This window comes from Pseudonaja textilis, chromosome 8, assembly GCF_049901715.1.
Source record: "Pseudonaja textilis isolate UNSWEBS1 chromosome 8, rPseTex1.2, whole genome shotgun sequence".
NCBI classification, from domain to species: Eukaryota; Metazoa; Chordata; class Lepidosauria; order Squamata; family Elapidae; genus Pseudonaja; species Pseudonaja textilis.
Window position 1 is genome coordinate 51,316,910 of NC_141997.1, and position 283,481 is coordinate 51,600,390.

Genomic DNA, 283,481 nt, shown 5'->3' on the forward strand with positions numbered 1-283,481 from the left:
CGAACTAATTATCTCCTGCAAACACCACTCCCCTTTCGCTCTTCTTTTATTCCCTATGGGAGGGGGCCATTCAACGTCCAACTGTGGCTTTACTCCCAAGGCAACCCTTGTTTCTTAACTGTTCCCTTCTTCTGGCAGCTCTGTGCATGCGCACACTGGGAACAGGCTCCAGCTGTTCTTCTTCCTCACTGATCTCCAACTTTGAAGGCAGCTGAGAACTGTCGGATGGCCCTGGCCCCATCTCTGCCTCTGACACAGAGCCTTCGTAAGACTCCAGGACTGGCCCATGTTTGTCCCCAACCTCCTCACTGTCCAAGTTTGTCCCCAGCTCCGCTGGCCGCTGGCAGGCCACAACATTAGCACACTTATAGTTATAGACAACGTTCATGTTTAATTCATACATAGCACGACTCTTTCTCCATCTAATTTCTACCTCTTATCTCTAACCACTCATAAAATCTATTCCACGTTAAGGAATAATGTAATCCCAAGTGGCATCAAAGCAGGCCGAAGCAAACCGTGCCTTATATGGAGGACACACTTGGCACCAAACTGAACCAAGCAACAAGAGAGGCTGTTGGAGGCAGGCAAAACTGAATGCCGCTTTTTATATTGTCGCCATTGTCAATAAACTGAGTTCATGTTTTATAAAAAATTTCCGGTCTGGCTTCAAGGAACAAACAGAGTTATTAGGATGCTGCGATGAGCCGAAGAGCTTAAAAAGCAGAAGAAGGATTGTTTTGTGTTTTAGGATTGCCAAGTTGTTAAAGTTCTCACAGAGGGCTTTCTGGAGCCAAAAGAGAAAGGATGCCAAAAGGAAAGTCTGAAAAAACAACTGAAAGCAATGTCAATATTTACTTTTAGGCGCTCCTATATGTTCTGAGTGTAAATCATTCTTAGACGTTTTTTCCGAAGAACAGCAGCTATCTGTTGCTTTGTTTCAATGAAAAAACCAGCTGGGAGGGAAATAGCTTCACAAGTCCTCTTCTCAATCGACCAGGATGATTAGGTGGGACGAGCCTAAAACATACACAGAACAGTTACAGGAACTGGGCCTGGCTAGTCTAGGGAAGAGAAGGACCAGGGAGACTGGAGTGCATCTTCCAATATTTGAGGGGCTGCCCCAGAGAGGAGGAAAGGATCAAGCTATTTTCCAAGGCACCTTTGAAGGCCAGACAAGGAATAATGGATGGAAACTGAACAAGGAGAGATTTAACCTGGAAATAAGGAGGAATTTTCTGACAGGGAGAACAATCAAGCCATGGAACAGAAGTTGCCTTCAAAAGTTGTGGGAGTTTCATCCTTGGAGGCTTTCAAGAAGAGACTGGAGTGCCATTTGTCCAAAATAGTATAGGGTCTTCTGCTAGGGCAGGGTTGGACTAGATGACCTACAAGGTCCCTTCTAACTCTGTTATTCTATTCTGTTCTATTCTGGATGTTAAGTTGCCTCTCTCAGCTTTGGCCATGTAACAGCCTGCAGTTCAGACCCCCAAGCGATGGGCCCCTTTGTCTGTGGGCCCTTGTAGACATGTGGTTTCCATCCATAGACATTTTGCATAACAGAAAAACAGAACAGAATAACAGACCCCAGAACAGAGGTGGGATTCAGCAAGTTCTGACCAGTTCTGGAGAACCGGTAGCGGGAATTTTGAGTAGTTCGGAGAACCGGCAAATCCCACCTCTGACTGGAGATCTTACAGTATTCTTCCCCTGCCATGCCTATTGAGCTACGCCCACAGAACCAGTAGTAAAAAAAAATATTGAATCCCACCACTGCTTGAAAGGGACCCTGTAGGTCTTCTAGTCCAACCTCCTGCTCAGGCAGGAAACCATACCCTGTTTCAGACGAATGGTTGTCCGATCTCTTCTTCAAAACCTCCAACGTTGGAGAATTCACAGCTTCTGGAGGCTACTTGTTCCACCGATGAGTTGTCTAACTATGGGAAGAGAGATGAGAGATAGATCCCTGCTACGATGTGCAGGAGCCAACTAAGATGGAGACTTTGACCTACAATGCAACGAAGCCAGCAGGTGAACTAAATGGCCTCATGTTAGCAGGTAGAGGACCAAAAATGCTAAATTTGACAAGGGACAGGCTGGAAGAGGGCAAATAAAGGACAGGATTGTCCATTTCTACCCTGTGACTGTCAGCATTTTAAATCTCCTTTTCCTTCTCTTCTTATTCTTCTCCTCCTCCTCACCTTCCTCCTCCTTCTCTTCCTATTCCTCATCTTCTTCCGCTTCCTCTCATCTTCTTCTTTCTCCTCTTCCTCCTTCTTCTTCCTCTCACACCTCCTCCTCCTTTTTCTCCTTCTTGTTTTTCTCCTCTTCCTTCCCTCCTCCTCCTCTTCTTTCTCCTCCCCTTCATCTCTTTCTCCTTCCTCACCTCCTCCTCTTTTGTTCTTCTTGTTCTTCTTCTCATCCTTTCTCCTCCTCCTCCTCCTCCTCCTCCTCCTCCTCCTCCTCCTCCTCCTCCTCCTCCTCCTCCTCCTCCTCCTCCTTTTCCAAGGCTTAAGATACATTTTTCCCTTTCTCCTAAGAGGGCTCACTCCCAAACAGCTGTTTACAATGAATTTGACATCTAGCCCCAAGCTGGTCTCCCACGGAAAGCATTCAATAAATATTTGCAGTTGGGAGACAGAAGACCAGAATTATAATTCCCAACCTTTCACCCACGGGGTGACCAACTTTGAAAGAGAGAGTGTTACAGGCACAACATGAAATTTTTACTCAGGAATTGATAGGCCAATGATCAATTATCAAGCGCACGATCACTGAACGGAAATATTTCAGGGTAACGTTGACTCGGTCAATGTTGCGAAGATCAAGGGAAGGTCCAAGGACTTTAGGGAGGAAACTGGAAGTGTAATTAGAAAAGAAGATTAAAGAATTCTGTCATTCCAGAATCCAGGAACCATTTAACCTACTGAAACTTTTTAATCTGCCAGAAAGCCAGTTCCAAGTGAAGAGTAGAAAAAACTTCTGAAGACAAACAGAATAACAGAGTTGGAAGGGACTTTGGAGGTCTTCTAGTCAAACCCCCTCTTGCTCAAGTAGAAATTCAACAGCGAATTCTCTGTCCCCCCCACCAAAAAAAAAAAAGCTGGTAGGGATACAGGAAGTCCTTGACTTATGACCACAATTGAGCCCCAAATTTCTGTTGCTAAGTGAGACATTTGGGAAGCGATGCCCCATTTTAAGACCTTTCTTTTTTTACGGTTGTTAAGAGAATCGCTGCAGTTGTTAAGTTAATAACACGGTGAATCTGACTTATCCGTTGACTTTGTCAGAAGGTGGCAAAAAAGTGGATCCTAAGTCCCTTTTTTTCCCAGTGGCCCTGTAAATTTCAACGGTCGCTAAATAAACTCGCGTAAGTGCAAAACTACCTGTAGTTCAATTTGGATTTTTGCATCGAACAGGAGGTTGAATTCGAGAGGCGGTTCTACTATTCTACTATGGGATTCTAGTCCTCCACCAGGAGCTTCTCTGAGCCATTTTCGTACTTAATGTTTTTTAACCCAACTGTAGCAGTCAGAAGACATAGAATAGAATAACACAGTTGGAAGGGGCCTTAGAGGTCTTCTAGTCCAACCCCGCTGCTTAGGCAGGAAACCCTACAGCACTTCAGACAAATGGTTGTCCAATCTCTTCTTTAGAACCTCCAATGTTCGATTACCCATAACTTGTTCCACTGAATAATTGTTCTCACTGTCAGTAAATTTCTCCTTAGTTCTAGGTTGGATCTCTCCTTGATCAGTTTCCGCCCGTTGCTTCTTCGCTTGCCTTCAGGAGCTTTGGAGAATAGCTTGACTCCCTCTTCTTTGGGGCAGCCCCTCAGATACTGGGAGACTGCTATCATGTCACCCTTAGTCCTTCTTTTCATCACACTAGACATACCCAGTTCCAGCAACCGTTCTTCGTATGTTTTAGCCTCCAGTCCCCTCATCCTCTTTGTCACTCTTCTCTGAACTTTTTTCTAGAGTCTCAACATCTTTTTTACATCGAGGTGACCCAAACTGGACGCAGTATTCCTAGAGTGGCCTGTTGGTGATTTCATTGACAGGTGCCATGGATTTCTTCCAGAATGTGTTTTTTTTTTTAACTTGAGAGTCTAACCTGGAATTCGTAGCGCCATTCCGATTCCGGGGCTTAACCAGGCCCAGGTGTCTAGTTCTGAGTCCAAACAAGGCCAGACACCTTCCTAATTATTACTTTTAAATTAGGATTAGCGTTTAAAAGGGGGAACCGGATTTTATACACTGACAGCCTTTTGAAGGTCATTTATAATCTTCCTTGAATAACCACCAAGAAGCCAACGAGGCAATTCTGCCCCGAAGAAATCTATGGCTTCCTTCCTTCCTTCTAGCACAGCCTCGTGAAAAACGGGCCTTCCAAGTCATTCCGTAGGGAAGCATTACCGAAATGAAATCAAGACGTTTCCTTCTGCATCATATGGAAAGAATTATAAGCCATAGATGTCGACTTAAAACATTGGCACTAGCGGCGCAAATACATCAACACTGAAATGAGACAATGCCAAAAGGGATAAAATGGTCTTGAGGCAGCCAAGAAAGGAGAGTTGGAAAGATATTTCTGATAGAAGCTGGCATTGTCTGGACAATTCTAGAAGGAAGAATGTCCAGTCTGGAGAAGAAGAGAGGGGTTCTAGCATCAACCAGTCATGGCGGAAGGCAATATAAAGGTTATTTTCATGATGGTCTCCAAATTATGTTTGGAAGAATTAGCCATGCAAGGAAACCAGGGCTCCAAAGAACATACTGGCTGGATACCATCCAAGCTGACCCCAGCCCGAAAAACTCACAAGAAGCCAGTTGTGATGACCTGGGGGTGTAGCACAAAGGCAACACGGTCAGATATTCAATAAGAGTCCCTTTATTATCTCCAACTTCGCCCCCAATGTCCAGGTTATTCTTCTGGCTGGAGAAAAACTCTCCCAGGAACAGCCTTTGGCTGCAGGAAATTCAGTCCAAAACAGGGTCAACACAAACTGTAACTTAAAGTCCAAACAAGCCAAACTGAGCTAACTAGTTTGGCAGGGCAGGAGCAAGAATTTCAGACTTGAAAACACGGCAAAACTCACACGGTTGGGAAGATGCCAAGAAGACAGATAAGCCACGACGATACAAGATAAATTCACGTTTGCTCCCAACAACTGCCGCACTCAGCCTGCATCTCTTTTAAACTCTCTTCCCAGGTGTGGCTAATGAAGGGAATCAGGGCCCTTTCCTCACCCGTAAGCCACGCAACCCACTTTGCTCCCTTCTCTGTTCCTCCCTGCGTGCCCTAGGATGAAGAGGGGGTGGGCCTGGGTCTTCCTCTGAACTCCCTCTCCCTTGTTCTCCCTCTCCCCTGCTCTGCCCAGATGGACTTTGCCCTTCCCCAGTTTCCTCCACAGCCAACAGAGCCACACTCCCACTCCCTGTCAGCTGTTCGTCTTCCTCCTCCTCGGATTCAGACTCCGACAGGGGCAGGACACCAGTGCAAGATCAGAAGATGTGGGCCATAGGATCACCAAGAATTGGACGTGACGGAATGGATAGTCTCATCAATCAATCATCATCACCATTGTGGTTATGTCCTCGCGATGATGAAGGGTTGGTTCTACAAGATGTTCATAACAGCGGTGGTGAAAATTGGCAAGACGGACAATGAAGTACCCCGAAGCATTGGAGCAACTGAGCTTTTGAGACACACATTGTGGAAGCTGCCGGAAGGCATTGATGTTTTATGTAGCATTTTGAAAGCCACTTTGGATAGAGGTTGGCTGCAGGGGATTTATTTTAGAAATCGCTCTTTCTCCACACACAAAATAAAAAGGCTCTGGGGTTTATAGTTCTGCTTTGTTGCCTAAACTTCATTGGATTACAAAAGGGAGGGAGGGAGGGACAGATAGAGGAAGAGGAGGGAGGGAGGGAGAGAGGAAGGAAACAGAAGGGAGGGAGAAAGGAAGGAGGGAAGAAAGGAAGGAAAAGGGAGGAAGGGAGAAAGAGCGGGAGGGAGGGAGGGAGAGAGAGGAAGGAAGGAGGGAAGGAAGAAGAAGGGAGGAAGGGAGGGAAGGAAGGCAGGAAAAGGGAGGAGGGAGGGAGGGAGAAGAAAGAGAGGGAAGGAGGGAGGGAGGAAAAGGGAGGGAGGAAGAGTGGGAGGGAGGAAACGGAAGGGAGGGAGGGAGAGGAAGGAAGGAAGAAAAAGGGAGGATGGGGGAGAAAGAGACGGAGGGAGGGAAGGAGGGAGGGAGGGAGAGAGAGGAAGAAAGGAGAAAAGGAAGAAAAAGGGAGGGAGGGAGGGAAGGAAAAGGGAAGGAGGGAGGGAGGGAAAGGGAGGGAGGGAGGAAGGAAGGAAGGAGAAAGAGTGGGAAGGAAGAAACGGAAGGGAGAGAGGCAGAGGAAGGAAAGAAGGAAAAGGGAGGGAGAGAGAAACAGTGGGAGGAAGGAAACGGAAGGGAGGGAGAGGAAGGAAGAAAAAGGGAGGGAGGGAAGAAAGGAAAAGGGAGGAGGGAGGAAGAAAGAGAGGAAGGGAGGGAAGAAGGAAGGAAGGAAGGAAGGAAGGAAGGAAGGAAGGAAGGAAGGAAGGAAGGAAGGAAGGAAGGAAGGAAGGAAGATGAGACGGAGGGAGGGAGCTAAGCATATCTCCAAATCGGGGATCCTACAGCTTTTTAGACAGATTACAAAATGCACGGATGTTAAATTTAGTCAATTCATGATCCACCCTTAGATTCCAGCAATGACTACAATTTCCATGCCCCTCTAAATTAGGTTTTAGGAGGTCGGTGTGTGTTCCTTGTAGGGATTTGATCAATCTGACTCTGTAAAAGTGTTCCAGTGTCACAGTGATCTGGGATAGTTGCCTTGAGATTGTGATAAAACCTCTTGTTGCACAACTAGATTGCAAGCGAATGATTCATCCTCAAACATATTTATACCCAAGAGGCAATTTGCTCTGAGCCTCCCCTCAAACCCACCCCTGGAGGCAGGGGTGGAATTCAAAAATTTTAACAACCGGTTCTGTGGGCGTGGCTTAGTTGGTGGGTGTGGCTTGGTGGTCATGTGACTGAGTGGACATGGCTTGGTGGTCATGTTATTGGCCGGGTGTGGCCAACTCAATATCACTCACATCGAGGCACGCATCTCCTCGCCTGGCCTCTCATGACTGTGGGGATGCTGCAACAGTCATAAGTGTGAAAGATGGTCATAAGTCACTTTTTTCAGTGCCATTGTAACTTTGAATGGTCACTCCACACAAGCAAAGTACCAGCAAAGGAGGAAAGAAAACTGAGAGGCATTTCATAGATTAAAGGTTTATATTTGCATGAACTGTATATATTTGTAAATAAGTACAAAATAGAAGTATATGAGATATATTGTCACACACTGTTAATGTCATAATATTTATATGTTTTGTTTGGTTTTAAAGATATAAAAGACTATTTAAGTTTATTAAAAAATAAAGGAATTTTAACAGCTAGATTAAATAGCAGAATCTCATCTGGTATAGACATAATAAGAGGACAACAGATTGGGAGGGACCTTGGAGGTCTTCTAGTCCAACCCCTGATCAAGCAGGAGACCCTATAGCGTTTCAGACAAACGGCTGTCCAGTCTCATCTTTAAAACTTCCAGCGTTGGAGCATTCACAGCTTTTGGAGGCAAGTTGTTCCACTGATTAATTCTTCTAACTGCCTGGAATTTTCTCCTTAGTTCTAGCTTGGTTTTCTCCTTGATTAGTTTCCATCCACGGTTTCTTCTTCTGTTCATGAAATCTTGGCTTGCATGCTTGCTAAGTCATGGCAACGCGGATGAAGGCAGAATGTGATCACAGTTGGGGAATGCTAGCCTCTTTTGTACTAATTTCCATTCGGAACAGACACGCAAAAATAGAATTTGGTTATCATCCCAAAGGCGTTTTTTTCAAAAGGCGACTGGACTTTCTTTTCCCTTGAAGACATTTCTCTTCTCATCTCAGAAGCTTCTTCGGTTCTGAAGAAGAACTGAAGGAGAACCAAAGAAGCTTCTTGGATGAGGAGGGAAACATCTTCAAGGAAAAAGAAAGTCCAGTCACCTTTTTAAAAAGCACCTTTGAGCTGATAACCAATTTTTCTAATTTTGCATGTCTGCTTAGAATGGAAATTAGTATGAAAGGCACTTTGGAATAACCATGATTTGCTAACCATGATAACCATGATTTGCATGACTTGAGAATCTCCATAGACAGTGAGAAATCACCTCAGGGATTGGAAAGACTGGGACAATTCCTCACCGAAGTCAACAAATTTTCTAAATTCATCGACTGAGCCAGAAAGTAGGCAGAGAGTTACAATACATCGCTGATCTTCTCAGATAACAGCCTGATGTAAAAGCGATCAATAAGCAGATATTTAATGGAGGAATGAATGAATCACTTGTCCAATAAAATAGATGTTGGTTTTCATCGATGGCTTGTAGCTTTGAAGCTTTCTCAGTGTGAAGGACAAATTGGGGCCACCTTAGATAAGGATGGGTCCCGAAAAGAAAATTACTTCAGCTTTTATTCTTTAAGCAGGGAGAACTCAAATAAATATTGGGGACATATGATTCGTTCCCTGAAAGTAGAGGAAATTTAGTGGCCTGCAAAGGGAAGGATGCGATGCCCAATTATACAGGCTGAAGTTCTGGGAAAATATGGATTCTACCAGTTTGCACCTATTTGCTAGAACCGGTTCTTAACATTCTAAGCAGTTCAGAGAACCGGTTGTTAGAAGAAATTACTGGGCTAATCCTGTAAGGAAGGCAGGAAGGAAACATTCTGGGGTTGCTTACAGAAACTGCCTCTCCAAATTGACCCAGACAATACACTGTATATTAAGTATTTATGTATTTATAAAAATGTATAAATAAAATGTATTTTAAAAAAAGTTATGCGAGCTTCATCACCTGGAGGCTTTCAAGAAGAGACTGGACTGCCAGCTGTCAGAAATGGTGTAGGGTCTCCTGCTTGGGCAGGGGTTGGACTAGATGACCTACAAGGTCCCTTCTAACTCTGTTGTTCTGTTAAAGATGTTCAGACTGGACATGGCATTTTTATCCGCTTACGAAGTCCTTCCCAAGGACTTAGGACAGGTAAATGTCTATTTATTTTTATTTTATTGATTAAACTTCCATGCCGCCTGTCTCATCAAGTGAGGTGACTCTGTTTTTGAAGACATTAAATCATTTTTTACTCATTATGTTTGTTTATTTAGTACAACTTCTTGTTAGTGCATTAGTGATGTTTTGAGCGTTTTCAGTTTAACAATGGGGAACCGGCAGAAAAGAACAATGTTGGGATGAGATCTCTTGATTCAAGCAGGACTTGAATTCAGTTCTCCTTCCCGATGGGGTGAAACTGAGACCCAAAGAGACCCCAGAAAGTTTCAAAGTTAGATGAATAAATGTTGGGATATCAATTTTCTGAACACGGGAGACCATGCGCAGAAGAGATGCCGGACAGCTTGTTCACTTCTGTGCTTTTTTTTTTCTAAATTAAGATGCAAATGTTGAGAAAACTCCGTGAAGAAAGTCAACCAAGGGATTTACAATCCACCTGGCTTCCCCCGTTTCTAATCCTTCTTTTTCCAAAACCGAACGTTTGTCTCTAAGGATGCCAGGAATCTGTTTATACGAGAAGCTCTCGCCACAATCTGCAGGCAATCCTTTTATAGGCTTTTAAAGATTTACAGCAGCTGTTTTTGCACTTTATTTTCAACTGGTACTTTTTTAGGATATTTGTCATGGTCTTTTTAAAAAGAAAATTCATATCCATATTCTCTGCGGTGAAAGCAGAGAGCCAGACTGTAACAATACGTTCCCCATGTTGGTAGCCAACCGCTGCAGAAAAAGTGAGCTCAGCATAGCTTGAACATGCTCAAAGAAGGTAAAGTGAAGGAAGGTAATGGTTCCAGGTGAGATTCAGGTGGAGGCACGGATGATATCACAAGAGGCAATGAATTTTCCCACTGGGCAGTGACCAGACGCACCTACAGCTTGCTGTTCTTACCTACAGATCTTTTGTGTGTTTGATAAAGGAGAATATTGGTGGCTCAGGGTTGAAATGAGGAATCCTTGAGCAAAACCCATTCCTTACTAGCAACTGAGGATGTTACCTAGTTGGGTCATGAAACGTCTGCAAGAAAACAAGCAAGGTCAGATAGCACCAAGGATCCCACAGTCCTTCTTTTTCTCTGCAAGTTCCACTCCCTTCTAGCACTGATGATGTTACCCAGTTGGGTAATGAAACGTCTGCAAGAAGACAAGCAAACTCAGAGACCACCAAGGACCCCAGTTTTCTTCCTCCTCCTCCTCCTCCTCCTCCTCCTCCTCCTCCTCCTCCTCCTCCTCCTTCTCCTCCTCCTCCTCCTCCCCCCCTGCAAACCCCATTCCCTTCTAGCACTGATGACATTACCTAGTTTGGTAATGAAACGTCTGCAAGAAGACAACCAAACTCAGGGAGCATCAAGGACCCCTCATTTGTTATCTTCATGAATAGCCTGGAATGAGTTTACAGAAGGGTGTAGTTGCAAATAATCGATGAATTAGGTATAGACACCAGGCTATTAGCACCTCACAGATATAAAAGCAAGAACTGGTACAGAGATACAATCTTCAGGATAGTGCGAGAAGCAGAAAGGACTAATTGTTTTTTTCCCTCCAAGCCGGGAAGCCTTCTCCACTTCCTCCGTTGTTGTTTTTTCTGCCATTCTTAGCATCAGTAGCCTGTCCCTTCACCCAAATATGCTGAGTTTTTATTCATAGGCCTCTGTAACAAAGACGATTGGCGTGGCTGGTTTTTTTCCCCTTCATTTCTCTTTGGCTTTTGCCAGGAAGAATCCTCCAGTCTCAATTGTTTATATACTCAACACACGAACATGACTCTCCTGGCTTCATACATTTATTAAAAAGTCAAAATGTCCTACAGTTCAGCTCGACCCCTGGTGACCACTTCCATGCTAGGTTTTTTCCTGGCAGGATTACAACATTGGAATTGCTTTTGCCCTTTTTTAGGCTATTTAGTCTTCAATGTCCCAAGATGTTTTTTTTGTTTTTAAATTAATTTATACTGTCCAAATCTAGCCTTTTAGTTTTGCACCCCTTCCAAGGGCAGGCCAAATCCAACCCTGCTTAGCTTGCAAAGTCAGCATCTATTCACCCGCTGAAGCCACTTGCTACTCAACCTTTACGCTTTCCCAACTCCCTGTTGGAAGAGGGAGTCTCCGTAAGCATAGTACCGGAAGAAAAACGTCATACCTCCCGAAGGTTTAATAATTTAAAAAATCTTCGAGCGCGTGGAAATGGATAAATTAACTGTGGAACTAAAAGGGAAGGCTGACATGGAATACAATGCAATATGGGAAACATGGTATATCTGGATTGAAAATAGAGATAAGAATAGAAAATGTAAATAATGTATATAATTGTTATGAGGGTATGGAAGTAGTGTGTGTTGAAAGATTGGAGAGGATGTATAGGTGTATATATATATATTGTCACAGTATTGTTCAATTAGTAATGGCATTATGTATAAATGGAAAAACCCAATAAAGTGTTGCGAGAAAAAAATGGAGGAGTCTCGTTTTAGCGCAACTGGCCTTGCAAGAGTTCAAGTGGTTCTCGGCTCATATGACCGCAAATGGTCCCAAAATTTCCGTTGTTAAGCAAGATAGCTCAAAACAGTTGAGTTTTGCCCCGTTTTATAACCTCCCTTGCCACGGTGGTTCCGTGAATCTCGACCGTTGTTAAGTTAGCAAAATGGTCGTTCAGTGAATCCGGCTTTGACTTTTGCTAGTCAGAAGGTTGCAAAAGGAGATCGGTTGACCTTGGGGCACGGCGACCGTCGTAAATATGAGTCAGTTGCCAAGCGTCCGAATTTTGATCACCTGACCATAAGGATGCAAAAAACGGTCACATCACTTTGTCACTGCTATGAACAATGGCTGTGGTTCGCCGGCAGCCGGTGCAGTCGGCAGCAGAATCAGACAGGAGGGAGGAACAGGGACCAGTCCGAGAGTCTGGAGAGAACTCGGACGAGGGTCCTGCATCCGATGCAGAGATGGGGCCAGGACCATCTGGGAGTGGGGTGCTGACTCTGGAGCCTCCAGAGTCTGGCAGCAGTAAGGCAGAGGAACAAGGGGGGCCTGTTCCCATGTGCACGCGTGTGCGCAGAGCTGCCAGAAGGCGAGAGCAGCTGAAACAAAAGGGACGACTTGGGAGTAAGGCTGGGAGGTGATTGCCCTTCTGCTAAAGTATAAAGGACAGGCAAAGGTAGAGAAACCTTTGCAGGAAGCAAAGTTGTTTGTGCTGTTCAGATTAATCCTTGAAGCTCTGTGTGGACTTTGTACTTCAGTTGGGTTGTTTTATAATTCATTTGGCACTTTAGTTGTTGGCAGCCATTCAAAGGAGAGAAAGGTGGGTGCTTATCTCGAGGGACTGTTTGGGACTCATTACCAGCTGGGAATGAACATAATTCCGAGCGTTGAAATAAAACAAGAGTTGTTTTAACTAAGCGTGTGCTTAATTATGGTCTTGAGAAGCCTTGGTCAGAACAACCATCACTAAATGATTGTCGGTCAAGGACTACCTGTATATGTTAGCTCACACATGCATCGCTAAAACTCTTTATCCTTCCATATTCCTCACTTCTTCTTGGTTTCATTCATAACTTCTTTGAGGACACCACACACGGCGGTTAAGATTGGAGAACGAAGTCTGGTGGGGTCACTATGGCTGGAATGGTTTAACCTGCAAGGAAGTGTCCCAATAGACTTTAGAAAGCCAAACCGAGGCTGGAACGCTGCTGGAGAAATTTATCTTTCAGGTCCCTGGCAGGGGCCATCTGGTTCAGGTCCTAGCTGGGAGAAAGACCCTGGAAATGTGGAGGCCGATTGGAAAGATGGTTTAAGGATGAAGCAGAACCACGTGGGCGAGTCTGGGGCAGCTCACCCACACAGAGTTAAGAGCGAGAGGTTTTTATACCTTCTCTTGCACTTTGCACTTGAGCTTCCTGTTCCTGGGCAAGAACATGTATTCTATTAGCTTAAGGCTCTTCAAATTTGGTAAGTTTAAGATTTGTGGACTTCAACTCCCAGAATTCCTGAGCTAACATGACTGGAGGAGGAATTCTGGGAGTTGGAAGTCCACAAGTCTTAAACCTGTCAAGTTTGAAGACCCCTGTATTAGCTGTTATCAGATTCCGATGGGGTCATGTAAGGGTCATAGCTGGCTCTATAGGCAGAGTACAAATTCTAGGTGTTTGTCTGAGCTAAGTTTGGTTGAAGTTTGGACTGCTGATGCAATTCCTATTGTGGCTGAGAGCTAATCCTACCTTTGTTCAGACCTTGTTGCAGGGAATTTTTGCCTATGAATAAAGCTACCCAGATACTTGGCTTCTTCTTTCAATAAGCTTTTTATCTCTTAAGTGCTGACATCTGCTGAGGGCTATTCAGAAAGTGGGGTCTGCTTTCTCCCTCTAAAAAAAACACATTTCTCATCCAGGGAAATATAATATTCTGCCTTTTTAAAATATTTCTCCAAATATTTCATTCCTCTAGGAGAATGGGTGGGTGCTAACTTTTTACAAAATCATGTTCGGTTCTAACTAGGCTGGGCGCCAAAAGTTGGGTGGAAGTTAAGTTGGGTGAAATTAGCAGAACAGACATCATTAGCATCTTGGCAGTTACGTTTCCATGAGCTCCGAGGTTTCTACTAGACGCAGCCTGGAAATGTTTACTCTCTTAAGAGGATTCTTTGTTCTTGCTGCCAATTCCCATGTTTGCAGAGCGTTCTTTACCTCCGTCTCTTAGGAGGAGAAGTGCTTTGGTTAGATTCTGAACATCCTTTTCCACCAGGGCCCACTTTTGAATAGCTATAGAGGTGAAAGTAGGCAGTTGGAACTCACAATGATAATGACAAGCTCACAGGTCAGAATGACCCAGGAAGCTGAAGAAGGAAAGATATGAAGGCAATTCTGTCTCATCTTCAGCAATTTAAATCATTTTTTTTTTAAAATGTTGATTTAGGGACTATCCTGCCTCATTTTCTTTGATTGCACTTAAGCTGCGGATGCTGCAGTAACTTACTGGGTAGTGATTTACTAAACCACCCCGGGTTTTGAATTCGCTTCTCACATGAAATCAGTGCTGACAGCAATGAATTTTCTATGGTTGCACTTTGTAACGAACAAAAATGCCAATGTGTAAACTGCACATAAGTGGTTTGGGTTACAACTGCTTCCTTATTTGCAGAATTGGTCAACAGCAAACGGTAATTGTCAAAATACTAGCAAGCACGAGATTGCCTGCCCTTTTCCCAGGTATTGCAAATAATTTTCACAATTCATGTTCTATTTTGTTTGCAACAATCTCACTTAAGCCTTTGTTCACTTCTAATTTCTTTACTTTTTAAAAATTTCTTATCGCAGGGAAGGAACAATATTTCTGTGGGTGGAGTTGAACTTTGTAGTGTTTCTAACTTTCTAAAACAAAATCACCCCAAAAAACCACCCCACCTTAGATTTGACTGTCATATATTTCTGTCACGTTGAAAGAAAAAGACACAACTCAAGAATTTTTATTCATGCTACAGAATTAGAAAACAAAAGTTTCATTTCCACGTGTTGTTATTCCTGCAATCTTTCACTGTAATTAAAGGCATCGGGAAACCTTTTCCTATAAATTACTGGTCAGCTACACATCAAAATTAGGTGTCTTGCTTGAATTAAGTGGTGATCCATCTAATAATACCACCTGTTCTTACAACAACCAGAGAGTTTGAAGATACGTCCTAAGATATTGGAAGGTGTAATGTTGCATTGATTCCTCTCAGCTATTAAAAAATATAGGAAGCGACTGATACGTTTTCTATAAATTTGTTGAACTTTTTTCTAAGTTCTCTAAACTCATTGTCCTATAGCACCTTGGAGAACATCTCAAGATGTTATCCTCCATCTCACCCTTACTACTACCGGGAGCCTGGAAGAAAAACCCCAGGAGAGTATTTGCATCTTTCCAGCAACATCCTCAGGTAGATGCAAACTGCTGCCAAGAGCAGAGAACGGTTTGAATTAATCTTGGCAAAAACAAGAAAGAGAGCGTTAACCGTTTCTCTACCCTGAAAGCCAATTCATGTTCAGGTCCAGGTTGTCAACTCTTTTGCCAGACAAATGTAAAAACAGCTACGCTTTCTCTCGTTGTATTTTGGAGGTTTTTTCAAAGTAAGTTTTAGTGCTGCTCTTCTGTGTAAAAAAAAAACCCAGCAGTTTCTGTATTCGTTTGAAAAGGTAACGAGAGTCAGTTTGGTCCAGGGATTAAGGCACCAGGAGACTGGGAGTTCAAGTCCGGCCGTAACTTTGGGCCAATCACAAGATGAGTTCTAGCCCCACCTTAGGTAGGAAAGCTGGATGGATGGTTTTGGACCAATCACCAGGAGACTGGGAGTTCTAGTCCCACCTTTGGCAGGAAAGCTGGCTGGGTGGCTTTGGACCAATCACCAGGAGACTGGGAGTTCTAGTCCCACCTTTGGCAGGAAAGCTGGCTGGGTGGCTTTGGACCAATCACCAGGAGACTGGGAGTTCTAGTCCCACCTTTGGCAGGAAAGCTGGCTGGGTGGCTTTGGACCAATCACCAGAGAGAGTTCTGCCCACCTACGAGGAAAGCTGGCTGGGTGGTTGACCAGTCCACCTGGAGTTCTAGTCCGCTTGCAGGAAAGCTGGCTGGATGGCTTTGGACCAATCACCAGGAGACTGGGAGTTCTGGTCCCACCTTTGGCAGGAAAGCTGGCTGGGTGGCTTTGGACCAATCACCAGGAGACTGATTTGGTCCCGCCTTGGGAAGCTGGCTGGGAGTTGGACCAATCACCAGGAGACTGGGAGTTCTAGTCCCACCTTTGGCAGGAAAGCTGGCTGGGTGGCTTTGGACCAATCACCAGGAGACTGGGAGTTCTAGTCCCACCTTTGGCAGGAAAGCTGGCTGGGTGGCTTTGGACCAATCACTCTTTTCAGCCTGGCCCACCTCATAGGGGCGTTACGAGGAAAATAGGAAGGTGAATTGGATGTGTTTACCACTTTGAACTTTTTTATAAAAATAAAAACAACTGATGTAATAGTTTGTGTTATTTATTTATATCCCACCTTTGTTATTTTTGTAATTCAAGGCAACGAATATAGCTTAATATTCCTTCTTCCTCCTATTTTCCACACAAGGACCCGGGGAGATGGGTTGGACCGTGGGACAGAGAAATTGTCCCAGTCACGCATCCAGCTTTCTTGTCTAAGGTGGGATTAGAATTCAGTGCCTCCTGGTTTTTCTAGGCTAGCCCTTTAACCACAAATAAATTGTTCATTGGTCCATTAATCCTTCACAACATCAGGTCATCCCAGGTAATTGAGACTGGTGTTATATCTTTTCTCAGCAAAATACCATATTTTATCAAGGCAGGACTAGAATCCAAAGTCTCCTGGTTTCTAGACCAGAATTTTAACCACAAATTGTTCTATGGTCCACTAATCCTTCACGTCCGTCATCATAAGCAATCCAGACTGGTGTTATATTTCTTCTCAGCAAAATACCATACGTTTTTTTCAAGGCGGGACTAGAATTCACCGTCCCCCGGTTTCTAAGCCCGCTTCTTAACCACAACCAACTTGTTCTACGGTCCATTAATCCTTCACAGCATCCAATCATAGAAGGCAATTTTGACCGGTGTTACATTTCTCCTCAGCAAAATACCGTTAAGTACATATTCTCATTTTTAGAATTCGATGTTTTACCCTAAAAATGTAACAAGATCTTATACGGTATTTGTTACTATCTTCCCTTTTTTCTTCTTCTTCTCGCAAAAATCTGTTAAGGAGCAAATGATGAAATAATTCTACAGAGCTTTTGATAGCACTGGAAGCTGATTATTATTATTATTTTAACACTCCATGTCTTTTTACCAGAAAACCAAAGCTAGCAGTATTTCTCACAAAACAATTGCAATCCCATGCTTGCCTCACGTCTCCTCAGTTTGAAGAATTGCAATCCAGCATTTATTTGTGTCCATTTCATCAAAATCAATCATAAATTGACCTCTGACTGGCAGAAGCCAATGGCATTACGAGTAGCAAAATAAATAATATCCCCCCCGTCACAATAGATCATAGCAAGGACATTATCCAGCTTCCTGATTCGATGGCACACTGCAATTGGAAAATTTATTTTTCCCAGGAAGCAGAAATCAAACAGCTGCTTCCAGGGTACAAGTACCAGTATTATATCTTCTAGATTTAGGTCAATAAATATATTGAATATGATTGACGTGCAGAATTAGCATTAATTTATCTTAATCCACTCTACCCTGTCCCGAGGAGAAATATCTGGTCTTCTGTAAATTTTCTACACAAGAAGAACTATCCATTGGCTAAAAAAAGGTGCAAATATAACATTTAATGTCACAGTTGGAAGACACAGAATAAACACATATTCCTGGCTGCAGTCACACCTGAACAAAACAAATTAGGAAACTGCATGTATCGAAAATACAATTGGAAAAGGAAAAAAAGTGCTTCTGGAATTGGGTTAAAAATGACCAAAATTGCTATAATTACCAAAGTCGTAGTTAAGATTTACACAGAAATACTTTGATTTCAGCTGGTTCTGTCCTCTATCCCTGCAAATTGCCTCTTTTTTTCTTTTTCAAAGTTGTGTGGTTTGGGAATAGCAACTAAACTGCTGAAGGAGGGTAAATTTAGCAAAAAGGAGGGGAAAAAAACAACTTATGTTCAAATGCCTCAAAGGAAGCTCCATGCAATCAAGAGTGCAGTAATTATTCTCAGCAACTGGTTTAGGGTACAGGAAGAGGGTGAGTTTTGTTATACTATATTTCTGAACAGGAGGAACAGTTGTAGAGTGGAACCAAAGTTCCAGAGAGACAACTGGGTTTTTCACAGGACTAAAAGCCAGATGAGGTAGCGATTAAGACACTGGCCAACAAATGCAGGATTTTGAGATCTACTCCTGGCTTTAGGCAGGAAGCTACCTGGGTGACCTTGGGCCAGTCTTTCTCTCTCCGCCCTAGGAAGGAGGCAATGGCAAACCACAGCAGAAACCTACTTTCCATTTTCTGAAAAAAAAAATGGTTTCCAGGAGTCAACATGAAGTCGAAGGCACACTCATACGAATTACTGGATAATCATCCCATGGAGACAACAACTCTCACAGTCTCACTGAAGACAAAAGTAGAATTAAGGAGAAATTTCTTAACAGTGAGAACAATTAATCGGTAAAAGAGCTCACCTCCATTACTGGAGGTTTTTAAGGAGAAATTGGGCAAGCATTTGTCTGAAATGGTATAGGGTCTCCTGTTTGAGCAAGGGGTTAGACTAGAAGACCTCCAAGGCCCCTTCCAACTCTGAGGTTCCATGCTCTAAGTCCCTTCTGACTATAGAATCCGGTAATTTCTGGTGATCCTAAACACATGTATGGTTTGTGAAGTCCTGCGCCAGTTCTCTGGTGTTACACGCTAACCATTTCCCCACTGCACAAAAAGCGCGCTAAGATGAATGGCTCAGATTTTCAGGAGGGAAAAAAACCAAAAACAAACGGTGATAAATTAAGCAAACAGAAGCCAGTTGCATTTCTGAGAAGCGATCCTGTAACGTCTGCTGAACCATTTGGAGCTGCAAATCAGAGAGGAGGAGGTTTGCACATCACACGGAGCCACACAAGTTTGTTTAGTGACAAGCAAAACAATGAGCATCTCTGTAGGCTGGACTTGACCAGTAAAGTTTTCTGAGTCATCCCTAATCTAGTTAGCTAAGCTTCGTGTCCCTCGGACTTCTGGGAAGAGTATGGAAGGAAGCCCTCGGTCAGCTGAACTTGTAAAAAGGCATCATGGTTTTGTTTTTTTATTCCGGTCAAAGTCAAATTCCCAGGTTTACATCACTAACCGTGGCTAACCAGGAACAGACCACAAGGCATGCTTGCTTGTAAACACGGTTAATGGCTCAGCCGTATTGTCTTCCTCTGTGTAACCAAGTCTTAATTTCTCTGGGATGCCCTATAAAGTATTACTGGTACCCCCATCTTGCAGGGGTTAGTGAAGGATAAATCAAACAAACATACGCAAAAAGCATTCAAATTAACGCTCAGCATTACCAATCCGTCAAATGAGACTCGAACGATGCGTTTAGGACGCTCCAAACTCTACTTCCCATTTGAGGCACAGACACTGTAATGTTAGCCAGGTTCAGTTTTAAAAAAGGCTGGTTATTATAACAATTATCGCCGCTTTGGTTTTGCATCGCCTCTTTCGAAGGACCGAGCTGCATTTTCTACCCCTTGTAAAAGCAGAACTCTGGCTTAAATCCCAAATTTGCATTTCTTTGGCAGAAGTCGTTTCGCGGTAGGAATACGATTTTAAATATCGTTGCTGATGAAACGCGCTCTATCCCCGTTTTTAAAATAGGTTCTGCAAAACCAAAAGCCCCGATTGAATCTGGCTTTTGACTGACCTCACGGAAGGCAAGGATCCTCCTCAGATCCCAGCTTCTATATCAACTTTTTTTTCATGGCCCCATAATCCCTTACAGGATGGAATCTGGGCAGCTGAACGTAGCTGAGTGTTTAGTGGCCGGATGCTCTTCCTGTCACCAACGCTGAGTTTTGTTCAGCAGTGGCCAGATGCTCTTCCTGTCACCAACGCTGAGTTTTGTTCAGCAGATATCTTCTCACAGTGCCCAGAGAAAAGAAATATCTGCCTCTAACCTAGGATCAAACTCACAGCTTCTATATCAACATGGTATGCTTTATTGGAAGTTGACAAGTGCAATCATTAAATATACTGGTATTTTTTACCATTTTCCTCCCAATTCATCGCCCAGAACATGCACAAGAACATATGCATCTTATTACACAGATCGTATACCTGCCTCCAAAATGTGAGGAATTTCTTCTTTTTTTTTAAATAACTTTTGCTTTGGTGAATTCATCCTTGCCCTTCCCCCACCCGCTTTAACCGGGAACTGCAGAGGACAGAGTTTTGACTTCAATATATCTTCATTTTCCAAGGCAACTGACAATAAGCAGCACCAGCCGATGCCCGAAGAGCTGTATAGGTGCAAAATCGAATCCACGTAGTGTCAAAAAATAAAATAAAATAAAAAACTTCTTTTAAAAAAAAAAACCATAACGGAAAAAAAAAAATCGCTATCCAAACTGGTTCAGTTCATACTTTTTAAATTCACTCTGTACAACTGAATGGAGTAGTTACAGTTCCTATTTTACAAAGTAATTATACACTAAATACACAAATATACATTAAGCAGACAAACCTTCATCAGACCATCCTATGTCACAGCATTTTTTTTTTTTAATATCTACCGGTTCCTCTCCTAGAAATATTTTAATTTTTTTTTTTAAATTTTCTCCCACACCTTCCTTGGCTATAGAAAATGAGTGCGCATCTGCTTTTTTTTTAAAAAAAAATAATAATTAAAGACTGCAGGCACCAAAAAGCTCCTTCCCTTCTCCTTTTTAAATTTCTTTTTTTTTTTAAAACTGTCCCTCAGTTTCCCCAAAGTTCTTTCTTCCCCTGCCTTATTTATCCCCCCTTGGTTCTTCCCAGGGCAGAGCCAGAGAAGAAGGGGCTTTCATTCCCCACCACCCAACCTTTTCACGTTGCCAGGCCCACTTGACGCTTTTTGCATCCGCCATTCGCGGCGTGACACGGAAGGAAGATCGTTAAGGGGGAAAATAATAAGGAAGCTTCAGGCACACCCAAAAAAAAACCACTCCTACTTTTGTGTGTGTGTGTGTGTGTGTGTTTTGCAGCCGCTGCAGAAGCCGCTCAAGTCACCCAGTGCATTTGTGCTAAATTCCCTGAATGGGGGGGCGGGCGGAGGGGGGGGGGCGAGATCCTCCCTCCCACTGCCAACATTTCCAAAAAAAGTAAACCTAAAAGAAAAATGTCCACCCTCTCCTGCTCTCCTTTCCTCCTCCCCCCTTCCTCCTTGGAACAGTTTTAATACTGGAAAGGAAACCCATGCTTTGCAAGGAGGGAGGGGGGGTTGTAGTTGGGAGGGAGGGGGAAGAGAGCGAGGAAGAGTCTCCGTGATTTGGGGAGGGGAGGGTGGAGGGAGGGGAGGAGGGAGGGACAGCATGCAGAGACTAGCTGGGATCCCTGCAGTCCAGCCTCGGCGGAATCCAAGGGTGCCGAAATCTCCTCGAGAGAAGTTGGGGACTTGGGGGCTGATCTAAGCCTGCGGTCCGGAGTTTTGCGGGGCGGCCTGAGAAGGTGGCAGGGCCGCCCCCTGCGCTTGCGAAGAAGACGCCGCCGGGGAGTTGCTCGTCTGGAGCTGCGCCTGGAACTGGGCCAGCTGCTCGGGGCTGGCCAAGGTTTTCAACAGGTTGTTCTCTTGCTCCAGCTGGTTGTTCTTCTCCACGAGCTCTTTGATCTGCTCTTTCAGGACCTCGACCTCCTCCCGCACGGCGTACATCAGGTGGCTCTTCACCAGATCCTGAAAGACAGGCGCGTAAGCCACCGCACAACGCCCCCCCACCCAGCCGCTCGGCAGAGGCTTCTGCGATGGCCTGTCAAGGGTGTGTGCGTGTGTGCGTGTGTATCTCCAAAGAGTCCCTCCGCTGAATGTCGCCCTCCTTGTGTGGGTTTTCACCCATTCCACACCTCTGTCTGTGCAAAGGAGGGGCTCACCTGTGCTTTCTGAGCTTGGGGGGGAAGGGGCTTCCTTGCAGACATTTCATGACCCAACTAGGGTACTTCATCAGGGCTAGAAGGGAGAGGGGTTTGTGGAAAGAGGAGGAGGAGGACTGCGGGGTCCTCAGTGCTCTCTGAGCTCGGCATTTTTCTTGCAGACGTTTCATGACCCAACTAGGGAACTTCATCAGGGCTAGAAGGGAGTGGGGTTTGTGGAAAGAGGAGGAGGAGGAGGAGGAGGAGGAGGAGGAAGACGACGACTGCGGGGTCCTCAGTGCTCCCTGAGCTCGGCATTTTTCTTGCAGACATTTCATGACCCAACTAGGGAACATCATCAGTGCACTGATGACAGGTTAGGTTAGGCACTGATGATGGTCATGAAACGTCTGCAAGGAAGCCCCCCCTCCCAGCTCAGAGAATACCAAGGACCCCCTTTTGTTTCGACCCCGAGCTGCAAATATTCCCCTTTATTGGGGGTCCTACACAAAAAGCCGCTTGAAGCAGCCCGCGAGAAATGGAAACACGCAGAAAAACAGACCAGCTTATAAAGGACCCAAATTTGTCCTCATCCCTTTAATTTAGCCTCAAAAGCTCAACTCTCCTTCTAAATAATCCTTCCCCTTGGACTCTTTTATTTTAAAACCTTTCCACTTGCAAATTCCTTAGTTTAAAACCTTTCCACTTGCAAAACTCAGGGCAACAACTGACTCGGTCAGAGAAAACTGACTGCAACCCTTGGGGGGGCGGGGAAGATGATGGGCGCTGAGAATGTTCCGAGCGTCCAACTGGACACCCCAAACCTCTTACCGATTCCCAACCTGTTGAATGGGGGGGTTTTGGGGCTTGCAAGACAAACACAGCCCTTCAAGGCCGTTGGGTCTGGTTAATTCTCGACTTCCCTTCTGCTGCAGGGTTTCTGCCAGGCTGTGCTGACATGGGCCCTCTGGGGTCCACAGCGCTCCCTGAGCCGGCTTGTTTTCCTGCAAAGGTTTCATTCCCCTAAAGTAGGTGATATCCTCACCTCCTTTTTGTCCCGAGTAGGAAACGGAAAAAGGGGATGCTGGATTGTGCAGAATTGGTGGGACGGAAGCAACGGGATCGCTCCTCTTGGGGTCCTGCACGCCTACCCAGTTTCTTGGGGAATTACCTGAATTCCCAGGAAAAGCGCTCCTGTTTTGGGGGCAAGGCAAAACCGTCCCGCCAGAACAATGGCTGGAAGGAGGACAATAACCTGGGCCGGAGCGTCTTTTGGGGGCCTGTTTTTCTACAGCAAAGCAATCCGGCTCAACCGGGAAGACGCAACCTTATTTTTATTTTTTGGGGGATCGGTCAAAAGATGCAACAAGCCCGATATTCTCCGTTGTTGCATCCCCGCTTTGATCCTCCGGGCCGAAAGCATCGAGAGGGCATTTTGATGGTGGCGGCTGCAGAGCCGGGTTGAGGGAGGGAGGGAGGGAGCCTTTCCCAGCCTTGGGGGAAAGCCTCTGGGCCCAGATCCCCTCGCCTGCCCCTCCTCTCCGGGATATCGAGGTGCCCCTGTCCTGCCCCCCGTTTTAGGTCTGCCTCCCGGGCTGCAGCTCATTCTGTCTGATGGAAGGAAGGAGGGGAGGGAGGGATGTGTGTGTGTGTGTGGGGGTAAGGTTGCTTGCTGCATTTCCCCCCGCCAACCCCTCTGACGTCAACCCCGGGCCAGGAAGACCGCCTCCCTAGCTGATCCTTCAGCCAATCCGCGGGGCCGCCCTATTTATAGCGCGGGGAGGGGGGGAGGGTTATACTTCAAGTTTGCCTAGCAACAGAGGTGAGAGGAGGAGGAGGAGGGAGGAGGAGGAGGTTCCCTGGAGATGGGGCTCCTTGCAGCATTCCAACAACAAAAGCACACAGTGGAAATTGGAGGGAGGGGACGAGAAACCAGAGAATCATAATAATAAATATAAATATAAAAAGGAAGGAAAAAAAATAACGGGGGGGGGGTACGGACTAGACGACCAATCCATCCATCCATCTGCAGATCAAAGGGGTGCCCCCTTCCTCCTTTTCTCCTCCTCTTCCTCCCCCCCACCCCGGAATTAAGGGCTTTCTCCTCCCCCCCCCACCTGCTTTGGGGCTGATGCAAAAGTGTGTGTGTGTGTGTGTCGGTCCGTGCGGGCCCCACGAAGAAACGGTCGCAAAAAGGGGAGCGAGCGAGCGCGCATCGGCGGCTCTGCAGCGCGACGGGAGGGAGAGGCGCCCCCCGACCCATCCTCCCCGGGGGTCGCCCCCTCCCCAGGTTACCTACCATGGCTTGCTCGATCTTGTTGTCGATGGCGACCACGCTGGCCCCGGAGGAGCTGCAAGACACAAACGGGGAGGAGGAGGAGGAGGAGGAGAAGCCCACGTTAGCAGCGGCCGAGCTTGGGCGAGGTCTGGAAGCCGCCACCCCACTTCCCGGGTCTCTCTCTCTCCTCCCTCCGGCTTTCCTCCGCTCTCGGCCGGAGCTGTCAGGCTCCGTCCAGCCTGCCCTGGAGGAAGGGGAGCGGGGACGGGGACAACGGCAAGGCGCCGGGCCAGGGCAGAGCCGAGGGCTTTTACCTACTGTCGAGGCTGAGCGCGGCGCTGTCGGTGCCCAGCAAGGAGGAAAGGAAGGAAATGGAGAAGTGCCGCAGCTGGTAGACGCCGAGATCCATCGCCCCCGGCCGGCTACACCAGGGGCCGGGATGCGGAGCCCCGCGGGGGAAGGAGGAGCGCGCCGATCTTGCGCCAAAGCGGCCGCTCGCTCGCTCGCTCGCCTGCCTGCCTGGTTCCCCCCACCCCCCCCGCCGCCGCCGCCGCCGTTCCGCGCCCGCCGCTTCCCCGGCTGCTGCCCGGCGCTTGGCGGGGGCTCTCGCTCGCTCGGCTCAATGCGGGCAAAAGGGAGGCGCGGCGCTCATTGGCTGGGCCGGACCTTGGACACGCCCGCCGGGGCCCCGCCCCCGCCGCGCCCCCCGGGCTGAAAGCGGCGCGGGGAGGGGGGGGGCGCAGAGAGAGAGAGAACCAGCGCTGCGCGGAAGGGATGCGAGAAGTCAGCGCAGGCTTCGCGCCTCTTCTTCCTCCCTCCCCGCCCCTCCCCTAAACAATAAAGACGTCAAACCTTCGAGGGAGGGAGGGAGGGAGGGAGAGCTCTCCCCCCTCCGGTCCCAGAACTTAGCCCCCTCCAACACACACACACACACACACACACGCTCCCACCCCTTTCCAACTCCCCTCCCGACGGGGAATTCTCCGGGCGGGCAAAAGAAAGCGAAAGGACGCGCAGGAGCTCGGCGGTGCGAACAAAATGGGGAGGGGGAGTTTCTTCTCCCGCCTCTCTCTCTCTCCCCCCTCCCCCCTCCCCTGCAGGCTGCATTGCACTAGCCGCTGGTTGCTTTAAGCCTCTCCAAGGGCGCCCTCTGTTGGCCTCTGGAGGAAAGGCCGAAGCGCTTTCCCCGGACAGCTACTGGGGGGGGGGGGGGGGTCTGCTGGAAAGGCTGGGGGGGGCTCTTTAGGGGAGAGAGAGAGATGCTTAGAGATGGGGCTACCTCTCCTCGACTTGCGACCACCATGGCGCCTAAAATTTCCTCCCCCTGGCTAAGCCAGAAGGTTTGGTCCCAGTTTGCAACCGTCCCTGCCACGGCCGCTAAGCGAGTTCCCCAAGCAGGATCCCATCAATGACATGCCAGTTGCCAAGCAACCAAATTCTGCTGGGGGGGGTAAGAAGAGATGATGCTGCAAAAATAATAAGTGTGCAAATGGTCATAAGTCCTTTTTTTTTTCCCCCAGGGCTGTTTTTCACACTTATGACCGCTGCAGCACACACACCCCCCATCGTCCTATGATCCAAATTCAAATGCAACTGACTCCTATTTACGACGGTTATGTGACCTTCCAACAAGCCAACGGGGAAGCCTGATTCACTTAATGACCGTGTGACTAACTTAACACCTGCCGTGATTCACTTAGCAACCGCGGCAAGGGAGGTCGTAAAATTGTGACAAAACTCACTTCCGCACCTGTCTCGCTTAGCAACGGAAATTCTGGGGTGAATTATGCAGTTGTGAGTCTCATTTCTCTGCCCTTGCTCCAAAAACATTTATTTTTTTTCCCCCACTCCCTTTCAAAATGACAATGTCCGTCTCATCTGGTCATCAGGTGTTTCCTCAGCTCAGGCCGGCTTTTCTTTTTAAAACAAATAAGCAAAAACCCTAAGAAAAAGTGCATTTCAAATATCGACGGTTGATAAATGCAGTGCTACACTTCGAAACTGTTTCCTTGGGTTCCTCTTGGTTGAATGCCAGGATCATTTCAAAACATTAACCTTTAAGAATTAAGGTTCCCCAGACAGCGGGGGGAAAAAATAAATAAATCTCTATTTTTGGACGGTGACGAATTTCAACATGGAATTGTAAAGACACGAAATTCTAAGCAGCAAAACACACAGCGCTTCTTGCCACAAGTGGCTTTTGGGCATGTTTTGTTTTTGTTTTTTAGCTGCGTAGCTATGACACAGTTCCGTGTTGGAAGAAAACACACAAGGAAACAACTCTGCTGTCACTTCCCCTTTTCCCTGCAGAAACTGACCCAACTACATATTTTTCCACTTCACAATAGAAACAGATTGTTTTGTGTTCCTTGCCACAGTGACTGCAAAAGGTCACCCAGTTCTTTCAACAGTTTTTTTCCCACGTTTCATGTCTTGAAGAATCCAGAAAGGGAAAAAGAGGAAGCAGCAATTTTTTTTCCCCCGCCCCAAGGCTGCTTTTTCAGTGTTCATTGCCACAAATGTTCAGCCATCTGAACGCACATTTCTTCTGCTTGTTATTTCAACTCCAGAGCTTTAAAAGCTGCCCTGCCTGAGGGGTGGTGGATGGGATGAGAATCTTATCCTTTCCAAGAGATTAAATTATGCCAGAGTTTGCAAAGAGATTAAATTATGGGGCGTGAATGTCAACCCACCACATATCTGGCTGATGCCCGTTTTAGAGGAAAGAGCGAAAAATTTAGTGGCCAAGGGCTAAGAACATGGGTTGTGTGTGTTTTTTAATGTATTTCAGGTATAATGTCGTCAGGTTCGACATCATAAGAGAACGGCAGTTCTACAGAGGAATGATGGAGTCTGTCATCTGCACTTCTATCACTGTCTGGTTTGGCTCTGCAACCCAACAAGACAGACACGGACTCCAGAGAGGAATTAGGACTGCAGAAATGGCTACCAACCTGCCTTCCATCGAGGACCTGTATCTTGCACGACTCAAAAAGAGGCCTGTGAAAATATCTACAGACCCCTCACATCCCAGACATAAACTGTTTCAACTCCTATCATCAAAATGACACTATGGAGCCCCGCACACCAGAACAACTAGACACAAGGACAGTTTTTCCCCAACGCCATCACTCTGCTAAACAAATACTTCCATCAACACTGTCCAACTATTTACAAAGTCTGCACTACTATTACTATTAATCTTCTCATCACTCCTTATCACCCATCCCCTCCCACGTGTGACTGCATGACTGTAACTTTGTCGCTTGTATCCTTATGGTTTATATTGACTGTTTCCTGTATGATTTGATTGCTTATTGTATCTTATGTCTATTATTAATTGTTGCACCTGATGATCCTTGACTCGATGAATGTATCTTTTCTTTTATGGACACTGAGAGCATTTCCACTGAAAACAAATTCCTTATGTGTTCAACCATACTTGGCCAATAAAGAATTCTATTCTATTCTATTCTATTCTATTCTATTCTATTCTATCTATCTATCTATCTATCTATCTATCTATCTACCTACCTATTAAATTTATTCGCTGCCTATCTTGTGTTAAAACATGGATTATTAGTTCAACTGTCCGTCAACACTTCTAGTCTCTGACTCAATTTTAGTTACAAACCTCTTCAAAATATCACATTTTTTAACACTTTCCAATCTAACCTAGTATTTCCTAGCAGTCTTTTAACCAGCTCTTACCAGGGTTAGCTTTTGAAGATTGGCAAGTTTAGCCAGGGGCTGCCACTTAGAGAAAGTTAATAAATGGTTTATATTTCATTTTTGCCCAACAGGGCCATCATTATCCGTTTATGGTGAGCTTATTTGACTGATTTCCACTCCTGCGTTACTAAAAGGAGTAACTGAAAACCATGGCTTCCAAAAGGATTCTTCTAAAGCTACAGGTAGCCCTCAATTTAACAATCACTCGTTTAGTGACTGCTCAAAGTTACAATGGCACCAAAAAAGTTATTTAAAACCAGTCCTCACACTTATGACCACAGCAGTACCCCCCAGTATTTGTTACAGCCAGAGTAGCGAGTTGTGGGACCTTCCAGAGTTTGGAGGAACCAAATCCCACCAAGGCCTTGTAAATGTCTGTGCTGTTTGGGACAGATTTATTTATTCCTTTCATTTTTATCCTGCCTTTATTACTTTTTAGCAATAACTCAAGGGCAGCAAATGTGCCTTCTTACTCCTATTACTACGCCTTCTTACTCCTATTTTCCCAACAACAACAACCCTTGTGAGGTGGGATGAGCTGTGAGAGGGACTGGCCCAAAGTCTCCCGGCTGGCTTTCATGGCTAAGGTGGGACTAGAATTCCCTTTCTCCTGGTTTCTAGCCAGGTGCTTTAATCACTAGACTAAACTTGCTGAGATGAAATAAAGTGACTGAAGCAAACTGATGGAGAAGGATAACCTCACTGCAACCCACCTCACTGTTGTCATGTGGAAAATAGGAGGAAGAAGGAGTATTGGGTATATTCACCGCTTCGAGTTACTTACAAAGGTAGAATAAAAATATAATAATAAATTCTCACCTTTGTTAAAGAGTAGAATTGCCTTTCTTATTTTTTCCTAAACTCATAATCCCGCCCCTAACAAACTTAAAGCATCTTCTAAAATCATCCTTCACTAACAGCAAGGGTGGCTTCTAGGTTTCTATCAAAGTTAGATGATGTATGAAGTTCAACAAATGCCCTGTGGGGAAAGGGATCGTAGCTGGCTGAGGAATTCTGGGAGTTGAAGTCCAAGTTGAAGTTGCCAAGTTTGGAGAATCCTGGACTAGAGACCAACAATTCACCAGCTTTGCTCTTGCAAAGGCATTGTTCGGACAAGCATCCAACTGCCCCTTCGAGTGTGTTTTCCACTCAAGAAAACCAAGGTTTAACAAAACAGATTAAAAAACAAAACAAAACTCCAGTGCTAAATAAATTTCATTTAGCATTAGGGTTTTGATACGCTTAAGTAATCTGAGGCAGAACTCTTTAAACCTAAGGGATTTTTGTTTTTTGACAAATATATGAACACAAGGAAGAAAGTTGCATGCATATTTTGTTGATTTAGAATGTCAAAAGTGAATCGGCTTGAATAACGAGACCGCTTTCTGTGACTACTGACTTGAAGGATAGTTCCTAAATGTAGTAAGAGGGAATGAATGGATGATGAAGGAAATGAAATAAATGTTTAGCAAATGGCCCAAATGCTGAGCAGACAATAAATCTCCCTTGATTTGTGGAATGCACTTATGGATAAATGAATACAGAATTTATATGTATAATGAAGCAACATTAGAGGCTGTGTTGCTGGAGAGAACGTGAATACTTATATGAAGTCCGTGCTATTTCATTGACAGAATGTAAACATTTAGGAATGAATGCTGTATGCACAGCATGATGCCATCAATGAGAGATATAGATTTGAAAATTAATATCCAAGACCAATTTCTCACTTCATACCTCAGAGTTCCTTTGGCTTCCCATTTTCCTGCATTTGGCATAATGTGTATATCTTTAAATGGATTACAAACTCATACATATATCAGTTCCTTCATTTCTTTAGTCTGTTCTGATGTTCTATGCTCCTCTGTCAAAGTTTTTCTATTCTTCCAGAGTGATTTTTGGGGAGCTGTCCCATATTTCCACTGTCTTGAAACCTCTGCAGCTCAACGTGGTTACATCAATGCTTCTCAAACAATTGTATTGCCCTACATTCCCACTCGGGCCTGTGCTTTCCTCCCTACAGGCATCCCACATATTATGCTCAACAACACAGCACAGGTTGCAAAAGCGGCTGTGTCAACAGCACTGATGATGTTACCTACTTGGGCGATGCAATGTCTGCAAGAAAACAAGTCGGCTCAGAGAGCACCAAGGACCCCACAGTCTTCCTCCTCCTCCTCTTTGCAAACCCCCACTCCCTGCTAGCACTGACGATGTTACCTTCTTGGGTAAAGAAACGTCTGCAAGAAAACAAGCAAGCTCAGAGAATACCCATCACAGCTCCATTTGTCAAATATCAAGCAAACCACAGTATATATTTTCTGCAAAACAAGGCTTAGTTGCATGCATGGGCTGAACAGAAGTGACACCTGACAGCTTCTACTACCATGGACAGTAACCTTTTTTAACAAAGAGGCTGCATACATATAAGAGTCTATTGCATTACAGATCTCAGTTTTTCAAATACAAGGCAGTGAAGCCTCCTAAATTAATCTACTCTCTCTGCTGCAGGAGTATATACGACAAGGATGAAGGCAATACCTAAGCCAACTTTCTCCAGAAAAACAAACTTCTACTGTTTTGGCTGGACTTCTGTACCGACCAGAGCAGGAGTAACAATTCAGCCAATTACACAGTACAGCACAAATCCACGATTAACTAACCGAGATCCACTCCCTTTTCCAGGACTTAAAGGAGGGAAGAAAGAGGAAAAATAGAGACATGGATTGAAGGAATCACCTACAGGTAGTCCTTGGCTTACTAAAACATTTGTTTAGTGACTGTTTGAAGTTACAACGGCAGTGAAAAAAGTGACTTATAGCTGTTTTTCACACAACTGTTGCAGCTGTATCAAAATTCAGAGGCTTGGCAACTGGCATGTACTTATGACTGTTGCTTTGTCCCTGGGTCAACAACCGTGTTGCTAACTTAACAACTGCAGGGATTCGCTTAACGACGGTGGCAAGGAAGGCCATGAAATGGGAAAAGACTTGCTTAACCTTGCTTGGCAATGGAAATCTTGGGCTGAATTGCAGTCATTAAGTTAAGGAATGCCTGTAAAGGCAAGTCCAGGAGATGCTCCCGGATCTAAAATGATAAAAAAGATTTCACAAAATGTCAAAAAAACCCAACAACAACCACCTTTCAATCTGACATAATTTGGCATTCCAGATACCCTCAAAACCACCAGGGCTACGTCAATTTCACAGGAGTTTGTTGCAGTAAAAGAGACTGAGATAGAAAATGCCTATAACTGTGCCGTGGGCAATTACTCCGACAATAAGGGAGAAATAATTGGATTTTAATTCTCACCGTGGCAATAAAAATTCCATTTGCAAATAATATATCAGAGAAAGCTTGGCTCTGGATTCTTGATTGGTCCAGATTCATTTTGAAAACAAAGGTAAGGTTTAAGAAGGCACCCTTTAGGTATACAAATCATTTTATTTTATTGTGTCTTATTTCGCTCACATCCAGAAAACCATCCTTCCAATGGGGCACTGAGAAAGCAACCCACAAAGTAGATATAACCTCTAAAAGCAAACTGCAAAAATGCAGTGTTCAACTACTCCATAATCACCTCTTAAGGTCCAGATCCCAAAACATGTTCACCTTTGTTTTGCAAAAAGCTTCTTTCCAGAGGCCTTCTACTCACCTTTAAATGCCATGTCTATTCTGACACAGGGCAAAGGCACAAGGATTAGCAGGGATGCTACTAATTTGCTTTTGCTTAGTATAATTCAGCACTTCCAGGGATCTTAGATGGAGGCGTAGATCCAGCAGCGTAACAGGGGTTGGTTATGCTCAACAGAAGGGGAAAAAAGCGATTGGTGACATCAGAGGGGCTGAAATCAATGTCGCTCTGTTATGTAAAGCATTCAAAAGAGATTATAATCTCTCTGGCCAGGAGTTCTGAGTATCTTTTCGAACTACTCATTTGTTTCTCTGAAGCTTAACCAGGTCCGTCTCCGCTTTTCTCATCTTCCCCTAAAATCTCGGCCAAGAGGATGTTGTAACCCCACCTGGGCAAAAGCTGCCGCCATAAATTGAGGACTACCTGTACGCAAAAGCTGGCTGGCACAGATTTGAGCAAGGTGCCCGTTAACCGTTTCGATTTTTCCTTCTTTATATTTTCAGAGAAAACTTTTCGGTGGGCGAATGTCTCCATGAAGACCCGGGATGGAAAGGCAGCTTTCCCTTGTTTTATCTCGCAACAATCCAGATGTTCAATCTGAAATCCAGACAGAGGTCTTCCAAGATTTGAGGGGGGGTGTCAGCTTATTTTCCAGAGCCCCAGAAGGCAGGAGAAGAAGCAGCCACGGATGGAAACTCACCAAGGAGAGAAGCGACTGAGAACCAAGGAGGAATTTCCTGCCAGTGAGGACGATTCACCCCTGGAACAACTTGTCTTCACAAGGTGTGAATGTCCCAAAACTGGAAGCTTTTAAGAAGAAACTGGACGGCCACCTGTCTGAAATAGGGTCTCCTGCTTGGTGGACTAGGACAGTGGTGGCCAACCAGGGGCTGGGGACCACTGGTGGTTCGTAAGAAAATTGTGGTGGTCCGTAGAGCAATTCATCCAGGCTGCGGGGGAACACAACACGAGGGAGTAAGGGGAGGGGAGGGGGAAAGGGCGGAGGGGAACTTGCCCCACGCGCCTGGCCTGGCCACCGGGCTGCTCCTTTCCACTTCTTCCTTCTTCTGCTTTTGCTTCAGGGAAAGCCACCAAAGTCTTTCTTTCTCTCCCCCAAACTCCACCAGAAATGAGTCTTTGGGACCCTGCAAGGCCTCCTGCTCCAAGAGGCTGTACTGGAAAAGGCTCGTTTGTGGCGGAGTTTGGGGGAGAGAAAGAAAGACTTCTGCTGCTGCTGCTGCTTTCCTTGCACGAAGCCAAAAGTCTCTCCTCTTACTCTCTCCCTCCCCGCCCGAGAATGGAGCTGGAGATGGTATCCTGCGATCCCAAATAAAGAACGATTGGTCAGTAGGGAAACGGGGTGGGGGATTTCCCTGCAGACTTTTTGAGGGATTTTCCCATGGTTTCTGGTCTGCAGGATTTGAAATTATGAGTTTGGTGGACCCTGAGGTCCAAAAGGTTGGCAACCCCTGGACTAGAAGACCTCAAAAGATCCCTTCCAACTTTATTGTTATGTTTTGTTATTCAAAATTTGGAAGAGGCAGAGAGGAAAACTGAAAGCAGAGGTGAATTTTCCTTCAAGTGAAATTTGATTCCTGGATGACTACACAGACACATGCAACGGCTGTTGGATTTTGGGGGGTTGGGATAAGAGGGGTCTGGTTTTCCTACTGCCTTCTTCTCAGATGTATTTCCAACTCCTTAGGATGAGTGAAAGATACCCAGATCTTCTGGTGCTCAATTATTCAAACAGTCACAGGTCCAACCATGCTTAGGTTTTTCAAAAACTAGCAAAAGTCTGCCAGGTGCAATAATGGAAAAGGAGGGAAATACTAATGTTTGCAATACAGGTAGTCCTTGACTTACAACAGTTCCCTTAGTGACTGTTCAAAGTTACAATGTCACTGAAAAAAAAAGATTTATGATGGTTTTTCACTTTTAATGATCACTGCAGCCCCACAACCACCTGGTCACGTGATCAAAATTCAGAGCCTTGACAACTGGCATGTACTTATGACAGTTGTGGTGTCCCAGGGCCTCTTCTGACCAGCGAAGTCAATGGGGAAACCAGATTCACTTAACAACCGTGTCACCCCCTTAACAACTGCAGCATGAACGGCCACAAAACGGGGACAAAACTCACTTAACAACTCTTCCTTGCTTAAGCTGAGCGCTACCTGCACTAAATCTGCGTGGCTTTACTGCGGATGTTCAAAAAAAAAAAAATGAAAAGATTCGTTCCTAACCTGAATTTTATGCCAGCTCAAGAAACAAAAAAAAGGTTTCTAATTAATTAAATGACAAGCTTAACCCAAAGGCCAGTCAGGAGCCTCTAGAAGATGGTTTTTCTGTAAGAGATCAGCCGCACACACACCGCCTTAAATCTCATTCAGTGGCTGAGCTCAGAAAATGCGGGTCGAGGGTTAAGCCGCTTTAAAAATAATTAAAAGGCCACATGCATATTTCCTCATGTGCTGGAAAGACAGCAGCAGCGCTCAATTAATGGACAGAAAAACCGCCACTTTTCATGGGGCTCGCAGGTTTTCTGCAAGCTAACACTCCATCGCCATGGATTACGGCCAATGGCGAAGAAAACCATCTTCAGATGTAGTTTTTGGAAGCTGCAAATCTTCCCCAGGGCAATTTCTCTTTCTTGTCTTTTTTTTTCTTTTTCCTTCCATTTCTTAAAAGAGACCTTGACGAGACCGGAGCAGACTATGGCAAGCAGCAGGCGGGTGATGCAAAGAGGGGAAATTCACAAAACAAAACAACCGTTTGGGTGTTGCATGCCTGGAGTTTGTCAACATGACCGTGGGAAAGGGAAGTTGCGAGGCAGCTGCGTTTGTCACCAGGCCTGTGGGAGCTTTATCACTGGAGACTTTCAAGAAGAGGCTGGATAGCCATCTGTCAGAAATGGTGTGGGGTCTCCCGCTTGGGAGGAAGGAGGTTGGACTAGATGACCTACAAGATCCCCTCCAACTCTGATTATCTGTTATCACGTCGCTGTCAAAATCCCACACCGCGGTTCTCTTCGCCTCGAGCAGTTCAAAATGAACTCCAACCTTCCTTTCTATCGCAGATCGGTGTTATCTGCTCGTTACTAGCTGTCAATCAAGTACCAGGAACCACCAACCCAGACCAGCCATCAAAAATACACAACTCTCTACACGAGGAAGCAATGAAAGAACATCCCCACCAACATTGACAGGGCAAAATGCTAGGATATAAACAGAGAGCAAACCCCGCTGCCCTTATGGCACTGATGGCGTTACCTAGTCTGGTCATGAAACGTCTCCAAGCAAACAACCAAGCTCAGAGAGCAACTAGGACTTCACAGTTGTTCTCCTCCTCCTCCTCCACTCCCTCTAGCACTGATGATGTTAGCTAGTTTGCATAATGAAACATCTGCAAGAAAACAACCAAGCACAGAAAACACCAAGGACCCCACAGTTCTCCTCCTCCTCCTCTCCACCAACCCCACTCCCTTCTAGCACTGATGATGTTCCCTAGTTGGGTCATGAAACGTCTGCCAGGAAACAACCCAGCTCAGGGAGAACCCAGGACCCCACTGTTCAACCCTGAGCTACAAACATTCTTGTAAACAAATAAATAAACCTAAAAAAATATTAGCAATAAAATAAATAGCCCCACTGATCACTATCCTGTCTCTTGCAAATGGAAAGCAAGCTGAAAATCACCTCATCATATCTGAAGTTCAAAGAAGGTTTTAAACCAAAGGTGTCAAACTCAAGTCCTGGGGTGCTTAAATCCGGCACGCATGGCTAGCGTGGAAATACCAAAGGACCAGCTTGTGGTACCTCCAGCCATGTCACATGTCAACACTAATACAGGTTAGTCCTTGACTTATGACTGCCTGTTTAGCAAGTGTTCCAAGTTACGACAGCACTGGAAAAAAGCGCACTGCGCTTAAAACTGTCACAACGTCCTTGCGGGCACACGGTTATAATCTGGTTGATTGGCAACTGTCAAAAAGAGTTTATTCCCGATGTCACAGCATCCGCATTTAGCAGAATCGTTGGGGAAACTGGCAGGGAAGGGTTGCCATCTCGTCTTACTTAATGACCACGATGGTCCACTTAACAATCCTGACAAACAGGGTCATAAAAACCAGGGCTTCGCTTAAGGACCACACCGCTTCATGATGAATGTTATGGTCCCTAGTGGTCGTATGTTAAAAGGCTACCTTTATATGGAGTTGTGAATGTTAATTTTCTATTTATTTCCCATAACTTTTGCCAATTGTCTAACTCAATATTATCACCAAAATTTGGAGTCCATTTTATCATTCCTTCTTTTTGACTTGCTCCTCCTCCATTTTATATTCTAGTAGAAAGCTGCATATTCGCTTGATTGTTTTCCCTCCGTTCCTATCAGTATCTTATCCAATGCCATCGATTCTCTCTGTATGTCCCATCCTTTCTTGTCTTTCTTGTATCTTGATTGGATTTGTAAGTATGTCCACGATTAGAGGTGTATCCTGAATGTCGACTAAAAAGAGACTCCTTTGGTCTTTTTAGCTGCCAGAAAACAAAGCATTCTTGAAATGCCTAGATATCAACTCAGCAGCCCAAAGTTGTCGAAGCGTAAGGTGGTTATTGGAGAGCATGATGGATGACTCTTGGAGACTGATGTGTCCCACTGGAGAAGTCACATTCAGAGGGTGGGGAAAAGACCAGGGTCAAGGGGGAAATGTATGATGTGATTTAGTACCGGCTGCACCCAGCCACGCGCCAACATGACAGTTTCTAATAAATTTACTTTTTCTGAGATGCGGCTGGAGACTTTTGCTTTGAATGAGGGTGGATTCCTTGGAGTCCTGACACTTGTTTTAGTTCGTGTCTGGATTTCAGATCCCCTTTTCCATCTAGTAGATCTTTATAAGTAACGACTTTCCCCAGATTCATGAAATTTGGAGGCACTAAAAGATGGCCAAGAAAGTCGCACTGTGTTCAATTGTTTTTAATGTTTATTCAATAAAATTTATTTAATTTTTTTTTTTTAAAAAGACTACCTTTAATCAGGTTAATCAAGACACTTCAGAGAATATCCTTTGAATAATTCTGGGACATTGCGGATATAGAGAAAGCCTTTTCTGATAACGCAGGATTGGATTTGCAGTCATTAGTCAAGCTTAGAGGAGACTTACTGTCATCTGAGTACGTAACTTCCATCCCTTGCACAGCATTAGTCCAATGTCAATTTAGAAGATGCTCAAGAGATGCTTGAAGAACACACAACAAGCTTACTCATCCTCCCTCCCTCCCAAGGTGAGGTTTTCTTTAAAGAGGCTTGGCTTCCGTAGATACGACACATTTTCTTAACACAACATGCAAATCCTTCTCCTGGGAGGTATATTTGATTTCTCAACCTGAACTGTTCTTCCATCCCACCCAAAGTGGCCCAACTCTCCTCAGCTCATTTCAACTCAACCAAGATTTCTGGTTGCAGCCTTCACTTGACACATCTCTTCATGCTTCTTCTCCAGGACAGAAATCACACCCTCCTCTACCCCTAGTAGTAGCAAAACCTCCTCCGGCTCCTGAACTGAGCCTGCTCTGTTCCACCATCTTTGAGTTGACCCTAATTAACCTGAGGGCAGCTGCGGGACCTCACTGCTTTCATCAAAGCAATAAAAAGCCTCAAGGCGTTGAAAACTTTGGGACACGCAGGCAATGTTGCAACCCAATCGTGATTGACGCAGGAATGCAGAGGGGCAGAATCGAGATCACACAACGCATTAAGACCGCTTTTTAACGCCTTGGTGAGGCCACACTTGGAATACTGCATCCAGTTTTGGTTCCCACAATATAAAAAAGTTATTGAGGCTCTAGAAAGAGCGTGGAGAAGAGCAACAAAGAGGATTAGGGGACTGGAGGTTAAAACATGTGAAGAACGGTTGCAGGAACTGGATTATGTCTGGTCTAGTGAAAAGAAGGACCAGGGTGACACGATAGCCGTCTCCCAATATCTAAGAGGCTGCCACAAAGAAGAAGGAGTCAAGCTGTTCTCCAAAGCACCAGAAGGCAAGACAAGAAACAATAGATGGAAACTGATCAAGGAAAGAAGCAACCTAGAATAAGGAAGAAATTTCCTGACAGTGAGAACAATTAACCAGTGGAACGGAAGTTGCCTCCAGAAGTTGTGGAGGCTCCAACATTGGAGGTTTTCGAGAAGAGATTGGACAACCATCTGTTTGAAATGGTATAGGATCACCTTTCTAAGCATGGGATTGGACTAGAAAACCTTCAAGGTACCTTCAAGTCTGTGATTCTACTCTACTCTACTCTGAGTACCCCAAAATCTCTTTTGGGATTCAGGTGTCTCCACTGGTCGGCCAATATTATTTTGTTTTGGAGACCCACATGAAGTAGGCTTTCCATTTTTAATGACTTCATTTCCCATGCACCAAATTACAACTTGCTCTTCTGTGAACGCACCAAAGATTCTTGCAGCATCTTAAAAGCCTCCCCACCGCCCATTTATTACCACACAAGCTTTAACAGTTCACCCATCGTTACTATGGAGATACACTGTTGGAAAACATCTGTAAAGGACAGTAATCCTGAAAGAGCAAAATACAAATTTATTCCTTCATTCATTCCGTTTGGAGGTCACCCAACTTTAACCGACTCTGGGCAGTTCACAACAATAAATAACATAAAAGCGGCAGAATGCAAAAACAAAAGGCCAAGACAAGGATAAAAATAGCCACGAATTGTGGGAACACCCATAATTTTGATTTTCCACACCAGAGCAGGAGACACTCTGGCTATTAAAAACAAAAATTAAGTAAGGTCAGGCTTGGACTCCACTTGAAATAAGAGACCACACAGGAATTCCCTGTCTACAAACGACACTAGGAAATCCAAAAAAAATTCTAAGAAGAATTGGAAGAGCAAACTAGCTGCCAAAAACACTTACTTAGTTGTTAATCAAATTTGTAAGACCACCCATCTGTGGCACAAATGTGCCAAAAAAAGGTCACACTAATGATTTCTTTTTCCTTTTTCCTGCAAAGCATGAAAACTGGAGCTAAAAAACTTTGGAGCAAAATATTATTGGACATACCGTACTGTATTCTTGCAAATAACGTCATTCCGGTCGGAGGGGGGGGAAATGCCATTTTTCTAAGAAAGAACTGTCGTGGTACAGATACAGATAATCAGAGTTGGAAGGGACCTTATAGGTTATCTAGTCCAACCCCCCGCCCAAGCGGGAGACCCTACACCATTTCTGACAAATGACAGTCCAATCTCTTCTTGAAGGTCTCAAGTGATGGCGCTTCCACAACTTCCGAGGGCAACTTCTGTTCCATGGGTTGATTGTTCTCCCTGTCAGAAAGTTTCTCCTTATTTCCAGGTTGAATTTCTCCTTGTTCAGTTTCCATCCATTATTCCTTGTCTGGCCTTCAGGTGCCTTGGAAAATAGCTTGACCCCTTCCTCCTCCTCTCTGGGGCAGCCCCTCAGATATTGGAAGACTGCTCTCCTGTCTCCCCTGGTCCTTCTCTTCCCTAGACTAGACATGGTATGGCAGAGTGGATTTCAGTGGCTAAACGGAATGTTTTTAAAAAACCAAATAAATAAATAAAATTCACTTGGAATAAATAAATAAAATTCACTTGGAATAAATAAATAAAATTCACTTGGAATAAATAAATAAAATTCACTTGGAATAAATAAATAAAATTCACTTGGAATAAAATAAAATTCACTTGGAATAAATAAAATTCACTTGGAATAAATAAAATTCACTTGGAATAAATAAAATTCACTTGGAATAAATAAATAAAATTCACTTGGTCATCCTGACACTGAAATTATGAATAGGTTGCCGCAGCAATGATGTTCTATGCACAAAAATGGAAAGATACTTTAATTCCCACATCGGACGAATGGATGCAAAAATGGATAGAGTTAGCAGAGATGGCTAAATTGACTGGTTTAATTAAAGGAAGACATTAAAAAATGAAAGAAAACTACTTTGTTTTCTTCGATACAACTTAGTTTGTTTCCACTTGGAAACTATGCCCGCACATTGTGCTTGAGGTGGGGAGGAAAATGAAACTTTGACTTTGGGTTTGCTGATTAGATGGGTTTGTTGTTATATAAATGGCTGGTGTATTTGGTTATGGAAAAGCAAAAAATTGAGGTTGTGTGTTATTACCCCATTCTACTACACTAGAGAGAGTCAAAAGTCAATGCCTTTCTTTTTTTACTTTCTTTCTCTTTCTTTCCTTCTTTCCTTTTTTTCTTTTTCCTTTCTTCCTTTTCTTTCCTTCCTTCCTCCCCTTTACCCTACATTTTTTCATCTTCCCTTTTTTTCCTCCGTTACTTTCCCTTTATTTTCATATTTCTTTGTACTTTATATTTTGATGAACTAATAAAAAAAAAATCTGAAAAGGTTATTGTAAAGCCACGGATGCAAAGGACTAGCCAACAACTTATAGCCTCTCTCTGAAGCAAGGTGAAGGTTTAGATTTCTGGGAACAGAAATGTGTGTTGTTGTGGACTCACATCATCTCCATTCTCTCTGCTCTCCCTATCACCAAAGCCAAAACTAGGAGTCATTCGGCAAACCCACTCTGACTAAAGATAGACTGTAAGAAAGAGAAATTTATGGCAACAACAAGTGTGTTCCGATAAGGCCAAGAGAATCTGGTTTTATCTTCCCGTTTTCACTTGGGCCAAACCCAGTTTTCCCAGACAAACTCAGATACTGGAATGAAAAGGGAGGGGATGGCAGTGTTTTTTTTTTTTAAGCAACACAACACAGCACGATAAGAGAGGCAACAACCTTCAAACACCTTGCCCTCTGTTGCTGCCCAAATTAGACCCATTCTGCACACCCACAAAACTAACAGATTAAGACGATGTTTGTCTTTCGTATTTATGTTTGTCTTAAGCTCTTGCAGAATGTAAATATATGCCTGGTAATAACAGGAACTGCGGAGTTTCTCAACTTTGGAAACTAAGATTTAAGGGCTTCAAATCCCACAATCCCCTTCATTTACAAGGCTGTTCTTGAAAATGTCTATTCAGATGAATAATAAAGGAAACGCAACTTTGATTTTGGGTTTTGCCGATTAGGTTGATTTGTTGTTATAGAAATGGCTGGTTTGCATATTAGTTTGGAAAAGTAAAAAAGTTTGAGGTTCAACATTAAACCCTTTTTCATAAACTGGGAACGTTCATTTGAAACTACAAAAAGAGCATTTTCAAGAGGCCACTGGACTTTCTGGTGGGGAAGCTACCTGTGAAGTCGGTTCATGAGAATAGATTCCCACCCTGAGCAACTCACGAATTACAACATGCTAGAAAGGGGAAGAAATTGTTGTTCCTATTCAACGTGTTTAGTTTCATTAAAAAACAGTGTTGCAAAATGAAATCTAATTGTAGAAATGCTTAAGCACCCTGAGTCATTTTACCCTTGGTCTAGAGTTTGCACAATGTACCCAAGGCACTATATTGGTTCAAATTTCTAAAAGTGGATGCATTTTGGATTTTAAAATTATCCAGAAAAGGGCAGTTGCATCAAGAGAAGGTGGTGAAAAATCAGCTTTTTTAAAAAAAAATCCAAGTGTGCCCAACCGTGGCAGCTATAAGACTTGTGGACTTCAACTCCCAGAATTCCCCAGCATTTTGAATGTGACCAGGGGGAAGCTGCAACCACCGTAAGTGTGAAAAATGGACATAAATCACTTTTTCAGTGTCCTTGTGTCTTCAAACAGTCACTAAACAAATCATTGTTAAGTCAAGGACTGCCTGTAGTGTACAAATGTTTTCTTTGAAATAAGGCAATCCGATTCACATAAGTTTCCAGAAAGAAAGAAAGAAATTAAATATTTGGCATTTAATGTTAATAAGAAGTAGGAGCAGGAATTAAGGGAAGATAAGCCACATTTGTTGAAATATATCGTTTCAAATATATGCATTCCATATATTAGGCAATGCAAAAAAAAAAAATTTTTAAGCTATCATTTGTCTGACAAAACATTTTGAAAGTAGGGAAGGACAGCAGCAGAATTAGAATGCACATTCTGGGTTAAGAGTCCTGCAAAATTAATCTCCCAGAACAAAAAAAAAATGGAAATGTTAGATCTCTATCAGCACTGCAGACTGTTGTATGGCTATGCTGCCTCCGTGTGGAAAAAATAAAACTAGCTACACCACTAACAATTCTCCTTCTACACCAGAGGTCTCCAAACTTGACAACTTGATTTAAAAAATCAAGATTATTCCCCAAAATTTACAGGTAATAGCAAGCAGCAAGGAATAAAATAAAATAAAACAGCAAGGAATAAAATGCCTGTAAATAACTTCCAAATGTTAATTACACAGTATTAAAAAACTTCATGCTTTGGTATTTCTGATAATTTTACTGTATTTCTACAGCTGTCTACAAAATATGCTTTTTAAGGTTCTGATGTTTTACAGGTTAATAAGAGTTGGAGGGGATCTTGTAGGTCATCTAGTCCAACCTGCTGGCCAAGTAGGAGACCCTAGACCAGGGGCCTTCAAACTTTAAGACTTGTGGGCTTCAACTCCCAGAATTCCTCCTCCAGTCATTCTGGGAGTTGAAGTCCACAAGTCTTAAAGTTGCCAAGTTGGAAGACCCTTGGGATAGATAGGTAGGTAGGTAGGTAGGTAGATAGATAGATAGATAGATAGATAGATAGATAGATAGATAGATAGATAGATAGATAGATAGATATGAAGACAGAGATATAGAGATAGAAGATAGATACTGTCGATGAGGGGCCTCCAAACTTAACATCTTTAAGACTTGTGGACTTCAACTCCCAGAATTTCTCTTCCAGTCATGTTAGCTCAGGAATTCTGGGAGTTGAATTCCACAAGTCTTAAATTTGCCAAGTTTGGGGACTCCTGTTCTACACAGAAACTTAAGTCCACAATTTGAACACATGCAGGGGATTCTTACCAGGTTAATACAGGAAGTCCTTGACTTACAACAGATTATTTAGTGGCCGACAGCACCGAAAAAAGTGACCTATGACCATTTTCCACACTTATGACCATATCCCTATGGTCACGTGATCAAAATCCGAACAAAATTGGCGACTTACTCAAATTTATGACAGCCGCCATGTCCCAGGGTCACTGGATCATGTTTTGCGACCTTCTGAGAAGCCAGGTTCACTTAACAATCGTGTTACTTATTTAACAACTGCAGTGATTCACTTAACAACCATGGCAAACAGGTCATTAAATGGGGCCAAACTCACTTAGCAAATGTCTCACTTAACAACAGAAATGTTGGGCTCATTTATGGTCATAAGTTGAGGATCACCTGTATCAGAGGGATGTTTTCCTCCAACGGTTAATATATTGCTAACAGAAGATGAAGAATTTTGGATACAGTATAAATTTAGAGGACTGGCAAATCTTATGGGAATGAAACAAAAAAAAATGACTTTGGCCACACCGTTTAAAGAAAATGTATATAAATTGTTTTATAGATGGCATATGCTGCCATCAAAATTGGCCAAAATGTAGCCAAATCTTACCCCTGCATGTTGGAAGTGTAATAAGGAAAATGGAACATATTATCATTTATGGAATTGCAAAGAAGCCCAAAAGTTTTGCCAGAAAATTCAGAAATGGTTAGAAGAGATGTGTAAGGTTAAAACAGAATACAGACCTCGACCTTTTTTTGTTAGGAATTAATGTGGGAAAATACGATAAAGATATTATATATCTAATAATTCATGTAATTACTGCTGCAAGATTAGCTTACGCACAACAGTGGAAATGTAAAGAAACTCCAAGTGAAATAGAAATAATCAGGAACATTTGGATGTGCGCAGAAATGGACAAATTGGCAAAAGAAAATTAAAAAATAAGGATGAATTGGATTATTATAAAGTATGGGATAAGTTTTATTGTTGGTTAGAAAAGAGGAAGGATCAAGATAATGAAATGATTATATGTATATATTATATACTATGTATACAGAATGCTAAATATGCACTACTTTTATATGTCACTTAGCAACGTAAGACAACTATGTGGGTTGGGAGGATTGCACCATGTTCATTGTTTTTAATGTTCTTTTCTTTTCTGTTTTGATGTTCGTCTAATATATATATTGCTAACAGAAGAGAAACCAGCAGAGAAATTTTGCAATATTATTTCAGAATGCAGTTTCGCATCATAAAAAGTTTTTAACATATACGGGGATATAAAGTGAAATAATAGAGCAACAGAAAAACTCTCTCATTCAGAATCTTAAGATTCCTGACCAAAATGCTTCACCAACTAGTTCCATACATGTATGCATGCACGCATATAGACAATTAATTTCCCTTTTCTGGATTATTGCCAAGGATATACCAGAAAAACTGAAAAAAATGCAAAGAATTCTTTCAATTTTACACGTTTCTTTTGCAAATTAGCTAAAAATATTGCAGGTTCTGATTTTTTGTAGGCACTGAAAGAGCCAAGGAAGGAACTGTTTTGGGAGGAGGGAAATGCGCCCTTAAAAACAAGCAAGATTTAAATCATCCTCTAGGTGGCACTACTTGACAAATTTATCTAGCGTAAGAGAGATGCGTGTAAGGTAGGGGAAAACGTATGGGACCGCAGAAGCATCGAAATTGTTCCTTTGACGAAGAAACAGCATTTATTGTGTCTTTAAAGGAGGTTTGGGCTAATGAGAGAGAGAGAGAGAAAAAGAAAGAAAGAGGAGAGAGAGCGCTGACAGATACCGGTAGATAGGTAGATAGATGGATAGATGGATAGATGGATGGATGGATGGATAGATAGATAGATAGATAGATAGATAGATAGATAGATAGACGGACAGATAGATAGACAGACAGACGTGGATGGATGGTAGAGGGATGGATGGATGGATAGAGATGGATTGATGGGTGGATGGATGGACAGATAGAAAAAGCAGGCAGATCCCTTCTCTTAGTTCACACTGAAGTCCTTAAGAGAACAACAGATTCCTTTAATAAATACCTGAGATAATATGGCTGATATAAATGGTAGGTCATCTAGTCCAACCCCCACCCCCCCACCAAGCAGAAGACCCTACACAATTTCTGACAGGTGGGAGTCCAGCCTCTTCTTGAAAGCCTCCAGGGATGAAGCTCCCACAACTTTTGAAGGCAACTTCTGTTCACGGGTTGATTGCTCTCACTGTCAGAAAAATTATCTTTATTTCCAAGTTGAATCTCCCCTTGGTTCAGTTTCCATCCATTACTGTCAATGTGGCATCTCAGCAAAACTGTTATTTAGAACAATGGACAGAGGCTCTTTTTTAATGGCAGGCATCAGTTCTTTGAAGTAGATTAAAGTTTATTTTTCAAGCAATGGGCATTGTATTTTATGTGTATCTATAACTGTTGCAACAGTGCCCTTTGTTTTCACAAACCAGCTCTAATTCTGACAAAGAGCTACATTATTTCTGCTCCGGAGAGAAAGACAACAAGATGCTTCTTGTGTTCTTAAAATGAAAAGAAGTGTTTTTTGTTTAAAATAGTGACACTCAGCTGCAGTCTCTCAATTTTCTGAACAAAGCTCCTCTGCCCACTGGCCATTGTTATCGGCTGGTCCTTTTATGCTAGCCTAATGTGGTTTCTCTCCCTTCCTGTTGTCAAAAGCTGCAACGATATGGCACCGAAGCTTGCCTGTGTGGGCCAAGAGGATCGTTAATATTTTTTTTTAAAGGTGAACTAAGCAGAATTTGCACCCCATCTGCAGAGATGCCACCAATTTCCACGAGTTCAACCGTAAATGAGGATATGTTTGGGTTGCTGCCTGCCAAAATGAGGGAGAAAAATATCTCAATAGCCACTTAAGACAGAAACCAACCAGTGTGGGCATCACAGTGACCTACAATTTAAAGCAATGTTTTTTTTTTAAAGCTGGCAAACGTTTTGAGGCAGAGGGTCAACAATTATATGCGTATTAATCGTGCGACTGCAAACATATATATCTCGAGCAAATAAATCCATTCTGAACTCCTCTTGTTTGCTTTTCTCAAGCTTTGGTTATCTTTGTTTCTACTTTAGATCAATTGTTATGTTTTATTAGTTCTACTCTGGTACACTAGGATAACTTGGCTTGTCAGAAGGTCTTCGAAGGATTTATACAACTCTGGGACACTGCAACCGTCATAAATATGAGTAACGTATTACCAAAATAAAATGGATGGGATTTAAAAACCAAAGAAATATAACTCAAATAATAGCAATGTGCAACAGTTATTACTTGAGTGGCTAACCATCAAGAAGTTGGGAAGGCCTTCTAAAACCATTGTCTTTCCAAATATTCTCCAATAAGTTCTCTAGCGAAAGTATAAAGAGTAGGGGTGACATGGAAGACTAACGATGAAATTAAGAGACAAAGCAGAGTTGATGTATTATAATAATCTGGGATGCCTGGTATGAATGGTTTAAGAATAAAAAGAAATCAAAATGACAGCTACGTATAGAATAAGAAACTACGTAAATAATTATATCGATATTCATATCTATATTTATTTATATATTGAACTGAAATTGTATAATGAAAGAAATGTGTATAAAGATAAGGAAATATAAAAGATGTCTTGACGTTGATATAATGATGTCTAAAGTTTTATTTTATTTTTTAAAATTTTGAAAACTAAGTAAAATTTACTAAACTTAAAATAAAATAAAATCATTGTCAAGCTGATGTATTTTTTCTTTGTACAAAATCCAACATTTTCTGAATCACTAAAAACTTCTTAATTATTTTATTATCGCTCCAGCTTTATCATCACTCTGCCCATCAAAAGGTTTTTCTCCGTATCCTAATTTCATTTTTCTCTCTTCCTTAATTTACATTCTTTCTGCTAATATTTAGAACAGCAAGCCCATCTAATATTAATTCTTGGCAAGGTCTTAATTATTAGCAAGGTAAACAAAAGGACATCAGAGGCATGAACTTTTTAAAGAGTTTAGAAAACGAAGAGGTAAAATTCCTTTAGAATCAAGTTTGGGTGCCTTTTCCGTGGCTTGGCTTGCATTCCAGATAACACACTGCACCGGCGCCAAAATATACAACAGCGTAAGCCATCATCTGTAAAATAAACCCAATTCAGACTGAGACTGGAGAGGAGTTGGGTGTTTAACACTGTTTCCTGAATTTTGGTCCTTGATTACAACTGCTGTTTGGAAAGTCTCTCTCTCTCTCAGGCCAAAGTTTGGCTGGAATAGTAACAGCCCTGATTTCAGCTAGCAATTTCAACTGAAAAGAATGTCCGTTGAAATAAATGACAATTTTCCTCCCAAGGAACAGGCCACATTAAGAAAGTGCATGTACTTTAAAAAAGCACGTGAATAAATTCACAGTCTATCTGGCATCACAGTGGAGACATTCTGTCAGAACATGTTATGTTGTGGTCTCTAAAGCTACTCTTAAGCTAATTAAAATACTTCTTTGAGGGGTTTTTGATTTTGGATGGACTAAAAAAGGTAGAGTAAAATCTATATGTATTTATTTGAGGAGCTGTCAATATTTGAGGGGCTGCCACAAAAAAGAGAGGGAGTCAACTTATTTTCCAAAGCCTCCACATGCCAGACAAGAAACAATGGATGGAGACTAATCTAGGAGAGAAGCAACCTAGAATTAAGGAGAAACTTTCTAACAGGGAGAACAATTAACCAGTGGAACAGCTTGCCTCCAGAAGTTGTGGTGCTCCATCACTGGAGGCCTTCAAGGAGAGATTGAACAAGCACTATATGACTATATGACTGTAACTTTGTCGCTTGTATCCTTATGATTTATGTTGACTGTTTCCTAGTATGATTCGATTGCTGATTGTACCCTATGACTATTATTATTAAGTGTTGCACCTGATGATTCTTGACTCTTCATGAATGTATCTTTTCTTTTATGTACCCTGAGAGCATTTGCACCAAGACAAATTCCTTGGGTGTCCAATCAGACTTGGCCAAGAAAGAATTCAATTCTATTCTATTCTATTCTATTCTATTCTATTCTATTCTATTCTATTCTATTCTACTCTACTCTACTCTACTCTACTCTACTCTACTCTACTCTACTCTACTCTACTCTACTCTACTCTACTCTACTCTACTCTACTCTACTCTACTCTACTCCACTCCACTCCACTCCACTCCACTCCACTCCACTCCACTCCACTCCACTCCACTCCACTCCACTCCACTCCACTCCACTCCACTCCGTAAATTCTCTATTCTATTTTATTCCATTCTATTCCTATTCCATTCCTATTCCATTCTATGCCCTTCCCACCGAAGGGGTACCTATTGATCTACTTGCCTTTGCATGCTTTCGAACTGCTAGGTTGGCAGGAGCTGAGTTAAGGATTGGGAGCTTACCCCATCATGCAGTACTCGGGTCTCGAACCTGGGCTCAGCATCTTTAAAACGCTAAGCCATCACACCCTCCACAGTCAGAGTATATATAACATGGTCAGAGAGCCCCTCGATATCTTACCAGCTCTTGTTCAAATCCAAACAGAAGCCTAACCAAGTTGTATGAAATCCTAGGCAGGTTCTAATTCTTATAAATAGCCAGATTGGAGGTCTTTCTAACTGCTTCAAAGAGCATTTTTCCCTGCATCGCCCTACCCAAATTTTCTCACAACTGCTTCTCGTGTCATTTGAGGCTAAGGGACTGGTAAGCAGAAGACACATTTCTTTGTTATGGAACTTGATTTCCCTGGAGAGGCTCATCAGGTGTTACCTGGCATTTTTAAAAAAAATAATGTCCAAGACTCTAGATTGTTTATAACCATCTGTTGACTTTGGGACTTTACGTACGGCTACATGGCTCCTGCCTTAGTGCAGTTTAGTTCACGAGCAGGCCTTAAAAAGACTGGGCTTAGGCTAACAAGCTGGATTAACAATCAGATAAATTAACAATAAAAAGGTGAGCTTAATTCGGGCTTCTAAATAAGCATTTTGAAGACGATGTGCCTCAGTCTACAATAATAGCTTGACTGGAGGTGCTCACTGTCATGCCCCTGTCTGAGTTTGAATCTGAGGAGGAAGAAGAACAGCTGACAGGCGGTGGGACTGTGGCTCTGTTGATTCGGGAGGAAATTGGGGAAGGGTAAAGTCCGTCTGGGCAGAGTAGAGAAAAGGGAGAACAAGGGAGAGGGAGTTCAGAGGAATACCAAGGCCCACCCCTCTTTATCCTAGGGCACGCAGGGAGGAATAGAGAAAGGAGCAACATGGGTTGCACGGCTTACAGGGGAGGAAAGGGCCCTGATCCCCTTCATTAGCCACAGCTGGGAAGAGTTTAAAAGAGATGCATGCTGAGTGCAGCAGCTACTGGGAGCAAATGTGAGTTTATATTGTGTTGACTTTAGTTATCAGTGTTCCTGGCATCCTCCCAACTGGGTTGAATTACTGTTGTTCTTTCACATCTGGAATTCCTTCTCGCGCCCTGCTGAACTAATTACCTCATTTTGCCTTGATTGGACTTATAGTTACAGTTTTTGTTGACCACGTTTTGGCCTTGATTCTCTGCAGCCAAAGGCTGTTCCTGGGAGAGTTTTTCTCCAGCCAGAAGGTAACCAGGGCATTGGGGGCAAAGTTGGAGCTAATAAAACGACTCCTACTGATAGTCTGACTGGGTTGCCTTTGTGCCACGCCCCTTTAGGTCATCACAATCACCATACATGGACAATCAGAAAACAGGAAGGGGAAGATCTTGTGATTATGTCTCAAGAGTCATCCTTGGATGAGAGGACAATTTGGGATATGGTACCCCACAAACCAAAACCACACCTTTTCCTTCTAGACTTCCACCGCTTAACTGAAAAGGAAACAGACCTATTCTGCCAAGATCAAGAAAGGCTTTGAAGGGAAGTAGCAGCAGCCTTCCTTCTCCACTTAGTTCTCAAGAATCCTGCCATTTGCGAATCAAAAGTTAGAAGACAAACATGGTTATACATTAAAAAAAAAAATCAACAAGACTTAGAGTAACCTGCCAAAAGACGCTGGGTTGACCAGGGACAGGGCTGCCAAGCATTAAGGGTAGCCTAGACATGATCAACTTATTGCCACAAAGAAGAGGGAGTCAAGCTATTCTCCAAAGCAGCTGAAGGCAGAACAGGGAGCAATGGATGGAAACTAATCAAGGAGAGAAGCAACCTAGAACTAAGGAGAAAATACCTGACTGTGACAACAAATAATCAGTGGAACAACTTGCCTCCAGAAGTTTTCTGTGTTCCAACACTGGAAGTTTTAAAGAAGAGATTGGATAACCTTTAGACTGAAATGGAATAGGGTATCCTTCTTGAGCAAAGAGTTGGTCTAGAAGACCTCCAAGGTCCCTTCCAACTCTGGTCACTGACAGAAAAATAAATGCACATTATTTGTGAACCGCTTGATTCAAAATGAAATACACTTGTGGTTAAATAAATATTGTGGTAACACGTGAATATTTTCTGCTTGCAACTTTCTGCCAACTTCAGCTGTACACTTTCATGCTGCCAAGCTCTGTGGAAAACTACTCCTGAAAACATAAAATCCAGGAAAATGAACAGAAGAATGAGATGGAAGGATTAACCTGGGCTCACATACGCTAACTATGGATGACAGCTGTCAATGGGAACAGATTCAAGAATTAACTTGGATAAAATTTACCTGCTGAAGTTGCAATACATGAAATTACATCACGGGAGCTACCACTTCCTCCTCTGCTTTTTCTAGAAGATGGAAATGCTAAGAATGTATCTGAAAAAGGAAACTTCTCCATGCAAATCGTGTATTCCGTTCCAGGATCTGCCCTCAATTCTTTCTCACAATTTTATTGGTAGCTCTAGCAAGAAGTACCAGATGTTTCAAGGACCAGATGTTGCAGTTATTTCTTTAAAAAACAACAACAGCTGAACTGCTCTGGACCACCACAATTAGGAATCAACCACAACGCACGCCAACCACGTTTAGACCCCTCATTTGCTTAGCTTTTAACAGCTGAACGATCACTTAACAAAACTTCTCAACTCTCACAGCCTTTGGGAGAAAAGAACAAGAAAATTGTCCAGGTTCATTGTTTAAAGATCGAGCCAGAATATTGAAAAAAAAATGAAACAAGTTATGTAACATTCGTAATCGACGTCAGATAGATAAACTTGTTTAAATGATTCTATATGTGTGTGTAACATGTATAGTATGTATTTTGCATGTAGCATTTGATGACTTTTAGGTACATGAATCTGGGAGGCTGCAACAGTCTTAAGTCCTTGTCAGTTGCCAAGGGCTGAATTCTGATCATGTGACTCTGTGGAGGCTGCAACAGTTGTCAAGAGTGAAAAGGAGCCATAAGCAGGGGTGGGATTCAAATTTTTTAACCACCAGTTCTGTGGGTGTTGATAGGTGGGTGCAGCCATGTGGCTTCTTATTTCTTTGCAGCACCCCCTCTCGCCCTTTTTTTGCCTCCTGGGCCCCAGGGAAGCCTTCTGGGGGGGCATTTTTGCTCCCAGGAAGGCAAAAAATGGAGCGTGGGGGAGCAGCGCCCCCTGCCCCTCCCCTTTTGCCTCCTGAGCCTCAGGGAAGCCTCCCGGGTGAGGCGGTAAGACAGCGAGGGGGATCCTGGAACAGCTGATTGTCGGGAGAGTGAAAAAAAGAAATACCTTAAGGAGTGACTGGGCGGGGAAGAAGGCAGTCAGCGATGTCGTGCATGCACGATAAGGACCGACTGGGTGAGGAGGAAAGGGGGCCGGGGCCCTCTAGGGGCCCGAACTGCACAGAATCATAACAACCGGTTCTATAAAACCAGTCCGAACCGGTCGAATTCCACTCTTGGCCAGAAGTCACTTTTGTAAGTTTTAGAAGTTAGCTCTGTTTCAGCACAGTTTTCCTCCAACAAAAAAAGCATAATTCAAGTACAATGAGGAACCGTCACACATGTGCAACTGGTCGCTTCATCTATCTGTTGCCAGATAAACAGGTGAAAAATGTAAAACATCTACAGATTTTATTTCGTTTTACCTTATAGTACAAGGGACAACAACAACAAAAAGTCCCAAAGGAGCTTTTTTCAAGAGGTACCTGGGCCTTCTGTTTGTTTGTTTTTTGAAGACGTTTCACATCTCATTCAAGAAGCTTCCAATCCATCCAAGATGGAGAGGAACGGAAGGATTGATACGCCTTGCAGACAGCCGGTCATTTGCTTTCTTTTTAGAGAATCATTGAGGCCACTTGAGAGTTCTACTTTTTCAGAGCTGAAGAAGCTTCTTGGATGAGGAGCAAAATGTCTTCAAAGAAAAACAAGGAAGTCCAGTCTTGGAAAAAAGCATCTTTGGGACAGCCATGACCTGGATGACTGAGAATCTCCATAGACATATAACAAAAAAAAGGCGCTTACAAGTTTATAATGGCTAAAAATCCCAAGCTAAAAATGCAAGCCAACAAAAGCAGACAAGATGGCTAGAAGGGCAATTTTGCTGTATCTTGCATCAGATTTTTGGCAAAGGTAACCAAAATGAGTTTAAAATGCCAACACTAACAAATCTCGCCGGCAAAACTCCTAACCCAGAACTTTTGACTGCCCAACCTTCATCATATCAAATGCCAGTGGTGTTATATTTATATACAACCCACAATCCCATAGTCAAAGCAAAGTTTTAAGCCGCTAAAGATCACGTTGATTGAAAGCAGCAAGGATTATGGTCCAAACTCTGGAAGTCTCAACTTACCGTAGTTATATGTGCCAAGAAAGCAGAATTCAACCTAATATTGTAATTACTTCTGTGGTTACTAACCTGGAAACTAGAGTGACTTATTGAATTGCTGGCACAATACTATATCCAAGGTCACTTTGTTTAGAAAAAGCCCAATCTTGACAATAATGCTGTCATTTCCTATCCTCTCTTGTCACCTGCCCTGGATAATTTCCAAAAGTTTCCTTCACTCTCTCCCGCTGGTGAGATAGTCAGCCAATTTCAGCCAATGATAAAAAAAATAAATAAATTATCCAAAGGCATCTCAGGAAGATGATCCTGGAAAGAAGAATTAACCAATGAAACCTCTACTCTCTTTCTCTCCCCACGAATTCACAACTTTTTGAATAGAAATGGGCTGAAATAAAGGAGAGCATCCCACCCAAATGCTAAAATAGACGCTCATACTGACACACATATTACAAATGTACTCGTGCAATTTATGTAGGAAGTGGAAAAAAATGAGAAATAGCAATTCTGAGATTCTTCCATTACTGATTTTGGAGCACTGAGCCCACACGGCCATTTCGTTTTTCTCAAGTATGACTGTTTCTAGCAAGAACATAGAAGCCAGCTGCCAGTAACCACAGGCAATCCTTGACTTACGACTACAACGGTCATTAAACGAACTGTTGCAAATCAAGGGCTTCCTGTACTTAGGATGATCAAAGTATTCTGCAATATTCTATCCTTCTTTCCAGGGGACAAAATAAAATATACCTTACTCAAATCCTTAAGAATTACAAGATTGACTTGCTAAAGTTGAAACTGGCTTGAGATCCAATCTGGTTTAAGATGGAAATGTATGTAATTCCTGTGGTTTGGTTTATGAGAATTTTGCAGGACATTTTGATACAATATGCGAAATAGAACCAGGACTTACTGGTCATAAATTAAGCACTTCCTGTATACTTAATCTCAGAGATTATTTCAAAAGTCTGGAGAAAGCACATTTGAACTGCTCTATGATCCTTTTTAGAAGGAATGGATGGGAGTTTAAATTTGCAGATAAATTATTCAATGGAATTAACACCTTAGAAGCAACTGTTTCTCGTGCTATTTAAATCATTTCACAGACACATCAGGGAAAAAAAAGTATGCTGCGTATAGATTCGATCCAAAATTGGCAAATCAGTTCTTTCTCTATTTTTTATGTCTCTAAAATAATGTCAAACCTCTATTCCCATTTACGTTAAATAACTGCAGAATATCCCTTCTGAAGCAAAGTGGGACAAGTGTATTTTAAGTAGCATTTAATTACATTCTCTGAAAAGAAAACTAATTATCTTCCATGGTTAATTTGCAAAATGCAAATGAAGTTACACAGTTCCACAAACCAGTCAAAAGGCATATTTAGTTTAGCTTCATCAACTGCACTGCAATTACTTGGTTGAAAGTCTACAGACATTTGCAAAGATGACAATTTATTAAAGCACTTTCAACATATTCTCAGAATTTATAAAAAGATTTTCATCCACAATAACACAGGAATCAATATTTCAAGAAATAAAAATGTTCTCCGTTATTGGCAGCAAGCATATGGATATAATTGGAATGACTTAAGAAACTAGCTTGCCCCATCATAAACGCTCCTTGGAAAGAGATTAAAAAACCATGTCATTTATTTTGTGTTCTTAAAATATTTTTTGGTTCTTCAGTTATGCCTGATATTCCTGCTGTTCTAGCATCCAATAATTCAAGTTCTCAAAGAGGTAGACGTTCTGAATCCTTTTTTAAAACTCTTTTTGAGATAAATAGAGAAGAGGAGGTCAGCCTATTCTCTAAGGCAGAACATGAAGAAATTCAGGGAAAGTAATCAAGGAGAGAGAAGCAATCAAGAATTAAGGAGGAATTTCTGGACAGTTAAAATAATTAATCAGCAGAACGGTTTGCCTCCAGAAGTTGTAGACGCTTCATCCCTGGAGGTTTTTAAGAAGAGACTGGACAGCTACTTGTCTGAAATGGTGTAGGATCTCTTGCTTGCAGTGAGCTGGACTAGAAGACCTCCAAGGCCCCTTCCAACTATTATTTTGTGTTCCATATTCTAGGAGATATCTCAAAACGAGAGATCTTTGTCACACAGTTCCACTGAAGGCCAAAACATAAGCAAAACCCTACGCAATTATTTTATCTGTGTTCTTCAAATTGAATTTTGCCCCTTCTTTCTATCTCTACTTCTTCAGACATCTTCTACTGTTATTATTCTACGGAGAACTCCAGTAGACCGATCCAGAATTACTTCTTTCTTTAACCATAATATATATTTTTTTAAAAAAGGAACTTCAAATATTCAAGGCCCTGTTAATTTTAGCCAGATGGTACACAACCATGTAAAAGAGAACAATTATCTTAATTAACACCTTAGCGGCCAAGGCACAAATAAGATTCTTGTGCTGAGCTGCAGACTGCATTTTAAAAATGGCACGGCGACACTTCATAAAACAATTTGTTTCAGACGTGTGGAGCGCTCCAGCAGCAGTAATAATTTGCAAGCAGCCAAAAGGCTTAATTGGAACATCAGAATCTTCTCAAACTATCTGCACCCGCTCCCGTACCACGAGCAAATTAAGTCATGGCTAGACAGATCTTGTGAAACAATTAAAAGCGGTGTCTCCATGGATATATTACTCCCTCCAAACCATTCGGCTTAAACGATTCTAGCGATCAGACTGCAAGATAAGGAATGCCCTTCTTCAATTGGAAGATTAATCTTTGTGGGCCACAACGAGGTCTTGAAAAAAAATACAGGGAAGCCTTTGACTGACAATGATCCGTTTAATGGCCATTCGAAGTTACAACTAGACACAAGGACAGTGTTTTCCTGAAAGCCATCACTCTGCTAAACAAGTAATTCCCTCAACACTGTTCAATTATTACAAAGTCTGCACTACTATTACTATTAATCTTCTAATCACTCATTACTCATTCCCTCTCACATGTGACTGTATGACTAAAACTTTGTCACCTGTATCCTTATGATTTATGTTGACTGTTTCCTAGTATGATTTGGTTACTTATTGTACTCTATGACTATTATTAAGTGTTGTACCTGATGATTCTTGACTCTTGACAGATGTATCCTTTCTTTTATGTACACTGAGAGCATTTGCACCAAGACAAATTTCTTGTGTGTCCAATCACACGTGGCCAATAAAAGAATTCAATCTATCTATCTATCTATCTATCTATCTATCTATCTATCTATCCATCCATCCTAACCTAACAGTGGCTAGGATTGTATTTGCCCAAAATTGGAAAAGTGATAAAATGCCGATAGAGGGAAAAATAATTAAAATAATATTTGAATGTGCAGAAATGAATAGACTGACACTAGAAATTAAAGAAAAAGACGAAACTGAATATTACATGGTATGGAATATGTTTTATCAATGGATAGAGAATAGAACAACCTAAAAAAAGATTTGATGTATTTATAGAGCAATTAGAGAAATTTAAGCAAAGTTATAATGTGTGATATTATTATGTATATGAGAATATATATATGGGAACATTGATGTATTGTTAGATTTGATAAGAATATTATTGATAATGTTTAAATAATCGAAATATGTAGCCAAGTCAATGCACGATTGAAATGGAATGGTTTGTTGTATGTAAAAAAATTAAAATGTTAATTAAAAAAAAGAAGTCACAACGGCCCTAAAAAATGTGACTTGTGACCAGTTTTTTTAACACTTATCACAATTTTGCAGCATCCCCAGGGCCACGTGATCAAAATTCACACTTTGGGCACCAGACTCACATTTATAATGTTTTGCAGTGTCCCTGAATCAGGTTATCTCCTTTTGAGACCTTCTGACAAGCTAAGTCCATGGGGAAACCGGATTCGCTTAACCAGTGGGTGACTACTTCCCAACGGCAGTGATTCACTTAACAACCATGGTGTCATGCCCCTGGTGGAGACTGACTCTGAGGGAGAGGAGGAACAGCCATCAGGGAGTGGAAGTGCGGCTCCGGAGGTCGTGGAGGAGGCTGGGGAAAGGCAGGGGCCGGCTGGACAGTCAGAGGAAGACCCAGGCCCATCCCCTCTCCATCCTAGGGCACACAGGGAGGAGAGGATAAGGGAGAGACGGGAATGTCATGGTCTACGGGGGAGGAAAGGGCCTTGATCCTCTTCATGGGCTGCAGCTGTGAGAACTGGTTAAAAGAATGGACATGCGTATGGGCCAGTGCTGGAAACAAAGCATGGAAATAATCTCTAGTCTCGTTCCTCTCGGAGTTTGGCATCCTTCCCAGTAGGTGTTTCCGATTTCTGTGGACGTCTTCAAGCCCTCATCTTGCCTGGTTCCCTTAATTGCTTCAGTGTGGCTTGTGTTGTTTTTACTCCTTATAATTTATAGGCATTTTTAGTTTAAACGGCATTTCTTCCTTTTCGTAACTGCTTGTGGGAGAGTTTTTTTTTTGTCTCCAGGATATTTGGAGCTTGGAAGCAAAGTGAAGGAATAAAAGGGGCTTCACCTGTTTTTGTGACTGTGCTTATTTTGTATCTCACCCTGGGTCATTACACATGGCAAGAAAGATTATAACATGAGGCAAAATTCACAATAAATAGCAATAACCTGTAGACTTTGCCGCTTCATAGTGCTTTTACAGCACCCTCAAAGCAGCTTACAGAGTCAGCCTCTTGCTCTCAACAATCTGGGTCCTCATTTTACTTCATCTTTTTTTAAAAAATTTATTATTCTTTTTCACATTTTACAAAGCTTAATCTTAAATGTGCGGTAATATTATTATAACACATACCAGTGTCATATTTCTATGTACATTTATATACATTCATACATATTTATCTATAGTTTTCTTATCTCCATTATCCTTATTTCTGTTATTCAACCATTTATACCAACTATCCCAAACTTCATAATACTCCGACTCTTCTTTATTCATTTTATTCATTTCAACACAATCTAGAATTTTTTGGATTACTAATTCCTCTGAGGGGGTGTCATTTTGCTTCCAACATTGTGCTTATGCTATCCTCATTGCCGTCATAATATGTAGTAAAATATATTTAATCTTTTTTCCTATATTACCTTTTAATTATTCCCAACAAGAACAGTTCCAGTTTAAATTCTATCTCATCTTCCACTATTTCTTGTATACAACTCCATAGTTTGGTCCAATATTTTTGGGCTTCCGGGCTTAACCACCACATATGATAGAAGGTATCTTGGTTTTATTTGCATTTCCAGCATTTCAGATTCACATTAGGGCCATTTTATCTCATTTTTAAGAATGGAAGGCTGAGTCAACTTTGAACCTTGATGTCTCACTTCGCCACGGAAATTTTGGGCTCCATTGTGGTCGTAAGTCGAGGACTACCTGCTGTTTTTGAGTTGCGACCACAATTGGAACTACAATTTTCATTGCAAAGCAAGGCATTCATTAAGTGACTTGTGCCTGAGCTAAATTTTTATTTTTGGGGCCACGGTTGTTGAGTGAATCACATGGTCGTTAAGCGAATCCAGCTTCCCCAAGTGACTTTGCTGGTCAGAATCCGGGCTGGGAAGACAGCAAGAGACAATCACACCACCCTGGAAGCTGTTCGCCAAGCACCCCAATTTTGATCAAATGACCACGGGGGAATATTGCGAAGTGTGAAGAATGGTTGTAAGCCACTATTTTTTTCAGTGCTGTCATAACTTGAATGCATGCTTGTAACTCGAGGACTGCCTATCCAGTTCCTATTTAAAGCTAATATCCTCTTCCTGGTCTACAAAATATTCCAGGAAGCAATCGTACTGTTCCAAAAACCGAGAGGTGTGATGGCAGCTTTAACAGCAATTCCAACAGATACATTCTCAGTCCTGAAAAAGCTTCCTCGTGGTCATTTGCCGTAATATTTTATGAGGCCAGAAAGTTTCTTTCCTTGCTTCTCACTTGCACCCTTATAAGTCACACCATTTCTCAGAGAATCCCAGGGCTTCAAGAGAACTCCAGGTGTTGTGGGTGATCCACCACAGGTGGTTTTTAAGAAGAGATGGGAGAAAAAAAACCTCTATATAGCACAAAGTAAGGAGAGTCCCTACAAAGATCACTTTGGCGAAAAAAATAAATCTGGTCACGTTGCCAACTTCAAAAACCGATACAAAAATCTATGCCACCAGATAAAAACCGAATGCACCAATTATCACATTAAACAAGAGGAAAACCTTCTATGCACAAATTCCACCCACGCTTTCTGCAATTTTGTAAACAACAAACTAAAAGACTCAAGGTCCATCCCACTCCTGAAAGGACCTAATGGCAAAGACTGCAACTACGATACCATCAAAGCCAACCTCTTTAACACATTCTTTGGCTCAGTATTTGTAAACAGCAGTAGATCATGCCCAGTATTTCCTAGTCGAACCACAGACAACTACAATGATCTAATACATATCGATTTTACAGAAGACAATGTTGAAAAGCACCACGCAATCTAAAACCACCTCTATGTATTGGACTGGACAGAGTATGTACCTACTTCTTGAAAAAGCTATCCACTGCCACAGCGAAACCTCTAAGCATAATCTTCAAAAAAATCTTTCAGGACCAGCTCCTTGCCAAAACTATGGTCACAAGCCACGGTCATCCCCATCTTCAAAAAGGGAGATCCCAGCCTGGTTGAAAATTACAGACCAAAATCTCCTTATGCTGCGTCACCTGTAAAGTCATGGAATCAATTATTGACCAATCCATCATTCTCCACTTAGAGACAAACAACCTACTCTCTCTAATAAACAATTTGGTTTCAGGAAAAAACTATCCTGTAATCTGCAATTCTTACACTGCAAAAACATATGGACTACATAACTCGATCAGGGCAAAACAATAGATGCAATCTACATAGACTTCTGTAAAGCCTTTGATTCAGTGGTACACGACAAACTACTACTAAAACTAAAATCTTATGGTATCTCTGGACACCTACATAACTGGATAGAAGCATTCCTGTCAAACAGACAATGGTCAAAATTGGGAGCGTCCTATCAAATTCTGCACCTGTCAACAGTGGTGTCCCCCAAGGCAGAGTTCTAAGACCAACTCTCTTCATACTCTGCATAAATGACCTCTGTGATCATATTAAGAGCAACTGCATTTTCTCCACTGATGATGTAAAGCTATTCAACACCACAGACAATACTGCTACCCTTCAAAAAGACCTCGACTATGTATCAGAATGGTCAATCAAATGGCAACTTCAAATCTCAACAAATAAATGCTCTGTCTTACATATTGGCCAAAAAAAATCAGAAAATAAAATACAAGCTAAATAGTCAAGACCATGTTGAGGATCCAAACTCTGTCAAGGACCTTGGAGTACTCATCTCTAATGATCTAAGTGCTAGAGACCACTGTAACTACATAGCGAAAAAGGCAATAAGAGTTGTCAGCCTAATCCTATGTAGCTTCTTCTCTGGTAATCACATTACTAACTAGAGCATAGAAAACATTTGCTAGACCTATACTTGAATACAGCTCATCAGTCTGGAACTCACATTAACACAATAGAAAAAGTCCATGAATATTTCACAAGAAGAGTTCTCCGCTCCTCTACTGATTGCAGAATACCTTTTGCCACCAGACTTGAAACTCTAGACCTAGAAAACCTAGAACTATGCTGTCTCTGGTCCAATAAAGATATAGTATATAAAATATATACATTGCAATGTCCTACCTACAAATGAATACTTCAGCTTCAATCATAACAATACAAGAGCACACAATAGATACAAACTCAAGGTTAACCGCGCCAAACTTGACTGTAGAAAATACGACTTCAGCAACAGAATGGTCAATGTCCCCCAAATAAGTGCATCTCGATACTTTCCTGAGAGACATTGATCAATTATTTCTTCTCATCCAAGTAGCTTCTTCAATTCTGGAGAAGAAGAGCTGAAGAAGCTTCTTGGATGAGAAGCGAAACGTCTTCAAAGAAAAACCAAGGAAGTCCAGTTGCCTCTTGAAAAAAGCACCTTTGGGACGACCACGACCTGGAGGACTGAGAATTTCCATAGACATCCTGCTCCAACAGATGCCCTGAACTCCAGAATAGAGGCATCTTTGGAAGAACATGTTGTTCATAGCGGTGATGAAACCTGTATCTTGACCACTTCACTTGGTCAAAACTCAAAGCAAAGACTACTACTGGACGTGATACTCAAGCAGTATCTTTAGAAGCAGCAGAAAAAAGAAATTTCTCAAGTTTTGAAACAGCTCATTTGGCTTACTACCTCCAACGTGGGTACTCTCTAGATACCAGAGTACCATCCACAAAAAAAAAATTTAGGAGGACCACAAATTCTTCTGTATATAATTCCACCAACTCCAAGCCCGTTTGTGTCCTGTTCAAAAGCTGCACGCAACTGTATGACTCAATTTCGTTCCCAAAAGAATCTGGGTCATCCTTTCCTCCAGATCTTCTCTTCCTTCATGACATGCCCTAAGTTAATACTGTAATCAACCAGGCCACAAATAAGAGAAAGCAATTCCCTAATCAAGGAACTGCCAGATCAGGAAAACAATCAAGCAATAAACAACAACCTAATCAAGGAAGTGCCAAGGAGAAAAACAACACTCCCACCACCAATACTGATAGGGAAAGCTACGGTACAAAAACAGAGAGTAAGTCCCACTCCCTCCTAGCACTGATGATGTTATCTAGTTGGGTAATGAAACGTCTGCAAGAAAACAACCAAGGACCACATCGTTCAGCACTGAGCTACAAATATTCTCTTCAACTGATAATTCAATTGATAAATCAAGACAATTCAGGATATACTACTAAAATCCCCCATGCAATACTTTACATTTCAGCTATAGAGTTAATACTTAGCCGAACGTCGCTTAGTCAATTAAATTTTAACCAAGACTCCAGATAAAAGTTAGTCTCAACTCAAGTTCCCAAATCATGTCTATATTTTCAGAAAGTGCCTGCTAGATCGAAAGGATTCTACCCAGTATGTATTCAGACAACCAAGCACACTTGGCCAATAAAAAGAATTCTAATTCTCATGGTTTTTTAGTCCCTTAACCACTACATCAAACCATCTAACTCTATGTCATGTAGAAATACTGAACGTTCTACTGTGTTAGCTATTAAAAAAGGAACAGAATTGTAATGTGGCTCTAGAATATGGAATAATAAAATAAACGTGGAAATAAAAAGAATTATGATGTAAAGTCACTTAAAACCTATGAAGGCCTTCAGTTGGACATCATGAAATGCTTAACGATGGTTTAGTGGGATATCTGAATAAATGATTAGTTCCAACCAATGACAGAATTGAAAATCTCAGCAATTGTTCCACCTCCATCGCTGAACTTTCAAAAGTTTGAGTGGCCAAAAATTAGACAACTATGCTATAAAACTTTATTTTATGGTCACAAAGCTCACACAATTAGATAACTTAATAGTTTTATTATTTGAAGTGCTAAGATAACTTTGCTCCTGTAATCCACGTTAATTATTAAATCTGATCACAAACAAGAAAAAATATATATCGTTCTTTGATCTTCAGGGACCTCAATGATTTCTTAACAAGAAAATGTAAAAAAGATTGAAGAAAAAGACGGATTAAAGGCTATTTAGATGGAGTCAGCCAATGTTCCTTTTAAAAATCATGTTAAATCCATGAAGCACGACAAGAAAATCCTACAGTGATTTTGAGCAAAGCCATACAGGTATATTTTCTAAGATTATGAAAGAATAACTAACCATAAACTCTTGGGAGTTAAAAGGCAAAATATGCATATATGAAACTGGAAAATCCAGTTTCCAACCGTCTCATCATTACTTCAAGGATGTATAAGTTAATTATTGCTAATAATAATTGTACTGCACAAAAATGGCCTGGCTATGTGTTAAATCAGCAAGATTCATTGTGCACAGCAGAAATGTTGTGGCCTCTTGGCCACCGGCCCCTCCAAGCAGCCCAAAATCAACCTGAGACCTCCAAGGGGAAGAGGGAATGGAGCTAGCAGAGAGACAGAGACAGAGAGACAGGGATGGAGAGACAGACAGAGAGAGACAGAGATGGAGACAGAGATGAATCCTGGGCCATCTATCAGCCCTCGGGTGGAGAGTCAACAGTCCCCAGCTCCGGAGGTGGCTGATGAGGAACAGTTGGGCCCAGTGCCTGACATTTAGATGCACAGAAGGCAGAGGAGAGGAGAGGAGAGCAGTGGAAATCTATGGGCCGGTCCTTGGGACTGCTAGCGGAGCCCCACCCTAGTTCTGGGAATAAAAGGCAGGGGGCAGAGAGGAATAGATGTGGCAGACAAACTGTTCATCTCCCCTGACTTGTTAGCCTGCAATGACAGAGAAACCTTTTGCCAGGGCTGCTGGCAGTCCGAATGAAGGAATCTTGTGAGTTAACTTCAGAGGGTTTGTCACGTCTGGGCAGCTGAGTCAGAACAACCAAGTGCATTGTTGCTTCCCTCATTCTAAATTCTTATATGGTCTCATCACATTTTGGTGAACCAATAAAAACGTGACTGCAGCCTATGTCGTCATCATCACGAATTCAGTACTAGGAATTATAACAAAAAGGGAAGAGGGGAAAAATCATTATCCAAGTAAGTACCTAGTATAAGTTTGAAAGAGAGTTTTGATCATTATAGGCAAGTCTCGAGTTACGGTTATAATGAAGCCTGCCCATAACGGATGTAACTCGTAATTGTTGTAGAGGAGATGACTCTTGTACTGACTCCATTTTAAGACCCTTTTTGAGAGGTTGGTAATTAGTCAGAGTTGTTAAGTGAACCAGTGGTTTGCCAGGGCGTGGTTTTGGTTGATAGTTGGGCGTAAGTGCAGAGTTTGGCAAAACCATCATAAAACAGGGTCATGTGACTGCAGGATGCGGGAAAGGTGGCCTGGTTGCAAAGTGACCGAATGATACGTCATGTGATGGGGGTGTCTCCTGACCATTGGAACTGTCATGCCCTTGTTGGAGTCCGATTCTGAGGGGGAGATTGAGCAGTTGACAGGGAGTGAGAGTGCGGCTCTGGTGGCTGTGGAGGAAACTGGGGAAGGGCACAGTCCGGCTGGACCTTCAGAGGAAGCCCCAGGGCCACCCCCTCTTCATCCTAGGGCACGCAGGGAGGGACAGAGAAGGGAGCAACATGGCTTACGGGAGAGGAAAGGGCCCTGATTCCCTTTCATTAGTTGCAGCTGGGAGAACAGGATATAAGAGGGGCATTTGCACACAGCACCTTCCTGGAAGCAAAGCATGCATTATCTGGGTTTTGGCATCCTCCCAACGGTGGGTGCTGTGTTATCCTTTGAAAGTCTGAAATTTATTATCCTGACCTGTTGTGTTAATTACTTCAGTGTGTGGTTTGTGTTGATTTTTAAAAATTTCTAGTTATCTTTACTTTGGGTTCAGACTGCATTTCTTCCCTTCGTAGACTGTTTTTGGAAGAGTTTGACCTCCAGCCGAGGATAACTGGACATTGGGGGGCCAAGTTGGAGGCATTAAAGGGAACTTATTCTACTTTTGTGACTATGTTACTTTGGGTCATCACAGAAACTTTGAATCCGGATCATAAATACCCTCCCTCCCCTTCGATAGGAACTGTGGAAATTTTGAAGGTTGCTAAGTGTTTGTAAATCGAGGATTACCCATATCTCAAAAAAAAAAAAAAAAAAGACAGAGTTGGGAAAGGTGCAGGAAAAAACAACAACAACAATGCAGGTAGTTCTTGACTTACAACAGTTCGTTTACTGGCTGTTCGAAGTTCCAACGGCACTGAACAATGTGACTTATGGCTGTTTTTTTCACACTTCACTGACCGTTGCGGCCATCCCCACGGTCATGTGATCAAAATTCAGAGGTTTGGCAACTGGCATGTACTTAGGACAGTTGCAATGTCCCAGGGTCACGTGTTCAAATTTTGCAACCTTCTGACAAGCCAAATCAACAGGGAAGCCGGATTTGCTTAACAACAGAGTTAATAACAACTGCAGTGATTCATTTAACAACGAAGGCAAGAAAATGGGGCAAAACTCACTTAACAAATTTGCCTTCCAACTCTTCCGTTATTCCTGAGAGAATTAATCCGTGGAACGACTTCCCTCCAGAAATTTTGAGTGCTCCCTCACTGGAAGCTTATAAGAGGAGACTGGACAGCCATTTGTCTGGAATGGTTTAAGGTCTCCGGCAGGGGCTTCAGCAGGGGGTCAGACTAGAAGGCCTCCAGGGTCCCTTCCAACTCTTGTTATTCTGCCCCCTTCAACACGAAACTAATCCAGAAAGCGTGAATATTCTTCTTTTTTTCCCCTCCTCACCGTACCTCCTTCTGCACCTGCTGGCTTAAACACTGCAGAATGTTTTACAAAAGGCTCCGTGGCCAGCCAGGCATTTCTGAATAATTCAGGCAGAGCTGAGATCCCTCATACTGTGTCTGCCCTTGGAGTAACATAAGGCGAACCCACCTCTGACGGGGAGCTGCCATCTGGCTGTTAAGGCAGAAAATGAGAGTTTGTTTCCAAAGCCAAACAAACATTTCTCAGAGACCTGCACTTCAGGACTTCGATACCCTTTTGTCTGTTTAAAGCCAAGGTCACATGCACTGCTGACACACATCTTCAGTCGCAGAGGTTTCTGTCCCACGAATTTGAGCCACAATTCAATTATTCATACTGCAAAGAGCTGGCTTGCTGGTATAACCCTTGGGGTATATAGTAAATTACATGCTGTCGACATTTGCAAAATTCTTAAATTTGGAGAGCCTGGTTGTCTCTCCAATTCATTGTTTTATTTCTTCTTGGGTTTTTTTTTCCCTAGCATGCACAATTTTATATCTGGTTTTTGTTTTTTGTGTTTTTTGAAAGCTGCCTGTGGTGATTCAGTTTTGAAAGCTAAAAGCTAAATTGAAAAGGTAAGTGAAAACAGAAATGACTCCTGCCTACATGCTTCTGAAGGATGAGTCAGGAGAGAAACAAGAGAGATGCTAAGAACACCTGACTATCAAGGGCATCATGAAGAATGGCCAATTAAGATCACAAAACTCTGGGAAAGTATAAATTGATAGGTCTGTGCCTCAGACTGGCTTGAACCCTGAACAACAAAAAAAGAGTCTATAATCTTTCCTGTTTTGCCACTTTGCCTAAAGGCAACTCCTTAAAAATATTGAAAAGTTATTGCAGGAAGTGAAATGAAGAGAAATAAAAAGTCCCATCAGTTGTTATACTCCATTGGATCAGGCCCAGTAACTGGTTTTTTACAAGTTCAAGGCCAAGAAGTAACCTGGGCTCAGTTAATACACTCTATGTGAAAAAAAATTTTTTTTCTCTTACTTCTTTAACCTAGGGCATCTGATAAATAGGTATAACTAGTTTTGTATCATTGAGAGAGAATTAACAAGTTAAAAAAATAATTATATCCCCCCAAAACAGGATGACTTTTGCCTAGTTTCAAAAACATGCTAAGAGGCATAGACCAACCCAGAATATAAAAGGATGTAATATAACATAATGATATATGATGATATATAAGAATAGAATATAAAATAGAATTCTTTATTGGCCAAGTGTGATTGGACACACAGGGAATTTGCCTTTGGTGCATATGCACTCAGTGTACATAAAAGAAAAGATACATTTGTCAAGAATCTAAAATATAATAGAAAATAAATAATATAAATATACATGTGTGTATATGTAGGTAGATAATAAACAGAGATAGATATGAGAGATTAGATAGTATGTATGTATGTATGTATGTATGTATGTATGTATGTATGTATGTATGTTATTCAGCTTTGTTTGGGTATTTTCCCACATCATAGTAGTTGTGTTTTTAAAGTTGTAGCAACGTTTCGGCAGAATCTCATCTGCCATCATCAGGCTTCTGTATTGTGTTCGTCTGTGTACCCGAACAAAGTGTACCCGAACAAAGCTGAATACCATACATGTAAGTACCCGCGAAAACTTAAGAAAACACAGAGAGAGAGAGAGAAAGAGAGAGAGATCTCTATCGATCCACACTTTTGTGAGCACAAATTTACCAAAGTCACAGGAACCTCATCAATTGTAGTTTATTCAACTATTTGTTTAAGCATGGCTATTAAATATGAAGTGATATGCCACAAAAAAGGATTCAGCTACTATCCATTTGCTCACCAAAATGAAAACATAATCTGGAGATGTATCTGAAAATTCAAATTTTATGTAACAAAGATGAGCAGTGTTTTGGTTTCTTCCAGTTGAAAAGGAACCAAAATCTTTCATGTCCATCCTCATTGTATCAAAAAGGGAAATTGTTACAAAATTTGTGTGAAAGCTATGTTACAGAAGTCTGTCAAAAATCTTACAGTTTGTATGAAACAGGATGACAAAGTTTGATATTTGATAGATATTTGCAAAGACTGGATACAATTTTTTGTATCACTGACCTAAAGTAACCAAAACTATTGTTTCCTCCTTTTTATTCAATTCAAATTAGCTACTTTTCAATCTAACTTGGGGAAGAATCTAATCAACGAATACAAACCACTACAAAAGGGTTGCATTTTTAATTAAGTCCAATTATTCTCCAAGCATATTTAGGTGAATATAATCATGCACCAACACTCCTAAAAATAATTCAGTTTCCTTTTTTCTCTCTCCAAAGTGGAATTGACAACTAAACTGGTTTCTCTGCAATATTGTAGAAATAGAAAATCACAAGTAATTTAAAATCAAGCCTCATGACCCTGCTCAGTTAAGGCAGAAGGAGAATTGCAGAGTTGGAAAAGACCTTAATAGAAGCTCATTTGACCCTTTGCGTTGTGAAGGAAAACCAAATGAACCATCCAGCTTTTTCCTAAAAGCTTCCAGAGATAGAGAATCTTAGAATGTCAGAAAAATTCAGTTTATGTCACCAGGGAGCTACGATAGATTATCTTGCACAAAATACACTCCAATTTACAGTTGCTTAAACAACCCAATAATCTTCTAAATTTCTTGCAAATCTTCTAAATTTCTTGCAAGAACCATACATTGTTTATTTGCTATGTCAAGCACAATATAGCAAAATTGTTTTATTCTATTGGAAAGTAGAAAAATAACCAGCAGATTGGCCAGCCAAACACCTCCTTGAAAAGCAATCCTCTCGATAATACCACTAACTCATTGTCAGAGAGAATCCATACTTCTCTCAAGTTGAGAACAGCTTTGAAAAGAGGTCAAAACGTTTGTCCAAATGGCACTCCAGCCTCTTCCAATGTAGAACTTGGAATCCTAGAGCTGGAAGGGACACCTCAGAGATCTTCTAGTCCAACCCCCCGCACACACACACTCAAGGCAGATCTTATACCCTCCTGATCAAATTGACTATCACTAAGTGTTGTATCTTATGATTCTTGATGAATGTATTTTTTATGTACACTGAGAGCTTATGCACCAAAGACACCATTCCTTGTGTCTCCAATCACACTTGGCTAATAAAGAATTCTATTCCTATGTCACCGAGGGGGGGGGAAAGGGGGTTGCCCAGTATATTTCTGAAAACCTCCAGTACTTTCAATTTCTCTTGAACATTTGCAACTGGAATTGTACCAAAGAGAGAATACACGTGGGGTTGAGAAGATAACAGATAATCAGAATCGGAAGGGACTTTATAGGTCATCTAGTCCAACCCCCTGCCTAAGTGGGAGACCCTACACCATTCCTGACAAATGGCAGTCCACTCTCTTCTTGAAAGTCTCAAGTAATGAAGCAACTTCCGAAAGCAACTTCTGTTCCATGGGTTGATTTTTCTCCCTGTCAGAAAATTCCTCATTTCTAGGACTTGAATCTCTCCTTGTTCAGTTTCCATCCATTATTCCTTGTCTGGCCTACAGGCGCTTTAGAAAATAGCTTGACCCCCTTCCTCCTCTCTGTGGCAGCCCCTCAAATATTGGAAGACTGCTATCATGTCTCCCCGGGTCCTTCTCTTCACTAGACTAGCCAAGCCCAGTTCCTGCAACCATTCTTCATATGTTTTAGCCTCCAGTCCTCTCATCATCCTGGTTGCTCTTCTCTGCACTTTTTCTCGAGTCTCAACATCGTTTTTATAATGTGGTGACCAAAACTGGATGCAGGACTCTAGGTGTGGCCTTACTAAGGCTTTACAGAGTAGCATTAGTACCTCCCTTGATCTTGATTGTATCCCTCTGTTAATACAATTTAGGATTGCATTGGCTTTTTTTGGCTGCAACCTAACTTCAACATTATAACCCAGGAGGGAGAGTGGGGGTTTCCTTTGGGGGTCAGCTCCTTGGATGGAAAGAGAAATTAGAAACAGAACTGTGAAATCGGGGCACAATATCCACCCCCCAATTAATCAAACTACCAAGCCATTTTAAAATCTGGGGTTCAGCTATTTTACAGGTGATGCAGCTTGTAGAACTGGGCAAATAAGCCTAGAGGTTCTGAAGATTTGTGCAGGTGGTCCTTGACTTATAACCATTCATTTAGTGACAACGCCACTGCAAACAAGGGAAGTCCTTGTCCTGGGGCACGAATAGTCTCCTTTATTTATTAACACTGAAAATAGTCACTTATGACTGGTCTTAACGGTTACAACTGTGACAGCATGCCCGCGGTCATGTGATCAAAATACTTGGCAACTGGCATGTACTTAGGATGGTTGTACCGTCCCGGGGTCACCTGACTGCCATTGGTATCCTTCTTAGCCGGCTTCCGAAAAGCAAAGTCAATGGGGGAAATTGGATTCGTTTAACAATGGGATCCACTTAACAACTGCAGTGACTCGCTCAGGTTGTAAAATGAGGTGCACTACCTGCCTCACTTAGGAACAGAAATTTGGGGCTGACTGGTGCTCGAAAGTCGAGATCTAGTGTATCTTTCTCTTTCTCCCTCGCCTTTCACTTCCCTTCTTTCCTCAGCTATTTGCAAAAACTTCCTCAGGCAGCCATTTTGCTTCCTCGAATTTCTTTTCCTTTGGGGTGGTTTTAGTTGCTACTTCTTGTACAATGTTGTGAACCTCCATCCATGGTTCTTCGGGCACTCTCTGTCTATCAGGTCTAATTTCTGAAATTTATTTGTCACCTCTACTGTATATTCATCAGGGATAGGATTTAGTTCGTACCTGAGTGGCCTAGGGCTTTCCCCCACTTGGTTCAGTTTAAGCCTAAATTTTGCCACGAGAAGCTCATGATCCGAGCCACAGTCTGTTCCTGGTCTTGTTTTAATTGGCTGTACGGAGCTTCTCCATCTCTGGCTGCAGAGCACGCCCTGGAGAAGAGCCTAACGCTGGGAAGGATGGAAGGCAAGGGAAGATGAGGGGGACAACCGAGGAGGAGGAGGAGGAGGCAGCCGGCGTGAGCTTCAATGGGCTCCAGAAGATGGTTGAGGACAGGAAGGCCTGGAAGAAGGTTGTCCATGGGGTTGCGATGGGTCGGACACGACTTCGCAACTAACAACAACCTGTACAGAGCAACCTGTCTGTCTCGTGAACAGAATCTAAGAGCTGTTTTACTACACACTTTACTTCCGGGGTTTCACCGAGCAAAGAAAACTGGGCTGGATGAAGTAAAAAAGAAAGAAAAAATAACGCAATAGCAATCCAGCTGTGCTGTCTCGTCTCTTTGCTCCTACACTGAATCAAAGCCTTGGATATCACCGATGCAAATTTGCCAACGTCTTTCTTTCACTAGGAAGCAGAACCCTGCCAGGAGGAGGAATCTGCGCAGCTGCCACAAAGTACAGATTTAAATCAACCCTACCCAAGCTGGTGGCTTTCCAGATGACTTGCAGTGACAAATCCTCAGCTTGAGACGCATGGACAATGCAGGAAACACACCCATCGCGTCCCTTCTCAAGCACGTTTTCTGCTTCAGATGGGAATAGCTGCGCATTCCTGTTTGACATCAGGTTAAGCACAGAGGTTTTAGTATAATAATAGCACCATTAAGATGCTGGAATCGGACTGGGGAGACCGGGGTTTGGGGGGGGTAAGTCCCACATTTCTGCCAGGGGTTTCTGTCTGGGCGCAACCTTAAATTGACACATACCAGCCCTTCCCTAGACTCTCACTGGATATTCGAAACAGGCATCCTCTCTTGGTGCAACTAATTACCATTAGGGCGGTTGTTTTAAGAACGAAAGGGAGATTTCCAGTTAAAAACTCCCCTGAGCTCAGGAGAAAAGAAGTGCAACAGTGATAGAAATAATAATAATAATAATAATAATAATAATAATAATAATAATAATAATAATAATAATAAAGAGGTTTCGGGTCTCCTAGGCCATTGGCTTCTGTGCAGAAGGAACAGAATAAGCAGCACTAAAAAAAATTAATCAACTTTCTAATGTTAAAGAACAACAGGATCCATCAATGACCCACCCATTTTGTATGTGTCTGCCACAAGAAAAATGCTGAATTATCAATAAGTAGGTTGTGTGTTTGTGGGGGTGTGTGGGTAGATAGAGGGGGAGAAGGAGGAAGAGAGAGAGAGATGATAGAGATGATGGGTGGATGGATGGAGATAGAAAGACTGGGTCAGCGAGAGACAGAGAGAGAGAGAGAGAGAGAGAGAGAGAAGAGAGAAAGATGAGGAAGAAGGGAGAGAGATGTGCGTGTGAGAGAGAGAGAGAGATGAGAAAGTAGGCGAGATAGAAAAGGATATAGTAGGTAGGCAGTAGATAGACGAGAAAGGAGAGGTGTGTGAGGGAGACAGTGATAGATGAGAGCAGGTAGGCTAGTTAAGAGAAAGAGATATGGGTAGGCAGGTAGATAGAGATGAGAGGGAGGAAGGGGGAAGAGAGAGAGAGAGAGAGAAAGAGAGAATATATGTAGCTGCCATAAGCTGAACAACTTCCAGCATCCTTCAGCAATGATCACGCGCTAGCTAACGGCACTGGAAACTGCATAAAATCAATTCAAAGGTCCCAAAGAACAAGCCCACCCATTAATTCTCCTCCACTTCTTGCTGACCCTCCTGGCCCCAAAAACCCCCTGCGTGTTTTACAGTTGTGGGGGGGGGGAGGAAATTCTGAATTAAAGATGGTTCGAGTCTCGGTGGTCCCTGAATTCATCCCCACTCCCACCTCGAACGACAAAAAGAAAAAGCTTCAATGTCTATAGAGGGAAGGCTTCTGTTACCTGGGTCCCAAATGTGGAAGTAATTTGGACCAACCTGCTACCCCAACAATGCGCTTCTTAAGTACTTTACGCACAAGGACAAGATTGTCTCACCGCTAAATTTAAGGGTTTGCAGCCCTTTCTCGCAGCTACTCCCCCCGGCCCCCCAACCAGGACACCATCCACCACCCCAAAGGGGCCACTGGGCAGAGATTCCTCCCTCTACTCGGATCCAACCTGGTCCTTGTAAGCTTCCAAGACGGTCATTAGAAAGCTGCCCTCTGCTCTGAGCCACTCACCCAAGTCCAGCTTACCTTGGAAAGGTTCTTACCTGTCTTCCTCGCCATCCAGAGCGGCCAGCGGAAGTCCCTTCAGCGGGAAGAGGGAAGAGACCATGCTCCCATCTGCCAAGGCCGAGGAGGTGCAGAGGCTGCTGCTTTCGGCGCCACCAGGAGGCTGGGTTAAGCCCACCAGGAAGGCCTCCGTCGGGCGCTTGGCGTCTTCAGTTCGGCTCATGATGGACTGAGCGAGGGACTGCGCGGAGAACTGGGAAGAGCTGGGGGCTGCTGGCAAATTCATGCCCGTGGGAAGCAAGGCAGGCTGAGAGGCGGCGTTCTGGACCAGGCTCCCGTTCTGTATACTCGAAGAAGGCGGCTGGGCGAGGGTCTTGGAAGGAGCCAGGCTGACGGGCGCAGGGGGCAGACTGGAAGCCGAGTGGCCGGGCACAGCGCTAACGGAAGGGATTGGGCTAACGGGAGGCAACGGGGCCATTCCTTGAACCAGAGGATCAGCGGCTTGCATGGGCATCAGGTTGCCCGGGGGCGGGATGCCCAAAGTCTGAGGAAGGCCCGATGGAACGCTTTGGGATCCTGGGTGAACGGCCCCCGTAGGGACCGGCGGAGCTCCTTGGGAGGGGGCAGGAACAGCAGCGCTGGGGCCCAGCACGGAAGGAGCCATCTGGTTGGGGACCGAGGGCCGCTGGGCCATGGGAGCGGCACTTCCGGGTTGCCCGACATTCATCAGGGCAGCGGGAGCACCCACGGCTGGGATGGCCGGCTGGGCCTGGGAAGGCACCCCCGGGAGGTGGGCCTGGACAGGAAGCGGCATGCTTGGAGGCTGAGCGACAGGCACGGCCGACCCGCTCCCGACGATCGCCGTGCCCGGCTGCAGAGAAGACGCTGGAAGCATCTGCGGTGGCTGGATGTACTCGGGCAATGAGGCTTGGGCGACGGGCTTCGCGTGCTGCCCTGGAGCCATCGGCCTAGGCATGGGTGGCAGGGCAGCGGGGTGCTGAGCCTGCCCCGGCCCGAAAGATAACGGCTGGGGCTGCGGAGCGACTGGACCTGCAGAGACCGGCGGTGGGGTGAACGGTTGGGAGGCCAGAGTTGGTTGATGGCCACCAACGATGGTCAACGGAGGAGGAACGGCTGAGGCGGGAGGGGGCGCCCCTTGCTTCTGAGGAGGGTAGCTGACCTCTTGAGGATGCGGTGGCTGGACTTGGGAGAGTTGGGACTGAGACATACTCTGGGGCAGCCCCTGTGTGGCCCCGGCACTGGTGAACTCCATCGGCAGAGGGCCGCCTTGGAACCCTTGCGGCTGTGTCCCAGGAGGCGCCCCCATCTCCCCACTGCCCACGCTCTCGGTGTAGTGGCTCAGGGTGCTGCTGACGGAGCTCCCGCTGGTGCTCTCCCTTTCGGAGGCCGCGTCGAGGAGAGCGTCCATGGTTTTCGCCATGGCGGCGTTTTCAGCCACCGCCCCGGGGTTCTCCTTGTCATAGAACTCGGTGCAAGTCCATCGGCCTTTCTTAAAGTGCTCCGAACTGGAATCTAACTTCACCACACGGAAGCGGGAGGTGCTGCCGGCGGGCTGCAGGTGACCTACCGCCGTGCCCCCCGCAGCTGAATGACCCACACTTCCGGAGGCATTCGAGGAGGCCCCGGTGCCGTTACCCATCCCGCCGGAGAGCGCCACGTGTCCAGAGTGGCTCCCTCCGGCCAGGGCCATGCCGTTGCCAGCAGCGGCAAGGTTCGTGAGGGTCTTGCCCACCTGACGGGCCCTGCCACTTGCGGCCACGGCTCCCCCGGCGGGAGAGGCAGCTCCAGCGTGGAAGTGAGCCACGGTGGCCCCCGCGAGAGCTGCCCTGGGGGATGCTCCCGGAGGGCCAGGTCTGGCGCTCTCCAAGCCTCCCGCGACGGGCAGCCGTCGGAAGGACGGGCTGGAGGGAGACCCCGCAGAGATGGGCGGGGGGACCCCGGCGTGGGAGGGCGGCTGAGGGTGGCCCCCGTGGGGGAAGTGGGGCCCGTGGGCGCTGCCGTTGGTCAGGCCTCGGGCCTGCTGGGTCGGGGGCCTCGGCTGGTTGGGCGAGACGGCCCCGGGGCTGTCGGCCTCGTGGAAGTTGTTGAGCGTCTCCTCGGAGGAGCTGCGCTCCGGCTCGCCCAAGTCGGTGGCCCGGGAGAGCGAGACGTCCAGGATCTCGGAGGAGGAGAAGTCCTCGGTGTGCGACTCGTCCAAGTCGTCGTAACTCTCCGTGTCTTCGGCGATGCTGTTGTTGGAGCTGAGGCTGGCCGAGATCTGCGCCGGGGTCACGCTGGTGATCTGGAAGCCGCTCTTCTTCTTCAACTGGGCGCCCGCCGGCCCGACGACGCCTCCTCCTCCTCCTCCTCCTCCCGCCTGCGAGAGCAGCGCCAGGCTCTGCGGCGGAGGAGCCCCCGGAGGGCAGGACGAGACGGAGACCGAGACCGAGGAGGAGGAGGCGGCGGCGGCGGCAGCAGGGGCAGCCGGCGTCGTCTGGACCAGCAGGCCGGGCGGGAAGTCCTCCAAGCCGGCGCCGCTGCCGCCCCTGCGAGGCAGCATCGCGGGCTGCGCCATCTTCTTCCTCTCCCGCGCCTCCGCCGCTGAGTCAGGCTGCTGCTGCTGCTGCTGCTGCTGCATTGGGGCCGGCGAGAGGAAGGCCCGACGCCGACGCCTCCCTCAGGCGCCGCCCCGACCGGGCTCGGAGGAGGAGGAGGAGGACGAGGACGAGGGGGGAGGGGGAGGCGGCCGCCGCCCCCGACCCTTCTTCCTCAGCGGCGGCGAGAGGAGGCGGCCGGCTTGCCCTGAGGAAGATGAAGATGAAGAAGAAGGGACGAGGACGAGGAGGAGGAGGAAGGAGGGCGCGCAGGAGCCAACCCGGGCGACGCGGACGCGAGGCAGCCCCCGCCGGCCGCGGCCCCATCCAGAGACGCCGCCGCCGCCGCCGCCTCCAAACTCCTCACGGGGCCACCGAGCGCCCGGAGCAGCCCCGCTTCTCCTCCTCCTCCTCCTCAGGCCGAACGCCGCCGCCGCCGCCGCCCCGTCGGAGCCGCCTTGGCGAGGCCGGAGCTCGGCTCGCTCTCTGAGGGGAGGGGGCGGGTGGGGGGAGAGAGAGAGAGAGAGAGAGAGCGCACGCGCGGCCGGGCTGAAGGAGACGCTCCGCCTCTTCTGGAGCTGCGCTGGGTGGCGGGGGGAGGGGGAAGAGAAGGAGGGGGAGGCGGGCGAGAGATGGCGCAGGCGGAGCGTCTCCCCCCGCCGCAGACATCAAAAGGGCCCGGCGGGACGAAAGCGGGGGAGGCGGGGGTGGGGGAACGGGCGGGGAGTGGCCGAAGGGCTTCGGCTACTCTGGCGGAAACGGACGAAGCGAAATCGGAGGGGGCGGTGTCCGCCGCAGATATCGGTGCCCCGTTGGGAACGGGTGGCCGAAGGGCTTCGGCTAAGCTGGCGGAAACGGACGAGGCTAGCCGGGGAGGTGTCGGTGGGGGGGCGCAGACACGTATAAAGAGACCGTCGGGAAAGGGTTTCGGCTACTGTGGAGGAAACGGCCGAAGCTAGCCGGAGGGAGGGTTGATTTCTGGGAGCAGCGTCCTCGCCGCAGACATAAAGAACCTGTCGAGACTGAGGAGAAGGAGGGAGGGAGGCCGAAGGGCTTCGGCTCCCCTGGCGGAAATGGCCGAGGCTGGCCTGGAGAGGAGGGGAGGGGTCTGGCCCGGGATAGCCGGCTGGCCCGCGCAGGTTGGGCCGGCAACTAGCCTCTTGCAGCAGGAGGCCTTGCAGGGTCCCGAAGACTCATTTCTGGCGGAGTTTGGGGGAAGAGAAAGACAGACTTTGGCGGCTTTCCTTGCATGCAGCCAGAAGCAGAGGAAGAAAGAAGCAGCCCAGTGGATTCATTGCTTTGGGGGGGACATTTCTCTGCAGAGCACCCAAATTTTCTCGCGGACCACCAGTGGTCCCCGGCCCCCTGGTTGGCGACCACTGGTCTAGAAGACCTCCACGGAAGACCTTCCAACCTTGTTGTTCTGGGTGGACCGTTGAGTCTTTCTCTGTGTTCAGTTTTCGGTTTCTTTTCCAACGTGAGTCGGTATCCAACCCTCGCCGATCAAACTCCTCTTTCTTGATCTGCCTTACCAAGTGGTTGAAAGCAGACCTGCCTCTCTTTTTGTACTCCCTAAGGGGCAGGGGAATGTAGAATTGTGACAACCAACATGGACTGTTTTAACACAGGACTCCAGAAGGCTCCTCACGGTGAACACCTGCAAGCCTGCAAACTAATCGGAATTCTTCAGAGCTCTGCATAATGGAGTGCCTTCTGTTCTTCTCTGCTGCAGACACAATTAAACACCCAGACGTGAAATATGATGTCCTTGTGATTCTGGAGACACAATCAACCCTGTCTTCCTTTATTGCCCTTAGCACGGAGATCACCAAAAAGTACCAGAGAATGAATGCCAATCCTCCAGCAATTCCCAGAAGAGTTGATAATTTATAACAAGGGGAGTTGCTACTTATTGCAGCAAAGATGTTCAGAAATTGTTGGAAGTAAGGTGGAAAACATAAGCATCTTTGTAGGGCTGAATTCTGGGCCCTTCCTTGAACCTTCCAAATTCTGTGTATAAGAAATTAATTCTCACCTAAAGTATTAAGCCTATTTTATCTTTTGATCTTTTCAAGTTGTGCCCTAGATTTACAATATAGAGAAGGCAACGTTTATTGGGACTTCTTGCTAGCTGTGAAGATAATGAAGAAGTCAGCAATATATATTTGCTTCAAAGCAACTGGATTGCACTTGAGGTTTGTTTCCATTTTCCTTCAAAAAGCACCCTGAGTATTAAGTTACAAGCTAAAGATTCACAATAATAATAAAAAAAATCAAAGTACAGCAATAACTCCCAAAAATTCAACCTTATCTGCTGAGTTTAGACTTATTTGCGGTAGGTCGTTTTGACTGCAAAACTCTCCACATTCGGGATATTCTGAAGATCTCTGTCCAAATACTTAGTGATCAGAGTTTATTTTTATTTTCTTATCCTTTGTTCTTTCATTTCAGTTATTGCATGCATTGCAACTTTAAAACCAGAGCATAACTGGGAGCAAGGAACATTGCCCGATTAACACACACTAAACTGAGCAGATAAACACTTAACTGCATGTTTTTGTTCCCTGATGAAAATTCTCCATCACAGAAATGAGGACAAAGCAACAATAAAAGATAAAATGAGCCCATTATTTTCAAGCTACAGTACAAAAAAGTAGTTTCCAAAGCCTTTCTCTTGTATATGTTTTTTGCTTTTAATAAATAAGTACTTTTCATAAGTAACGCTTGTTGCTGATGATAGATTTTTAGTATCGCGTGAAAGTGGTGATATTTTGGAAGCTGGTAATTCTAAAAAAGAAGACTAAGGCAATTGTTGGGAGCAATATCCTTAGAATAAAGACAAGAGCTTCCATCAGGGCTGCTGTTCTGATTTTTAACCACACCTTATATCCATCCCTGACATAAAAGGTAAATAAAACAAGATTTAATATGATTTTTATTCACACTTACAGTAAGTAAAAAAAATGAATCCCTGAAGGACAATATTGCAAGTTCCTAACATCACGAGGCCTAATGGAGTTCTGGTTTTTTCGTCCAAAGAGTTCGTTTAAGTGTGGGCAATTGCATTGCATCCGATCATTTGGATGCAATGGACCAAGGGTCTTCAAACTTGGCAAGTTTTAAGACTGGTGGACTTCAAACTCCCAGAATTCCTGAGCTAACATGACTGGAGAAGGAATTCTGGGAGTTGAAATCCACAAGTCTTAAAGCTGTCAAGTTTGAATGCCCCTGCACTGTAGAATCTGAGGTAGAGGTCTCCAACCTTGGCTACTTTAAGACTTGTGGACTTTTAATTCCCAGAATTCTCCAGCGAGCACAGATTACTCGCTTGTAATCCCTTCCTCTGCAATCTCTCCACTTTAGGAGATTAAGAGAGGGGGGGAAAAGCAGGCACAGCTGGCTGAGCAATTCTGGGAGTTGAAGTCCCACAAATCTCAAAAGGGGCCAAGGTTGGAGACCACCCCCTGGTCTGAGGCGTTTCAGCAAGCATCCAAAGATGGGTGGGTAACCGTTACCCAGGCATAGGTTAAAAGAAAAGAGAAAAAAGAAAAGACTTAGTTGTCTTCATGAGTGATCTCTGTGGATTCCCAAATATCTTCATCCCCAGCTGGAGAGGAGAAGACACCCTCTTCGCTTTGACCTACTTCGTGCGGTGGCATTTTGTTCGGGTTCAAGTCGAGAGGGCGGGTTAATTGGCAAGGTTGGCCTGCCGCCGACTTCTGCGTGCGCTCGGGGCTCGGCTCGCTGTCCGACGGAGCGTCCGAAGGGCTTCCCAAACGGAATCCCAGGCCGTCGTTCTGCAGGATGTAGCGGATGCACTGAAGGACCACGTTCCTTTCGTGCCGTATGTCCTTGGCTAGAAGCTGCGGGGGAAGGAAGAAGAAAGCACAAGGTGAACATTAAAGTCTCCAAGAAGCTCTGTTGAAACAAGAGCGTAAAAACCATCTTGTCCCAAAAGTACTTTTTTTTTTTCAGGAGGCAACTGGACTTTGTTTTTGCTTTGCTTCCTGGAAAAAAAAAAAGTACCTTTGGGACAATCATGACCTGGAGGACTTAGACTCTCTGCAGACTTTTAGCTATACAATTTGGGATGAACCCCCTTGGAATGGGGGGGGGAGTAGGGATGGATTCCCAGAGGAAAAAAATTACAGATTACAGGTACCCTTTGCACCACTTAGGTGACCCTGAGGACACAGAGAAACCTCCAAGTGGCCTCAATGACCCTCTAAAAGGATGCAAATGACCAATTATCGTCACGGGAGCCCCAAAAGGTTAGCCACTACTGATATAGAGCCACGCCTAGCCTTCTTCTAGTTTCAGTTTCCAAACAGTCCTCATTGGCTGACTTAGTTGCTATGCCGATTCAAAGGCTGCCCTTGTTACCGAGGCCCATTCCAGTTCATATATACTCTTGACAACGATGCCGGATAGATTTTTTTTTTCCCCGTGAATTTTAGCGGCTTGCTGTTCTTTGCCATTGATTGTTCCTGCTCTGCGTGTAATCAGCCTTGAGTTGAGGTCAGTGGATGGAAAGGCCCACGGTTTGTAAATCGAGGCACAGCCCGGAACCTTCTGAGGCCTTTCTAAACAGGCAGGGTTGGAGGCAACCTGGTCACCTGCCTTCCAGCCATAAAAATAGGTAGAGGAATGTCAACAGGAGATTTCGAGTTTATCAGGTTTCCACCAAGCAGAGTTTTGAACTCTACAGCTCAACTCACGTATCATGCTCAAAAGCAGCTTGCTTGAATAAACACAATGGGCTCAGCACCAAACCAAACAATCTGCATTAACAGGCTGGATGAACCCAACCTGTTTTTGCAGTGTATAGTTTGAGGAAAGGATTTGGGAGCGAAGACGCCGTAAAATCAACATTTCCGTAAAAGAGACCTTTTTATACGCCCTTTTTTACTTCGGATATATTGGAATAATGCTAAGGTAAATCCTGTGCTTTTCAGGAGGTCTATTCTAAGTCCTGAATTCCATCTGATCCATCAGAATAGAGCTGGAAGGGACCTTGGAGGTCTTTTAGTCCAGCCCCCTGGCTCAAGCAGGAGACCCTAGACCAGTGGTGGCTAGTTTTTTTGGGCTCCTGTGCCAAAAATTGTGCATGCGCTTGCAATGCGTGCCCCCCCCGCCCACTATGCATGCACGTACAATCCCCCACTCACCCACCCCTTACCTGCACTGCGCCTCATTAGCTGATTTGAGGCCGATTTGAAGCCTTTTTTGGCCTCCCAAAGGCTTGAGGAAGGCTTCTGCAGGCTGAAAATTAGGCCCGTTTCGTCACTTCCAGTATTTCCGGAAAAACAGGAAGTGACGAAATGGGCCTAGTTTTTGGCCTGCAGAAGCCTTTCTAAAGCCTCTGGGAGGCTGAAAAAGGCCTCAAACCAGCGGAAAATCAGCTGTGAGGCGCGCACATGCGCAATGAAGTAAGTTTGCCTAAAGCTCGCGTGCCAGCACAAATGGCTGTGTGTGCCACCTGTGGCACCCGTGCCATAGGTTCGCCATCACAGCCCTAGACCATTTCAGACAACTGACTGCACACAGTCTCTTCTTAAACACCTCCAGTGTTGGAGCACCCACAACTTCTGGAAGCAACTTCTGTTCCGCTGGTTAATTGTTCTCACTGTTAGAAAGTTTCTTCTTAATTCCAGGTGGTTTCTCTCCTGGATTCGTTTCCACCCATTGTTTCTTCTCTTGCCTTCTGGTATTTTGGAGAATAGTTTGACCCCACTCTTCCTTGGGGCAGCCCCTCAAATACTGGAATATTGTTATCATGTCACCCCTATTCCTTCTTTTCATTAAACTAGACCTACCCAATTCCTGCAACCATTCGTCGTATGTTTTAGCCTCCAGCCCCTTAGTTATTTTTGTGGCTCTTCTCTGCCCTCTTTCTAGAGTCTCAACATCTTTTTTTTACATCATGGTAATCATCTTACTTAGTCTTCTTTGCATTTTTTTCCCAAGGTCTCAACATCTTTTTCGTAATGCGGTGACCAAAGCTGGATGCGGTGATTTTTTAAAAGTTACTAAGAGGGATTGCCATTGCAGCAAGATGAGCAGCAAACAAATTTAATAATCGATAAATCATATTTCAGCCAATCTCCGGGCTAGCTGGATTCTTAAAAGTGCCTTGAAATGATGTAAATCATTACAATCAAACGACCCCAGCAATCGTCATAAATATGGGTTGGTTGTCAAGCATCTGAATTTTGACTGCGGGAAGCGGCAACAAATAGAAATTTCCTGACAGTTACAACGATTAACCAGCGAAGCAACTTGCCTCCAGAAGTTATAAATGCTCCAACACCGAAGGTTTTAAAGAAGAGGTTGGATAACCATTTGTCTGAAATGGTGCAGGTCTTCCTGCCTAAGGATGGGGTTGGACTAGAAGACCTCCAAGGTCCCTTCCAACTCTGATATTCTTTTCTATTCTATTCTAGCCTACCTTACCCTACCCTACCCTACTCTTATTCTATTCTATTTTGCATTCTATCCTATCCTATTCCATATTTTCTATTCTACTCAACTCTACTCTACTCTACTCTACTCTACTTCTATTCCATATATTTTCTATTCTATTCTGTATATTCTATTCTGTATGTTTTATTCTGTTCTATTCTGTTCTATTCTATTCTACTCTACTCTATTCTTTATTCCATTCTTTATTCCATTCCTTATTCTATTCTACATTCCAACTTCTATTCTATTCTATTCTATTCTATTCTATTCTATTCTATTCTATTCTGCATTCTATGCTATCCTATTCCATATTTTTTACTCTACTCTAATTCTATTCTATTCATATTCTATTCTGCATTCTATCCTACTCTACTCTACTCTACTCTACTCTACTCTACTCTACTCTACTCTACTCTATTCTACCATACTTTACTCTTACTCTATTCAACCATTGTAGGTGTGAAAAATTGTCACGTTTTCTTCAACGCTCTCGTAACTTCAAACGGTCACTAAAGGACCTCTTGTAAGTGCAGGACCACCTGTCAAATAATAATAATAATACTGAAACGAACCGGCCTCTTACCATTTCTAGCAAAGTAGGATGGTGGGCTGGCAACGCCCGCATTGTTTTCTTCTGCCTTTTCTGATTCCTCGTGTTCCTGGAATGTGCTTTGGATCTCCCTAACGTGGCCCCGTTCGGCGGGCAACCGGGAGTTTCTTGGCGGTTCTGGCACTCGCCGCTTTGAGAGCGATTTGAAGACCGAGGGGCGTTTCTGAGAACGGCAACATCGTTCCCAGTTACCGCGTTTTCTCTGGGAGCGGAGGACTCTAAAACAAAGGATTGAGCCATGAATGAAGGCATTAAGGACTCAAAAATAACACACGGCTATGAAAAGATATGAAATGATGGGTATTATAAGGGCAGGTTTCCCTTGCATCAAACAGGATCAAGTTATTGCTGTTACGGTTAACACGGGCGATCGCAAAACCGAAGCTCCTTTGACTCACGTTTTTAAGAAACAAGCAGGAGTCAAAAGCATCATCCATGCTCTCCACTTTATCAACTTTTAATACTGAACATGTGTTCTGTTACAGGTTTAAAATCACACACAGCTTGAAGGCAAACCTATCCGTCACGTAGAATTATTTCACGCTCTTTTCACACAGTACCGATTCACAAACCGATCGGAGCATAAAATCCAAGTTCTTTACTTCTGGGTTGTTTGCTTGGGTTTTTTTTTTTTTTTTGGAAATCACCGCAGGGTTGCACGGTTGGTCCTAAACTCATCTCTGTATCTGTCAAAAGACACTGAAGATGAGGTGGATCCAATTGTCATGACCAGCTCTCTGGAGAACTTTTCCCAGGTGGAAGGTTGAATGAGGTGGCTGGCTCCGTTTTCTTTTGGGGAATATTTTGGAACCAATTCATGCTTATATCTGAGGCAGATTAACAGTGTCGGATCTTCCAAGCTCCCCACTCAGACACAGATAACAGATAATCAGAGTTGGAAGGGACCTGGTAGGTCATCTAGAGGAGTTGGTAAGTGCCATAAATTGGTCTAATCTTCGTCTAAAACCAGCTAAACAAATTGCTGCCCATTTGGGGCACAGTGAATTCTCCAAGTCTGTCACTCATGCACAGTATGAAAAATGTTCCTTTTTGACTTCCCCAAAAAGCGCTAAGCAGGCTCTTGGTCCTTTTATGAAACGAAGGTGAATTTCTTGCATTCACCTTCAGCCAAATGCCTGGCAAACAGCCTTTCAAGGCTGTCATTAGGAGCACAGACCTTATCTAGCTTGGAGAGCTGCCAAGTAAATATTTCCAAACGCAGTGCTGACAAGGAAGGACTTGGCACAGAGTTACTGAGATGCACAGACAGATCTTCACATTGCTGCAACATACCAATTGTTTCCTGAAAAAGCCCCCTCCCCTTTTGCTCCTCTTTTCATCCCTATGGGAGGGGCCACTCATCATCCACCTGTGGCCTTACTCCTACGTCGACCCTTGGTTTGTAATTGTTCCCTTCTCCTGGCAGCTCTGTGCATGCGCACACTGGGAACAGGCTCCAGCTGTTCTTCTGCCCCACTGATCTCCGACTCCAAAGGCAGCTGATAACTGCCAGCCTGCCCTGGCCTCATCTCTGCCCCCGATGCAGAACCCTCGTTCAAGCCTTCCTCAGCCTCCAGGACTGGCCCAGGTTCCTCCCCAACCTCCTCAATGTCTGACTCTCCTGCCAGTTCCGCTAGCTGCTGGCGGGGCACAACAAAAAATTAGTTTGGCCTGGATATGTCATCTTAATAGTCACTATAATGGTGTATAGCCTACTTCATGGGTCCATAATGAGACATTAAGGTGAGAAGTCCGTCCCATCAAAAAAAAATTTTTTTTAAGGGAAACTAAAGTACCCTAGTTTTTATAGTTTAGATATTTTGTAATTTATACATTTGTTACAGATTGCTAACAGTTTCTTTTGGTTTCTTTTAGACTGCATAAGGTGGATATTTATTACTTGCATACAAAAAAAGAGAAACAATGTTAATACGAACAATCCCTAGGTAAGGCTGCAGAAAAAAAATAACTATTTGCTATTGACAGAAGGGAATATATGCAGCTCAAGGTTGAAGTGTGGGGACCTTGATGCTCTCTGAGGTGGGTGGTTTTCTTGCACTGATGATGTTACTTAGCTGGGTCATGAAACGTCTGCGAGAAAGCCACCAAGCTCAGAGAGCACCGAGGACCTTGCAAAGAAACACTTGGAAAATCTTAGGATAACCTACACACTTCAAAATGGGTGCAACATCAGATTATTTCAGAAAACCATAGGGAGGGAGGGAAGGAGAAAGGAAGGGAGGAAAAAAGGGAGAGAAAGAAAGAAGGGATGGCAGGAAGGAAGCAATAGCCGTTAGACTTATATCCTGCTTCACGGTGCTTTTACAGCCCCTCTCTAAGCAACTGACAGAGTCAGCCTGTTGCCCCCAACAATCTGGGTCCTCGTTTGACCCACTTCAGAAAGATGGAAAGGCTGAGTCAACCCTGAGCCTGGTGAGATTCGAACTCCTGGCAGTGGGCCAAGTCAGCCTGCAATACTAGGGAAGAAAGGAGGGAGGGAGGCAGGCAGGCAGGGAAGGAGGGAGGGGAGAAGGAAAGAAGGAAGGAGAGAGGGAGAGACAGAAGGAAGGAGAGGGGGAAGGAAGGAAGGAAGGAAGGGAGGGAGGAGGAAGGAAGGAAGATGAGAGGGAGGCACAGTTAGGAGAGACGGAGGGACGGAAAGGAGAGGGGGAGGGAGGGAGGGAAGGAAGGAGGATGAGAGAGAGGCACAGACAGGAGAGAGGGAGGGACAGAAAGAAGGAGAGGGTGAGGGAGGGGAGAAGGAAAGAAGGAAGGAGAGAGGGAGAGACAGAAGGAAGGAGACAGGGAGGGAGGGAAGGAAGGAAGGAGGGAGGGACAATAGCTCCAGCATTAGCACTTAAGACTTACATAGCTCTTCACACAGCTTTACAGCCCCCTCGAAGTGGATTACAGAGTCAGCCTCTTTGCCCCCAACAATACTGGGCGCAAACACCCACATCTTTTTATTTCACCCGCTTCCGTAAACGTCCCGGATGGAAGGAAGACAAGCTCAGTGGGCTTACCGTCTGGCTCACTCTCACTTTCGGTCAAGCTGCCGTAGTTGACCACCAGCGAGCTCAGGGCCGAGGTCAGCTGCTTCGGAACCACCCTAGTTTCCAAAACTTGATCTTTGGACGTCCCCACCTCTTTGTCGGATTCTGGGAAAGAGAACAGACATTTTTTTTTTTTTAATCGACGGCTTTATTCGACACGTGGATGGTAAGCGAGTGAAGGCCCTGCTTCGGCCAAAGGCACAAAAGGAAACGAAGAAGCTGGGCGCGAAAATAAAGCATGGGCAAATAGAACGGAGTGGCAGGAGGGTAGAGACTCTGGGATTTCTCTGGAAAGGGCTGAATGTGTTAGTTAGGTAGATGGAGGGATGGATAGATGAGAGATAGATGAGAGATGGTAGATAGGGAGGTAGGGAGGGAGGTAGAAAGAAAGAAAGAAAGAAAGAAAGAAAGAGAGAGAGAGAGAGAGAGAGAAAGAAAGAAAGAAAGAAAGAAAGAAAGAAAGAAAGAAAGAAAGAAAGAAAGAAAGAAAGAAAGAAAGAAAGAAAGAAAGAAAGAAAGAAAGAATTCTTTACTGGCCAAGGGTGATTGGACACACAAGGAATTTGTCTTGGTGCAAATGCTCTCAGTGTCCATAAAAGAAGAGACATTCATCAAGAGTCAAGAATCATCAGGCGCAACACTTAATAATGGTCACAGGGTACAAATAAGCAATCAAATCATACTAGGAAACAGTCCATATAAATTGTAAGGATACAAGCGACGAAGTTACAGTCATCCAGTCTCAAGTGAAAGGGGATGGGAGATAAGGAGTGATGAGAAGATTAATAGTAATAGTAACGCAGACTTTGTAAACAGTTGGACAGTGTTGGGGGAATTATGAGTGAAAGAAAACACGATTTCTCCTGTCATTGCTTAAATTAACCCAATTAACCCAAAGACATATCTTACCAGGATCGCTGCTGGCCAGAATGCTCAGGGGATCTTTATCAGTCATGGAGCCTTCTGCAGCTACACAAGGTTCTCTGCTGACCTTCTCCTCAGCTTCATGGCTGTCGGAACTGGTCCCGGTCGAAGGGTTGAGTGGGGCACCTTTCTTATTAGCAGCATTCCTAGATTTATTCCAGCGCCGATTTGTTCTCCGCTGTGCGTTTCCTTGCGGCCTAGAACCTTCGTTCGGAGGTTTCCACATTCCCTTCATCTTGCTGAAAGAGATGGGGGAGAAAAAGCCGTATTTTACTTACACGACGCTTCCACACTGCCACATTTTAGTGCCCGGGAATAGAATCCTTTTATTGTCCAAGTGTGGTTGGGCACATGAGGAACTTGTCTTGGTGCAAACGCTCTCAGTGTCCATAAAAGAAAAGAGACATTCGTCAAGAGTCAAACATTTGGAAGGGGGAATTTCATAGTGAGGTGAAAGATTAGACTCAACAACATTCCTTTCTCAGAGAGTCAAGGACATGTTGCCCTGCACCTGGAGGGTGGGGATGAAGATTTGGTTGGGCCATGGGATGGACTGATGGGTGCAGGGGAGGGATTGTTGCTTTTCAATTATGAGGGGGAAACCTGGAACTCTCAGATTCGGGTTTTCCCAGATGTGCCAACATGACAACTCTAATAAAAGGGAACTTTGAGGAAATGCTTGTCTCAGTTTATTGGGTTGACTGTCATGCCCTCGTCAGAGTCTCAAGGAGGAAGACGGACAGCTGACAGGGAGGGGGAATGTGGCTCCATTGGTTGTGGAGGGAACTCCACTGGTTGGAAGAGCAAAGTCAAGCTGGGCAGAGCAGGAGAGAGGTAGAACAAGGGAGAGGGAGTTCAGAGGAAGACCCAATCCCACCACCCCCTCTTCATCCTAGGGCACGCAGGAAGGAACAGAGAAGGGAGCAACGTGGGTTGCATGGCTTATGGGGGAGGAAAGGACCCTGATTCCCTTCATTAGCCACAGCTGGGAAGAGAGTTTAAGGAGAGGCAGTTTGGAAGGGTGTTTGTTAGGAACAAACCTTCAGTTTATCTCATGTTGGCTGCTGTTATCTTAGTTCCTGCTATCCTCCCAACTGGTCTGATTTACTGCCATATTACTTCACTTCTGGAACTCCTTATCTTGCCTTATCTTGCTTTGTTGGATTTATAGTTTAAAGTTTTCTGTTTACACCGTTTTGGACTGGAATATCTGTAGCCAAAGGCTGTTGCAGATTCCAGGGAGAGTTTTTCTCCAGACCGGAAGGTAACCGGGACATTGGGGACAAAGTTGGAGCTAATAAAGGGACCCCTACTTATTATCTGGCTGGGTTGTCTTTGTGCTACGCCCCTTTGGGTCATCACAGGAACGCTGACAGAACGTTTGTTCCAGGCCACTTCTTGGATTAATTGTGAGATGTGCAAATTGCCATCCTTCACAAACACCCAGATCCCTGGGGTGTTTTTTACAAGACGTTTTGAAACGTTCACTGTTCTAACCAAGAATCAAAGAATTCAAGAAATGCTCAGTCCAGGAGAACGACAGATTTTTCTGTCCCAGAATGAAGAGTGAGGCTCTATTCTCCTTTAGCCAATTTCTGGCAGGAGAGCAATGCCCACGAATCTTTAAAGAGTGGAACCAGTGATTCTGGAGTGGGGTTTAAAGGGATCTCCCTGCACCCATCTGGAGAACAGCTATACCCCCCAAGGAGCAGCCATTTTAAAATGATGCTTCCCACGTTACCCCAGAGTTGAAAAATAGGCCTCAAAAACTCAAAAAGATGACAAGCTGATTACGATTCGGGTTTACTAAGAAGTGCCAAGAGGTTACGTCTTACCCAAATTGTAAAGTGGTCAGCACTTCTCCTCGACTCTCTTTTTCCACCTTTAATGCTTTCTTCTTTTCAATATTTGCCAAAGTCGGGAAATTTCTACAGCAAGACACAAGAGGCTGAATTAGCAGGCCATTTAGGACAATGAAGCAGTCAGTAAGTTTGAGCATCGGCCTTCATTCATTCATTCATTCATTCATCACAACCCTAATCGAAATGGCTCTCCTCTTTGCCCGGAAATTAAAAAATACTGGATCAAAAATACAAAAATGGATAAATGAAATTACACACTACCAAATAGAATTAAAAGCCTGAATTGTTTCTTCTGGGGATTATTAAGGGAAAGTATCCATCAGAATTTGAATCCAAGGAGGAAGGCGAAAAGCTGACAGGGAGTGGGAGTGTGGCTCTATTGGTTGTGGAGGAAACTGGGGAAGGGCAAAGTCAGGCTGGGCAGACCAGGGGAGAGGTAGAACAAGGGAGGAGGAGTTCAGAGAAAGACCCAGGCCCACCCCCTCTTCATCCTAGGGCACGCAGGGAAGAACGGAGAAGGGAGCAACGTGGGTTTCTTGGCTTACAGGGGGAGGAAAGGGCCCTGATTCCCTTCATTAGATGCAACTGGGAAGACAATTGATAAGAAAGGCAGGCTGTGTGCGGCAGGCCGCTGGGAGCAAATGTGAATTTATCTTGTATTGTCGTGGCTTATCTGTCTTCCTGGCATCTTCCCAACTGTGAATTTTGCTGTGCCTTCCAGTCTGAAAGTCTTGCTCCTGCCCTGCCAAACTAATTAGCTCAGTTTGGCTTGTTTGGACTTTAAGTTACAGTTTGTGTTGACCCTGTTTTGGACTGAATTTTTCTGCAGCCAAAGGTTGTTCCTGGGAGAGTTTTTCTCCAGCCAGAAGAATAACCTGGACATTGGGGGCAAAGTTGGAGATAATAAAGGGACTCATTGCTTATCTGACTGTGTTGCCTTTGTGCCACAACCCTTTGAGTCATCACAGGAATTTTGAACTCAGTTATGGTCGTAAGTTGAGGTCTCTCTGCGATTGCTTGGGGGGGGGGGGGGGGGGAATAAATAAATCCTGCAAATTAAAATTTTACATCCTGCAAATCCTGCAAGGCAGAGAGATGGAACCAAGAGAAGTTTGGGCAAATAAACAACCACCACCCGTCCGCTCTCCTTTTCCGCCATTAATAAACTTAACATTTGTATCGTTTCCGGCAATGAACTACTCACTTTTTCCTCTCTTCTCTCCATCTTGCAATTTCATCTGGGGTATCCAATTTGATCCGCTTGACACCAGGAGAATGCATCTGAGGAGGGAGACACAGACAAAGATACCTCCAAGCATTTGGAAACATGCACCTCTTTTAAAATTATTTGCAAAAAAATAAAAATAAAATAAACATAAAATACTGGGTTGAAATCAGATCGGAGAACCTAACCCCAATACGCTCCCATTACTACTGTGTTTCTCTCGTCCCAGTGATAGAAGGCAGTTTAATCCCTTAGGAAGCCTGGCTGAAGCTAAATAGGTAAAAATTCTTCGGAGAGGAGAGTGTCGACGTGTTGTTCCTAACACATCAATGGATTTCTTTTGAAACTTGGCTCAAGGCTCATAAATTAATTAGAGCAGGGGTTGCCAACAGGTGGGCCACGGCCCACTGGTGGTCCGCGAGAAAATTTTGGTGGTCCGCAGAGAAATGTCCCCCCGAAGCAATTAATCCAGGCTGCACGGGAACACAAGGCTGTGCCACCGACATGGCCCGTGGGAACACAAGGGTTGTGTCGCTTGCATTGTGAACAACATGAGGGAGTGAGCGGAGGGGGGGAAGGGGGGAACTTGCCCACTCACCCCACATGCCTGGCCTGGCCACCGGGCTGCTTCTTTCTGCTTTTTTCCTTCTGCTTTTGACTGCACGCAAGGCCAGCAGCAAAAGTCTTTCTTTCTCTCCCCCAAACTCTGCCAGAAATGAGTCTTTGGGACACTGCAAGGCCTCCTGCTCCAAGAGGCTGTGCTGGCACAACAACTCTCACAAAGACTCATTTCTGGTGGAGTTTGGGGGAGAGAAAAAAAGACTTCTGCTGCTTCTGCTGCTTTCCTTGCACAAAGCCAAAAGTCTCTCCTCTCTCTCTCCCCCTGAGAACGGAGCTGGAGACGGTATCCTGCAATCCCAAATAAAGAACGATCGATCGGTAGGAAAACGGGGTGGGGAATTTTCCTGCAGACCTTTTTTGGGGGGGATTTTCCCAGGGTCTCTGGTCCGTGGGATTTAAAATAATGAGTTTGGTGGTCCCTACGGTCCAAAAGTTTGGCGACCCCCTGAATTAGAGCATGCGTCGGAACTCTGACAACTGATGTATTTAAAACTGGAAAAAAAATGAATCCAAAGCTGGGATTGTCAACAGATTCTTATTTATGACGGTTGCAGTGTGATTTCCCTTTTTTGACCTTCCGACAATAGGCAAGCCAGATTAACTTAACAACTGTGTGGCTAATTTAATGACTGCAGTAATTCACTTAACAACAGTGGCAAGAAAGGTCCTAAAATGGGGGCAAAACTCACTTAACAAATTTCTCCCTTAGCAAACAGAAATGTTGGGCTCAATTGTGGTCTTAAGTTGAGGACTTCCTGCATGCAATCAGCCTCAAGTCTTGACCAAACATTTTGCAATATCTCAAGCTCATTCCACAGCCTTCAAAACAGCTCCATAAAAGTGTTCTGCTGTTTATTCACTGCAACTGTTTAACGAACATTTGCAGATATGTCAAATTCCAAAAACCCAAGATGTATAAAATAGAGAAGAACCGAGAAGAAAATTCTTAGAAAAGAGTTATCGATCTGAACCAGGCAAATACCTACATTTCTCCAATGAATCTGAACCAGCTTCTCATGTGCTCTAAAGTTACAGCCATCTTCAGTACACTGAAAGGAGAGAGATTCAAATCAGTTTAGCAAACTAAAAAAATGGCAGTACCGCCTCTGTTGAAATTACACTTTGATTCTTCTTTCTCTCCCCTTCATTTCTTCTGCATTCTCACCGCTCCTCATTTTCCTCTTTTTTTCAAAATGGATTTATTCTCTAATTCCCGAGAAGTTGTGCTGCTTAGCCCCAGCTTAATGGAACAATCTGTAACAATCCTTATTTCAAAATCTTGACATCGAAGACAGCAATAAATATTAAAACGTCAAAGTACATAGGTGGGGGCTCACTTCAGTAATCTCTCTCACAATGTAGCTGCAATTCTACAGAAATCAGAACTAACTAACTGACTGAGGTTAGCTGGGACAGCAAATGTCATTTCTGGAACAGGGGCTTCTCTTCTGGCTGGGTGGAAAAATTATCGCCCAAGGTGGGGCGAACCACAGTTAAAATTCCTGGCTTGCAGTGCTTATGTGTGAAACAGGCTTGTGTTTCAAGCTTCCATGCCAGCTTTGAAAGGTTAGACTCCACGGTTATTCAATAATTTATGCAACTAATGCTGCCTGCAGCTCTAATCACACACACACCTGCTTGTGCTGAGCGATATGTTCCTCATATTTCTCCTTGTTTTTAAAGCCACGGTCGCATGTATCACAATAGTGGGTAAAAACAGGTTCCTTTCTCTTCTTGTTCTATCAAAAAAAAGAAAAGAGGCGTTAATGATGAATTGTTGGACTGGCACTACTTAGGGGCCCTTACAATGAATTTTTTAAACAGAATTACATGCCATCACTGGCACCACAGACCTGCCCAAAAGATAGCTTCTACTGGCACTGAAGAAATGTTACCAGCCATTAAATGTAATTTATGAAAGTGCCAGGTTTCGAAGTATTTCTAGCAGGACTTTTGCAGATTCTGGGAGAGCTTTGTTCCCTAGGCCATCTGTCTGGTAAACTCACAAGATTTGTTCTTCTCGCCATAAACATGTCTACATCCAAACTAGACTGTTGTTTCGGTGTCTAATATAATATAATATTAGTATAGTATAGACACACAATTTTGTATTTATTTTTATGCAAGTATTTGTATTCATTGTATTTTTATTTTATGCCATTTTTATGTAGTGTAAAATTGGAGGTGGTGACCCTTAAGCCTTGTATGCAACAAAATTTCATTTTTAATGTATGCCAATTATAGAACAGAATAACTTTATTGTATAGAATAGAATAACCTTATTGTCACTTTGAATGGACACTTATGTTCAAAGTGACAATAAAGTTATTCCATTCCACTCCAGTCCATTCTGATAAGAGTCTAGAATCTTTTATTTTTTACTTACTCATTTGTATCTACTTTTACTATTTTTGTCAATAATTCAAGACAGCGAATATGTCCAACGCACACTTTGCTCTTTCCTGTTTTCCCCCACAACTATCACCCTGTGAGGTGGACCGGGCTGAGAGACAAACTGGCCCAAAGTCACCCGGTTGGCTTTCGCAACTAGAATTCTCAGTCTCCCATTTTCTAGTCGGGCACCATAACCACTGGCTCTCATCTTTGCTTCTCTTTTTTTTTTGCTTTGCTCAGTACTACAATAAAAGTGCCCCTGATCTGAACCGTTTTAGCAAAACAAAGCAACTTCCAATTATGACCCGCGAAACTAGTTTGTTTTAAAGAATCCATTGTTAAAATTAAGTACGGTTTAGCATTTGGACAAAGTCCTAATCTGCAGTTCATCAAAGCATAAAGAAAAAGTTTCAATCTCATTGCAGCCATCCTTGAAGGAAAAGGTGGGTGCCGAGTGCATTGTGCTCCTTTGGTGACGAATCGGCGACTTTATCAAAACAACCAAACGCAAGAACAAATAGTTTAATCCTAGATGTATAAAAAAGAATGAGGTTCATTTATACTTCTAGGATTATTCACGCCCATCCCGGTAGCCAGGAGGAGAAATAAAGCAGGGGTTGGTTTCGTTTAAACAAACTTTTGGTGTTACAGGCGAACCAAGAATCGACACTGGAAAGGAATTTGCTGCTGGGTTGTTCACAGGAGTCAAGTTGTCTTTCTCTGTGAGATGTAATACTTTGTACTTCTCTGCTAACGTTTGTGGTTTAAAATTGCAAGCTATCTTGCATTGGCAGTATATAAATCAAGTAATCTAATTAACTGATGAATTAAATCCTACTTTACATCAATTATAAGCCAAATAAGCTGGAAGCTGCCCAGAGTTGTTTGAAATGAGATAGTGGGCAGATAAATTCGGTAAAATTATATATATAAAAACAAAATACCACTCATGCATCACGAAATCTCCAGAACCGTAAAGGCTGCAAACTTGAAATTTGGCACGTAGGTTCCTCTTGGCTTCTAGGGGCTCACGAAGAAAGGATTTTTTTTGACCATCAGAGCATTAGGATTTCCTATATTATTATTATGATGCTAAGGAGTTCTACTCCCCATCCCCACCTGGAAAGAAATCTCTTCCAAAGGCAAAACACAAGCAGAGAGGAGTTTCAGTTTCACTTTAACAAGCAGCTTTAGTACAGAACAGCTGAGCTAGGCCCAGGTTCCTTGCTGTCTCCTTCTTGCTCACCCAGCAAATACTGTTTCAGTTTCCATGTTTCAGTTTCCAAACAGCCCTCAACTCTCTCACACACTGACAGGACCCTAGCCAGATGAATACTGACGGATGCTGGGAGGCAGAAGCAGAATTTTTTCTCCCTTATTTTCCTCCCCCAAAACTAAGCCCGACCACATAGTTGCGTAGCGAAGCACACGGGTATCGAGCCAGTACATAAAGAAATGCCAACTCCAGTGAATCCCTACGTTCTGGTTGATTTCCTCTTGGCAGAGAAAACTATTTCACCCAGGCTCTGTACTTTCTGTGCCACTGGAATTAAATGAGAGCTTAGCAGGACATCATGGGCGGCTACTGAGTGATCATTACTATTGCATTGTTTTTATTCTTCCCCGGTAACAGGGAAAGGAACCCAACACTTACAAAGGTTCATCCTAGATGAACCAGCAAATTTAAGTTCTCTTTTTCATAGCCAAATAGCATTTACCACATACAGCATTGTTCCTGTGTCCACAATGCTAAGAACTACAAAACCGGGATGAATACATAAGGGTAGCAATAGTACCAAAGAGTTTAATAGAAATAGCACTTATTATAAGACTTATATAAGTCTTATATCCCGCTTCCCAGTGCTTTACAGCCCTCTCTAAGTGGTTTACAGAGTCTGCCTCTTGCCCCCCCAACAATCTGGGTCCTCCTTTAATCGACCTCTGAAGGATGGAAGGCTGAGTCAACCTGGAGCCAGTCAGGATCGAATCTCTAACCACTGCACCCACAGGGCTCTTTCTGTCTACAGCATGCTTATGAAAACGTCTTTGTGTTCCTTTTGTTGAAATCAGAAATACAAACAAAAGTGGCTCCATACAGTTTGCTCTCAACTTGCCATCAAATACCTTCTGTCTGTGCTTCCTGCCTTGACAGGCTCCAGCTTGTGGCAGTCCAGTGTGTTTCACCTGCCAGTCTTCACCAAAATGAGGATGCCTGCCTTCAATCAGAATTAAGCGTTACGAAATAAATAAATAAATAAATAAATAGAAATATAAAAATGCAATTCTATTCAGGAACGGAAAGCACGGTAAACTCTGAACATAAACTCATTTTTTTTTCCTAAAGGATGTATTAAAATTTGTTTGCTGCTCATCTCGCTGCTAGGCAACTTTGAGGAGCTTATGATATTGAAAGTAATAAAAACTAGATAGATAGATAGATAGATAGATAGATAGATAGATAGATAGATAGATAGATATAGAGATAAATAGAGATAGGCAATTGATGGATGGATGGATGGATGGATGGATGGATGGATGGATAGATAGATAGATAGATAGATAAATAGATAGATAGATAGATATAGAGATAGATATAGAGATAGATAGAAATAGGCAATTGATGGATGGATGGATGGATGGATGGATAGAGAGATAGAGATAGATAGAGATAGGCAATTGATGGATGGATGGATGGATGGATGGATGGATGGATAGATAGATAGATAGAGATAGATAGAGATAGGCAATTGATGGATTGATGGAGAGAGAGAGAGAGAGAGATAGGCAATGGATGGATGGATGAATGGATGGATGGATAGATAGACAGACAGACAGACAGACACATGAGACCAGTAGCAGATTCCCATCTGCCCTATACATTCTGCTCCCTGTCTTTTAGTTATAGCCTGTATTTTTACTCTAATTTTATCTGTGTGGGGGGTGCGAACGTATGCATGTGTGTTATACATACATATGGTACATACATACGTATCCTAAGAGAAGCCAGAATCCATACACAGACTCTATTATTAATAGTGTAAGAATAATTATCATAGTTCTTGATGGCCTGATTCCACCTCCCCTCTCTACATTCTGCTCCTTCCTTCCCTCCCCATCTTTTACTTAAATCCCATATTTTGGAGGGGATTTTTCCATGATTTGCAATGCTATTGGTTGTATATATGTATTGGTTATATATGTGTATATATAGTGTATATAGATATGTTATACTATATAGCGTATATAGATATGTAGATGTTTTATATTATATAGTGTTTAAAGATATGATTGGTGTTAGATATTATATAATGTATATAGAAATATTGGTGTTAGATACTATATAGCGTATATATATTGGTGTGCTACAGAGATAGAGATAGATATAGAGTGTATGTATATGTGTGTATATATATATATATATATATATAGCATGTATATGTATATATATATATAGTGCGCATGTAGATATATATATTGGTGTTTTACATATATATACATATACACACACCAATAGCATAACACATACAAACCACAGTATAATCCCAATAAAAATACAGGATTCAATTAAAAGATGAGGAGGGAAGGAACAGAAGGTAGAGATCAGCCCATCAAGAACTATTGTAACTATTATTACAGTATTAATAATAGAGTCTGCGTGAGTAGTGCGGTGGCCTAAAGGCGGAGCTCTCGTCTCACCATCAGGAGGCTATGAGTTTGATCCTTCGTAAAGACAGATATTTCTCTCTCGGGGCACAATGAGAATATATCTGCTGAACAAGACTCCACACTGGCGACAGGAAGGGCATCCGGCCAGTAAACTCTCAGCTCCATTCAGTTGCCCAGACTCCACCCTGCAAGGGATTATGGGACATTAAAAGAAACAGATAAGTGATCTTGCAAAAAAGCCCAGGAGGTTTGGGTTAAGATTTGGAAATGGTTAGAGGAAATGATGGGGACAAAAATAAACTATAAACCAGAGACCTTTTTATTGGGAATCATGTCAGCATAGTATAGTAAAGATGATATATATTTAATAATCCATGTTATTACAGCAGCAAGAATGGTGTTTACCCAGAAATGGAAGGCTAGAGAAATACCTAGCAAAGACGAGGCGATAGATAAGATTTTGATCTGCGCTGAAATGGATAGATTAACCTTGGAAATGAAAGATAAAGACGAATCTTGATTACTATATGATAGGGAATAAATTCTATTATTGGGGGGAGAAGAAAGGGAGTTCGCAAAATGAATGGTTCAACTGATATGTAACTGAAACGGTTTAAAATATAAAAAGACCTATTGTATATAAATGTATATATAAGATCTTACATGAAGGATAAGGACAAAAATGTATGTCAATGAAGTCCATCAGTTCAATGTTTTTAAATATTGTAATCAATAAGATTGGTAAAAACAGAAAGAAAGAAAGAGATAGAGATGGACAGACAAATATAACTGCTGAATAGAACTACGCATTGGTGACAGGAAGGGCATCCGGCCACTAAAACACTCAGCTCCAACCAGTTAATGACTATGGGTCGTTAAAAGAGGATGATTAATGATGATGCATACCCAGCTCCCCTTGCCCGTCCTCAGACTGGATTCCCCCTATCAGCAACAACAACCCTGTGAGGTAGACCGCTCAGGGCTGGGGTGGGGGGTAATGAGAAACGTCTGCTAGCCCGAGTTTGAAACCGACCTGAATGTGGCGGTGGAGCCTGGGGCGAGGCCCAGTGCCAGGGCCCGGGGGGCCCGGGGGGCCCCGGCGGCCAGTGCCCGGAGATGCCCCAGGCTGGGAACGGAGGCGGCGGCGGCGGATGATGATACCAAGCATCCATTTCTCTCTCTCTCTCTCTCTCTCTCTGCTAGGCCGCACGTGCGACTCCGTCTCCTCGGCGACGCATCACTTCCGGCGCACCGATCACGACGTTTTGGAAAGCGCCGGAAGGCGCCTTTCTTACGCGCCGGAAAGAGCGCTCGGGGAGCGTACCGCGCAGGCGCGCCGGAGTTCCAGGCGGCATCATGGCGTCCCGTGAGGTGATCGGGCCTTCGCTGCCTCCGCCTTTAGCCGCTTCGGTGGACTCCGAGCCCGGTGAGAAGGAGGAGGAGGTCCTCGCTCGCGGGAACGAGACGGGGGGAGTCTCCGGGGGGAGAAGGACCCCGCTCGGGGCTCTTTTCGGCTTTCTGGCTGAGCTAACCTGGAAGGGAGGGAGGGAGGGAGGAGGAGGGCTGGGGCTGGAGGGGCAAATAGAAAGAGACGCCCCCGTGGCTTTCCTTGGCGGATCCCGACCAAGTCTGGTTTATTAGATGCATTAGCAGGTTACTTTATTATAGGTTACTTTATTATAGAATTAGAATTCTTTATTGGCCGAGTGTGTTTGGGCACACAAGGAATTTGTCTTGGTGCAAATGCTCTCAGTGTACATAAAAGGAAAGAGACATTCGTCAAGAGTCAAGAATCGTCAGGTACAACAATAATAGTCATAGGGTGCAATAAGCAATCAAATCAGATAATAATAGAATAGAACAGAATAGAAGAGAACAGAACAGAACAGAACAGAACAGAATTCTTTTATTGGCCAAGTGTGATTGGGCACACAAGGAATTTGTCTTGGTGCAAATGCTCTCAGTGTACATAAAAGGAAAGAGACATTGTCAAGAATCATCAGGTACAACACACACCTATCATGGATAAAGTGGGACTAGAACTCCCAGTCTCCTAGTGATTGGCCCAAAGTCACCCCTCCTCCCCGACTTTCATGGGTAAGGCAGACTAGAACCCCCAGTGATTGGTCAAAAGGCACCCCCCCACACACACACACACACATACACACACTTGTCATGGATAAAGTGGGACTAGAAATCCCAGTCTCCTAGTCATTGTACTATAATCAATCAATTAGCCTAACATAAGAGACTATAAATCAATGCTCACACAGAAGAACCTGCCTATTTTTATTCTTATCTCCTTAAAAAAAAAAAACAGTTGGATGGTCCCCCCAAAAAACAATATTTCACCTGAATTATATAATGATAGAATAAAGTTTAGTTGCAGGACCAGCCTTGCCTCCTGGCTTCAAGGGAAACTCGGGAAACTCTGATGATGAGCAGAAACGGGTCTCTGCTCAGATGGCCGGAGAGACAGAGTCTGATTCCGAAGAGGATGAAGATTCAAGCCCAGTTCCCAGGTTAGTGCATTGGCTTCGAAGTATGGAACTGTTATTTTAAGGGGCAGTTGACGTCAGTATGTCAGTGACAGCTAAACTTTGCATTCTGACTATTGCTCCTGATGCCAGTATGCCTTTTGGAGGGCGGGGTGGGTGGGGGAGGAGCACACTAACTTATATAAACATCACTTACTTATGGCATCATCGCCCACAGACATAATAGAATAACAGAGTTGGAAGGGACCTTGGAGGCCTTCTAGTCAAGTCCCATGCTCGGGCAGGATTCCCTATAGCACTTCAGACAAATGGTTGTCCAATTTCTTCTTAAAAACTTCCAGTGTTGTAGCATTTACAACTTCTGGAGGCAAGTTGTTCCACTGATTAATTGTTCTCACTATTAGGAAGTTTTTCCTTAATTCCAGGTTGCTTCTCTCCTTGGTTAGTTTCTACCCATTGCTTCTTGTCCTGCCTTAAGGTGCTTTGGAGAATAGATTGACCCCCTCATCTTTGGGGCAGCCCTTCAAATATCGGAAGACTGCTATCTTGTCTCCCCTGGTCCTTTATTCATTAAACTAGACATACCAAATTCCAGCAATTCTTTATATGTTTTAGCCTCCAGGCTCCTAATCATTCTTGTTGCTCTTCTCTGCAGACATATGCAGCAACATTTTCATCAGCCTGCCTCTTTCTTAAGCAGAAACATGAAAATTAGGGCGCCTTTTTCTTCCAGGAAAGAAAGTTGAGCTTCCTCCACTTTCCCTTCAGTTCATCCCTCAGCTGTTCATTGACTGAAGGCAACTTCCTTGAAGATTCCCTGCATAAAAAAAGTTGTTGCGCTGTGTTTGAGATGAAAGCCAAACCGCTCTTCGTATTTCAAATATCCTTATATCTGCTTTCCTTATCTCTACAAAGGAAACAGAGGAGATCTCAGGAAGACGATGAGGATGGGTTTTTTGGGCCTGCCCTTCCTCCTGGATTTAAAAAGCAAGAGGAGTCACCGGAAAGGTAATTCACCCAAGGATGTTAGAACCACACCAACTGCTAACTGGAGGAGCAGGCAAGCTAAATTCCCTCTGTAAACATTAGTACTAAATTCCTCTGTAACTTATGACCACAAGGGAGCCCAAAGTTTATGCTCTTAAATGAGAAATTTGTTAGGTGCATTTTGTGCCCCATTGTACAATTTCTCTTGCCGCATTTGTTAAGCGAGTCACTGCAGTTGTTAAGGTTAGGAACACGGTCGTTAAGTGAAACTGGCTTCCCTATTGACTTTGCTTTGTCAGGATCACATGACCCCCGGACACTGCAAGCGTCATAAATATGAATCACAAGTCAAGCATCCGAATGTAAATCACGTGACCGTGGGGGATGCTGCAATGGTCAAAAGTATGAAAAATGGTCATAAGTCATTTTTTTTCCAGTGCCGTTGTCAACTTCGAATGGTCACTAAATGAACTGTTGTAAGTCGAGGACCAGCTGTATCGCAGAAGTATGCAGGGTGTCAACTCATAAACATTTTGTATACACGTTTTATAGTTGACAACAGAAAGTAGGGGGGTGTTTCAAAGAGCAGGCAGCAGTGTGGAATCGAAAGTACATTCCATTCATATTTTCTTCGAAGACTGATTAGATGACCGAAGCTTCTACCCTACAAAAATCTAATTGGAGAGCATGATTGATGACTCTTGGCTATGGACGTGTTTCGTTGGATGATACACCCAGAGGGGTGGGGGGAAAAGCAGGATCAAGGGTGACAGTGAATTACATATTTCAGAATTGGCTATGCCCAGGTTAATGCCGGATGTAGAATGTTACCTTCAAATAAATCCTCTTTAGTTTTGGGAGTGTGGCTCGAGGCTCATGATTTAATTGGAGTAACTGCCGGCATCCTGACACAGGGGCAGATGTGTGTAAGTGGGATGTGAACTCCCCTGCTTGCAAATAATAGCTTGAGAGCAACTTTTAAGAGCCCATTCTTGATTCGCTGCATAGGGGGAATGTTATTAAAATCTAATTCTATTCTTGAGACCTATTATAGGTCCTGCTTTGCCACCAGGCTTTAAGAAACCGTCAGAAGACGCTGAAGAAAAACGAGGCAACAAAAGCCAGGTATGAGAAATAATACCACAAAACATGAAGAATTCAACATTTTATTTGTGGGATGGGTGTCGAGCAACGTATTTTGACCCAAGTTCCTTTCCGTGATAAAGTTGCTAACTTTGAAAGAACTCTGGGTGATTAATCAATCAATGGATTTAGATGTTACTCCTTGTTTATCGGGTGATTTGTGTTCTCAGTTCACTGTTAACTTTCATGGACGTTAAAATATGTAGGAGATACCTGTGTTAAGGTAAGATATGTTAAGGATGTGTCTACAACCCACTCATATGATAGTAACAGGCTGAAAAATATTAGACATGTGAGGCAAGCTTTGAAAAAAAATTGCCTTTATTTGAAGAAAGGCAGTTATGATTTTACATGCCTATCTTCTCATAGTTCTTTCTCTGAACCCCAAACATCCTTTCTTTTCCTTTTGTGACCCATCACTCTCAGGGCCAAAGGAACCATGCTGTGGCCCTGTGGCACTCTTCTGGTAGGCCACTTCATAGGAAGAACTAGCTTCTAATACTTTATAGTTTCTTTTTGATTGTTTCCTTAACCGGAGTCTGTTGTTGGTTACCTTCCCACCCCATCAGCTCTCATGGAGACAAGGAACCTCAGCAGGTTCCCAATCCTACAACTTTCTGAAATTCAGTACTGTATCTGAAAGGATGGAGTTAAACTGAAGACAGAAAATTGTGAAACTCAATTACAGCAATATAATCACAAGCAGTTGTCATGCTAGACTAAAGCCGTTGTCACTGAAAAATACATGGGTGGCTCTTGAGTTTAGACTCTGGCAAGAATGAATGAATGAACAAAGAATGTTCTTTCTGCACCGACTCAGAAAGCTCAAACTGCCCAAGGAGCTGCTGATCCAGTTCTACAGAGGAATTATTGAGTCTATCATCTGCACCTCTATCACTGTCTGGTTTGGTTCTGCAACCCAACAGGACAGACACAGACTCCAGAGGGTAATTAGGACTCCAGAAAAAACAATGGCTACCAACCTGCCTTCCATGGAGGACCTGTATACTGCAGGAGTCAAAAAGAGGGCTGTGAAAATAGTTACAGACCCCTCACATCCCAGACATAAACTGTTTCAACTCTTACCCTCAAAATGACGCACACCAGAACAACTAGACACAAGGACAGGCTTTTCCCTGAACGCCATCGCTCTGCTAAACAAATAATTCCCTCAACACAGTCCAACTATTTACAAAGTCTGCACTATTACTATTAATCTTCTCATCACTCCTTATCACCCATCCCCTCCCACTTGTGATTGTAGGACTGTAACATTGTCACTCGTATCCTTACAATTTATATTGATTTGATTCCTTATTTGTACCCTATGATTATCGTTAAGTGTTGCACCTTATGATTCTTGATGGATGTATCTTTTCTTTTTATGTACACTGAGAGCATTTGCACCAAAGACAAATTCCTTGTGCGTCTAATCACACTTGGCCATTCATTCATTCATTCATTCATTCATTCATGCTGTTGTCTCTGAAAAATGTATACGTGGCTCTTGAGTTTAGACTCTGGCAAAAGCTGTGGAAGAGGAGGATTTCAAGCAAGGATACGAGAACAGTTTATTCCTTACAAATCAAGGCAAATCTACATGTCCCAGGATAATATTGCAGGATCCAATCTGGGTCGGTCACCAAATCTAGAGGCTTAGTTTTCCTAAGTTTTTGGACTCATTTTGGAGCCCATCCTCAGGAAACTGCTCTTTGACTAGATTGTGTGTTTGTACCTTATGTATATCTTACAACAAGAGTTGATATTTCCACTTGAAAAGACACTCTTATTTTTTAACAAACATAACCCAGAAAACTGCAGGTAGCAGTGCTGTATTCTTAGCCGCTAAGAAATGATAAGAACACCTTGTCTTGTGAGGATTGTGATGCACGTGAACCTTTAGAGGCCGAAGGGCTGCATAAACATTTGGTATTATTTAAAACCTCCCATTTGGCTGAACCAGCAGGATTTTTGTCTTTATTCTTTGTCTTTATGTTGCGCTAAAGGCGAGCGATAGTAGCAAAGAAGAGGAAGATATATTTGGTCCTATGCCAGCCAAGGGATCGGTGAAGTCCAACCCCGGTGCTGAGATTGAAGATCGGGCTCGAAGAATGAAGGAGAAACTTCTGGGAGACGCGGATGTGAGTTGTGTACATTATTTCTGTTGCTTTTTCTCAAAAACCCAACGGCGTTATGAAGGCATTCGCCAGTCAGTTGTTCACAGATGCGTCTCAATTTTGTTTCCTTTTAAAGGATGGGTCCAAACAAACAAAAAGAGAATCTTGGATGATCGATCTTCCCCCAGAACTCAAAAACTTTGGTTTTGGTCCACGGACATTCAAAAGAAGAGCGAATGATAATTCTGGAGACAGATCAATTTGGACGGATACGCCGGCCGATAGAGAAAAGAAAGCTAAGGTAAGCCTGTATTCCTGGGTGGTTTGTCAGTGAAAATCTTCTTCATTCATATTTGTGGGTTGGCAGATCCAGTACTTACCCAGCAAATAGGTAGTTTAAAAATAATAATAATTTAGAAAGTTTAAAATGCATGCCGCCAGCGTGGATTTTAACTTTTCAAACTTTTCTTTGGGCTTATAGTTTCTTACTCGATAGAAATGCTTTTATGACCTTCAGCTTTCCTGACTCTGAAATGGATCGAGACATCTTAATCTGTGATTTGTATTATTAAAGGCTAAAAAATAGAGCTAGAAATTAAACATTGGGAAAATGTTATTATGCATATTGTTATATGATAGAAGCTATTATAATATAATATATATTATATTATAATATATATTAATTCTATATGATGACTAAAAAAAAATTCCCCCACCGTACCATTGTATCTTTTACTTTTCCTCCCAAGATTTTAAGCTGACTTATAATTAAAACAAACTGTTCCTGTGCCATGCCCCTGTTGGAGTTTGATTCCGAGGGGGAGGTTGAACAGCTGACAGGGAGTGGGAGTGCGGCTCCAGTGGCTGTGGAGGAAACTGGGGAAGGGCACAGTCCGGCTGGGCCTTCAGAGGAAGACCCAGGCCCACCCTCTCTTCATCCTAGGGCACGCAGGGAGGAACAGATAAGGGAGCAACGTGGGTTAAAGGGGAGAAAAGGGCCCTGATTCCCTTCATTAGCTGCAGCTGGGAAAACAGGATATAAAGGGTGTTTGCACACAGCTCCTTGCTGGAAGCAAAGTGTGAATTATTTTGGTTTGTCAAGTCTTACCTGAGTTCTAGCGTCCTCCCAACTGAGTGTTTTTTGTTATCTTTTGAAGTCTGTAATTCCCTATCCTGCCCTGTCTCAATTGCTGCAGTGTGGTTTGTGTTGGATTTTATTTATAATTTAGATGTACTTTGGGTTCGGTCTGAGTTTCTTCCCTTTAAAAACTGTTCTTGGGAGAGTTTTTTCTCCAGCCGATGAAAACTGGACATTGGGGGCCAAGTTGGAGGAATTAAAGGGACTTTACCTACTTTTGTGACTTGGTTGCTTTTGTGCCACGCCCCTTTGGGTCCTCACATGCTGTACATACGACGGTCCGGTTCCCCCACCATGCCTGACACAGTAGAAGCCGTTGTATGTTAGCTTTTTACATACATCTAGCAGGCTATAGCATGCCTGGCATTACAGAACAGGCCAAATGGTTGAGCCCTGTTTTTCTCAGATGCTTCCAAATGGTTTTCCGCAGGAGAGGAATATGGCCAAACGGGTGCGCAGTCCACAACATGAATAAGCCCACCTGTGGAATAGTTTACAACACTGCCTCGTTTCTCTATCCACTTCAGATCTAGTGAATCTGTCATGCCCCTGGTGCAGACGGACTCTGAGGGAGAGGAGGAACAGCCGACAGGGAGTGGGAGTGCAGCTCCGGAGGTTGTGGAGGAGGCTGGGGAAGGGCAGAGGCTGGCTGGGCAGTCAGAGGAAGACCCAGGCTCATCCCCTCTCCATCCTAGGGCACACAAGGAGGAGGGGATAAGAGAGAGATGTGGTCTACTTGGGAGGACAGGGCCTTGATCCCCTTCATGGGCTGCAGCTGTGAGAACTGGTTAAAAGGACGGACCTGCGTATGGGCCAGTGCTGGAAACAAACCATGGAAATATCTCTAGTTTATGGTTCCTCTCTGAGTTTGGCATCCTTCCCAGTGTGCGTTATCTGTGGGTGTCCTCCAGCCCTTATCTTGCCTGGTTTGTGTTGCTTTTTCCCTTCTTTGTGTAACTGTGTGGGAGGTTTTTTTTGTCTTCCATCAAAGATATTTGGAGCTTGGAAGCAAAGTGAAGGAATAAAAGGGGCTTCAACGGGTTTTCTGTGACTGTGTTTGTTTTGTATCCCCACCCTGGCTCATTACAGAATCTATAAAAAGAAAGCTCGAAGGTCTCTTCCAGCTCTATTCTATACTAAAAAAAAAAAAAATCTAAAAATTCTATAATTTTAATTTTAAAAGCATGCTTCCCACCTTGCTTTTTGTGGGGGTTGATCCTGGACAGGTTAAAAAAGTCAAAATCTCTCAGCTGGAACCTTTGAGTCAACCCTACTTACGCTGAGAACGTCCCCCTGCTGGGTACATTCTCAGCATGAATAGATAAAAATGTCAGCATACCATAAATAAAAAATTTTCTTTTTCCTGTCATAAAACGACGTGAACCTCAGCTGGGCAGTCATGGTTTTTCTACCATGAGACTCAAAAGTGTCCTGTGGGTGCCTTAAGATATCATAAAGAAGACCTCGATTAACCAAGATTGTCTTCATGGTTTGTGCATTTCTTTGGGTACCTGCTAACTCATCTTTTTCCTTTTTTTTTTTTTTCCTTTCTGGTCTTCCAGGAACAGCAGGAAGCAAGAAAGCCCGCCTCTAAGGACGATGCAGAAGCCTTCCCCTCCGAGAGAGACAGGAGGCTGGCTGAGCAGATCTCCTCCTACAATGTAGGTATCCCATCATCTGTTTGCCCTCCTCCGGCGGCGATGCTGGTTTCTGTGGAGCTCCAATGCTGTCTCGTCAGAAACCTCTTGCTGGTTTCAGAAATACCAAGATCATATGTTCTTTTTTCAAGATCATATCTTTTTTCTGAGTTTCTATGGAAACATGACCATACACTGCATCCTAGCAAAGTTATTAGCTGAGACTGAAGTCACTAGTAGTACAAACAGTGCTTTTACTTTATGAGGAGAACCAATAGTATCCTGGATTATCCAACATCTTTCTTTTCTTTTCTTTCCTTTCTTCTGTCTCTGTCTAACGTCTATCTATCTCTGTCTGTCTGTCTGTCTATCGGTCGATCTATCTAGCATCTATCTGCCTGTTTATCTATCAACATCTATCATCAAACATCTGTCTATATCAGGGGTCTTCCAACTTGAGAGCTTTAAGACTTGTGGACTTCAACAAGTCCCAAAATTCCTCCTCCAGTCATGTTAGCTCAGGAATTCTGGGAGTTGAAATCCACAAGTCTTAAAGTTGCCAAGTTTGAAGACCCTTGGGCATATGGATGAAAGGGAGAGGGAGGAATAGATGATTGAATGGATGGATGGATGGATAGATGGATAGATAGATAGATAGATAGATAGATAGATAGATAGATAGATAGAGATGGGTGATATAGATTATATAAAAATCTAGATACAGAACTAGATAGATAAATAGAGAGACAGAGAATGTATGGCTGGCTGGCTGGCTGGCTGGCTAGCTGGATGATAGACAGACAGAGGATGGGTGACATAGATTATATAAATATCTACATCAGGAGTCCCCAAACTTGGAAGCTTTAAGACTTTGTGGACTTCCAACTCCCAGAATTCCTTCTCCCGTCATGTTAGCTTAGGAATTCTGGGAGTTGGAAGTCCACAAGTCTTAAAGCTTCCAAGTTTGAAGACCCTTGGTGTATATGGGCTTTCTTCCAATGTTCCAATGCTCGTAACCTTTATTATTCTAAATGTTCTGAATTCCAGGACTCTCAGAGATCTGAATCTCTTCTGGACATCCATCGGAAGAAGCTCAAGAGTCAAACTGACGGGGAAAAGAATAAACCTCAGGAGAGAAGGCCCTTCGATCGAGACCAGGATCTCCAAGTCCACCAGATTGATGAAGCCCGGAAGAAAGCCCTCATAAAACAGTCCAGAGACTTGAACACGAGGTTTTCCCATGGCAAATGCAACACGTTTTTATAAGGGATGCTGACCGAAATAGCCGGCGTGCTAAATTAAAAAAAAAAAAATCCTTTGTATATACGACACACACATGTGAAAAATAATGTTCCTTTAAATTGAAGTTCTGCTACATTCTGTTGCATGGATGACTGGATTTTGTTTGCATGAGTCTGGCAGTGGGGATAGAATAGAATAGAATAGAATAGAATAGAATAGAATAGAATAGAATAGAATAGAATAGAATACAATAGAATAGAATATGGGCCAAGTGGTGATTGGACACACAAGGAATTTGTCTTGGTGCAAATGCTCTCAGTGTACATAAAAGAAAAGAGACATTCGTCAAGAATCATCAGGTACAACACTTAATGATAGTCACAGGGTACAAATAAACAATCAAATCCTACTAGGAAACAGTCAATAAAAATATTAAGGATACAAGCAACGAAGTTACAGTCACACAGTCACAAGTGGAAGGGGATGGGTGATAAGGAGTGATGAGAAGATTTAATAGTAATACCATAGTAGTGCAGACTTTGTAAATAGTTGGACAGTATTGAAGGAATTATTTGCTCAGCAGAGTGATGGCATTCAGGAAAAAACTCCCCTTGTGTCTAGTTGTTCTGGTGTGCAGTTCTCTATAGCGTCGTTTTGAAGGAAGGAGCTGAAACAGTTTATGTCCGGGATGTGAGGGGTCTGTAAATATTTTCACAGCCCTCTTTGACTCATGCAGTAGAATTTGCCTCCTGAAGGGCTTGTTCTCCCCTTTACATGCACAAACATAGGAAAAAATAATTGCTGTTCCTCTTCTGGTGATATTCAATGTATAGTTTCTTTCCCCAGGAATGGCAAAAGGTGAATTGTGAAGAATCCACCCTTTCCTGTGGAGATTTCCTTTACATTAGTGTTGTGAAAACGAATAAGCCTACTTGAAACGTTTTAAGTTTTAAATAACGGATTTTTTTTTTAAAAAGAAAACATTTCAGCTCAGATTACCTTGGGATTTCAAATGTCAGAACCTTACCTGTACATTTGACAGGGTTATGAATAAAGCATAATCAACTCTCTTAAAATGCTCCCAAACTGTCTAAAAGCATATCCTATTGCAAATATCTTGAAAGCGGTTTCCAATAGAAACAGCACTAGTGTCCCTAATAAACAGTGCATTAAATGAAGTAAAGCATTAAACCCAAAACATTCATTAAAAAAGGGGAAGCAACTCGAATGGGCGGACATTCATCCTAGGTGAAAAGATTTGTGAGGAATGAAGTAGCAAAAGAGGCTCCAATTTGCTTTGATGACAGCAGCCCAAACAGCCATTGACTAAGAAAGGTTATTTGAGATGGCGAAAGATATTGTCGATTTTAACCCCTGGAACTTAAGTCCTATATTGCTTGTGATGGTTGTACTGTCCTGGCAAAAAAAAAAAAAAACAATCTGTACATATGGCTTCATTCTTGTCTCCAATAAAGATCTTCAGTCTTGTGTCTACAGTCTTTCTGCCCTTCAATCACATCTCAAATAAGACTGACGTATTTGAATTTGATCAGTTTCCATCCATTGTTCCTTGTTGGGCCTTCTGGTGCTTTGGAGAATAGCTTGACCCCCTTCCTCCACTCTCTGGCAGCCCCTCAAATATTGGAACATTGCTATCCTGTCTGCCCTGGTCCTTTTGTTCATTAAAGACAGATTAAAGTCATTAACAGAGTTGGAAGGGATCTTGTAGGTCATCTAGTCCAACCTCCCGCCCAAGTGGAAGACCCTATATCATTTCTGACAAATGGCTGTCCAATCTCTTCTTGAAAGCCTCCAGGGATGAAGCTCCCACAACTTCTGAAGGCAACTTCTGTTCCATGGTTGAAGGTTCTCACTGTCAGAAAGTTTCTCCTTATTTCTCGGTTGAATCTCCTTGTTCAGTTTCCATCTATTATTCCTTGCCTGGCCTTCAGGTGCCTTGGAAAATAGCTTGACACCCCCCCCCCTTCCTCTCTGGGGCAGCCCCTGAAGTATTGGAAGATGCTATCCTGTCTCCCCTGGTCCTTCTCTTCACTAAACTAGCCAGGCCCAGTTCCTGCAACCGTTGTATGTTTTAGCCTCCAGTCCCCTAATCATCCTGGTTGCTCTTCTTGGTACTTTTTCTAGAGTCTCAACATCTTTTTTATAATGTGGTGACCAAAACTGGATGCAGTACTCTAGGTGTGGTCTTACAGAGTGGTATTAGTACCTCCCTTGATCTTGATTGTATCCCTCTGTTAATGCAACTGTTCTGACCTAAACCCTTGTCCAATAAAACAAACTTGAACCAAAGGGAACAGAAACCTTTTAATGAGTCTTATGAATCCCGGGTTAAAAGGCTGCTGCAAACTAATTAACTTTGATAAGCATAAACTTTGATGAGACTGCCAAGAATCATTTCATAACACAAGAGTCTTCAAATGCCAAATTAAGATACTGGAATGTCCACGAGGCTGAGTTTCAAAACATCTTTGCTTCCTGCAAAAGACGTCCGATTCACAGCTGGCTTTTATCTTCTTGAAGGAGGGGCCATTACCTTGCAGCCTTACTCCCGAGTCGCCCATGCTGCTGCAGCTGCTCTTTCCTGCAAGCAATCCTTTGTGCACGCGCACTTGGCACAGGCTCCTCGGGAACCTCCTCATCGCTGCTGCCAGCCCCCACAATCTCTGAAGGCAGCAGCCCGCTCCCTGATGATCCTGGCCCCTCACCTAAGTCCTCGCTCTCCTCAGCCATCTGCAACCTGCTGCCGGCTAACCACAACAGCAATTTAGGATTAAATTGGCTTTTTTGGCTGCTGCTGCACACGGCCGGCTCCTATTTAGCTGGTTGTCCACTAAGACTCCGAGATCCCGCTCCCAGTTCCTGCGATCAAGTCTGGTTTCACCCAGTCAATTATATGTGTACTTTTGGTTTTTCTTGACTAGAAATGGATTAAATCAAAATGGAACAGAAAACAAGCGAAGGCCCCCGGAGGAGACATCGCTTTACCGTTGTTGAGTTCTTGTTTCCCGATTAATATCCCGAGCACGATTAAGAGTTCCAACTCTTTTGAAAGTATTGAAGCCTCGGCTGGAATTTCACTAAGCCCGGAGGGAACAAACAGTCAAGGCTGCCAAAACTTGATGTCAGGCTATAGGAGACAAGTCTACCGTCTCCCTGGCAACCAGCACCGGCGGAGGGGATTCTTGCTAGCAGAATAGCATCTGGAGAGCTATTAAATGCATCCGATTGCATGGGTCAGATGCTGCTCAAATCGCTGGCAAGTAATTAAAAATCACAGCGATGTCGGGCAAGGTGCTTTTTTTTGAAGAACAAAAAAATCAGCATGGAAGGAGAGAGAACAGTTGAGGCAAGTGGGGTTGTGCTAGTGGGCTGGGTCACACAAGCAATATTGTAATCTCCAAACGGTGAAATTAGAAATTATTAGATGCCTATACCTCTCAAAAAAAACCTGCTTCAATGATTTGAAAGCCAAATCATTTCCCCCTCCTGAGGTACTAATACCACTCTATGAAGCCTTAGTAAGGCCACACCTAGAGTACTGCATCCAGTTATGGTCACCACATTATAAAAAGACTCTAGAAAAAGTATAGAGAAGAGCAACCAAGATGATTAGGGGACTGGAGGCTAAAACATACGATGAAAGGTTGCAGGAACTGGGCTTGGCTAGTCCAGGGGAGACAGGAGAGCCATGTTCCAATATTTGAGGGGCTGCCCCAGAGAGGAGGAGGGGGTCAAGCTATGTTCCAAGGCACCCAAAGGCCAGACAAGGAATAATGGATGGAAACTGAACAAGGAGAGATTCAACCTGGAAATAAGGAGGAATTATCTGACAGTGAGAACAATCAACCCATGGAACAGAAGTTGCCCTCGGAAGTTGTGGGAGCTTCATCACTTGAGACTTTCAAGAAGAGATTGGACTGCCATCTGTCAGAAATGGTGTAGGGTCTCTTGCTTGGGAGAAGGGGGGTTGGACTAGATGATCTACAAGGTCCCTTCCAACTCTGATTATCTGTTACCTGTTATCCTTTGACAAAGCTAATTAGATTTCTACAACATGGTTAACCGAGGCAGTTAAAAAATCTTGTCTTTTGCAGAACAAGCAAAGCTAACTTTTAATCTTAGTCAGGTTTCTTTGGGGGGGCAGTGTGTGTGTGTGTCTTGGTGTAGTTTAAATCCTAAAGGTTGAGCCAGTTTACAATTTGTTTAATTGTCCACAGCCCCCAAGTGCAAGTAAGAAGAGAAAGTACTAGATGAACCCAGCAGTTTCTCCTTTGCTGAACAACACAAATCGATTAGCAGCTTTGGGGATCAACACAATTATTAAAAAAAAGCCATGCCTGACAGATGCCCTTCATTAAAAGGTGTTAATCTGAAAATGGGGCTGCCAAATCCTAATACCAAGCTGGATTCTTTGCTAGGAACTCAAGAGGATTATAGTTGCTTAAAACACTGCTGAATAAACCACTAGAAGGGAGTAGAAAATACTTTCTTCTTAGTCTTAAGGCCATTTTAATTGAGAAATTCCTTGAATTCTTAGGGACTTCTGCCGGAAACAATATTCTGGAAAGATTCCTTATATGGGGGTTTCGATGGATTGAGATTACATTTCCATTAGTGACCAAGATGGTCACTAATTTTCCTACTGCCTGATATTTAGTTCAATTCTTTGCCATGTTGCTTCCTGAAACGATGGAGGGCAACACCGATTTTACAAACAGATAGTCCCCGACTACGGAGATTCTTCATCATCTGGTCATGGTTGTCCCAAAGGTGCTTTTTCAAGAGGCAACTGGACTTCCTTGTTTTTTCCTTGAAGATGTTTCGTTTCTCATCCAAGAAGCTTCTTCAGCTCTGAACTGGGTGGTGGGGAATTAAAGGACCATCCAATCAGAGCTGGAGAAACTTATTGGATGAGAAGTGAAACGTCTTCCAAGAAAAAACAGAAAGTCCATTTGCCTCTTGAAAAAAGCCCCTTTGAGATAGTCCTTGACTTAACAACTACAACTCCTTTCCTTCCTTTCCTTCCCAGTTAAAAGGCTGTTTCAAACTAATTGTCTCTTGATAAGAACGAGCCTTGCCAAGGTGGTGCAAGGCTGCCAAGAACACTAGATAAAGTTACTAAGAAAGATTTCAAACACAAAAGAGTCCCCAAACACCAACCAAGATACTCCGAACGTCCACAAGGCTTGAGTGCAAAAACTTCTTTGCTTCCTGCAAAGAACTCCAGTTTCTCAGCTGGCTTTTATCTCTTGAGGGAGGGGCCATCACCTTGCAGCCTTACTCCTGAGTTGCCCGTGCTGCTGCAGCTGCTTTTTCCTTTGAGCAGCCCTGTGCGCATGCATACTGGGCACAGGCTCCTCGGGGACCTCTGCTTCATTGCTACCAGCCTCCACAATCTCTGAAGGCAGCACTCCAGTCCCTGATGGTCCTGGTCCCATCCCTGCATCACATGTGGGCCCCTCATCCGAGTCCTCACTCTCCGAGACCTCAGCCCTCCACACCTGCTGCCGGAGAACTTGGCTTCCCCATTGATTTTCTTTGTCAGACCCTCTTGGAAAGATCAACATTTATCTATTTGGTATACATCGTTGAGTAATAATTTTGTTTCTACAATACCTCATGGTTGTGAGCCTTGCCGGGTGTCAGAAAACTTGCTAGCTAGCTAACTTGCTAACTAACAATCCTAGTTAAGAATGGGTTGTTGGGCATGTTTTAGTACCAGCTCGTTTGTATCTTCCAAAGTGGCTTTGCTTTTTGCTACGTGTCCTTTCTTAAATGTCAGATTGTTCTGGTCCTTCCAGAAAAAAATGGGTTTTGCCCTGACATTTTGTTGTTTTACTGATGACAAAAAAATGTCCAAAGTAGGTTTGCTGACAAGATAAGGTCATCAGTCACTTGTGGAAGATCATATTCATCCAAAGGGCCTATTTTTTTTGTAAAAGATTTTTTATTTTTAACAACAAACAAAAAACAACAACAAATAATACCTTCTTTCAGTTATACAGTGTGTCGGTTGGTACATGTATTTTGTGCACAATACCTGTAGTCTTCCTCTTAAATTTACATTCATATTGCATTGATTAACTTTCCATATCATATCATATTATTATTAGACCATCATTAGACTTGAATTTCAATTCCATATTATCCTTTAGAGCAAATCTCAATTTTTACTAATTTTTATTCAGGTTATAATTCAAAAATAATCAGTTGTAACATATTATTGCTATTATATTATACTTCAATTTCCTGCATTTCTATCTAAGCATTGATAGAATAAATAACATACCTTATAATACTCTTTTTCTTCTTGCTCTCTAATTGCTAATGTTAATCTACTCATTTCTGCACATTCCATGATTTTCTTAAATCACTTCCTCCTCCATCAGAATTTTATCCTTTTTTTCCAATTTTGAGCAAATACAATTCTACCTGTTATGAATACATAACATGGGATATGAGATAACTATGTTTATACATATACCTATTATCTTGTAAGTGATTGACAAATCAAATAAAAATAAAATAAATGAACTGGACAGGGCAGAAGGAATTGCAGACTTGAAAGGCCAACAAAACACACACAGTTGGGAAGACGCCAGGAACCCAGATAAGCCTCAACAATAACAGATAACTGGAGATTGGACTGCCTTTTGTGAGAAATGGTGTAGGCTTTCCTGCTTGGGTTGGACTAGATGACCGAAAAGGTCCCTTCCAACTCTGTTAAATCTGTAAAAAGCAATTAAATTCTATTAAAGCAAAATACAACACGTTCACCCTAGATGTGGCTCACACCAACCTGCCTGCTGCAGCCCTTTAATACCCGCAGTCCAAAATTGCAACTTTATTGAAAAATGGTCAATAATACTAATCAATAATAATAATAATAATAATAATAATAATAATAATAATAATAATAATAATAATAATAACAACTGCGGAAAGCTCCATCCCCGCCCCTTCCAGCCACGCGCAGCCCTGGCTCCTCCCCGCTCCTCCTCGCCCCGCCCTTCCTTTTGGGGCCACGCCCCGTCGAACGCCTCCTCGGCGCACGTCGCCCGACTTAACGCGTACAGGCGCCGAAGCCTTTTTTTTTTCCCTTTTGTTTTGTTCTACTTTTTGACCCCGGCGAGGACCCGTCGCCGTTGGTCCGTCGCCGATTGCGGTCCGCGCGGTTGCCTCCTCGACCCTTTGCGGCCGGTGGAAAAAAAAAACAGTCCGGCGCCTCCGCCGCCATGAGCGAGAAAGGGGAACTGGATGTGACCGGTGCCAAGCAGAACACCGGGATGTGGCTGGTGAAGGTGAGCCACGGGGGCCGGGGGAGGCCTTCCCTGCCCGGGGAAAGGAGGTAGGGGACCCTTTCCCCTCCTGCCACCCGGGTTAAGGTCGTCGAGCGGGGGGCGGGGAGGGGGAAAACCACACTTAACCTGCGGAACTCCCCGCCACGAGGGGCAGTCAGGGTGAGTCGGCGGGTCTCCAGGAGGAAAGGCGGGCCGGTTCGCCCAGTGGCGCCTCCATGGTCAGGAGCAGTGCGCCTTACGGCAGTTGGGGGTGGTGTGGGGAAGTAGCCCAAGGCCGATCAACAAGCCTTGGGTGCGTGTTTAGCCCTTTCCTGGACCAATTTCGCCTGGGCTCCATAGAATGCAAGGGAGTCCTCGACATACGACCACTTTTTTGGAGGATCTCCCCACACACACATGTCCGTCGCTAAGCGAGACGGGGAGTGGAGTGAGGTTTTGGCCCGCCCTCTTCCTACCACATTTTTGCAACTTTGCTTGCCGGCCATCGGTAAGTGGTCCGTCATGCAGTAAGTGACATGGTCGTTACCCACCATGCAGTAAGTGACATGGTCATTAAGTGAATCTAACCTCCTCACCCCCTTTGAGTTTGGTCACTAAAATGTAACCCCTGGGGTGGGGAACGCTGCGGCCGTCATAAGTACGGGACAGTTGCCAAGAGCATCTTGAGTTTCGGTGACATTAACCCTGGGGGATATTGCCACAGTCGTAAGAGTGAATAATGGTCGTATAGTTATATATAGTTTTATATATATCTATAGTTATATATATTTGTTTTCTTAAGTTTTCGTGGGTATCTGTATGTATGGTATTCAGCTTTGTTCGGGTATTTTCCCACGTCGTTTTAATTGTGCTTTTAAAGTTGTAGCGACATTTCGGCAGAATCTCATCTGCCATCATCAGGCTTGTGTATTGGGTTCGTCTGTGTTATATATAGTTTTATATATATATAGTTATATATAGTTTTTGTTATACCTGTGATTCTTGCCGAATGTATTTTTTCTTCTTATGAAAAATGAGAGCATTTGCACCAAAACAAATTCCTTGTGTGTCCAATCACACTTGGCCAATAAATAATTCTATTCTATTCTATTCTATTCTATTCTGAATTCTATTCTATCTACTTGACTTCAGGAAAGGACTTGACGAAGATATGTGCAGCCATTTGTCCGGAATTGGATAAGGTTTTCTGCTTGAGCAGGGGGTTGGACTAGAAGACTCTCTGAGGTCCCTTTCAAATTCATTATCCTGTTATTGTTTCATTTTCCTGATTTCCAGGACATGCACATATTCATAAGTATTGCTCACTGAGCCTGTCGCATCTACTCAAGTGGCTTTTCTGTAAAGGAACTGATTTACATTCTTATTATGAATATACTTTGGGGTTTGGGTTTTTCTTTTCATTGTACAAATATATAACCAGTCTAAATTTCTAGCAATTTTCATCAAGCAGAACCGGAGAACAAACCGTACAGAAGAAATGGCATAAATGTTCTGGTCTGAGCTGAACATTAAAGCTGGAGAAAATGGTCTTTTGGTGGTTCACTAACTCCAATTAAGCTTAATTAGGTAGCATCTCTAATAACTGGAGGAGATTGAAATCTGAAATTGCATAGCTCTTTTTCAGATGAGGAAAAAGTCTTTTCTGAAATGAGACTTCTTCACCTGGGACAGCTACAGGTGAAGCATGTAGAATCTTCATTTCACTTTTATATCTAAATCAGAATGGTTGGATTTCATTTGATTTATAAATCATTGGCTACAGTTCTTCATTATTAGGTTTATGGTAATGTAATGTATGCACTAATATTCACAATTGTATGTACTAATCAGTATAATGAGCAAATATTTAAGTATTAAGTATTTATAACAAATTAATAATATTCTAGAAAACTGACTCCATATTTTAAATCCTTTATTTGTTTACACCACCCACCCACAAATCTTTTTTCAATGTTTCCTCTTGTATTTGTTACTGTATTTTTCTTTAGAGTAGTCCACAAAAGAGAAAAAACACAAGCAGACAGGCCTCAAACAGAAGTATCATTATTTGGTTTGCAGGAAAACAAAGGTGTAAATAAAATGGGGGGAAAAGCAACATTTTGGCCACTAAATATCACATTGAAATGTTTGAGGTTTCTGGAGCAAGAGATACAAATTGAGTAAGTGGTTGTTTGGGATTCAACACTGGGAAGGATGTGTAACTCATGTGGACAGAATTAAGATTTTTCCTTCTCCCAGGATTATTTTTTTACGACGATAAAAGATATGGACTTAGGATTTCTTCAGAATTTTTCCCCATATGCTTTAATCCTATTTTAAGACCGTTATAGTATGTGTGATTCCTGACTGCAAGGCTGAGGAATTGCACATTAATTTTCAGCAGTTGCAGTTTCAAACACCACTTTCCTTCAGAAACTTCCGGGTTGTTTTGGACCTAACAGGCCTCATTTTCTTGGCGGGTTTTCTTGGTGCTCTCTGAGCTTGATTGTTTTCTTGCAGACATTTCATTACCCAGCTATGGCAACAGGAAAGGCATCCGGCCAGTAAACACTTAGCTCCATCCAGTTGCCCTGTGACAGGGAGTGAGAGTGTGGCTCCGGTGGCTGTGGAGGAAACTGGGGAAGGGCACAGACCGGCTGGCCATTCAGAGGAAGACCCAGGACCATCCCCTCTTCATCCGAGGGCACACAGGGAGGAGCGGATAAGGGAGAAATGTGAATGGCATGGTCTATGGGGGAGGAAAGGGCCCTGATCCCCTTCATGAGCTATAGCTGTGAAGACTTTTTAAAAGGACAAACGGCTCATGGGCCAGTGCTGGAAGCAAAGCATGGAAATAATTCTAGTCTTACAGTTCTTATCTGAGTTCTGGCGTCCTTCCCAGTGTGTGTATTTCGATATCTGTGGACATCTTCAAGCCCTTATCCTGCCTTGTCTCATTAATTGCTTCAGTGTGGTTTGTGTTGTCTTTTCTATCTATAATTTATATGTATTTTGAGTTTGAATGGCATTTCTTCCTTTTCACAACTGTATGTGGGGGAGTTTTTTCTCCAGGTCAATGATAATTGGACCTCTGAAGCCAAGTTGAAGGAATTAAAGGGAATTCACCTGTTTTTGTGACTTTGTTGCTTTTGTATCTCACCCTGGGTCATCACACCCTGACTCCGCTCCACAAGGGATTATGGAGTCATTAAAAGAGGACGATTTATTGCCCAGCTAGATCTCATCACTGCTAGCACTGTCCTAGCACTGATGATGTTACCTAGTTGGGTAATGGAATGTCTTGCAAGCTCACAGAGCACTAAGAGCATCCCTCCTTTCAACCCTGAGCTACAAATGTTCTCCTTTATTAGCTGGACACGCCACTTGTTCTGCTTCCTAGACCAAGGTGGTTGACCTTAAGTCATCCGCTGTTGGCAATCATTTTGAAGACTGACTTGATCTTGCTGCATAAAGTCTTGAAGTTGATCCAGACGATTCAGCTAGCAAGGTTATTCTTTGGAGCTCTTGTTCTGTTACAACCACTAGAGTTGGCCTCCTCCAAACTCTTTTCAGGTCCTCTTAGTGGCCCTTGAGAATCGTGCCTTCTCTTTGTGACGGCCAGCTTTCCTCTGGCCTTCCAGATGACTCTTACTTACCCTCCTGGTGAGGCATTCGAGACCTGGACGTTCTCACGGATATTGAGATGAAAAGGTTAAACCCTCCCTTCGATGGTTGTGTTAGTGATTGAGGAAAATTTGGTTTTATTTTTCCAACCCCAGGCATGTAGAACAGAATAACAGAGTTGGAAGGGACCTTGGAGGTCTTCTAGCCTAACCCCCTCCTCAAGCAGAAGACCTTAAACCATTTCAGACCTTAGAGGTTATCCAGCCTCTTTTTGAAAACTTCCAATGTTGGAGCATCCACAACTTCTGGGTGGCAAATTTCTCCTTAGTTCTAGGTTGCTTCTCGTCCTGCCTTCAGGTGATTTGGAGTTAGAGGTTGACTCCCCCTCTTCTCTGTGACAGCCCCCTCAAATACTGGAAGACTGCTCGATTAATAATAATAATAATAGAATCGTTTATTGGCCAAGTGTGATTGGACACACAAGGAATTCGTCTTTGATGCAAATGCTGTCAGTATTAGTAATGCAGTCTGCATTAGTAATGCAGACTTTGTAAATAGTTAGACAGCCTGGAGGGAATTATGTGTTTTGCAGAGTGATGGCATTCAGGGGAAAACTCCCCTTGTGTCTAGTTGTTCTGGTGTGCAGGGCTCTGTGGCGTCGTTTTGAGGGAAGGAGTTGAAACAGTTTATGTCCGGGACGTGAGGGGTCTGTAAATATCTTCACAGCCCTGTTTTTGACTCATGCAGTATTCAGGTCCTCAGTGGAAGGATTGCTATTATATCACCTCTAGTCCTTCTTTTCATTAACAGAACAACAGAGTTGGAAGGGACCTTAGAGGTCCTCTAGACCAACCCCCTCCTCAAGCAGGAGACCCTACAGCATTTTAGACAAACGGGGACCCAACCTCTCCATTACTTTCCACCCATGGCTTCTCGTCCTGCCTTCAGATGCTTTGGGGAATGACTTGACTCCCTCTTCTTTGGGGCAGCCCCTCAAATATCCTGCCCCTGCTCTCATGTCACCCCCCTGGCCCCCTCTTTTCCTCAGACTAGCCACACACACCCTATTCCTGAAACCGGTTTTCGCGTGAGTATATTACGGCGTGGCTTGTGTATTGATTTTATTCAACCGTGTTAATTGTGGATTCGGTTTTAATCTTTGTATAGTATGGAGCTTAACTTATTTCCCAAAGGACCTCTCCAGCTCTGTTATTCTGTTCTAACCTGCCTTTCCAGCAAATTGCTCTGAAGATTCCTCAGATTTCTTTGTCTCCTTTTGTTTGCTTCCAGTTGCTGGTTTGTTTGATGGGTTGTTTTATTGGTTTTCCTTTGCATAATATCGTTCAGGGCTCCCTCAGAAGGAAGAGCTCCATGCAGATGAATCGTACGGTGACAGTTTTATAACGTTCTGCTTGGTACAATTCAGTTTGAAATTCTACAACAAAGGAGCTACTAAACCAGGGGTCGCCAACCTTTTGGACCTCAGGGACCACCAAAGTCATAATTTTAAATCCTGGGGACCACTAATATGAATTTTGACTGACGGTGGCTTGCTGACGTTGGGAGAGAGAGAGAGAGAGAGAGAGAGAGATCTGATCTAGCCTCTCTCTCTCCCCTCTCTCCTCCTCTCCTCCTCTCTCTCTCTCTCTCTCCACACACACACACACACACAAACAGAAAGAGACAGGTGGTTCTTGGGCATGGCCTAATTTGTGGGTGTGGCTTGGTGGTCATGTGACTGGCCGGGCATGGCTTGTAGGTAAATATTATAAATATTGAAGTAAATATTGAATTTTTCTATAAAACAAGAGCAACTTTTACCTAAAATCAGGCAAAGCAAGCAGGCAGATTCAGTTGCTCACAGAATCACAGATTCACTTAGAGATCTATCTTTCTGCCATCGGCTAGCTGAGTCTGTCACATAAAATTTGCTAGCAAGCAAACTCACAAAATTAACTCTCAACACACCATGTATGTAAATATTGATTTTTTTTATTAAAGTTGCTAAATTAAAGAGCAACTTTTAAACAAAATCAGGCGAAGCAGGCAGGCAGATTGAGTTGCTCACAGAATCACAGATTCACTTAGTGATCTGAGTATTTCTGCCATCGGCTACCTGGGACTGCAACTGAATAATAGAAGCTTCAGTCCTAAGGAAGGTTCGGCTCTGCTTAAAAGCTTAAAAGCAGAGCCGAAGATCTAAAGACTAGCTAGAAAGCAAGAAATGCAACTATTTCCTGCTTCCTAGCTAATCTAAATCTCCGGGCACAGCAGAACACCTGATGGTTGGAAAAAGGAAAAATAGCAATTAGCAGGCAAGTTTGCCAGGTAAGGAGTGAGCGGGCGGGGAGGTTTCCCGCGGGCCATGTGGGCGGTGCAGCCTTGTGTTCCCGCGCAGCCGGGATTAATTGTTTTGGGAGTGACATTTCTTTGCGGCCCACCAAAATTTCTTGCGGCTCACCAGTGGTCCCTGGCCACCAGTTGGTGACCACTGGACTAAACTATTGTACAGCTGGGTAGAAAAAACAAAGATTATTTGTTTCTCCTTGCTTTAACAACCAAGAATTTCCTCTCCTTATAGGAGAGGAATTTCTTCTCCTCATAGCAGAAGCTTTTTCTAGTCGGTGCTTTCATTCTTTGTCTCCTCCAAAATCTGGGGAGGAGGGGAAAATCTTCCTTTTGTTATTATTACTCTACAGGTAGTCCTTGTCTTACAACCACAATTGACCCCAAGATTTGCACTGCTAAGCAAGATAGTTGTTAAGTGAGCTTTGCCTCCTTTTACGACCTATCTTGCCCCCATTGTTAAGTGGATCATAGCAGTTAACAGTAATTACAGGAATCTAACTTCCCCTTTGACTTAGCTTGTCAGGGGGTTGCAAAAGAGAATCACATGACCCCAGGACAACCATCATACATGTGAGGTCAGTTGCCGCGCACCTGAATTTGGAACATGTGATCATGGGGAATGCAGCAATGGTGATAAGGTAGAATTCTTTATTGGCCGAGTGTGATTGGACACACAAGGACTTTGTCTTTGGTGCAAATGCTCTTGGTGTACATAAAAGAAAAGATACATTCATCAAGAGTCAAGAATCATCAGGTACCACACAATGACAGTCATAGGGTACAATAAGCAATCCAATCACGCTAGGGAACAGTCAATATAAAAAATCGTTAGGATACAAGCAACAAGGTTACAGTCCTACAGTCACAAGTGGGAGGGGATGGGCAATAAGGAGTGATGAGAAGATTAATAGTAATAGAAGTACAGACTTTGTAAATAGTTGAACAGTGTTGAGGGAATTATTTGTTTAGTAGAGTGATGGCTTTGGGGAAAAAACTGTCCTTGTGTCTGGTTGTTCTGGTGTGCAGTGCTCTATATGGTGGTTTTGAGGGAAGGAGTTGAAACAGTTTATGTCCGGGATGTGAGGGGTCCCTAGATATTTTCACGGCCCTCTTTTTGACTCAGGTTGCAGGATACACGTCCTCCTCCATGGAAGGCAGGTTAGTAGTAATTGTTTGTTCTGCAGTCCTAATTACCCTCTGAAGTCCGTGTCTGTCCTGTTGGGTTGCAGACCCAAACCAGACAGTCATAGAGGTGCAGGTGACAGACTCCATCCTTCCTCGGTAGAACTGGATCAGCAGCTCCTTGGGCAGTTTGAGCTTTCTGAGTTGGCGCAGAAAGAACATTCTTTGTTGGGCCTTTTTGATGACGTTTTTGATATTAGGTGTTCATTTAACTGTGAGAAACAGTCATAAGTCACTTTTTTCGGTGCACTGTAACTTCAAACATTCACTAAACGAACCTTTGTAAGTTGAATAGAGCAACATGCTGTTTTTTTGTTTTTGTTTGGGTGGGGGGAATCTTGAGTGATCCAGCCAGAGGATTGGATTGGTGGTGTTATGAATTCCATTTTTCTTCCATGACTTGTGATAGAAGCCTAAGCCTTTTGTTACAAACATTCCTAGTGCAAGAGAAGAGACAGTAATACTGCCTTGCAAGCAAGAGCAGAAATCAATGTTAACCTAATACAGGAGCCAAATATTCTGCTTGATTTGCTCCAATGAAGACAGTGTGCTTTATAAACTTGCTGGAGAAAAAAGGCCAGAGTGTTTAGCGATAAATAAGCCTATTATTATTTCATTGCTGCTGTCTGAACTCTTGCCTGCACTGGCAGGATACCACTAGAAATCTGATTTTTCTTAAAAAAAAAAAATATAGCACCTTGTAGCATTTTATTGACTTTCTCCAGGGCAGGAAGCTAAGCAGAGGAAAGAAACGTGTTGGAAATATTATCAGAATATTATGAATTGAGTTTTTATCATCTGTGGTGGACATGCGATAAAGCAAAAAAAAAAAAATTTGGAGCATGATTCACAATTTAATACAGAAAGTTTTTTGAGAAATGGAGATAAAAATGAAACCAGAACTTTTCCTTTTGGGCCTAATGGAAAGCTAGAGTAAAAACGTGGAACTTTGTTATTACTGTATGTATGTTGAAAGCAGCATGTTCATTGATTCCACCCACCTTGGGGGGCTGCTTTCTTCCCCGTGTGTTGCTATTTGTTGCAGATCTTTCTTGATTGTTTTTCCCCCCCTCTCCATTCCTTTTAGGTTCCAAAATACCTGTCTCAGCAATGGGATAAAGCTTTAGGAAGAGGCGAAGTAGGAAAACTAAGAATTGCCAAGTAAGAGCGCTTATATTTTACATATTGCAGAAAGTGGCTAGCCTCTAAGGGCCCAGCGGGGATTCTACGGCCTGACATTTCTCAGGAAACAACAGCTGAATGGAAAACTGCTGGTGACCTTCTACCTCTGCATCAGAGAGAGTATCTTAACTTACTACATCTTTGTAAGGTTTGCCAATTGCACAGTGGCAGATAGGACAGCGCTCCAGAGGGTGAACGTCATTGCCCAGAAGATCATGGGTTGCCCTCTCCCCTCTTTGGAAGAGTTTTATAGCTCCTGCTGCCTTAAGAAAGTTCAAAACATCCTCAAAGATCCATTTCATCCTGGGAACCCCCTTTTTTTGAACTATTACCATCTGGCAGATGGTGCAGAATAATAAAAACAATGACAAATAGGCTGAAAAACAGCTTCTATCCCATTACTCTCTCCCCTCTTTGGAAGAGCTTTAAGAAAGTTCCAAACATTCTCAAAGATCCATTTCATCCTGGGCGCCCTTTTTTGTTTTTGAACTATTACCAACTGGCAGACGGTACAGGGCAATAAAAACAAGGACAAATTGGCTGAAAAACAGCTTCTATCCCAGGGCAGGAACCCTATTGAATTCTACTGCATAGTGCAATATTCATGCAATATCAGGGGTTTTCCATTCATATTTTTTTTTTGAATATAGAATGCAAAGGATGTATATTTTTGTTTTATTTTATTTTTTATGTATAATGTACACTGAAGATGGCATTTCATTTCGTTGTACGAGGTGCAAGGACAATAAAGGAAACTAACTTTGGGGAGAGGAGCACCGGAATTTTAAGGCTTGAAATGATAGTTAACCAGCTGCAAAATATAAGGCATCTGTTTTGCTTCACCACTTAGCCAAGAATACCACAATAACATGAAGAGGGGGGTATCTCTTTGCAGCCGAAATAGCCGGCCCGCCCATAAAAATAGCATCAAACTGCATAGAAATTTAAACATCTTTTGGGAATGTGTTGCTTGTGTTGTCGTCACTAGAAAAAATTAGCCCTAAAAATAATATTTTTTGTTTCTTTTACAGAAATCAAGGAAGAACAGAAGTAAGTAATAGATTAATGACTATCCTTATGCATGCCTGTATTTTGAAATAGAGTTCTCTCAAATCAGTACTGAAGTTGTCTGAAATGGTCTAGGGCAGGGGTGTCCAACCGTGGCAACTTTAAGACTTGTGGACTTCAACTCCCAGAATTCCTCAGCCAGCTGGCTGAGGAATTCTGGGAGTTGAAGTCCACAAGCTGGCTGAGGAATTCTGGGAGTGGAAGTCCACCAGCCTTAAAGTTGCCAAGTTTGGGGACCCCTGGTCTAGGGTCTCCTGCTTGGGCAGGGGGTTGGACTGGAAGACCTTGGAGGTCCCTTCCAGCTCTTGTTATGCTGTTACTTATTTAAATCATTCCAGGCTTTCTTCTTAGAACTTGACTTGTTTTTGCTTCGCTTCTTAGCGGTCTCTCGTATAAATCCGATCCCATCCTAGATTTGTCGTGTTTTGAACCCAGAGCATCCCTAAAATGCGCAAAGTTAAAAAAAACAAAAAGATGAAAGGCAATTTGCTAAACGTTGGATGCAAAAAAACAACAACAAATGAACAGATGCTTCCTTTACGAAGGAAGTCGATATTTTAGAATAACAATTGAGTTATCCTGCGCTATCTTGTTGGACGTTGTAATTTGATTACTCACCGTATCCCAAGGAAGGGGGTGGGGTAGAAATAGATTTTGCAAAATAGTAAACAGCATAAAACGATGGTTTCTTCATTTCAGTCCTCTGTTTTTGTTTTTTTTCCTGGAGTGGGAAGTGGAAGGAAAGGAAGAGCTAAGCCAAAAAACAAAAACAAGGGAGTAATTTTCAAGCCAAGCTTTACTTCAGAAGGGGGCTTTAAAGGCTAATAGGGTGAGAGACCAAATGATCACGCAGAGACAGAGAAAAACTGAATTTCCATACATATTAACTCTGACACAGCAGGGCCTCTCTGAGCTGCCGTGAATGAAATGCACCAGAATGAATTACGGGGCAATCAAAATTCGGCACTTTTCCGAGGCAACAACGGGGTAATGATATATTAAATATATATCACATGCATTTTTTGAGGGGCTTTGGAGGTGGCTCTTTAGCCACTAATAATAAAGGGTTGTATTTTTGGAGGGGGAGGCGTTTGACATGAAATTCCAGTCATGTCAAGAAGGGGAAGTAGGATGATTAAAAGCCTGGAGCCTGAAACATACGACGGACGGTTGGAGGAACTGGGTTGGAGGAAAGAAGGATGATAGGAGTATTCCAGTATTTGAGGGGCTGCCCCAAAGAGGAGAGGGGTCAACTTATTTGCACCAGAAGGCAGGACAAGAAACAATGGATGGAAACTAACCCAGGAGAGAAGCAACCTGGAATGAGGACAGTTAACCAGTTGGACTGCTTGCCTCCAGAAGTTGTGGCTGCTCCATCACTGGAGGTTTTTAAGAAGAAACTGGAGAGCCATTTGCCTGAAATGATCTAGGGTCTCCTGCTTGAGCAGGGGGCTGGACTAGAAGACCTCTAAGCTCCCTTCCAGTCCTATTTTGCTTCATGTCTCCCTTCCGGCCGGACATGACATAGCAATAGCAATTGCACTTCCACTTACATACCATTTTACAGTGCTTCTCTTCCCGGGGTATAAAGAACGGACAACACTTTGTCCAAAATGTTGTCATAAAATTAGGGCAGGGTATGATGAGAGGATCCAACTGGGATTGAAAATTGGGAGTCGCTGGCCAGGCTGGTTTAACCGACAGAAAAGGGCGTTGCATTCCCATTAAATCTGGAAGGCCGAAAAGAGCAATAAAGACCTCATGCCTCAAAGAAGGTCACTTGAAAATTGGAGCCATATCACAGGATTTCTAGTTTTCACTTTCTCTGCTTTTGCCATTATTATTGGTATAGCAATAGCCCTTAGACTTATATGCCGCTTCGCAGGGCTTCACAGTCCCTCTCTAAGCGGTTTACAGAGTCAGCCTCTTGCCCCCCGACAATCTGGGTCCTCGTTTTACCCACCTCGGAAGGACGGAAGGCTGAGTCAACCTGGAGCCGGGTGAGAGTTGAACTGTCAAATTGCAGGCAGCCAGCAGTCAGCAGAAGCAGCCTGCAGCACTGCACTCTAATCCCTGGGAGAGAAGGAAGGAAGGAAAGGAAGGAAAAGAAAAGAAAGGGAAGGGAAGGGAGAGGAGAGGAAAGGAAAGGAAAAGGGAGGGAGGGAAAGGAAGGGAAAGAAAGGAAGGAAGGAGGGAGGGAGGGAGGGAGGGAAGGAAGGTAGGTATCAATAGCATTTAGACTTATATACCGCTTTACAGTGCTTTGCACCCCTCTCTATGCGGCTATAGGGTCAGCCTCTGGCCCCCAACAATCTGGCTCCTCTTTTACCCACCTCGGAAGGATGGAAGGCTGAGTCGACCTTGAGCCTGGTGGGATTCGAACAGCCGATAGTCAGCAGAAGTGGCCTGCAGTACAGTACTCTAAACCCTGCCCCACCGAGGCTCGTAGCTATGATTAGACAAAGCTATGGATTATCCCTTCAATAGTAGTTCGTGCTCTCGTCCAAAGATATTTTAGAGAAGATAGCGCAGGTAGTCCTCGCCTTATGGCCACCATTGAGCCCAAAGGTTATGTGGCTAAGCAAGACAGTCATTAAGTCAATTTTGCCCCTTTTTGCGAATTTCCTTTCCACCATCGTTAAGTGAATCACCACAGTTGATAAATTAGTAGCCCGGCTATTAAGTGAATGGCTTCCCTGTTGACTTGGCTTGTCAGGAGGGTCTCAACAGGGGATCACCTGACCCCGGGACGCTGCAACCGTTGTAAGTACGAGTCACTTGCCAAGTGCCCAGATTTGGATTGCGTGACCAAAGGGATGCTACAACGGCCGTGAGAGTGAAAAACGGTCACCGAGTCACTTTTTTCAGCGCCATTAGAGGAATAGTTCTAAGTCAAGGACTACCTGTATTTTAAAAAATGTTTAAAAAAAACCCTAATTTGTTTGCACCCGTGGGTTGATTTGAGGAAATGCTGTTAAGATTCAGACTCTGTTGGAAAATGACCAAAATGGACTCCAGCCTACCTTCAAATCTTTCCAGCCCCTGCAATATTAAAACTTTAATATAGTATTGCATTAATGCAATATTGAACTTTAAAGCTTGCATGGTAAGGGCAAAGAATCAGATGTATTTTGATTTTTTTAAAAAGTGTGTTTTTGTTTGTGGGTTTTTAAAAAGTTTAGTGCTTTGAGGGAAAGGGGAGGGTGGAAGAAAGGCAGAAAGAAAGAAAGAGAGAGAGAGAGAGAGAGAGAGAGAGAGAGAGAGAGAGAGAAAAGAAAGAAGAAAGAAAGAAAGAAAGAAAGAAAGAAAGAAAGAAAGAAAGAAAGAAAGAAAGAAGAGAAAGAAAGAAAGAAAGTGAGTAATGGTTTCCCTCTCCTTCAGTAAGGCCAAAGAATTTGAAAGAACACAATGCATTTTGTAAATGCATTTTGCTATTTCCATAGCAAGGAAGATAAAGCAGGAATGGTTAACTTGAACACTTTATTTAAAAAGGAAAATAGGTTCTTATTTGGGTATCACTTCTGGAATGTGTGCTTGTGAAGAAAAAAAAAATGAAAACTTTGACTTTGGTTTTGGTGATTAGAAAGATTTGGTGTTCTAGAAATGGCTAGTGATATATTAATGTGTAAAAGCCAAACGTTGGGGTTGGAGTGTATTTACCCTTGTACTGTGTTAGGTGTCAACTCGTAAAGCATTCCTTTTTTCGAGTTGCCATAAGCATGAGGGGGGAAAAACCTGAAGGAGCCGTACTGTGAAGCCCGAAATTGACATCTGTGTAGCCATTTTATTTAGACTTAGTGTATATTCTTTTTCTTACTTTCTTTGTGGCGGTCATGGGGGGAAGGGTTTCAGGCTTGCCACAGTCCTTCAGGGGGGAGGAGTGGAGATAGAGTTGTTTTGGCTAGGTGATTCTTCTTCCCATGGGAAAATGAGCTGTCTGTGCTTAGGCCCCTAAGGCAATTAAAACCAGAAGTACATTCCACCCTTTATCTTACAACGATTGTAGCCTAGACTACCGGAACTTCTACCCACAAAAATCCTTCATTGGAGAATGTGATTGATGACACCCAGCCTGTGAACGTGCTTCGGGTTGGAGAATCTGATTTATGACGTACCCGAGGGGGAAAACAGGGTCACAGGTGACCCTGAAGTGTGTGTGGCAGAGTTGGCTTCATATGGGTCAATGCCAACATGTTGCTCCTAATAAATCTTTTGGGTTCTTTTGATGCTTGGCTGGAGGCTCATGATTTAATGAGGGCAATCGCAGGAACCCTGACAGCAGGAAGAGTTAAAAGTCAATGCCCCCTTTTCTTTCCTTTTCTCTTCCCCCTTGTCTTTCACACCCGCTTTTCCCAGTCTCTTTCCTTCCCTTAATTTCCTATTTTCTTTTTTCTTTTCTTTTATAAACAATTTTAAAAAGCGGAATTAAAAAAAATATTTGCAGCAAATCTTGCCAGCCCCCATCAAGCCTTTTTTCCTTGGTGATAAATATTAAACGCTGTTTCTCTACTCCCAAGGTCTCTTTCACCTTGAATGAAGATCTCGCCAACATCAACGATATCAGGGGGAAGGCGACCTCCATCAGCGCGCCGAGAGACCACCCTTTCCTTTTGCAAAACGTGGGGGGGCAGACCCTAACCGTCTTCACTGAGAGCTCTGGAGGTAAGCAGGATGGATGGCATAGCCCTGTGATGGCGAACCTATGGCACACGTGCCACAGGTCCTATGCAGAGACCTTTGTGCCAGCATGCGAGCTGCAGGCAAACTTACTTCACTGCACACGTGCGTGCCTCACAGCGGATTTTTGGCTGGTTTGAAGACTTTTTCGGCCTCCCAAAGGCTTGAGGGAGGCTTCTTCAGGCTTTGCAGGCCGAAAACTAGCCCCGTTTCATCACTTCCTGTTTTTCGGAAAATACCAGAAGTGATGAAACAGGGCTAGTTTTCGGCCTGCAAAGCCTGCAGAAGCCTCCAGAAGGCCAAAAAAGGCCTCAAACCAGCCGAAAATCAGCTGTGAGGCTCAGTGCAGGTAAGGGGGTGGCGAGGTTGGGTGGATGGGAATTACGTGTGCATGCGTAGGGAGCGCGGGGGGACGTGCATTGCCTTCTGGGTGCTAGCACACGAATGCGAGCGTGCAAGCGCGCACACAATTTTTGACACAGGAGCCCAAAAAAGTGTTAGCCCCCACTGGCATAGCCCCTGAACTTGCAAAATGGCAGGTAATGCCGTAAGTGAATCGAAGTCCCGCTCCTCTGCTTTGGAGATACCCTTGGCTGTCTTCGGGTTAATTTGATCTCGCGACCAGGTTCCACGCATCCTTATGCTGGAGGATCAGAGTTAAAGGTAAAAGAGCCAGCTAGCCTAGTGGACGATCACCATGTGCTGCAGGTGCCAAAAATGCCAACGCAGTTCTAGGCTGCATTAACAGAGGGATAGAATCAAGGTCCCGCGAAGTGTTCATACCACTTTATAAGGCCTTGCTAAGGCCACACTTGGAATCCTGCATCCAGGTTTGGTCTCCACGATGGAAAAAAAGGAGATTGAGACTCTGGAAAGAGTGCAGAGAAGAGCAACAAAGACGGTTAGGGGACTGGAGGCTAAAATATATAAAGAAAGGTTGCAGGAACTGAGCTTGGCTTGTGTAGTGAAGGGAAGGACCAGGGGATGACATGATAGCAGTCTTCCAATATCTCAGGGGCTGCCTCAAAGAAGAGGAAGTCAAGCTATTCTCCAAAGCTCCTGAAAGAAGAGAAGCAACCTTGAATTAAGGAGGAATTTCCTGACAGTCAGAACAATTAATCAGTGGAAAAGTTTCCCTCCAGAAGTTGTTGGGGCTCCAACACTAGAAGTTTTTCAGAAGAAATTGGATAACCATTTGTCTGAAGTGGTGTAGGGTTTACTGCCTAAGCAGGGGGTTGGATAAGAAGATCTCCAAGGTCCTCTCCTTATCATTATCCTTCTTACCCTGATCCTATCCTATCCTTATTCTATCCGTATTCTGTTCTTATTCTATTCTGTTCTCTTCTATTCCTACTCCAATGTATTCCACTCCCCCCTACTCCTGAAAATGTCTATAAATTTCTAGGCATGAGTTTAGTTCTTCTTAAGCAGAAGGTTTCATACTCAGAGCTGTACTTTTTCCCACACTTAACTCAACTGGTGCTCTTGGACTCTGGTTTGAAGCTATCCAGATACCTTAAGTTGCAAATCTCAACTTGACTAGAGTTCATCCGATATAATTCAGCTAGAAAACATAATTTATTGAGCTGTTCTCAAGTTTATATTGCCGATCCATCCTTCCTTCCTTCCTTCCTTCCTTCCTTCCTTCCTTCCTTCCTTCCTTCCTTCCTTCCTTCCTTCCTTCCTCCCTCCCTCCCTCCCTCCCTCCCTCCCTCCCTCCCTTCCTTCCTTCCTTCCTTCCTTCCTTCCGTACCTTGTCATCTCTAAAACCCAGCCTGAGTTCAAGGAAGCTGAGAGGAATGCTTGGCAGACATTTACTAGGCTGGTGGAAACCAAATCTGGCTTTGGGTTCCGTGTGACGTTCTCAGCAAGTTATGTGGGATTGTTGATTTGTCTACCTTCTCTGGGGAGTTGAAATCACAACACCAAGGTGACTCCGCTGTACAATTCTGCACACAGGAAGGGCATGATGAAACAACATCTTGTCATGCCCTGTCGGAGTCTGAATCTGAGGAGGAAGATGAACAGCTGTCAGGGAGCGGGAATGTGGCTCCGTTGGCTGTGGAGGAAACTGGGGAAGGGCAAAGTCTGGCTGGGCAGAGCAGGGAAGGGGTAGAACAAGGGAGAGGGGGTTCAGAGGAATACCAAGGCCCACCCCCTCTTCATCCTAGGGCACGCAGGGAGGAACAGAGAAGGGAGCAATTTGAGTTGCATGGCTTATGAGGGAGGAAAGGGCCCTGATTCCCTTCACAAGGCACACCTGGGGAGGGAATTTAAAGGAGAGGCAGTTGGAGGGGTGTTTGTTGGGAATAAACGTTGAGTTTATCTAATGTTGGCTGCTGTTATCTTAATCCCTGGCATCCTCCCAACTGGTTGGATTTACTCCCGTGTTACTTCACTTCTGGAACTCCTTATCTTGCTTTGCCGGATTTATTACCTTATCTTGCTTTGTTGGGTTTATAGTTTAAAGTTTTCTGTTTACACCATTTTGGATTGGAATATCTGTAGCCAAAGGCTGTTGCAGCTTCCTGGGATAGTTTTTCTCCAGACCGGAAGGTAACCAGGACATTGGGAGCAAAGTTGGAGCTAATAAATGGACCTCTACTTATTATCTGGCTCAGTTGCCTTTGTGCCCTGTCCCGGATCATCAGACATCACTTGGGCCGCCAGTCCTTCATGTAACTTGATTAGTGAGGAAGAGAAGAAAGCTGGGTGGGATTTGCGAGGATTTCCCCCACGTTACTGAAGCCGCCCAAGCTGTACACCGCTCATAACACATCTTTTCTGTAAAGAATTCTGCATTTTTCCCTCTCTTCTGTTTGGATTTTCAACGTTTCAGACCTGTCGGTTACTGAATTTTTATTTGTTTTCTGTATTCTAACAGTGTTCATAACGGTGGTTATAATCTGGGACAGGTTCCTCAGTGTGCAACGAAAAAAAAAAGATGAATTGAGCAGTTTTAATATTTTTAATGGCCGGAATGGCATTCTTTTCCAGAGAGTTGGCTGGTTGAGAGAGCGAGAGAGTCCCAGTTATTATCTTTCCTATTTGGTTGTTTATGCCTGAAATATAAACCAAGTTTTTGTTCTGTGAAAATCACCATATGTACATCACCGGTTGCCATGCAACGGTGCAATTTTGGCTTCCCGTTATTTTCCCCTTAAGGCTGCTCCAGATCTACGTTTTGGGAATATATTTCAATATTAACCAGACACCCCGGACAAATCGTGCCTTGTTTTTTTTTTCCCCCACCCAAATAGTTACAGTATAATCTGGTATTTAACGTGCAATCAAAACTTGACATGTTTCGCTGCTTAACAACATACCTTGACGAGTCAAAGGTTTAGAAATGCTGCAGAGAACACAGGTAGTCCTCGACTTAGTGTCCATTCGAAGTTACAACAGCACAGAAAACAAAAGGGACTTATGGCCATTTTTTCACACCTATGACCATTACAGCTTTCCCGGGATCGTGCGGTCAACATTCAGGTGCTTTGGCATCGTATTTTGGCTCGTGTTTATCGACGGTCGACCTTCCGACAAGCAAAGTCAACGGGGAAATCTAAATTCATTTAACAAACATGTTGTGAACTTTTATCAACTGCAGAGATTCCCTAAACAACTCTGGCAAGAAAGAGGTTGTAAAATGGGGCAAAACTCACTTAAGAGCCGTGGTGGCGCAGGGGTTAGAATGCAGTATTGCAAGCCACTCCTACTGACTGCCGGCTGCCAGCAGTTCAAATCTCACCAGGCTCCAGGTTGACTCAGCCTTCCGTCCTTCTGAGGTCGGTCAAACGAGGACCCAGATTGTTGGGGGCAACAGGCTAACTCTGTCAACCGCTTAGAGAGGGCTGTGAAAGCTCTAAAGCGGTATATAGGTCTAAGTGCTATTGCTAATACTATTGTCCTTCCTTCCTTCCTTCCCTTCCTTCCTTCTTCCTTCCTTCCTTCCTCCCCTCCCTCCCTCCCTTCCTCCCTCCTTCCCTTCCCATCCCTTCCCTTCCCTTCCCCCTCCCTCCCTTCCCTTCCTTCCTTCCTCCCTCCTTCCTTCCTTCCTTCCTTCCTTCCTTGTGGTTAGAATTCAGTATTGTAGGATAATTCTGCCCACTGTCAGGAGTTCAATTGTGACGGTTCAAAGTTGACTCAGCCTTCTAGCATTAAGTTGAGGGCTGTAAAGCACTTTAAAAGAGGTATCTAAGTCTAAGTGCTATTAATTCCTTCCTTCCCTCCCTCCCTCCCAGTGGTTAGAATGCAAATTTTCAGGATAATTCTGCCCACTGCCATCAGTTCGATCCTGACCGGCTCAAGGTTGACTCAGCCTTCCATCCTTCTGAGGTGGGTAAACTGAGGACCCAGATTGTGGGGGGCGCATTAGGCTGACTTTGTAAACTGCTTAGAGAGGGTTGTAAAAGCCCTGTAAAGCAGTATATAAATAAGTGTTATACCTATATGCTCCTGCATTATAACCAGAAGCAAGTGTCAGTGTTCCAGAAAACCTCCACTCCAACCAATAACTCCGAGACAGACATCTTCTCAAAGGTTCCTTTTATTAGAGTAAGTAAACTGGCACGTCTGGGAAATCCCGAATCTGAAAGTTCCAAGAATCCCTCCAATAAGTTAAAAATTACAAATCCAGCCCCTGCATCCATCATTGCATCACATGCCCCAATCCCCCTCTGTCCCAGCTTGAGATGTCCTCTCAACCAGGTGCAGAAACAACATGACCTTGACTTAGAAAAAGAATGCTATTGTGTCTAACCCCATACGCTCCAAGAAATGCCCCCCTGCCATTTTCCCAGGCTCAAGAATGTGTCAGTGTGGAAGGGCCTGGTGCTAATACGGCCTCCAAAGCTGACAGCATGTAGGTATAACACTTTGAGTAGCCATTGGAGATGGAGTGGCAGAGCCCGGGGGCAGAGTCAAAAGAGCGCTCAGTCTAGAATCCCTACGTAGCCGCAAGCCAAATTAGTCCGACGTCCCATGAATTCTCTTGATCCTTATCTAACTCCAAGCAGGTGCTAACCACTAGTTGAGAAGACTCCTATGCATAAAAGTCTGTAGAGATTCTCAGTCCTCCAGGTCACGGTTGTCCCCAAGGTGCTTTTTTCAAGAGGCAACTGGACTTGTTTTTTTTCCATTTGAAGACATTTCGCGTCTCATCCAGGAAGCTTCCTCAGCTCAGTGGACAGGATAATCCTTCCATTCCCCGCTAAACTATCAGAGCTGAAGAAGCTTCTTGGATGAGAAGCAAAACGTCTTCGAAAGGAAAAAAGAAAGTCTAGTTGCTTCCTGAAAAAAAAAAAACATCTTAGGGATTTCTATGCATAGGGTACCTGAGCAATAAATCAGTCTGTTTTCACCTTCATTTGTTTTACTTTATTGTCACTGCACCTTGTACCATGAAATTAAATGCCATCTTCAGTGCGCGTGATACATTAAGAAAACTATAAAAATAACATACAAACACACATCCTTTGCATTCTGTATGATTTATTGGAAAACCCCTGATATTGCAATAATAGTGGACTCTGCGGTAGGATTCAATACAGTTCCTGCCCTGGGATAGAAGCTGTTTTTCAGCCTGTTTGTCCTTGTTTGTATTATTCTGTACCGTCTGCCAGATGGTAATAGTTCAAATAAAGGCTGCCCAGGGTGAGATGGATCTTTGAGGATGTTTTGAGCTTTCTTAAGGCAGAGGGAGATATGAAGTTCTTCCCAAGAGGGGAGAGGACAACCCATGATTCTCTGGGCAATGACGTTAACGCCCTGGAGTGCTTTCTTATCTGCCACTGTGCAATTCTGCTCTGCAAGCGTGTGGCGGCCTGCCCGGAGCTGGTGGCACACTCGGACAGTGAGGAGGTTGGGGGAGGAACATGGGCAAGGCCTGGAGTCTTGGGAAGGCTCTGACAAGTGCTCTGCATCGGAGGCAGAGATAGGGCCAGGGCCATCTGACAGTTAACAGCTGCCTTCAGAGTCAGAGATCAGTGGGGAAGAAGATCAGTTGGAGCCTGTTCCCAGTATGGGCATGCACAGAGCTGTCAGAAGAAGGGAACAGCTAAGGAACAAGGGTCGACTCGGGAGTAAAGGCTCAGGTGGACAGTGAATGGCCCCTCCCAAAGGGATTAAAAGAGGAGCAAAAGGGGAGTGGGCTTTTACAGGAGACAGTTAGTTCAATTCATTAGGCTGAAGATCTGTTCCTGACTCCTTGCCAAGTCATTGCTGCTACAGTGTGGCGTTTGGAAGATATCAGCCTGGCAAAGCCCGATAAAGGTGTGTAATTGTGAAAGACGACTAAAAGTCTGTTGGCCGGGACTTTGCTGGAGAGGCATTCCCTTTAACCTAAACAAAAGGGGTTTTATCGGGACGAGGAGTCGTCTTCATGATCTTGGGAAGCCTCGAAGTCAGTGCAAATCTGCCACTGTGCAATGCACACGTGTACCCAGCCTTTCGCTCCCGAGACCAGCTCAGTGAAGATCCTATTTGCTCTGCAAACCACGCTCAGCTGCTTCCCTGCTGCATTAGCCAGAGAAATTGAAACCTTCGAGAAAAAATATACACCTACTACCGGTATAAAAATAACATGGCCGCAACCTCTGGCCCGTGCCCACATCACCGCCCCTACTGTGGCAAACGAATATGCGTTGAGAGGCGATCTTTCTTCATTGGCTTTCTTTCCATCTGCCGCCCCTGCAACGCCTTCCCTCTCGGTTGGCTCACCTTGGTGGGTTGACAACACACAATTGGAGGTGACTTCATCGCTCGTCCCCCAAGCTGTGTTGTTCCTCAGCCTCCCCACAACAGTTGAGGAACAAAACTGTGGAATTGCACGTTTCTCCTTTCTCTCTCTCTTTTTTTTTCCTCCTCCTCCAGAAAGAGAGATGGGGGGGGAAGCATTTCTACAGTAGATACCGATACCAATAGAGATCATCAGAGTTGGAAGGCACCTTGTAGGTCATCTAGTCCAGCGGTCTCCAACCAGTGGGCCGGGACCACTGGTGGTCCGTGAGAAGATTTTGGTGGTCCGCAGAGAAACGTGTCCTCCCCGCCAAGCAATTAATCCTGGATGCGCAGGAACACAGAGCTTGTGTTGCTTGCATTGCGAACAACATGAGGGGGTGAGGGGAGCGGGTGAAGGAGGGAGGGGGAGAACTTGCCCCACTGGCCCCACGCGCCTGGCCTGGCCACTGGGCTGCTTCTTTCCGCTTCTTCCTTCGTCTGCTTCTGGCTGCACGCAAGAAGAGGAAGAAGGGAGAAGAAGGAAGAAGAAAAAGAAGGAGGAGGAGAAGGAGGAGAGAGGAAAAGGAAGAACTGAGAATCTCCATAGACACCTCCTTTGAAAAAGTTTTGCTTCTCATCCAAGACGCTTCTTCAGTTCTGGAGAAAAAGAAACGAAGAAGCTTCTTGGAGGAGAAGCGAAACGTCTTCAGAGAAAAAGCACCAAGTCCAGTTGCCTCTTGAAAAAAGCACCTTTGGCAAAACCAAGATCTGGAGGACTGAGAATCTCTCTAGGCAAATGATGCTTATATACGCCACCGATTTATCTAATCCTTTCTTTTTTTAAAAAAAAACAAAACTTGGACTAAGATGCCATCGTGGCCCCAATTCTGATGGGAAGACTTTTTGTAATTCAGTCGTATATTTCATGTTAAACCGTATTTTATCCCATTCCATTTTAAATTGCTTTTATCAATTTTTTTTTTAGTAATAATTGGTTTCTGGAACGCTGCACTTTGATATGGCCCAAGACTGGGCTAATCAATAAATAAAGATGGAGATTGTGTATTGCAGAAATAAGTTATTTCTTCCACTGCTAATCTTACTCAACCAGGAGGAATTCTGTCCATCTGAGCAACGTGGATAGCTTATAATGGAGCAGCTCTGGCTAAATTTTTGCCGCCTCATCTCTGGCCCCAATTTTAAAGCTATTTTATATTTCGCTGTTGATATTCTCCTGCAGAATATCTTCCCGCCGACGGGGAAAAAATTGTCACGGCAGCCAAATCGTCACGGCTTGCCTCCCTCTGCCGTGAACAAGTGAAAAAAAGCTGGCAGAAGCCTTGATAAGGAGCTAGGTGACCTGGTTCATATTATGGACGAGTGATGGATGTCTTTGTGGTTGAGGCACGCTCTGATGCCAGTCACCTCTTTCTAAATGTCATGACACGATTGCTGTGACTTTTAAAGAGGTAAGCAATTTAAGCATTCAAGAACTGGCGGCAGAGATAATTGCTTCCATAAGAACTTGACTATAATGGGACTTGTTCAAACCACGAGGCCGCAATTAGGGTATATTCTTTTGTGAGATAGGTTCTCTTTTAAGATTGAAAAAGGAAATGGTGTATCCTTTTCTCAAAAAAGCACTGTAGCGGTATAGAAGTCTGAAGTGCTACTGATTCCTTCCTTCCTTCCTTCCTTCCTTCCTTCCTTCCCTTTCTTCCTTCCTTTCCCTCCCTCCTTTCCTTTCCTTTCCTTTCCTTCCTTTCCTTTCCTTCCTTCCTTTCCTTCCCTTCCCTTCCTTTCCTTTTCCTTTCCTTCCTTTCCCTCCCTCCCTTTTCCTTTCCTTTCCTTTCCCTTCCTTCCTTTCCTTTCCCTTCCTTTCCCTCCCTCCTTTTCCTTTCCTTTCCTTTCCTTTCCTTTCCTTTCCTTTCCTTTCCTTTCCTTTCCTTTCCTTTCCTCCCTCCTTCCTTTCCTTTTCCTTTCCTTTCCTTCCTTCCCTTCCTTTCCTTTCCTTTCCTCTTCCTTTCCTTTCCCTTTCCTTTCCTTTCCTTTCCTTTCCTTTCCTTCCCTTCCCTTCCTTCCCTTCCTTCCTTCCTTTTCCTTTTTCCTTTCCTTTCCTTTCCTTCTTTTCCTTCTTTTCCTTCCTTCCCTCCCCTCCCTCCCTCCCTCCCTTCCTTCCTTCCTTCTCTCCCAAAGGTTAGAGTGCAGTACTGCAGGCTACTTCTGCTGACTGCTGGCTGCCTGCAATTTGGCAGTTCAACTCTCACCAGGCTCCAGGTTGATTCAGCCTTCCGTCCTTCCGAGGTGGGTAAAACGAGGACCCAGATTGTCGGGGGGCAAGAGGCCGACTCTGTAAACCACTTCAAGAGGACTGTGAAGCGGCATATAAGTCTAAGGGCTATTGCTATACCAGTAATAATGACAAAAGCAGAGAAAATGAAAACTAGAAATCCTGGGATAAGGCTCCAATTTTCAAGTGACCTTCTTTGAGGCATGAGGTCTTTATTGCTCTTTTCGGCCTTCCAGATTTAGTGGGAATGCAATGCCCTTTTCTGTCACTTAAACCAGCCTGGCCAGCGACTCCCAATTTTCAATCCCAGTTGGATCCTGCTGGGTTGGAGAAGGCAGATTTCTTGGCCGGACAGGCTGACCAACACCCAAAGACTTGTCTGGGCATCATAACACTGTATAAAATCCATTATGTGGATTAAAATAATGGATCCTCTGACTTTGGACATTTTTGGCAATAAAACCAAGCACAAGAATGGTGGATTCCTTGCTCTCTTTTTTTTGCAGCCGTGGCTTTCTCCCTTCAGCGATGTGCGTTCTAAAATGCATTTTCTCAGAGTCTTCGGAAGCCGGGATGGAAAATATTTGGACTTTATGTAGCAGATGACGCTGGCTATCCCAATTTAAAAAAGGAATAAAATCCCCATATTTTGCAAAACCTGCAGGAACAAGAGATTCATCGCTTTTATTCCTTTTTCCACTCGGCCTTTGTACTTTGCAGCCATTGTCCTCGCTCTCTGAATGTGTCGTTAAATCTCTTGGCGACCTCAGTTATTTTCCTTGGGTGGGCTGCTAGGACCCCCTTATTTTTTAAAAAAAAAAAAAATTCCAGTCGTTTTTAAGCCGTCAACCCTTCTCCTCTCATCATACCCTGCCCTAATTTTATGACAACATTTTGGACAAAGTGTTGTCCGTTCTTTATACCCCGGGAAGAGAACTATGACAGACTTCAAGGGATGTTGAATTGCAGAAAGACAGGAAATTGATTTTCTGTCATAGGAATATACTGAATTTTTCTACTGAGACACGATTAGCTAACAGCCCCGATGTAATGTAGGCTTAGATTAACGGTAATGACTGTCTTATGATGAGGATGATACCTAGTTTAGCAGTGAAATATCTGCAAGAAAACCACCAAGCTCAGAAAGCAGGAAGGAGTCCTCCCTCCTCCTCCTCCTCCTCCTCCTCCTCCTCCTCCTCCTCCTCCTCCTCCTCCTCCTCCTCCTCCCTCCTCCTCCATAATACCTTCTCCCTTCTGGCACTGATAATTTTGCCTAGTTGGGAAATGAAACATCTGCAAGTTCAGAGAATATCAGGGACCCCAAAGTTGTTTTCTTCTCCTTCCTCTTCCTCTTCCTCTTCCTCCTCTTCCTCTTCTTCTTCTTCTTCCTCCTCCTCCTCCTCCTCTTCTCCTCCTCCTCTTCTTCTTCTTCTTCTTCTTCTTCTTCTTCTTCTTCTTCTTCTTCTTCTTCTTCCTCTTCCTCTTTCCTCTTCCTCCTCTTCCTCTTCCCCCTCCTCCTCCTCCTCCTCCTCCTCCTCTCCAAAAACCCTACTCCCTTCCAGCACTGATGATATTACATAGTTGGGTCATGAAACGTCTGCAAGAAAACAAACAAGCTCAGAGGGCACCAAGGACCCCCACAGTCCTTTTCCTCCTCCTCTTCCCCTCCCCCTCCTCCTCTTCAGAATACCCTCTCTCTTCTGGCAATGATGATGTTACCTAGTTGGGTAATGAAACATTTGCAAGAAGCTACAAATGAACTTTATAATAGTGCTAACGACAATGAAGCTAACCTCCCCTCCCCCCCCAAAAAAAGCCAAACAGTATCCTCACTCTTCTTTTATCGTTCTTTCCAGAGAGCCAGACAGATGAAAAAGCAGACAGCGGCGCTAACGGTAAGCCTTGCCTGCAACCTCTCGATTACAAGCTAATGACCTTCCTTAAGAGCCCTTTCTCGTTTTGTAATGTTTGCGTTTAGGCTCCCTCTTCAAGCTCCGTCCAGAGCATCACGAGAACCGAACGGGGGGGTGCGAACGCGTGAATCCAAATGCCTTCATGGCTCCAAATTGCTTAAATTGCTGAAATGCGGCATTACCGCAAGAGAGAGCCTAGCCGCTTAGCATCTTTTCAAGCGGTTTCAGAAAACTCAGGACGTCTTAACGCTGAGAGAGTCTCTTGTCGGCGTTTAAGGCACTGGAAGAAAATGTTCTACGTTGCTTTCATTGAACCACTTCATAAGCCATTGGCTTATCTTCGGGGGGAAAAGTTAGGAGGACTCGTTGTGGTTCGCCAGCGGCAGGTGCGGAGGGCTGAGGTCTCGGAGAGGGAGGACTCGGATGAGGGGCCTGCGTGGGAGGCAGGGATGGGGGCCAGGACCATCGGGGAGTGGAGTGCTGCCTTCGGAGATGGTGGAGGCTGGCAGCAATGAGGAAGAGGTCCCTGAGGAGCCTGTGTCCTGTGCATGTGCACGCAGGGCTGCTCAAAGAAAAGAGGAAAGAGCAGCTGCTGCAGCACAGGCAACTCAGGAGTAAGGCTGCAAGGTGATGGCCCCTCCCTCAAGAGATAAAAGCCAGCTGAGAAACTGCAGCTCTTTGCAGGAAGCAAAGAAGTTTTTGCACTCAGGCCTGGTGGACGTTCAGATTCTCTTAGTTTGTGTTTGGAGACTCTTTGTGTTTGAAATATTTCCTGGCAACTTTATCTAGTGTTCTTGACAGCCTTGCACCACCTTGGCAAGGCTTGTTATTATCAGAGACAATTAGTATTAATAGCCTTTTAACCAGGAAGGAACAGGGATTCACAGAGAAGCATTAAGAGGCTTTGCTTTTATCTCTGTTTCCTTGGAACAAGGTTTGGGTCAGAACAAGAACTCAAGAGACAATAGTTGTTAAGCTCTCCTTTTGCAAACTAAACGGCCACGAAGCAATGGTATCTGCAAGCCAGCCTTACCCAACCCGGGCAGCTTGACAATGTACAGACTTCCAACTCCCAGAATCCCTTCCCAGTACGCCAGCTGGGGAATTCTGGGAATTGAAGTCCGCACGCGGTACGGAAATTGAATGTATATCCTTGTTCATTGCGATGGGAGGCTACGAAGGAGTTTGGGTCTCCTCGTCCGGCCACTCGCTTGTCGTCTCGCAATCTGGTGCTTAGCTTCCTCCCAGTCTGTCGTACATGGTCCCTGGGGGGATCTATTTGGGGATCTGGTAGAATACATTGGAAGTGTCTCCCACCTCCAAGTGATCTTTGCAATCTTTGCTACTAAATCTACTGTGATGACCCAAAGGGGCCTGGCACAAAAGCAACAAAGCCACAAAAGTAGGTCAAGACCCTTTAATTCCTCCAGCTTGGTCCCTAATGTCCAGTTATCATCGGCTGGAGAAAAAACTCTGCCCAGAACAGTCTTTAAAGGGAAGAAATTCAGTCCGAACCCAAAGTACATATAAATGATAAATAAGGAGAGGATGAAGAAGAAGAAGAGAGAGGGAAGGAGGCAAGAGAGGGAAGGAAGGAAGGAGGGAGAGGTTGGAAGAAGAAGAGAGAAGGAAGGAGGCAAGAAAGGAGAGGGAAGGAAGGAAGGAGGGAGAGGTTGGAAGAAGAAGAGAGAAGGAAGGAGGCAAGAAAGGAGAGGGAAGGAAGGAAGGAGGGAGAGGTTGGGAAGAAGAGAGAGAAGGAGGCAGAAAGGAGGGACAGGAAGAAAGAGAAGAGAGAAGGAGGGGAGGGAGGGAAGGAAGGAAGGGGAGAGGTTGGAAGAAGAAGAGAGAAGAAAGGAGGAGACAGGGGAAGGAAGGAAGGAGAGTGGGAGGGAGGGAAGGAGAGGAAGGAGAGGTGGAGAAGAAAGAGAGAAGGAAGGAGACAGGAAGAAAGGAGAGAGGGTTAGGGAAGGAATGAAGGAGGTAGAGGGTGGAAGAAGAAGAGAGGAAGGAAGGAAGGAAGGAAGGAAGGAAGGAAGGAAGGAAGGAAGGAAGGAAGGAAGATTATAATGAGAAGGAGAGCGGGTCTCAAGGAAGACTGCCTTAGCACTTGGTCACCACAGGTGTCCCCAACACGAGTCCTGTGTTACACCCACCCCTGGCCACACACACACACACACACACACACACACACACAATACACACACCTGCTCTCTGAGGTCAGACACAACGCTGATGCGGCCCTCCATGAATCGAGTTTGACCGCCCTTCCCCTAGGAGTAAGCCTGCAGATCTAGGAATACTTTTCTGCCCTACCCCCCTCCTTCCAAATGGTTCCACGGTTTTCTTTTCCCCCTGACCTCCCCCTGAGACCTTCCCTCCCGTGGCCCTTTCCCCAACTGGAGTCTCCGGCCTCTTTCCTTTTGTTGTTGTGAAAACGTAGCAACGAACCCAATACGGTGCCTGCCCAACTGTCTCCTTCGGGAAGCTGCTGTTGTTTTGTGGCCTGGACCTTTCACAGGGAGTTGGGCTTTTGGGCAAGGATCCTGTGTTGGCACAAACATTTGTGGGCGCAAGGAGGGGCGAATGGTCGTGTTTGGCTGACCGATATGTGGCCCCTTGGCCATCTGCGCAGAGCTGCTTACGCAAATGGGCTTCAAATGCTGGCTAGATGGTCCCTTCCTTGCAGAACTGAGCAAACTGATCTTGGCTCCTCCTCCTCCTCCTCCACCACCTCTTCTTCCTCCTCCTCCTCCTCCTCCTCCTCCTCCTCCTCCTCCTCCTCCTCCTCCTCCTCCTCCTCCTCCTTCTTCCTGTTGTTGTTGTTGTTGTTGTCTTCTTCTTCTTCTTCTTCTTCTTCTTCTTCTTCTTCTTCTTCTTCTTCTTCTTCTTCTTCTTCTTCTTCTTCTTCTTCTTCCTTCTCCTTCTCTTCTCCTCCTCCCCCTTTTTCTTCTCCTCCTGCTCCTCCCCTTCCTCCCCCCTCCTCTTCTTCTTCCTCCTCCTTCCTCCTCCTCCTCCTCCCTCCTCCTCCTCCTCCTCCTCCTCCTCCTCCCTTCCTCCCTCCTCCTCCTCCTCCTCCTCCTCCTCCTCCTCCCTTTTCTTCTTCTTCTTCTCCTTCCTCCTCCTCCTCCTTCCTCCCTTTTCTTCTTCTTCTTCTCCTCCTCCTCCTCCTCCCCTTCCTCCCTTTTTTTCTTCTTCTTCTTCTCCTCCTCCTCCTCCCCTCCTCCCTTTTTCTTCTTCTTCTCCTCCTCCTCCTCCTCCTCCCCTTCCTCCCTTTTTTCTTCTTCTTCTTCTCCTCCTCCTCCTCTTCCTCCTCCTCCTCCTCCTCTTCTTCTTCTTCTTCTTCTTCTCCTCCTCCTCCTCCTCCTCCTCCTCCCCTTCCTCCCTTTTCTTCTTCTCCTCCTCTCCTCCTTCCTCCTCCTCCTCCTCCTTCTCCTCCCTTTTTCTTCTTCTTCTTCTCCTCCTTCCCCTTCCTCCCTCCTCCTCTTCTTCTCCTCCTCCTCCTCCTCCCCTTCCTCCCTTTTTCTTCTTCTTCTCCTCCTTTTCCTACTACCCTTGTTGCCTGTTGACACCTCCTCTTTGTCAGCACACCAGATGCTTTTGGTGATCCCCGCTTGTTGTTTTCATGCCTCCTCCTAGAGAGCGCTCCGTTTTTACTCAAACCAGGCAGCTTGAGTTTGGTTGCCTCCTGAGAACCAGAGAGAAGGTTTTTATTGGACAGATTGAGTCTCGCCACTGTAACCATCTTACAAAGTTTGACGTGGCAGATGAAGCCTCCTCAGAAGATATTCCCAAACCAGACAGCCAACCGCTGGATTTGAGAAAGTTGGCTTGAAATGAATCAGGATTTACTTTTTTTTTTTCAGTGAACAAAGGTTGGGTTTTGAAGGACTCGTCGTTTTCAGTTCGGGTTATTTGTACATTTCTGAAATTGTAGGTGTACAAACATCCCGGCTGCTCTTAACGGGTGGTTACTGTAGACCAGGGGCCTTCAAACTTGGCTGCTTGAAGACTTGTGGACTTCAACTCCCAGAATTCCTCCTCCCGTCATGTTAGCTCAGGAATTCTGGGAGTTGAAGTCCACAAGTCTTAAGAGCTGTCAAGTTTGAAGGCCCTGGCTGTAGACCTTCCATCAGGTTTGTCCATCCAACATACATGGTTAAGTGGTCTATGGAGATTCTTAGTCCACCGTGTTATGGTTGTCCCAAAGGTGCTTTTACTCCAAGAGGCAAGTGGACTTTCTGGGTTTTTTTTTTTTGAAGACATTTCACTTCTCATCCAAGAAGCTGAAGAAGCCACATGTCTGCAATGGATAAAGGGGTTTCCTGCCTGGGCAGGGCAGGGTTGGACTAGAACAGTGGTCACCAACTGGTGGGGCACGGCCCACTGGTGGTCCGCGAGAAAATTTGGGTGGTCCACAGAGAAATGTCCCCCCAAAGCAATTAATCCAGGCTGTGCGGGAACACAAGACTTGTGTTGCTTGCATTGCGCACAACACGAGATAGTGAGGGGAGGAGGGAAAGATATCACTGAGGATGAAGATGAGAATGATATGAGAATGAAGATGATGAAAATGATGAAGTCTCTTTTTTCAGTGCCGTTGTAACTTTGAACGGTCACTAAACGAACTGTTGTAAATCAAGGACTACCTGTACTTCTTGGCTCCAGAATTCTACAGGAAGATCCGAGATAATAGAATAAAATATGAATAAAATAGAATAGAATAGAGTAGAATAGATTAGAATAAAATATGGATAGAGTAGAGTAGTACAGGATAGGATAGGATAGGACAGGACAGGACAGGACAATTTTTTTATTGGCCAAGTGTGATTGGACACACAAGGAATTTGTCTTGGTGCAAATGCTTCTGGGTACATAAAAGAAAAGGTACATTTATCAAGAGTTGAGAATCATCAGGTACAACACTTAATGATAGTCATAGGGTACAATAAGAATAGAATAGAGTAGAGTAGAATAGAATAGAAACAGAACAGAACATAGAAATTAGAATAGAATAGAATTCTTTATTGGCCAAGTGTGATTGGATACACAAGGAATTTGTCTTGGTGCAAATGCTCTCAGGGTACATAAAAGAAAAGATACATTTATCAAGAGTTGAGAATCATCAGGTACAATACTTAATAATAGTCACAGGGTACAAATAAGCAATCAAATCATACTAGGAAACAGTCAATATAAATTGTAAGGATACAAGAACAAAGTGACAGTCATACAGTCACAAGTGGGAGGGGATGAGTAATAAGGAGTGATGAGAAGATTAATAGTAATAGTAGTGCAGACTTTGTAATAGTTGAACAGGGTTGAATTATTTGTTTAGCATAGTGATGGCTTTGGGGGAAAAACTCCCCTAGTGTCTAGTTGTTTGATGTGCAGGGCTCTGTAGCATCATTTTGAGGGAAGGAGTTGAAACAGTTTATGTCCAGGATGTGAGGGGTCTGTAGATATTTTCACAGGCCTCTTTTTGACTCAGGGTGCAGGATACAGGTCCTCCCCCATGGAAGGCAGGTTGGTAGCCATTGTTTTTTCTGCAGTCCTAATTCCTCTCTGGAGTCCGTGTCTGTCCTGTTGGGTTGCAGAACCAAACCAGACAGTTATGGAGGTGCAGAGGACAGACTCCATCCTTCCTCTGTAGAACTGGATCAGCAGCTCCTTGGGCTGTTTGAGCTTCCTGAGTTGGCGCAGAAAGAACATTCTCAGTTGTCCCTTTTTGATGACGTTTTTGATGGGATATGGCAAAGTCCACAAAGTTGAAGTCCTGTTCTGGGCTCCTGTGTGCCAAAAATGTCCTCTAACTGACTCCATGTGTGCAGCTCTCAGCTTCGTTGGCAGAATCACCGTTGAGAAACTTGGAAGATTTATTTAACAGATGACCCAGAAAGCGAAGGCCATTCCATCTTCTTGCTTGGAATCCTGGATTTTTCCCAAGCCCGTGAATAGATTTGGTCAAAATGTCCCCCGTCTGGAGTCTGTTCAAAGCTCCATTGGCACACTTTCCTCACCATGTTCAAGACAGCTTAATTTCTAGACTGCATCTCTTATTCGAGTCACTCAAAATAGCTTTGTAAGGCATTTTGTTTAAGAGGAAGATAAGCTTAATGTCAGATGAATGCCTGCCTTTCTCTCCTAAAGTGCTGCGCGGCAACAGATTTAATGTGACATTTTCATAAATGGGCTATTTCCCAAGTCAACCTATAGGTGAACACGCTTTTTAGAAACCTTAGCGGCTTTTAGAAGAATAATTCTCTTCAGTGCGTTCGATGCATAATGAGTGCCTTCTGTTAGATCTCCTGCCATTCCCTTTCCAATGTTCTTTACCGATGTTCCTACCAGCCCTCCTCTATAGGCTGATGAAGATAGCGCGTCAGATGAAAGAACTAATATCTGAAGTCTATGGAGATTCTCAGTCATCAGATCATGGTTGTCCCCAAAGTGCTAAAAAAAAAGAAATAAAAATACTCCTTTGGTCTTTTTAGTTGTCAGCAGAAACAGAGTGGGGGAAAGCGGTGCATTCCTTACATGCCTTAGATAATCGCCTTGGCAGCCCAAAGCTGTCGATGCACAATATTATTACCAGAGAGCCTGATTGATGACTCTTGGCTATGGAGGTGTCCCATTGGAGAATATACATCCGGGGGTGGGGGGGAAGAGCAGGGTCAAGGGGGAAATGAATGATATATTTTAGTGTCAGCTGCACTCAGGTAATGCCGACATGGTCACTCCTAATAAATGATTTTTTTTCAAAATCTCTGAGAGATGCGGCTAGAGACTTAGGATTTGAATGAGGGTGGATTTGTTGGAGCCCTGACACTTTCTTTCAAAAGGCAACTGAACTTTGTTTTTCCTTGGAAGGCGTTTTGCTTCTCGTCCAAGAAAATTCAGAACTGGAGAATGAGAAGCGAAATATCTTCAAGGAAAAACCAAAGTCCACTTGCTTTTTGGGAAGCACTTTTGGGACAACCATGACTTGGATGACTGAGAGTATCCACAAATATTTAACTAGGCACTTTGGGATGGGTACCTTTGAATGGTGCGGGAGTATTTGCAGGAAATTTGCAGACTTCGGGATTCAAGTGGCTCTGAGGGCACCGATAAACCTCCCAATGACTCTCAGAGGGAGCGCTAACAACCAGATGACTGCAAGGAATATAAACCCTTCCATTCTCCACCATCCAGAGCCTTGGTGGTACAGTGGTTAGAGTGCTGTACCGCAGGCCAGTTCTGCTGACTGTCAGCTGCCTGCAATTTGGCAGTTCAAATCTCACCAGGCTTGAGGCTGACTCAGCCTTCTGTCCTTCTGAGGTGGGTAAAATGGGGACCACGATTGTTGGGGGCAAGAGGCTGACCCTATATAAGTCTAAGTACTATTGATTCCTTCCTTCCTTCCTTCCTTCCTTCCTTCCTTCCTTCCTTCCTTCCTTCCCTCCCTCCCTCCCTCCCTCCCTCCCTCCCTCCCAGTGGTTAGAGTGCAGTGCTGCAGGCTACTTCTGCTGACTGCTGGCTGCCTGCAATTTGGCAGATAGAATCCCACCAGGCTCCAGATTGAGTAAGTAAGTCCAGTTGCCTTTGGAAAGGAAGCACCTTTGGGTTCTAAATCATGGAGGGATTTTTTTTGAGGACATCTCCAGTTCCAGCACGGTGGTTACTTTTGAGAACATTGGACTGCAATGATGCTGGACTCCAAGCACTTAATATATTTTGAGTTGGCACTTGGCTGTTTCCTGGTATGATTTGATTGCTTATTGCACCCTATGACTATTATTGTTGTACCTGATGATTCTTGACTCTTGATGAATGTCTCTTTTCTTTTATGGACACTGAGAGCATTTGCACCAAGACAAATTCCCTGTGTGTCCAACCACATTTGGCCAATAAAAGTGTTCTGTTCTGTTCTGTTTTGTTCTATTCATTTCAAGTTCTGTTCTGTTCTGTTCTATCTATCTATCTATCTATCTATCTATCTATCTATCTATCTATCTATCTATCTGATTTGATTGCTTCTTTTACCCTATGACTATCATTAAGTGTTGTACCTGATAATTCTTGACTCTTGATGAATGTCTCTTTTCTTTTATGGACACTGAGAGCATTTGCACCAAGACAAATTCCTTGTGTGTCCAACCACACTTGGCCAATAATAGAATTCTGTTCTGTTCTGCTCTGCTCTGCTCTATTCTATTCTATTCTATTTTATTCTATTCTATTCTATTCTATTCTATTCTATTCTATTCTATTCTATTCTATTCTATTCTATCCTATCCTATCCTATCCTATCCTATCCTATCCTATCCTATCCTAAGCTTTTCATGAGCTGTGAGAACTTCTCATGAACTTCGGTCCCCGTATATGATGAGGATTAACCTTCCCGACATTTTTATATTTTGAAGAAACCCCGTTTCTGTACTTTTATCCCACTCCTTTTCTTCTCGGCATGCAATGGTGTGTTTTTCCAGATACCTGAATTCAGCAGCTTGAAAGTTGGGTGGATGGAATCACGTTGGCTTTGTCTCTCGCGCTGGAAGAGGCAGGGTGCTATCCCTCTGCCCCCAATTTGCCATAATTGTGTGCATTTCCCTCCGCCAATTACTGAGTTGAGTAATTATTGTCAAATAAGCCTCAAGCACTCCACTTCTTTTTCTAAGCCGATTTCCCATCTGCGACGGCTTCTCTATGACAACTATAAATTGGCCTTGAATTCAAAACCAAACTCTCCGCCGATTTCCGATTCTGGTGTTTTTTTGTCTGGTAGGAAGAATTAAACAGGTTTCTCTATTTGGATGCCGGGGCATATTATTTCTAATGTCAGATGGAACTCCGTCCATCCATCCTCAAGACAGTGTTTGCAGTATCGAGGCAAGGCACTGATCTCATTGAGGTGTCATCCTAAGGATAAGGGTGGGATAGGATTAGAAGAGAAAAGGGAATAGTATAGAACAGAAAAGAATAAGAGGGACGAAGAATAGAATAGAACAGAACAGAACAGAAGGAATGAAGAATAGAATAGAATAGAATAGAATAGAATAGAATAGAATAGAATAGAATAGAATAGAATAGAATAGAATAGAATAGAATAGAATAAGAATAAGAATTCTTTATTGGTCAAGTGTGATTGGATAGAGAATAGAATGGAATATGGAATGGAATAGAACAGAATAGAATAGAGAATATACTATATATATATATTGGAATCTAGATACTGAAATGGGAATGGAGAATGAAAGAATGGAATGGGAAAGGGAAAAGGGAATGGAACAGAGAGGAGAGGAGAAAAGAAGAGGGAAAAGAGAATAGAATTAATAGAATAGAATGAAATGGAATAGAACGGAACAAAATAGAACAGAATAATACTTTATTTGCTCAAGTGTGATTAGACACACAAGGAATTCGCCTCCAATGCAGAAGCTCTCAGTAGACATGCAAAACAACAAAGTAATAATAATCATATCCATGTTTCCCCAAAAATAAGAACCTGCTATATATATATATATATATATATATATCCATCAAAAAAGGCACCAGGTCTTATTTTGGGGGGATGTCCTTCACTGACTAACCTCTGGTCGCCCCCGGCCTCCTTTTTGCTGTCAGAGGCCTTCAGGAACTTCTTCTGTAGATGGCAAGGCTTTCCTGAAGGCCTCTGCAGACAATAACAGATCTCTGGATCGATCCAGAGCTTTGTTCTCAGCTCCAGAGGCCTTCAGGAAAGCCTGGCCAGCCTCTCCGGCTGCAGAAGAAATGGGCAGGCGAGGCAGGTGTCGGGCTGTGCGAGGCCTGGCTACACCTGTCCAAAGGTAAGGAGTAGGGCAGCTCCACCCACCCTGCATCCTCACCCTAGCTTAATTTTTACCCGTCCACTCTTAATTAGGGCTTATTTTGGGGGTACAATTTATATTGGGTGCAGGTGTAAAAATCAAGCTAGGACTTACTTTCAGGGTAGGTTGTATTTTCGGGGAAATGGGGTAACAAGAGAAGGTAGTAGAAAAGATGAGAAGGATGATAATAATGATAACAACAACAACAACAATAATACAGCCATTCCATACAAGCTAGGGATACATACTCATTTTGTGTAGACCAGGGTTTCTAACCTTGACATATTTATGACTTGTGCATTTCAACTCCCAGAATTCCCTAGCCAGCCATGCTAGATCCCAAGGGATCACTTCACCCGGCCTGCAGTTCTTGGTGTAGATTCCAGATCTTTGTAGGTTTCCTTCACAAGAAAATGAGCCCTTGAAGAGAAGAAGAAGAGAGTTGGAAGGGACCTTGGAGGTCTTCTAGTCCAACCCCTCCCCTGCTCCGGCAGGAGGCTCTGTCCGATTCCAGGCAAACGGCTGTCCAGTCTCCTCTTAAAGACCTCCAGTGTTGGAAAAGCCACCGCTTCTGGTGGCAAGCCGTTCCACCGGTTAGTCGTGCTAATGTAGAACCAAGCCATTTGACAAGAAAGCCAACTCAGTTTCTTCCTGGCCTGCCGTGTCTTTTGGCGCAAGGAAGAGGTAACTTTGACTGATGCTTGGCGCTTGGACGAAGTGAGAGACCTGTCGCCAAACAAGGCATTTAATCTTAGAGGTGTTCCAAAATGTTTTCTTTGCAATTGTCAGCCTTGTGTTCGTTTCCTGAATTATGATCCGCTGTCTCTCCATCAAGATGTGAATATAAACCATCTATAAAATTTTGCGCTGGCAAAGCTGTTCAAAGACAAATCAGCTAAATGCTGGAAATGCCGCCAGATACCAGGGACATAATATGCGGTGGACATGCACAGAAGCTAAAAAGGTTTTGGACAAAAATACATACATGGTTGGGAAAGATGAGAAAACAACACATCGACTTGAAACCTGAGATATTTTTGTTGGGGATTTTACCTCAAAACTATAGTAAAGGAAAAAAAAATCATATTTAATTATACATATATTAACAGCCACTAGAATTGTACTTGCTCAAAATTGGAAAAATGAATAGATAGAGGAAGAGGTGATTAGGAAAATATTTAAATGTGCACAAAGAGGCTGAAAAACAGCAGTAGCTCTGTTGGATTCTACTGTATAGTCGGTGTTGGTGTGATGTTGGGGGTTTTCATTCAATGTGTGTTGTGGTTCGCTGGCAGCAGGTGCGGACGGTTGAGGTCTCGGAGAGCGAGGAGTTCATTGCAGGAAGCAAAGAAGTTTTTGCACTCAAGCCTTGTGGACGTTCGGAATACCTTGGTTGGTGTTTGGAGACTCTTTGTGCTTGAAATATTTCTTGGCAACTTTATCTAGTGTTCTTGGCAGCCTTGCACCACCTTGGCAAGGCTCGTTCTGATCAGAGACAATCAGTTTGAAGCAGCCTTTTAACCGGGAAGGAACAGAATTCGTAAAGAATCATTAAAAGGTTTTGATGTTACCTCCCTTTCGTGTCTGTTTCCTTGGAACCAGGTTTGGGTCAGACTCCATGTGTGGAGTGTGAAGGATGTGTGTTTGTGTTTATTTTCATGGTCATGGTGTGCACTCAAGATGGCGTTTGATTTCGTTGTACGAGGTGCAAGGACAATAAACTAAACCAAACTAAATGAACAGATTAAGATTGGCAATTAAAGAACAAGAAGAAACGGAATATTATATGATATGGGGTTTATTTTATAAATGGTTGGAAAATAAAGAAAAAAGTTAAAATGAACATAAGGCAAAATGCATTAAGATTACTACCATGATAAGATAAACAAGGATGAGTAGTTTTTAATATGAATGTAACTATTGATATTACAGTAAGAGATGTATATCAAATATAAATACGTGCACAAGATTTATGTACCCAGCCGACACACTGTTGAATTGAAAGATGGATATGTTGTAAAATAAAATAAAAAAATTGGGGGGGAAATGTGAATATAAACCAAGATCCAGAGGGTTACAAAGATAGGTGAACATACCATCACATTAGTGGTCCTGGAGAATCCCCAACCCTTCTCCACATGTTATCTTGAGATCTAGTTCTCCTGTGTGGCCAATAATCCCAGATTCCCGTTGCATTAGAAGTAAGATGAATAATAGAGATGGCACCAGATGGTGAGCCAATTTATTTTTCCTTTTTCTTTTTTAATTAAAAAAAAAGTGGGAAACTTTTTTAAAAAAAAAAAGACATTGACACTCTATTTGTTTCTCGAATTGGGAAATTACTAATAGCGGAGAACGCAAAACCTGTTCATTCCACAAACCCTTTTCTGTATTTTTTTGCTCGCAGCTCTTTACATAATACTGCTTCTCCACAGTGTGTAGCTTCCAAACCAGACGTGAGCTTAAGCAACTGTAGGGTAAAATACTTGGTTGGCTGGAATCGTGGCAAAGAGTGTGAATGCCAAGCCACAATTTAACGAATGTGCTCCGAAGTTAACTTCTGGTTGCGCAAAACGTGGTTTGAGAGGGTGTCCAGTATCGCACCTTATACACCCAACTGGGTGACTTTGGGCCATTCACCAGGAGACAGGGAGTTCTAGTTCTGCCTTAGCTATGAAAGCCAACTGGGTGACTTTGGGCCAATCACCAGGAGACAGTGAGTTCTAGTCCTGCCTTAGCTATGAAAGCCAACTGGGTGACTTTGGGCCAATCACCAGGAGACAGTGAGTTCTAGTCCTGCCTTAGCTATGAAAGCCAACTGGGTGACTTTGGGCCATTCGCCAGGAGACAGTGAGTTCTAGTTCTGCCTTAGCTATGAAAGCCAACTGGGTGACTTTGGGCCAATCGCCAGGAGATGGTGAGTTCTAGTTCTGCCTTAGGCATGAAAGCCAGCTGGGTGACTTTGGGCCAATCGCCAGGAGACTGGGAGTTCTGCTCCTAGGCATGAAAACTGTCTGGTGGGCTTTGGACCAGTCCCTTTCTGTCACCCTAACCCACCTCCCAAGGTGGTTGTGGTGAGGAAACTAGGTGGAGGAAGGTGCGTTGGATATGTTTTGCAATTTGGGTTGTACAATATAAATAAACTAGCTCGATGCCCATGCTTTGCTACGAAACTATGTGGTGGGGCTTAGTTTTTTTGGGAGGAAAATAAGGGAGGGGGGAATTGTGCCTCTGCATAGTAGCATCCATCACAAAATCTCAAAAACCGTAAAGCCTACAAACTTGAAATTGGGCACTTAGGTTCCTCTTGGCTTCTAGGGGCTCACTGAGAAAGGATTTTTTGAAATGGCAATCAGAGCATTTAGTATTTCCTATATTATTGTTATTATTATTAACAATGCTCTGATGCGAAGGAGTTCTACTCCCCCTCCCCACCTGAAAAGAAATCTCTTTCTAATGGAAAACACAAGCAGAGGAGAGGAGGTTCAGTGTTACTTTCACAGCACCAAGCAGCTTTAGTACAGGACAGTTGAGCTAAGCCACGCCCAGGCTCCTTGCTGTCTCCTTGCTGTCTCCTTCCTCACACAGCAAAAACTGCTTCAGTTTCCAAACTTCCTTTTGGTTTGCTCTGCCAGGATCTGTTATACAGGTAGTCCTCCACTTACAACAGTTTATTTAGTGACCAAAGTTAGAACGGCGCTGGAAATAGTGACTTAGGACCGTTTTCCACACTTATGACCATTGTTTTATCCCCATGGTTACTGTGATGACCCGTGACACAAAAGTAACAAAGTCACAAAAGTAGAATAAATTCCCTTTAATGCCTCCAACTTGGCCCTAATTTCCAATTATCCTCAGCTGGAGATCAAACTCTTCCAAAAACAGTCTACCAAGGGACTAAATGCAGTCTGAAAACAAAGTAAAGATAATTAGAAATTTTTTAAAAAGCCAACACAAACCACACACTGAAGTAATTCATACGGCAGGCCAGGATGATAAACTGCAGACTTTCAAAAGATCACGCAGCACCCACAGTTGGGAGGACGCCAAAACCCAGATAAGGCTGACCAAGATGATGCACGCTTTGCTTCCAGCAAGGAGCTATGTGCAAACGCCCCACTTATATCCTGTTCTCCCATCTGCAACTAATGAAGGGAATCAGGGCCCTTTCCTCTCCCGTAAGCCACGTTGCTCCCTTCTCCATTCCTCCCTGCATGCCCTAGGATGAAGAGGGGGTGGCCCTGGGTCTTCCTCTGAAGGCCCAGCCGGACTGTGCCCTTCCCCAGTTTCCTCCACAGCCACCAGAGCCGCACTCCCACTCCTTGTCAGTTGCTCAATCTCCCCCTCAGAATCGGACTCCCAGCAAGGGCATGACAGTGACCTGATCAAAATTCAGACGCTGGGTAACTGACTGGTACTTAATGATGGTTGCAGAGTCCCGGGGGGGTCACGTGACCCCCTTTTGCGACCTTCTGACCGGCCAAGCCAACAGGGGAATACAGATCCGCTTAACGACCGTGTGACTAATTTCACCACCGTGGTGATTCACGTAACCAACGTGGCAGGAAAGGTCTGTAAAATGAGGCGAAACTCCCTTTAAACGAATTTCTCACTTAGCGACATCACTTTCGAGCTCTGTTTGTAGTTGTAAGTCGAGGACTTCCTGCAGAACAGGGCAATGATGCCATCTTGATTCAACGGGCGGCTTCCAGGGGGAAAGCCACGCCTGGTCCTTTTCAGCAAAGGGTTCACAAACACCCTTGTCACACTTCCTTCTCCTCCTCTCCGCCAGTGGCAGGAGCCATTGTCGGTGTGTTGTGTTCAGTTCAGTTCAGTTTAGTTTCCTAAATTAATTTTTATGGGTGGGCCGGCTATTTCGGCTGCAAAGAGATACCCCCCTCTTCACATTATTGTGGTATTCTTTGCTAAGTGGTGAAAGCAAAACAGATGCCTTATATTTTGCAGCTGGTTAACTATCATTTCGAGCCTTAAAATTCTGGTGCTCCTCTCCCCCAAGTTAGTTTCGTTTAGTGTCCTTGCACCTCGTACAACGAAATGAAATGCTATCTTCAGCGTACATTATACATAAAAAATAAAATAAAACAAAAACACACCTCCTTCGCATTCTATACGATTGGATGGAAAACCCCTGATATGGCATGAATGTTGCACTAGACAGTAGAATTCAACAGAGCTCCTGCCCTGGGATAGCAGCTGTTTTTCAGCCTATTTGTCCTTGTTTTTATTATTGTCCTGTACCGTCTGCCAGGTGGTAATAGTTCAACAAAAAAAAAAGGGTGCCCAGGATGAGATGGATCTTTGAGGATGTCTTGAACTATGGCAGCGGGAGCTATAAAGCTCTTCCAAAGAGGGGAGAGGGCAACCAATGATACTCTGGGCCATGACATTAACCCTCTGGAGTGCTTTCCTATCTGCCACTGTGCAATTGGCAAACCCTACAGAGGTGTGTAGTAAGTTAAGATACTCTCTATGGTGCTGCTGTAGAAGGTCACCAGCAGTTTTTCATTCAGTTGTTGTTTTCTGAGAAGCCTCAGGTAGTATAATCTCTGCTGGGCCCTTTTGACCAGGGCTGCAATGTGGACACCCTCAGGTTAGGTCCTCTTTTAGGGTAACACCCAGAAACTTAAAACTGGCCCCTTGCTCCGCTCGGTCTCCACTGATAAGCAAGGACTGCAGATCTGATCGGTTCCTTCTATAATCCACTATCAGCTTCTTGGTCTTATTGGTGTTGAAGACCAAGTTATTGTCTCCACACCACAAAAGTGAGATGGGGATTGTAGGAAGAGGACGCAGGTGAGAAAATAATTTGGGATTTCCCCCACCCCCCCATCTCCCGACACCCTAACCACAGCCCATCTTACATAAAGAATCCAGATTTTTTTTAAAAAAAAACCTTGCTAATAATGTGAGCGGATTTAATATATTAGCAGATTACTCTTAAGCTGCCCTGGAGCGAATTCAACTCCGGAACACACCTGATGGAAATAATTGCAAGTCGTAGTAAATGGAAAGCGACGCCGGACTAGGATAAGGTTTAGCTCTGCGTTTCCCTGTTGGTAAAAAAAACCCCAGAAGATTTCATTACTGTTACATTTGGACAGAAAACCTTGAGTTTTTAAGAAAGGGAATGAAGTTATGACGGGGAAACAAACTCCGGAGCTCGTTCACACCTTCTTATCAGCCTCGAGGGCTACGTGTAATTAAAAGTCTAGTTGTCTTGTTCGATACTCTAGAAGTGTGATATGCACCTCACATCTTACTATAGGTAGTTGTCTCCTCTGCAGGGGTAACTACATTTCCCTCCCTCCCCCTTATTTTGCCACGGACGTGTGTATTTTCTAAAAGATACAAGGTTTTTTTTAAAAAAAAAATGTAAAAGATGATGTGGGTATCGAAGTCTCCTTTTCCGGAACTCTGCACAGTTTTGTCTCGGCGTGCTGTCTAAATTGTTCTCTAAAAGATCAAAATTAATAAGAGGTTAGATGGGGTTTATTTTTTCCCCCTTTCCTTTCCTCCTCCTGTTTTGATAGCTATCATATGACATCCTCAACTATACGTGATGTGGCCTTTTCTGTATTGCTCATTAAATTGGATGTCTGTGTACAATTTTCAGTCGCACTGTGTTTTAGATCGTGCAGCATGATTTACAGGATAGCAGAGACCTCAGTGGTCCTCTAGTCCAACCCCCCATTCAAGCAGGAGACCCTCTTATTTGAGACAAATGGTTATCCAATCTCTTCTTCAAAACCTCCAGCGTTGGATGACCGACAGCTTCTGAAGGCGAATTGTCCCACTGGTTAATTGTTCTAACTGTCAGGAAATTACTCCTAAGTTGCTTCTCTCTTTAGTTAGTTTCCCTCTGTTGCTTCTTATCCTGCCTTCACATACTTTGGAGAATAAGTGGACCTCTCTCTCTTTGTGCCGGCCCCTCAAATATTGGAAGACTGGACTCATGTCCCCTTTGTCAGAAATGGTGTAGGGTCTCCCGCTTGGGTGGGTGGGGGGGGTTGGACTAGATGACCTACAAGGTCCCTTCCAACTCTGATGATCTGTTATCCCCCCCACCCCCACCCAGTCCTTCTTCTCACCAGACTAGATATTCCCAATTCCTGCAACCACTCTGCACATTTTAACATTTCAACCAGTGCAAAACCAAACCATTTTTCTCTTGAACCAGCATCAGAACCCAAGAAGATAAATAACAAGTCAGAAAGCAAAGCAAAGAAAGCATTTTTAAAAATCATTCTTGAGCAGGAAGCCATGCGCTCTGGCCACACTGAAATGCAGACCAGCCTGTTCCATTCTCTGGGCGAGAAAAGCAGAACCCCTGAGCAAAAAGCAGACGGCGAGAGCTTCAACAGCATTCACTTCGATTTCCATCACATCTAACAAACACCTTTTATTATTATTATTATTATTACTACTACTACTACGGCGGTTGTGATTCAAATGGAAACGACGAACTGGCAGGTGGATTTTCTTCCTTTTCTTTCTTTTTTGCTTACAATTGTACATACCATAAGTTCTCACGGAATTCGTGAGCAGCCAACGCTCTGGGAGAAGTCGTTTTGTGAGGACGACATTTGGAAGTTTGCAGGCTGCATGCTCGTGGTCCAGGCGGAGGAGGAAGAGGAGGAGGAGGAGGAGGAGAGATCAATCACTTGATGAAATGAAGGGCATCGCTCTGAACAATTGAGCCTTTTGAGCAATCCAGGCTAGTCAGCAGGCGGAAGCCGCACTTGAGGGCCGTCATGATGGCTTCGAACTTGAGCGTCTCCAAGGTGCAGACAAAGGTGTTGTCTTCCTTCAAGACCAGCCGCGTCCCGTTCTCCGACTTGATGAAGTACTTAAACTGAATGATGTTGGACGAGACGGTAAACTCTTCGGGGAAACCGTCCAGCCGGCTCTTGGAGACCAGCACGATGCGGGATTTGATTTTGGCGATGAAGTCGGGGGCGTTGCAAAAAATCCGGAGGCCCTGGGTACGGTCGTGGCTGTCGGTGATCTCCAGGAAGGTGGCCTCTCGGGAAGCCAGCTGCTCCTTCTCCCACCTGGCTTTCACCGCCTCGCCCAGGAGGGGAAGCTGGAAGAATTCAGCCTCCTGGGCCAGGAGTTTGTTTTCCGTGAAGCCCTCGGGGAGAAGGAGCTCCCCGTTCCTCAGGAAATTCAGAACGTGCCTAAAGAGGAGACCGTCCCTGTCGATGAAGAAGTGGCCCTCGGCGTCCGACGGGCAGAGGGTTTTCCCGCTGACGACTCTTTCCAGAAAGGAGTCGGCGTATTTGGTGAGAGTTTGCCTCTGACTAACGTAGAGGTAGCCGCCAACGTTGAGAGTCACCAGAGACATGTTGGGATGCTTGCCTGGGTCCTTTCCTTCTGACGACGCGCTGCCTTGCTTCTCCTTCTCCATCTCACCTCCCCCGGGTTGGGTTGGTGGGGTGCGCCGATGGTGGCTGGGATGGGCCACCTGTCCCTCTCACCTTGCTCCCCCCCTCCCCTCCCCTCTCTCTCTGGCTCGGTGCAAGACAGGTAGATCTCTTCCCGAAAAGCCCTCGATTCAGCCCCGGGAAGGAAGCACAAGCTGGCGAGGAAGTGCACTAAGCCGTGCATGAGCTTCTCGAGCACAGTTTTGCAGGAGGTGGCGTAGGAACCGTGCGTGTGTGTATGTGTGTCTCTGTGTGTGTGTGTGTGCGCTGCGTTGTTCCCAGGAGCCGGTCTGGAAAGCTGAATTTGCATTTAACCGTGTGAGGGTAAGAAGATGCTTGTTGCAGGGGGTGGGCTGGGGGAGTAGCCTTTTCTTTTCCCCTTGAAGTCCCCAGAATTATAAAGGGAGTTTCTTTTTTTTCCTTCCCCCTGGGGGTGCTGGGCGTAAGAAAGTGGCGTGTCCACAATGCCCACCTTAAGGATGGAACCCAGATTTGGGGGAAGAAAAGACGAGCACGCCTGAAATTTCATGTTCCGTGTTGTGCAAGAGCTTTCCAAGATGCCTTTGTGAATAAAAGCCTTCTGGGGGAAGCAACAACAGGCAGCAAAACCAAACAACCCTTAAAGAAGATGGACTTGGTTTTTCAGAGCTTTGCAGATCTCTGTGGTTGGCCGGTCCTCTTCGTACACAAAGGCAGCAATGAAAAGGTTGAAATCCAGCCGCCCTCCTTCAAAATCCTCCCCAGTCAGGGTGGATTTTATACACAGGATTCCTAGGGTTGAAATGGGCTTTTCAGTAGCCTGAGAACGGGAGCATCCCAGGGGGGTGGTTGTTTATGATAGAAAGACACGCTTTGCCTGCGAATTGCCATAGGAGGGAAAGAAATGTACTGCAAAATTTGATTTACGGGGAGAGGTTTGATGGATGGGTTTAGGGTCCGTCCAAATGGGATGGCTGTTTCTATGGATAAGCGAGGACGAGTTGGTCAAACCTTGGCACACCAGTAACCTGACACCTTAGCAACCCTTTGGGGTTTGGAGAAAGGTGAGAGAAGACGTTGTGACTCGCTTCTGTTTGTTAGCTGCTTTAACAGCTGAGTTTTCAAAAATGCAAACCTTTGGCGTCAAGGTGCAAGACAGAAGGAAAATAGATGGCTGAGGTCTCTTGAGAGGAAGGGAAGGATTCAGGATTATAAGGATATAGATTTTTTATATATATATATATATTTCCATATATATATATATTTATTTATTTATTTTATATTGATATATAAAAAAGCAAAATGCCACTCATGCATCATCACAAAATCTCCACAACGGTAAAGCCTACAAACTTGACATTTGGCATATATGGCTTCTAGGGACTCACTAAGAAAGGATTTTTCCAAATGACCATCGGAGCATTTAGAGTATTTCCTATATTATTATTATTATTAACACGCTCTGATGCTAAGGAGTTCTACTCCCCCTCCCTACCTGAAAAGAAATCTCTTCCAAAGGCAAAACATGAGCAGAGGAGAGGAGTTTCATTTTTAGTTTCACAGCACCAAGAAGCTTTAGTACAGAACAATTGAGCTAAGCCACGCGCAGGCTCCTTGCTGTCCCCTTGCTCACACAACAAATACTCTTTCAGTTTCCAAACAGCCCTCAACTCTCTCACACACTGACAGGACGCTAGCCAGGTGAATACCAATGGATGTTGGGAGGCAGAGGCAGAATTTCCCCCCCCCTTATTTCCTTCCCCCCAAACTTGCCTGATCACATAGTTTTGTAGCGAAGCATGGGTACCCTGCTAGTGTGTGTGTGTGCGCGTGTGCGCGTGCGTGCAGATTGGTAGATGGATGGGTGGGGTTTTTTTGACTTTCCAGTCTAGGGCCAAGAGTGGCTGACCCCATATTCACCGAGCCAGTTCCATGCCTGAGAGAGAAATACCTTCTTGGTCTCCCCGCTGAGAGCCCACCACACAAAACGGGCTTTGCGTCTCCGTTTTAAGTATATATGAATGAATGCACTTATTTGCGTCGTTTTCCCATCGTTGGTTGCGTTCCCTCTCGGTTTTCTCCGAGTCTGTTTTCAATTCCTTTGGCCTGTAAACTGCGCAAAACTAAATGCACGTGACCGAATGCAATCGGCTAAAATAATATACGCACACAACATTTCTGGTTGCCAAAGGTTCGCCTTCAGTCGTGGGAATTGATTCCACGGGTCTCATTCATTAGCCTGCTATAAGGAAGGGAACGTGCAGATTAGCCCATTGAATTCGCAGGTTTAAAAATGGAGATTCCGTTCCCTTGCAGATATTATCCAGATCCTTTATAAATAGCTGCTCTACTGTACTAACAGTCAAATCCTTTCTGTCAACTGTGCTGCTTAGTCCTGTTTTCCTGATGGAACGAAGCCATGTGCTGGCATCACCTTCATGAAAACACCGAATTTCTGGTTCTGGGCAGCTGGCACACCTGAGCATGAGGAAGCAGATTGATTCTTTTCATAACGTCAGGGAACGTCTTCTCTATTTTTCATGGGGTTTATTTTATTAGAATTGCGGAATAAACCAGTTCTGTATCAACCGAAAGAAAAATTCTGCAAAAATTTGAGTAGAATATTCGGGAGACATATAGCTACTCCTTGACTGTCAGCCACAACTGTGCCCAAAATTTCTGATGTTAAGCGAGGCATTTGCGAAGTGAAATTTTGCCCGTTTCCCGGACCTTCCTTGCCACAATTGTTAACTAAATAACAGCTATCGTTTGGTTAGTCACACAGTCCTTAAGTGAATTCGGCTTTCCCGTTGAGGTTTTATTTTATTTATTTGTTTTATATATTTGTCAAGCATATATTAGATAACAGATATAATTGGGAACAAGATTAAGAGTACATGAAATGGGTATGGATAAAAGGGGACATTAGGACAGGGACGGTAGGCACGATTGTGCACTTATGCACACCCCTTACAGACCTCTTAGGAATGGGTATTCCCTTCCTTCCTTCTTTCCTTCCTTCTTTCCTTCCTTCCTTCCTTCCTTCCTTCCTTCCTTCCTTCCTTCCTTCCTTCCTTCTTTCCTTCCTTCCTTCCTTCCTTTCCCTCCCTTTTCTCTCCTCCCTCCATTATTTTCTCTCTTTCCTTTCTTCCCCTTCCCTGTTCTCCTTCCTTCCTCCTTCCTTCTTTCCTTCCTCCCATTCACTCCCTTTTCTCTCCTCCCTCCATTCTTTTCTCTATTCCCTCCCTTCTTTTCTCTCCTTCCTTCCCCTTCCCTGTTCTCCTTCCTTCCCCCTTCTTTCCTTCCTTCCTTCCTCTCACTCCCTCCCTTTTTTCTCTCCTCCCTCCATTCTTTTCTCTCCTTCATTCCTTCCCCTTCCGTGTTCTCTTCCTTCCTTCCTTCCTTCCTTCCTTCCTTCCTTCCTTCCTTCCTTCCTTCCTTCCTTCCTTCCTTCTTTCCTTATTTTATTTGTTTGATTTGTCAACCGCTTACAAGATAATAGGTATAAGTATAAACGTGAGTAACAATACAGGAAATAGGTGCAAGTAAATGGGGATAATAGGACAAGGATGGTAGGCACAATGGGGCACTTATGCACGCCCCTTACAGACCTCTTAGGAACGGGGTGAGGTCACTAGTGGATAGTTTGAGGTTAAAGGAGTTGAGAGGTTTAAGGATGTAACCACAGAGTCAGGCAGTGCACTCCAGGCATTGACCACTCTGTTGCTGAAGTTGTATTTTCTGCAATCAAGTTTGGAGCAGTTTACATTGAGTTTGTATCTATTGTGTGCTCTTGTGTTGTTATGGTTGAAGCTGAAGTAGTCATTGACAGGTAGGACATTGCAGTGGATAATTGTATGTACTACGCTTAGGTTGGACCAAAGGCGGCATAGTTCTAGTTTGTCTAAGCCTAAAATTTCAAGTCTGGTGGTATAAGGCAGGGGTTGCCAACCTTTTGGACCTCAGGGACCACCAAACTCATAATTTTAAATCCTGCGGACCAGAGACCCCCTGGGAAAATCCCCCCAAAAAAGCCTGCAGGAAAATTCCCCACCCTGTTTTCCTACCAATCGATCATTCTTTATTTGGGATCGCAGGATACCGTCTCCAGCTCTGTTCTCAGGGGTAGAGAGAGAGAGAGAGAGAGAGAGGAGAGACTTTTGGCTCCATGCAAGGAAAGCAGCAGAAGCAGCCGAAGTCTTTCTTTCTCTCCCCCCAAATTCCCCCAGAAATGAGTCTTTGCCAGCACAACCTCTTGGAACAGGAGGCCTTGTAGGGTCCCCAAGACTCATTTCTGGCGGAGTTTAGGGGAGAGAAAGAAAGACTTTGGCTGCTTTCCTTGCGTGCAGCCAAAAGCAGAAGAAGAAAGAAGTGGAAAGAAGCAGCCCGGCCAGGTGCGTGGGGCAAGTTCCTCCCCCCTTTCGCCCATCCCCTTGCTATCTCATGTTGTTCGCAGTGCAAGCGACGCAGGCTTTGTGTTCCCATGGGCCATGTGGGTGGCGCAGCCTTGTGTTCCCGCGCAGCCTGGATTAATTGCTTTGGCGGGACATTTCTCTGTGGGCTACCAAAATTTTCTCACGGACCACCAGTGGTCCCTGGCCCCCTGGTTGGCAACCACTGGTATAAGGTATTCTGTTACGAGCAGAAGACTGGAGGACTCTTCTCGTGAAATATCTCTTAATGTCCATTATGCAGTGCGGAGTCCAAACAGATGAGCTGCATTTGAGAATTGAACGTTGCCCATCAGAAGGTCACAAAAGTGTATCACGTGACCCCAGGAATGCTACAGCCGTCATAAACACGAATCAGTTGCTGAGCATCTGAATGTAAATCGCACGATCTCAGAATATATTGCAGCGAGCATTCTGTCCGCTTTGGAGGCCATATTAGCACCAGACAGTTCCACGCTGCCACATTCCCGAGCCTGGGAAAATGGGAGGGGGGGGATTTCTTGGAGCGTATGTGGTTAGACACAATAGCATTCTTTTTCTAAGTCAAGGTCATGTTGTTTCTGCACCTGAGTGAGGGGATCTCTCAAGTTGGGACGGATGGTGATTGGGGCCTGTGATGCCATGATGGGTTCCGGGGGTGGATTTGTAATTTTGTACTTATTGCAAGGAAACCTGGAACTTTCAGATTCGGGATTTCCCAGATGTGCCAGTTTATGTGATGACCCAAAGGGGCCTGGCACAAAGGCAACCTAGTCAGATAATCAACAGGAGTCCCTTTATTATCTCCAACTTTGCCCCCGGTGCCCAGGTTACCTTCGGCTAGAGAAAAACTCTCTCAGGACCAACCTTTAACTGTAGAAAATTCAGTCCAAAACAAGGTGCACACAAACTGTAACTTAAACTCCAAACAAACCAGACTGAAGTCATTAGCTTGACGGGGCAGGAGAAGGAATTGCAGACTTGAAAGCACAGCAAAACTCACACAGTTGTGAAGAAGCTAGGAATACAGATAAGCCTCAACGATGCCAGATAACTCATGATTTGCTTCCAACAAGTTGCTGTATGCAGCTTACCTTTTTATGCACTGGGTTCCCAAGTGCAGCTAATGAAGGGAATCAGGGCCCTTTCTTCCCCCGTAAGCCATGCAAGTCACGTTGCTCCCTTCTCCATTCCTTCCTACATGCCCTAGGAGGAAAAGGGGGTGGTCCTGGGTCTTCCTCTGAATTCCCTCTCCCTTGCTCTACCTCTCCCCTGCTCTGCTGGACTTTGCCCTTCCCCAGTTTCCTCCACAGCCAACGGAGCCACACTCCCCCTCCCTGTCAGCTTCCTCCTCCAAGTCAGATCCTGACAGGGGCAGGACAGTTTACTACTCTAATAAAAAAGACTTCGGAGAGGATGTCTTCTCAGAGTTATTTGTTGGGAGTGGACATTTTCTGGAACGCTGACACACAGGTGTGAAAAATGTTCATAAGTCATTTTTTTTCAGTGACGGCATAACTTCGAATGGTCACTAAATGAGCTGTTGTAAGTTGAGGACTTCTTGTATTTTCCAAAACCGAAAGTGTCTTTTTTTGTTGTTTTGGAGAGAGGGTTTGGTGGGTCTCGGTGCTAATTTGGGTCTCCTTCCATTCCAGAAAAATTGTCCCTGGAAGGAATCGTGGTGCAACGGGCAGAATGTCGGCCAGCCGCCAACGAAAGTTACATGAAGCTGAAAAGGTAACGACTACTGAGGTTTCTTTTTGGGGAGTCTGCAATGGCATACAGGGAATCCTCAAGTTACGACCACAATTGAGCCCGGAAATTACTTCTGTGGCTCAATGAAAACGATTGTTCGGTGAGTTTTTTGAGCCCCATTTGATGAATTTCCTTGCCACCCATCATTGCACTTGTCAAGTTGGTCACATCAAAGGTCAGAGTGACAGGCACAAATTATTCCTAAAATCTGATAAAAATGATTTCAAATGGAATTGGAATAAAATACGATTTAAAATGAAATTGGAATTAAAATGCAATCATTTAGTATATATAAATATATAGATAAATAAAAGATGATCAAATTTTATTTTCCCTTTGAAATGAGAGAGTCGAGGGCTGTTTGGAAACTGAAACAGGATTTGCTGTGTGAGCAAGGAGGACAGCAAGGAGCCTGGGCGTGGCTTAGCTCAACTGTCCTGTACTAAAGCTGCTTGGTGCTCTGAAACTAAAACTGAAACTCCTCTCTTCTGCTTGTGTTTTGCCTTTGGAAGATATTTCTTTTCAGATGGGGAGGAGGAATAGAACTCTTTAGCATCAGAGCATATTAATAATAATAATATAGGAAATATTCTAAATGCTCTGATAGTCATTTGGAAAAATCCTTTCTTAGTGAGCCCCTAGAAGCCAAGAGGAACATACGGGCCAAATTTCAAGTTTGAAATGTATATATGGAAATCTCTTTTTTTATGTGTGTGTGTGTTTATAAAAGCATGCATCCGTGCATATTTATATTTATATATATATAATTTATATATATATATGCTTTTATAAACACACACACACACACACATAAAAAAAAGAGATTTCCATTTAAAAGTTACATTTTTCAAGAACAAAGGACTCTAAAATGAAAGTCTTGCCAAGCTGCGTAGTTGAATGGCGAGAGCTTCACGAAAGACGCTGGGATTCATTAGTCTTCTTTTCTGAGCTGCCCTCTATCTGGAACCGCTTGCTTCAAAGTTCTTCTGGAGATAAATATCCTTTTCATCTGGGCATGAAAGAAAATAATAATCCTTAAAAAGAAAGAAAGAAAAACGGAGGAGACTCATTCGAACAATTTCTCTACTTGAACTTAATACCGGCAGAGATGCTGCGGAATAAATCTTTGGCTTCCCTTCAAATCCCATTCAATTAAAGCACCTGGAGCGACAGCCAGGAGGGCAGAGGTGAATTTTAATTCGTGGGCCCAGGATCGTTCTTGTTATCTTCTCCAGTCTCCAACCACGGAGATTCCTTCCCAATTCGAATTCAGAGCCCTGGGCCTCTTGGTTGGAGATGTCCATATTATCCACAATTGTCCCAAAGGACCCCCCCCCCGTCGTTGTCATCGTTGTCCTCCTCCTCCTCCTGCCTCTGCCTCAACTCCCCACAAACCCCACACCCTTCTAGCACTGATGATGTTCCCTAGTTGGGTCATGAAACGTCTGTACGAAAACAACCAAAAGCTCAGAGAACACCGAGGACCTCACTTTCCTCTCCTCCTCCTCTTCCTCTCCTTCTTCCTCTTCTTCTTCCTCCTCCTCCTCCTTTTCTTTTCTCCTCCACTTTTTCTTCTTCTATTCTTTTTTTCTTCCTCCTCCTTCTCTTCCTCCTCCTCCACTTCTCCTCCTCCTCCTCTCCTTCTTCCTCTTCTTCCTCCTCCTTTTTCTTCTTCTTCCTCCTCCTCTTTTCCTTCTTCTATTCTTTTTCTTCCTCCTCCTCCTTCTCTTCCTCCTCCTCTTCTCCTCTTCCTCCTCTCCTTCTTCCTCTTCTTTTTTCTCCTCCTCTTTTTCTTCTTCTATTCTTTTTTTCTTCCTCCTCCTCTTCCTCCTCCTCCACTTGCCTTCTCCTCCTCTCCTTCTTCCTCTTCTTCCTCCTCCTCTTCCTCCTCCTTTTTCTTCTTCCTCCTCCTCTTCTTTCTCCTCCTCCTCTTTTCCTTCTTCTATTCTTTTTCTTCCTCCTCCTCCTTCTCTTCCTCCTCCTCTTCTCCTCTTCCTCCTCTCCTTCTTCCTCTTCTTTTCTCCTCCTCTTTTTCTTCTTCTATTCTTTTTCTTCCTCCTCCTTCTCTTCCTCCTCCTCCTCCCTTCTTCTCCTCCTCTCCTTCTTCCTCTTCTTCCTCCTCCTCTTCCTCCTCCTTTTTCTTCTTCCTCCTCCTCTTCTTTCTCCTCCTCCTCTTTTCCTTCTTCTATTCTTTTTCTTCCTCCTCCTCCTTCTCTTCCTCCTCCTCTTCTCCTCTTCCTCCTCTCCTTCTTCCTCTTCTTTTCTCCTCCTCTTTTTCTTCTTCTATTCTTTTTCTTCCTCCTCCTTCTCTTCCTCCTCCTCCACTTCGCCTTCTCCTCCTCTCCCTTTTTCCTCTTCTTCCTCCTCCTCTTCCTCCTCCTTTTTCTTCTTCCTCCTCTCTTCTTCTTTCTCCTCCTCCTCTTTTCCTTCTTCTATTCTTTTTCTTCCTCCTCCTCCTTCTCTTCCTCCTCCTCTTCTCCTCCTCCTCCTCTCCTTCTTCCTTCTTCCTCTTCTTCCTCCTCCTTTTTCTTCTTCTCCTCCTCCTCTCCTTCTTCTTCCTCTTCCTCCTCCTCCTCCTCCACAAACCCCACTCCCTTCTAGCGCTGACGATGTTTATTTATTTGATTTGATTCGATTTGTCAATCGCTTACAAGATACGAGGTATAAGTATAAACATATTTATGAATACATGAAATGGATACCTATAAGAAAAATAAAAAGAGACAGCAGTTTCCTAGTTGAGTCATGAAACGCGTGCAAGGGACCGAGGAGCCCACAGTTCAACCCCAAGCAGCAAATCTTCTCTTCTCTCCACATTACAAAGCCCTCCCTTCGCTTTCCCCTCCTCCTCCTCCTCCGTTGGAACTATCGCATTCAAACGACTAGCAGGCATTTTAACGTCCACGTCTCAATACCTGCGAATCCAAGGGTCTCTTTTACAACGCAAGGATTTCAGAGAGTGGATAATTTATTTGGTCTCCCCGCTTGCCAAAGCAGGCCGTGAGGGCTCATCCAGCCTTCCCTGGGCTCCCAGCCAGGCCTTTCTCGAAGCAAGATGTCTTTTGCATGACAAAGAGGCGTCTCTCGAGCGAGAGAATTAAAGCAGGAATAGTTGGCGGGGTTCTTTTCCTGATTTTTTGGGGGGAAAAAAATCAGGGCTAAAGAACCTTCTCAGAAAAAGGAGTTGCCACTTTCTTGACCTCCAACCATCGACTTTTTATTTAAAATTCAGGTAAAGTCGGTGGCTCGGCGGCTAAGACGATGAGCCTGTCCATCAAAAATACGTCTGCTGTGTTGTTGTTTTTAAATTCCTCGCGCTATAAAATTGGATTTTTGATCCGAGGAAAGCTCAGGGTTTTGATTCGTAGTAACGATAACTACTCAGCAGCGTTTTCTTTTCTAGCTGGTGTGTATATATACAAAGAATAGGTGTAAATTGTAACTGAAAATTACATTTTTTTCCCTAATTAATTTAGAGGACGGGGATGGTTTCATTATTGGTCCCAGTTGTAAGGTTTTTTGGGGTGGGCTTATATTTTGATTGACTTTGGTTATATCTGGATTTAGAAAATGCAAAGCCTGGTGTCTGAAATAAATTCAGAAGCAAACATCAGTTTTAAGACACTGAATAATCCAAATAAATGGGGACTACAAAAAGGAAAAAGAAATCCAAACATTTAATAAAACGATTTAAACTAACATTATTTTCAAGGGGAAAAGAATCAAAGAAAAGTCTTAGTTACCTTTGGGACAACCATGATCTGGTGGGCTGAGGATCTCCTTAGACATCAAGGGGCTTGTCTGATTAGCTTTTGTCCCCGGGGGTTACTGTTCTGACCCAGGCTTCGTCAAACGGAATTAAACACAAAACTTGTTTTAAAAGCAAAACCTATTTTATTGCAACGCTGGGAATTACTTTCATTCCCAGCCAGAAGTAATTATAGTTCCCCAAGATAAGCACCCACTTTCAGTGCTATGGAATGTTGCCAAAAACAGAAGCATCCAAATAATTATAACAGAAACCAACCGAAGTACCAAAAAACGACAACAACCAGAGTTCACAGAGCTTCAAGAAGGACTCAAAATCTATTGATTACTTTGCTTCCTGCAAAGGTTTTGTCAGTGAAGTGTTGTAAGTCGAGGAGTGCCTGAAGGGAGGAAGGACAGGCCGGCCGGCTGTTCTGCAGCACATGTTGCGGGCCTTGACTTCCCAACCCATTTACGTCCCCTTGGATGGGTTTCCAATTGTTGACAAGCTTTTGGGAATTGGTTGAGAAAGTGCTTTTTAGCCACAGCCCTTAGACTTACCTAGCGCTTTACGGTGCTTTTATAGCCCTCTCTGAGTGGTTTACAGAGTCAACCTGTTGCCCCCCAATGAGCACCACCCTGGCTCCTTCCCTCCTTCCTCTTTCCCTCCCTTCCTCCCCCTCCCTCCCTCTTTCCTTCCTTCTTCTGTCCCTCCTTCCTTCTTTTGTCCCTCCCTGCTTCCTCTTTCCCTTCCTCCCTCTCTCCCTCCTTCCTCCCTTCCTTCTTCTATCCCTCCCTCCTTCCTTTAACTTTCTCTTCCTTCCTCCTTCCCTCCTTCCTTCCTTCTTCTCACCCTCCCTCTCTCCTTCCTTCCTTTTCCCTCCCTCCCCCTCCTCCCATCCCTCCTTCTTCTGTCCCTTCTTCCTTCCTCTTTTCCTCCCTCCCTCCCTCCCTCATTCCTTCCTCTTTCCTCCCCTCCTTCCTCTGTCTCCTTCCTTCTTCTGTCCTTCCCTCCTTCCTTCCCTCCTTCCTTCCTTCCTTCTTCTGTCCCTCCCTCCTTCCTCTTTCCCTTCCTCCCTCTCTCCCTCCTTCCTCCCTTCCTTCCCCTTTCCCTCCCTCCCTCCTTCTTCTGTCCCTTCCTCCCTCCTTCCTCCCCTCCTTCTTCTGTCCCTCCCTCCTTCCTTCCTTCCTTCCTCTCTCCTTTCCCTTTTCTGTCTTTTTCTTCCTTCCGTCTTCTGTCCCTTCCTCCCTCCTTCCTTCCTCTTTTCCTCCCTCCCTCCCTCCCTCATTCCTTCCTCTTTCCCTCCCCCTCCTTCCTCTGTCTCCTTCCTTCTTCTGTCCCTCCCTCCTTCCTTCCTCCTTCCTTCCCTTCCTTCTTCTGTCCCTCCCTCCTTCCTCTTTCCCTTCCTCCCTCTCTCCCTCCTTCCTCCCTTCCTTCCTCTTTCCCTCCCTCCCTCCTTCTTCTGTCCCTTCCTCCCTCCTTCCTCCCTCCTTCTTCTGTCCCTCCCTCCTTCCTTCCTTCCTTCCTCTCTCCTTTCCCTTTTCTGTCTTTTCCTTCCTTCCGTCTTCTGTCCCTTCCTCCCTCCTTCCTTCTCTTTTCCTCCCTCCCTCCCTCCCTCATTCCTTCCTCTTTCCCTCCCCTCCTTCCTCTGTCTCCTTCCTTCTTCTGTCCCTCCCTCCTTCCTTCCCTCCTTCCTTCCTTCCTTCTTCTGTCCCTCCCTCCTTCCTCTTTCCCTTCCTCCCTCTCTCCCTCCTTCCTCCCTTCCTTCCTCTTTCCCTCCCTCCCTCCTTCTTCTGTCCCTTCCTCCCTCCTTCCTCCCTCCTTCTTCTGTCCCTCCCTCCTTCCTTCCTTCCTTCCTCTCTCCTTTCCCTTTTCTGTCTTTTCCTTCCTTCCGTCTTCTGTCCCTTCCTCCCTCCTTCCTTCCTCTTTCCCTCCCTCCCTCCCTCCCTCCTCCCTCACTCCCTTTTCTGTCTTTTCCTTCCGCCCTCCCTCCCTTCATCTCCCACTAGGAGCCCGGCAGCTCTTCCCCTCTCCTATCCTGAGGGATGTAGAGACCCCCCCTCACCCAGTCACGAGAAAGCGTCGTAACGTCTTCCTAAACCCTGCGTAGCGACTGCGCCCGTGGTCTGCCCCTGGGATTGAACGAGAACGCAGGCAGTCTGTGGACCGGCAGCTCCGCGCTATATGGAGAAGCAGACGGAGCAGACGGAGCAGGGAGAGCGGCAGATGGCTGTGGACTGGGTGGGGAGGGGGCTTTAGCAGGGAAGAAGGGGGGGGGGGCTCGATTGATGCCTCATGCCTGACTTTGCAGAATTCCCTCCGAAGATGGATTCGAGGAGAGCGGGTCAGAAACAAGGCAGGCACTTTATGGCTGCCTTAACAATACATGGTGAACACCTTTGGCGCTTCCTTTGGGCTCCTCCTCCCGGCGGTATGTTTAGCCTGTTTGTCCTGCTTTCCCCCCCCCCCAAATCCCTCTTTGCTCCCCTTGACGGGAAAAGCAGAAGACTTCCAATACAGGAGAATATTTGAGGGGTTCAGGGTTCAAGTGAAGGGTCTTTTTGCAGATGTTTCATTACCCAACTAGGTGGCATCCGCAGGGCTAGAAGGAGAGGGGGTTTTGTAGAGAGGAGGAGGTCTGTGGGGTCCTTCGTGCTCTCTGAGCTTGGTGGTTTTCTTGCAGACATTTCATTACCCAGCTAGGGAACATCATCAGTGCTTTGGGTAGTGAGACATCTGCCAAGAAACAACCAAGCTCAGAGTGGACCAAGGACTCATTTTAAGAGCCTCTGTATACACAGAACACAGAGTCGCAAGTAACTGGCGTGTATTTCCCAGCAATTCCTAAATGTTGTTTTCTTGCAGATATTTCATAACCCAACTAGGTAACATCATCAGTGCTAGAAGGCAGCAGGGTTTGCTCCATTCTTCTAATGCTCGCTGGGACAAGAAACTCAGTAGATACTACAATATTTTGCTATTGGGTTCCCCCGTTTGGCCAAATAGTAGCCTTACTACAGCTTGGAATGGCTAAACGCTGTGAGATTTATAGCCCCTTAATTAAAAGCTGTCATCTTCCTGTGATCTGATGCAACATTTTTATCCCCACGCCTCTATTTTTACATCCGCTAATATCAATATGTAATCTTATTTTTCTTCTTTTTTTCCTTTTTTCCTTTTTGGAGAAACGCTGCTGCCAATTCCCAGTACAAAATTAGGTGTTCTTCGAAGTTTTTCAGCAGGGGGGACTTAATTGAGTTCTTTCCCCCCCCCCTTCCCTGCCAACACATTTCCCTCCCTCCCTGCCCAAATACAAGCCTGCCATTCCAGCTTGGATGCATCACGCCGAGAACTCATCCCTTGCTAGCAAATGTCTGTTATCCTGATAATACAAGTCAGGAAAATAAGGAGCTGTTTAATGAGTCACTGCTCAATCTGGACTGTGCATGAGATGCTAGCTTGGGAGGTATGAAGGACATCATGGTTTTTGAAGCATTGGGCTTTCTGAAATCCTAAACCAGTGGTGGCTAACCTTTCTGGGCTCCTTTGCCCAAAATTGCGCGCATGCTTGTGCGCGCGCGATCACAGGTCAACACCCAGAAGACAATACGCGCGCACCCCCACGTCCCCTGAGCATGCCTGCGCGATTCCCCCCACCCTTTCCTACACTGCGCCTCCCTGCTGATTTTCATCCCGGGCCTATTTTTCGGCTTGCAAAGCCTGCAGAGGCTTCCCTCAAGCCTCTGGCAGGCCCAAAAAGGCCCCAAAATCAACTGGGAGACGCGCACATGCGCAGTGAGTTAAGTTTGCCTGGGACTCACGTCCCCACACAAATGGCTCTCTGTGACACCTGTGGCACGCGTGCCATAAGTTCGCCATCACAATCCTAAACCCTGCTTCTATTTTTTTTCCCCGGGGAAGAAATATTCCATATTTTATCAAGGCTGAGAAGAGCTGATCTCCTTAGGAGAGAATAACCGATGATGGAAACCGTTTCTGAACTTTGCGCTTGGGGTGGAAAAGAGTGAAATTTTGATTTTGGGTTTTACCGATTATTAGACCGATAGATCACAGCAATGGCTTATTTGTATTATTATGAAAAAAAAACAAAAAACGTGATTTAGAATAGAATAGAATTCTTCTTTGGCCAAGTGGGATTGGACACACAAGGAATTTGTCTTTGGTGCATAAGCTCTCGGTGTACATAAAAGAAAATACCTGATTTGTTTTTCCTGGCAGTTGGCAGTTTCTGAGGATGTCTTTCCTGTTCCATCTACTGTGGCACACAGGGGCTCGTCCCCTCAAAAATAAAAGATGGTTGTACATCTTAAATGCTTTTAATGTTTGTTTTTCTGCACAGAAACGGAGACATGTTTTTTCCCCGGGGCTAACTTCGTTGGGGCTCACCTAGGGCTTGTTTGACAGCATTATGTCAAATAAATGGGAGACTGTTTCCTTGCAAAAGATGAAGAGTTTCTCGGGCAGGTTTGTGTAAAATGAGGACCTCCCCCCAAATGTTGATAGCTCAGGTTGGTTTTTGTCTGCACTGAAAACTTCATTCCAAGATCTTCCTAAATGTCTTGATGACCTTACTCTCCCAAAACTGATGCCGAAACCACTGCACCAAACTAGCCTTTCCTTTGCCATGTTTATTAATAATGTGATCGTACAGTACCTCACCGTCGCACAGTTGATAACAATTTCTACGGCAACACCTGTCCTTTAAGAGTCGACTATAAAGAGAAAATACTGTGTGTCTTATGTTCTCAGTCATCGAGGCCGGAGTTGTCTCAAAGGTGTTTTCTCAAAAAGGCAACTGGAGTTCCTTGGGTTTTTTTTTTATTATCTTGAAGACGTTCCGCTTCTCGTCTCAGGAGCTTCTTCAGTTCTGAAGAAGCTTCTCGGTTGGATGAGAAGCGAAACGTCTTCAAGGGAAAATAACCAAGAAAGTCCAGTTGCCTTTTGGAAAAAAAAACACCTTTGGGAAAGGCTGCACTAAAATATTCTAAGGGAGCTTACAATCCCGAAGACTCATATCCTCCCACCCCCAGGTTGGTGGCAGGGGTGGCATGCTACTGGTTTGGACCGGTTCAGCCAAACCGGTAGTAAAAAAAACTTCCGATGATCAGCTGAGAAGAGGGGGAAAAAAATCCATGCCTTAGGCAGAGCAAACCACCAAGCCACGCCCACCGAACCGATGGTCAAACAATTTGAGTTCCACCCCTGGTTGATGGTACCAGAGAAATCTTTTTAACTTTTAAAACTTTTTTAAATGCTGTAAAGTGACAATTTGTTCCCGACATCTCAAAGAGAGAGATTTTTTTATTTTATTTTTTTTAAATAAAATTTGTTCCCGGCGGTCTCAAAAAGAGGTTTTTACGGTGCAGGTGTGTGCCGCCCGTTTCTCTGCTGCTTCCACCGAGTTGTTTATCTGTAGGCAATCAATCTTCTCGTCTAACGGTCATAACTGTGTAAGGTTTGTTTCACAGCGCCTTCTTCCTCAGGAAAAATCGGCCTCGGGGGCCTAATCCGAAAAGTTACCTTCCCCTTGACGAATTTGCTCTTGGATCTGCATTGTTTTACCGGCGGTTTTTCTTTTTTCTTTTCCCCCGGCAATCAGGTAGCCTTTCTTGGTCTCTCCTCTAATGCTGCCCTTTCTTCCTTCAGGCTGCAGATCGAAGAATCCTCCAAGCCGGTCAGCTTGACCATGCAGCTGGACAAGGCCGTCACCACCAACTACAAACCGGTGGCCAATCACCATTACAACGTGAGTTGCGTCTAACCCTTTCCTTCTTCGGCTCCTTCGAGTTACGCCCAATGCCTTTGAAGGGTGTGAAAAGTGGTCGTGAATCACTTCCCCCCCTCCCCCATAGAATAGAATAGGGAATAGAATAGAATAGAATAGGGAATAGAATAGAAAATAGAATAGAATAGAATAGAATAGAATAGGGAATAGAATAGAGAATAGAATAGAATAGAATAGAATAGAATAGAATAGAATAGAAAAGAAAATACTGGTAGAATAGAATAAAGAATAGGAGTAGGAATAGGAATGGAATGGAGAGTATTGGAGTGAAGAATAGAATAGAATAGAATAGAATAGAATAGAATAGAATAGAATAGAATAGAATAGAATAGAATAGAATAGAATAGAATGCAGAATAGGAAATAGAATAGAAAATAAAATAAAATACTGGTAGAATAGAATAAAGAATAGGAGTAGGAATAGGAATGGAATGGAGAGTATTGGAGTGAAGAATAGAATAGAATAGAATAGAATAGAATAGAATAGAATAGAATTTAGAATAGAATAGAATTTAGAATAGAATACAGAATAGGAAATAGAATAGAACAGAGAATAGAATTGAATTGAATAGGGGATAGAATAGAATAGAAAATAATAGAAAATAGAATAGAATAGAATAACAGAGTTGGAAGGGACCTTGGAGGTCTTCTAGTCCAACCCCCTGCCTAGGCAGGAAATCCTATACCACTTCAGACCAATGGTTATCCAACATCTTCCTAAAAGCTTCCAGTGTTGGAGCATCCACCACTTCTGGAGGCAACTTGCTCCACTGATTCATTGTTCTCGCTGTCAGGAAATTCCTCCTTAGTTCTTTTTTAAGACTACGCGTTCCCCTTTCTAAACTAGAGTTAAAGCCCCTCCGTTCTTACTCCCTTTTTCTTTGGATTCTTTGCTCTGAACCGCTTCCCATCGGCCATCGCTTCCTACGGGGCTTGCCCAGATTCAAAACTGGCACTAAGAGGAGAGCTTACAAATTGACCGCACACTCGACTGCACATCCCGCCCACAGTTAGGACAACCGTTGTTGTTAAAGCACTACTCTAGGAGGTGCGGATGCCGCCTCCTCCTGCCTGTTTGACAGGCACAGCTTCTCTGGGGACACCTGCTGTGCGGAATCCAAAGAGAGACCTGTGGATTTAGCCGATCTGCTTGCTTGGTTACAATCCGCCTGGTGAAATTTAGCTTTGGTGGCAACTTATTGGTTATTGGCTGGAGGCGATTCGGAAAAACGGACCTGGGTTCTAATGGCCACCAATCACTTCAATGCTCAGATGCGGGCTTCAAAAATTTTAGAAGTTTTAAACTATTTAGAAAATAGGGAAATATAGATTATCATAAAAAAAGATTGGAGCGGATATTTTGTTTTGCTATTAGAATGTTTGGGTTTTTTTGTTAAACTTTATAAAGAGATAAATGGAATGAATGTGAAAAAAGGAAAACTATGATAAGTTTATTATCTATGTTTAATGAATATATAGAATATAGTTGAAGTGAATTGTGAGGGTTGTTGTAATGAGATTAATATCAGTGTTTATGATCAGCTGAATAGATTAATTTTTCTTTTTGAAATTATAAATAATTTTTATGTAATTGAAGGGGAAAGTACCATGTGGAATCTGACCTAAAAGGTATATATGTTATGTAGTTGTTAGGAGATAATTATTTTATATTATTATTATTATTATTATTATTATTATTAGCAATAATGAAAAGTGAAATGAATATTGGGATTTAAAGGGGAGGTCATAAAAGAATATATAAGCTATAGGGGTGGCACACTCAAATTAGTAATTGTGTCTGGCTTAGTTTTTGGGAAGAAAAATAAGGGGGGAAAATTGCGCTTCTGCCTACCAGCATCCATCGGTATTAATCTGGCTAGCGTCCCATCAGTATGTGAGAGATTTGAAGGCTGTTTGGAAACTGAAACAGTATTTGCTGTGTGAGAAAGAAGGAGACAGCCAGGAGCTTGGGCGTGGCTTAGCTCAACTGTTCTGTACTAAAGCTGCTTGGTGCTGTGAAAGTAAAACTGAAACTGAAATTCCTCTGCTTGTGTGTTGCATTTGGAAGAGATTTCTTTCCAGGTGGGTAGCATCAGAGCGTGTTAATAATAATAATACTAAAGGAAATACTCTAAATGCTCTGATGGTCATTTGGAAAAATCCTTTCTTAGTGAGTTCCTAGAAGCCAAGAGGAACATATATACGTGCTAAATTTCAAGTTTGTAGGCTTTACGGTTATGGAGATTTTGTGATGATGCGTGAGGGGCATTTCGCTTCTATATATATAGTAGATTGGGGTCCTTGATACTTTCTGAGGTTGTTTGTTTGCTTGCAGACGTCTCATTACCCAACTAGATAACATTATCAGTGCTAGAGGGAGTGGGGTTTTGGGAGAGGAGAAGGAGGAGGAGAACTGGGGGTTCCTTGGTGCTCTCTGAACTTGGTTCTTTTCTTGCAGACATTTCATGACCCAACTACATAACAACATCAGTGCTACAAGGCTTTGTTAGGGCAAATCCCATTCCTTTCTAGCACTGATGATGTTACCTAGTTGGGTAATGAAACGTTTGCCCAAAATTTCCAAGTTCTCAGAGAGCCAAGGACCCCACAATTCAATCCTGAGATACCAATTGTCTCTTCCGATGCTACATTCATATTGCTTTGTTGTGTCAAGAATGGTTTTGACTGTCGCATGACCCGGTTGAGTTGCTTCATGGGATCCATTAAACCTTTGAAATAAACTCAATCCTGATTATCAAAATATCCTAAACTCCTTCTTTGGGCTACCGTGAAACTGATTATTTCTGGTGTTGTGGTTAAACAACGGTCCCGAACTAGGTTGAAAATATGTATTTTTTTTCCTCCTCCTTCTTCTTCTTCTTCTTTTCCTATTTCAATTCATAGATTGTGTACGATAAGAAGAAAAAAGAAGAAGGAAAACGAGCCCGGGCTGAAAAACAGCAAGTGCTGGACATGTTATTTTCTGCTTTTGAGAAACACCAGTATTACAACATCAAAGATTTGGTGGATATAACCAAACAGCCAGTGGTAAGTAAATGCTAAAAATAAAATAAAAACATGAGCTGAAACCACAAATAGCTTTATTGGGTGCAATCCCAGAAAACCTACATGAAAAATATCACAGTTTACTAAAGTATATAAGCTGACAGTTGCAAAAACAAATTATGTACAGTGTTGGAAAAGAGGAATCATAGAATTGCATAGAAACCTGGGGCTGGAAGGGACCTCAGAGGCCTTCTAGTCCAACCCCCCTGGCCAGGGCAGGAAACTTTATTCCTTCCCATTTTAGTGAATGTCCAGCCTCTTCTTGAAAGCCTCCTTGAGCAACTACAATTCATGGAGACAAGCCATTCCACTGGATTGTTCTTGCTGTCAGAAAAGTCCTCCTTGGTTCTAGGTTGCACCTCTCCTTGTTAAAGCTTAAGAGATATTTTTAAAATGTTCAATTTTCATTTGAAAAGAGGTTCGACCAAGAACTAAGGAGGGATTTTCTGACAGGGAGAACCATCCACCCATGGAACAGAAGTTGCCTTCGGAAGTTGTAGGAGCTTCATCCCTGGAGGCTTTCAAGAAGAGGCTGGACTGCCCTCGGTCAGAAATGGTCTAGGGCCTTCATGGCAAACCTATGGCGTGCATGCTTCCCACCAACCAGCTGGTGTTTGGGTCTCCAGGCCACATTGAAGGGTCCCGAGTAGCTGTTTAGGAATCCGTTGCTATATATTGAAGTGTTTCTCCGACACCTGTAAGCCGTTGCCCTGGAGAAGTGAAATCATAGATAATTTACTTTATTTTCTACACCGGCTCTCAGTCTCCCCTCTGGCAAGTCATATTCAAACTCCTTCGCCTCCTACAAACTAAGGAGCTACTAATGGTTTTGTTTCTCTGTGACAGATGTTGGTTTTGCTCCTCTCTGTAGGAAAGAAAGAAAAGAGGAAAATATTGACGCAAAGGCCGGGAATTGGCGTGGGAGGGATTTGACTGGGTAGTGTAAATTTTAATGGATTTAATTTTTAAATGGGTAGAGAAACGGAACGTTAATTTCGAAGGATAAACAGAGACAAAAACTAATAAAGTCTGCTGTCTCCTGAGTTCTCCCAATTTTCCACCTGTCTCTCTTTTGACTGACTCTTTGGAAGGACACTGTCGTGCCCCTGTTGGAGTCTGAATCCGAGGAGGAGGAAGATGAACAGCTGACATAGGGAGTGGGAGTGGGGCTCCGTTGGCTGTGGAGGAAACTGGGGAAGGGCAAAGTCCGGCTGGGCAGAGCAGAGGAAAGGGAGAACAAGGGAGAGGGGGTTCAGAGGAAGACCCAGGCCCACCCCTCCTCATCCTTGGGCACAGAGAGAGGAACGGAGAAGGGAGCAATGTGGGTGGTGTGGCTTACGGGGGAGGAAAGGGCCCTGATTCCCTTCATTAGCCACACCTGGGAAGAGAGTTTAAAAGAGATACAAGCTGAGTGCAGCGTCTGCTGGGAACAAACGTGAGTTTATATTGTGTTGACTTTGGTTATCTGTGTTCCTGGCATCTTCCCAACCGTGTTGAGGTATTGCCGTACCTTCACATCTGGAGTTCTTGCTCCTGCCCTGCCAAACTAATTACTTCAGTTTGGCTTGATTGGACCTTTAAATTACAGTTTTTGCTGACCATGTTTTGGACTTGATTCTCTGCAGCCAAAGGCTGTTCCTGGGAAGGTTTTTCTCCAGCCCAGAAGGTAACCAGGACATTGGGGGCAAAGTTGGAGCTAATAAAGGGACTCCTACGGATTGTCTGGCTGGGTTGCCTTTGCGCCACACAACGGGTCATCACAGACACAAGCCATCACTTGAGCTCCGTGAATTTTATGCCTTGTGTCATACATGTCGTCTGCAATTGAGCTCAGAATTTATGTTGCTAAGTGGGGAGGAAAAAAAAATAGGGGTTTTTGTCCCATCTTACAACTTACGACTTTTCTTGCCACGTTTGTTACGTAAATCACTGCCGTTGGGAAGTTAGTCACCCGGTCGTTAAGCAAATCCAGTTGGGAGGTCGCAAAAGAGGATAGCACGACTGCAGGACGCTGCAACTGTCATAAGTACGAGTCCGTTGCCTGAATTTTGATCATGTGACCGTGGGGATAACTGCAAGGGTCGTAAGAGTGAAAAACGGACATAAGTTGCTTTTTTTTCGGTGCCATTGGAATTTCGAACGGTCAGTAAATGAGCTGGCATAAGACAAGGACTACCAGTGTGTTGGATCTACAGAACATCTTCAGAAGTTTTTAGGGTCCAGCTTTCACCCAGGAATTCACTTGAAGGCAGGGGTCTCCACCCTTGGCCCCTTTAAGACTTGTGGACTTCAACTCCCAGAATTCCTTTGCTGGCTGAGGAATTCTGGGAGTTGAAGTTCACAAATCTTAAAGGGGCCACGGTTAGCGTGATGACCCAAAGGGGCGTGGCACAAGGGCAATACAGTCACATAAGCAAGAAGTGTCCCTTTAGTTCCTCCAACTTTGCCCCCAAAGTCCAGGTTACCTTCGGCTGGAGAAAAAAACTCTCCCAGGTGGAGGAAATTCAGTCCGAAAACAAAGTACATACAAACTGTAACTAAACTGTAACTAAAAATCCACACAAACCACGCTGCAGCACTTAACTTGACAGGGCAGGAGAAGGAATTGCAGACTTGAAAGGCCAACAAAATACACACAGTTGGTAAGATGCCGGGAACCCAGATAAGCCTCGAGAAACAAAGATAACTCACAATTTGCTTCCAACAAGTTGCTGTGTGCAACCTCCCTTTTTAAACACTGTCTTCCCAGCTGCAACTAATGAAGGGAATCAGGGCCCTTTCCTCCCCCGTAAGCCATGCAACTCACATTGCTCCCTTCTCCATTCCTCCCTGCGTGCCCAAGGATGAAGAGGGTGGTGGGCCTGGGTCTTCCTCCAAACTCCCTCGTTCTCCCTCTTCCCTGCTCTGCCCAGCCAGACCTTGCCCTCCCCCAGTTTCCTCCACAGCCAACGGAGCGACACTCCGACTCCCTGTCAGCTGTTCGTCTTCCTCTTCTGAGTCAGATTCTGACGGGGCATGACAGTTGGAGACCCCTGTTTTAAGGTGTGGCTGGGGTGTCAACAATGCTTGATGCTTTCCATAGGATTATGTGAGACAAGACAAGCGGTTAGCAAAGTTGAGACCCTCTCGAGGCTAAAAAAAAAACGTGCCTGTGGACCTACCAACCACTGGAGATATATATCTCTTTTCTGCTACAACTCTCCACAACGCACTCCTTCCTCCCTTCTGCTTGGCTTCTGGAGTTGAGAATATTCCTTGATCTGCTTTGGGCGGAGTTCATCACTTTTAAGATCTGTAGTAACCGATGGAGGATCCTAAGAACTTAGGCTGGATGAAGACAATAGTGACTGCTGCTGAAGTGGTCTTGCCGTGGTGTAGCCTTGGGGAATGTTGGTTAGGGCCCTTGAGGGCCTCCTCAGACTTCGGTTCTCCCTCCCTGAGCTGCCTTGTCTGGGATTGCCATCCTACACCTCAGAGTTGGTGATAGGAACCCCCGTGAGACCATCTTTCCGTGTTCTTCGGTCTTCATCATCCGTGGCCTTTGAGATCATGGATGACTCCTCCTCTACCTTCTCTTTCTCCTTCCTCCCTTCTTCTTCTCCTTTCTCCTTCCTCCTTCCTCCCTTCTTCTCCTTCTGCTTCTCTTTCCTCCCTTCTTCTCCCTCCCTTCTTCTCCTTCCTTCTTTTCCTTCTCCTCCTCTTCCCCCTCCTCCTTTCTTCTCCTTCCTCCTTTCTTTTCCTTCTGCTTCTCTTTCCTTCCTTCTTCTTCTCCCTCCCTTCTTCTCCTTCCTCCTTTCTTCTCCTTCTCCTTCCTCCTCCCCTCCTCTCCTCCTCCTTCCTTCCTCTCCTTCCTCCCTTCTCCTCCTTGCTTCTCTTTCCCTTCTCCTCCTCCTCCTCCTCATTTTCCCACAACTGCAGGTGATCCTGGTTTTTTTTTTGCTAAACCAACCGAGCGTTGAGCCATTAGTTGTGACAGGGACCTAAATCTACGCAAGTGATAAATACAGGTCTACATATTAAGTATATGTTTTACTCCGAGCGCACAGTTGCAGCTCCAACATCTTTAAATTGGAACGTTCCTCCTCTGGGAAATACATTTTTTTTCTAACTATAATTTTTCCTGCTTGGCGAGGCCACGCAAGTGAAATGTCCTTTAATTAATCTGTTCCTCTTAATTACTGGTTTCATCACATTGTTTCTGTCTTTCCTTTTCTTTGATAACGGCAAAAGTCTGTTTGACTGCAGAAGAAAACAGAAGTAGAGGAAACCAATCGTGGGGGGAGTGGGAGAGAGAGGGAGAAAGAGAAAGAAAAAGAGAGAGAGAAAAAGAAAGAGACGGAGACAGAAAGAGAGAAAGAAAGAAAGAAAAGAAAGAGAGACAGACAGAGACAGAAAGAAAAAGAGACAGAGAATGAGACAGACAGAAAGAGAAAGAAAGAGAGAAAGAAAGAGACAGACAGAGAGAGAAAGAAAGAAGAGAGAGAGACAGAGATAGAAAGACAGAGAGAGAGAAAGAAAGAGAAAGAGACAGAGAAAGAAAGAAAGAGAGAGAGAAAAGAGAGAGAGACAGAGACAGAAAGAGAGAAAAAGAAAGAGAAAGAAAGACAGTGAGAGAGAAAGAAAGAGAGAGACAGACAGGCAGACGGAGAGAGAAAAAGAGACAGAGAAAAAGAAAGAAAGAAAGAAAAGAAAGAAAGAGAAAGACACACACACACACACAGAGACAGACAGACAAAGACACAGAAAAAGAGAGGAAGAAAAAAGAGAAAGAAAGAGAAAGAGACAGACAGACAGAGAGAGAAAGAAAGAAAGAGAGAGAGAGACAGAAAGACAGAGAGAGAAAGAGAAAGGGAGAAAGAGAGAGGGGAAAAAGAGAGAGACAGACAGACAGACAGACAGAGAAAAAGGAAGAGAAAGAAAGACAGTGAGAGATTCTGGCTGTCCAGAATCTCTTCTGAAAAACCTGATTAGCCTCCTTTGAAAAACGGTTTAACAAAAGAGATGAAGTCAGCTGTCTCTTCCTATGGAAGCTGCTGCAGGAGATCTTCCTGCATTGCAGTTGTGCGGGAAGATCATAGAGTCATGGAAGCCCAGGGTTAGAAGGGACTTGGGAGGTCTTCTAGTCCTAACCTACCGTGTTATTCCATTGCAGACAAAGGATTGGACAAATGTCCAACATTTCCTTGAAAGACTCCAGAGTTGGAGCCACCACAGTTTCTGGAGGCAGCTTCTGTTCCACGGGTTAATTGTCCTCACTGTAGGACGTTTCTCCTTAATTCCAGGTTGCTTCTCTCCTGGATTAGTTTCCATCTGTTGCTTCTTGTCTCGCTGAGCAACATAAATTTGAAGGCTCAATTGTGGCCATAAGCCGAGGACTCCCTGGCCGAGAGACGTTTTGTTTTGGGTAGCATAGCCTTGCTATCCCCTACCCCAGTGGAGTCTTCTTCCAGTCAGAAGAAATCCCGATTAAACATTCTAGAGTTGGGAAAAAGAACCAGGATGCCTGGACAGATGCAGATAGACAGAGTTGGGAGGGACCTTGTAGGTCATCTAGTCCACCCCCCTGCCCAAGCAGGAGACCCTACAGCATTCCTGACAGATCTCTTCCAGTCTCTTCTTGAAAGCCTCCAGTGGTGAAGCTCCCACAACTTCCGAGGGCAACTTCGGTTCCATCGGTTGATTGTTCTCACTGTCTGAAAATTCCTCCTTATTTCCAGGTTGACTCTCTCCTTGTTCAGTTTCCATCCATTATTCCTTGTCTGGCCTTTGGGTGCTTTGGAGAATAGCTTGACCCCTTCCTCCTCTCTGTGGCAGCCCCTCCAATATTGGAAGATGCTCTCCTGTCTCCCCTGGTCCTTCTCTTCCCTAGACTAGCCAGGCCCAGTTCCTGCAACCGTTCTTCATATGTTTTAGCCTCCAGTCCCCTCATCATCCTGGTTGCTCTTCTCTGCACTCTTTCCAGAGCCTCCACATCTTTTTCGTAAGTTTGGTGACCAAAACTGGATGCAGGATTCTAGGTGTGGTCTTACTAAGGCTTTACAGAGTTGGATTAGTACCTCCCTTGATCTTGAACTATCCAGTTTCTCCTTTTGAGAAGATCCTTTTCTGTTTTTTGCCCGCCCAGATTTTTTATTTTGGACTCGTGGTCAATTGCTGCCACCTCGTGGGGGTTGTTGCAATACTGTGTGAGCCATACTTGGAGAGAGAGGTTCGTGTTTTGTTTTGTTTTTCACTGCTTTGTTCAACTTGTTAAAGGGGACTAACTGCTTTAAATATTTGGAGAACTGGCACCCCTAAGTAAGACACAGAGAATTCCCACATCTTCTTCAGCCTTTGCTGCTTTGAATCCGCAACCATTCTGGAAATGGGCAGAGGAAGCGCTTGCAGTGAAGATCCAGCTGGCTGCTATTAAGCCACATGTTAAAAAGATTTATATCTTTCCTTCCTTCCTTCCTTCCTTCCTTCCTTCCTTCCTTCCTTCCTTCCTTCCTTCCTTCCTTCCTTTCCTCCTCCTCCTCCTCCTCCTCCTCCTCCTCCTCCTCCTCCTCCATCATCATTTAGCCATTGTCTAGCCACTGTAGGCAGGATGAAGGCCTCTGGCTTAATAGAAACAATTCTATTCTCAGTATTATTTTCTAGAAAAATATAACTAGTTCTCATTAAAAATTGTGCAAACATGCAATGGGTTTATTGTTAGGTGTGTTTTTTTTTAAATTAAGGGATATTTCACTTTGAATTGAAAAGAGATTCAACCTAGAAATAAGGAGAAAATATTTGACAGTGAGATCAACAAATGGAACAGCTTGCATTCAGAAGTTGTAAATGCTCCAACACTGGAAGTTTTTAAGAAGAGATTGGACAGCCACTTGTCTGAAATGGTGTAGGGTTTCCTGTCTAAGCAGGGGGTTGGACTAGAAGACCTCCAGGGTCCCTTCCAACTCTGTCATTCTGTTCTGTTCTCTATAAATGGATATTTACTGCATTGGATAGTACAAAATAACAGAGTTGGAAAGGATCTTTGAGGTCTTCTAGTCCAACCCTCTGCCTAGGCAGGAAATCCTACACCACTTCAGACAGATGGTTATCCAACATCTTTTCAAAAACTTCCAGTGTTGGAGCATTCACAACTTCTGGAGGCAAATTGTTCCACTGATTAATTGTTCTCACTGTCAGGAAATTTCTGCATAATTCTAAGTTGTTTCTATCCTTGATTAGTTTCCATCCGTTGCTTCTTGTTCTGATTTCTGGTGCTTTGGAGAACTTACCTCTTCCTTGTGGCAATCCCTGAGATATTGGAACACTGCTATTATGTCACAGATAGGTAGGTAGGTAGGTAGATGATAAAGGGCGAGAAAGAGAACAGACAATAAAAATGGTAGATGATAGAGATGGATGGATAGATAGATAGATAGATAGATAGATAGATAGATAGATAGATAGATAGATAGAGAGAGAGAGAGAGACAGACAGACAGACAGACTGATAGACTGATAGAAAGAGATAGATGTTTAGATAGATGATAGATAGATAGATAGATAGATAGATAGATAGATAGATAGATATACATAGAGATACATAGAGATAGTTAGATAAAGATAGATAGATAGATAGATAGATAGATAGATAGATAGATAGATAGATAGATAGATAGATAGATAGATATACATGCATAGAGAGAAATTGAGATGTATAGATAGGGAGATAGATAGATAGATAGATAGATAGATAGATAGATAGATAGATAGATAGATAGATAGATAGATAGATAGATACATACATACACATACATAGAGATACATAGAGATAGAGATAGATAAAGATAGAGATAGTTAGATAAAGATAGATAGATAGATAGATAGATAGATGATATAGAACATTAGAAATTATTTAGATAATTATATAATCCACACCAACCACCTATAACAATTTGCCACAGCTGGTAAATATGGACCCTGTCATCTGAATTATGGGTGATTTGGGTGAAGTTTATATCGTGTTGACAATTGATAATGAAATATGATGTTGATAATGAACTATGTTGAGCTACTGAGCTCACCAGCTTCACTAGGGGTATAGTAAAACCACTTCTCAACTTCCTTCCCCCTACAATCCCCCCCTTTTAATTCAGAGGAAGAAGAAAAATGTATTAACCTCCCACTTCAACTTGGTGTAAATGTATATCTTCAAAGGGAGATGGCTTTTGGTCTGGAATAAGGGGAATATGTTGGATTCAACATAACGTACTTCCTGTGTTCATACCATGTTGTTCAGTCAATCTCTCTTGCTTGCTTTCAGATCTATTTAAAGGAGATTTTGAGAGAAATTGGCATCTACAATTTTAAGGGGCCACACAAAAGTACTTGGGAACTTAAACCAGAATACAGGCATTATCAAAATGAAGATAAAAGCGATTAGCAGCCAGGAAGCGGTCTCAATTTTGAAAGCAGGAAAAACAAAAACAATTCACCATTGAAGAGAGTAAGTTTTTCTAATCAGCCCTGTCTTCATTGCTTTTAAAGGATTTTTTCTGGAATGCTACCTAACTTTTTTTGTGGTATCTTTATTGCCTACAAATTATTTATAGAATAAACTTGTATTTGGGTTTTTAACTTATGCCCCTTTCTTGTAATCTTGCATTTTATAAAAATGTAATCATGTTAATAAATCGAGTAGAAGTTTTATTTAATCCCAGGCTGAGTTTATCCTATTTACGACTAGCCTCTTGAGTCAGTCCATATATTGAACAATAGAGAAATCTGATAATAGTTGAAAGACAAATGAATACATTTATTCTAAAAAATTGTTTACCTCTAGGGATTTAAGTTATACTTGTGTTTTTGTTGCAAATGACACAACTACACTTTTGAAAACTGTTTTCCAAGAACATACAGTACTCTGGGATGGGGGAATAGCCTTTACCTGGTTGTTTATCAGAATAATTAGAAGTTGGACACATTTTTTGGTTGATCATAAATAGTTTTTAGAATAAGCCAAGTAGAAGAAACTTTGTATTTAGACAAACTGCTAGTTGAAAGGAAGGGGGAAAAAAATAACCGAATTGCAAAAGGAGACAATTCTGGACATAACGCAACGTTCTGTTGAGAACTCAAATCATCTGGTGTTTCTCTTGCAGCCTTCAAAATTAGTTCTGGAAGGCTGGTGAAACACAAGAATAACAGAGTTGGAAGGGACCTCAGAGGTCTTCTAGTCCAGCCCCCTGCTCAAGCAGGAGACCCTAGACCATTTCGGAGTAAGGGCTGCCCAATCTCTTCTTAAAAGCCTCCAGCGATGGAGCAGCCACAACTTCCGTAGGAAAGTCCTTCTACTGGTTAATTGTTCTCGCTGTTAGGAAGTTTCTCCTTAATTCTAGGTTGCTTCACTCCTTGATGAGTTTGCATATGTTGCTTCTTGTCCTGCCTTCAGGTGCCTTGGAGAATAGTAGTTTGACCTTAGTTATTGGAAGACTACTAGTCCGTCTTTTCACGAGACTAAAGGTAAAGGCTCCCCTCACCCATGTGTGCTAGTCATTTCCGGCTCTAGGGGGTGCTGTTCCTCTCCGTTACAAAGCCAAAGAAGAGCCAGCGCGTCTCCGTGGTCATGTGGCCAACATGGCTAAATGCCTTCGAAGGCGCACGGAATGCTGTTACCTTCCCACCAAAGGTGGTCCCTATTTTTCTGTTTGCATTTTTTTTTACGTCTTTTGAACTGCTCGGTTGGCAGAAGCTGGGACAAGAAACGGGAGCTCACTCCATTATGCGGCGCCGGGGTTTCGAACCGCCAACCTTTCCGATCGACAAGCTCAGCACCTCAGCCCCTGAGCCACCACACCCCTTTCGCTAGACTAGCCAAACCCAGTTGCTGTAACTAAGCTGGGATGGAAGCCCCCAGGTCTGGATCCCAAGAGTGGGTGGGCTTCAGAACCTTTTCTTCTCCTGTCTTCCTTCGCTTGGCTCCTTGACCAAACTGGCAGCGAATCTTGTCTCGTGGATTTACAAAAGTCTTCTTTTGTTTCTTTAATGACTTGGTTCCTCCTTAGCCATCTCCCTGAGGCGGGGGTGAGTTTGGCGGTCCCCGGGGTCCAAAAGGTTGGCGACCCCTGGCCTAGATGGTAGGAATTTGGTAGAGAGATAGACTTTGTCTCCCATCTTAACTTTGGCTTCATGCGCTTTTTATCAGTCTGTTTTTTGTATGCTTCTCTAGCTTCCTTTAAACTTTTTTCACCAATAACTCTCTTTCAGTGACGCAGTCAGTGGAGTTGCTACTCAGGGGGTAGCTACAAAGACTTATCCTGTGGCCACTTTTAATGGCGTGAATCCTGTGCTACTGAGTTACGATAGCAACCTCCACAAAAGGGAGGAGGGCCATCCAAGTCTCCTGTTGGTCATTAATATAGAATCTGAGGTATAGGTCCATGATGGCGTTGGTTCTCTCGCAGCCCCCGTTAGTAGCTGAATGATGCGGTAATTTCAGAGCTGGCTTAAATGTCAAACCTGCCCCGGTCTTAAATGTTAAATCTGTTCCAATCTGAGCGCAATCACCAGGCTTGAAAAAAATAAAAAATAACCAGTCTGTCAGCAGCGTTAAAATTATTTGCAGACATTTAGTCCTTGGCATAGCTGCTGTACCATTTCCTAGTTATTGGAAGGCAATTGTGATGACAGTTGTCAAGCTTTTTTTCTTAGATTGCACATCCAAAGGTGCAACGGCACACAACGGTTCCTGGTTATTCCAACAGTATCAAAATGGTTCCTTTTCCTTAAATGGTTTTTCTTTTTCTCTTAAAATTTATATAAAAACGTATCCAATATGTAAAGAACATTATATAATAATCATTTCTGCTTTTGGAAGTATTAGTTCTAATCAGAGTTCAAATAAAATTGTTGAAGTTCAAATAAAATAGTTGAATAAATAGAAGTTTGATTCTACCATGTTTCCCTGAAAATAAGACCCTGTCTTATTTTTTGCCCCCCCCCAAAGGCACCAGGTCTTATTTTGGGGAGATGTCCTCCACTGACTCACCTCACTTGCACGCGTCACCCCTAGCTTCCTTTTAACTGTCAGAGGCCTTCACGAACTACTTCTTCTGTGGCTGGCAAGGCTTTCCTGAAGGCCTCTGCAGCTTCAGGATCGATCCAGAGCTTTCTTACCAGCTCCAGAGGCCTTCAGGAAAGCCTTGCCAGCCACAGAAGAAATGGGCTGGCAAGGCAGGTGTCGGGGTGTGCGAGGCCTGGCTACACCTGTCCAAAGGTAAGTAGTAGGGCAACTCCACCCACCCACCCCCGTCCCCATCCTAGCTTAAATTTTACCCATCCATTCGATTGGGCGGAATCTTAATTAGGGCTTATTTTGGGGGTAGGACTTATATTGGACACACATGTAAAAAAAATCAAGCTAGGACTTACTTTCAGGGTAGGTGGTATTTTTGGGGAAACAGGGTACTACTTAATAAAATTTTGCATTTCCCATTAAAAGAGGGATATTTGTCTAGCCACAGGCCTCAAGAGCCCCACATTGGTACAATAAAATTGGTTTCGCCGATTTGCTTGTCCGAAAGGGGCACAAGCTGTGGGATCCCACCCATCAGATATGATGGGCTTAAGCCAAAGGATGCAAGGCAGAGGGAGATGATGACTGCCACTAGAATAGGTGGAGTTCCTGGAAGACACTTGGGTCAGGATTCCAGCGATCGCCCTAATGAAATCATGAGCCTCGAGCCAAACTTTAAAAAACTTGAAAAAGGGTTTATTAGGAGCGACATACTGGCATGACCTGTATGAAGCCGACTCTGAGATACGTACCTCTGGGTGTATCATAATTCAGATTGTCCCACGGAACATGTTCATGGCCTGGACATCATCGTTCATTCGCCGTATGCTCCTTCAGGGTTATACACACATACACACACACACACACACACACACACACACACACTTTCTTATGGAAACTTGGAAACCAGCATAGGAATGTTTTACAAGTTGACAACAAGAAGTTGCCTGCAGCCTTACAGATAAAGAGAGATTCCTTGATAGCAACTCTTTTCTATGACAATACTTAGAAGTACACCATTGAGATCAACTCTCCTTTTGTGGGTAAATCTGCATCACACAGCAACACTTCCACTGGACCACAAAAAAACCATGGCTTTTGTCTCCAACTATCTTCCCCAAGATCTAATAAAACCATTGACACCTATAGGCTTTAGATGTAGAGGAAATGGATGGGCCAAACGGTGCTTGCTATGGGGTGAGCTACAAATAGTAGATCAGAATTGCACCTACCTCTTTAGTGTAGCAGATTGGAGGATAAGCCAAGGGAGTTATGACCCATAAGTCTATCTTCTATTGGTGGCAGGGTTGTGGTAACACTCCCTTCTATCAATGTAGTGTTGTAGTGACATGCTTCTATTGGTGATAGGGTGTAGTAAGGCTGTCTCTTCTATTGGCAGCAGAGTTATAGTAATATATTGGTGGCAGGGTTGTAGGCTGTACTGGTGGTAGGGTTGTAATGCTCTTTTCTGTTGGTGGTAGGGTTGTAGTAATTCTCTATTGGTGGTAGGACTGTAGTAACTCATTGGTGATAAGGTTGTAGTAACACTACCTCTTCTATTGATGGTAAGGCTGTCTCTTCTATTGGTGGCAGGATTGTAGTAATGCTCTACTGGTGGTAGGGTTTTAACTCGCTTCTGTTGGTAGGGTTAGGGTCTTTGGTGATAGGGTTGTAGTAACACTATTGGTGATAGGGTTGTAGTAACACTACCTCTTCTATTGGTGGTAGGGCTGTAGTAACCCTACTGTCAATAGCACCTGAAATTTTGTTCAGGGTACTTCTCACCAAGCTAGGAATAAGCTGGGCTAAATGATGTAACTTTGGGGAGTGATTTCTTACTAAAAGCATGGAATATCCCATTCCGTGCTATTTGGAGAAATTATTTTCGGTTCCACTAACTGAAGAATGTGTAATGGGTGCTTGTGGCCTTGTAACTTTTTCTTTTTTTTTAACCAGATCTGTTCTCAACTCTTGCCTTTCATGGCCAATTCAAACCTGCCCAAGATTCCCCAGTTGTCTTTCAAACACTTAGATCTTTGCCGGCCGATAAGCCTCCCACTTCTTTGGGATTTTTATAACATCTTTTAAATTGTTGTAAACCATTTCAATCTTTTTTATATACATATAAATATATATATTGGTGGCATATATATATATATATAGAAAGAGGTACATGGGTGTGAATAGAGAGACCTTCTACAAGAGTATTTCAAAACTAACATCGGTAAGCTTATCTGGAATATGGGGTGCGGGATTGGATAGCAGTTTTCAGCCAAGGGAATCTCAAGCTGCATTTGTGAAAATCTAAAGATTTGGGGTGGGAAAGCATTTTTCTTTGCAGCAGAGTTTCAGATCTGTGTGTCTGTGGTTCTGTAATACTTGATCCGCTAGACTCTACACCAAAGCTTATTCCCTTAAGCCCAGCAATTGTCTACAGTACTGCAGAAGCTTCACGGCCCCCGCCACACACGTGCAGAAAAAGTAAAAACATTTTCATAAAAGCATTTGATAAAATGTGGCGGTCTAAATTCCTTTCAAATTGCAAGCGCTTCAACTTTTCATCCAAGGCAGGGTGCAAAGGACATGCCCCACTAAACGCGGCACGGTTGAAGGTTACTACTTTGCCAAAGGGATTATTAAAATAAAACCAAGTCGATTGGAAGTGCTCAATAAACTGAAGAGCTGAAATCAGCTCCATGAATTTTTAGCACCACCGATTTAAAAATGGAAGTTGGGACGTCGCGGCAAAGGTTAACTCACTTCTCTTGGCTCTTGACCTGAAGGTTACACGTCTTAAGGTTACATGTCTGTCCTGCCTGAGTAGAGGGTTGGACTAATCCAGGGGTCACCAACCTTTTGGACCTCAAGGACCACCAAACTCATACTTTTAAATCCCATGGACCAGAGACCCTGGGAAAATCTCCCCAAAAAGTCTGCAGGAAAATCCCCCACCCCATTTTCCTACCGATCGATCGTTCTTTATTGGGGATGGCAGGATACCAGCTCCAGCTCCGTTCTCAGGGGGAGAGACTTTCGGCTTCATGCAAGGAAAGCAGCAGAAGCTGCAGAAGTCTTTCTTTCTCTCCCCCAAATTCCGCCAGAAATGAGTCTTTGTGTGACTTCTCACACCGGCGCAGCCTCTTGGAGCAGGAGGCCTTGCAGGGTCCCAAAGACTCATTTCTGGCGGAATTGGGGGGAGAGAAAGACCGTTGCTGCTTTTCTTCCATGCAGCCAGGTGAGGCAAATTCCCCCCTCCGCTCACTCCCTCCTATTGTTCACAATGCAAGCGACACAAGCCTTGTGTTCCCACGGGCCATGTGGGCGGCGCAGCCTTGTGTTCCCGTGCAGCCTGGATTGCTTCGGGGGGACATTTCTGTGCAGATCACCAAAATTTTCTCGCGGACCACCGGTGGTCCCCGACTCAGCTTCAAGCTCAACCTCGTGTGTTGGATAAGCACCAAAACAGGAAGTCTGCCCATGCGATGAAATAGATTTTACACTGGTACTTTTCTTCTGTTTATCCCCACAGAGTCCTTAAATCAAGGCTTGCTTGAATACGGAGCACTTCAGGGTCAAAAAGGCTGCCAAGGGTTGAAAATGCTTACCCCATGCATAGAAAAAGTCCTTTTTCTCAGTTTAATTAAGCCCTCCTCAGTCAAGCACCCAGGCTTCGTAGAATAGAGATTGGAAAGGAAATAAGTCACAGAGGCTTCAAAAAATAAAATAAAAAAAAGCCCAACAACAACCCCTCAACATCTACGCTGGGAAGGGAAACGTTTAAAAGATCAACCTCAAGTGATTTCGAGGGCAGTGAAAGTAGCACAGCTGAGCCAAAACATACATGCAAATCTTAAAACCCCATTTTCCAATAATACTGTTTCGATAACACTCTGCTGGCTAACTTTCACACGATCGTTTTCAAAAAGGTTATGAAAGACCCCCAGAAAAGCAAAGCTACAGATAAAACTAGCATGCCCTCACTTCTATACGAAAGGTATTTCCTCCAAGGACTCTCATTTATTACATTGGCAGCAATACTACGTTTGCTCCTTCTAGAACACGTATTTGCTCTTCCTGGTTAACGCAAAACCCCTACGCTGCCAATGACCAATTTATCTTCTAATATACCCATATCATACGGAATTGTTTTAAGAGTTAAGAAAAAAACCACAAAGTGATACCTTGCCGAAGAGCCAAAGGTTTCAGGTGTTGGGATTCTAAAGAATTCTTACTTTGGGGAGGAATGTAGGCCTATTTAGAATAATCCGCACGATTGAAACACGGGTGCTCACAAGCGAAAGTATCAGAACGCCACAAAATACCCAGGGAGCACTTGGCTTTCCTGTCTTGTCAATTACAGCTAGCAATTCCCCTCAGAAACACCGAAAATACACTTTTTAATAGCTTGACTTGAATATTTAAGATTTAAATAGGGATGCACCTATCAATTGATCTACCTATATCTCCTACCTAATACACTTTTGTAATAGCTTGACTTCCATATTGAATAGATTTAAATAAGGATGCACCTATCATCGATCCTTTATTGATCCATCAATTGATCTACCTACTATCCACCACCTACTCTCTAATCTATCCCCCCATCAACCAATGGTTAAGCTTTATAGCAAAAGGTGGCCATAGCAAAAAGTAAAATTGATTCAACCAGCAATTCAAACTGCCATTCCCTTAAAATAAGGCACTTTCGTTTGCGAATTATCTTTTTATCGCGTCTGCCTGCCTTTAACAATTCTCCTGGATGCAGAGAATCCAACAGCAACTCAATCTGGGCTCGGTCACCCTTAAACCTATGTAGAGTTTACTACGGGTGCCGAGCTGAAAACCGCTCTCGTTAGTTGTGGTTGAAAGACAATCTCTCTAGCCTGGTTTTTTTACCCAGAAGTTTTGATGGAATGGGAAACGTTTTGAAGTTTTTGAGCATTTCCGCTTACCAGAAGCACCAGGCAACAAGTCCTTCGTGCAAGTGAACTTGCAAAATAAGCACTCAAGACTTAAGTCCTGTTGTGGCTCCCCTTCCCTACAGATGCCGCAAACCTGTTTTTTGTTGACTTCCATTTCCTAGTTTGTCATCTCAAGCGTCTCTGTTGCAGGCACCCCCTTTCCTTCCATACGGAGAGCAAAGACTGCCCCCTCTCCTTTGAAGCGAAATAATCCCTGCCTACTTATTATTATTATTATTATTATTATTATTATTATGGACAATTCAGAACATGTAGAATTAGCGAGATTGCCCAGAACCCTGGTGGAAATAACTGGGTCTAATAAACCAGGCATAATCATTCTCAACTAATGTTATATGGATCCGTACCGCCACTTCCACAATTGCAAGTTAACTACCTGGGGGTGGCGTGAGGGGGGGGAATAAACGCAACTCCAGGACTTCGAACTTTGCACAAGTCAAACAGGAAGGACACAGTGCTTAGTGTGTAAAGCCATTCCCTCCCCTTTGATCCATGGCTCAAGCTTACCCAAGTCAAACTACCAACTTAAGGGCTCCAGGCTGGAATTGATACACCACACAGCAGAGTTAATAACCTGTGATTAAATTGGTATTATACTTATGTATTTAAATTACAGTTATTTCGTATTACAACACGCAAGCAATGCCTCGAGAATGTGTCGGTTCTTTGCCCAAATATTCTCGTTTCCGCAACCAAGAATTCTCTTCCCACTCTCTGCTCAATCAGGATAGGTTTGTTGGGGAAAAATAATAATAATAATATTGCCATCTCTTGCTCCTTTCACTGGTGAAACGCTTGAGTTTAACGTGCAAAGCCACACCACACATCCAGGCCTCTCCTGGGGTTTGTCCTCCGAGTAGTTATTGTGGAGTTGTTAAAAGATGTCGAAAGTCCGCTTCTGAAAACCAAGCTGCCTTCTTTGTTAGAAGTTTTTTTTTTTCCTCTTTTTTACCCCAACAAGTGTCTAAAAAAATAAAGTAGTTCAGGAGTAGCCAATTGAACTTCCAGTTTCGAGGTCCTGGGATCTGGAGACGCAACCGCTAAGGAGGCCACACTCTACGGATGCGCAACAGCTACAAGAAGCCCGCTCTTAACACATTAAACCAAGAGGCATTACCTAGGCTGGGTTTTAAATGAAGTTTTTTTGTTTTTGTTTTTATTTTTAGACAGCCTACAAGACAAGTTTTGTTTTGTTTTTTCTCGTTTTTCTTTAAAAAAACAACAACAATGCCTCTCCACACTTCAATTAATTCAGGGGGTGTCAAAATAAATCAAATTAAAGCTCAAAGTGATATCAATCAGTCCAGTTTTTTTGTTTTTGTTTTTTTCCAGACATATGTTGAGTCATGATGTTTTGTGTCGATGAATAAAGAGCAGCAGCCAATTATGATGACAAAAATGATTCGGAATGGTTTTGAATTCTTGTTACTGTCGAGAAACGAAGGAGAGTTAGGAGCCTGAGTTTGTTTTTTTCTGAGCCAACATCAGCATTTCATTCCCCTCTCTTCCCCGCCTTAAAATGTTCTCCCTTATTCAATCTGAGCTGCTACGGGAATCAGGGCAGACAGAAAGCGCAGGGAGGGTCACTCTGGCATCGGAATGCAAGCCGGAGAGGAAACGGCATCACTCCCGGCCTATCAGGCGATGCTCGGCCTTAAGGAAGGACACCCTCCCCGTTACTCAGAATCCACCCCAAGCCATCAGTGCAGACACACTCCTGGTCAGGGAAGAGCCTCGCTCGAGTTATGCAGAATGGGCACGTGTGTGTTTTCTATTTACTCACCGTTACTAGTTTTTTAAGCCCTGCATACAACTCCCTAGTTGTATTTCCAGTGATTTTTTTTCCCCTCTTTCTATTTGTCTCTTTCTGTCTCTCTCTCTCCTGTTTGTCTCTCTCTCTTTCTGCCTCTATCTCTCTCCTGTCTGTTTGCCTCTCTCTCCTGTCCATTTGTCTGTCTCTCTCGTCTGTCTCTGTCTCTCCCTCTTGTCTCTCTCATTTACCTGTCTCTCTCTCTCTCTCTCTCTTTCTGCCTCTATCTCTCTCCTGTCTGTTTGCCCCTTGTTTGCCTCTCTCTCCTGTCCATTTGTCTGTCTGTCTCTCCCTCTTCTTTGTCTCTCTCATTTACCTCTGTCTCTCTCTGCCTCTCTCTCTCCTGTTTGCCCCCTCTCTGTTTGCCTCTCTCTCCTGTCTCTTTCTGATTGACTGTCTCTTTCTCATCTGTCTCCGTCTCTCCCTCTTCTTTGTCTCTCTCATTTACCTCTCTCTCTCTCTGAAACTGGCCTGTTTTCTGGGTGCACTTCAGCGCCCGCGAAGACCAGCTGGCCAGTGTGCATGCCCAGAGAGTTCTACGTGCCAGAAACCAGAGCAGCACTGGTGATCGCATGCATGCCCAGAGAAGGTTCTGCCTGCCACCCCTGGCACGCATGCCGTAGGTCCACCATCACGGTCCGATACTTCTTATAAACCCCCAACTGGCTGTTGTTACAACCCCGCTACTCTTCTAACGGCTGTGACTTGGCTGAAGCCTCCGTGCCGCGAGCGGCTCTTTTCTGCCCGCCAAGGCGTTCCTTACTCGGCCGCCTCGGCCAATCCATACTTACGCATTTTTCCATCTCTAATCCATCCTTAAAGAAAATCATATAGGGGGTCACGCCATCTTCGCGGAAGTCCAGTAGCCCCACCATGCCGTCTGGATTCATATTCTCGCCTACAAAAAACTAGAGGAGGAAATAAAGCGTTAAAACAGTGGCTGCCAACCAGTGGGCTGGATACCACTGGTGGTCCGTGAGAAAATGTGGGTGGTCCGCAGAGAAATGTCCCCCCCAAAGCAATGAATCCAGGCTACGCGGGAACACAAGGCTTGCATCGCTTGCACTGAGAACAACACGGGGTAGTGAGGGGAGGGGGGAAGGGGTGGACAGGGGGAATTTGCCCCACGCACCTGGCCTGGCCACCGGGCTGCTTCTTTCCGCTTCTTTCTTCTTCTGCTTTTGGCTGCACGCAACGAAAGCAGCAGAAGTCTTTCTTTCTCTCCCCTAAACTCAGCCAGAAGTGAGTCTTGGGGACCCTGCAAGGCCTCCTGTTCCAAGAGGCTGTGCCGGCAAAAGACTCATTTCTGGCAGAGTTTGGGGGAGAGAAAGAAAGACTTCTGCAGCTTCTGCTGTTTTCCTTGCATGAAGCCAAAAGTCTCTCCCTCTCCCCCTGAGAACAGAGCTGGAGACGGTATCCTGCAATCCCAAATCCCAAATAAAGAACGATCGATCAGTAGGAAAATGAGGCGGGGAATTTTCCTGCAGACTTTTGGGGGGATTTTCCCAGGGGGTCTCTGTGTCTGCAGGATTTAAAATTGTGAGTTTGGTGGTCCCTGAGGTCCAAAAGGTTGGGTGGGGGGGGCTGCATTAGAAAGATAAAATACAAGCTGGGCTCTTGGCTCAGACATTCCACACCCCCATACAGAAATAAATCTCCAGACATGTTTCATATTTTAAGACACAGTGGGGCCAGATTGGTCTCTTCGGTCAGACTTCCAAGTGGAAAAAGCTACCTCCCCACCAAACCATTTAAAAATAAAATCCAGATATTTAACAAACTTGTGTTTTTCCAGTCTGTAGCAAGTTACAGGTTAACGCTAGGGTCACCCAGGACTTGATCTATTTGGGGAGGGGTAAGAACCAACCTTTTTAAAACCCACCTGATAATTTTTGAAGTTTCCAAGAATGTGCTTTACTTGTTCAGCTGCCCCTGTCATAAAAGGCTTTACTCTCTCTGGCTTCGTTTCCTCAAGTCTGGCTTTGATTCTGGAGAAAGAAAGAAAAAAAAACCACAATTCTTCAACACTTATTCACCTTTTCTCCTCCCCCCAAGTAGAACTCACAACAGAAATTACTTGATAAAGCAAATGCTATACTATAGCAACATTAGTGGACTTAACAATACCATGTTTCCCCCAAAATAAGACCCTGTCGTATATATTTTTTGCCACAAAAAAAGGGCACCAGGTCTTATTTTCAGGGGACGTCACCCACTGACTAACCTCACTTGTGTGCGTCGTCCCCGGCGTCCTTTTTGCTGTCAGAGGCCCCCAGGAAGTTCTTCTGCGGCCAGCAAGACTTTCCTGAAGGCCTCTGCAGCTTCAGGATCGATCCAGAGCTTTCTTACCAGCTCCAGAGGCCTTCAGAAAAGCCTTCCCGGCTGCAGAAGAAATGGGCCGGCAAGGCAGGTGTCAGGGTGTGCGAGGCCTGGCTACACCTGTCCAAAGGTAAGGAGTAGGGCAGCTCCACCACCCTCCATCCCCACCCTAGCTTAATTTTTACCTGTCCACTCTGGAGTGGGCGGGATCTTAATTAGGGCTTATTTTGGGGAGTAGGGCTTATATTGGGCGCACGTTAAAAATCAAGCTAGGGCTTTCTTTCAGGGTAGGTCATATTTTGGGGGAAACGGTATATGGGTAGTTTTACAATAGTGGCAAATATCTATGGGCAGCCCTCTACCTAACCATTATTAAAAGTTAGATTGGCACCAAAAGGACTGATCTTCCTATTTACAGTGACTGACAGCATCCCTTACGATCAAAATTCAGACACTACGGCAACAGGAAATGTGTTTACAATGATGTTGGGTCACACGAGCCACATTTGCGACCATCCTGGTCAGTTTCTGACGTGAGTCAGATTTCTCAAACACCGGCATGATTCACTTCTAAATTGCAGTGACTCACTTAAGAACTTGTTAAATCACGCTGCAATGCACTGCGGCCTTCCTTAGCAAGAGAATTGCTAGGCAGGACTACAAAACAGGGTGAATAAAAATAGATAATTTTAAAAAAAAATCAGTTTTTATTTTTAAAAGAACTTTAGAAGAATTAGAACAACTTTATTGTCATTGTACAAGTACAACGAAACTGTGGATGCAGCCCAGCAACTGTTCGCAATACAATAAAATCAGAGCACTTAAAAATGAAGGTAAGAAAATAGAGTAGCCACTTTTCCCCGTTTTATTTTAATAAAATGCTTTTGGAAGAAAAAAAAACCTTGTCTAAGGATAGTTGTCTATTTAAGAGACATTAACAATTTAGTTTCTTTGGGATGAAATGGAGCTTAGCTTATGTAGCATAAGGCCATATATTCTGCAATATTTACATGTCTCATCAACCCACTCAATGAATCCAAGCTCTGCAAGCTGAGATTAACACGCACCGCATCGATGCATTCACACAATTTTGCGGCGGAGAGGACAGTCGCTCTTTAAAAATTATGGTTGAAAATGGAGTTCAGTTTAAATCGAGGCCTTTCTAAACTGGTGACTTCAGTCGACTTGATTTAAATCAAATCCACCCTGCCACAAAAGCTGCAGTGGCATAGAATTATCGGCCTGAGCCATGCCGGAGAATGTCAGCAATGACCGCGATATCAAGCACACGTGATGGAACCGACACGCGTCTTATTAAACAATTGTGCTGTTTGTGCAATGGAATCTATGCCATAATTTGCTGCGGCTGTGGGTGAACACTCCCTCTATCCTGGTGCCTGAATAATCACTAATAAAGCCAGGAGTGCAAATTCTTAACTAGAATAGATGCAAGGCCTGCTCTCTTTCCTCCCTGCCTAACTACCTGAGGCGCAACTACAGGTAAGTACTTGACTTGTAACAATTCATTCGAAGTTAAGAGGGGCATCGAAACGAGTGACTTAGGATTGCTTTTCACGTTCAGCAACCGTTGCAGCCATCCCCGTGGTCACGTGATCAAAATTCAGAGGCTTAGCAACTGGCAGGGACTCAGGATGGTTGCAATGTTTTCCCCCAGCGTCCACGCCAATGGATTCACTTAACTGAGTTACTAATTCACTTGTATGCAAAATGCAGCGACTCGCTTAACCACGGAGAGGGGGGCAAGAAAGCTAATAAAACGGAGAGAGCCTCGCTTAAGTGCCTCACTTAGCAACGAGGCTGGGGCTCCAAAATTGTCGTCCTTACGTCGAGGGATACCTGCACCTAACCCAAACCTCCAAACCTACCAGCAACAAAGGTTTTGTTTTGTTTTTATCTGACCTGATCTACAAATTATAGATATCCCACTTATCCGATACAGCCAGCGTGTACAGCAGCCCGTTCGATCCATGAAGGGCAGGCAGGCTGCCTTTTACACGCTTTCCAAAACTCTCTAGACATGCTCAGGGCCTTTTTTTTTTTTTCTTTTTCCAGGAGGCAACTGGCCTTTCTTGTTTTTCTTTGAAGATGTTTTGCTTCTCATCAACTCTGACTGGATGGCGGGGAAGGATTGATACTCCCTGCTGGTCATTTGCACATTTTTTTGAGGCCACTTGGAGGGTTTATCTGTGTCCTCATGGCCCCCTGAGTGGTACAAAAATAGGTGTGGAGGCTTCTTGGAACTGCTGAAAAGGACTGTGGAATTCCAAGGCGGCTCCATACCCATTTACACTACTCAGGGGACCCTGAGGACACAGATAATCCTCCAAGTGGCCTCAAGGACTCTGTAAAAGACTGCAACTGACCAGCTGTCTACAAGGAATAGAAATCCTTCCATTCTCCACCATCCAGTCAGAGCTGACGAAGCTTCTTGGATGAGAAGCGAAACGTCTTCAAAAGGAAAAAAAAACCAAGAAAGTCCACTTGCCTCCTGAAGAAAAAAGCACCTTTGGGACAACCATGGCCTGGAAGATGGAGACTCTCCACAGACTTTTAGCTTCACAATTTGGGATGAACCCCCTTGGAATGGGGTGGGAGTAGGAATGGATCTCCAGAAGGGGAAAAAAAAATGCAGACTACAGGGACTCGGGTGAACCCTGAAGACACAGATAAACCTCCAAGTGGCCTCAAGGACCCTCTAAAAAGGATGCAAATGACCAGCTGTCTCCAAGGCGTATCAATCCTTCCCTTTCCCCACCATCCTGTCCGAGCTGAAGCAGCTTCTTGGATGAGAAGCGAAACGTCTTCAATGAAAAAAAAAAACACGAGAAAGTCCCAGTTGCCTTCTGAAAATAAAAAAAAAAACACTTTTCGGGACAAGCTTTTCGGAAGGACGGCAGACGCGCTTCACTCGACCTCTAGAGGAGGCCCCACTTACGACTTCATGTAGTCCTTGATGTATTTCTTGTAAGACTCCTTGGTGAAAGAGGTTTCCTGGAGGTGGTGATTCATGACAATGTCGACCCCGGTGATGACGGTGGCCTCTGTGCAGTCCCCTTCGGGGCCTTCAGCGGATGCGTTTCCCCCAATCAGGGCTTCGTCAATTTCACCCTCTTTCCTGCTGACCATCTGAGAGATTGAAAATAAGACAAGGGATATATTAAGGATTGCGAAACAAGCTATCCCGTTAGAAACCCCTTTGTTTCATCCAAACAAGTCGGAAAACGTGTGTTCTGGATAATTCGGGTCATAAAGGCTGCTGTTGTGGCCCACCAGTGGCCCGTGGAAGATTCAGACAGTGAGGAGGTTGCGGGAGAACAAGGGCCAGTCCTGAAGTCTGGGGAAGGTTCTGCGTCGGAGGCAGAGATGGAGGAAGCGCCATCTGACTGTTATCAGCTGCCGTCGGAGATCAGTGGGGAAGAAGAACAGCTGGAGCCTGTTCCGTGTGCACATGTGCAGAGCTGCCAGAAGGGAACAGCTGAGGGACAAGGGCAGACTTGGGAGTAAAGGCTCAGGTTGATGGTGAATGGCGCCTCCCATAGGGAATAAAAGAGGAGCAAAAGGGGATTGGGGTTTTGCGGGAGACAATTAGTTCATTTGGGTGAAGATCTTGTTCCTGCAGTCTTGCTAATTATTGTCTGCTACAGTGTGGCATCTGAAAGGTATCAGCCTGGCAACTTTCCAAGCCTGATAAAGGTAATTGGGAAATCTCTGGAAAGACTGTTGGCTGGGACTTTGCTGGAGAGGAATTCACTGTAAACTAAATAAAAGGGGTTTTATCGGGACGAGGAATCGGCTTCGTGCTGTTGGGGAAGCCTAGGTCAGAACAGCTGCTTATCCTCTTCAAATTCAACCCAGAATTTGGTTTAATTCCTTTCAAAAGCACCTCTTGTTCTAATAATTAAAATATATTAGATGGTAATTCCAGGAAGCCGCCTACTTGCCAGGCCAAAGTTACCATGGCACTGAAAAAAAAGTGACTTGCCACCATTTTTCACACTTATAACCGCTGTAGCATCCCCACAGCCACATGATCAAAACTGGGATGCTTGGCCACTGACCCGCACTTATGACAGCGGCAGTGTCCTGGGATCCCCTTTTGCGACCAGTCAAGGGGGAACCCAGATTCACAACAGCCAGGTTACTAATTTAACAATGGCAGCGGTTCACTTTTAACAAGGGAGGAAGGCAAGGAAGAACGTAAGATGGGGACAAAATGCACTTAATTGGTTTTCTCATTTAAACAATGCAGGTTTGGGGCTCCATTGTGGCCGTAGGTTGAGGACTAGCTGTGCCCCAATGCAGCCAACCAGAGGCCCAGCTCTCTCACCTACCTTTCCTTCCACTTCCAGGCAGAGGCCATTGGCAACTTCTGTGATTTTGTAGATATCCGAGAACATCTCATCTTCTGCAAGAGGAAGAAAAGAGAAAGCTTGGCCCACCAACCTTCTCCCAAACTCGGCCCACATCGATATCCACCAGCAGCCTGGCAAGTGGGTACCTTGCACCGTTCTCCCCTACCTTGGGGAGGGGAAACAGATTTGAAGCCCGCCCACCCCTTTGTTCTTCCCCCATCAGGAGCCACCGCACCCCCAGGTTCCCACAACCACAGGGCAGGGGAGTCACGCCTTCCCCAAACTCCCACAGCCCAGAGGGCGAGAAAAGCATAGAATGATAAGATTGGAAGGGTCCTTGGAGGTCTCCTAGTCCAGCCCGTTGGGTCTGCCAAACAGTGGGAGCCACGCTCCCTGACCACGTGGCAGGACGAGGACCCACCATTACTACCATTTTACTTCTGCAGCCTAAGGGCTTCCAAAAAAGCCAGCCGGTTGCAAAGGAGAAGCTCCAGAGCCAAGTAGGCCCGTTTCCATAGGTCACCTTGGCTGTCAGTCAAAGGGAGACCCTCACCACCACCATTATTTTTGCTAGGGTGCCAAATTGGGAGCCAGGCAGCACCCAACAGCAGGCCTTGCCCAAACTCTCCCCCCCCGCAAGAAAACTAGAAGCACAGAATGATAAGGTTGGAAGGGTCCTTAGAGGTCATCAGCGCCCCCCCTGGATCTGCCAGGTGGGGGGAGTCACGCTCCCCCCACGTGCCAGGCCCAAGACTCACCCTTTACCATCATCAGTGATGTTACTTTTGCAGCCTAAGAGCTTCTAAAAAAACCCTGCAGGTTGCAAAGGGGAAGCTTCAAACCCAGGTAGGCCCCACCTGTTCCCACAGGTAACTTTGGCTGTCAAAGGGAGACCCCACCATCACCACCAGGGCGCCCCCCAAAATCAGGCCTTCCCCAAATCCCACAGCCTGGAAACACAGAATAGGGTTGGAAGGATCCTTAGAGGGCCTCTAGTCCATCCCCCAGCTTAAACAGGAGACCTTACACCCTTCCCAGACAAATGGTTGTCCTATTTCTTCTTTTAAAACCTCCAAAGATGGAGGGAGAAAAAAAATCAAAAAAATATTTCAGCCTGCAATACCCCGCACGGCCAACAGGGGGCTACAGCTCCCATACTATCCAAGCCTTTGTCGCCCTCTAGAGGCGGCCGGCGGCTTCGACGCGCCGCCGCACTCATCTATCTTCCCCCCTCCGCCTCTCGCGCAAGCGCAGTGCGGGCGGCGGCCCGGCCGGCGCCTTGGCGACACACATGCGCAGACAATGGAGCGCCGTCTGGGTACGGGGGGTGAGGGGGTCGTCGACAAGGCCCTGGCTTCCTTTTTTTCCCCTCCCTTCCTTCCTTCCTAGGCGCTAGCGCTCGAGGACGGAGGAGCGCAGGCGCAGTCCGAGGGTGAGTCCGGCGCGCGCTCCCCGGCTTGGAATGCCAGGCCGCGCAGGCGCACTCGGCGCCGCGGGGGGGCCTCCTCCTCCCCCCTTCCCCCACCCTCCCGTAAGATTCAAAGGGTGGGGGAAGGAAAAAAAAAGCGGCGCGAAGGGGATTCGGGCTCACGGCTGATGCAGTCGCGGTAGATGATCATGGCTGAGGCGGCGGGCGGGCGGCGGCGGCAGGTCGGGTGGAAGAGCGCTAGTGGCGGCAGCCCCCGGCGCGAGCGAAGAACGAGGCGGAAAAAGGCCGAGGAGGCGCCTCCGCGGAGCTCATATAGCCAGCAGGGCACGTCCCTGCCATCCGTGCGTCGCCAATCGCCGCGCTCCTCATGACGCACGAAACTGTGACGTAGGCACGCACGCACGCCGGCCGCCCTCTTTCCCGTGCCTCTAGAAGCAAGAAAGTAGACTCGCTCAAGCGCAAAAAAGGGAAGCGCTGTTTCCGGGTTCCTTTTGTCAGGATTTGAGCCACCCTACCCCGCCCCAAGGAAAATGAAACCCATGATCCTTTGGAGTTGTTTATGTAGTCCTAGAAATTAGGGTTATATTATCTCTCTCTGCCTCGGAGGGAGGACCCTCAAGCATCTCAGAGTGGATTGCAGTGTCTAAATACTTGCATTATTTCTTTTCAATCTGGCCAGGCTACAGAGAAATTTACATTGAATAAATCCTTAATTTAATTGTAAATGAATTAAATTCTTCCTCAAGGAGGAAAAAAAAAAACTCCAATCCAGTCGCCTTTTGAATAAGCACCTATGAGACAACAATGACCGAGAATTTGCATTTACATTTAAATTTAAATTGAATTGTCTGCTGCTGGTAAAAATCCTCATGGCAGGCTTTGCAATCGAAATCTTCCAGGAGGGCAAATTAGAAGCGAGTTACGTCCATTAAGTCCTCGACTCATGACCACAATGGAGCCTCAACATTTGGGTTGCTGACTGAGACAGTTATGAAGTGAGTTTTGTGCCATCTTATGACCTGCCTTGCCACATTTTAAAAGTGAAATACTGCAATGGTTAAGTCAGTCACATGGTCGTGAGTCACTTAACCATTGCAGTATTTCACTTTTAAAATGTGGCAAGGCAGGTCATAGGGTCTTGTAGGTCATCTAGTCCAACCCCCCCTTGCCCAAGCGGGAAACCCTACACCATTTCTGACAAATGGCAGTCCAGTCTCTTCTTGAAAGCCTCCAGTGATGAAGCTCCCACAACTTCCGAAGGCAACTTCTGTTCCATGGGTTGATTGTTCTCATTGTCAGAAAGTTTCTCCTTATTTCCAGGTTGAATCTCTCCTTGTTCAGTTTCCATCCATTATTCCTTGCCTGGCCTTCAGGTGCCTTAGAAAATAGCTTGACCCCCTTCCTCCTCCCTGGGGCAGCCCCTCAAATCTTGGAAGACTGCCCTCCTGTCTCCCCTGGTTCTTCTCTTCACAAGACTAGCCAGGCCCAGTACCTGCAACCGTTCTTCATATGTTTTAGATGAGGCAAAACTTCACAACTATCTCACTTAAGTGAATGTAGCTTCCCCCACTGACTTTGCTGGCTAGAAGGTCACAGAACCTTCTTAGCATGACATGACCTGAGATCATGTCACAAATGTGAGTCAGTTGCCAGGCATCTGAATTTGATTCAAGTGATGCTACAACGGTCGTAAGTGTTGGAAAAATGACCCTTCTGGGTTCCAAGTTGGGGGAGGAAGACACTGGAAACATGTAGGGCTGTTTGGAAAGATGGTTTAATGATGGACAGGACAGGACCACATGGCTTGGAACTCCAAAGTGAAAAAGACGACCACATGTTTCAAGATGTTGGGTGAAGGAAAAAGGGCAGAGATGTAGAGAGTCCCTGGATTTTATACCCTCTGTTGGGATTTGAATTTGAGCTTGTTGTTCTGATTGGTTGTCAGGCTCCCGTGGGGTCATGCAGGGGCAACTCTGTAGGCTGTCCTGAGTGCCAGGCTTGGTTGAGCCTTGCTGGGTGATGATGTAATAAAAGGGCTTTGGACAATTTCTATTATAGCTCTATCTGGAGTAGATCTTTGTTATGTAAAATAGACTGGCCTAGGCCAGAGTAATAGTCCATTAGCAAAGGTGCGGGTGGCTAAGTTTCTGCCTCTCCAAGTTTCTACTTTTCTTTTTAGGGAAAATATTCTACCTTTTTAGTATATCCTAAAATATTTCATTTTCCTAGGAGAGGGGTTGGTTTTAACTCCCAACATAAAGTGTGAAGAACAGTCCAAAGTCACTTTTTTTTCAATGCCATTTTAAAAAAAATGGTAAGAAGGTTGCAAAAAAAAAAAATTAGTTCCAACTCGAGTTCAAATGGCAAATTGTATCTTTGGAAACTTTCTGAAGAAGAAAATTAACAATGTTAAAAGTTTAAAACCAAAAAGGCTTCAGTTTCATTCAAACTTCTTTTTCCAAGTCTCCCCTGAAAATCTTTTGGGGAAGAATGAGACAAAGAACTTGGTAGATGAACTGGAAGCGTGTCAGCTTGGAGACTATCTGGGTAGTAAATAGATTTGAAAGCCTGTTTTTTGACAACATCACAGGAACAATCTGGAGGAATCATGCAGCCCTGGAGTAAAGCTAACAAGGATAAACACTGTATATAATTATGCATTTAATTTGCAGTGGGTAGTGCCCTCTGACTGATGCTTCCCCTGGAAAAGCTGGATTTTTACGGGCTCTCCGAAAATATCGTCCTGATCAGCTAGCCAGGAGAAACTTTGGGAGGTATGCAAAACATTGGAAAAATAAACTGTGCTACTTCCAAAAACAAAACACATTTTAGCTGTATTGGAAGTAATATTGACTAACAAACAGCAAAGTCTTGAGAAAGAATGAGTGTCCGTTTTTTGACATTTAGTTCCTTTACTTTAGACATATAAAACCATCCTGAGTATGTCCAAACATGGGATAATGTCATCCGAAACCTCTGCTTTTAACAGAAAAATTAACAGAATAATAGAGTTGGAAGAGGGACCTTGGAGGTCTTCTAGTCCAACCCCCCTGGCTCAAGGCAGGAGACCCTATATGATTCCGGGGACAAAGGGCTGTCCAGTCTCTTCTTAAAAAGCATCAGTAATCTGACTGTGCAAGATATTGTGTGTGTGTGTGTGTGTGTGTGTGTGTGTGAGAGAGAGAGAGAGAGAGAGAATTTGGGAAGAAAACAGGGCAAATCACTTCTCTACAGCCCATGCATTTCTTCATCACAAGGGCCACTTTTGGTTAGTAGGAAGCTGAGCTACCTATTACTCTTCCTTTGCCGTCTTTGGCTCCACTGGGTGGAGATTCCCAGTCTCTTTCCTTCCCCCCACCTCTCTTTTTCTCTTTCTTTGTCTGTCTCTCTTCCTCCTTCTGACTCTCTCTTTCTCTCCTTTTTTTTTCTTTGTCTCTTTTTGTTTCTCTGTCTTTCTCTCTCTCTTTCCTTTCTCTTTCTCTGACTTTTTCTCTTTTTCCAACTTTCTCCTTTCTCTTTGTCTCTTTTTCTTTCTGTCTCTTTCTTTTTTTTCTGTCTCTTTTTCTTTCTTTTTCCCTTTCCCTTTCTCTCTTTCTGTTTTTCTCTTTCTGTCTCTTTTCTTTCTCTTCCTCTTTCCCTTTTTATTTCTCTTTTTCTTTCTTTCTCTCTTTTTCACTTTCTTTTTCTCTCTCTTTTCCTTTCTCTTTTTCTTTCCCTTTTTCTTTCTCTGTCTTTTTCTCTTTCTGTTTCTTTTTCTTTCTTTCTCTCTTTTTCACTTTCTCTTTTTCTCTTTCTGTCTCTTTTCCTTTCTTTCTCTTTCTCTTTCCCTATTTATTTCTCTGTCTTTTTCTTTCTCTTTCTGTCTCTTTTTCACTTTCTTTTTCTTTCTCTTTCTGTCTCTTTTCTCTCTCTCTCTTTCTTACACACACACACACACACACACACACACACACACACACACACACACACGCGCGCGCGCGCCCTCTTTCCCTCCAGATGCCTCCGCCGGGGGCCAGGGCGTCTCTCTCCCTCTCTCTCTCTCTCTCTTTCTTCCTCGCCGGGTCCCCCGGGGAGGAGCGCCCAGCGATCGGCGGGGGAGGCCAGGCCGGCGGCGGCTTCTGTGAGCTCCTGCCTTCCTTCTGTCCCTCCCTTCCCTTCCTTCGCTTCCCGCCTCCCCCTCCTGGCCGCTGCCTGCCCAGGGTCCGGCGGGCGCTTCGGCGGGAGGCTGGCCGGTAAGTGAGGCCGGGGTGGAGGGGTGTGTGGCCGGGGGTGGGTCGGGCTGGGCGCCTGGCCAGCCTTCCCAATCCCGGGGCTCCTTTGCAAAGCCTCCGCCTGGGGAGGGAGCAGCCGCCGCTCTCGCCAAGCCAGCTCGCGGGCGCCCGCTTGCAAAACCAGGCCGGCCGGCCGGCTCTCGGGCCCCACCTGCCTGGCGGAGGGCGCTCCCCGCCTCCTCCTCCTCCTCCTCCTCCGGCTGTCCGAGCTGCCTCGGCGGGACACCCTGGCGGGAGAGGAGGAAGAGCCGGCTCGCCTCCCGCTTTGCTAGGCGGCGGAGGGGCCCTTTCAGCGGCCCCGATGCTAAATTACACCTGGTTGTTGCAGTGGCTGGTGGAAAAGGTGAGCCGCGAGATGGGAGACCACGAGGAAAGCCCCGGGGGGAGTCCCAAAGGAAAGGGCACAACCGGCCTTGAAAGGTAGTTCTCGGCTTCCAACCCTTCAAGGTTACAATAGAAGTTGTGGGAGGCTTGGACTGCCCTCTGTCAGAAATGGTGTAGGGTCTCCTGCTTGGGCGGGGGTTGGACTAGATGACCTACAAAGTCCCTTCCAACTCTGATTATCTGCTTAATCTCTTTAAGTCCTTTAAGTCCTTTTTTTTCATGTTTTTTGGTGACCCTTTGTGGCATGGATTCCCCAGGTCACACGACCCAAATTCCAAGGCTTGGCAACTGGCATGTACTTACGACGGTTGCAGCCTCCTGTGGTTTGACCTTTTGACAAGAAGATTCCACGGGGAAAAGCCGGGTTTGTGGGACTCACTCAGCAATGGAGGCAATTCACCTAACAACCGAAAGATAAAGAACCTTTGAAGAAAAATTATACAACCACAGTAGTAAGAAAAGCCATAAAATTGGGGTGGGGGTAGGGACTCACTTCACAGCCAACTCACTTAGCAACTGAAATGTTGGGCTCACTTGGGGTGGTAAGTTGTGTTTCCGGTCCGTTTGAACTGCAATTTTTTTTCTCCTAGGGATAATATCAGAAAAATTTAAGAAGGAAATAATGTATCTCAATAGTACACGTATTGATGGTGGCTAGAATAATATATGCACAATACTGGAAAAAAAATGAAATCATACCTCCAGAAACAGAAATAATAAGAAAAATTATGGCATGTGCAGAATCAGATAAGTTAACTTTAGAAATAAAAGACAAAGGAGAGTCTAAATATGATAAAACATGGAATAAATTTTATCAATGGTTATATAGCAGAAGACAAGGTCGAAACATTAGTAGTTGTGATTAGATTAATTAGAAATTAATATATTAAATAAGGAGATTATAAATGAAGTCAAATGTATATGTGTATAACAAGGTTAAGTTGGATGTATTGCGTTGTATTCTCATAATTAAAATTAAAAAATAAATTAAAAAAAACACCCCTCCACTGGATGGTGCTGGGGTATCCCCCAGGAACCCAGTTTAATTGAACAAGGTTTGCTTTTTATTGGTGCTCAAATAGGTATTTGCAGTATGTCAAGAATATTCGGTTTATTTTTTATTTTTATAAGAGAAGGAGGTTCACACAGCACTCTGACCCAATAAAGGAACCAAATTGGCTTGTTTCTTTTGACACTCTAAGCCTCCAAAGAACTAAAGCAAGCTTTGACCCTAAGGGGGTTTAAGGTTTGATGCCTTTAAGTCTACTACTGATACGGTTAAGCTCATTTGTCAGATGACCAGCACAGTTGGATAAAAATAGACATCATGTCCATAAAATATTCTGGAAAAGAACATTAGGCATAAATGGAAGAACAATAGATGTAATGCTAGAGGCATTTTATGTTCCATAGGGTGTTTTCCTAAAGGTACAAGAACCATGTTGTATATTGCCTAATATACAATTTATTGTACAATTGTGTCATACTGTATAATGTTTTCTTAAAGGTACAATGACCATACTATATATGGCATAATAAAGGATAAAGGTGAAAAGAGATTCCACAAGAATTAAAAGAAAATTAATTGCTTGTAATAATAACTTTGCCTTTAAAAAAAAGAAAATTAAAGAGGAAAAAAAACTTTACAAAAGGGCATATTGTAATATCTAAACTCCAAAAACTTATTTTAAACAATGGTAATTCTGTTTCCATATTTTTCACAGGAATGTTAAAAAAAAAAAACCCCTGTGCCTTAAGTGGTACTGTTGGTTCTGTCCCATTTAAATGACCCAAATCAAGAACGAAGATTTGAAAAAGAAACCTAAGTTTTCTTTTTAAAATAAAGGACTGTCCTTTATAATGAAAGCTGTAAGATCACGGTTACCATGAGCCAAGGCTGATCTCATGTAAAAATGGAAATTTGACCCATGGAAAGCTTTCCTATCTTTCAAACGAGAAGATAAGATATTGGCAGGAATGAAGTTTGGGTGGCTGATTTGAAAACAAGACAGGGCTAGAAAGGGGGGGCGGGATGTGGTTTGTTTGGTTTGCACTGTTGTGTAAACCCACACAACCTAGTTGCAAAGACCTGCACGTGATTCCAAGATCAGTGCAGACACCCGAGGGCTGGATTGGTTCTCCTTGACTTGGGTTTTGAGAGGGGGGGGCTGGGGAGAGAAAGTTGCAGCCATGAGAAAGGAGGGTGGGCTATTCTATGTTTCTTGCCATCTGGGCTGGACTAGAAGACCTCTAAGGTCCCTTCCAACCTTAGCATTCTATGTTTCTCACTCTGGGTTGGACTAGAAGACCTTTAAGGAACAGGGTCGGCTGCAATAGATGAGGGTCAGCATGAAAATTCAGAGAGAGAGAGAAAGAGAAAGAGAGAAAGAGAGAGAGAGAGAAAGAGAGAGAGAGAAGGAGAGAGAGAGAGAAAGAGAGAGAGAAGGAGGGAGAGAGAGAGAGAGAGAGAGAGAGAGACGGGTGGGCACTGCGTGATCAAAAGCTATCAGGAGACAGGCTAAAGTTCACATCCTGATTTTGAAATGAGCTAAGCTGAAATTGTTGGCTGCTGGTTGTCGAGAGGTGTCCTGAGAAGTGTGATCCTGGAAAAGTTTCCCGGGACAAGTTTTTTGGTTTTTTAGTAAGCAATTAAAAAAAAAAGAGAATACAGAATACAAAACAGAGTACAGTATTAATAACAGAGTTGGAAGGGACCTTGGAGGTCTTCTAGTCCAACCCTCCCTGCTCAGGCAGGAGACCCTATAAGATTCCAGACAAAATGGCCGTCCAGTCTCTTCTTCAAAAACCTCCAGTGATGGAGCACCCACAATTTCTGGTGGCAAGCTCTTCCACTGGTTGATTGTTCTGAATATCAGGAATCATGCATTTGCATGAGTGTGAGAGATAAAAAGATAGAATCTGATATTCAAGTTCACATTTTTTTAAAAGCTCAAACAAAGTTACCTGGCAGAAAATTTTAGCATCAAAGAGAAAATGCATTGGAAGATTATTTTTCTGGTTCGTCTTCTCCATTTTATCCGTGTTTTGGGGAAATTTTAGGAAAATGTTCTTGTTTGCCAGTTTGGACTCGAAGTCCTTCCAGGACTGTTATGTATGAGGTTTTTCTATTCCTTTCTATTCTCTATCCAATACACTTGGCCAATAAAGAATTCTATTCTGTTCTATATTCTATATTCCATTCCTTTCTATTCTATTCTCTATCCAATCACACTTGGCCAATAAAGAATTCTATTCTATATTCCATTCCTTTCTATTCTATTCTCTATCCAATCACACTTGGCCAATAAAGAATTCTATTCTATATTCTATTCTGCTGTAACTTCAAACGTCACTCAGCAAACTACTGTAAGTCAAGGACATCCTTCGGGGACGTTCAGGGGGTCTGGAGGGCTGTACACGGACCAATCCCTGCCCTACCAGGAGGATGCTTTTAAGAACCGTATGTCATTGTTGTTCTGTTGTCTCTTGCAGAGGGAGGAGTCACTCAGGAGCATGGCGGCTTTGAACTGGAAGCCATTCGTCTACGGAGGCCTGGCTTCCATCACTGCAGAATGTGGTAGGTATTTGAACTCGTGAGATAATCAGATGAGAGATTACTGCTAATTTAGAAAACTGCCCAATGCAGGTGTTTAATGAACTTGGAACTGACTCCTTGCACGCCGACGGGCCTTGGCACTAAAGTCCTTGCAAGCTCAGTGTCATGCCTCTGTCGGAATCTGACTCGGAGGGGGAGGCCAAGCAGCTGACAGGGAATGGGAGTGTGGCTCCGTTGACTATGGAAGAAACTGGGGAAGGGCCACTGTCCGGCGGGGCAGAGCAGGGAAGAAGGAGAACAAGGGAGAAGGAGTTCAGAGGAAGACCCAGGCCCACCCCTCTCTTCATCCTAGGGAATGCAGGGAGGAATGGAGAAGGGAGCAACGTGAGTTGCATGGCTTACGGGGGAGGAAAGGGCCCTGATTCCTTCCATTAGCTGAAGCTGGGAACACAGTGTTTAAAAAGGGAGTTTGCACACAGCAACTTACTGGGCGCAAATTGTGAATTATCTGGTATCATCGAGGCTTATCTGTGTTCCTGGTGTCTTCCCAACTGTGTGAGTTTTGCCATGTTTTGAAGTCTGAAAGTCCTACTCCTGGCCTGTCAAGCTAATTACTTCAGTTTGGTTTGTTTGGCGTTTAAGTTACAATTTGTGTGAACCTTGTTTTGGACTGGATTTTCTCTATTTAAAGGCTGTTCCTGAGAGAGTTTTTCTCCAGCCAAAGTTAGCCTGGACATTGGGGGCAAAGTTGCAGATAATTAAAGAGACTCTTCTTGCTTATTTAACTGTGTGTAACTAAAGTTGATCCTGCAAGAGAGGGGCCAACATCTAATTTAATGCTTTTGCAACCTGTTCACTTTTTTAAAAGTCCTCGACTTAACGGCCACAATTGAGCCACACATTTCTGTGGCTAAATGAGACCTTTGTTAAGTGAATTTTGCCTCATGATCTGACCTTTTTTTTTTTTGCTAGAGTTGTTAAGCGAACCACGGCAGTTGTTAACAAAGTTGCTCTAGTTTCCCGAGTTTGCAAAAATGACTCCAGAATACTGCAACTGTCGTAAGTACGAGTCAGTTGCCAAGCGCCTGAATTTTGATCACATCACCGTGGAGACACTACAGTGGTCATAAGTGTGAAAAACAGTCATAAGTCCTTTTCAGTGGTGTTGCAACTTCAAACTAAGCGAACCGTTATACATCAAGAGTGACCTATATTGTGCTTGTATCCCTATTTCTGTAATTAAAAGGTGTCAGGTTTTCATAAGCAAAAATATTGGAATGAGCAAAATAATTCAATAGCTGTATCTCAAGGTTGAAGAAGTTGGAAGTTGGTAATTTGCTTGCAAACCATGAATGAAATATTTTTTTTAGTTGGGTAATGAAATGTGGCCTTAATCGTTATGGAGATAAACCTTATTTTAAAAGCATAGTTAAGGGACCTCAATTACATTGCAACTCATAAATGCAACTCATAAATTTTCCTTTTCAGCACGAGGAATTTGGTTCTGCTGAGCTATAAATTTTGAGTTTTAAAAATGGAATTTTAAAAGGAAGACATATTTCTGAAAAAGGGAATTTTAACTTTCTTAAAACTAAGTTTCTTTCAAAGTAGATCTACATTGTGATTGAATTTTGATACAGTATAAAATGGGGAAAGGAGAAAAGTAAGGAAGTATCCAGTTTTTTTTTATTACATATATCAAAGGCAGGAAATTAATACTTTAGCACAGAAACAAAATTTCTAAGTCTCCAGCGTAACTAGATGTTTGCAAAAGCAGTCAGAATATTATCATATCTTGCTAGGAATGTACTAAAGCTTGCTCCCAGCCTGTGGAATGCAATTATGGCTCCTATTTTTCTTTCAACATCATTTGTAATAATAACATTATTTGTTATTGTTAATAGTTTTGTATGTGTGTGTGTTTCACACTTCAAATATTCATAGTGCCTTGAACAAAACTCTGGCATATATACAATAACAACAATATCCAGTTATTCTAGCAGACAACGGAATGGGGAATAGCGAATTGATGGAGGATTTGAATTATAGAGAATTTGAAGGGTTTAATAGATGATTTGATAAATTATAGATAGTTTGAAGGGTTTGATAAAAGCATATTTTTATTTTTAATGAAATTAGCTATGTTTATAAATTTAAGGGCCCCCTCCATCCTGGGTATGCAGGTTATTTAAACAGGCACATGTGCACACGTGCACACACCACACACAAACACGCATGTATATTCTGTGCAATTTATGTCGGAAACCAGAGCAGAGTGGCGCAGCGGAAGTGTGTTGGGCCATAACCCAGAGGTTGATGGATCAAAACCATCCTATGCTACCACATATAGGGAATGTGCCAGTATGTCACCTCTAATGAATCCTCTGAAGTTTTTTGAAGTTTGGCTCGAGAATCATGGTTTAATTAGAGCGATTCTGGAATCCTGACAGCAAGCCAACTCTGGCCTACATCATTTCCAATCCCCCGTGACCCTGTTTTCCCTCTCCCCGCCTGGTGTGTCATAAATCAGATTCTCCAACTGAGCCCCTTCACGGGTGAGGTGTCATCATTCACGTTCTCCAATTAAATATATTCGCGGGCAAAAACTCTGGTATTTTAGTTATAATCTTTTAAAGATAAAGAGTTGGGATGTGTCATGCCCCTGTTGGAATCTGATTCCGAGGGGGAGGTCGAACAGCTGACGGAGTGGGAGTGTGGCTCTGTTGGCTGTGGAGGAAACTGGGGAAGGGCACAGTCCGGCTGGGCATTCGGAGAAAGACCCAGACCCACCCCCTCTTCATCCTAGGGCATGCAGGGAGGAACAGAGAAGGGAGCAATGTGAGTTGTGTGGCTTACGGGAAAGGAAAAGGCCCTGATTCCCTTCATTAGCTGCAGCTGGAAAAACAGGATTTTAAAAGGGCGTTTGTGCACAGCACCTTGCTGGAAGCAAAGCGTGCATTATCTTTGTTTGTTGAGGCTTATCTGGGGTTTTGCGTCCTCCCAACTCTGTGTGTTTTGTTATTCTTTGAAGCCTGCAATTCCTTTTCCTGCCCTATCCCGTTAATTGCTGCAGCGTGGTTTGTGTTGGTTGTTATTTATAATTTATCTATACTTTGGGTTCAGACTGAATTTCTTCCCTTTAAAGACTGTTCTTGGGAGAATTTTTTCTCCAGCTGAAAATAATTGGACACTGGGGGCCAAGTTGGAGGCATTAAAGGGACTTTACCTACTTTTGTGACTTTGTTACTTTTGTGCCAGGTCCCTTTGGGTCTTCACACAATGTACTTTTGCTTTCAGACTGCTCTTCCAGATTTCCTTCCCTCCTTTTTTTTTATGGCAACTACTAAAACAGGCTTGTTTTATGAGTTTGACATTAGGTTTGCTTCATTCTGGAACGTATGCAATTCTATAAAATTTATAATTCACAAACTAACCAATTTTCTCTTGGGCATGAAGGTACTTTCCCAATCGATCTGACGAAAACACGGCTGCAGATCCAAGGGCAGAAAATCGACGCCAAGCATAAAGACATCCGCTACCGTGGAATGCTTCATGCGTTAGTGAAAATATTCAGGGAAGAAGGATTGAAAGCTTTATACTCTGGGTAAGACCTTGTCTGTTTTGTGCATTGTTGAAATGTGCAGGCGTGTCTCTAGGTTGTTAAATAGTTTTTGTTTTAGAGTTGCCATGAACAGAAGGGACGGGGGGAATTTGAAAGAGCAATGCATCAGTTTGGAACCAAATGTGCATTCCATTTGTATCTTGCAAAGATTGTAACTAAGCGACTGGAGTTTTTGCCAGACCGCTGATTTTATTAATGCCTGTGTTTTCCTCTTGCAGAATAGCACCGGCTATGCTGCGCCAGGCCTCTTACGGGACCATAAAAATAGGCACTTATCAGAGCTTGAAAAGGATATTTATCGAACGGCCAGAAGGTAAGCAGGTATTTGCCCCCAACCTCCCAGATCCAAGCTGCATTTCTTAGATCAAAGATAAAGAGAGGTCGGAGCAGAGAATGTAGGAAACTAGAAGAGTTTTAATGCAGGGGGTCAGCTAAGAGAATAACAGGCGGAAGTCTGTAAGAGATTCTCCGTCATCCAAGTAATGGTAGTCCCAAAGGTGCTTTTTTCAGGAGGCACCTGGACTTTCTGGTTTTTTTCTTTTTTGAAGACATTTTGCTTCTCATCCAGATAGATAGATAGAATTCCTTTTATTGGCCAAGTGTGATTGGACACACAAGGAATTTGTCTTGCTGCAAATGCTCTCAGTGTGCATAAAAGAAAGGATACATTCGTCAAGAGTCAAGAATCATCAGGTCCAACACTTAATGATAGTCATAGGATACAATAAGCAATCAAATTATACTAGCAGACAGTCAATATAAAGTGACAAAGTGACAGTCCTACAGTCACAAGTGGGAGGGGATGGGTGATAAGGAGTGATGAGAAGATTAATAGTAATAGTAATGCAGACTTTGTAAATAGTTGGACAGTGTTGAGGGAATTATTTGTTTAGCAGAGTGATGGCTTTGGGGAAAAACTCTCCTTGTGTCCAGTTGTTCTGGTGTGCAGGGCTCTATAGCATCGTTTTGAGGGAAGGAGTTGAAACAGTTTATGTCCGGCACCTGAGGGGTGTGTAGATATTTCCACAGCCCTCTTTTTGAGTCGTGCAGGATACAGGTCCTCCATGGAAGGCAGGTTGGTAGCCATTGTTTTTTTCTGCAGTCCTAATTACTCCCTGGAGTCTGTGTCTGTCCTGTTGGGTTGCAGGAAGAAGAAGCTCCCTCAGCTCTGACGGGATCATGGATAGGATAATCCTTCCATTCCCCATTATCCTGTCAGAACTGAAGAAGCTTCTTGGATGAGAAGCGAGGCATCTTCAAAGAAGTCCAGTTGTCTCCTGAAAAAGAGCACCTTTGGGACAACAGAATCGGAAGGGACCTTGGAGGCTTTCTAGTCCAGCCCCCTCCTTAGGCAGGAAACCCTACACCACTTCAAACAAATGGTTGTCCAATCTCTTCCTAAAAAAACTTCCAGCGTTGGAGCTTTCACAACATCTGGATGCAAACCGTTCCACTGATTCATTGTTTTCCCTGTCAGGAAATTTCTTCTTAGTTCTAGTTTCTGCTTCCCTAGATCTCAAACAATTTCTCCTTAAAAACTCCCCTGGTATTAAGACACTTCCAAAAAACAACAACAACAACCCTGTGCCAAGAAAACTTCAGGGTCTAATTAAAACTAGTTCGGACCCCCAAATATAAACCTTGAGTGTAATGAATTTTTTTCCCCCTCTGATAACAGACGAAACTCTGGCTGTCAATGTCTTGTGTGGGATTCTGTCAGGAGTCATTTCCTCTTCCATTGCTAACCCCACTGATGTGCTGAAGGTAAGTTCTCCGGCTTCCGTTTCATTCTGGTTTGCATCCAAGGGCCAACCGTGTTTCGGACAAAGTAGGATGCAGCTAGTCGACCGTGAACTTCCGAGGAACGCCCCCCCTCCTCCAAAAAAACTTGCGTGTTTAAAACTCAAAACCGAAACTGTTTTGGATGGAATAAACCAAAGAGGGTTGGCAATGCTGGCGATTTTGGAGGTCAGATGACAGGCAGCCCTTGAGTGGTGGGGTGGCCTAGAGGTAGAAGTCTCACCTCGCAATCAGGAGGCTGTGAGTAGCGGCAGATATTTTTCTCTCGCTGGGCACAATGAGAATATATCGGTTGAACAAAACTCTGCACTGGTGACGGGAAGGGCATCTGGCCAGTAAAACACTCAGCTCCATTCATTCAGTTTCCCCGATTCCACCCTGCAAGGGATTGTGGGGTCATTAAAAGAAGGTGATTACAGGCAGTCCTTGACTTAACAACGGTTCATTTAGTGGCCGTTCAAAATTACAACAGCACTGAAAAAGTGACATGTTTCACACTTACGACTGTTTGCAGCATCCCCGCAATTGTAGGATCAAAATTCAGACAGTTTGGCCCCTGACTCATATTTACGACGGGTTGCGTTGTCCCAGGGTTGTGTGATTCCCCTTCTGACAATCAAAGTCAGTGAGGAAACCAGATCCATTTAACAACCGTTACAACTAGCATAATAACTGCAGGGATTAACAGCTGTGCCAAGAAAAGCCGTACGATCGGGCAAAACTCACTCGATAAATGTTTTGTGTAGCCACAGAAATTTTGCTTCGCGAAGTGCGGTCATAAGTTAAGGACGGTCTGTACTTTTGAGGTTCTCCTTTTGAAATAACGTCACCCAGAAGAATAAAAAGAATAGGAAGTCAGTCCTTGCTTCTTAGCTGTGTTACAGAAAAATAATGTGTATAAATCGATGTAAATAAGTGACATAGATTGTTACGGTTTTCGTCACCACAGAAATTTTCAGCCGGTCTCTAAAGCCCAATTTAAAGCGAAAGCTAATGAGCTTTAAGTCCTTGTTAGAGGTCTTCACGGGACCTTACAAGGGACCTGCAGCGAAGCCAGTTTTTAAATATCACCATCTGGACTTTGATATTATTAGCCCTTCTAACTCCCTGAGTCACCTCTCTGGAATGAGAGTCGAGAGCTTCCAGAAATGTCTCAGATTTTTTTGCCCAAGGAATAAGAGGAGGGGCCTGGAGACCCTCCCACCATCTGTTGGCTTGATGGATGCGGCTGTTCAGCACTCAGTCAATTCGGACTCCCGGAAAAAACCTCTTTTATTACATTAAGGTGAATGTAGTTCATTCACAGCCAGGCAACAGCTTGGCAAACAGTCCCGCAAAGGTAGACTAGTGAGCTCAGACCTTTATCAATCCTGAAACGCTGCCCGGTAAATAGTTCCACACTCAGTGCTGACAGGGAAGGGCTCAGTTATACAGACAAATCTCCCCGAGGCTGGAACGAACAAACGAGTGAATGAGCGAGTGGTTTCCTGCAAAAGCCCCCTCCTCTTTTGCTCCTCTTTTAATCCTGATGGGAGGGGCCATTCATCGTTCACCTGTGGCCTTACTCCCACGTCGACCCCGAGTTCTTAATTATTCCTTCCTTTGGACAGCTCTGCACATGCTCAGGCTGGGAACCGGTTCCAGAAGCTCCGCCACCTCACTGCTGTCTGAGCCCCAAGGCCGCTGAGGACGGCCAGCCTCCCCTAGACCCCATCTCTGCCTCTGATGCAGAACCCTCCTCCAGGCCTTCCTCAGCCTCCAGACCCGGCCCAGGTTGTCCCCCCCACACCTGCTGTTGTGGCCCGCCGGCTCCACCAGCCTCTGGCGGGCCACAACACTGGCCAGATTTCATCCCTGCTCCAAGTCCGCTTCCTATTAAAATCCAGTCTGTTATTTGAGATTGACGGGCTTTCTTGCCGCCGTTGTTAAGGGAATCACTGCAGTCGTCAAGTTAGTCTCATGGTTGCTAAGTGAAACTGCTTCCTCCCCCCTCCCCCATTGTCAGGAGGTGACAAAAAGGGATCACATGACCCCGGGACAATGCAACCGTCATAAGTACGTGCCAGTTGCCAAGCCTCTGAATTTGGACCACGTGATTGTGGGCTTGTATGTGTGGGGAAATGGTTGTAAGTCACTTTTTTTCGGTGCCATCGCAACTTCAAACAGTTACTATAGCAAGAGTTGTAAGTCAAGGATTGTATCATGCCCCTGTCGGAATCTGGCTCGGAGGAGGAAGTCGGACAGCTGAAAGGGACTGGGAGGGTGGCTCCGTTGGCTGTGGGAAGGGCAAAGGCCGGCTGGGCAGAACAAGGGAGAGGGACTTCAGAGGAAGACCCAGGCCCACCCCCTCTTCATCCTAGGACATGCAGGGAGGAACGGAGAAGGGAGCAACGTGAGTTGCGTGTCCTATGGGAGAGGAAAGGGCCCTGATTCCCTTCATTAGCTACAGCTGGAAACACAGTGTTTAAAAAGGGAAGCTGCACGCAGCAAACTGTTGAGAGCAAATCGTGAATTATTTGGTATCGTCGTGGCTTATCTGTGTTCCTGGCGTCTTCCCAACTGTGTGAGTTTTGACGTGCCTTCCAGTCTGAAATTCTTGCTTCTGCCCCGTCAAACTAATTACTTCAGCTTGGTTTGTTTGGACTTTAAGTTACAGTTTGTGTTGACCCTGTTTTGGACTGAATTTCCTGCAGCCAAAGGCTGTTCCTGGGAGAGTTTTTCTCCAGCCCGAAGGTAACCTGGACATTGGGGGCAAAGTTGGAGATAATAAAGGGACTCTTCTTGCTTATCTGACTGTGTTGCCTTTGTGCCACGCCCCTTTGGGTCATCTCAGACTGCCTGTATCTCATTCCCACCCAATATTAATTATTCCACCTGGTTGTAATTTTCTCTGTCTCCCCATTAAACCAACCTTGGTCCTTTTTAAGCAATGAGCAGGAGGCTGGGACTTTCTATACACAGGTGGTCCTCGACTTACAACAGTTCGTATAGTGACCGAAGTTACAACGGCCCTGCAAAAAGTTAGCCCCGTTTTTCACACTTAATGACTGTCGCAGCATCGCCATGTTCACTTGATCCAAATTCGGACAGTCGGCAAATTGACTCGTATTTATAACAGTCGTTGTGTCCCCGGGGGAGTCCCCTTTTGCGACTTTCTGATGAGCAACCTCAAATGGGGAAGCCAGATTCACTTAACGACCGTGTTCTGGTGCAGGGATTTGCTTAACAACTAATGGCAGGAAAGATCATAAAATGGGACAAAGGTCACTTAACAAGGGTCTCTCACTTAGCAGCAGAAATGCGGGGCTCCATTGTGGCTGTAACTCGAGGACTGCCTGGACTTAACAACCATTTGCTAACTTAAATCTCTCTCTCTCTTTTTTTTTTACACGATTAAGAATCGCAAAGGCAGTTTTTTCCAGGCCCAGCCCTTTAGCAAATAAATAGTAAAATAATAGCAGGGGTGTCAAACTTGATACCACTGAAGGCCGCATCAGGATTGTATTTTACCTCAGAGGGCCAGAGTGGCTGTGGTCAGCTCAACATCACTCGTATCAGGGGTGCCTGTGGTGGCCCAAGTCCTCGGCCAGAGCAAACAGGCTCCTGAGCTCCATTTTCGGCTGCAACGGCCTCCGGGAAGTAACGCTCTGCCAATGACCACAGAGCTCAAGCGGGCTGTGTGCAGCCCACCCGAGTTCTGTTTTGGCTGTCAGGGGCACCGCAGGCCAGTCTTTCGCCGTTTCCAGGGTGGCCCTGCGGGCCAGATCTAATCCCCCTGCGGGCCGGATCTGGCCCCCGGGCCTTGAGTTTGACACCCTCGGTGTAGGGTCTCCTGCTTGGGCAAGGGGTTGGACTAGATGACCTACAAGGTCCCTTCCAGCTCTGATTATCTGTTAAATCTGTATCTGTACGTATTATCCAGAAGGGAACCCTCTGTTGGGGTCATCATGAGGGAAAACTGCCCCCTCCACTTTATCTGTACTCCAGCCGGTCATGAGTAAAAAATACTTGAGCGTGTTAGTAGTATCTAATTTAAGATTGTTCTCCTTCCTCTGGCTCTCCCATTATACGAGCTTTGCCTGCTGGGAGGTCGAGGCATTTCTTAAAGGGCTCCACACCAGCATGCTGGATTTGGAGTTATTTATTCTGGAGGAATTGGGAGAAATAACTCTCGGCCCAATTCCACGCTTCCTTGGGTTACTTTTGCAGGGCTTTGGCCAGACTTTTAAGAGAAGTTTTTTTCTAGCCGTCTAGAAGGAAGAGGAGTAGAGAAATAGAGAAAGGTGTTGGGGGTGAGGGAAAGATAGATAGAAGATAGATAGATAAATAGAAGATAGATAGATAGATAGATAGATAGATAGATAGATAGATAGATAGATAGATAGATAGATGATAATTAGATGATATAGATAGGCAGGTGATAGATAGATAGATAGATAGATAGATAGATAGATAGATAGATAGATAGATAGATTGATGATAATAGATGATATAGATAGGCAGGTGATAAAAGATAGATAGATGGCTAGGAGACAGATAGATAGAAGATAGATACATAGTTAGATAGAAGATAGATAGATAGATAGATAGATAGATAGATAGATAGATAGATAGATAGATAGAGTAGATAGGTTGGTATGTAGATAGATTACGTAGATAGATAAATAGATATATTCTCTCTTTCTCTTAAAGAGGGAGAGGGGGAGAGTTTGTCTTATTTATGAAGCTTTTTTCTGTTTTTCAATCAGGCTTGTACCAGTTCTGGAAGAAATATTTTTCCCCTTAGTGTAGGATCTTCCTTCCTTCCTTCCTTCCTTCCTTCCTTCCTTCCTTCCTTCCTTCCTTCCTTCCTTCTTTACTCCCTCCCTTCTTCTCCCCCTCTCTTTCCCATCTTTCTTGTTTTTTGTTAACAACTCAAGGCAGCAAACATACAGTATTTAATACTCCTTCTCCCTTCTATTTTTCACAGGACAACAACCCTGTGAGGTGAATTGGGTTGAGAGAGTGATGTTGAGGTAATTCCCCGTTAGGAGAATGAGCGCATACAGGGAGGCGTATTTGAGAGGAGTGTTTGAATAATACACACACAGCACACAGATACACTGTACAGTAAATGTAGGTTTTTACTTCCAGAAAGGTTTAAGCAAAGTTCAAGATAAGCAGTCCAAAAGTCATTCACAGGTAAAATCAGTCAGTTTTCAGTCCAGGGATAATCCAGTTAGAAAGTCCAGTGTCAAAAACAGTTCAGTATCAGACTTACATTAAATCCGTGAATATCAGTCAATTAGGAAAAATGGAGGAACGGCAATACTTTCCAACAGAAGGAAACAGAGATACTCACTCAGACACACTCTCTTCTGAGACTAAGACTAAACAACCCAGGTTTCTGGCTCCATCTTATGGCCGTTTGAGAAACCACACCTAATTACTCTTTTAGCATTCCCTCAAAGAGGCAGTATTAAAATGTTTATCCTGGTTTGTATATTTTCAACCCAAATACCTGTTAGGTAACTTATATTCCTAACAAGTGAGACTGGCTAAAGTCACCCAGATGGCTTTTGTAGCCAACCCAGTACTAGAACTCACCGTCTCCTGATGATTGGCCCCCAATCACCCCGTTGGCTTCCATGTCTAGTGCACTCCCCGTTTCCTGGTTTCAACCCCATTGTTTTAACCGCTAGACCCAGCTGGCTTCCCATGTATGCTCATTTTTAAGCATTTTACATGTTGGCGATGGATTTTCCCTTTCATATTTCGTTCGTTTTTTTTCCCCTTTGGGATCCTTTCAATAGTCAGCAACCTCTTTGTGTTGTGTTTTCCTTTTCCAAGCCAACGAGAACAGTTATTTGGGTGTAAAACATACGATATAGAAGAGACGACTTTTCTTCTGCCAAGAACTGCAACCTCACATGTTCACATTTTAAACAGGACTGACATAAGGAGTAAGTTGAGCCATAGCCAAAAGTGGGCAGAGATATCCTCTTCTTGAAATAATAGAAAATACTTGCAGCTCGGGTTTTTGGAACGAGCTTGGAGACCAAACCACTACCAATATCGTGTTCTCTTTTGGGGGGGAATATTTTTAGTTTTAACAACAAACATAAACAAACACAAACGTAAAACAACAAATAAAACCTTCTTTCAATTGTACGGTGTGTCAGTTGGTGCATATCTCTTGTGCACAGTATCAACAGTCTTTCGCTCTTAAGCTAAATTAAAATTCATATTATATAGATCAACTATTCATATCGTATTATATTATTATTTAAACATCGTTAGACTTTAACTGCAAGTTCACATCATCCTTTTCGAGCAAATCTCAACTTTTACAAGTCCTAATTCATATTATAATTCCTTCCATAATATACAACTATAACATATTTCATTGTATTATATTTAGTTTAGTTTTGTATTTATGTTACAATGTATTTCGTTTCACCATTTTTCTAACCATTGATAAAATAAATCCCATATTTTATAATATTCTTTTTCTTCCTGCTCTCTAATTGCTAATATCAATCTACTCATTTCTGTACATTCCATTATTTTCTGTTGGTTTCTTTTCTGATTTCTCTTCCTGGGTGTATTTCTCTCTCTCTCTCTCTCTCTCTCTCCCCACTTCCTCCACCAAAGGGTAGGAGACGTAAAATGACCACTCAAAGGCCCCCTTTGAAATTAATCTGCCCACCCCTCGTTTAGAGTTACAGGTAAGCCAGATGGATGCCAGCGAGCTGGTTTGATTGACGGCTCCAAGATATGCAAAGATGCCTTCTCATTTCATCATGGAAGAACTGGAGGACGATCAAAATATGACACTTTTTCTGATTTTTTTTTTTTTTTGGTCTTCTTTCCCGTCCCCGATAAATCCTAGATCAGGATGCAAGCTCAAGGAAGTCTCATCGAAGGCGGCATGTTTGGGAATTTCATGAATATTTATCAGAACGAAGGCACCCGAGGCCTGTGGAAGGCAAGTTATGCAGTACATACCAGAGACGTGCCAAGTTTGAGAAAGTTCACAGGGCGAAAGCAACTCCTTCTGGATTGTGGGTGGTTCCCCCCACCCCCACCCCAATTGGGCAACCCTGGGTTTGGGGATTTAAAGATGAAATTGATCATAATTGTATCGATTGCCTTGATAGATAGGTAGAAAAATGGTTCCGTGATTTGTGGATTTATGGGAATATCTCGCACGGAAAGTTTCTAATGCTGCGAAATAGCACTTTGCAATAGCGCTTAAACTGATAAACGGCTTTGTAGTGCTTTTACAGTCTTCTCTCAGGGGTTTACAGCGTCAGCACACTGGCCTCGACAAGCTGGCTCCTCGTTTTCCCAACCTCGGAAGGATGGAAGGCTACCTTGAGCCTGTCGGGATTGAACTCCTGGCAGTGGGCAGAGTTAGCAATAGCAATAGCACTTAAGACTTATATACCACTTCACGGTGCTTTACAGCGCTCTCTAAGGGGTTTACAGAGTCCGCACGTTGCTCCCAACAATCCAGGGCCTCATTTTACCCACCTCGGAAAGATGGAAGGCTGAGTCAACCTTGAGACAGTGAGATTTGAACTGCTGGCGGCTGGCAATCAGCAGAAGTAGCATGCACTAGCGTTTATCCCAACCACTGTGCCATCACGGCTCTTACAAGAGGAAGGAAGGAAGGAAAGAGGGAGGAAGGAAGGAAAGGAAAGGAGGGAGAGAAAAAGAGAAGGGAAAAGAGAGATGGAGGGAGCAGGAGAAAGAGAAAAATGGAGAAAAAGAGGGGAAGGAAGGAGAGAGTAGAGGGAAAGCAAGAAAAGAAAGGTAGAAAGAAAAGGGCACAAAGGAAGGAGAGAGGAAGGGAAGGAGGGAGAGAATAGCAATAGCATTTAGACTTATATACCGCTTCACGGTGCTTTCCAGCCTTCTCTAAGCAGTTTACAGGGTCAGCCTCTTTCCCCCAACCATCTGGGTCCTCATTTTACCCACCTCGAAAGGACGGAAGTCCACCTTGAGCCGGTCAGATTCAAACTCCTGGCAGCGGGCAGAATTAGTCTGCAGTACCACATTCTAACCAGTGCACCACACTTCCCGCTAACCACAACGCAGCCTGGGATTTACCAAAACCGAGCTGCTCATCATCAAAGAATTCTGAATTATGTTTGTTCTCACCCAGAGAAAGCCCAAAGTAGGCCCTATGGATGGTAGAAAACTCCCCCAAATCTGTAAGATGGGGCAGCGCAACCCCTCTCGATTCCTCATTTAGCACCTGCCTCTGACTCTGAAATATTTGGGAGAAACTCTTGCAGCTTTCCTCTGAGAATTATTATTTATTTATTTTGCAGCAATTTTTTTTTAATTTTTATTTTTTAAACGTCCCTTTGAGTAAACAATGTGATTCCAGTTTTTTTTTTTTTTTTTTTTACATTCTAATACAAACATGACCCTGGTTACATATTTAGTTTTATTATCCAATTTCCGATCATATTACCTATTTCATTTTCCTTTTTATATTCTCACGCATTACTTTATAATATTATCTATATTCTTAATCGTCTATTCATTGCGCACATTTTCTTTGTATTCGTCCTATTGGCAGGTTTTACCACATTATGTTATTCCATTCATCGTTTTCAAAAATTCATCTTAATTTATACCATCCAGGATTTATCCCCCTTTCATTATCAAGTCAAACTTGCCACCCTCTTTGCACTGTAACATATTTTGCCCATTTTATTCCCTTTAACCAATTATTAAAACTAGTAATAATATAACATTTTTTTTAAAAAAAAAATCCCTTTATATCTCTGAGAATTATTCATGGGAAAACTGGGTGGGACAATCCTAATTATTCACAGGAAAACTGATGGATGGGGAATGTCAGGTATTTGACATCATCATAATTGACAATTTTCTGCTTTGGATTTTCTGGGGGTGTGTGGAATAAAAACAATTCAGATTCTTTCAAGACTGACTTATAAAAGGAACTTCCTTCAGAGTTCCTGTAAGGATTATCTCAGAGAAGGAATGCCTCAGTAAGAAGTTAATCCCACAAAACTCTGAATTATTTCTTAAAGGAGACGTCGCTTTATTTGGCCACTTAATGGTTGTCTCTTCTTTCTTTTCGCAGGGAGTCTCTCTCACTGCCCAGAGAGCCGCGGTGGTGGTTGGTGTGGAGCTGCCCATCTATGACCTCACCAAGAAGCACATCATCCTCAGCGGGTTCATGGGAGACACCGTGTACACTCACTTCCTGTAAGTCCAGAAAGAAGCAGATCTTCTAATGTTCCAGATTCAATCGATCTGCGGGGAGTTGTCACCAGATGTTCAGTCACATTTGATGTGTAGAGTTCAACTCCCAGAATTCCTCAGCTGACCACGTTGGGATGGACCTTCTTCTTCTTCTCCTCCTTCCTCTTCCTCCTCCACTTCCTCCTCCCCCTTCTTCTCCTTCTTCTTGTTCCTCCACTTCTTCTTCCTCTTCTTCTTCCTCCTTCCTCTTCCTCCTCCACTTCCTCCTCCTCCTCCCCCTTCTTCTCCTTCTTCTTGTTCCTCCACTTCCTCCTCCTCTTCTTCTTCCTCCTTCCTCTTCCTCCTCCACTTCCTCTTCCTCCTCCCCCTTCTTCTTCTTGTTCCTCCACTTCCTCCTCCTCCTCTTCTTCCTCCTTCCTCTTCCTCCTCCACTTCCTCCTCCTCCTCCCCCTTCTTCTCCTTCTTCTTGTTCCTCCACTTCCTCCTCTTCTTCTTCCTCCTTCCTCTTCCTCTCTTCTTCCTCCTTCCTCCTCCTCCTAAACTCCATTTCCTTCCTGCACTGATGATGTTCTCTAGTTGGGTAATGAAACATCTACAAGAAAACAACTAAGCTGCCGCCTCCTTCTCCTCCTCCTCCTCCTCCTTCTCCTCCTCCTCCTCCTCTTCTTTTTCTTGATTGATAATGATCTATCACTATTATTGTATGAACACTGAGTGTTTATGCACTGCAGAAAATTCCTTATGTGTCTAATCACACAATTCTACTCTATCCTATTCTTCTTCCCTTCCTCTCTCTCTCTCTCCCTCTCTCTTTCTCTTCTTTCCTCCCTTCCCCTACCCTCCTCCTCTTCTCCTCCATTTTCTTGCCTTCTCCTTCTCCTTCTCCCCAACCCTGCCTGACCCTCTTCTTACTCTTTCCCTTCCCCCTTTCCCCTCCCTGTCCCCATTCCCCTCTTTCTCCTTTCTTTTTCTTCCTCCTGCTCCTCCTTCCTTCTCTTCTCCTCCTTCATCCAGTTTGGAAAACGCTGTCCTATGGCGTCCTTTGGAAGAAACCCGACCATGTCACACTTACCTTTGTGGTTTTCTCCAAGAAAGTCGTTCGGATGACCCTCTGAATTTCCTCTCTCCCTCTCTCTCTCTCTCTCTCTTTCTCTCTCCTCAGAGCAAGTTTCACCTGCGGCTTGGCGGGAGCCTTGGCCTCCAACCCCATTGATGTGGTGAGGACACGGATGATGAACCAGAGAAGCTCACGCACTGGGCCCCAGCATGGCTACAAGGGGACTCTGGACTGTTTGCTTCAGGTCAGTCGATTTCCTTCAGGGTCGAGAAGGATCTTTCGATAAAAAGACGTTTTCCTGAACACAATTTGCTGGGCCCGGAATTGCAGAGGAAGGGAGGCTATGTCGGGTTGGGTCTGGAATCATGGTTTGGTTCAACCATCATGAGTCTCCAAAAGGCAAGGGGGTGATGGAAAGACGTGGTCCAAAACATCTGTTTGTTAGTTACTATAAACTGACTCTCTTTCCCTCCATTCTCGGTGCATATAAGGCAGGGGTCTCCAACCTCTGCAACTTTAAAGACTTGTGGACTTCAACTCCCAATCTTAAAGTTACCCAGGTTGGAGGCCCCTGATATCAGGGAAGGGGAAGATTCCTGCTTTTATTTTGAATCAAATTCCAGCGCTTTATTGGAAGAAACCTCTTCAGACATTGATTTCAACTCCTAAGGATAAAACTTCAGTTGTGGTCACCACGATGTCAAAAAGATGTTGAGACTCTAGAACTGGGCCCCTCAAACTTGGCAGCTTTAAGACTTGTGGACTTCAACTCCCAGAATTCCTTCTCCAGTCATGTTAGCGCAGGAATTCTAGGAGTTGAAGTCCGCAAGTCTTAAAGTGGCCAAGTTTGAAGACTCTTGGTCTATATTTATATCCGTCAAGTTTGAAGACCACTGTAATAGGTTAAGGACTGCCTGTATGTAAACAGTGGTCTTTGAATACTTAGATGTCACTTCTTTGTGACAACCAAGTTGCTGGTACTTGTCTGTCTATATCTGGGATCTTCAAACTTGACAGCTTTAAAACTTGCGGACTTCAACTCCCAGAATTCCTCCTCTAGTCATGTTAGTTCAGGGATTCTGGGAGTTGAAGTCCACAGGACTTAAACTTGCCAAGTTTGAAGGCCCTTGCTCTAGAAGAGTAACCAAGATGATTAAGGGACTGGAGGCCAAAACATACAAAGAAGGCTTGCAGGAATTGGGTAGGTCTAGTTTAATGAAAAGAAGGACCAGGGGAGACAGGATAGCAGTTTTCCAATATTTGAAGGGCTGCCCCAAAGAAGAGGGAGTCAAGCTATTCTCCAAAGCACCTGAAGTAGGACAAGAAGCAATGGGTGGAGACTAATCAAGGTGAGAAGCAACCTAGAACTAAGGAGGAATTTCCTGACAGTGGGAACAATTAATCAGTGGAACAAGTTGCCTCCAGAAGTTGTGGATGCTCCAACACTGGAAGTTTTTGAAAAGATGTTGGATAACCATCTGTCTGAAGTGGTGTAGGATTTCCTGCCTAGGCAGGGGGTTGGACTAGAAGACCTCCAAGGTCCCTTCCAATTCTGTTATTCTATTCTATTCTAACTCCGTGGAGAAGAGGTTGCTGTCTCATGCATTAAGAGCTTAAATCTGCACATAATCCTAGATTCCAGCCTAGTTCTTTCCCAGGAGTTAATTCTTGGAGAATGTTTCAACAGGAGACCTTTAAGAACAGCTTTGATGGAGCTGGTTTGTGGACACTCCGGTGAGATGCCTTTGAAAGGACCAATCGTGACAAGGTCCACCACCCAGGCCTCATTCATCCTTCCTCTGTGTTATGGGATAGGATACGCTTCTGCTTGAAGATAAGGGAAACGTCTCCTCTGTTGAATGTGGATTGCGGAATATTCAGAGATTTTTCTTCTTATTTTTCATAGACCTGGAAGAGCGAAGGTTTTTTTGCATTGTACAAAGGATTCTGGCCAAACTGGTTAAGGCTTGGGCCTTGGAATATAATTGTATCCTTTTTCCATGCATTTTATTTGATTTATTTTTTTTATTCACATCCCGCCTTTTATTGTTTTTGCAAATAACTCAAGGCAGTGAACATGCCCGACACACCTTCCTCCTTCTCTTTTTCCCACAACAACAACCCTGTGAGGTGGGTTGGGCTGAGAGAATGTAACAGGTCCAAAGTCACCCAGCCGGCATTCATAGCAAAGGCAGGACTAGAACTCCCAGTCTCCTGGTGATTGGCCTGGCTCTGTATTTTCAGAAGTTTACATAAAATATGAAATTCTCTAAAACAAAAAGGAAGTGAATATCCACTAATCCCAAGCAAACATAATACCTCCTTTGCTTTCTTCGTCTTAAAATCTTTCTGGCAGTTATCGATTTTATTACAATTTGAAATAGCTACTGTCCTTGAGTCAACTGATGCATATTTGGACCCTATGGGACCAATTGCTTTCTGGATTTTCATTTACTCAAAATTCATTCAGTTTCTTCCCTGGTAACAACGAGGCCATAATAGCAAGTGTATACAATTTTTAATTTACAAAGTTTTTTTTTTTCTTGCTAAATTGTACTGTTTCTGTTGTTTGGTAGAGAGATTAAAAATACTTTGTTACACTTGCCATTTGTCCTGCAAGAAAATATTCCTTGTAAGGAGTGTGATGTAGTTTATACTTTTTAAGACAGATTGCCCTGACTTCCTTATTCTGAATTAACTGGAATGAATAACTGACATTGAAAACGACACATTTCCAGATCTTGTGACTGACACACATTTTTCCATCTTGTGACAAGAACTTAAGAATCTCTGTGGACGTATTTGAGTTCTTCATTTTGCTTTTTCTCTATCTATTCTATTCTTGATCACCTTAGGTGATGTCACGAGAGTTAAATCAAATAGTTAAAGAGTTAAACCCTTTAAAACCATATTAAAATATCACATGGAATAATAGCAGCCGATAAAGCTTACTGAATAGATATAATAGCAAGACAGTAATGATAAAGTCCAAAATGTTACCACCGGTAGGGAATAAATTAGAGGCTTTTAAAACGGGGACCGAAGATCTAGAATCAAAATTTTTGCATATACATATCATAGCAAGCAAATACTTTAGTATTCTCTTAATCTCCAGTCATAAAAGCCTGGGTGGGATTTTTTTTAAAAAAGTTATATATTGCAATTAGTGGTATAAAAAGGAAGTTCAACAAAGCTACCATACTTATCTGAGATACTGTAAGACAACTGAACAAATTTGTTTTAAAAACAGGAAGGAGGGGAACTGTAAAATGCAGTTACTTTCATAAAAAGAAAACAAAACTTTATCTAAATAGGCTCAACAAAACTACCTGGTTGAGAAGCCTGCAAAAAGAGTGAGCAGATTCGCTGGAAAAACTGGAGGGATAGCAACTAAATGCAATTACAGGCCCTTTTTTAAATTTAGCAATGAGATTCAACCCTTCCTTTTTTTTTCCTTAATGACAAGCACTAGTTCTTTGTGATGTATGAACAGCTGAAGAAATTGGATTTCTGACAGCCTGGAAAATTGAAGAGGCCACGTCTTCCATTGGTATAGCACCTCAAGTGCTCTTTCAGATATCCAAGTTTGCAGAATTGGACAAATTAAATTGTTGCTGCAAAGAACATTGAAGTGCTCAAGCATTACAGAAGAGAGTGTAACTTGAGAGTAAAACAGTCCTTAGAATTGGTTCTGAATTTCAACTTTCATAACTATTACGAACATTTCACTGTTGACATGTCTAAACGGGAGCAAGTGAACTTAATAATTAGGTGCAGGGTTTCTTTCAGTCTTCGTTCTCTTAAAAATAAGCTCTTTCCAACAGCCAATAATTCATGTGTTCACAACCTCAAGAATCCGTATTTTACACCAAAGACTAGACTGTGACTAAGCTTATTTTATGAAGCATCCTATTGTATGGAACAGCGTCGCATAAATAATGTGCCAAACATTATTTGCAAAACAGCGTTGAACATCCTTTTTTTCTTGAAACACCTCAGTGGCATTTCTTCTTTTTTTAAAAAAGCATTACATTAATGCTGAATTAAATTCATTACTGTTAGGTTTCAGCAGTGTCTTAAAATATTTTGCCCTATCTGATGATTTGAGTAGACCTAATCTCATATAGTTTTTATTTTTAAAAGATTCCATTGTGGGCAATAGACGAACTCTGAATAAACATTGTTTCATAGTGCTTTCTGAGAAAGTATTAAATTGCTGCCCTTCTCAAGGTTTGGGACAATAATAATATCAATCGTTACAAGTGATGTTGAGGTTGTGAAGGCCCATTCATATATGGCAAGTTATGGAAGATACCTTGTATGCCTGCCTGAATAGACCTGATTTTTCTTCCATTTTCCTGGATTGCGTCCAGAGAAACCAGCAACACCTTAAGCACAGACAATTGTTTGTGTTAAGAAGAGAGCACAAAGTCTTCACTTCCCAGAGACTGCTGCCTTTCTTCCCCAAAATATTTAGAAATAAAATTGCCACAGGTGTGGGCCTACGTGGGACCACTGTTTGGGAAAAGCTGCTGCCCGTATCAGTTTCACCACATGAAATTGTTTCAACCAAATAGGAATTTTATGTATGTTTTCAGTCCTGCATAAAAGTCATTTTCATACAGGATCATAAAGTTTGAGTCGGAGGTGATAATTTGAGATCACCCCGTTTTGCTCCAAGAGACCTTTCCTCAGGAGAAGAAGTTGGACAGACAACTTGAGATGTCAGACCAGGCCAATGTGGTCTCCTTTTGGAAACAGCTTCATTGAAATCTGTACACTGACCAGGTCAAACTTACTGAAAACAAAGGTTAACAATGTGTTTTGTTATGTTTTTAAATTCTGAGAGTATCTTTGTAGAATATAAATATAATGATAGTTTGTAAGTCGTAGGCACAAAGCTTCATGTATTTATATGGAAGTGGTTGAAATAGTTTGTAAATTTCAGCAAGACACAAGTTTAAGGCATGTTGGTTTTCTATGCAATTTCGAAGGTGCACAAGGCACGTATATATTGACAAAAATGTCTTCCATGATAGGATTTTAAAGGTTAAAATGACAGCTTTGGGTCACTTTTATTAGGAGTATGTGTACAAACGGGTACAATAATTTTGTCTGAATTGCAAAACAAGTCGAGGTTTAATCCATGATGATGGTCCATGGATTTTGAATTCTAAGATTTAGATTTTACATGGTTGAAATCGTTTTTCTGTAAATTGTTCTGCAGTATATATTGAGGCAAAAGTAGACGCTGTTTTTTTAAAAAATTAGAATCTACATCGGAATTTATATTCCATCTTCACAGGCACAAACAGCTTGAATGGAGTTGCAGATGCGCCTGTACTTCCTTTTTCTTTTACCAGCAAAGAGAAATGTCACATTTTTATTAATAATAGATAAACAGTAGATGCCTGGTTTGAGGCATATATGTTACTTAGCCTCCTTCCCCAGCAAACTTCCTTGATGGCAGCTTGGTTCTTCCATACCAAAATATAATCTGTATTTTTTTTTAAAAAAAATAAATCTGTTTTTCCCCCCATGATGTGTGTAGTAGGTTCAAATCTACTTTTCCACCCAGATCAAAAGGAATGATTTAGTAGAGGGGTTTTCAATTTTGACAACTTTTAAGACCTGTGGATTTCAACTCCCAGAATTCCCCAGGTGTTAAAAGTTGCCAAGGTTTAGTGTATTGGACTAGATGAATGTTTGGCCGTACTAAAACCCTCGCAATAAATGTCCAACAGATTGTGTGAGTTTCATATGGTAGCTCATCCTTGGATCAACATTCCAACATCAGCTTCACACCCCAAGAAGATCCAAAGATCAAAAATATAGAGGAATGTAGATTATGGGAACCTCTCCCAGAAATACAGGCCAAAGGGATTAAACTGTAGTGATTACCAAAGAGTCATCGAGTGATCTAGGCATTTGGTTTCATAAACAGCGTAAGTTAGATCTTCAGAAATGTTTGCCTGAATTTTGGGAGATTTGTGCCCATAAAAGAACTTTTGTGTTCCATTAAACAACATTCTTGCTTAAATTAAAATGTTAATTCCTTCTCTTGCTGCTCCATCAACTTCTTAGAATGGCACATTAAAATGAAAGCAGTTGGTTCAATGCCAACATTTTTTCCCCTTCAAAATTGTTAATAGGTCTGTGACAGCTATTATTCTGTTAATGCCCTTTTTAAATGTTTATTTGCCAGACTGTTGGGGGTTGTTGCAGTGGGAGTATCTATTTATGCCCATCCAGCGCTGTTTGTTAATAAGATGTCATTATTTTGAATGTTCAGACTTCGTTTCAGTAAGAAGAAAAATCCTCTAGTTATTTTTAAAAGATCATATAGACCAGTCATATTGCTGCAATGTTGGTTAATGCCTTCCTATCTTTGACTTGGGTGTGTCTTTATTTGCAAGAATAAACCTCGTTATTTTGTTTTACTAAATGCTGTGTGTCAGATTCATCTGCGGAGACATATTTTTGCATATATACAACCAGACAAACCCCCCGCCCAAGTACTAACAATTCTTGGAACGAATTGTAGAATTTTTTTTTTGCAGTGTAACATTTGCTGTAGTGATTAGACTTAGAATAACTTTATTGTCACTTCGAATGTACACTAATCAGCATACATTAAAATGAAATTTTGTTGCGTACAGCTCTCAAAAGGTCACACCTCCAATATACGCTACATAAACACGACAAAATAAATAAACACGTTGTGCATGTACCCACATATATGACACAGAGGAACAACACAGTTTAGTTCAGATGTATACATGACCATGGTGAGAAAAACAAACCTTGTGAGTTTGCCAGACGGATGGCCTAGGGAACAAAGCGGTTACAGAATCTGGTAGTCCTGCTAGAAATACTTCAAAACCCGCTCCCAGAGGGAAGCAACAGGAACAGACCATAAAGTGGGTGTGTGGGGTCTCTAACAATGTGTGATGACCCAATGTGGGATACAAAATAAACACAGTTACAGAAAACAGCTGAAGCCCCTTTTATTCCTTCACTTTGCTTCCAAGCTCTGAATATTCTTGTCAGAAAACAAAAAAGTCCCCCACAAACAGTTACAAGAAGAAGGAAAAAAGCAACACAAACCAGGTAAGATAAGGGCTGGAGGACGTCCACAGATAACACACACTGGGAAGGACTCCAAACTCAGGAACCATAAACTAGAGATATTTCCATGCTTTGTTTCTAGCATTTGCCCATACGCAGGTCTGTCCTATTCAGTTGTCACAGCTGCAGCCCATGAAGGGGATCAAGGCCCTCTCCTCCTAAGTAGACCATGTCTCTCCCTTATCCTCTCCTCCCTGCGGCCGTGCCCTAGGATGGAGAGAGGATGGGCCTGGGTCCTCCTCTGACTGCCCAGCCAGCTTCTGCCCTTCCCCAGCCTCCTCCACAACCTCCGGAGCCGCACTTCCACTCCCTGTTGGCTGTTCCTCCTCTCCCTCAGAATCAGTCTCCAACAGGGATACAATGCTTCCAGCTCTAAGCACATAGTGCTTGTAAGCAGTATCCTGAATAACAGGAAGCAAGTTTCCTATAATCTCCACTGTCCTCACCACTCTCTGTAGGGACTTTCCATCTGAGGCACTATCGCCACCAAACCAAACAGTAAGGCAGTTTGTTAAAAATACTTTCAATCGTGCCTCAAAAAATTGGGCAGGACAGAAGGAAAAAGAGGTGCTCTCCTCATCTGACGCAGGAAATTCAGACACCAGTTTGCACGCTTCACCAATGATGACATGTGGAGAGACCAGTTCAGATTGTTAGTTACCTGCACCCTAACAATCTGAACTGGTCTCTCCACCACGTCATCCTTACTGAAGTGTGCAAACCAGCACCTGTATTTCTTGCTTCAGGGGTCTTTAGTTGTTCGGAGGAGTTTTGGGGGTGGTCTTGGGGCAGTCCTTTCCTCTAAAGGTGGTTGTGTGAATAAAATGGTGGGTGAGCTCATTAGTACTACCTAGACCTCTTTATTTTGGCAAATTTAAGAGGTGTGGTTTCAATTCCCAGAATTCCCCAGCCAGCCATGGCATCTTTCTTCAAACCTAAAAACCTGAGAAAGACACCTGTGCTGCCTTTCTAGCAATATTCTATATATATAAAAGCAAAAGGCCACTCACGCATCATCACAAAATCTCCAGAACCGTCAAGCCTACAAACTTGAAAGTTGGGCATATATATATGTTCCTCTTGGCTTCTAGGGGCTCACTAAGAAAGGATTTTTCGAAATGACCATCAGAGCATTTAGAGTATTTCCTGTAGTATTATTATTATTAACAATGCTCTGATGCTAAGGAGTTCTACTCCACCTTCCCACCTGGAAAGAAACATCTTCCAAATGCAAAACACAAAAGCAGAGGAGAGGAGTTTCAGTTTTACTTTCACAGCACCAAGCAGCTTTAGTACAGAACAGTTGAGCTAAGCCACGCCCAAGCTCCTTGCTGTCTCCTTCTTGCTCACTCCTGGACTTACAACAGTTCATTTACTGACCGGACAACGGCACTGAAAAAAAGTGACTTATGACCATTTCCCCACACTTAAGATGGTTGCAGCGTCCCCCCACGGACATGGGATTCACATGACAACTGACTGCAACTGGTGACTAGTTGCAGTGTCCCGGCGGTGTGTGTGTGTGTGTGTCCTGTGATCCCCTTTTGCGGCTCAGACTCACTTAATGACCTCCGGGGTTACTAACTTAACAGCCGCCATGAAAAACAAATCACCAGAAAGGTCATAAAAGGGGAGGAAAGACTTATATCACCCATTTCTCACTTAGCGACAGAAATCCTGGGCTCAAAGGTGGCCCTAAAGTGGTATCATGTCCAGGTTTAGAGACTTTCATTTTTACAGCTCCGGTGGCCTAGAGGTGGAGATCTCGCCTCACAATCAGGAGGCTGGGAGTTCGATCCCTGGTAGAGGCTGATATTTGGAATAGACTCTCCTGCTCAAGCAGGGGGGGTTGGACTAGATGACCTCCAAGGTCCCTTCCAACTCTGCTGTTCTATGTTATTCTATCTTCTCTATCAGGGGTCTCTCCAACCTTGGCGACTTTAAGGCTTGTGGCTTCAACTCCAAAGGTGGCTGAGGAACACTGGGAGTTGAAGTCCACAAGTCTTAAAGCTGCCAAGTTTGGAGACCCCTGTTCTATATATATATATAGAATCTATATATATATAGATTCTATTTATATATATATATATAAAAGCGAAAGGCCACTCACGCATCATCACAAAATCTCCAGAACTGTAAAACCTACAAACTTGAAACTGGGCACCTATGTTCCTCCTGGCTTCTAGGGGCTCACTAAGAAGGGATTTTTTGAAATGACCATCAGAGCATTTAGAGTATTTCCTATATTATTATTATTATTATTATTATTATTATTATTATTATTATTATTATTATTATTATTATTATTTTGTTGTTATTGTTGTTATTATTAACACGCTCTGACGCTAAGGAGTTCTACTCCCCCTCCCCACCTGAAAAGAAATCCCTTCCAAATGCAAAACACACGCAGAGGAGTTTCACTTTCAATTTCACAGCACCTACCTGCTTTAGTCTAGATCTAGAACAGTTGAGCTAAGCCATGCCCAGGCTCCTTGCTGTCTCCTTGCTCACACAGTAAATACTCTTTCAGTTTCCAAACAGCCCTCAACTCTCCCACACACTGACAGGATGGTAGCCAGATGAATACCGATGGACGCTGGCAAGCAGAGGCACAATTTTTTTACTCCCTTATTTTCCTCCCCAAAAACTAAGCCCGACCACATAGTTTCGTAGCGAAGCACACAGGTATCCAGCTAGTAAAAGGATCAAAATGGAAAAATTAAAAGCATTTCTGAAGGATGTGAATCAAAGATATATTCTTTTGAATTCTTTTAAAGGATTTTATGTATCAAAAGTGGGTTGGACTGGATGACCTGGAGGGTCCCATATTTGCAAACGGTTATGTTTAAATGCTTGTCTGAGTTGGAAGACCTACAAGAAACCACAACATGTTTTTTCTGCCCTGTTCAGCTTGGTTAAGCTTTCCTGTCTCAACAGAACACCCAAACCGCAACTATGCTTTCAAAAGGAAAGGAAACTCTCACCTCGTATTGTTTAAAGGAACTTCTCACCTGAGAAGGGTTTGGAATCCCCTCGTTTTGCAAAAGTATTGTTGAAAGGCTGTCAAAATGCCTTTCTTCTGAGGACTCAATTTTCCCACTGGGAGAGCTCTGGTGCAAGGATACGGACAACTGCTCGAAAGCTGGATCTTTTTATTTTTTCAGGAAGGCGAGAGATGGCAAGAAGTCTGCGTTCCTGGGCTAGCTACCTTTGTATGGAAAGTCCCTGATTTTTATACTTTTTTCCCCTTTTGTGCTTGTGTTTGTATTTCTTAATGTTTTAAATCCTGTCAGGGGTTGTCTTCATTTCCGCCGGAGGGTAAACTCCACGGGGTGCAGAAGGCAAACTTTGCGGGGTGGTTTGATTGGATTATCAGTCTCGTCCTAATCTATTTTTTAGCTTAATGGTTTCTTATATTTGTTTTGTGGCAATCTCCTGTCTGTCTCCTTTGCGATATATTTTGTGTCTTTTGTCTGTTTGTTTTGCTGATTTGGCATGTCCTGCGTTTGCAAGGGTTTCCTTTTCTTGTTTCCCTAGTTTTCTTAATTATTTGGGCTTTTGTCTAAGGGGCTTCTTTCAATACCTTTTATTTGATTACTTTTCCTGTGCAAGTTTGTTTTATGGCTGGCTTGATGTTCCCTTTGGGCTTTTCCTGCTTGGGTGACACCACTGTCCTCGTGACGTTCCCTTTCCACAGTATCATAAATGTTCCTATTTGTTGACTTTAATCTCGTTGTCCTGAAAATTTGTGAAGAATTGAGGCTCACTTCCAACTGACAATTCCCCACAGAGCTACCGGAGCTCGTTCAATTTAAAGTGCAATTTAAACAAAAACAAAAACCAGGCACCAGGTGGCGCCAAAGAGCAAGGCAGGCTCCGCGTCCCGCAGCCGCCCTCCAGCGTCCACCTTGGGCATTGCAGCCCGCCCTCGAAAACCAACAAGCCTCTCTTTTCCGGAGCCGGAGAGAGCGGAGGAGGGCTTCTCTACCTCTTTCTAACTCTCTGATCCGGACGGCCCCGCCTCCTCCTTTCGCGGATGACCATTGGCTGACCAGCCCGTCACTCCCAGCTCCAGCAGGGGAGGCTTTGCTGCAGCGCTTCTCCGCCTTCGCCTGAGACCGAACCGATGAGCGCGCCGGCCTGATGCGCAGGTGGGAGGGGGCGGTCCGCTAAGCAATGGGAGGAAGGAATGGCGCTTGGCGGAGGTGGGGGGTGTCCGGGGCGGGAGGTGGGCGAAGGAGAGGCTCCTCTGCGCGCGGGGCCCGTGGATCCCTCTCCTGCGCTGCGCTTGCAACGGCTGAGCGTCCTTTGGATGGGGGTATAAAGGTTGGTGCGCGGTTTGCAGCGGGGCTCCTGGCCAGTTTTGCAAAATTGCGGCTTTGTGTGTGTGTGTGTATGTGTGTGTAAATCCGGGGGAAGGGGGGGGGACGCCTTTTGCAAAAGAGCAGGGTCCCCACCCCGGTTGCGAAAAGTCTTGCACGGTGCCAAAAATCCGCCTTTGACTAAGCGTTGCAAAATGGGGCGACGTCTTGCAAAGGTTTTTGGGGTGGTGTTGGGGGGGTAGGGTTATTTTTTTGTGGGGGGATGTTATAGAATGGGGAGGTCGATTTGCGCCCCTGCCCGACGCGCGGGATTCTTATTGGCTTCTTTTCACTGTTGTCGAAGAAGGCTGGGATTCCACTGGTGGGTTGTGGCTGGGGAGTGTAGGCTTTGTAGTCCATGGAGGGCTGTGGCTTATCCCTGAAAGGGTTTTGTCCTAAGGCTGGTGTGTGTGTGTGTGTGAGAGAGAGAGAGAGAGAGAGCTGGACTAGGTTTTCTGGATGATCAGCAAAGGCTTGGAGAAAGAACCCTTTTTTTCCTTCCCTGCTCCCAAGGAAAATGAAAATTAATTAAACTAAATTAAAAATTAAAAATTGATTTTCATTTTCTAGCTCCTTGGTAAAATAAAAAAAAAACCCGCCTCCTTCCGAAACTTTCCCGACCACCCAGAAAATTAGAATAAAGTTTAAAATGGAGTTCCTTGAAAGGGCTGGGTGGGAGGGGGGAAACTGCATCCAAAAGGAAACATTGTGAGTTGTTATTGGGGATTGTTGGGTTTGTTTGTGGTGGCAAGCTGGAAGTTGCAGTGGCAACAGTGTTAGGAGCACATCCCTTTTCTCTGAATTTTTCCCCCACACAATAATTCTTGGGCTTAATAATCAATCAATCATTTCTTTATTGGCCAAGTGTGACTGGACACACATGGAAGTTGCCTTGGTGCAAATTCTCTCAGGGTACATAAAAGAAAAGATTCATTTGTCAAGAGTCAAGAATCATAAGGTACAACACTTAATAATAATAGTCATAGGGTACAAGAAGCTATCAAATTGTATGAGGAAATAGTTCATATAAATCATAAGGATACAAGCGACAAAGTTACAGTTATACAGTCACAAGTGGGAGAGGGTGATAAGGAGTGACGAGAAGATAAGTAGTAATCGTAGTGCAGACTTTGTAAACAGTTGGACAGTGTTGAGGAAATTACTTGTTTAGCAGAGTGATGGCGTTGGGGAAAAAACTGTCCTTGTGTCTAGTTGTTCTGATATGCAGGGCTCTATTGCGTCGTTTTGAGGGAAGGGGTTGATACAGTTTATGTCCGGGATGTGAGGGGTGTGTAGATATGTTCACAGCTCTCATTTTGACTCATACAGGATGCAGATCCTCCAGGGTAGCAATGGTTTTTTTCTGCAGTCCTAATTACTCTCTGGAGTCTGTGTCTGTCCTGTTGGGTTGCAGAACCAAACCAGGCAGTGATAGGGGTGCAGAGGACAGACTCAATAATTTAACAGGACACAGCAGTTGCCAGTTGATGGTACCTGTGAGTCTCTGAGAAACTCCTTTTTTTTGGAAATCTGACTTTTGAACCAGGATGGCAGATGAGTAAGGAATACATCACGCCAACAAGAGAAAATTCAGAATAGAAACTTCAGAATTTGGCAGAAGTTATCTGATTTCATGAAGACATTCATTGATCTCTTCCGCCACGCCCTGAATTATGAAATAATTATTTTGAAATGCTTGGTGATGTTCCAAAGTTTCTGTCATTTTGTGTGTCACTGTATTATTTTGGCCGTTGCTATGTTATTTTGTAATAGATTCAATTAAAATGTGCAATGGTGCATGGCGCAGACGTTTGGTTTTTCAAACATTCTGCTTATCTTTTATGGACGTTACTCTGAGGTTGTAAACTTGGTTTTAATTTATTTGGGGGGGGGATCAGTATTGTTAAAAGCAGCACCCAAGCACAAGTGGCGCAGGAAACTTGGTCTGGGCTCTATCTCTCTCGAGGAGCGCTCGACAGTTTGCAGATAGCTCGGCCATCTTTAGTGAAGAGAAGCAGTTAGAGTCACTCTTATCTCTTGAGAGCCCGGCCAAAGTTTTCCACGCCGCTTCTGCAAGTGCTCTTCTCGAGAGACGATGTTGCAGGTCGCTTGGACGAACTCCTGTCCTTGGGAGTCAAATTGCTGAAGCGCGAGCGGCACGGGAAACTTCCGCCGGGATCCCAGAGCACTTTCCATCCATTTCCACCGCCACAGCTGCTTTTTGCACGTGGCACCACCCGCAAATTGGCACATTGCAGGTGCCACCCCCTATGGCAGAGATTTCCAACCCCACCACAGGCTGGTCCCATATTCCAGAGCTGTCGTAGTCATAGGACTGGCGCTTCGGTCATCCTAGAGCTGCTCATCCACGGCTGTCTTGTCACTACGGCAGCTGTGAAATATGGGACCGACTTTCCCACCAACGTCAGCAAGCCACCGTCAGTCAAAATTCATATTAGTGGTCTGCGGGATTTAAAATTATGAGTTTTGTGGTCCCTGAGATGCAAAAGAGTAGCGATCCCTGCTCTCACCCTGTCTGTTATACTTTTAACCACATACATCCTTAAAAACTTCATTAACCATCACTTTCCATAAACATATATAACGTTCAGTTCCTCATTTCCAAGGGTTTCATTCTTCCTGTTTTGAACGTATTTCGCAAAAAATACGTTTTACCATTGGCTCAGCAGAATTACAAATAGCTCCAGCACGTTTTGAAAGCATCCAGCTGAAAACTTTGGTTCATATCTCTTTCTTCTGGGACCTGCTATCATCCATAGGACTTATTGAATCTAATTGATCAATAAGCTATATTTTTGATTCCCACAATAGATAAAGGTAAAGATAGATTGATAGATAGATTGATTGATTGATAGATAGATAGATAATGGATGGATAGGTGATGGATGGATAAATCGATAGATGATGGATGGATAGATAGATGATGGATGGATAGATAGATGATGGATGGATAGATGATGGATAGATAGATAGATAATGGATAGATAGATGATGGATAGATAGATAATAGATAGATAATGGATAGATAATGGATGGATAAATAGATAATGGATGGATAGATGATGGATAAATAGATAGATAATGGATAGATAGATGATGGATAAATAGATAATGGATAGATAGCTAATGGATGGATAGATGATGGATAGATAGATAATGGATGGATAGATAATGGATAGATGATGGATAAATAGATAATGGATAGATAGCTAATGGATGGATAGATGATGGATAGATAGATAATGGATGGATAGATAATGGATAGATGATGGATAAATAGATAATGGATAGATAGCTAATGGATGGATAGATGATGGATAGATAGATAATGGATGGATAGATAATGGATAGATAGATGATGGATGGATAGATAATGGATGGATAGATAATGGATAGATAGATGATGGATGGATAGATAATAGATAGATAATAGATAGATAATGGATGGATAAATAGATAATGGATGGATAGATGATGGATAAATAGATAGATAATGGATAGATAGATGATGAATAAATAGATAATGGATAGATAGATAATGGATGGATAGATGATGGATGGATAGATAATGGATGGATAGATGATGGATGGATAGATGATGGATAGATAGATAATGGATGGATAGATAATGGATGGATAGATGATGGATGGATAGATGATGGATGGATAGATAATGGATGGATAGATCATGGATAGATAGATAATGGATGGATAGATAATGGATAGATAGATGATAGATGGATAGATAATAGATAGATAATGGATAGATAATGGATGGATAAATAGATAATGGATGGGTAGATGATGGATAAATAGATAGATAATGGATAGATAGATGATGGATAAATAGATAATGGATAGATAGATAATGGATGGATAGATGATGGATAGATAGATAATGGATAGATAAATCGATAGATAGATAGATAGACAGTTTGATTGATTGATTCTGCATTCTACACAGACACACACACCTCTTCCTCTAACTTTTCTGCATATCTTTTATCTTAGGCTGTTGAATGGATAGAGAGTTCAACTAACAGAATAACAGAGTTGGAAGGCACCTTGGAGGTCTTCTAGTCCCACCCATCCCCCCTGTTCAAGCAGGAAACCCTATACCCGTGATGGCAAACTTAACGGCACACATGCCGGAAGTGGCATGCGGAGCCACTTTTGCTGGCATGTGAAAGGTCGCCTGGAAAAGCCCTCCTGCGCATGAGTGGGTGCCGCCCACCCAACAGCTGATTGTCGGGTGTCTGTCGCGCATGTGCAGGGGGGGCGTGGTGCGCCCCCCTTCGTGCACATTGCCTTCTGGGTTCTGGCTTGCGAGCGCACACGCAGTTTTCGGCACAGGAGCCCCCAAAGGTTTAGCCACCACTGCCCTGTGCCATTTCAGACAAAATGGCTGCCTCATTCATCCATTCTATGCCTTAAACGCCCCCCCCTCCTATCTCCCTCAGATAATGAGGTTCCACGGCTAAATTACTGATAGTCTTCGACTTACATCCATTCATTTAGTGAATGTTCAACTTTACAAGCTTTTTGGCCTTAAGCCTGGGAAGACTCTACAGCAGGGGTGGGATTCAAATTTTTGCAGCAAGCCCCTCCTGGGGGGCGTTTTTGCTCCCAGAAGTCTTCTCTGAGGCTCAAGAAGGAAGAAAAAAAAAAACTGAGCACGGGGAGGCAGATGAGGTCTTCTCTGCCTGCAGCCTGTCTTGCGGGGTGGGAATGCAGTCAGTAAAAATAATAATTGAAACCAATGAAGCAAACGTTGTGCGTTTATGCCAGCCAGCCTCTTTAAACCATGACAACCTCAGACAAATGATTTCCAATTTCCCCCAAGGATTCGTTAGCCCTGCATCCGCGGCTCTCAGCCTCTCTTAGTGTCCTGCCTCTGGTGGAGACTGACTCTGAGGGAGAGGAGGAACAGCCAGACAGGGAGTGGAAGTGCAGCTCTGGAGGTTGTGGAGGAGGCTGAGGAAGGGCAGAGGCCGGCTGAGCAGTCAGAGGAGGACCCAGGCCCATCCCCTTTCCATCCTAGGGCACGCAGGGAGGAGAGGATCAGGGAGAGACATGGTCTACTTAGGAGGAGAAGGCTACGATCCTCTTCATGGGTTGCAGATGTGTGACTTGCATAAGAGTTTGGACCTGCGTGCTAACAGACGCCGGAGACCAGTTAGTGTTTTATTCCTAAAGGAGGTTTGTCTTGGTTGGCGTTCTTCCAACGGACCGTACCTGGTTATCTTCCTGAACTTGGGAATTATCTATCCTGGTCTGTCGTGGAACTTCATTCAATTGCGGTTTGTTTGGGGGGTTTTGCTTCGTTATCGGCTCTTTGGATTTGAACTGTGTTGAACGTTATTTTGAAAACAGTTTACTCCTCCGCTGTGAACAATGAAACAGTGAAGCCAAGTTGGAGGCGTTAAAGGACTTTTAGTTACGTTTTGGTTTTGGTTATATTTCTGAGAGACTCTGGGTCATCACGGGAGCCTCCGGGGGGCGGGGGGGGGTTTGCTCCCAGGAAGCTTCCCTGGGGCCCAGGTAGGCAAAAGAATGGAGGTGTGTCTGCAGTGAGTCACTGATGATCAGGTTGGGCTGATGTTTGAAAGTGTTCTTGTATTGTTTCTTTCCTTTACTTTGGGTTACTGTATCTTTTAATAAGATTTCAGTTACGATATATCCTCGGGAGTCTTTTCAGAGTTTCACTGTTAATCCTCTTTATTTTTCCAGGTGGCACTCCATTTTTTTTCATTATTCCAAGTCCCACCCTTTTGCCTCCACTCTTCTCCTTTTTAGGGCTTTAAAAATGACCACAAAAAATTATTTATTCTCCTTTTGACACTTAGATTTCATCTTAAAGTTGCCTATCGGTGTCAAAATAGAGTAACATAAATTTCTTTCCATACCATTTGTAATTGTCAATATTAAGGTTAAAAAAAGAGTTTTTAACCTCCTTTTCTCTCTCCATCACCGCTTACAAATCTTCTTTCAGAAGTATCCCTCTAAGTACTTTTAGATTCAGGGTACCTTGCTTGGATATTCTCTGTTTAGTCTTATCTGTCCTGCTTTCCTCTTTGTCTTCCTCCTGCACAATCTTATCCAGTCGGGTTCTTCTTTGAGGTGGCCATTTCTGACCACTGCTGCAACCGCCTTCGGGAAGGGGAGTTTAGACCAGCCAAGGAGGAGAGATGCGGTTCCCCTCCCCTCGGCTAGCAGTCTCCCCCCTCTTCACCACCTCTACGGGGTAACTTCAGCCCCGAATCCAAAGGATCGGGGTGCTCCAGAGGCGAGCACAGATCGAAAACGTGCACGATCGCGGATTTCAGTCTGTGGCTGAAGAAACCCAAACAGGAAGTCCTACTACTTTTGTATCATGGGGTTTTGGTAATAAGGAAATAATTTCAGCTTTATTAAAATTATTAACTTTAATTAAGAGCATAAATTGGGCAAGGATGTTCATTGTTGAGGTTTGAAATATCTTTTTTTTCCTGAGGTGTAGGGTAGGGTAGGATAGGATAGGATAGGACAGGACAGGACAGGACAGGACAGGACAGGACAGAATAGATATTGGAAAGAATAGAATAGAATAGAATAGAATAGAATAGAATAGAATAGAATAGAATAGAATAGAATAGAATAGAATAGAATAGAATAGAATAGAATAGAATAGAATTCTTTATTGGCCAAGTGTGATTGGACACACAAGGAATTTGTCTTGGTGCAAATGCTCTCAGTGTTTAGATAAGAAGGAAATCATAAATTCTCTGTGTGGTCATCTTTTTGTTCCTGTTAATGTGCTGATTGTTTTTAATGTTTGGCTAAATTGAATGCTAAAACTACTTTTGTGGGCCAGTGCATCTTTGCTTCTTTTTATTAATTTATATCATACAAAAAATGCAAAAGCAAATAGGAGGAAAAATAGGGAAGGGGAAAAATGAAAAAGAAAGAAAAGGCATTGACTTTCGACTCCCTTTGGTGCACTAGAATAAGACAGTAACCGAAGTTTCATTTTTATCCCTACCTCAAGCACGTAGTCCAGAAGCGGTTTCCAAGTAGGAATTACAAGTATTTATAGATTTTTTTTTTCCCGTTGGATCAAAGCAGCCCATTTAGCCATCTCCGCCAACTCCATCAACTTTTGCAGTCTGTTCTGACCTAAGCTTCAAAAAAAAATCACGAGACAAAATTAGGCTAATGTGAATTCCTGTCAGATGGCGTTACCATTGCTTTATATTTTCACAGGTCTAATTTTACATATCACACCCATGAAATAAACTTTTGATTCAAAGCACAATGAGGTTGTATGCTTGCATTTCCTGTTCTACTTCTCCTATTTTATGACACAGAAAACATTTCTCTTCCCCAGCAATGCTGAGGGATGAAATAGTCTTCCGGCCAGAAAGAAGCTGCTCGGTTTTTGAACCATGTTCGATGTTGGCTACGCATGAAAATGAAAAGATCACCCTCGATTTTGAAAGGTAGTTTCAGGTAAGTCTCTTTCCCTTTGGAATATTTGCTTTGAAATTAAATTTTTTAAAAATAGAACTGGGCTTGAGCTAAAATGTTAAAAAGGGCCAGGATAGAAGTGTTTTTTTAACTTTTATTTTCCTCTTATTTTCTGTTCGCCACTGTGATACTCTTAAGCGAGGGCTCCTTCTTTCTGCTTCTTGAGGTTGTTAAGAAGGAATCAAGTTCTTTCCTCTGGTTACGAGTCGCTCACCACTTCACCTCTCCAGAGCGTGCTTAAGTCCCGGTAGCTTTCCGTCTTCAGGGCAGCCATTAAACTGCCATTTCCAGACATGATATTCTTCCGATTAAAATCGGAATTCCTATTTTTGGGGGGAAACGGCCTCCCCACCCTTCCCCCCACCCCTTCTTCTCCTCCTTCCCCTCCCTCAGAGGCCCCGAGTCAAAAGTTGCTACCGCCGGCGCAGCTCCGTGTGGCTCCAGTCCCGCGTTGCCTCGAGAAGGGAAAGGCCAAAAGGAAGAGCCGCGGCGGCGCTTTGCAGCAGCGGCTCCCGGTTTTGCCTTTCCCTTCCCGAGGCAATGCGGGACTGGAGCCGTGTGGAGCCGCACCGGCAGTAGCAACTCCTGACAGCCCCAGCCGGATACCTGAGCGGAGCCCGGGCGGTGCGAGCGGAGGCTGCTGAGCGGCAGGAAAAAGGAGCTGGGCAGCCACAGACCAGCCTCCGTGCAACACGCCACCACCTGGCCCTGGCGAGGGAAAGCAGCGGGTGCTCCCCGGGCAGCGGCCTTGGCCCCACCACCAGGGAAACGGATGCCCAGCTCCGGAGCTGATCCACACCTGACCGGCTGGAAAGGAAGGGTGTGTAGCATTGGTGTTGTGTGTGCAATTTCTTGGCGCATGGCGGGGGGTCTCTTTTGGCCGGCCCCGATTTTTTTTTTCAGAGGGGAATATCATGCCTGCATTTCCCCTGTCTTCCAGGGGAGTATTGCCTAGCTAGGGAGGGGAGATGTGGCTCCCCTTGACCCAGCTGGCAGTCTCCCTCTCTTCCCCCACCCCCCGAGGTGGATCAGATGACTCCGGGACCCTTCCAACAAGGTAAACACAGATCAAAGCCGCGCACGATTGCAGTCTGATCCGTCATCGACGGAAATGCCACCGGAAGTCCCCCAGATGGCCTTCTATGGCTAAGGCGGGACTAGAACTCCCAGTCTCCTGATGATTGGTCCAAAGTCCCCCAGATGGCTTTCTATGGCTAGGGCGGGACTAGAATTCCCGGTCTCCTGATGATTGGTCCAAAGTCCCCCAGATGGCTTTCTATGGCTAAGGCGGGACTAGAACTCCCAGTCTCCTGATGATTGGTCCAAAGTCCCCCAGCTGCCTTTCTATGGCTAAGGAGGGACTAGAACTCCCGGTCTCCTGGTGATTGGCCCATGCTTCGTTGATGGGAATCTGCTCCCAACCTCTTGAGTTGACCAGGAGTGCATCCTTTGGGGTCTTCCGGAGGAGTATCTAGTCTGAGGCGGGTCCGAAGTTATTCTCGCTTATCTTTTAAAGTTGGATTCACCAGTTGTGCAAAAATGTCACTTGCATTTTTCAGCGCTCCCCCTTGGAGTCAGCAGGGCTAAATGCAGGACGGAGTGGGGGTGTGTGTGGGGGGGAAGGGGGAGAGGAATCCTGCATTTTGGAATGTAGATGGTGGCCTATGATAACATCCATGAATGTCGCCTCTCTTTTCACCCTTTTAGGTGTATCCTGATAGTTGGGATTGCGCTTTGCTTTATTTACATGATCAAGACGAGGTACGATCTCAAGACATGTGACACAGGAAGGACTGACAAGGTCAACCCAGAACATGCCAAGGTTAGCTCCCTGTTTTAATAAAACGGGGGCGGGTGCAGAATAATAGTAAGCAGAGGTGCAGAAAGGGCTTATGAAACTTTCTTTCTTTCTTTCTTTCTTTCTTTCTTTCTCTCTCTCTCTCTCTCTCTCTCTCTCTCTCTTTCTCTCTCTCTCTCTCTCTCTCTCTCTCTCTCTCTCTCTCTCTCTCTCTCTTTCTTTCTTTCTTTCTTTCTTTCTTTCTTTCTTTCTTCCTTCCTTCCTCTCCTCCTCCTCTTCTTTCCTCCTCCTCCTCCTCTTTCTCTTCCTCTCCCCTCCCTCCTCCTCCTCTTTTAACCACTGTGGCCAGGAAGTAAAGTAAAACTCACTTAACAATTGTTCTCCTCAGCAAAAGAAATTTTGGGTCCACTTGTGGTCACACAGTCAGGCCTACCTATACGTTCTAGCCATCTCTATATCAACAAACCTATCTAGTCATTTCTGATTTTTCATAGTATTTTGCTTAACAATTTGAGGGGGATCTTGTCCCCGGATGCCGTATCAATGAGTAAATGTGTAGGAGGTATAGGGATGTTTTAAAAAAGTATTACTGCATATTCTTCCAGATAAGCCCATCCGGAGATAAGCAAAACCCAATTTAGTCAGTTGTTATTCACAAATAGTATATATACGGTAGTATGAAATCGTTAGATATCCTTTCCCCACTTAATGTTGCTTTCTTTGGGGAAATTGTTATTTTCGCTTCATTGGACAAATATTTCTAGTCTGTCCATTCTCACCTGACTTAGGCGTCCTTTCCAGTGTGTGTTCTGATATCTGTGGACATCTTCAAGTCCTTATCTTGCCTGGTTCCCTTAATTGCTTCAGTGTGCTTTGTGTTGTTTTTTCTATGTATAATTTATAGGTATTTTTAGTTTAAACGGCATTTCCTCCATTTTGCAGCTGTTTGTGGGGGGATTACCTCCAACTTTGCCCCTAAATGTCCAGGTTACCTTCAGCTAGAGAAAAACTCTCTCAGGAACAGTCTTTAAGTGGAGGAAATTCAGTCCGAAAACATGGTACATACAAGCCATAACTAAAAATCCACATAAAAACCACACTGCAGTCATTAACTTGACAGGGCAGGAGAAGGAATTGAAGACTTGAAAGGCCAGCAAAACACACACAGTTGGGAAGATGCCAGGAACCCAGATAAGTCTTGACGATACCAGATAATTCATGATTTGCTCCAACAACTCGCTGTGAGCAGCTTCCCTTTTTATACACTGTGTTCCCAGCTGCAGCTAATGAAGGGAATCAGGGCCCTTTCCTCCCCAGTAAGCCACACAACTCATGTTGCTCTCTTCTTTCCTCCCTGGGTGCTCTAAGATGAAGAGGGGGCGGGCCTGGGTCTTCCTCTGAACTCCCTCTCCCTTGTTCTAACTTCTCCCTTGTTCTACTTCTCCCCTGTTCTGCCCAGCCGGACTCTGCCCTTCCCCAGTTTCTTCCACAGCCAATAGAGCCACGCCCCCACTCCCTATCAGCTGCTTGGCCCCCCCTTCCGAATCAGATTCCGACACAGGCATGACAGTCGCCTCTAATAAATCCTTTGAAGTTTTTTGAAGTTCGGCTTGAGAATCATGATTTAATTTGGGCGATTGCTGGAATCCTGACAGCAAGTCAACTCTGGCCTACGTCATTTACAATCCCCCGTGACTCTGTTTCCTCCCTCCCCGCTGGGTGTCTCATAAAGCAGATTATTCTCCAATTGAGCCCATTCACGGGCTGGGTGTCATCAATCATGTTCTCCAACTAAATATATTCCCAGTTTAGTTACAATATTTTAAAGATAAAGAGTTGGAATGCGCTTTTGCTTTCAAACTGCTGCACTGTTCTTCCAGATTTCCTTCCTTCTCCCCACCCCTTTTTTTATCGGCAACTACTAAAACAGGCAGAGGAATGTTTGATGAGTTGACAAACACACAAAAATGGTTTTCATAACCGCCCGGTACGTATCGTTTTTTTCTAGAGAGCTCAGAAATACTCCGAGGGAATTTTGCAAGCCGAGTGCCGCCCGTCTTTTGCGAAGACCAAGTGGAGCGAGCTGTTTTCGAACAGATACAGTGCGGATCTCCTTCCCTTCGTAACGAAGGACGTCGATGCTCACTCCGATCTCTTTCAATACCCGCCCCCTTTCGGGTTTGCGGGTTTTTTTGAGACGCTTCGAGGCCTGGTCCGGCTTCTGCCTGAATTCGATCTCCCAGCAGAGCTGCAGTCGAGGCGATGCAAACGTTGCGTGGTTGTGGGGAGCAGCAGTGTATTACGGGGGTTGGAGCTGGGCTCCACCCTCAACCACTTCGACATTGTCATAAGGTACATCTTGGGTTTTGGTCTAAGGTCACAAATGGAAAGAGTGTCTATTAACGGAAGGAGAGAGTTGGAGGGGCCTTAGAGGTCTTCCAGTCCAGGGGTCGCCAATCTTTTGGACCTCAGGGACTACCCAACTCATCATTTTAAATCCTGCAGATCAGAGACCCCCCCCCCCAAAAAAAAAAAACCTGCAGGAAAATCCCCCACCCTGTTTTCCTATCGATCGATTGTTCTTTATTTGGCATCGCCGGATACTGTCTCCAGTTCCATTCTCAAGGGGAGAGAGAGAGAGAGAGAGAGGAGAGAGACTTTTGGCTTCATGCAAGGAAAGCAGCAGAAGCCGCAGAAGTCTTTCTTTCTCTCTCCCAAACTCTGCCAGACATGAGTCTTTGCCGGCACAGCCTCTTGGAGCAGGAGGCCTTGCGGGGTCCCAAAGGCTCATTTCTGGCAGAGTTTGGGGGAGAACAAGAAAGACTTTTGCTGCTTTCCTTGCTCACAGCCAAAAGCAGAAGGAGAAAGCAGCAGCCCGGTGGCCAGGCCAGGCACGTGGGGCGAGTGGGGCAAGTTCCCCCCCTCCACCCTTTCCCTCCTCCCCTCACTACCACGTGTTGTTCACAATGCAAGCGATGCAAGCTTTGTGTTCCCGCGGACCATGTGGGCGGCGCAGCCTTGTGTTCCCACGCAGCCTGGAATAATTACTTGGGGAAGGGGGGACATTTCTCTGCGGACCAGCAAAATTTTCTCACGGACCACCAGTGGGGCCCGGCCCATTGGTTGGTGACCGCTGTTCTAGTCCAACCCTGCCCTGCTCAAGCAGGGGACACGTTCAGACAGGATAACAGAGTTGGAAGGGGGCTTGGAGGTCTTCTCGCCCAACCTGCTTCTCAGGCAGGAGCCCCTCTATCATTCTGGACAAATGGTTGTCCAGACTTTTCTTAAAAACCTCCAGCCCCAATTTCTGAAGCATGTGAATTTTGTTGAATCTGGTGGTGAAGGTTTCCCATTAAGACAGTTAAACTTTTATTTACCCTTCGGCTAAGCCTTTCATTTTATTTGGTTTTTAAAAAAACCCTTAACATTGGCGCCTATCCAATGCAAAATTCTGGGCAGCTCCCAATGAAAAGTGTTCTGTTTCACAGTGAATCTTAATTTCACGGTTACTGTGTAACCGTGGGGAGAAGCTACCTTGAACCAAGGAGGAATTTTGACTGATGGTGGCTTGCTGACATTGGTGGGAGAGAGAGAGAAAGACATCTGATCTAATGTCTCTCTCTCTCTCTCTCTCTCACACACACACACACACACACACACACACACACAGAGGCAGGGGTGGGATTCAAATTTAATAACAACCGGTTCTTGGGCACGGCCTAATTTGTGGGTGTAGCTTGGTTGTCATGTGACTGGCTGGGCATGGCTTGTATGTAAATATTACAAATATTTATGTAAATATTGAATTTTATATTTTTAAAAAAATGAGCAACTTTTACCTCAAAACAGGCAAAGCTGGCAGGCAGATTGAATCGCTCACAGAATCACAGATTCATTTAGAGATCTGTGTTTCTGCCATCAGCTACCTGAGTCTGCACTGAAAAATAGACGCTTCAGTCCTAAGGGAGGTTCGGCTCTGCTCAAAAGCAGAGCCGAAGATCTAAAGATTAGGTAGAAAGCAAGAAATACAACGATTTTTTGCTTTCTGGGTAATCTAAATCTCCTAGCACAGCAGAACAGCTGATGGTCGGAAAAAGGAAAAATAGCAAGTTTGCCAGGTAAGGCGTGAGTGGGCAGGGAGGGTTCCCGCGGGCCATGTGGACAGCGCAGCCTTGTGTTTCCATGCAGCCTGGATTGATTGCTTTGGGAGGGATATTTCTTCTGCGGAACACCAAGATTTTCTCGCAGACCACCAGTGGGCCGTGGCCCACCGGTTGGCGACCACTGGACCAGATGACCTCCAAAGTCCCTTCCAATCCTGTTCTTCTGTTATCTAATGCAATTTTTTAAAAAAAAATATGATCCATGTATTAACGTTATATCTCCAGTTGCGTTGTGCATTTTGTTTTACAGGTTAAATGATGCACCTGTTGAGGGATACACAAATGATGTCGGCAACAAAACAACCATAAGAATGACCTATCCTGAGGGAGCCCCTTTATCTCCAGATGAATATTTTCAGAATAGCTTGTTTGTGGCAGTATTATTTAAAACGGTTGATTTTGCATGGCTAAAAGCAATGGTGAAAAATGAAACATTAGTAAGTAATTATATGAAATATTTTTACTACAGCAGGTTTCCATTTTGAATTATTTTTTTCCTAGCTGGCCGCTCTTTTGCCTAAAGTTTTTGCCTTGGATGGAAGTAACACGCCTAATGTATTATCATTGTATAAGTTATATTGAGGTGGATATTAAATAAATTGCTATTTGCATCAAATGCATAGGCACCACCTAATTACCAGGCCACTCTGAAGTGGTATGCAGTGAAAAATTAGAAATAAAACTAAAACTCAACCCAACAGAAATCAAACTAACCATAAGAAATGTACCAAATTCCTACTAAATATAGATGTTTTAGAAAAAATATTTGTATTTCTCCTTAAGGCTTATATGCGTTCATAGGCACATAATCCCAATTTTTATGTTATTTTCCCCCTTGTTGTATATTGCTTTTTAATTTGACTTTTATGGCACTTTTTTTCTTTAAATATGTCCAACAAGTTACTTAATTCAGTGCCTCCTCTGTGGGGTAAGTGGGAGGTGAAGACTGCCTCCCGGACCGGCCCAGGTTCTTCTCCAACCTCCTCACTGCTGTCCGACTCTGCGGCCAGTTCCGTCAGCCGCTGAAGGGCCCACAAGAAGATCCCTGTTACACACACACACCCCAGCCAGCTTCTGAAAAATAGGAAGTTAAAATTGCAGTGCAACTGAAATTTTTAAGTTGTGGTTCCACGATGTCTTGCTTGGTGACTTTGTGTGTGCGGTTCGTTTAACGATTCCCCGTGGGAAGCGACAGTGTAACTCTATAGTGTGATCCTGGGGGTGTTTGGATTAGCAATCGCATTGCTTAGTGATTGAGAAGTGGCCACTAAGTGAGATTACTGAGTATTAATTTGGTTTTGCCCTCTGTAAAGGTAGCCCTCAATTTACAACAGTTCATTAGTAACCGAAGCTACAGAGGCAACGGAAAAAAAAAAAGAACTACTTATGGGTGTTTTTTCACACTTGCAACTATTTCACCATTTCCATGGTCCCGTGAGCAAAATTCAGGTGCTAGGCCACTGAACTCACACTTAACAAGGGTCGCAGTGCCCTGGGTGTGTGTGTGTGTGTGTGTGTCACGTGATCCCCTTTTGCAACCGCCTGACAGGCAACGTCTATGGGGAAGCCCGATTCACTTAACAACCGTCTGACTAATTTAAGAACTGCAGCGATTTGCTTAACAACGGCGGCACAATAGGCCATAAAAACCCATTTACTCCAATGTCTCACTTAGCAACAGAAATGTTGGGGTTCCATTCTGATCGTAAGCCGAGGACTAACTACCTGTGATTAAATTTTTCCTTGGCATAATTTGCTTTCGTTGTCAGGATTCCGGCAGTTACCCCAATTGAATCACGAGTCTTGAGCCAAACTTCCAAAACTTAAAAAGGATTTATTGGGAGTTAACATGTCCGGCACTGCCTGGGTGTAGCTGACTCTGAGACACATCATTCATTGTCATCCTTGACCCTGGTTTTCCTCCACCCCCTGGGTGTTTCATAATTCATATTCTCCAATGGGACACCTCCATAGCTAAGAATCATCAATCATGCTCTCCAGTTAGAATTTTGCACGGGCAGAAACTTCGGTCTCCTAGTTATTATTTTTGAAAACATTTATGGAATGCAGTTTCAGTTTGCAAGCTGCTGCATTGCTCCTCTTTCCCTTTCTGTTGGCAACTCTAAAGAGACCCTGGAAATATTTTTATGAGCTGACAGTTGTTTTTGTTGTTCTTTAGCCGTTCTGGATGCACCTCTTCTTCTGGAAGAATGTAGCTACAAAAATTCCCATTGCGCCGAGGAGATTCCGGATTTTGAACCCGGTTATCGTTAAGGAGACAGCTCTGGATATTCTGCAATACCGGGAGCCTCGAAGCATGTTCTTCTGGGGTCAGGTCAGTGTATAGTCCTCAATTTCACAACCAGATTTTTTTCCACAGAGGCTGGCCCAGTCGAAAATACAGTCCGGATGTGAATCCACACCTCTGTTGTTGTTTTTTAAAACAAACAAACAAACAAAAAACTAGCCTTTTTTTTAAAAAAAGAAACTGCTTACAGAGAATTGGATCCTAATTAATTTGTCTCAAAGGTGCTTTTTTTTTTTTTCCAAAAGGCAACTGGGCTTTCTTTGTTATTCCTTGAAGAGGTTTCGCTTCTTATCTGAGAAGCTTCTTCAGTTCTGACTGAAGGGTGCAGAACAGAATCAATAACTCTCAGAGAGCGTTCAGTCAGAATTGAGGAGGTATCTTGGGTGAGAAGTGAAACCTCTTCAAGGAAAAAAACAAAGAAAGCCCAGTTGCCTTTGGGACAACCATGTCCTGGATGGTTAACAATTGCATCACAAGAACATTGCAGTCTCGGGGTTGGCTCAGCCTTCCGTCCTTCTGAGGTCGGTAAAATGAAGATCCAGATTGTTGGGTGCAAGAGATTGAATCGATAAACTGCTCAGAGAGGGCTGTGAAGTGGTATATAAGTCTAAGTGCTATGCTCTTCCTTCCTTCCTTCCTTCCTTCCTTCCTTCCTTCCTTCCTTCCCTCCTTCCTTCCCTCCCTCCCTCCCTCCCTCCCAGTGGCTAGAATGCAGTCTTGCAGGTTAACTCTGCCCACGGTTTAGAGTTCGATCCTGAACAGCCCAAGTTTGACTCAGCCTTCTGTCCTTCTGAGGTTGGTCAAATGAGGACCCAGATTGTTGGGGGCAAGGTTTTGTAAACTGCTTAGAGAGGGCTGGAAAGCACTGTGAAGCGGTATAGAAGTCTAAGTGCTAATGCTGTAGCTATTTTCCTCCCTCCCTCCTTCGTTCCTTCCTTCTTTCCTGTTCTGCTGGAGGCTTCCTCAAAACCCTTGAGCCAACCCTTGAGTCCCGTCAAAACCTCTTTTATTAAAGTAATGTGAATTTAGTTCATTCACATTCAGCCCATCGCTTGGCAAACAGTCTTGCAGAGGTATACTAATTAGCTCAGACCTTATCTATCCTGGAACGCTGCCCGGTAAATAGTTCCACACTCAGTGCTGACAGGGAAGGGCTAGGTTACACAGACGGATCTTCACGAGGCTGGAACAAACGACCGAATGAGCGAGTTGTTTCCTGCAAAAGCCCCTCCCTCTTTCCTCTTCTTTTAATCCTGATGGGAGGGGCCACTCATCATCCACCTGTGGCCTTACTCCCATGTCAACCCTGAGTTCTTAATCGTTCCTTTCTTTTGGCAGCTCTGCACATGTGCAGGCTGGGAACCGGTTCCAGAAATTCCCCCATCTCACTGCTGTCTGAGCCCGAAGGCACCTGCCCTGGCTCCATCTCTGCCTCTGATGCAGAGCCTTCCTCAGCCTCCAAGACTGGCCCAGGTTCTTCCCCAAACTCCTCACTTAATGTCCAACTCTGCTGCCGGCTCAGTCAGCTGCTGGCAGGCCACAATGTTTCCTTCCTTCCCTTTCTCCCCCCCCTTCCTTCCTTCCTTCCTTCCTTCCTTCCCTCCCTCCCTCCCTCCCTCCCTCCCTCCCCTTCCTTCCTTCTTTCCTCCCTCCCTTCCTTCTTTTGTGCAAGCAATTGGAATTCAGTATTGCAGGCAGACTCTGCCCACTGTTTGACTGGTTCAAGGTTGACTCAGCCTTCTGTCCTTCCGAGCTCGGTAAACAAGGACCCAGATTATTGGGGGCAAGAGTCTGACTCTGTCAACAGCTTAGAGAAGGGCTGTGAAGCACCGTGAAGTGGTACATAACTCTTCAAGTGCTATGGTTATTCTTGCAAAATAAAACGCCTTTCTTTGATCCCCCCTCTAGAACGTACCCACGACCGGCATGATAGCCACAGTTCTAGCTACCCATTTATGTGATGAAGTGAGCTTAGCCGGGTTTGGCTATGACCTGAATCAGCCCAAAGCACCACTGCATTATTACGACAGCGTGTGCATGGTGGCCATGAAGAGGCAAATTACGCACAATGTAACATGGGAGATGGAAATTCTGCAACAGCTGGTCAGGGAAGGTGCCGTCAGCGATCTCAGCGGGGGAATCGACTGCCACTTCTGCGAGGATCGGGGCTAGCGGTTGTCTCGGGGATCGACTTCCGCGTGTCCCTGCAAGCTTCCCTTGGTTGAAAAATGCATTTGTATTCCACGCAGATCACGCGAGTCAACTCAAGCGGGCCATAATGTTTCAGTGTTCGCTATTTAATATAAACATGGCTCGTGACTGCGCTTAACAGCTAAATGGAATGGTATATAGGTCAGTGTAACGTACAGCACTTCTGAATGTTTTTTTTGTCTGGACACCTGGAGAATGAATTCTGAGTAGTCCTTAACTTACGACCAAATTAGGACCAGAATTTCCGCTGCCATGCAAAGGCAGTTTGCTGAGTGCCCGGTGCCAGATTTGATGAGTTTTATTTAATTGTTCTTTTGCAATGGGTATTCAGCAAATCAGTGTAATTTTGAAGTGAACCCAACACCCTGCCTCCACCCCCCCAATTAATACGATGAGCCAAAGGGGCGTGACACAAAAATAACACAGTCACAAAAGTAGAATAAATTCCCTTTAATGCCTCCAACTTGGCTCCCAATGTCCAATTATCCTCGGCTGGAGATCAAGCTCTTCCAAAAACAGGGCAGAAATGCAGTCCAAACTCAAAGTAAAGATAATTAGCAATAAAAAAACCCAGCACAAACCACACTGAAATAATTAACACAGCAGGCCAGGATGATAAATTGCAGACTTTCAAAGGATAATACAGCACCCACAGTTGGGAGGATGCCAAAACCCAGATAATGCATGCTTTGCTTCCAGCAAGGAGCTGCATGCAAACGCCTCTCTTATATCATGTTCTCCCAGCTGAGGAAACTGGGGAAGGGCAAAGTCCTGCTGGGCAGAGCAGGAGAGAGGGAGAACAAGGGAGAGGGAGTTCAGAGGAAGACTCAGGCCCACCACCTTCTTCATCCTAGGGCACACAGGGAGGAACAGAGAAGGGAGCAACGGGGGATGCATGGATTACAGGGGAGGAAAGGGCCCTGATTCCCTTCATTAGCCACAGCTGGGAATGAGAGTTTAAGAGAGATGCATGCTGCTGGGAACAAACGTGAGTTTATCTTGTGTTGACTTTGCTTATCTGTGTTCCTGGCATCTTCCCAACTGTGTTGAGTTATTGCTGTGCCTTCACATCTGGAATTCTTGCTCCTGCCCTGCCGGACTAATTACCTCATCTTGCCTTGATTGGACTTGTAGTTACAGTTTTTGTTGACCATGTTTTGGACTTGATTCTCTGCAGCCAAAGGCTGTTTACCTGGGAGAGTTTTTCTCCAGCCCAGAAGGTAACCAGGACATTGGGGACAAAGTTGGAGCTAATAAAAGGACTCCTACTGATTAACTGACTGGGTTTGCCTTTGTGCCACGCCCCTTTGGGTCATCACATGACCCTGGGGACGCAGCAGTGGTCCTAAGGGCAAGATTGTAAGTCACTTTTGCAGTCCCATTGCAACTTTGGGTCAGTAAGCGAACAGTCGTAAGCCGAGGATCACCAGTATAAGTTATTCGTTCAAGGGATGGGATAAATATTCTGTTACAATTGTGGATTACAGTATTATTTTCCTGGGTAAGTTTTTTAATCTGTTCTACTCTTTTTATCTGCTTTCACACCCAGATGGATAGTGTACCTATGTAAGGTGAATAGTACAGAGGCACCAATCAAGATTGCTCCATAATTATAATATGCCATTTATATTTTTTATGGGAAAATAAACTTGGGAATTAGAGTGATGCTGCATTATCAGGGGTATAAGAAAAGAGGGAAATAAAGAGTTTATTGTAAATGGGGTAGGAAGAGTTATTGGGTGGGTGGGGGGGTGGGAAATTGCCCCCTCACTCATCTCCCCTTCCTTTGCTCCGTGGGAATTTTCAGAAGGTAGAAATAAGAAAAAAAAATACCGTCACTTTTGTGAAAGACACTTGGCTGTACGTACAAAATTCAATTCCTTCTTTGCAACACCTCTGTACATTAATGTACATTAATATCCCCCAGGCAGCTATCAAAATAGCACAAAAACAATAAAAGCACAACACAATGTAGTTATGACAAGCCTAGAAAGTAAAACAACAACAACCCCCTGAATTGTTACCATGTTCCTATGTTCAGACATTAAGAATCTGGGATAGGAACTTTATTGTTTAATAGAACAATAAGGGTCACGTGTTGGTATTCAGGACACACTGGTTCTACCAGCCCTGTAGGGAACAGAAGACAAGGCCAAGAAATTGACAAAATAATTGTGTCTCATCTTTGAAGGATGCTGGAGGAGTTTGATGTGATCAATTCTTCTTCAATTCCTTTATTTGCAAGTATTTAAACGTGGTCAGTAAATGTGTTTTCATGGGTAGAAAACAGATACCCAACGGAAACAAAAAAAATATGTGGACGTATGTGAAGATTCTTCATCAGTCCTCCAGGTCATGGTTGTCCCAAAAGGTGCTTTTTCAAGAGGCCACTGGACTTTTTGTTTTTCCTTGAAGACGTTTCGCTTCTCATCCAAGAAGCTTCCTTGCTTCTGCTGAAGTTCTTCCAGAACTGAAGAAGCTGCCTGGCTGAGCAGCGAAGCATCTTCAAGGAAAAACAAAGAAAGTGCAGTTGCCTTTTGAAAAAAAAAAGCACCTTTGGGATAATATGTGGAGAATGTAACTAACTGATTTCAGGTTTCTGGGATTCTCCTGGCGCACAAACTGTATGGTTTGTTCCCGTATTATGCAAAGTTATTTGAAACCAACGCTCATCTGTAAGATAAGTCTCCATGAATGAATGAATGCTAAACTGGAAACGGGAATGCAAAAAATTACAAATGGAATAGGAGTGGCTAGAGAAAAATGTAAAAAGAAAATGAGCTACTTGTAAAATGGTATCATGGCTGTTGGAGTTATTAAAGAGCACTGTTTTTATGAAGATGGGATTTGCATTTTCTTTCGAGCTGCGTGTCCTTCGCAAGTAGAATTTCTCAAGTGCTGTAGTTGGTTGACTGAACAAACTTAACACAGATTCCTCGGTGCAATCCATGCCACACTTTTTCGAGCATCAGTGAAGAGTCCCCATCAGTGTGGGAGAAGAGTAGGATCCCAAGGATCGGGGCTTTACACTATTGTGAGGTCAAAGATGATTTGCTGACCTCACTGCCTTCTAGCACTGATGAGGTTACCTAGTTTGGTACTGAAACGTCTGCAAGAAAACCAAGCTTAGAGACCACCAAGGAGCCCATAGTCATCCTCTTCTTCCTTCTCCAGTATTACCACCACAACCACCGCCACCTCTTCTTCCTCCTTTTTCCTCTTCCTCTTCTCCTCCTCCTCCTTCCCTCTTCTACACTGATGATGTTACCTAGTTGGGTCATGAAACGTCTGCAAGAAAACCAAGCCCAGAGAGCACCAAGGAGCCCACAGTCCTCCTCCTCCTCCTCCTCCTTTGCAACCACTACTCTCTTCTAATACTGATGATGTTACCTAGTTGGATCATGAAACATCTGCAAGAAAATGACCAAGCCTAGAGAACAACCCCAGGTTTCTTAAAATTGGTTATCTAGTTTCGGGGTCTGATTGCTACCTAGGGAGCAATTTATGGAGTCAGTTATTAAAGGGCTTCCCCTTTATCTCTAGACTTGGCCTACTCTTCCTCCACCTCCTTTCCCGGTCTTTCCACAATCTCCCACACCTGCCATTCTTCATTTGATAGTGACATCCTAAGGAGATGTCCAAAGATGCCTGAAACACTAGGATGACAGTAACCTTGTTGCTTGTATCCTAACAGTTTTTATTACTGTTTCCTAGTATGATTTGATACCCTATGACTATCATTAAGTGTTGGACCTGGTGATTCTTGACCCTTGACAAATGTATCTTTTCTTTTATATACACCGAGAGTGTTTGCACCAAGAAAAATTCCCTGTGTGTCCAATCACACTTGGCCAATAAAGAATTCTTCTATCTATCTATCTATCTATCTATCTATCTATCTATCTATCTATCTATCTTCAAAATTACACTTATTGCTGTCCCAAAGGTGCTTTTTTCAAAAGGCAGCTGGACTTTATTTATTTCCTACTTTACTCTACTCTACTCTACTCTCTACATTCTATTCTATTCTACTCTACTCTACTCTACTCTACTCTCTACATTCTATTCTATTCTACTCTACTCTACTCTCTACATTCTATTCTACTCTACTCTACTCTACTCTCTACATTCTATTCTACTCTACTCTACTCTATTCTCTCTACTCTCTACATTCTATTCTACTCTACTCTCTCTCTCTACTCTCTACCTCTACATTCTATTCTACTCTACTCTCTACTCTCTACTCTCTACCACTCTACTCTACTCTACTCTTCTATTCTATTCTATTCTATTCTATTCTACTCTACTCTATTCTATTCTATTCTATTCTATTCTATTCTATTCTATTCTATTCTATTCTATTCTATTCTATTCTATTCTAAAGCATACGCTTTTGGAAAGAGCCATTCCTGAAAATACTGTGGTCCAAGTTGCAAAGGAATTGAAAAACTGAAGAAAAGCTTCAAATCAGGCCCTCCCCACTAAAAACAATGTTCAGCTCTCGGACAAACTGATAGTCTTGTGCTACCTCTATTTGTAATCTACTCCAGATATACTGCTGTTTCCCATCCTGTTCAGAGATAGGATTACATTCCCATCATTTAACCCAAGGGTTACCTGGGTGTGTGTGTATCTGACACAGAGCTGCTCTCTTCCCCCAATAATGCACCCAAAGTGGATATAATATAGCCATTCCAATCTCTGTGCCATTGAGCAGAGCTGCAGGTAGAACATTAAATCAATTTGGCTTCACCTTCAGAGAGAAAACTGGAGTTGTAGCCAGGCCAGCTGTAAAGATACAGCGCTTGGAGTAGGAGGAACAAACAGGGTGTACTTAAAAGCCCTCGTATATGAGGACAGTTATGATATTTTGTCCTCAAGATTATGTGGGATGAAAGCCATAACTGGAAGGTACCAATAGAAAGATACAAATCCTTCAAAAGGAAAAGAAGAAAAGGCCTAATGAAAGAGGGGGTGGAATTGTTTTATATGTAGGCGATCACGATGACTCTAGAGAAAGGGCATTAAAAACAAGGATGAAAGTATTTGCGATCATATAAAAGTAAAAAAAAAGAAAAGAATGGCATCTCCGTAGGTGTATACTACTACCGGTCACCCCACCGAGCAGAGTGAAATAGATGAACTTTTTCCTCATCAATTAATTAAAACAGACAGGAAAAATGAGCGCACTAACAACGGGGGACTTTTAACTCCTTGGACATCACCTGCAGGTCAAAGTCCAGACTGGAGACCAAACAGAACTTTATAACGTGATTTGAGATTTTTCTCCGTGTTTGTCTCCCAGGTTAGAAGCCGCACAAAATGTTTTGAAATCTGAATACTCTGACTTGCCCTGTTCCGATTGAGCAAATAGCACGATGCTGTTCCCATCCGTGGTGGAATGTTTTTCTTTTATATACGTTGGCGGTGCCCTGCCAGTGTATTTGTTTTCAAAGTGCAGGTAAATATAGATTTTCTCCAGCAAATCCCAAGAAAGAAATAACTCGCAAATCCAGAATAGACTACCGGTGTTTCTCCGAAAAAAAGACTTCCCCTGAAAAGGCTTCTATCAGGGTTTTGAGCAAATGCACTAAAATTAAGCCCTGTGTCCCCAAAATTAGCCCTACTAAAGCACCTGTGCAGCTGGTCACCTGCTGTTCTGACCCAAACCTGGTTCCCAGAGAGTAAACACAAGACAGAGGTACCAGCCCAACCTTTTACTGTTTCATTTAGGAATCCTCTTTCTTCACAGGTAAAAGGCTGCTCCCAACTAATTAGCTCTGATAAGGAAGAGCCTGCCCAAGTTTTTGCAAGGCTGCCAAGAACACCAGATAAAGTTACTAAGCAATAAATCAAAGAGTCTCCAAACACCAACTCAGATATTCTGAACGTCCACAAGGCTTGAGTGCAAAAAGTTCTTTGCTTCCTGCAAAGAACTCCGGTTTCTCAGCTGGCTTTTATCTCTTCAGGGAGGGGCCATCACCTTGCAGCCTTACTCCCGAGTCGCCCGTGTTGCTGCAGCTGCTCTTTCCTTCAAGCAGCCCTACGCGCACATGCACTGGGCACAGGCTCCTCAGGGAACTCTTCATCACTGCTACCAGCCTCCACAATCTCTGAAGGCAGCCTTCCACTCCCTGATGGTCCTGGCCCCATCACACACAGGCCCCTCATCTGAGTCCTCACTCTCCGAGACCTCAGCCGTCTGCAGCTGCTGCCGGCGAACCACAACACCGACCATTTCCTCTTGTTGCTTGCAAGTGCAGACAACACAAAGTGAGGAGGTGAGGTGGGGGGAAGGGGGAGAGGGGAACTTGCCCCACACATCCCGTATGCCTTTACCTAATGGTTGTACTAGCCGTCCACGCAAAACAGCTGCATAACCGAAGAGACTCAACATGAGCTAACAGAACAAGAGTTGGAAGGACCTTGTAGGTCTTCTACTCCAACCCCACTACTCAAACTGGAGACCCTACACTGTATCAGACAAATAGTTCTCCAATCTCTTCTTTAAAACCTCCCGTGATGGAGAAGGAAGGGAGGAAGGAGGGAAGGAAGGAAAGGAAAAGCAGAATAACAGAATCGGAAGGGACTTTGGAGGTCTTCTAGTCCAACCGCCTACTTAAACTGGAGACCCGAGAGCGTGTATGTCACCTTTAGAGAGACTTCTGGGGATGTTTGGGGTAATTAAAAATCCAGGTATGATGGTCATGCTATATTATGTAGGTCTGTCTTTTTTGTAAACCGGAAGAGAAACTACTGGATTGCATTTCTGTAGATATGGCTAAGGGGAAAAAAGTGGGGATTTTTTTTTCCAAAGAACAAATTGATTAAAGTTTATTATAAAGTAAAATACATATCAGAAACAAAAGCCAAGAATATGAGAGAGAAAACTTAAAATGTAAAGCAAAAGGTTGAGGGTGTAACTTTTTTTGCATTGTACTCTACTGAAAAAAGTCAGAAGTCCCTTTCTCTTTCTTTCTTTCTTTCTTTCTTTCTTTCTTTCTTTCTTTCTTTCTTTCTTTCTTTCTTTCTTTCTTTCTTTCTTTCTTTCTTTCTTTCTTGTACTTTAGATCCTTCAGAAGTTTGTGCCTCCAGAAATTGTGGGTGCTCCATCACAGGAGGTTTTTAAGAAGAGATTGGTGAACTATTTGTCTGATAGGGTCTCCAGTTTGAGTAGGGGGTTGGACTAGATGATCTCCAAGGTTCCTTCCAATTCTGTTATTTTGCTATTTTGCTATTCCTTTCCTTCTCCCCTCCCCCCTCCTCCCTCCCTCCCTCCTCCTTCCTCTCTTCATTCCTTCTCCATCACAGGAGGTTTTTAGAAGAGATTGACAACTGATTGGTATAGGGCCTTCAGTTTGAGTAGGGGTTGGACTAGATGATCTCAAGGTTCCTTCCAATTCTGTTATTTTGCTATTTTCCTATTCCTTTCCTTTCCTTTCCCTCCCCTCCCTCCTTCCTCTCTTCTTCCTTCTCCATCACAGGAGGTTTTAAGAAGAGATTAGACAACTGATGTGGTATAGGGCCTTCAGTTTGAGTAGGGGTTGGACTAGATGATCTCCAAGGTTCCTTCCAATTCTGTTATTTTGCTATTTTGCTATTCCTTTCCTTTCCTTTCCTTCCTCCCCTCCCCTCCCTCCCTCCCCTCCCTCCTTCCTCTCTTCATTCCTTCTCCATCACAGGAGGTTTTTAAGAAGAGATTAGACAACTGATGTGGTATAGGGCCTTCAGTTTGAGTAGGGGGTTGGACTAGATGATCTCCAAGGTTCCTTCCAATTCTGTTATTTTGCTATTTTGCTATTCCTTTCCTTTCCTTCTCCCCTCCCCTCCCTCCCTCCTTCCTCTCTTCATTCCTTCTCCATCACAGGAGGTTTTTAAGAAGAGATTAGACAACTGATGTGGTATAGGGCCTTCAGTTTGAGTAGGGGGTTGGACTAGAAGACCTCCAAGGGCCCTTCCCACTCTCTTATTCTGTTATCTCATGTTCTGAGTCTCTACCTGTGTTGTGTAGCAAAATGGACACCAGGTGGCTCTGTTAAACTGCTAACTCAGAGGGCTTCCAATCTCTGGGTTGTAAGTTTATGCAAAGTTGAAATAATTTTTTTCTGCCAAAAATACGCTCCTTTCCCGTTCTCTTCCTAAATATTCACAGGAAAAAGAAAGAAAGAAAGAAAGAAAGAAAGAAAGAAAGAAAGAAAGAAAGAAAGAAAGAAAGAAGGAAGGAAGGAAGGAAGGAAGGAAGGAAGGAAGGAAGGAAGGAAGGAAAGAAAGAAAGAAAGAAAGAAAGAAAGAAAGAAAGAAAGAAAGAAAGAAAGAAAGAAAGAAAGAAAGAAAGCCAGACAGACAGACCTTGGACTTAATGGCACTGAGAAAAAGTGATTTGGTTAGGACTATTTTTCACACTTACAACCCTTGCAGCATCTCCCTGGTCAGGGCCTCAAAATACACATGCTTGGAAATTGACTCATATTTATGACCGTTGCAGGGTCCCAGGATCACATGATCCCCTTTTGCGAACCTTCTGATCAATAGGGAAGCCAGATTCATTTAATAACCATATTGCTAACGTAACTCTGCAGTGATTCACTAAACAACGGTGGCAAGAACGGTCGTAAAATGAAGCAAAACTCACTTACTGAAAGTCTCACTTAGCAACATAAATTTTGGGCTCAATTGTGGGGATAAGCTGTGGACTATCTGCAGTACATTTCCTAAATGAAGGACCTCAAATTGCTCTCTCTCTCTCTCTCTCTTCCTCTCTCCTCCTCCTCCTCCTGTCTCCTCTCTCTTCTCTTTCTCTGTTTCTCTATCTTCTTTCTCTCTTTTTCCCTATCTCTATCTCTCTGTCTTCTCTTTCCTCTCTCATTTCTTTCCTCTCTCTTTTCTCTCTCCCTCTCCTCCTCTCTTCTCTCTCCTCTTTCACTCTCTATCTCCTCTCTTTCCTCTTTCCTCTATCTTTCTCTTTTCTTTCTCTTCTCTCTCCCACTCTCCTCTTCCTCTCCCTCTTCCTCTCCTCCTCTCTCTCTCTCTCTTTTCTTTCTTTCTCTCTTTCCCTATCTCTCTATCTTTCTTTCCTCTCCTCTTTCTCTTCTCTCTTTTTCCTCTCCTCTCTTCCTCCTCCTTCCTCCCTCTCCTCCTCTCCTCTCTCTCTTTCTTTCTCTCTCCTCCTTCTCTTCTCTCTTCTTCTCTCTTTTTCTCTCTCTCTCCTCTCCCTTCTCTCTCTCCTCCTCTCCTCTCCTCTTCCTCCTCCTCTGTCTCTCTCTCTTCTTTTCTTTCTTCTTCTCTCTTCCTATCTCTATCTCTTTATCTTCTCTCTCTCTCTCTCTCTCTCTCTCTCCCTTCTCTCTCTCTATCTTCTCTCTTTCCTCTCTCCTCTTTCTCTTTCTCTCTTTTTTCTCTCTCCCTCTCTGCTCCTCCTCCTCTCCTCCCCTCTTCCTCCTCTCCTCCTCTCTCTTCTTTCTTTCTCTCTTTCTCTCTTTCCCTTTCTCTATCTTCTCTCTTTCCTCTCTCCTCTTTTTCTTTCTCTCTTCTCTCTCTCTCCCTCTCTCCTCCTCTCCTCCTCTTCCTCTCCTCTTCCTCCTCCTGTCTCTCTCTCTCTCTTCTCTTCTCTTTCCTCTTTCTCTTCTTCTCTCTTCTCTCTCTCCGTCTCTATCTCTCTCTTCTCTCTTCTCTCTCTCTCTCTCTCTCTCTCTCTCTCTCTCTCTCTCTCTCTCTCTCTCTCTCTCTCTCTCTCTCTCTCTCCTTGTCTTTCAGTCATCCAGATTGTTATGAATTTTAGCCTTTGTTTTCACTGTCTCTCCCTAGGAGTGTTGAACATTTAAACGTTCCAGACAATCTCCCTGCTACAAACACTGCTTGTTTGACGTCTACAGAAAGAGAGCCAAATGCAGCTGACCCAGGGATGTCTGCAGGGAATGGAGGAAGAAAGTTTCAGACTCATGGCTGGCGACGCCATCTTGATGTTTTTGACCCTCCCTGGCCAAATCAGGAGAGGGTGGGATTGAATTGGAAGACTTGCCCGGTGACTATTCTGAATTTCCTAAATTCAGAACTGAAAATATAATCTATTTCATAAAATAACCCACATCGCTTGTGGTGGCGCACAAGACATTGCTCCTTGAATTCCATAGACCACCAAGAATCAGAATTCTTGAACTGACGGGCCGTAGGAGAAGCAGTGGCAGAAGCTGAGGGTTGGAGGAGTCAAAAGAGGAATAAGCCTAGAATCTCTCCGTAGCCATCAACTAAGCCCAACCCCTCTTAAATTCCATTAATTTTGATCTAACTCCAAGCAGGTGCCCTGTGTTGGTTGAGAAGTTTCCCTTTGCATAGACTTTGGGCAATAAATCAGTTTAATTGGATCTTCACCTGCGGATCTGGTCTTCTGGGTTTGATTGGCGAGGGAGGGAAACCCCTGGAAATGGGCAATGAAATTGATGGATTGATTGCGCTTTGAAAAGACTTGGAACCTCCTTCCTAACCTTGGCGTACAGCGCTCTCAGATCTGGGCACTTATGCAGCAGTATAATCACACGTTCAGTTTTCAAAAGGCTGAAGTTGTTGCCTATGATATAACTAACTGAAGAAAGGAGTCTGGTTTTCCAACGGCAATTCTATCAATGGGCATATTGAACTACCACCGGCCTACCAGGCGTTGGGACACCAGGAAGGACCTTGCAGGAGGAGTAGGGACCGATGGCACCCCTCACCCATCTCTGGGCATGTGGATCCGTCCTGTCCAAATACAGAGGAGAAGTTGCAACACAGCAAATGACCCAGGATATCACAGCACAAGACCAAGGATACCACAGCAATAAATCTCACAGGGTCATCACACAACCCATTACCCAAGCCGTCACTACACAGGAGACTAATGGAAAAGAGATCAAAACACAAACGACCCAGGAGATTGCAACGCAGGACCCAGGATACCACAACAAAAGAACTCGCAAGCCCATCACACAACCCATTACCCAAGCCGTTAAAACATGAGAGGCTAATGGAAAAAAAGATCACTACAAAACAAACGACCCAGGAGATTACAGCACAAGATCCAGGATATCTCCACAACTAAACTCACAAGGCCATCACACAGCCCGTTATACCAACATCAACTTCATCAACCGATCAAGAGGCAGCAGCGCAGCCAACCAGCCCAGCACAACAGCCACCCCCACCAGTATTTATAGAGAGACGGCAGCTCCGATCACACACTGCTTGCACTGGCACGAAGCCGAAAGCACCAGCCTGAAGATGGCGAGTGGGACCTCACCGAAACAAGATACTCTTAATCTTACATTGGGAAAAGACCCGAACACACTTAGACCTACATACCTGTACCCGTGAAAATCTACAAAAACACACACACACACACACATATATAAAATTTTCAAAACGAAAAGACAAACACTTGACATATTGATTCCAGAATGTTAACTGGAACTACATAGCACTTACAATTTGAAAAGAGGCTGGCATAAACTCCTTAGAGTGCATAACCTCTCAAAATCATGGCCTGTTGTTAATTAAATACTTGGCTGGTGTAAGGAAACCTTCCACGTTATTTTAAATGTTCTCTTGTGACAAAGCCATTGTTTCTTGCAACAAGAAAGAAACCGCTTCCCAACCTTCGACTCAGACATGACTTTATTCTCCTGTTGAGTTGCTAATTTTCATGGAATTTCTCCTCCTGTCACAGACAGAAGTTGTATATACAGGATTTTAGTATTTCCTCCCTGGCTCCAGCCTCAATTTGAAGGACCGTAAAACTTTGACTGGATTCCAGGAGTGCAGTGGTTTACAGAGGCAAAAAAACGATGCTGCAGAAAAACAAGCTCCTTGGAAAAGCGTTGTTCGCATTTTGTCAGCATGCAGGGCGTTGAAATGCTGTTTCACAATATCGAATAGGGTATCGAAAAGAGAAGAAATTTAGTCCAGAGCTGTCCACCAGCCTCTGATTGTAAGGAGAGGTGCTTATCCTTCCTTCTATCTAGATCATAAGATTAATCTGGGCATCTAGTAAGATATGTAGCCTGCAGGTCTGGAGACTACAGTGCCTAGAAAGGCAAAATGTAGCATGCAAATAGACCTCAGCGTTGTGCATTCTTTGACCATGTGCTCTAGGGCTGTGATGGTGAACCTATGGCACGTGCGCCACAGGGGGCATGCGGAGCCATTTGTATGGGCACGCTAGCCCCAGCCAAACTTACCTGCATTGCTCATGCATGCACCTCCCAGCTGATTTTTGGCCTGTTTGAGACTTTGTCAGCCTCCCAGAGACTCGAGGGAAGCCTCTGTAGCCTTTGGAGGCCGAAAAACAGGCCCGTTTTGTCACTTCCTGTATTTCCGGAAATATCAGAAATGACAAAACAGGCCTATTTTTCAGCCTCCAAAGGCTGCAGAGGCTTCCCTCGAGCCTCTGGGAGGCCGAAAAAGGCCTCAAACGGGCCGAAAATCAGCTGGGAGGCAGGCACATGTCCAGTGCAGGTAAGGGGGTGGCGGTGGGGGGAAATTGCACGCACATGCACAGGGGATGTGCCTCCCCCCCACATGCATTGCCTTCTGGGTGGTGTGCGTGGGTGCAATTTTCAGCGTAGGAGTCCAAAAAGGTTAGCCACCACTGCTCTAGGGATTCACCAAATTCTAAGCAAAAGTATTTAGAACAGAATAGGATCTGGAAGGGACCTTGAAGGTCTTCTAGTCCAACCTTCTGCTCAAGCAGGAGACCTCCTGATATCATTTCCAGGCAAGTGGCCATTAAGTCTCTTCTTAAAAACCTCAAGTGATGGAGCACCCACAGCTTCTGGTGGTAAGCTCTTCCACTAGTTAATTGTCCTCACTGTTAGGGAGTTTCTTCTTAATTCCAGGTTGCTTCTCTCCTGGATTCGTTTCCATCCATTGCTTCTTGTCTTGCCTTCTAGTCCTTTGGGAAATAAGTGCCCCCGCCCCCGGGGGTGGGATTCTACCAGTTTGCACCTATTTGCTAGAACTGGTTATTAACATTTTAAGCAGTTCGGAGAGCCAGTTGTTAGAAGAAATTACTGGGCTAATCCTGTAAGGAAGGCAGGAAGGAAACATTCTGGTGTTGCTTACAGAAACTGCCTCTCTGTTAACCCTTACTACATTCTTGGCAGGACTGGACTTCCTGTCTCAGGAACCTCTCTGGAGTTTTTTTCCCCGTCCTTTGCTGGTACTTTGCTTGTGTGGAGTGGCCATTCAAAGTTACAATGGCACTGAAAAAGATGACTTATGACCATTTTTCACACTTACGACTGTTACAGCATCACCACAGTCATGAGAGGCCAGACGATGAGATGAGTGCCTCAATGTGAGTGATATTGAGTTGGCCACACCCAGCCAATAACATGACCACCAAGCCAAGCCCACCAACTAAGCCATGCCCACAGTACCGGTTGTTAAAAAATTGGAATCCCAACCCTGCCCCCCCTCCTTAATTGTGGCAGCCCCTCAAACTCCAGAAGACTGCTACCATGTCCCGCTTAGTCCTTCTTTTCCCTAGACTAGCCATGCCCAGTTCCTGCAACCATTCATCCTATGTTTTAGTCTCCAGGCCTTTAATCACCTTAGTTGCTCTTCTCTGCACTTTTCCCAATGTCTCTATTTTAATTTGCCTCTAGACTTAGACATATGAATCCTATCTACTAGTTCTGGACTGCAAAATTCAACTGGACCACTAGATGGCAGGAAAGAGAGACAGAAGCAATACCTTTGCTGCCATCTGCTGGTTGTCTGGAGTCCAGATCTGATGGTCCAAGTTAAAATATCTAGTTTCTCTTTTCCTGAAAATAACCCAACCGTTTGTCCTGGGGAACCAACCCTGTACCGTGTCTCCTTCAACCAAGCCAAAGAACATTCCATTTTGACTCCATCGTGGTCATTTTCTTTCTCTGGGTCCCAATCAAGGACATCCATGGGATGGGAAAGAGAGACTGGGTTGGACTAGGTCGACATTCATGAGCCAAAGAATCTGCTTTGGGAGATGATGTAAAGGAGATGAATTAAGGTATTTTGAAGCTTGGTGGTAGCCCTTCCTCGGTGCTTGAAGGCTTGCCCTGAGGCCCATGGGTGTGTTGTGGTTCACCAGCGGCCTGCATAGACGGCAGCAGAATTGGACAGTGGAGAAGAATGGGGACCAGTCCAGGAGTCTGGGGAGGACTCGGGTCCTGCATCTGATTCAGGGATGGGGCCAGGACCATCTGGGAGTGGGGTGCTGCCTCCGGAGCCTTTGGAGTCTGGCAGCAGCAAGGCAGAGGAACCAGGGGAGCCTGTTCCCATGTGTGCAGAGCTGCTGGAAGGCGAGAGCAGCTGAAACAAAAGGGGTGACTCAGGAGTAAGGCTGGGAGGTGATTACTCCTCCCATAAGGTATAAAAGTCAGGCCAAGATGATGAAACCTTTGCAGGAAGCAAAGTAGTTTGATCTGTTCCGAGTCATCCTGGAAGCTCTTTTGTACTTTGGTTGGGTTTTTTTTTTTTTTTTTGTACTTCGGTTGGTTTCTTTTCTAGTTAATTTGTTATTTCTGTTTTTGGCAGCACTGAAAGATGGGTGCTTATCTCGGGGAACTGTTTGAGAGTAATTCCGGCTGGGAATGAAAACCATTCCCAGCGTTGTAATAAAATAGGTTTTGCTTTTAAAACAAGTTTGTGAATCATTACGATTTACGAAGCCTGGGTCAGAACAGGGCGATAATTCAGAATGGCCAGAATGATTCTGCATTGCAGGTGAAGGTCAGAAGTTTTCTGAAGGACAAAGGAAGGATCAGAGCATGGAGACACACACAAAAAAAACCCTTACCTGACTGAGCCAAATACTTGAGTCCAATTGATCCTTCCATAGATGAAGATATTTGGAGCAAGGAAGCTCTAGGGATGATGGTCTCGGTAGTCACTCACAAACTCTTACCCTGTGGGACTTGCTCAGCTTATACAGTCTATTTTTTTCTCAAGAAAAGGCTACTAATCTGCAGTTCTTTTTCCTTTTCCTTCATCCCTCCATCATCTCCATACCTTCAATCAACATTTAATGAGGACAAATTACTTCATATGAAAGGATTTAAGTGTACAGTATGTTGCTCCAACACATGCAATTATTTTTCTCCAAGGGATTAGGCTCCTTAAATACCTTCTGGATTGCAGGACCATGATGCAGATTTTAAAGACACAACTTTAAAATCCTACAATAAGTGGAATTTCAAGAGCGTTTCTAATCCACCTTGTAGTTAATTAAGTTTAATCTTCTGTATATAGCCTTTCCTTTTCTCTGTTCTTGGAGTACTTTTGTCCGCAATGTAGCAGAAAGATCAGAGCTAAAAGCTATAATAATTTTAAAACTAAGTACGTTGAGCTCACCTCTTTAGAGTATTAGGACAGATGTGAGCAAGTATTGTGTACGGGAAATCATTTATTTAATTTGAATGTTATTAAGTATTTAAATGTTGCTCCTCTAATATTGTTCCTCCTAGATATATACCTAGATATTTTGAGAATGGCACACAAAAAGCATTGTTTGGGCATTACTAACTAAATTCCTCTTTTCACAGTACATAACAGAATAACAGGGTTGACGACCCTTCCTGCTCAGGCAGGAGGCTGTCTATTATTTTGGGCAAATGATTGTCCAATATTTTCTTTAAAACTTCCAATGTTCTGTCCCCAGTGACATCCAGTGTCGGAGCATTCACAAGTTCTGGAGGCAAGTTGTTCCTCTGGTTAATTGTTCCCACTGTTAGGAAATTCCTCCTTAGTTCTAATTGCTTCTCTCCTTGGTTACTTTCCATCTGTGGTTTCTTCTCCAGGGGCTTTGGAGAATAGCTTGACTCCCTCTTCTTTGGGGCAGCCCCTCAAATAGTGGAAGACTGCTATCATGTCATCCCCTAGTCATTCTATTCATTAAAACTAGACATACCCAGTTCCTGTAACCTGTTCATCGTATGTTTTAGCCTCCAGTCCCCTGATCAGCTTCGTTGCTCTTCTCTGCACTCTTTCCAGAGTCTCAACACCTTTTTAAAATCATGGTGACCAAACTGGATGCAATATTCCAAGTGCGGCTTTACCAAGTCACAGTGCATTTAATTATGGTTTACTCAGTCTATTTTTCTGTGTCCGTGCTAACTAAAACCAAGGTTATAAGCTGAGGTTGTATATCATGTCAGGCTAAACTGCGATTGGCTACTTGGTGCATAGAGAGTCAATTTAAGGTTAGAATATATGTCTTTGTGGTATCTTAACAATCCATCATGAATTAATTGTAGGTTATAGTTACCCCATTTAAAATATATTGAAAGAATAAATATTGCCTTTCTTAGATTCTGGTATGGTGCTTGGCGTAGGGAAGAACGCTTAGTATGAATGTTTGTCAATCTCACTTTCTACAGAAAATTAAAGGGAAATTATATTTTTGCGGTACTCTTGTTTTTTGTTCAGGGGAAAAAAATGCCCAATACATAATGCTGCTTTATCCAATTCTTCCAGAATTCGGTACTTGCCCTGTAAGATGAGCAATCATAAAATCATCTGATGAAGTTCTACGGGTGAAGAAGGACCTAAATTTGGGTCCCTCAGGTTTTGTTTAACCATTACTCCTCACAACTCCAGGAGGCCCACTGATTTAATCATTCCCACCATCAGATTTCTCCTTAGTTCCAGGTTGGATCTTCCTCTGAGGAGCTTCCATCTGTTATTTCTTATCCTACCTTCAGTTGGTTTGGAGAAGATGTTGACCCTCTCCTCTATGGGAAGGCCTCTCAGATAGTGTTGTGACCTCAGCTTCCTCAAAAGGCACGAGGCCGACTCTTTGTCCCAGCAAAACCCTTTTTTATTAAACAAAGGTGAATTTCTTGCATTCACATTCAGCTAAAGGCCTGGCACAGAGTCTTTCAAGGGTTTAATTTGAGAGCACAGACCTTATCTAGCTTGGAGAGCTGCTAAGTAACTATTTCCAAATGCAGTCTTCTCTTCTCTTCTCTTCTCTTCTCTTCTCTTCTCTTCTCTTCTCTTCTCTTCTCTTCTTCTTCTCTTCTCCCATTATTATTTCTCTTCTTTCCTCCCCTCCCCTCCTTATTCCATTCATTCTATTCCATTCCACTCTATTCGTCTCTTTTTTCTCGTCTCTCCTCCCCTCCCATTCTCTTCTCTTCTCTTCTCTTCTCTTCTCTTCTCTTCTCTTCTCTTCTCTTCTCTTCTCTTCTCTTCCCTTCCCTTCCCTTCCCTTCCCTCCTCTCTTCCCCTTATTATTTCTTCTCTCCTCTCCTTTCTTCCCCTCCCTATTCCATTCATTCCATTCCATTCCATTCCATTCCACTCTATTCTTCTCTTTTTTCTCTTCTCTCTTCCTCTCCCATTATTCTCTCTTCTCTTCTCTTCTCTTCTCTTCTCTTCTCTTCTCTTCTCTTCTCTTCTCCCATTATTATTTCTCTTCTCTCCTCCCCTCCCCTCCTATTCATTCTATCCACAACCTATTTTTAGGAGTAAAATTCAAAAGTAGAAGAGCTTGCTGCTCCAAATGTGAAGAGTTATATGCTTGTAAGATTGCTGCAACAATATCTAGCCATCTCAATTTCATTTGCAAAAACGAAATGCGAATAATTTATCCTGAAATAACAGAAGGTTAAATTTAGCTGCAATGCATAGGCATTACACATTGCCCTTTGCCTAAAATACAGTATTCTTTTCCTCAAAAGTCTGCATTATTTTACCGTAACATCGAATTATAGTCTTCATTACAAGCATATGTCTCACATACGACATGCATTATTTATAAAATTTGCATACTCCAAGTGAGCTTCTCCATTTTTGTTTTACTTCAATTTGAAGTGAAATATACAACATAGTATTCAAATGCCTTTGCATTACAAGGCCTTGAACATTTCTGAAATTCAAAATGTGACATTATCAACCTTTCTGGAATATTCTGCTCATTGACGCTATTCTGGCTATTGAACCTTCCTTTCCTTAAGATACATTTTAATTAATCAGGTTAAATGGCATGGGTTTTTTAAAAAAAAAATGTGGAAAGAAACCATCCCTCGTAACGGTCTCCGCTGTTTGTCACTATTTTTCACCCAGAAGATCTGGCTTTTTTAAATAACCAAAATTCAGTAAAAGCGAAAGGAAAAAAAAGTGTGGAACAATAGCACGGAGGGGGGCGTCAAAAAAGGAATCATCCTAGAATCTCTACAAGCGGATTAAATCCAACCTCCCTTGAATTCCATCGATCCTGACCTAACTCCAAGCAGGCTAAGTAAGATTCCTGTGCATTTAGCAATAAATCAATTTGATTGGACTTTCACACGGGGATCTGGTCCTTCACGCCTGGCATATGGGCTGCTTATGCTTGATGATTTTAGTGCTGCCATTTTCAGGTACATAGAACTGTATTTATTGACATAAATGTCTGTCAGTTCTGACTCAGTCCTGCAGCCATTACTTTAAACGGGCCTTGCCACCTTTCTCCTCTACAGACACCGGCTCATTTTAAACGTGCACCCCACCAAAAGCAACCGATGATTTCTTCCCCATCTCAATAGATCCCTGTTTTTTATTGCTGACCACCGAAATTTACAGAACCATCATCTTCTTTTAACGATCCCATAATCCTTTGCAGGGTAGAGTCTGGACAAACTGAATGGAGCTGGCAGAGTATTTACTAGCCAGATGCCTTTCCTGTCACCAATGCAGAATTTTGTTCAGCAGATATATTCTCAGTGTGCCCAGAGGGAGAGAAATATCTGCCTCTACCTAGGATTGAACTCACAGCAACCTGATTGTGAAGTGAGAGAGTCACCTCTAGGCCACCGCACCATTCACTGTAATTTTACAGAATGTAAGGACTGTAATCTCTGCATTTGAGGAGACGCTACAGAAACTCAACCAGCTCTTTGGCACTAGTAATGTCATTTACAACAGGGATTGTCTTTCCTCGGAATAGAGGGAGAAGTTTCTCTCTAGGACTCAGGTAGTAACATGAGATTGGCTTGAGAGGAAAACCACAGAAGGAAAGGCCTCCATCTTTCTCCAAAAGGGTGTCACAACCCAGAGTGTTTCCGTAGCCGGTCTTCAAAATGGCGGCTGCTTTCTTCTCTCTTCCATTCGAACACAGGGCCTTTCGAGAGGATGGACAGGACGAATCATCTGCTCGGTTCTTCCACCCAATCCTCCCTTCTAGTTGTCATTCCTGAAAACAAACGCAATAGAATCAAAGGAATGGAATGAGGAATCCCTTGCCAGCCTTTTATTGGCACGGGGGCCGGGGGGGCGGGAAGGGTTAATGGCACTCCATAAATAAGTTGGAAGATCTCTGAAGAACATTACGTCCTTCACCGTGATGATGAAGTAAACTAAAAGTAGAAACGCTCGTTGCTGTGGTCCTCACCCTACTTAACTTTTCATCCATGGAATGTTAGCTGGAGACAAACTAGTTGGATGGAGGTCCCATAGGTGCTTTTGGTTTTTTTCCCTTTGAACATGTTTCACTTCTCCTCTAATAAGCTTCTTCAGCTGTGACAGGACAGGGGGAACGGGAAGGATTGATACGCCTTGGAGACAGCTGGTCATTTGCATCCTTTTAGAGGGTCCTTGAGGCCACTTGGAGGTTTCTCGCTGTCCTCAGGGTCACCTGAGTGGTGCAAATCCTTCCTGTAGTCTGCAATTTTTTTCCACTGCAAAATCCATTCTCCTCTGGAAATGTGGGAGTAGGAATGGATTTCCAAAGGAAAAATTGCAGGCTACAGGAAGGATTTGCACTACTCAGGTGACCCCGAGGACAAAGATCAACCTCCAGGTGGCCTCAACAACCTTCTAAAAGGATGCAAATGACCAGCTGTCTGCAAGGAATATAAATCCTTCCATTTTCCCACCATCCAGTCGGAGCTGAAGAAGCTTCTGGGATGAGAAGCAGAACGTCCTCAAAAGAAAAAACAAGAAAGTCCAGTTGCCTCCTGAAAAAAACACCTTTGGGTCAACCATGACCTGAGAATCTCTACACACTTTTAGTTTGATGGACGTAACTAAAAATCCAAATTTTGTAGGAGCAACTCTTCTTCTTAATTACACGCACCCCAGCTCATCATGTTGTGGTTAACACTATCCAGGATAGCACGAGGAAAAAGGAAATAGGTTTTTTTGCAGTGTCCACCATTCGTACTTTAGATGATGATTACCTGAGAAAAACAGGCTACTTAATGAAAACTTCACCTTCCAGGTGATAAGAATGGAGGCTCAGCCAATGTCATTGTAGACAAGTTGTACTCTGACAATAAAGATAATAATAATAAGTGGGCCACGCAGAGCAGAGATTAAAGATTGAGTATAGACAGTTCTCAACTGATGGTCACAATTGAACCCTCACATTTTTGCTAAGTGAGACAATTGTTAACTGAGTTTTAACCCATTGCTTGCCACAGTAGTTCAAGTAAATCCCTGCAATTGTTAAGTTAGTCACACAGCTGTTAAACATATCTGGTCTCCCCATTGACTTCGCTTATCAGACGGTCACAAAAAGGAATCATGTGCTCCAGGGATACCGCAACTGTCGTAAATATGAGTCAGTTGCCAAGTGCCTGAATTCTGAACACATGATTTGGTCATATTTGGTCAAGCAAGGGCAGTGGTTGCCAACCAGTGGGCTGGGGACCACTGGTGGTCCATGAGAAAATGTTGCTGGTCTGCAGAGAAATCTCACCCCCAAAGCAATTAATCCAGGCTACGTGGGAACACAAGGCTGCGCCGCCCACATGGCTTGTGGAAACACGAGGCTTGCATCACTTGCATTGCAAACAACATGAGGGAGTGAGGAGAGGGGGAAAAGGGCAGAGGGGAGAACTTGCCCTACTCGTGCCACGCACCTGGCTGGGCTGCTTCTTTCCACTTCTTTCTTCTTTTGCTTTTGGCTGCACGCAAGGAAAGCAGCCAAAGTCTTTCTTTCTCTCCGCCAAACTCCGCCAGAAATGAGTCTTTGGGACCCTAGCAAGGCCTCCTGCTCCAAGAGGCTGCACCGGCAAAGACTCATTTTTGGAGGAGTTTGGGGGAGAGAAAGAGAGACTTCTGCTGCTTCTGCTGCTTTCCTTGCATGAAGCCAAAAGTCTCTCTCTCTCTCTCTCCCCCCACCCCCCGAGAACAGAGCTGGAGACAGTATCCTGAGATCCCAAATAAAGAACGGTAGGAAACAGGGTGGGGAATTTCCCTGAAGACTTTTGGGGGGATTTTCCCAGCGTCTCTGGTCCACGGGATTTAAAATGATGAGTTTGGTGGTCCCTGAGGTCCAAAAGGTTGGTGACCCTGATACATCTAGAGTGTATTTTTTTTTTCTTTTAAGCAGGGCTGGCCTGTGGTTAGGTCAATAAATCAAGAGAAAGGATGGAGAACTTGACATTGAGATGTTGATAGTAGGACAAGAGGCATCGGCCGGCCCAGCCTTCACTTCCAAAGTTTGTTGCTATCTTGCAACCTTGAGACAGATTCAACAATCCCTCTTGGCTCAGCCTTGCATACTTTAGTTAGCAAACCCTTAGTTAGCAAACCCTCTTGGACCCGGCTTAATTTCAATAGTTCTAACTTCTCCCATGTATCAGATATTACATAAATATATTTTTTTAAAAAAGTAGAATTGTAGTAGACTCATGTCAGACTGAAAAGACCGCTTATTTTAACCTTGACCCCAACAAATTAGCTTTTTGGGTGTCAGCTTCTGAATGTCAGCAACAGATTTTAGCTGAAAGCAATCTTTTTTCAACCACCAGATACATTAACTGAGATTATGCCAAAGGACGTATTTCCTTGCCTCTAACCGTGAAGATTATCTTCCTGTAGGGCAAATATGCAGAGTCAGGAGAAATAATGCAGTCAAAACATTTATCTTCATAGAGACAAAAGCCTGATTTATTTCTTTCAGGGAATTCATTCCAAGCTCCCTCTTTTCCACCCCAGCCAAGACATTCTGATGGAATGCTAGTCTACAGCGAACAACTTAATGCTAATTTTTTTTAGGTTCTTTGCCTCCTGAATACTTAAAAAAAACTTTCATTAGATGCATAATTAAGAAACCTCAGGGGCTGGGTTGATTTGGAGTATCGAGATTAATTTAATCATAATTCCTTTTACTTGGCCCGACTCTGTTTAGGAGTTCAAAATCTTTGATCTGGAGAGAGTACAAGAATCAGTGGAAACTAATCCAAAACTTGGTTCCAGATCAATGTGTGTCAAGCTCGGCCATTTTAAGTAGTGCGGACTTCAACTCCCAGCATGGCTGGCTGGGGGAATTCTGGGAGTTGAAGTCCACAGGTCTTAAAATGGCTGAAGTTGAGGAACCCTGGTCCACATAAAGCCTACCTACTAGTGGTGGGGGTCAAATTGTTTTTCCACCGGTTCGGTGGCCGTGGCTTGGTGGTTTGCCTAACACATGCACACAGCTTTCCCCACACCAGCTGAGACCTGCAGTGCCAATCCAGATAATGGATAATCAGAGTTGGAAGGGACCTTGTAGGTCATCTAGTCCAACCCCCTACCCAAGCAGGAGACCCTGCACCATTTCTGACAGATGGCAGTCTTGAAAGTCTCAGGTGATGAAGGTCCCACAACTTCTGAAGGCAACTTCTGTTCGATGGGATGATTGTTCTCATTGTCAGAAAGACTCTAGAAAAAGTACACAGAAAAGCAACCAGGATGATGAGGGGACTGGAGACTAAAACATATGAAGAACAGTTACAGGAACTGGGCCTGGCTAGTCTAGGGAAGAGAAGGACCAGGGGAGACAGGATAGCAGTCTTCCAATATTTGAGGAGCTGCCCCAGAAAGGAGGAGGGGGTCGAGCAATTTTTCCAAGGCACCCAAAGGCCAGACAAGGAATAATGGATGGAAACTGACCAAGGAGAGAGATTCAACCTGGAAATAAGGAGAAACTTTCTGACAGTGAGAACAATTAACCCATGGAACAGAAGTTGCCTTCAGAAGTTGTGGGAGCTTCATCACGTGAAACTTTCAAGAAGAGACTGGACAGCCATTTGTCAGAAATGGTGCAGGGTCTCTTGCTTGGGTGGAGGGTTGGACTAGATGACCTACAAGGTCCCTTCCGACTCTGATTATCTGTTATCTGTTAAGCCCCTTTGGGACAACCATGACCTGGATGATGGAGAAACTCTACAGACTTTTAGCGATACACTCTGTTTTTCCTTAGAAATGTTGACTCTAGCAGCTGAATCTCCACGGATGGGCTGTTCAAATAAAGTCATTATGGCACCTGCAACTGCCCCATGGAAAGGGTTTTTTGACATGCTTTGAGGGACCCAGAAAAGGGGAGGGCCTTCCATCATATGACAGTAGATATCATCTTGACTTTTTTCATCTCCCTAGAGATTCCCCCCCCCTCCTTGTCAGTTGTACCCATCCACCTGTTCGTTCTTCATCTGATCTGCTTGTGCTGTTGTGTGTGCACAGGCAGAGTTGCCACTGGTACCACCACCGCGCAAAATAACTTTGATTATTTATTTATTTATTTGTCAAGCAAGTATTAGATAACAGGTATAAATATAAAACACGGTTATGAATACATGAAATGGATATGAATTAAAAAAAACAAAACCCAATAGGACAGGGACGGTGGGCATGTTGGTGCGCTTATGCAGACCTCTTAGGAAAGGGGTGAGGTCAATAGTAGACAGTCTAAGGTTAAAGTTTTTGGGGTTTGGGGAAGAAACCACAGAGTCAGGTAGAGTATTCCAGACAGTGACCACTCTCTTGCTGAAATCTACAGTCAAGTTTGGTGTGATTAACCTTGAGTTTGTATCTATTGTGTGCTCTTGTATTGTTATGGTTGAAGCTGAAGTAGTCACTGATGGGTAGGACATTGCAGTAGATAATTTTATGTACTACAGTTAGATCGGACTGAAGATTATGGAAACCATCTTATTATCCACCAGCAAAGGCATTTGATGTATGTGCAAACACATCCTCAATGTACCATATATATACATATGCATATACACATACACATACACATACATACATACATATATATATGGCAACTGGTCAAATATAATAATATTAATTTAATACTAATATTAAAGAATCCTACATTTGTGGGACATTCTCACCCCAAGTGGGGGCTGATCTGGGTAGGCAAACCACTTGTTTTAATTCCTTTGTGGAAGCCAACACACACATTTTTTAAAAGAGCGCAGCAAAACAGCCCCGAGAGACAGCCAAGGCTGTGGATTTGAGTCACGGAGTTTGCAGCTGTCCCGGGAAAATTAAAATAAGCAGCATGGTAAAAATCGAAAGTCTGTATTTTTTTTTTAGTTCTTTTTTTAATTATTATTTTGTCACACCCAGCTTCAGAAGGGACCGTAAGGAGCATTAAAATCAAAGGGCCGGGTGAATGCATTCCTTTCATTTCAGCAGCTCTCCCTGAGCTTCACCACCTGTTCCAATCCCTAAAGCATCAAAGGATACAGCACCAGAATAAACTGCCTAGCAATTGTTCCTGTAATCTTGTGCTCTGGTGTATTTAAAACTTTCTAAACGGGACTTGCTTATGTTTTTTTTTTTTAAATGTCCCATGGAGATTCGTCCAGGTCATGACTGCCCCAAAAACACTTTTCCAAAAGGCAACTGGATTTCCTTGGTTTTTTTTCTTCTTCTTCAACACTGTTTTGTTTTCCCAGTTCTGACTGGGAGGTAGGGAAATGGAGGGATTTACGCTCCTCGCAGACAACTTCAACTTCAGAAGTTGTGGGAGCTTCATCCCTGGAGGCTTTCAAGAAGAGGCTGAGCTGCCACCTGTCCGAAATGGCGTAGGGTCTCCTGCTTCAAGGTGAGGGTGGACTAGATGACCTCCAAGGTCCTTTCCAAGTCTGTTATTCCGTATTTGCGCAGGGAGCTAGGTTATGTCTACCCTGTCGAAGAGAAGGATCGTGGGGTCATGAACGATAGTCCTCTTCCAGGACTTGAAGGCGGGATTGAAATATTCTCTAAGAAGCAGAAGGCAGGACAAGAACCAAGCGGTGGAAGGAGAGACCCAAGTAGAGAGAACTTTTCTGACGGTACAATCTATAGCTTGTCTCCCGGGGTTGTAGGTGATCCATCACTGGAGGTTTTCAAAAACAGACAGGACAACCAAATGAATGGAATGGCGTAAGGTCTTCTGCCTTGAGCAGGGGGTTAGACTAGAAGACCTCTGAGGTGCCTTCCAATCCTATGATTCTAACTTCAAGGACTTTAGGTCCAGTCTTTTCGTAAAAACTTCCAGTGTTGGAGCATTCACAACTTCTGGAGGCAACTTCTGTTCCACTGATTAATTGTTCTGGCTGTTAGGAAGTTTCTCCTTAATTCCGGGTTAGAATAAGAATAGTTGGAAGGGACCTTGGAGATCTTCTAGTCCACCCCCTTGCTCAGGCAGGAAACCTGATACAATTTCAGACAAATGGCTTTCAGAAATTTATACAATTTCAGACAATCTCTTCTTAAAAACTTCCAGTGATGGATCACCCACAACTTCTGGTGGCAAGTTGTTCCACTGATTAATTGTTCCAACTGTCAAGAAAGTTCTTATTTCTAGGTTGCTTTTCTCCTTGGTTAGTTTCCATTCGTGGTTTCTTGTCTTGCCTTCAGGCGCTCTGGAAAATAAGTTGACCCCCTCTTCTTAGTGGCAGCCCCTTAAATACTGGAAGGCTGCTCTCATGTCATCCCTGGTCTTTCTTTTCTCTAGACTAGCCAATTGTTCCTGCAACCGTTCTTCCTATATTTTAGTCTCCAGGTCTTTAGGAGAGAAAAACAGTGGCTACCAACCTGCCTTCCATCGAGGGCCTGTATCCTGCACGAGTCCAAAAGAGGGCTGTGATAATATCTACACACCCCTCACATCCCGGACATAAACTGTTTCAACTCCTTCTCTCAAAACGACACTATGGAACCCTGCACACCAGAACAACTAGACACAAGGAGAGTTTTTTCCTGAATGCCATCACTCTGCTGAGCAAATAATTCCTTCAATACTGTCCAACTATTTACAAAGTCTGCATTACTATTACTTCTCATCACTCCTTATCTCCCATCCTCTCCCGCTTGTGACTGTATGCCTGTAAGTTTGTTGCTTCATCCTTACGATTTATATGGATTGTTTCCTAGTATGATTTGATTGCTTATTGCACCCTATGACTATTATTGTTGTACCTGATGATTCTTGACTCTTGGCGAATGTATCTTTTCTTTTATGTACTCTGAGAGTATTTGCACCAAGACGAATTCCTTGTGTGTCCAATCACACTTGGCTGAATTCTCTCTCTCTGTGTATCTATCTATGTATCACTCTGTGTATGTATCTATGTATCTACGTATGTATCTCTGTCTGTCTGTCTATCTATCTATCTATCTATCTATCTATCTATCTATCTATCTATCTATCTAATCTAATCTATCATCTATCAACTATCATCTATCTATCTATCTATCTATCTATCTATCTATCTATCTATCTATCTATCTATCTATCATCTATCTATCTAATCTATATCTATCTATCTATCTATCTATCTATCTATCTATCTATCTATCTATCTATCTATCTATCATCTATCATCTATCAACTATCTATCTATCTATCTATCTATCTATCTATCTATCTATCTATCTATCTATCTATCTATCTATCTAATCTCTATTTATCTATCTATCTATCTATCATCTAACTAATCTATCTATCTATCTATCTATCTATCTATCTATCTATCTATCTATCTATCTATCTATCTATCTATCATCTATCTATCTATCATCTCTTTAATCATTCTTAGTTGCTCTTCTCTGTCCTTTTCCCCCCAAAGCCTCAACATCTTTTTTGTTGTTTTGGTGACCAAAGCTGGATGCAGGATTCCAGGTGTGGTTTTTACGATGACCCTTTTATTTTATTTTCCCCCCATCCTCCCCAAATGCATCTGCAAACGGGGTGGGTGGGGGGAAGGATGAAAACCCAGAAACCAATTCGAGCCCGTGTGTGTGTGTGTGTGTGTGTGTGTGTGTGTGTGTGTGTCTATGCTTTTATAGCGACTCTCTTCTGCTGTTATTTATGACTCCGTCTTTCTCTCTCACAAAGAGTCCTTTTGCTGGGTTCCCCCCCCCCGCCCACCCCCTCCTCCTCCTCCTCCTCCCTAGCAGCTGCTCTCCATGTTGTATCTTGAGTGATGATGAGGTCCTGAAAGTGTTTTTTTGGAACAGATGGCTAGGAGTAGGCTGGGGAATGTGCCAAATCCTGCAGTGACTGAGTGCTTTCGGTTCCAGCTCGCGTGCCTTTCCCCCTGCCCTCTGCCCCGACTGGCGCCAGTAGGACTTCCCAACCAGCACTCCGAACATCTGGAGTCTGCGGCTGCCAGAAGACCAAAGGGAGGGGGGAGGAGGAGAGGAGGAGGAGGAGGAGGAGGAGGCGGGGAGCCCTCCCTGCTCAGCTCAGCTTCCCTCCGCTTGCCAGAGAAAGGACTAATCAAAACCAAAAAGGCCTCCGCGTGCATGCACACCCACACGCCCGCGAGGAGAGGGGCGTGCAAGCTAACCAGCTACAGGTCAACCCCCTCACAGGGCCCCCCCTCCGCCATCTACCAATGAGGGGTGTGTGTGTGTGTGTGTGTGTGTGTGTGTGTGTGTATGTATCAGGGGTGGTGGTGGTGGTGGAGAAGGCTCGTTATGTTCGGAAAAACTAATGAAGCAAAGAATATTATCTTTCAAAGGCTGGAGACAGGGTGGCGGGGTGGGGAGGAGAGGCTGGCCGGGAAAACTCGGGGCTTCCCTCCGAGGTAAATTTTTTTTTTCCCCCCAGCCCGTGAAGGAATGACGGGATAAGACTTTGGGGGAGGATCATGCCAGGCTCCTGGGTTCGCAAGGCCTGTGGATAGAATAACAGAATAACGGAGTTGGGAGGGACCTTGGGAGGTCCGCTAGTCCAAACCCTGCTCAGGCAGGAAACCCTATACCATTCCTGACAGGGGATTGGCCCAAAGTCCCCCAGATGGCTTTCAATGGCTAAGGCGGGACTAGAACTCCCATCCTCCTGGTGATTGGCCCCCAGTCCCCGAAATGGTTTTCAGGACAAAGGCGGGACTATAACTCCCATCTCCTGGTGATTGGCCCAAAGTCCCCCAGATGGTTTTATATGGCTAAGGCAGGACTAGAACTCCCATCTTCCTGGTGATTGGCCCCCAGTCCCCGAAATGGTTTTCAGGACAAAGGCAGGACTATAACTCCCATCTCCTGGTGATTGGCCCAAAGTCCCCCAGATGGCTTTATATGGGTAAGGCGGGACTAGAATTCCCATCCTCCTGGTGATTGGCCCAAAGTCCCCAGGTGGCTTTATATGGGTAAGGCGGACTAGAATTCCCATCTCCTGGTGATTGGCCCAAAGTCCCCAGGTGGCTTTATATGGCTAAGGCGGGACTAGAATTCCCATCTCCTGGTGATTGGCCCAAAGTCCCCCAGATGGCTTTATATGGCTAAGGCGGGACTAGAACTCCCATCCTCCTGGTGATTGGCCCAAAGTCCCCCAGATGGCTTTCAATGGTTAAGGCGGGACTAGAATTCCCGGTCTCCTGGTGATTGGCCCCCAGTCCCCGAAATGGTTTTCAGGACAAAGGCGGGACTAGAACTCCCATCTGCTTGGTGATTGGCCACCAGTCCCCCAGATGGCTTACAGAGCTAAGGTGGGACTATAGCTCCCAGTCTCCTGGTGAATGGCCCCCAGTCCCCCAGGTGGCTTTTGGGGCTAGGGTGGGGCTTGACCTCCCATTCTCTAGTCTGGCGTTTTAATCAAGTGAGATAAAGATAAAGGCTCCTTTTTGTGAAGTTTTGGCTGTAAATAAAAACGCCTCTAATTTAAACTGCTAAATTGGGCAGCTCTCAGGAACAGGTCTTGTCAGGGGAGGGGAGACGAATGCCCCCCCCTTTTTTCCTTCCCAGGGAGAATTACGCTTGTGGAAGCCTCTAAACGACCCATTAAAAATGTCATCATCCTCATCATCTTTTTTTTTTTAATAAAAAGGTTTCTTTGAAAGTCCTACTGATGGCAATTAGGACGATGACGAGCTGACTATCGTGGCTAAACCGTTCCCTGGCCCCTTGTTCATTCCCGTGGAGGAATTCAGCATCCGAGCAAAG

The 283,481-nt window shown here is 44.1% G+C and overlaps 9 protein-coding genes, 4 long non-coding RNA genes and 1 other non-coding gene across 24 annotated transcripts in view; 8 read left to right on the top strand and 6 right to left on the bottom strand.

Moving 5' to 3' along the window:
- The first annotated feature begins 16,856 nt into the window (after nucleotides 1-16,856).
- On the top strand, nucleotides 16,857-19,961 carry LOC148125193 (uncharacterized). Its single transcript, XR_015744465.1, has 2 exons — nucleotides 16,857-19,676; nucleotides 19,721-19,961. It is a non-coding gene; the product is annotated as an uncharacterized LOC148125193 (long non-coding RNA).
- On the bottom strand, nucleotides 19,788-74,549 carry TSC22D1 (TSC22 domain family member 1). The gene is made up of 3 exons (XM_026705342.2): nucleotides 71,475-74,549; nucleotides 23,992-24,043; nucleotides 19,788-21,519 (listed from the first exon to the last, which is right to left on the bottom strand). The coding sequence occupies exons 1-3, from the start codon at nucleotides 74,072-74,074 to the stop codon at nucleotides 21,256-21,258; spliced, it is 2,916 nt and encodes a 971-aa protein (XP_026561127.2). The 5' UTR covers nucleotides 74,075-74,549; the 3' UTR covers nucleotides 19,788-21,255.
- A 234-nt stretch (nucleotides 74,550-74,783) lies between these two features.
- LOC148125194 (uncharacterized) lies at nucleotides 74,784-76,751 on the top strand. The gene is made up of 2 exons (XR_015744473.1): nucleotides 74,784-76,225; nucleotides 76,482-76,751. It is a non-coding gene; the product is annotated as an uncharacterized LOC148125194 (long non-coding RNA).
- Nucleotides 76,752-76,947: 196 nt separating this feature from the next.
- NUFIP1 (nuclear FMR1 interacting protein 1) lies at nucleotides 76,948-96,083 on the bottom strand. Its single transcript, XM_087938076.1, has 10 exons — nucleotides 95,881-96,083; nucleotides 93,306-93,397; nucleotides 90,422-90,526; nucleotides 89,774-89,836; nucleotides 88,146-88,222; nucleotides 86,915-87,007; nucleotides 85,065-85,318; nucleotides 84,126-84,260; nucleotides 81,076-81,320; nucleotides 76,948-77,893 (listed from the first exon to the last, which is right to left on the bottom strand). The coding sequence occupies exons 1-10, from the start codon at nucleotides 96,017-96,019 to the stop codon at nucleotides 77,585-77,587; spliced, it is 1,512 nt and encodes a 503-aa protein (XP_087794202.1). The 5' UTR covers nucleotides 96,020-96,083; the 3' UTR covers nucleotides 76,948-77,584.
- On the top strand, nucleotides 84,780-107,099 carry LOC148125195 (uncharacterized). Its single transcript, XR_015744467.1, has 2 exons — nucleotides 84,780-84,894; nucleotides 106,084-107,099. It is a non-coding gene; the product is annotated as an uncharacterized LOC148125195 (long non-coding RNA).
- On the top strand, nucleotides 96,131-106,573 carry GPALPP1 (GPALPP motifs containing 1). Of its 4 annotated transcripts, none has more exons than XM_087938090.1 (9): nucleotides 96,131-96,273; nucleotides 97,231-97,369; nucleotides 98,261-98,353; nucleotides 99,376-99,457; nucleotides 101,482-101,616; nucleotides 101,729-101,893; nucleotides 104,293-104,391; nucleotides 105,415-105,788; nucleotides 105,849-106,573. In XM_087938090.1, the coding sequence occupies exons 1-8, from the start codon at nucleotides 96,204-96,206 to the stop codon at nucleotides 105,631-105,633; spliced, it is 1,002 nt and encodes a 333-aa protein (XP_087794216.1). In that variant the 5' UTR covers nucleotides 96,131-96,203; the 3' UTR covers nucleotides 105,634-105,788; nucleotides 105,849-106,573. The 4 variants fall into 4 exon arrangements, with proteins under 4 accessions (XP_087794216.1, XP_087794217.1, XP_087794218.1 ...); XM_087938091.1 differs by having other exon boundaries at nucleotides 105,854-106,573; XM_087938092.1 differs by having other exon boundaries at nucleotides 96,172-96,273; nucleotides 97,237-97,369.
- A 5,542-nt stretch (nucleotides 107,100-112,641) lies between the features above and the next one.
- On the top strand, nucleotides 112,642-183,652 carry GTF2F2 (general transcription factor IIF subunit 2). Of its 2 annotated transcripts, XM_026705360.2 has the most exons (9): nucleotides 112,642-112,931; nucleotides 121,153-121,226; nucleotides 122,279-122,297; nucleotides 126,833-126,977; nucleotides 137,856-137,894; nucleotides 162,248-162,329; nucleotides 171,763-171,862; nucleotides 174,805-174,948; nucleotides 183,262-183,652. In XM_026705360.2, the coding sequence occupies exons 1-9, from the start codon at nucleotides 112,866-112,868 to the stop codon at nucleotides 183,379-183,381; spliced, it is 789 nt and encodes a 262-aa protein (XP_026561145.2). In that variant the 5' UTR covers nucleotides 112,642-112,865; the 3' UTR covers nucleotides 183,382-183,652. The 2 variants fall into 2 exon arrangements, with proteins under 2 accessions (XP_026561145.2, XP_026561146.1); XM_026705361.2 differs by lacking the exon at nucleotides 137,856-137,894.
- KCTD4 (potassium channel tetramerization domain containing 4) lies at nucleotides 155,140-156,231 on the bottom strand. Its single transcript, XM_026705362.2, has one exon. It carries the CDS (start codon nucleotides 156,165-156,167, stop codon nucleotides 155,418-155,420), a length of 750 nt encoding a protein of 249 aa, XP_026561147.1. The 5' UTR covers nucleotides 156,168-156,231; the 3' UTR covers nucleotides 155,140-155,417.
- Nucleotides 183,653-191,560: 7,908 nt separating the features above from the next.
- Nucleotides 191,561-201,209, bottom strand: TPT1 (tumor protein, translationally-controlled 1). The gene is made up of 6 exons (XM_026705363.2): nucleotides 201,088-201,209; nucleotides 199,476-199,549; nucleotides 198,080-198,270; nucleotides 194,687-194,792; nucleotides 193,596-193,712; nucleotides 191,561-192,422 (listed from the first exon to the last, which is right to left on the bottom strand). Exons 1-6 carry the CDS (start codon nucleotides 201,113-201,115, stop codon nucleotides 192,420-192,422), a joined length of 519 nt encoding a protein of 172 aa, XP_026561148.1. The 5' UTR covers nucleotides 201,116-201,209; the 3' UTR covers nucleotides 191,561-192,419.
- On the bottom strand, nucleotides 192,512-192,644 carry LOC113439508 (small nucleolar RNA SNORA31). The gene has a single exon (XR_003374573.1). It is a non-coding gene; the product is annotated as a small nucleolar RNA SNORA31 (small nucleolar RNA).
- A 3,656-nt stretch (nucleotides 201,210-204,865) lies between the features above and the next one.
- On the top strand, nucleotides 204,866-231,285 carry SLC25A30 (solute carrier family 25 member 30). 3 transcript variants are annotated; one of them, XM_087938096.1, is made up of 10 exons: nucleotides 204,866-205,157; nucleotides 209,073-209,157; nucleotides 212,593-212,740; nucleotides 212,977-213,071; nucleotides 214,437-214,522; nucleotides 221,430-221,529; nucleotides 223,666-223,786; nucleotides 224,946-225,084; nucleotides 226,747-226,827; nucleotides 228,313-231,285. In XM_087938096.1, exons 2-10 carry the CDS (start codon nucleotides 209,094-209,096, stop codon nucleotides 228,352-228,354), a joined length of 876 nt encoding a protein of 291 aa, XP_087794222.1. In that variant the 5' UTR covers nucleotides 204,866-205,157; nucleotides 209,073-209,093; the 3' UTR covers nucleotides 228,355-231,285. The 3 variants fall into 3 exon arrangements, with proteins under 3 accessions (XP_087794222.1, XP_087794220.1, XP_087794221.1); XM_087938094.1 differs by lacking the exon at nucleotides 204,866-205,157 and adding an exon at nucleotides 205,279-205,539; XM_087938095.1 differs by lacking the exon at nucleotides 204,866-205,157 and adding an exon at nucleotides 208,360-208,598.
- Nucleotides 231,286-235,926: 4,641 nt separating this feature from the next.
- Nucleotides 235,927-257,175, top strand: ST3GAL5 (ST3 beta-galactoside alpha-2,3-sialyltransferase 5). 4 transcript variants are annotated; one of them, XM_087938086.1, is made up of 7 exons: nucleotides 235,927-236,119; nucleotides 243,717-243,838; nucleotides 245,564-245,678; nucleotides 247,663-248,006; nucleotides 250,068-250,254; nucleotides 251,997-252,152; nucleotides 254,034-257,175. In XM_087938086.1, the coding sequence occupies exons 2-7, from the start codon at nucleotides 243,795-243,797 to the stop codon at nucleotides 254,295-254,297; spliced, it is 1,110 nt and encodes a 369-aa protein (XP_087794212.1). In that variant the 5' UTR covers nucleotides 235,927-236,119; nucleotides 243,717-243,794; the 3' UTR covers nucleotides 254,298-257,175. The 4 variants fall into 4 exon arrangements, with proteins under 4 accessions (XP_087794212.1, XP_087794215.1, XP_087794214.1 ...); XM_087938089.1 differs by having other exon boundaries at nucleotides 236,036-236,119; nucleotides 243,697-243,838; XM_087938088.1 differs by having other exon boundaries at nucleotides 236,044-236,119; nucleotides 243,690-243,838.
- Nucleotides 257,176-272,129: 14,954 nt separating this feature from the next.
- ATOH8 (atonal bHLH transcription factor 8) overlaps nucleotides 272,130-283,481 on the bottom strand; it is a 35,366-nt gene continuing 24,014 nt past the window's right edge. Inside the window, exon 3 of the mRNA XM_087938098.1 lies at nucleotides 272,130-273,525. Coding sequence (XP_087794224.1) covers nucleotides 273,520-273,525 — 6 coding nt within the window. The 3' untranslated portion in view covers nucleotides 272,130-273,519. The remainder of the gene's footprint in view (nucleotides 273,526-283,481) is intronic.
- LOC148125196 (uncharacterized) overlaps nucleotides 281,757-283,481 on the top strand; it is a 17,515-nt gene continuing 15,790 nt past the window's right edge. Inside the window, exons 1-2 of one of the 2 annotated variants that reach the window (XR_015744470.1) lie at nucleotides 281,757-281,942; nucleotides 283,366-283,481. The exon at nucleotides 283,366-283,481 is cut by the window's right edge and continues 43 nt beyond it. This is a non-coding gene — a long non-coding RNA (uncharacterized LOC148125196). The remainder of the gene's footprint in view (nucleotides 281,943-283,365) is intronic. The other variant, XR_015744469.1, reaches the window with a different exon arrangement.

What these genes read in the sequence shown, in the direction of transcription:
- TPT1 (XM_026705363.2), bottom strand. Translation starts at nt 201,115, where the DNA reads ATGATCATCTACCGCGACTGCATCAGCC. An exon ending in CTACCGCGACTGCATCAGCC is followed by an intron (nt 199,550 to 201,087) that starts GTGAGCCCGAAT and finishes TTCCTCTTGCAG; the next exon opens with AAGATGAGATGTTCTCGGAT. An exon ending in GAAACTTCAAAAATTATCAG is followed by an intron (nt 193,713 to 194,686) that starts GTGGGTTTTAAA and finishes TTCCTCCTCTAG; the next exon opens with TTTTTTGTAGGCGAGAATAT.
- NUFIP1 (XM_087938076.1), bottom strand. Translation starts at nt 96,019, where the DNA reads ATGGATGCTTGGTATCATCATCCGCCGCCGCCGCCTCCGTTCCCAGCC. An exon ending in TGGAGAGAAGAGAGGAAAAA is followed by an intron (nt 87,008 to 88,145) that starts GTGAGTAGTTCA and finishes GTCTTGCTGTAG; the next exon opens with AAATTTCCCGACTTTGGCAA. An exon ending in AAGTGAGAGTGAGCCAGACG is followed by an intron (nt 81,321 to 84,125) that starts GTAAGCCCACTG and finishes CCTTTGTTTTAG; the next exon opens with AGTCCTCCGCTCCCAGAGAA.
- SLC25A30 (XM_087938094.1), top strand. Translation starts at nt 205,498, where the DNA reads ATGCTAAATTACACCTGGTTGTTGCAGTGGCTGGTGGAAAAG. An exon ending in CTCTGGACTGTTTGCTTCAG is followed by an intron (nt 225,085 to 226,746) that starts GTCAGTCGATTT and finishes TATTTTTCATAG; the next exon opens with ACCTGGAAGAGCGAAGGTTT. An exon ending in TTGGGCCTTGGAATATAATT is followed by an intron (nt 226,828 to 228,312) that starts GTATCCTTTTTC and finishes GACAAGCACTAG; the next exon opens with TTCTTTGTGATGTATGAACA.
- GPALPP1 (XM_087938090.1), top strand. Translation starts at nt 96,204, where the DNA reads ATGGCGTCCCGTGAGGTGATCGGGCCTTCGCTGCCTCCGCCTTTAGCC. An exon ending in TTCGGTGGACTCCGAGCCCG is followed by an intron (nt 96,274 to 97,230) that starts GTGAGAAGGAGG and finishes AATAAAGTTTAG; the next exon opens with TTGCAGGACCAGCCTTGCCT. An exon ending in ATAGAGAAAAGAAAGCTAAG is followed by an intron (nt 101,894 to 104,292) that starts GTAAGCCTGTAT and finishes CTGGTCTTCCAG; the next exon opens with GAACAGCAGGAAGCAAGAAA.
- TSC22D1 (XM_026705342.2), bottom strand. Translation starts at nt 74,074, where the DNA reads ATGCAGCAGCAGCAGCAGCAGCAGCAGCCTGACTCAGCGGCGGAGGCG. An exon ending in CTGGATGGCGAGGAAGACAG is followed by an intron (nt 24,044 to 71,474) that starts GTAAGAACCTTT and finishes TGTGTCTTGCAG; the next exon opens with CTCCTCCGGGGCCAGCGTGG. An exon ending in ACAAGATCGAGCAAGCCATG is followed by an intron (nt 21,520 to 23,991) that starts GTAGGTAACCTG and finishes CCTGTCTTTCAG; the next exon opens with GATCTGGTGAAGAGCCACCT.
- ST3GAL5 (XM_087938086.1), top strand. Translation starts at nt 243,795, where the DNA reads ATGAAAATGAAAAGATCACCCTCGATTTTGAAAGGTAGTTTCAG. An exon ending in CACTTCGACATTGTCATAAG is followed by an intron (nt 248,007 to 250,067) that starts GTACATCTTGGG and finishes TTTGTTTTACAG; the next exon opens with GTTAAATGATGCACCTGTTG. An exon ending in GCATGTTCTTCTGGGGTCAG is followed by an intron (nt 252,153 to 254,033) that starts GTCAGTGTATAG and finishes TCCCCCCTCTAG; the next exon opens with AACGTACCCACGACCGGCAT.
- KCTD4 (XM_026705362.2), bottom strand. Translation starts at nt 156,167, where the DNA reads ATGGAGAAGGAGAAGCAAGGCAGCGCGTCGTCAGAAGGAAAGGACCCA.
- GTF2F2 (XM_026705360.2), top strand. Translation starts at nt 112,866, where the DNA reads ATGAGCGAGAAAGGGGAACTGGATGTGACCGGTGCCAAGCAGAACACC. An exon ending in CTTCACTGAGAGCTCTGGAG is followed by an intron (nt 126,978 to 137,855) that starts GTAAGCAGGATG and finishes CGTTCTTTCCAG; the next exon opens with AGAGCCAGACAGATGAAAAA. An exon ending in AGTTACATGAAGCTGAAAAG is followed by an intron (nt 162,330 to 171,762) that starts GTAACGACTACT and finishes TTCTTCCTTCAG; the next exon opens with GCTGCAGATCGAAGAATCCT.